Raw genomic sequence first — 237,413 nt, 5'->3', positions numbered from 1 at the left:
TCAATTAAATTCATATTTAAACACTTTAAATATAAATTTAATTTATACTACACATCCAATAATCTAGATTTGGTTTCAAGTCATGCTAGGAACTTTGCAATTTAATTGCAAACCAAATCTATTTAATTAATCAATTAAACTCTTTAATTAATTAATTAAATCATATTTAAATAGGTGATAACTTGTGTATGTGTGTGACTTACTAGGCTCATCACTAATTGGCAATGAGACATGATATCAACTCTTAATATCATCAGAACTCTTTCTTACCATAAATGATTTCTCTAAATCATTTTATGAACCTCATAGACCATGGTTAACACCTAGCATAGCATGCCATGGCCACCCAATTAGTAATAAGGTTTACCTTAAATGAACCTATAATCATATGTTACCATGCACTAGAATCTCTCTGTTACAAAATCCCAACTCAAGCTGGAGTCATGGTTTATGTCAAACTCCATTTGCTATGAATATTATATTCTCTTTTAATTCCAGTTCTTGATTAAAAGATTTTTCTCATCAGAAACTCTTTTCTGAATAAATCTATCTGTCCTGGCCAGGAACTTGAAACATCAAGAACAATTAAATGAACATAGGATTTTATCTCTATTTACTTAGAGGAACAGATTCCATCTTGATCAACACCTACCTCCATATATAACTAGTAGGAGCCAACACATGCCCATATACCCATACATAGTACAAGTATGAAAGCAGTATCAAACTCAAACTACCTATATACAAGATACATGTGCTATCTCAGGTCTAAAGATTATATGCACTGATATGATTTATGACAAAACATTGACAAGAGTAAACTCCATGTGCTTGTCATAAGTGTCACTGGTTCGGCCTACTTATCATTTATAAGTGCCTATCATGTTTGTTATATGGCATGAGACTCACCATTCCATCTTATTTATATCTCATATAAATAACTTGGGAACAAACATGAATACAATCTTTCTGGATAAGTCATGTCCTTATTATGAAGTATCCTCGATTGTGAACCTATTTATGATACTTTGTGCTAAAAATATTGTCACTCATATTCTTAACAACTTAAGAATAATATTTCTAACAAAATATCAATGGACCTTTTCTATTACACATAAATATATTATGTAAACGGAAAAGTGGAAATGCCTTTTATTATTAAAATATGTACAAGATACATACTAAATGATATGCTCTAGGGCATACTACTAACAGGAACTTTGATGTTGATGTATAAAATTGTGGAAGAACTATTCAAAATCAAAGTTCATTTGAGTATTTCAAGCACTGAAGCTAGAGAAACCAGTAAGGCTGCTGCTACTGGTTCTGTTCCACAAACAGAAAAAGAAGAGGAAGAAGAAGAAGAAGAGGAAGAGGAGGAAGAAGAAGAAACTGAAAAAGAATTGGAAGAAAAGGAAATAGAACAAGAAGAAGAGGAAGAGGAAGAAAAGGAAGAAGAGGAAGAAGAGGAAGAAGAGGAAACTGAAAAAGATGTAGAAGATTCCGATGATAGAAATGGACAATGAGGCAGCAAAGAAAGAAATGGAAAGGACATGAGTGATTCTGATTCTGAGCCGGAACCACAAACTCCTTATCCTGCTGCACCTGCAAAAGGAAAGGCAACAACAGCTCAAGAGGAACAAAGAAGCAAGTAAAAAGAGAAAACTGGTAAACTATCTAGCAAAAAGGCTAAAACTAGCAAAAAGTCTACAGCAGAATCCGGTACTACTGCTGCATCTGAGTTAGCTGCTGGCCCTATTGTTCCCTTAACACCTGGAACTGCAATGGCTGCTGAAATCCTTCAAACCTTGAGTGATAAACATGTCAAGCCACAAAGAGTGAAGATGGCCACTCCAAGACAAATAAGAAGAAGCTCTAGGCTGAAAGGATAAATCCCCATATTGGATGTTTACTGATTTTAATTTTTTTTGACAGTCTGTCTCTTAGTGTCACACCTTACCCCTCTGTAAGGCATAACATGATCCCGTAGAATACTTAATGAACTATCGAACTTCACCTACCGATAACTCATTAAGCACCCTACAAGGGATTTTAAAACAATTTCTTACTTTTGGTAAGTGGTGAGCATTTCTAATAAGTATTTAAAACATGTACTTAAGTGAAAAGCTAGTTGGAAATTTTGGCCCATTTTATTTTTCCGCAAATTTTATAAAAATTTTGACAGAGTTTCCTCTGTATTTTGAGAAAACCGTTCTTCAAATACCTATAAAAAGCACTTCTAAAAATTTTTCTCAACCACAACTTCAATTTCACAATCAAACTCTATCAATTTCAACAATTCCACAATCATTTCATTTGAGACAAAACAATTTATATACATCCTTACAAAATTCACATCAAAAGAAATACAAACTAAATTTTATTATAAACTTCATACAAATTTTGTACAAGCTGCTGAAGACCCATTTACATGTCCATACCTTTATATGCAATACATACATCAAAATAAATATTTACAAAGTGGTATAAATTATACCAAGACTTCAAGATGATAGCTCCTCACACCTCAAAGACTCACTGCTCTTCTAGTCTCTCAGATCTGATAAAGAATAAGCTATCACAGTACTAGGACTCAGTGGTACACAACATACTAAAATAATCTTTATGCAAAACTTCAATCACATTTATTCAAAATTTTGGCTAAACATGCGCATTAAACACAAAACATAAATCATGAGATTTTAATACGAACCAAGTTCATTTCAAAGTATCAAACACATTTCATAAAACCCACAGTTAGATCATGCCATTCGAAACAAATAGAATCTCAATAGCCAGAGGCTAAAGAGAAATCACATGAATCTCAATAGCCAGAGGCTAAAGAGAAATCACATCGCAAGGCTAGCTAACTCAAATATATTGATATCCATTCACATCCTCTTCTACTGGCACACCTCAACACTTCTCCAGAGAAGGAATCAAAATTCGAAACTAATTACCCCCACTAGTCGTGATAGTGAGGTGTTCAAATATATGGTCATGACACTGCGGTTTCAAAACTTATCTTAACAATTTGCTAAACATTGTTATTTCAATATACACAATAACTTTCACAATTTAAGTCAAAACATCATCAATAATGTCACAAATAAATTTTCAATAATTCAAAGCAGATGTAAAATACATAATTCATTCACTTTATCAATACATTTTAAAACATAGTGATGTTGTGCACAAACCTCAAACGAGTCGCCTGTTGGCCTTGACTCGACTCCTCGGGTTCTATCCCGGTATTCTTTTCCACTGAAACACGCAATTTTACAATGTTTCAGTACTAGAACTTAAAATAAATTCAAAATAAACTTAGCTTCACATTTACCTAGCTTTAACCTGTTAAATTCAAAGTTTTCAAAATTTTGTGTTTCGGGTTACTATTCACTACACTATTCAAGTCAAATTAATGACTTTCTAAGGCTTAATAGGTATGGGAACTCCAACTTCACCCACATACCACCTTTTGGTCATTAAACTTGTTGGTTTTGGTCATTTTCTCAAAACTTAGGTCATTTTGGCAAAATTGCCAATTTTCGGTTTTGGTGCTCCGAAGTTGCACTGTTCCATTGGTCGATCTACTGTTGGAATTTGACAAAACTTCCTTCATAGAAAATGTTCCTTATTGTCTTAAGTGTATTCTCATTTTTTGATCACCTCAATCGGAGTTTTGTAGCTCAAGTTATGGCCAAAATACTATTACTGTTCACGTACACTGTTCATGCTGAGATTTTGGGTTCTGGCAGATTTTGATCCAAATTTGTTCAGTAATTTGGTCAAGTTAAGTTCATAATTTGGCTTAACTTTCTTCACATGAAATGTTCTACTATGTCTTAGGTTTCCATCGGTTTAAGAATCGCCTAAATCGGAGTTTTCTAGGAAGAGTTATAACCCTTCAAACATTACTGCTCAATGGAAATTCTGCAGAGTTGCAAGTTTGGTAACTTAACTTTGCTCAATAATTTGAATGGGTTAATGGCATAATTTGGGGTGGTGTTCTTCATGAAAGTTTTAGATCTATGTCTTATCTAATTTCTGGTAAAATTTCAGGTCAATTTGACCTTCCTAGCTCGAGTTATGACCAAATGAACAGTTACTGTTCATTTGGTCAATTTGGTGCAGGGGCAGCCTGCTCTCATTTCACTTTGGTCAATTGTTTCACTAAGTTTTGGTCAGTTTTTTGCCATGGTTCCTTAATGAAAATTGTGCTATTTTATGTCTATTTTCATCCCCAATTGGTGGCATATCAATTGGACTTGTAAAATTTGAGTTTTGGTCCTTCAAAGTGGGTTTGGTCATGCTGCCAGCAGCATGACCATTGGACCTACGAATTTGATTCTCATTCCAACAATTCCCACACATTTCTTTTGGTCATTATTGACCATTTTTCATCTCACAATAGACCAAGGTCATCATTTATGCATTTCTCCAAAATTTGGTTCACAAACCTTAGCATACAAAACCCTAATCTCACTTAATTGTTACAATTACTTACATTTATGCCTTTTCATCTTACTACCATACTCATGCAAGTTTATTAATACCTTTAATTCATTTAAAATACATCCACACTCATACATCCATGGCTGGCTGAAAATTCCCTCTCTTCCTAATCATGCAATATTTTTCAATTTCTTCATATAATCTCATTCATTTCTACCCTAAATCCATCATATAAACTAAAAAGAAAAGTTGGATTAGTTTACCTTAAGTGAGCAGAATTTGTCTATCTAATTCTTCAATTTTCCTCTACTTTTCTTCTTTCTTTTGTGATCAAACTTCTTCTCAAGTAACTAAATCAGGTTCTAATAAGTCAAGTTGGGGTCAAAATAGGCTTAAATGGTTGAAAGAAAGCTTGGATTCAAGCTTCTCTAGTGTAACAATGGTGGTTTATGGTAGAGGGAAGAGAGAGTCACGTTTTTCTTTTTGAAGAAGATGACTTTAATTTTTTTTTTCTTTTGTTTTCTTTTATTTATTTTGCTATGGAAGACCATAAAAAAAATCTAATTTAATAAATATTTAATTAATTCTTTTATGACATTATCTTTGACTTTTCTAACTTCTTTCTTTTCTTTTTCTTTTTTTTTATTTATTTTTTTCTATTAGTTCTTTAATTTAATTCTCGATTCCGAAATTTTCTTTTCTCCGATTTTATTGGACAGTTAGGTCAGGAGTTAGCTCTCGGGGTCAATTGCCCAAATTGCCCCTCGCCGGTTCATCCTGATTTGCAAATAATCCAATATTTCTTCCGGCTCCCTGACCTAATTATTTGGTAGCTTAATGTTCTTTTCGTGATTTTCTCTTTTCCACTGTGTTTATAAGGGTCCTAAGGAACGCGGGGTCACTTTTTACGGTTCGAAATTTGAGTTTAAAATGACTTCGCAGTCGTTCCCGAGCAGGTCACCCATCGCTGTGACTCTCGGCTCGTTTAACCTCTTATGTTCTGTTTTTCTTATTTATAGTTAACTAATTAAACATTACTAATTATTTGTGTTTATAGATTCTCAAGTTGTCTTAAGTGTGGCTCTAATCTCCTTAATTGTCCGGACCGACACCGGTCACTGGAACAGTGAAATCTACCAGGCTATGCAAACGGGGTGTTACACTTAGTTTGCTATTTCGTTTGCTATTTTTAGTTTTCTGAACTTTAATTTGTTTTCCATATTATCTACTACTTTGACCATTTTGTTTACTGCACTTAAACTGAATTTTGATTTATATACATGTGCATGTTTTCTCCCATGTCCTTTTTGATGCTGACAAAAAGGGAGAGAAATGAACGAGTAATCTTGTTGGTATAACTTGGTACTAAATGAATGAGTGATATTGTTGGAATAACTTATGATTGATGTAACACCTCTATGTTCGGTAGTGCATTCTACTGTTCCGGTGACTGGTGTCGGTCCGGACGGCTAGGATGCCTAGAACTACATTTAAATGTTAATGAGGAGACACAAAATAATGAAATACAAGAAAGGAAAATACGAGAAAACAAAGGAAAAATAATAGCAATTGAAAAGCCCGAAGTCAGGGTGGCACCACAAGTATATGCTATGGAAGCTTAGGAAGAGCCAAACCCAGACACTGATGAGGCGATACAAGGAAGTGAAGAAACAAGGAGGTAGCAACTCCTCGATTACTTAAGTCAGGTAAATTTCGAGGACGAAATTTAAATTAGAGGGGAAGAGTTGTAACACCCTCCCTGTACCAACTCCGTACATTCTACTGTTCCGGTGACCGGTGTCGGTTTGGACAGCTAGAACGTCCGGAAAAATATTTAAACTAAAGTCAGGAATCATAATTAACTCAAATATTAATAAGAAAAATTTAGTAAAAATTTTTGAAATAAAATACAACCAAGTTAAGCAGTGGTGCCCTAGCGATGGGTAACCAGAGGGAAGTTGCGGTTCTCGCAACGAGGAGCCCTAGACTCGGGTGAAAAATTATAAAATAATTTTTGGGACTCCAGAAAAGGGTCATTGAGGTTCCTATGGCATTAGAATGCCAAGAAAATATTTAGAAAAATTTTTCAATCGGTACAGACAATTTTGACCTGTTAAGCCAAACGGAGGGCATTTTGGTCATTTCGCCTTCAGAGACGATTTTTGGCCGACTTGTCCAGTTAAGTAAATAATTATTAAAGTGAATAAATATTACTAAAAATTAAAGTGAAAATGGGTAGAGAAGAAGAGGAAAGAAAAATGACAATAAATGTCAATTTTGACATCATATGATGTCATCTAAGAGTTTTCCACCAATCACATTTAACCAACCATTTACTTAACCAATAAAAGAGACAAATGGACCTAAAAATTCTGCTCTTCTTCTTCTTCATCTTCTTCCAATACGTGACCTCTTCCATAGCTAAGCATATTCAAGCTTTTCAAAGCTTGATTCACCCATTTCTACCCAACAAAATCATAACCTAGCTTCACAAAAAATTAACCTAGCAACTTGAGCAACCTCTAGGCAGCCAAAAGAGAAAGAAAGAAAGGAGTTTGGGTGGCTGAAAATTCTGCCCCATTCAAGGTTAGTGCACTTATCTATTTAAAACTCTTTATTTCTATGTTAAAGACTTGAAATAAGTAAGGAATTGTAAGTAAAATGAATAAAAACTATGTGTATGTATGCCATCAATTTTGGCTGCCCTAAGGAAGGAACAAAGGTGGAGTATTTTTGATGGTTTTAATGGACTTAGAATGAATTAGAGATTATGTTTAAGGTGTATATACACATAAATAATGAATGGAAGTGCTTAATTAGGTGTATGTGTGAATCATAAGGGAAAACTAGAGTTTTGAGAAGTGAAAAATTGACTTGGCTTAGGAAATTGTTAGAGAACATCTTAATGGTCAATTAGTGACCATTTTAGGTATGTTGACCATGAATTGGACTGAAAAATAGTATAACCAAGTGAATGTGTAGGCTGCCTTGTGAGTGCGTGAGTGGTAAATTTCAGTCCACTTGCACAGCCATAACTTTGGCTGTGTAGGTCCAATTGATGTTTGGCCAATTGGACATGAAACTAGGCTTGTAATGACACATTTTTTCTGAAGAAACCATGCCCAAAAGACCAAAGCAAGAGGACCAAAACTTGGCCCCAATCCGGATACCCTGCAAACAGCCCCTGCAGAATGACCAAATGAACAGTAACTGTTCATTTGGCCATAACTCACTGTAGATTTGGTCAATTGACCTGAAATTTTTACAGCAACAAGTTGAGACATAGAAAAACAACTTTCATGAAGAAACCTACCCCAAATTATGACCAGAACCTAATCAAATCATTGAGCAAAGTGAAGTTTACTGTACTGAGATTTCCAGAATTTTCATTTGAGCAGTAATGTTTGGATGGCTATAACTCTCTCTAGAAAACTCAGATTTAGGCGATTCTTGAACCGATGGAAACCTAAGGCATAGTAGAACATTTCATATGAAGAAAGTTAGACCAAATTATGAACTTAACTTGGTCAAATTACTGACCAAAGTTAGACCAAAATCTGCCAAAACCCAAAAGTGCACGTGAACAGTAAATTTATTTTGGCCATAACTTGAGCTACAAAACTCCAAATAGAGTGATTCAAAAAAAGAAATTCAACTAGACAAAATAAGGAACATTTTCTATGAAGGAAGTTTTGTCAAATTCCAACAGTAGATCGACCAATAGAACAGTGCAACTTCTGAGCACCAAAACCGAAAATTGGCAATTTTGCCAAAATGACCTAAGCTTTGAGAAAGTGACCAAAACCAACAAGTTTTAAATGTAAAATGTGGTACATTGTGAGTGTTAAAACCAATGCACCTATGATCTATGCAAAAGTCAACTTTTTGTTGACTATTGAAGTGAATAGTGACATAAAAACTTGAAATTCAAAAATTGAAGAATTCAAAAGTATCAAATGCCCTAGTAGGCCTAATGTGATTGGTTTGGATAGGTTGGCATGCCAATAGGGTTCTGATAGCAGTACTGCGTATGATATATGGCTTCATTGCCATTCTCAGGATGTGATAGCCTATGGCTTTATTGTTTATTTTGTTTTACTTGGCTTTATGCCTTATTGCTTATTTGGCTTATTAGTCATTATGTTTGCACACCGGGAGACACATTGTGACGGATGGTGTGACGGCGAGATACACAGTACCCGGTGCTAGTTTACCCGTTTATCCATCCGGTCAATTTGTATAGGTTACTTGGGCATGGAAAATTATAACTGAAACTGAACTGATTGTTAAAGAAAATACGAAAATTAAATATCAGAAATGATTACGATAGAATACAAAGAAACTCAAGATCATGAAGAAAATAAATAAACAAAATGCATGAAGAAGTTAATATCATAAAACGTAATTAGCCCTCGACTAAACATTAAGTTGGTAATTATTCAGTTCTTATGAACACAATGGCTAAGAAATTATGATTTTTATTTGCATATTATTTCTTTCTATTTTATTATTTGCACCACTAAGCTTTATGCTTAGCGCGTCGCTTTTGCAACGCGTAGCGTGAGTCGAAGATCTTGATCGAGAGCCGGTAGACCACGCAGTTGGGTAAGTCCATCATGCAGTTCTGCATAGTGTCCGTGTCACCTCACAGGCTACAGTGCATTGGTAGGACACTAGGTGTCATTTTGGTATTTTGTAATTGATCTTATTTTCTCATGTGTAAATGAACTTATGAAATGTAATTTGATGCTCATGTAAATAATGAGAATTGTGTTTGTAAATGAAAAAGTGAATGTTTATCTGTGATATATATATGATTATCACATGAAATGAATGATTGAGAAATGAATGTGAACTGAAAAATATTGAGATTTTGATAAATGGAGTTGAGATGAATGAATAAGAATATAGGAAGTGTTTTTCACAGGTTCCGAAGAACGGTTTTCTCCATTTTTAGCCGGTACTCTGCCGGATTTTCTTTAAAAATTTTCGGAACCTCAAATAAATTACAATTTCAATAAATGAATTATATTTCACAAATTATTTTCAAAACTATGATAAAAATGAATTAAGATAAAATAGAGTGCTCCGGCACACTGAGTGGCATAACTTGCTCGGCTACACTGTAGTCGGGTAAGGGGTGCCACAATTGGGGTGAGTGTGCCTTGTCGTGGTGTACAACACGGCATGTTTGGAAAAGTTTGTGTCATGACCTAATTTGTGTTATCGATTAGCAACACTGTGTTATTCAATTATTTGATCAAATTTGTGTTATATGAGCTTTGAAAAATTGTGAATTGTTTGAATTATAAATTGTCAACAAAAGTTTTACATATCGCATTTTAAATTGTTATTGTGCATCACTGAGTAAATTTTACTCAGCGATAGCTTTTTCATTGCTGTCGCAGGTAGACAAATGGACAGAGCAGCAGACTAGGCTGCTAGTGCTACTTTGAGATTTTACCGAGTATATTGAGTATACCATATTTTGTAGTTTTTGTTGTAATGTATTCGCACTGTATGTATATATTGTACTTAGTCTTGAGCAGTTGTAAACTAAAATTGTAAACTATTTGACCTGTAAAAGTATTGTGATAAATTTATCTTATCTCAGTTTTTTTTTTGAAACACTGGAAAATTGATTGTTGAATTGAGTTGATAATGTTGAGAAATTTATTGTGTTGAACAAATTATTAGAGTTTGGGATTGAGGAATTATATATTTGAAGTGCTTTTTACAGGTTTTTGAAAAACTGTTTTATTCAAAATACAGATGGCACTCTGCCAAAATTTTTACAGAAATTATTAATTCTTCAAATGTGTTATTTGGTTTCACTTTAGTAAAAGAAAATTTTTTACACCTGTCAATAGTGCTCACCACTATAAAAAGAAGTAAGAAAAGTTTTAAAATCCCTTGAAGTGTATTTAATGGGTTATCAGTAGATGAAGTTGGTAATTCATTAGGTATACTACGAGATCATATTATGCCTTACGGAGGGGTAGGGTGTGACAATTGATATAGTTTGTGATTAATATATTGTTGATATGAAAATATATTGTGCACATTGTGCATATTTAGTTAGTATTTTAGTCACACTTGCCTAAAACTCCTTGAGACAGAAAATGCTTATGAATATTTCATTGAAATTATTAAGAGGGACTTATTTGTAATTAAATGTTGATATAAGCACATACATAGGGGGAGTTATTCCCACATATACATTCATACATATACTCATACTTGTCAATATTTACATGGTGATTCGATTGAGTTTTGTCATCATCAAAAAGGGGGAGATTGTTGACTCCACAAGCTCAAAGGAGCATAGATTTTGATGATAACAAAACTCAACTAGAATCAAACTAACCTTGTGTTAAGTGTTGTGCTTCTCAAAGAACAAAGAAAAAGACTCAAGGAATTCATGATGGATTCATGCTTTTGAAGAAAGGATGTCATTTTAAGATAACACAGGACGAATCAAAAGAGATAAAGGAAGAAAATGTTACCTTCCAAAGCTGCATTGAAGATCAAATTTGAAGGTACACTGTAGTATAGAAGTTAGTTTTAACTTTTAAGATTACTTGTGAAAAGAATTGAGGAGTAGAAGTCAATGATACTTATTTTCAATCCCTCAAAAGATTTTCTTTTAAATATCTTCAATGGCCTAAAAGCATTTGATTATGATTTGGTGTAAAGTTTTAAAGTTTTCAAAGTTATGCATAAAAGTTTTTTCTGGTATGCTAACTGGTTTGCTACTTGTTTTGGTATGCTAACTGGTTTGCTACTTTTTTCGGTATGCTAACTGTCTCAACTCTGCTCAACATCACAGAAAAAGACAAAATAACGGTTATTTTCTTGAAATTCGAAATTGTAACTTTCAAATGAGTTCTCAAACGGTCAAAAATATTCCAAAGCTATAAATACACCTATCATTGGCCATTTTGCACTTAATGAAAGTCTCTCTACTGTTCCTAACATTTTAAGATCATTAAAGTTTTCATTCAAAGTGCTCAAATTATTTTTATTGCTCATCATTTGTTTACCTAGTCATCTCTTCTTTATAGATTCTGTTGTATTGAGTGAGATTGAGTTTTAAACACTTTATTATCATTTATGAGAGGTCATTCAAGCACCTATTGAAGCTTGATTGTGAAAAGTGTTTGGGATAACACTTGGTAGAAGTATGAAGCTTCTTGTAAAAGCTTTGGTGAGAAGATTTGTAAAGGGCTTTTGTCTCTTGCCTTTAAAAAAGAAGAATAGTGAAGTGAAGACTCAAAGTGGGATCTTTGAGAGAGTGAATGTAGGCTAGTTGAGCCGAATCACTATAAAAATTCAGATTTCAACTTTCTCAACCCTTATTCTTTATATTTATGCATTTTAACTTTTTGATTGAAGTGTTTTTGCTTATATGAAAATTGACACTATTTATTGTTAGCCTTGTTGCAAACTGAGAAAATTGGTTCACTGCTGAATTTGCTGATATCTGATTTAATTTGCTTATTGTTTTATTTGCTGTCAACTAATATATCTAGTGTACTGCTCTATTTGCTGTGTTGTGAACTTATTCAGATTACTGAAATTTCTACTGAATGCCAATATATTCTGTTAGATCAGTATACTGATTGCTTACGACCCAACTTTGAATCAACTTATCAATAGAGCTGTATTGTTCATATTTCACATTAGAAAATTAGATTGAACCAAGCTGCAATTTTTTAAAGGTTTTGAGCAATAACCGAAAAATTATTTTTAGAGTTCAATTCACCCCCTCTTGGACATATTTTGGGACATCAATCTCCATCTTAAACAGTCCAATTATTTTCATAAATTTCATGTGGGTATAAATGAAGAAAAGCACATTAGAAGAAGCAAGCATGTAATGGATCAAAAAGTTGGTCCATATATATATAACACCATGAACATGTAGTGGCAGTAGCTTTAACCGCCCAGCCATCACGCCAGGGACATCTGGCAGCAGAAGCATGGACACCAAATGCTGCCGACTAGCAATTGGCAAGCCCTGGGGCTAAGCTGAGCTCTCTTGCTGTGATTTTCTTATTTCCACCGGCCGATAATGGCTTGTAGTTTGGCACGCAGTTGCCTGCTAAGATGAGATTTTTTTTTTAATTTATTTATTTATCCTTTTTTATGGTTTGTGTCCGAGTGGCAAATATCGACTTTGACTTCCACATTCTCATATTGGACTGCTTGATGAAAATGACGTGATCTCCAAATGTGTACATGCTTTCTCTATCTTCTTCTAGTGGAAATTCTTTAGAGCTTAGAACACGTACCTGTTTTTCACTGTTTCTGCAATTTGATTTCTTCATACGGCTGCACTTGGGAAAGATCTCTGCCCAACTATACCAGCTCTAGGACCGCAATTCTTTGATTTTCCTCTTCTTTTTTTATATTTAATTGTTTTCTTAGTTTGGAATGGAAATATTCAGGTTGTTTTTAAGTATATATATATATATATTCTTTTAAAACTACACCTTGATAAATATATAAAGAAGATTATTATAGGATACCGAATGAATTTCAATTATAGTCTAAATTTATACAAGTGCCAATTATATTTGTTAGAAGAAAGAATACAAGTAATGAAGAAAAGGATTGTGTATTTTGTCTGTGTCCCATTTACAGAGATATTACATCTATTTATACATGAGAATATGAACTAATTTGGACAAGAATAATAATTGCTATAATTATGCTACACAAATCTCCTATAATCATCCGATTCTTTGTAATTATGTTACACAAATCTCCTATAATCATCTTGATTCTTTGTAATTATGCTAACACCCCCTCAAACTCAAGGTGGTATACAAAGTGCCAACTTGAGTTTGCTTAAGAGATCTGGCGGCGGGAGGATGCGTTTTGGTGAATATATCGGTTTGGACAGAGGAGATAGGAATCAAACATATGGTGCCATGAGCAACATGATGGCGTACAAAATGACAATCAATTTCGATGTGTTTGACGCTCATGAAATACATCATTATGAGAAATCTGTATGGCACTTCTATTATCGCAATGGAGTATTGTGGCGTAAGAATGAGTGACACCCAAATCGATTAATAACCACCGTAACCAAAGTAATTCGGATGTAGCATCGGCAAGAGCACGATATTGATTACGTGCTAGAACGTGCAACAACGATTTGCTTTTGCTACGCCAAGAGATAAGAGAATTACCCAAGAAGAAACAATAACGGTTGTAGAAGCGGCGATGCAGCCGGATCACCCAATCGACATCGAGTAGCGGATAATACTAGGGAGGAGGTAGCGGAAAAGTGCAAACCATGAAAAAGAGTGCCTTTGATATAACGAAGGATTCAATCTGCGAGAAATGAGTTGAGCGAGGAGCGGACATAAAGCGGGTGACGGATGAGCGACATATGAAATATCGTGTCGAGTAAGCGTGAGATAAACAAGACTCGACAAAGTCGATATAAAGTAGGATCATCAAGAGGAGTGCCATCAAGAGGTGTAAGTTTGCAATTGAGCTCCAATGGGGTTGATCTTTGTTTTGCTATCGATGATGCTGCTCGAGAAAGTAAGTCGGATGCATACTTGGCTTGAGATAGATAATAGCCATCGAATTTTGAGAAACTTCAAGGCCCAAAAATAGTAGAAGAACCAGTCTTTCATTTCAAAATGTTGATTGAGATAATGTTGTAACTCTAAAATACGGATGAATCATCTCTGTTATTATCATATCATCAACATAAAGCGTGAGAAGAACAATACCACTATCGGTTCGACGAGTGAATAATGCGAATCATGTGGACTAGAGAGAAAACCAAGTTGAGCAAGAGTGGAACTAAATTTGGCAAACCAGGCCACAGGAGCTTGTTTTAATCCATATAAGGCTCGAAGTTTGCAAACCTTATGAGGAGAATGATAACCGGAGGAGGATGCATATAAACCTCTTACATTAAATCACCATGAAGAAAAGCATTTTTAACATCCATCCGGAAAAGTTTCCATTTACGAACTGCAATAGCTAAGAGATTTGAATAGATGTTAATCGGGCCCTTTGGAGCAAAAGTTTCCTCATAGTCGATACCATACTCTTGAGTGTACCCTTTGGCTACTAAGCGAGCTTTGTAGCGTTCAATAGTTCCATCGAGCGGGTCTTGATTTTGTAAATCCATTTGCAACCAATAGGAGTCTTGGTTGCTGGAACATCAACTAAATCACAAGTATTAGTTTTCTATAAATCATCAATTTCATCAGTCATAGCTTCCTGCAAAAGAGTGTCAGTACTTGCCTCACGATAAGACTGAGGCTCATGAAGGGTTGCAATAGTAGAGTAACAATGAAAATCGAGAAAGATAATGAGGAGTTTCTCTTACACGGGTAGAGCAGAAGAGTAGTGCTAGGAGGAGATGCGGCGCAGTCTTTGGATCAACAAGCGGTCTTGATTCAACGAGGCGGTGTAGTTGGGCTAATATTGAGCACATCACAATCACTGGATCGGGACTTGGAAACGACTCTTTGGAGAGTCGGTGAAAAATGAGAGTCGGTATTGTGAGTGATGAAATTTGGAAAGAGAAGAGAACATAGTATTTTCCCACAAGGTAACATGACGAGAGATGCGTAACTTATTAGAAACAGGATCCCAACAACGATACCCTTTGTGTTCAATGCCATAACCAAGAAACCAACATAGACGAGCACGGGGTTCTAATTTGGTATGTTCATGAGGTTGTAAAGAACAAAAGAAACACATCCAAAAGGTTTAAGGATGGAATAGTCGGAGGTTGTCCAAACAACTTTTCAAAAGGAGATAAATTATGAAGAACCAAGGTAGGAAGGCGATTAATAACATAAACGGCATGAAAAGTCGCTTCTCCCCAAAATTTTTTTGGACATGAGGCGAGAAAGAAGAAGAATGCGCAGAATCAAGAATATGGCGATGCTTGCGTTCTCGCCCGATACATTGAGAGGTGTGAGGACAAGAACGTTGAACAACGGTGCCTTGTTGACTAAGAAACAAGCAAAGAAGAATCCGATATTCCATGGCATTGTGCATTGGAGAATTTTAATGTCACAAGAGAATGAGTTTTAATCATTTTTGCAAATGTGATGTAAATTTGTGATAACTCGGATCGATGTTTCAAAAATATATCCAAGTAAACCGAGAATAATCATCAATAAATATTACAAAATAACGAAAACCATTTATTGAAGAAATAGGAGAAGGACCCCAAATGTCGAGAATGAATTAAACCAAAAGGAGTGTGCAAGTAGTATTATTATGGGAAAAAGATAATGCAGGTTGTTTTGCAAGTGACAATTTAAACAATTAAATGACTCAAACTTAGTAGATCCTAATAATCCACGAGAAATTAAAGGTTGAATTTCTTGGTAGAAGCATGACCAAGACGAAGATGCCATTGGTGAATGGAGGAATTAGGGATTGTAGCTGAGACACAAATCTACGAGGAAGATGTAAAGATGTAAGCTCAAATAATCGACCCACTCTGCGACCCTCCCCAAGAATCTGTCCCGTTTGTGGATCCTGCACTGGACACCATGGTGAGAAAAATAACATTTAGTCCTTTTTCACACAACCGACCATGAAATAAGATTGAGTGCCAAATTAGGGATATAATAGGTGTCGGGAGATGAAGATTTGAGGTAGACACATGACCGTATGTGTGATGTTCATTTTAGTACCATTTGCGGTATGGATTGGTGGTAAGGAAGATACGAGTTTCTGAGAAGACAAGAATTTAAGATTAGTGGTCATATGATTACAACATGCGAGTCAAAAGCCAATAAGAATTACCGGAGTGGCGGACATGGCGTGAGGAGAATTAGAAGAGATAACTTTGTTTGAATAGTGCCTCAAGATCACTCATGGTGATGGCGGTAGAGCCCTCGATGAGCGACACGATGTGAGAGGAAGATCCGGGCTTTGAGACATTCTTGAATTTAGAATGCCCTCCTTTTGATCTTGGAGGCGTGTGGGACAATGTTCAAGAATATGACCGTATCCATGACAATATCGCATTTTATGGTAGGACAATATGCAAAAGCATGACCAATTTGATTACAATTCTTACGAGTTGATTGCAGTTTACGATGTGAGGATCGAGTAGTTGCAGAGCGACTTCAAATTGAGGAGTTTTATCCAAGCGAGTCTCTTCAAAAATAATCTCTTGAATAGCGGTTTCCAATGATGGGAGTGGATTTCGATGTAGCAGGGCGGCTCGAGCGGCCTCATATTACGATCGAAGAGCCATTAGAACTTGAATGAGATGAAGATGATCTTCACCGATTTTGGCACGAGATATTTGATTCCAAATAGGTTGGACACAGGCAAGAAAATCATTCCGCATTGACACGCTTCTTGTTTGATTATGAAGAGTAGTCCACAATCGATAATAGTGGGCAAGTCGATTGGTGCGATATCGATTAGCCAAAATCCCGATTTCTTTTGCGAGTCATAATTAGGGATGTGGATGGGCGAGACAGGTATTGCGAAACGGTGATGATCGATGATTTTTACTATCCCAATCCTCAAGGCGGTCGGCAAATTTTGCATCGGTTTCATCGTTCTCTCTTGTCGGCGTAGTGATATCTTCGGTAACAATACGCCAAAGCTTGCGACCTATCAAAAAACTTTTCATTCCTTGAACCCAAAGATTATAGTTGGAACCAGTCAGAACTGTTGCAATAGGTTTTGAAATATCAGATTTCTCCATTGATAACAAGATGAGGAAAAAAAAATGGTATAATAATAGGTATGAAAGAATGAACCAGAACAGGTTGTAGAGATAGCAGAGAGACCCCAAAAAACTAGAAATAAAAGTTTTATGGCTCTGATACCATGTTAGAAGAAAGAATACAAGTAATGAAGAAAAGGATTGTGTATTTTGTCTGTGTCCCATTTACAGAGATATTACATCTATTTATACATGAGAATATGAACTAATTTGGACAAGAATAATAATTGCTATAATTATGCTACACAAATCTCCTATAATCATGCTGATTGCTGTAATTATGTTACACAAATCTCCTATAATCATGCTGATTGCTGTAATTATGCTAACAATATTAATTCATTAATAAAAATGAATACCTACTTTAGAACCCTTACACTGAGCAATTGTTATTATTGAAGAAAAAAGATATGGTCTTCACATCCATGATACGTATACAGTCTAATTATTCTGTCTTGTATTGCATCCCAATTCAATTTCTAAAAAAGGTGGCTAGTAAAACAAAGGAGAGTTGATGTCCTGCTATGATATTGGTTGAGATTCACGAGTGAGTCGAGTGTGTTTATGAGTTGATTTTTTGAGATTTTATATCATATATAGGATGTATGTATGTGAGTTATATAAAAAAAAATTTTGCTAAAACAATCATAATTTTAATAATAATTTATTTTTGTCATTGATATGTGTCTGTATGTATTTTATTTATCAGAAAAAAAAAAGTCAAAAAATAGTGAAGGTAGTGTTGACTTAAATTTGGGCCTGTCTAGAATCTAGGGCACAGTTTAGGTACGTTACCATATGGAACTCACATGCAGCTTAGATGGGCCCCATTCGGATGAGGTTAAGAGATGACTAGATATGTCATTAGCCCAAACCGTGTGGGGTTGTGCTTGCTGAGATCTAACTCTCATAGGCATCGCTCTGCCAATCCAATTTGGCAAACCTGAAATTGGACCCCCCCTCAACTTGGACCAGACCTCTCCAAGTTCAACGGATCACTCGGGTGTCCAGGCCCAGCTTATGTGCAATTATTTTCCCATAATTTTCTTCGTAGTACGTCACGATTCCGTTCTGTTAATGATGACAATAGAATTGATTGACACGATTAATGGCAAGTGGAGCAAAATGCATTCTATTTGCTAATCATTAAGTAAATTAACGAACTTCACTTTATTTTAAATAATAATGGGTTTCAATCAATCTAAAAGAATAGATGCTATTTCTGCGATGAACATCTATTTTTCCATGCGAATGCGACAGTCCATCTCTGCTTTGCTTGATTCTTTTTCTTTAATCCTAAAATGGGATTTTAATGTAGGCTATTGATGATCAATTCTGTACATTTATCGAATATTAGCAGGCTTAAACACCAAGAAAGAGTTTATGGACAAAGTGGCAAACAAGGTTTTAGTGGATGGGAAATTTGGAGATGGTGCTAGTCAGGGTCCAAGTTGTTTCAGATATTTTAGCATGAATATTACGTGAATTATTTTCTATGGGCACTCATACTTTGAACTTAAGAACCTTCAGACCTTATCTTTTAAGGTCATATCACAAGTTTCATCTAAAATATCAAATAGAGAGTGGACATGAACCAGATTTTTATTTTCATTTTTGCTACTTAAATATTATTAAACAAAGCTGATAACTGATTTTGAATTATCTTTTTTTTTTTTAGCACCACTAGGCTACCAATGGCTTTCTTATTATTATTATTATTTTTATTAAATGGTATCAAAATATAGATGTAAAGAGTTATTGTATCAACAACATCTCTCAAATTTAATTTGTATTACAAAAGTCCCTAAACTCTTATTTAAATATCATTAAAATTTTTGTAATCTATTATTACTAGTTTGCAATTTCAATTATGACTAAATTTTATTTAACATCTCTCAATTTAAATAAGCATACTATAAACGTCTCTAAACTTTAAATTATACATATATAAAAAAATCTTTATACTTAAAATTAATGTATCAATAAATTTTAATGCAAAATGTATTTAATAATAACTTGAGATTTGGTACATTATTTTGCTAATATATATATATATATATATATATATATATATATATATATATATATATATATATATATATTAAATAAATGAAAATTTTTAAAATAACAATGAAAATTTAAAAGAAAAATTAAATGATCACAATTCATGATTTATTATGAATATTTTTATAAAAATTTTAAAAATATATATTAAAATAAAATATAAATTTTTTTGTCACGACCCAACCTATCCTAAAGCCTCCAAGACCCGTAGTATCATTAACCCAACTCTAAGGCCCATTTGGGCCCAATATCAAGAAAACACCATAAAATGGACTTTCCAACGGGAGTTTTAAACATAATAAATACTCAATTGGGGAGCTCACCCTCCACATACTCATATCCTCATAAAATAAATAGGAGCTCACTCCTCATCCAATCCATCAAACATGCATATCATTATACGTTCTACGGTCCAACATGATAATAATATTAATAATCAAATAAATACTTCTAACACATGCGGAAATTCTAGGAGTAAATAAAATTACACAAATATTGATAAACAACTGTGAAGGAGAAAAGCGAGTTAACCAAAATAAAATCCTCGAAAAAATATTAGTAAAATATCAATTTTAACCATAATCTCTATAACTATCTAAAACTAATGCACTGTAGAGTGAAATGCAACATCCACATCATTTTCACATCATAACATCAAAAGGTAATTTGGAGCACTCACGCAAGCATCAATCATAACATATGGGTGATCCCATCTGACTCTCTTAAATCCAACAAGAACTTAAGCGGACTTTCGCTTAATAAACCAAATCGAGGGTCCCAACGAAGAACTCAAGCCGTGACTACCCCTCGAAGGATCGGGTCGAAGAACTCAAGCCGTGACTACTATCCATAGTCCACACCACATCACAAGCACGCCCTTTGCTCCAAATTACCACAACAACATCCATGGCACCTTAACAGTTATCAATGCAACATAAATCGTACCTAGAGTTTAACTACATAAATATATGCATATAAGTGATGCATGGGCATGCTTGAACATATAATAATAGTGAAATTACAATTAAAATTAATATTTTACTCTGGCGAAGGAAGAACGACAATTTTATTACAATCATTTAATAAATTTGACTCAAGACAAACAAAGAAAAGACCAATACGTCCTAAGTCTTAAAATTCTCCCCTATACCTACGACCTACCCAACCTGCAAAAGGGCTCAAAATACACTTCTATACTCACAATCCATATATCCACAACTCAATCACATCACACAGCCCCTCCTGGGCCCATCAAATCAATCATCCATCATAATATGTAAAATTTTAATTTAGTCCCTATAATTGACCATTTTTGCAAAAACTGTCCAAATCAGCTCTAAAAATTCTAAAACTTTGCCCCGCGGTCCTTAGCAATATTACTAAGCTATTGCAAAAAGAATCATAATTTTCTAAGCTACCACGAATATTTTATGGATTTTTAATCCTATTTAAGCACTAGAAAATTACGAAAAAGCAAGGTTCGGGTTTACCTTTGCCAATTCCGACTTCGACAATGGGGCTAGCCAAAACCACGGTCCAATTCGGAGACTTTAGAAATTTGCGCAATCGTCAATTTCAGCGAATCGAGGATACCTACACGAAGCCCATAACACGGGGGTTAGTACATAAATTTTTCAGAATTTTCTAAGCTCATTAAATGCTCGGAAAAACACTGCGAAGTTCCGTGGGACCCACCAAAAAACGGTGACGGAAAAATTTGAAATTTATGTCGCTGCGAAGCTCTCGACGAGTGGAGCGCGCTGGTAGCCTCGGTTTTCTCGTGGGATTCACGGTTTTCGAGAAATCTAGCCCAAAAGTCGAAATGGGCTAAAATCTTCCCGAGCAAAAAATCGGACAAACCACTTAATGGATTTCGGCGTTCTTGGTGTCTATGGAAAGCTCTCGTCGAGTAGATGATTTTAGACATAAGACCCGGTCCAATTGGTGGCCGGATCGGCCGGATTTTGGCCGGAGCGAGGGAGGGAGATCTGGTGGGGAGGAGAGAGAAAAGAGAGAGAGAAGGGGAGAGGGAACGACGCGCGCGGGGAAGAAAAAAGGAAAGGGAGCCGGTCCGATTCGATCGGTCCGATCCGGTCCGGTTCGATTCGGCCGGTTTGATTCGAAATACAAAATTTTGAATTTTTACTCTGCCTCGGGACCGAAAACATGGTCCAAAAATTCCGAAAAAATTTCAGAAAACTCAGAAAAATACGTAGACTCCAAATATATTTTTAGTTTTGTCACGTGGTCTTTAAATTAATTTTTAAAAATCATCAAAGTTTATATTTTCGAAAAATCGAACCCGATTTTTAAAATCTGAAAAAATCTCAAAAAAATTCCTAAAATTTAAATAAAATTAAAATACCAAAAATGCTCATAAATTTAAAATTTTTGGGGTGTTACATTTTTTTAATGTAAATTAAAATTGAATGATAATTATAATACATTCATTTAAGTTAATGAACAGTAAGTAAAATTTAATTATAAATTAATCTATAATCCGATAATACTAGATCATAAGAATTTTAATTATATTCAAATTAAAGTTAAAAGATTTTTGTAATATAAAATGAAATTTAAAAATGTCTTTAAAAAAAATATTTTAGTAATGATAGATAAAATTAACTTGAGATTGAGACTAGACACCTGAGAAGTTTATGCATAATACTGCTATCCCATTAAAAAATTAACTCTAAATTTACCTAGTGAACCAAAACTAAAAACTTATTATTTATTTTCAATTACAGTTTCAAATTTTATATCCTATTTCAATTACGGGGATCTAAATTCTAAACCAGAGAACAGCTTAAAACCTATATCAATGCCCTGCACAGGCCATGGATCCTTTGAAGCCGAACCGTCAAAAAAGGCTATCGGGCTATGCCCATAAACTAAAAATTACGCTGAAGTTCACCTTGGTCCCAAATCTAATCTGAAAACCAACCTAGAAATCAAGCGGGCAAGGAGCCCTTTTTTTTTCTTGTTCCTGGAAATGAGCATCCATCAAGATTCAGGAGACGAGTCATGGATTTTCCATCCAGTGGATTTCCAGGAGCAGCTTCACTAAAAATGCAAACTAGTCGCTTGTCAACCTGAAGCCAATTGTGCATCACGCCAAAAGCATTCGGCAATCAACATTCTATGGCATATCAATTAGATCATTTCTACTCCAAATCAATACGAACATAATTTAAGAATCCATGACTGGGATTTTGAGCATCAAAGCGAGAGACTAAATCTTTTTTTCAGATTAATATTTAAGTCTGAAAAATGAACAAGACAATGCAGCCAAAAGGAAGCTGGATAATATGACAGGTAAATGCGAACACACCAATATCAGTGCGGAAGAAAATTAACCAGAGGACATCTGAGTTGGTTTGGCATAAAGCCTACATCCAGAAAAGATAATCAATGAAATTTTCACTAAAAAAGATGAGTTTAAAAGCCTAATAACTAAACAAAAACTCCAATATGCCACATCCCACTCCAACACTCACAGCAATCAGCATTCCTTGCGCTTCTTTTCTATGATATACCTCATTCACCTTGAAATGAGATGTTTATAGTTAAACACAAAATTATACAGGCAGGTAACTCTTCAGATCTACATGTAGCGCTCTAAACCAAGTTGAGCTTCTTCATAAGTACTTGTGAACACCCACCATTTAATATATACAGCCAACGATTAGGATGCAAGAACAATAGAGGATCCCATGGATAAAAGCAAAAAGTTTCTTATATGATCTAAGCAAAAAGTTTCTTATATGATCTAATTTACATAAAAAAAATAAAAAATAAAAAATAAAATTCTGAGTAAAACTCTCACTTGAAAGGGTCATCAAAATATCAAAAATCAACCTTGGTTGAGAAGCCGTTCCAACTTTACTTCTGAAATATGCAAAGGAGAGAGCATTCACGGGTATGTTGACTGCCTACAAATCATGAAGAGCTGATAGCCAGTAAATTCGACCTGCACTTAACAGTATCTGAAAAAAAAAAAAACTCTCTCCCAAGTTCAAAAATTCAGGAACAAAGATAGCTTGCAATATGCACTTGATAAAGAAAAGCAAAGAGAAAAATATTTTGGGTACCACCTAACTTCCAAACCAAGATTAAAATGTACAAGAAAGAACTATCTTGAGCAAAATAATAATAATAATAATAAATAAAATAAAAAAAATTGTGTGAATGAGTGCCATGAATCTGTCATCCTTATACATATCAAGTAACCATTCAAATTTTCAACACATCATGTGAAAGAAAGTAAAAAATATGCATTAGATAGCTCTAAGCCGATAACACTAAAATTTGATTAAGAGATCACTCAGTATAGTGTAGTTGTCGACATACAACCTTCTCAGAGAGAAAGCTTGTAATCCAGTCTGTTGAGCTTGAATTTTTCAAGTCATCATTGCGATCCAGAATGCAGAAAACAAAGAGCAACAAGCCGCCACCAATCACCCTTCTAAATGAGCCAAGCAATCAAAATCAAAATTTCCCCAGAAATAAATAAGAAAACCCACCAACCCTTGGGTACATCAATTTTAAAAGATATGAGCTTGGTAAAACAGTGTTACAATAATTGCAGACAAAATGTAGATGTCGCCGTCATCATCGTCAGAACGGAAATGTTATTCTCATCCATAGCTATATAAGCTATGTAGGAAGGTGTCCTAAGATTTTCCAAGTTTCATCACTTTATGATTGACAGGGTCAAAAAAAGTTTAAACACTTACTTTTCCTAGCTTTATTTCTTTTTTGGTGGGGGAGCGGGGACAAAATTAGTATTTTACCTGTGTCTGTATTGGTATTACCAGTGTATTACTCAAATTAATATAAATTAATTACAAATAGATTTATTAAATCCCTTTAAAATTATAAATTAATAAAATTTCATCTACTTAATCCCTCGAACCCATGCAAGCACACGCAGTATTGTTTTTATCATTCAAATCCTCCTACTTGAATGTGGGAACTTTAAGGACCACAACACAGCTTACAACAGTAGAAAAGTGGAAGTAAAACATAAACAGATTCTGACGTCAATATGTGAACATCACTTGACTATGAAAGTCTCAGATCAAGTGTTGGATTATTGTTATTGCTTCATATTCATCCATCATAATAATCATATTGAATTAAGACATGAGAAAGAAATCATTACAAATTTACAAATGGAATGGGAAAGGAGTTTACTCAGTAGTGGCATAAAAAGTCATGGGTTCGATTCTGCCAGCTAATATCTTCAAGTGATATATTCAGAAGAGGGAGCTGTGAATCCTCATAGCAACATCCGTTTTCCCACAGCAATACCCAATAACTAATTACAGAAAAACAACCTTATGACAATGAAACTAAATCCAAAATATTATAGTTGATTTATTTTAAATCAGGTTATAAAGAGAAAGCCAATAACTTTGAGAATGGAGAAGGAGATTGCTCAGTGGTGGCTAAAAAGTGATAGGTTCGATTCTGCCAGCTGATTTCCTCAACTTCAAATCAGAAGAGGGAGCTGTGAATCCTCATTGCAACCTCAATTACCCCACTTCTCATATTTCAGAACAACAAATCAATCAAATCAAATGAAAAGCTAAAAATTAAGAGGAGAAAACTACTAAATAGACTATTTCGCTTATAAACCAAATTTTTTGAGAGAAAAAGAACACTCAGGTCAGCGGGAAGGTCGACACGCAAAGCTCTCTAGAAAAAGAGAGGCCTGCATTCCGGTCTGTTGAGCTTGAATTTCCTGAGTCATCACTGTGTTCATCTCCTCTTCCATCTCAGCAAGCACAATTTAGCATTGTAAGTAAAATTAGAAGCTATAACAAAAAAAAAAAAAATGAAAATCACCTTTCAAGAAAGAACTGAAAGCCAAGCCAGAGAGGAAGGAGACACTCGATTCTATGAATTTATAGGACTGCAACTAGGGTTTTGCGTGGAGCTGGATATTGGGCTTGAGTCCTGCTGAAGCCCATCATCACAAAGAACTGCATTTTATCTGTAGCCAAATTAAAATGTCAGTCGCAATCACAAACGGATATTAATATATAATGGGAGCATCTCACAAAAGCTACCTCCACCCAAAATTCCAATTTTCAGCAGCAAAAAAAACCCACCACGAAAGTCTTCTTCCACGTGGCAAGCCACTTCGCTTCCCACCATGGCTCCATTAAAGAATAAAGATACTTCACCGCCTGCTTTAATGCTCTCTCTTGTCTCTATTAGCATTATCCATCTTTGCCTGATTCAGATAAACAGTTGCAGGTCTTTCTCTGTGAAAAACAGAAAATTCTTTGTATCTCTATGGTTGGAGTAATGGTAAGAGACAGATACTCTTGAGATTTTGGGGGTTTCGAGTATGGGTAGTTTGGGCCGTGTTTTGGCGGTTTCTTTCCCTAATAAACCGCCGTGCCTGTCCGGTCCTCACTGCTCACATCACTTAAATGGTAGATTTGTAGGTGTCAAACGCAATTTAAGCTCGAAATGGAGATCTATGGCGTCTGAGCTGGAATCTTCTTCCTTCGTGCCTTCTGTTGATTCTGATTCCACTGATATAAACGCCGCTGGGTATTGCTTTTTCTCGTTCTACTTGTGAAATATGATATGCTGGTTTTGAGTTTTATTTTGCTCAAACTATGTAATGAATTTCCACTTTATGATCATCATTTCTCTGGCTTACTTGCTTTGCAAAATGTAGAAAATTTGATAAGTAGTGTTTGTTTGGTGATTTTGAATGTAGGTTTTGTATTATAGAAGGGCCTGAAACGGTTCAAGACTTATCTAAAATGGAACTGCGAGAAATTCGAGATAATATCCGAAGTCGGCGAAACAAAATTTTCTTGCATATGGAGGAGGTATCTCTCTCAGTTTCTCTATTGAATTATGGCATATGCTAGTTAAAGGTCTTTCGTAGGTGAAAGGGAAAGGAAAGTCAAGCTGTTTTGAGCTGTTAGTTTCCTTTTTTATTTGTTATCAAATACAATAGCAAAAGCTGAGATCTTTTATTAATTTTGTATAATCTCAGATTTTGCAGATGATTCTATTGTGCGGACATTTTTCCTTTCTAATTAATTTTATGATGTAGCCCCTTATTTATTTATCTTTTTATTTTGGGTGTTTTACATTTTTGATAATGTGTAGGTTCGTAGGCTAAGGATACAACAGAGAATCAAGAGTGCTGAACTTGGGATTTTAAGCGAAAAACAAGAGAATGAGCTTCCTAACTTTCCATCATTCATCCCCTTCTTGCCTCCTTTGGTGAGCCTTCTTTTATTCTATCTCTGTTCTTTATGACCATTATTTTGTTTAATTCAATCTGTTTTACTTGTAATTATCTTTCTTTGCAAATCATACATTATGAGAGATGTATCTAATTCCATTTTTATTAAGGTATTAATCACTTGGTGATTAATTTCTATGTTGCTTCCAGAGTGCAGAAAATCTGAAATTATATTATGCTACTTGTTTTTCTCTCATTGCTGGGATTATCATTTTTGGCGGCCTTTTAGCACCCACCGTAAGTTCTCTATGCACTTATAGTCAAATTCCTTATGAATCATATATTGCTTTAAAGTAAGGAAGGATCATAACTTATCCATGATGTTAAAATGAGGGCAATAAAAATGCACAAGACCACCCATAAAGAAGACAAACTTTGACAACTAAACTAGGCAGCTGGAAAAGTGTTTTCTTCTTTCATTTCTTTAAATATTTATCTTTACACATTTCAGTTGGAGCTTAAGCTCGGATTAGGGGGGACGTCATATGCAGATTTTATCCATAGTGCCCATTTACCTATGCAATTAAGGTATGGTACATGCGTTGGGTCCTTATAGCTCTCCCTCTGTTTTTCTGATTCTGGTTATTCTCAGTTTGATTTGATTTGATTTTACTGTCCCTGTGGGCTTCTGGTTATCTCTACCATGTATTTTATATGGTTTCATTTTGTCAAAACAACATGGTTTTTAAGGTCCATTTATTACCAATGTAACTGCTGTAAAGTGCAGTCAGGTTGATCCTATAGTGGCTTCATTCTCTGGAGGAGCTGTTGGTGTGATCTCAGCCTTGATGGTAGTCGAGATAAACAATGTAAAACAACAGGAACATAAAAGATGCAAATATTGTCTTGGAACTGGTGTGCCCTGGATTCTCTGTACTCTATCTTTCACCCTTGCGCTTTCCATTTTGTGTCTGCAAACATGTTTGTTTTGGCTCCATTTTCTTTAGACAGGATTTGGCTTTTTATCTCTACTTCCAAGTACTTGTGCTGCCGTAGATATCATTTTTTCCATCCAACAAAATTTTGGGCTGTATTGCAAGTAGACTATATATGCTTCTGAAAATCTGAGTCCATTTTTGTTATATATGCTTGAAAGAGTTTATCCTCACAGAAATTTTAATTTTGATATCTATTATATAGAAACTCTCTCCTATCTATTCAATGGCACTTTTATGCTCCTTTTGTTTGTTGAGAATATGAGATTAGAAAGTTAGCTGAACTTTTCCCAAAAACAGTTCCATTAGTTTTCTTCGTAGCTTGGCAAAATCTCTCCTAATACCTTCAGGAATTTTCTGCCTATATATAGCCAACTTAGGTACTGAACACATTGTTGCAATTTAATTAATGTGCTAATGATCATTCGTATAGTATTCAACTAAGCTGTTTATTCTCTCTTTGGATAAAGATTGAACTTATAACAGATAATTATGAACATGCACATAAAAAAATCACAGAGAAAGGGAATGCACTTCCTGCACTTATTTCCAATATGCACTGGATAAATGCAGGGTATCTCGCTTGTGCTCGTTGCTCAAGCACTGGAGCGCTTGTTCTTATTGAACCAGTTTCAACGGTCAATAGTGGAGATCAGCCACTGTCAGCACCCAAAACAGAAAGATGTTCGAATTGTTCAGGATCTGGAAAGGTTTGACATCCGTTTATTATCTTTGTTGCCTAGATCAAATGAGGAAATTATGTAATTTAAATGAATCACATTATCTGTTCTTACCTGCTACTTTTCTTCATGTATTTTATCAGTTGGGACGCAACATTTGCACAAGTGTGTGTGTGCTTGTGGTTTGAGGAAAGTATAGAGAACACGTGGTAACATCTTTAGAAAAAAAAAAAAAAAAGGCAAGATGTGATTGCGTGGCATCAATGTCCTCTCTCTCTCTCTCTGTGGGGATTTGGATAAAGGCCTTGTTTTTAGCCCTATTTAAAAAAAAAGGCTGTTTTTGGGTCCCAATGCACTTGTTTTGCTCTATTAAGCTGTTCCAAGATCTCATGTTAGTTGGAGCAATGCATCTCTATGGGACCATGGGATGTTGATAATATGAAAAGGAAGATGCCCCCCTAATTTTTCGCCTTAAGAAAGATGCAAGTTATAAAGATAAGTCTTGTCATTTTACAGTAGATTTTTGGTTGCCTAACCATGGAGGGCATTGAGACAGCTAAGCTCATAAAACGAAACATTTATATTTATATGTTCTGTACACATCTATCCTACTAATTTGCAGTAGAATTTCAGTTAAGTAAAGCTTTCCTTTTGTATTTCTATTTTTGGCAGGTGATGTGCCCCACATGCCTTTGCACTGGAATGGCTATGGCTAGCGAACACGACCCGAGGATTGACCCCTTCGACTAGACGTGTGTTAAAATAATTATGTCACTAGAGTGGCATGGCAGGTGAACATGGCTCATGGATCGATCCTTTGCTAGAATGATTCTTCTCTCTCTCTCTCTCTGGTCTGTGCCATAGATTTCCATGGGATAAGAAAAGACTTCATGTCTCCTTATCATGTCCATGTTTATAGAAAATTGCAACATTTTTTTTCTCCTATTTGTATATTTAAGCAACGAAAATAATACATGTCTTTCAATTTGAAAAAGTATGGGAAGGGATTGTCTTATTCCTCTCGCTTGATTATGGTGGTCATCATAAAATGGGTTTGTGGACATTGGACGGACTTCCCATTTATAACTTTTTTTCCACTTAAGCAAGTGAAGAATTTTGGCATGTAAAACGTGCAAGGAAGCTACGCTACTTGTAACCCACAAAGCCCAATTGCACCTTCAACTAGAATGGCCAGGGAAAGCCACAAGGTCTGAATTTCCGAAGCAGCCATGGCTATCCAGGCAATATTTCTAGCTATCGTGAACTACAACGGTAAGCTCTTCGGTAAAATCATTTTCCATTGAGTACAGAAAGGCTAGGAAATCTGCAAGTCATTGACAATCTAAACTTTTACATTAGACGATCATAACATCGTTTATTTAGAGTCCGTTCGAGATTCAAATTCTGGGCTCAAAGCAGGGACATTTATAATCGCATAGGTAGGCGGCTTTTGATGATGAAGGTATCGGAACTGCATCTACATGGTTACAATAATTTATACTGCTCGATCAATTCAAACCTGAGCCATGGGGACGTGATGTGGGGATCACAGTGCATCCCAAATTTTGCAGAAACCTAATCTGCCGTAGAGTAAGTTAATTTTTTAATATGATTCAATAAGAATTATTAGAATTCTATAATAATAAAAAGTTATTTTTTTTTCTTGTTTAGGAATAATATATTATATATAATGAATATTTATGAAATAATAATTTATTTAGAGGAATTGGAGTTATTTTAAAATTGTAAAATCTCAAATTTCAATTCACATAAGACCTAATTATATTAAAAAAAAGTTTAGAAAAATTTATATGCTAAAAATTCTATTAATATTAAGAAATCACTTGTTTTCTATTTATTAAAAACTTTAATAAAATTCAAAGAAATGTATTAATGAAGTTACTGGACTAGTTTTTGACACTGTGGAAGAAGGGAGAGAATGATTGGGCCTTTTGCGAGAAAGGGCAGCTCTAAAGTTGTGTGAAATGCAAGCCCACTGCTCATTTTGCTCTGCGAGTAACCATTTTCTTTTGGCATCTTCCACTTCCACCGAATAGTTGTGGGATTGAAGACCAGAGCTGAGTTTGGCGACGCATTGAGTTGGTCAAGGTAAATCCTCGAAAGCGCAGAACTGCAAATATGAATCGGAAAGGAGAATTTATGGGCCATCTTGGGATGGTGGGCTTCGCCCGCGTGCTACGTGGGCTAGTAGCCTAACGCTGCCATCCAACGATGCTTCAAATGGACGGCCACTCACTCCTCTTCAACCCTCAACTCAACCGATCAAGCGAGAGATAATGGAAGCTCTGATAGCCTCATATGGAGACGCATCATCGGATTCGGACTCGGATACTGCTATTGCCACAAGAGCAACCGCCGAATCTGTCCCAATTCCAAGTACTCAAGCGGATGTGGTAGTTTTGCCACCTCCTCCTGTATCACTTCTCACCCCTCCCAATTCTACCGGTATCTACAGATTTTTCTAATTTGAATTTTTTTTTTGAATTTTCGCTTTCTGCTCTTGGTAATATAATAAAGTTTTCAACGATTTGACAATAAAGGTCTCATGGATTACTTGCAAGCTGGCCAGCCAAATCGAGCGAGGAGCTTTCCCCATGTTGAAGGCAACTATGCTTTGCACGTTTATATCCCAGGTTCATTTTCCTCTCTCTAGTTTCTTGTTTCAAGAGATTTTAAGTTTGTAACTTTGTCATCAAATAGAAAAGGGGACTTCTGAATTCATGCAGTTAGATTATTTTCAACTTAGATTATTTTCAACTCTTTCTGTGAGTAATGGCATGAGACATTGCACTTAGAGCAGTGTTTAACCAATTTTGCTTCCAGTTTATATGCCGCCTATGTCAAACAAGGAAGTGGTTCACTTTTTGAAGAGGGTATCATCTCTTGTGCCCAGTCTTCATGTTGTGGATGCTGATGTTCCACTTGACATCTTGTGCGAAGATGATCACAAGCTTGAACAAGTTGCATTAGGAAGAGAGTTCCACATTAGCTTAGGAAGAACTGTCCCTATCCGAGTTCATCAGATTGATTCAGTGATTATGATGCTTCGCCAGAGGCTTCAGTTTCAGAAACGGTGAGTTGCATGATCATTGTCTCTTGTTAGGCATTCTAGTTCAATTCGTAAGAATCCCATTAAAATAAATTCCCAAGACTCCAATTTAACATATTTTTGTTTCAAGCAGATATTGGATTGATTTTAGTAAGTGGGAGGTTTTTGTCAATGATGATAAAACTCGAACTTTCCTTTCAATGGAAGTTGTTACAGGAGGATTAGCCGAGGTATGCTGGATGATTTTTTTTTTTTTAATTTTGATGTTAGCCTTTTTGTATTTGGTATGATTGCTCCATATGCACTTGCATGCTCAAGTTGTTTCATTTTTTCCTCTAAAAGTTTTTATAGCTCAAACTGTTACCCTGTGGATATTTATTCTGATTTCGATTGCTTCAGATTTCAAAACAAATTCAATCCGTTAATGAGGTTTATAAGCTCCACAATCTTCCTGAATTTTACAAGGTGAGGATGTTATTACTCATGATCTTCAGCAATCTGATGGTTTCTTTCATATAAAAAAAAGCAATTGCTTGTGGATGTGCTTGTGTAATATTTCTTATGAAATTACAATCCCGTCGTAGGATCCACGCCCTCATATATCCTTGGCTTGGGCGTTGGGGGACATCAATGATTCCTTAAAGAGAGCAGTTGAAGAAGAAACAAAGAGGTCAGGCATTGGGGGTTCAGTACATAAACTTATATTTTCCTGTAAATTCGGTGGCATTGAGTGTAAGATTGGTAATAAAACATACAAAATTTGTAAATTTCATGATGAATAATAAAACCTTTAAAAACATTCAGATTTCTATATGAGTTGCATCTCCATACTCCATTAGAGGCATTTTCATTTGTCGATGATTTTTCTAATTTGAGTTCTGTTACAAGCGTGTATCAAGATTCAGACATCAGTTGTTTGTTTGTAATTCTTTATAAGATGGGTGATCAATGAAGAAAGCATTTGATAATCTACCACCTGTTATGTTATTGTTGTGGATTTTATGATTATATTATGGCCTTCTTTTTTCTTCCTTTTCTCTTATTTATCATAAGCGCTTGTTTTCTTTTAAGCACAGAGGCTAGTGAATACCAGGCTGTTAACATTTGTTTGACATGTCCAATTAATTATTGTCTTATTCAAACAGAAAACAACTTGTGAAGGTAGGAAACAATTGAGAGGGAAGGCAAACCTCAATGCTTGCATCAAAAGCTGATAAACATTACATAGACAATACATTCACTATCCGCTATACTTGAGTTTTATAAGCAGCAATTACATAGCGGGCCGTTTTTTGGCTCACAAAAAGAACAGAGCAAAAAACTACTTTCTTCCACTCCTTTGAGAATGATAGTCAACACTATGACCCAATAAAATTCCTGATTTCCATTTCTCCTAGTTCTTGCCTTCGTTATTGCAAAGATATAAGCAAGAAAATCTTTCACGCCCTCTTGTTTCTTATTCAAGTTCAATGAATTCTAGGACTCACTTTTGTTACAAATTTTCACAGCGTTTTTCTATGTTGTCTCGCCCACTTGACTGCAATTGGTGTAAATTAAAACAAGATTGTTGTAGTTAAGATTACATAAAGCCATCTGGTGTTATGTTTATTAATGCGGTGGTACAGGTGGAATACTTTGCAACCAAACATATCTGCAATTCAAACTGTAAGGGGAACTGCTTGTCAGGATGCTGATCATGAAGAGGGACACTGAAAAACCCGCGGTATTGAGAAAAACAAAGAAGTGAAATGCAATTACATTTGTTGTGCCCTAAATGGCCTTACCGGCATTGTGTGCTTGCATGTTGCTAGTGCTATTGTTTTGTCCTGTTGTGTTCGTATCTGGCAGGGCACGTCCTGGAGGTTTGACATCAACTGTGAATGTGGCAGCTGCAACCAGAATAGTGTGCTGCGAAGTATACTTGGAGAGTCTCTACCCCTCTTAAACTTGAAGTACCCTACCATGCTACTTAGGGCTGTGGTGGTGTTAATAAAGGTTTGATATTAGTCGAAAGGTAATCTCTTCCTCTCATAGCTTCAGCGTCTAGAAGCATCTCAACAATTTCTCGATCACCTACTTCACTTGGAAACATCAGTAGCACACCCAGGACAGTGAGACTGTTATGGTTCATGGCATTTACTTCCAACGGGTCGGGACTTGCTGTTCTGTTGCCAAGTGTCTATTCTATAACCTGATAAATTTTTTCCCTCTCTTTGTTTAATTTATTTTCTTGTTGAATTTTTCAAAGCGAATGAGCTTCAAAATCAATATCACGATAAATGGTCAAACAACTGCAATTTTTACATGTACAAACTCAGGACATATTATTGGAGTTGAAATTTACGTATTTAGTTAGGTTTATTGAAGAACCTACAGTAAATTGAAAACAAGATCATAATTAACTTGCCTGGCGTTGTTTTTTCCAGATTGCTAGGTGCAGGACAGTATTTCCTTGTTCATCTTTCATATTGAACACATCATCATTGTTCATTTCTCTGGTCCACTCCACCAATATCTTTGTTGCTTGAAATTGGTTGTTCTTAATGGCAAGTCGCAGAGCAGTCTTTCTTTCAACTGTCACAGCATCTACACATTCAGGACAACTGCTAAGCAAGACACTGATTACATCCTCTCCCTTTGATGGCTGCATAATGGAGTGAAGTCCTTTAATCTCTTCCCTCTAACAGGCAAAGTTTGGGGTCAACAATCATCAGCTCCTTCACAATCTCTACATGGCCGTTACCTGGTGCCATGTGCATGGGCCTAAAACCATCTTGATTTAGTTCTTTGGCAAAATATGGCTTTAACCTTATAATCTCCTTCACAAATCCAGCATACATCTCCATGAACACTGCTTGTTTAGCCTTATAAACTTATAATTGTACTGGTGGCGTTTCCTCCTGAAGGGGAGAATTATTATATTAGTGGTCATTATGATTGCGTCATTTCGTTCAGAGGGAAAAAGTTCATATTTATTAGTTGTCATTATGACTGACAAGATTGCAGAAATATTAGCATAACAGAAGCCATCTGTCTTTTCTCTTTACCTGCAAACCATGGCTCCCACATGGAGTCAGGAGCTTGGGCATCGCACTGAATGTGATCTTAGGATCCACATCAGTTCTGGTTGCCATAAGGGATTACCCGCCACTTCTATTAAGTCCCTCCCTCTCAACTCTATTTCATTCTCTTTCACTACATCGGATTTTCTCTAAGGTATCAGAGGATCCCTAAAGGACCACCTCAGGTGGCCCTTATCCCAATTTTCCTATTCTGCAAGTCCCCTTAGCTAACGCTAGATCATAAGATCCTCCAATCCATGGGCATGAAACCTCTGGCTTCATCGTTGATGAATTTTATGATTGAGTTTTCTTGCTAGATCTAGTCAGTTTGAGATCATTTTCAGATTCAGACCTGCTTTTTTCTGTATCATGTCATGTAGCTACATAATGTTGAATTTCTGCCTCACAAAGTGAAGATTATGGCAAAAACTGAGAGAAAGGAGATGGTGGATGGGGGTAATTTAGGAAGTAGGAACCTCTGTTTATACGGGCAGAACAATTTTTTATTGCCAAAGGTAATCCTTCACATGCTACAAGGGTAATACATTTTCCTTTGGCTTCAATTTTATAAGCTGCAACTAAGACTCTCTCAAACACTATTTCTGATATCTGGTCATAGTTTTTTTTTTTTTTTTGACTCACTGATGTTCAAACGACGAATCCTATCCACTACAAACTCTGCTATCTTATTTGCATGTAATCTTATGGACTTGGCTATAATTGGTGTGAGTGAAGACAAGATTACAGTCACCAAACGACATAGAGCTTCATTTTGTGTAGCGACATGTTTATTAATGCAGTGTTATAAGTAAAATACATTGCAACTATGCACATTTGTAGTTCAAATTGCAAGGGGAACCTATTTGTGATTCTGTGGATCATAAAAAGAGATAATGATAATCCTATCTAGTTGAAAAGCACAAAAAGTGCAAATGCAATTGGACCAGATGTTGCTAAAATTGATTCCCCTGCATAATGTGCTTTTCTTATGATGGCTCTGGTGCTGTTACTTTGATCTGGTGTATAACTGTCTTGCCAAACACATCCTGGAGGGCTAACTCCGACTTGAAATGTTGCAGTTGCTACAAGAACTGCAATAACTAATAGTGCACTCCTAGCCTCACAAGGAGAGTCTATACCCTGTGAATGCTGAGTTCTGATTGACACATTGAAATGAGGAAATGGCAGAGAGGCTGATCTCTTTTGTTGGCATAGCTCCAGCACCCGGAAGGATCTCTGTGATTTCTGTGTCACCTGCCTCACTGGGAAAACTAATACCATATCAAGGGCCTGGGCAGTAGGGCCAATGTTGTTTTTGGCATTCACTTCCAAAATGCCTGAGTTATTAGTGCCAGAACCAAGGAACAACTCTATCACCTGCAAGTTCATAAAAATCTACCTTGGTGTTTTTTCAGTTGTTCTAGAATTTCTGCAGTGAACATTAGTACCATGCTATTATTAAAGTTTCTCAATTCAGCAAGGGCGTTCTTTTTTCAAAGGAAAACAGCCCTATTCTTTTACATACCAATGTGGTCCAATGTCACTATTGTCTCTCTATTTTATTACTATGATACTAAACACTAGGCAAACCAAATGATATCATGAATCAACGATGGAGGTCTTGACAAAAGTTCTCTCAGAATGGTCTTGCAATATTCAGTCAGGTCTGAACATATCTCTAAAATCTTAACAGTACAGAGGCAAATCAATCCATAGTCTTCTCTAAAGATTATTTAATTTAACTTGTCTTCAAAATGCCGTCATTTGATCATAATTAGGCTAACGGATTAAAATAAGCTAATTTCTAAAATTTTAATAGAAGATAACACCAAAGTCAATATCTGTTAGGTCGCCCCGACCAAAGAAGCAGGATATTGGCAAAATGCACCGTAAGCTTTTAATTTCGATGATGATCTAATCACCAAGAGAACTTAGGGAGAGGAAGAATGAACAAATTAAAAGGAAAGAGGGAGAGCGAACCCTCTCTATGGGTTAAAAGATGAGTAGAAAAAATAAAATGAATATATCTACCAAAGATGAAAACGAATATTCAACTTGCCTGACGTTGTCCTTTCCAGGCTGCAATGTTGCCTAATTCATCCTTCAAGCTCAACAAATCTCCCCTTCTCTTTTCTCTAATACAATTCAACAATACATTTACTGCTTGAAACTGGTTTCTCTTAACTGCCTGGTGCAAAGCAGTCTTCAATACAATTAGGACAACACGAGCATTACGTCGGCCCTCCCCTTGATAGCTGCACAGTGAGGAGGAGTCTTCTTCTTTTTTCCCTCTAAACGGCATAGTCTGCTATCAATTTTCATCAGCTCCATGAAAATCTCTACGTGCCCATTGGGTGCTGCCATATGCAGGGGACTAAACCCATCTTGGTTTATTTCTTTGGCAATTCTGGTCTCAGCATTAAGATCTCCTTAAGCTGGCAATGGAAGACGTGTGAATGGGATTTTCTGATGAAAATAGTGCTATATTATTGAGATGAGTGGATTTTCTATGAGTAATCGCTGCAAGTAACCTTTATCTCCAATTTGACCTGCCTCCAGCAACCTTACATCTATTCTGATATAATGGAGTTGTCTTTTCCGCTATGATCTTCTGGCAGATGGACTCATTAGCGTGGTTCACTGCTTCTCGCACAAAATTTAAAGAATAAGTTTGGGAAGAATTTCTCTGGTGAAAGGAATCCAAGGGTGTGCGTCAAATTTATATATTTTTTTATTTATAATATTGATTTAGTTGACTGGACATAAATAAAATTAAATAAATTTTGAAAAAGCATTGCGAGCAAAAAAGAGAGGGCGGGCGGTCAGGGAATAAGGTGATACATGTCAGCTATTTGCTTGGCCTGAGGATAACTAGACTTTTTTTGTTGTACTAAAGATGATAACGTATGATCATCAAAAACAACATTATTTTCATAATCGGCAGAACTCAGGAACGGCAGAGAACTAGGAATGTAAGTCATCCAAATACAAGGACAAGAATGATTTCTAATGGTATAATAAGAAAGAGAAGAAAAAATGGTGAAAAAATTCACCGATTTTACATATTACAAAATAAACCATGAGTTAAAGCACATACAAAATATTTAGAAGGAAAATATTATTTATACAACTATCATTACTTAAAACCCTTCAGCATCTAGGGCATAAAATCATAAGGGAATAGACAAACCTGTCTCTAGATGAAATAAAACCTAATCCCTCTTAACACATTTGAATGGGCCATAATTCAAAGCATGAAACATTATTCTCAATGTGGCCAATTCTAACGTATTAAGCAGAAGTCATCTGCCTAATAATAAATGATATAAAAATTGAATTATGAAAGAATGGCAGGGTAGAGTTCAGGAGGCAATCATACTTGAGCCACCAAAATACACTTACAGCCCTGGAATGGATTCAAGATTGTATTTCTGAGACGATGAAGCTTCAGCCTCTCTGCTCTCCTGCAATTTTGGTGACTTCATAGCATCAAGAGTCTGCAAATATGTGTACGAAGCATTCCGATTAGATGGAGAGCTTGGATTGCTTATTCTGCTGGCAAGGAAGCGACGGATTAGACCCCTGAGGAATGGAGCCATAGTGCCTGGCTCATATTCCAAGTAGTACATTATTCCTCCCATGCATGCACAAAATAAAGCCACCTGTAACATCGTCCAACAAGGGTTTTTGAATAGTTTTATCAAAAACAATGGTAGATGCAAGAGGTTAGTGGAATTCACTGTTTGTATTTATGTGTGAAATGAACAACTTAGGCAATTCATGTGTTACCCTACATACATGCAGGTATCATGCATTCACATGGGAACCTAACATATGCACGCACAAAAGTCCAAACCATCAACCATTAACCAAGCTTATGTTACCCGGCAATGCAATGGGATTGTTAACCACAGTTTAATTGCAATGATCGCGTGGCCACTGGGTTGATTCAAGCCTAACAAACTTGTTCAATAGCCTTCTTCATATGACAGGTGATAGGATTTTAATTTTTAAGTAGAAAACACAGAAGGAATGTCACACGAAAGAGAGAGAGAGAGAGAGAGATAGAACGACAGAGAAGTGAATAATATATATAAAAAATAAAGTAACCTAATTTTCAACTAAAGATGGATCGCAAGTAATCTTAAGAAAATGCAAGAAAGTATTCAGAACAAAGAAAACAAAAGTGATACCTCTGCATTCTTAATGTCTGGAAGCAGGTGGCGATTAATTAAAATATACCACAACGAATCTCCAGCTCGTGGCAAAACATACAAGGCCAGTTCAGCACGTTTAGATTTTTTCTCTAGTAGCACTGAAAGGGCTGACATTCCTCCCGCGATCCAATAAACAAGTTTGTGGTCTACTGTTGCAACTTTTCTATGCAGACATATCACCGCCTTGCATCATCCATGAACTATTAAGAACATATGTACTGGCTTAAGAAAAGAACAGGTAAATAAAAATGAGTTTATAACTACCTGAAAAATTCCAACAAATGCAGATAAGAATGTTGTCGAGCGAACAGCATCTCTAACAGCAAGCCAACATGTACGAGCAGGTGCATCCGTGAACTTTAAGCAGATGAAAATTTGGAAAGAAGATGAATTAGTTCGAGGTGTGAGACATTACTGCCATTCTTGAGTAGACAGAAACACAAACTCTATCTCCCATCCCAACCAGCCAAATAAAAAGAATATCCAGCTCAATTTCTGGGAAATTAGACACATTGTGGCTTATCATGTGGAAGCAATAAAGGATGGATACCATGGTGTCTCATGAATTAATTGAGCAAACATCTATATGAATTAAGAAGCATCGCAAGATAGTTGTAAAAAACTTGCATTAGAAATAGTGTAAGCTAATAACTTTAAGAACATTTTAATGACCGTGGAGAGAGAGAGAGATACAAAATCATTATTGAAATGAAAGCAAAACAATAGGTAGAGCCAAGACTTAAATAGTTTAAGTTAAATACAATACAGGAGTATAACTTAAAGGTTGCACGAGTGATAGTTTCAGGCATTACAGATTTAAAATTGGATGTTACCTTTTAACTCAAATTTTTTTTTCATTTTTCAAAAACGGTGGTCCTGTCTCCTGATTTTTCATGACTAGGTGATTGCCTGTGATTGTTATATTTTGGTGAAGCAAATATAGAATGTGTTCTCTAGATTAATGTTGGACCTTTAATATTACAAACCTCTGATTTAGACTCTCTCAGAAGATATGTATAAAAAAGAAAGCTAAAAAGTATCATAATCAGCTTGAGTCAAAGATTTACCTTCTGAAGGTGTAGAACAACATATGGTACAAAAGTCAATGAGAAGTAAAGCGGAAAAGTTCTTCTGAATGTAGCTGATGCTGCTTTAGCATTATGATTTAAACACAAATTTGTGTCTGGATGAATAAGAGAACAAGGAACAATGGAAGGGAATTCTTCCAACTTCACAGAATTGAGCTTCCCTCTGCCAGATAAATAAGCTGATAGTGAGGTAACATCCACTGGGCCACCTCTGCAGCTATCTCTCACAGCCTTGTACACAGGCTGTGCAACTGGCCCAGTCTTCTGAATAAAGTCATGATATGCTTTTGGCAAGCTCTCGGGACGCATGACAAATGCATACATAACCTGGAAAGGATAATAAGATGAATCATCAAATGCATAAATAGCCCTAAACAAGTATCTCAGTCAGTGTAATTATAATGAAATGGATATGAAAGTGTGATGGAACACAAGTAAGCAAATAAGTGCAGAAATGTAGGGAGTTCCAACAAGCTTTAATATCTTGTCAGAAACAATAAAGAAGAAAAGAATATAGTTTGTTAGGCAGCCAACAGATATCATAACAGCATCCATCAACCAATCCAATATACAAATCAATCAGAAGTAACAAAGAATTTGGCAGCTCAGGTCACCCTTAGCTTTCCAGGTTTTGAGGCTTTATATCAGGATGAAGATATATCCAGTTTGCTCAAATGACATTTAAAATATGGACTAAAGTAAATAATTCCTCATTACTTTAAATCATAAAATATAAAGTAGACCAAGAAAGTCAGTTTAATAAAGTCCCTAATTATTCAAAGCTACCATACCAAGTACCAAAAGATAATATTTTTATAATACAACACATCCCTATATAATATTGCAAACTGTATTGATACTGTCCTTTTAACACCTTCCCCCTACTTAACGTTGCATACAATATTGGTTCGGTCCTTTTAATACCTTCCCTGGTCTTTTTCAGAACTTTGACTTAAACTGATTACCTGAACCACAACACTTCGAACTGTTTTAGCTATATGTCTTCATAAAAACCATAACATCAAAAAAAAATCTATCTGACTTTTGCACCTAATTAACAGTTGAAATTCAAACAAACATAATGTATTACCCTCTATTTCCCTATTTTGCCCCTAAGCCATATCATGTTGTCACTCTGATCAGGATAACCTCAATGCTACTTGATTAGCCAGCACTCCAACCCACAAAAATACAGCAGGTCATCAAGCTGTGTTACTAATCCTAGCTTCAAAAGGATAGTTCTAAGCCAAGAACACCAATTCACTAACCCCAATTCTATGGGCAACAACATCAATTTCTTCCTCATGTAAAAAAATACGCCCAGGTCAATAAGCAGGTTAAAAGAAAAAAGCTTGACATCTGATCTCAAGGATAAATTTGATTCCAAAATACCAACAGGAGCTCTGATTTACCTGGGCACATGCAAAAGCAAAGAGCAACGTGTCACCATGTCTCCAATGGCTTCCCCAAAGGTGAAACTTGTTCTTAGACTTTGCAGAATTATACGCACACTGATGAGAAAAAACAGCTAATGTTAATTTAAAGAGTTAAATATCAAACCCTTATCGCTTCAATTTCAGATCAGACTGAAAACATCAAATAATATAAAATACGTAAAGGTACCTGAGCTACTCTAGCCAAGAGATAAAGAGCAAGAGTACGCCTCCGGTTGGAATCATCTAATGCTAAAACAGACAACCCTGCAACCGAACCTGCTAAAATTCTGCCCCATCATCCCCTTAAACAATGTTATACATAAGAAATAGGATCAATGACACCCGATTATTATATTAGAAAGCGAAATGAAAGTTAAGAGCTTACGCATTAAATGGCGTCTCTTTCCTTCTCAACTTTCTCAATAAGCATCTGAGTGCATGATAGGACCCCGTAAATCCTCCAAACAGTAAACCAACTCGGCATGCTTCTTCTCTCACTATTAAATCTTTCTCTGATACAAGTTGCTGTCATCAAAATTGAGATTTAAATTTTCACCCATTATAGCAAATTCAATCGATTATTCGTTGTACTACAGCAATTAAGCATAATTATAGTGAAAATTGCGAAACTGTCACGTAAATAGATAGAGTTCACCTTGAGATCCAGAAGGGAAGAGTAAGACTGTCCTTTAGCGAGCTTGAAAGCTCGAAGCAAGATACCAACACCGACCCTGACGCCGTACGAGAGAAGGAAGCTCTGGCAGAGATTGCCAATAGCGTGAGCCACACAACATTCATCAGGCGGGTGATCACAGGGGGGATAAGGACCACCACGTGCAGCCCTACGCTGCCGGCGCTGGAGTTCCTCAATGGCCTCACGCAAGCGCTCCTCCGCCTCGCGGAGACGGCGCTCGGCTTCGGAATTGTCTTGGTGGAGAAGCGAAGGAGGAGTAGGGGGGGACTTGGGGAGAGAAGGCATTTTGTCGGAGAAGCAGAGGCAGAGCTATGGCATGGGGTCAGCTGAAGGAAAAAGACAGCAGATGGAGAGAGCGGAGAGAAAGGGAAAGTGTAAGGGACAGAAATGCAATAAAGGGAAAGTTAGAGGAATTTGGTGGTTTTTTTTCTTTTTTAATAAAGGATTCGAGAGTAGTGGAGGTGTTTGGTTGGGCCAATTGTTCAGGGGCTCTAGTTCTGTTTCTATCTAATCTATCTATATCTCATCTGATTTGTCAGCTGGATGGAATACGTGTGCGTTTTTTTCACACAAATCATTGTCAGGTTTTTTCTGTTTTTCATTATATAGAGATTTAAAGCTCAGCCCTAACAGCTCTGCTTCAAATTTTTATTGAAACTTGTTTTTGTTAGTGAGTTGGTTTGCAGGAAAGTTATTTGGAACGCTCTAGTACGGGGAAGTTGGAAATCCTGCTTCTAATAAATGAATGACAATGGGCTAGCTTTAGAAAATTTATTTGGGAAAATGGTCGAGGGGCCAATTTAATCCACATTTATTGGATACTCTTTATGTTATTTTCATGTTTCGTATTTTTCTTTTTTAATTCTAATCATCATTATTGAATTGTTTTCTATATAAATCATCATATTATAATTAATTTCTATCATAATTTTTTATTTTATTAGTGATAGAGATTCACAATGAAATCATATATACTTTTTCTTTTCAATTTAATATTAAAATTTATACACAGAAAATATAAATAATATATTTTTATTTAAATGTGTCAATTAATGACTAAATTAATATATATATATATAAATATATATAAATATATATATATATATAATAATAATAATAATTAAATAATTAATATTATAATTTCAAATCAATTCAATAGACTCAATTAAAAAAAATTATTTCATATAAATAAATAATATATTTACTTAATTTACTCAATTAAATACTTGAATAATTAAAATATATGATCAATGCAACATATGATATATTTAAATTGATTCAATTAAATGATAATTATTATAATTAATTCAAATATATGTAATCAATATGACATTACACGTAATTAATTAATTTAACTAACTCAATTAAATGCTCAATTGATTAAAATATATGATTAATATAACATATTATATACTCAAAATAATTTAATTGACTCAAATTTATTTTTAATTGAGTTAATTAAATGACAATTGTACAATTGATTTAAATACATATATGATTAATGTTGACATTGCGCATAATCAATTGATTCAGCTGACTTAATTAAAGGTTAAATTAACTAAAATATATAATTAATGTGACACATCACATGTTTAAATTGATTCATTTGGCTCAAATACTTATTCAATTGAATCAATTAAATAATAATTTTCAAAATTAATTCAAATATATAGGATCAATGTAATAATATTGTACATAATCAATAAATTTAATTTATTAAAATATATAAATATATATTCAATTGAATCAATGAAATAATAATTATCACAAATGACTCAAATATATATATTGTGACATTGCATAATTAAAGGTTAAATTGGTTAAAATATATAATCAGCTTGATTTGTCACATACTCAATTGATTTAATTGACTAAAATATATATAATCAATATAGGATAATATCTTTCATACTCAATTTTATAATAAATTAAATCATTTAAGTGACAAATGTTACAATTAACTTAAATATATATTATCAATTTAAGTTGTATTATACAATAAATATATATATATATATATATATATATAAATATTTGTTATTAAAATTTAAGGATTGTTCTGATTTTACAACCTCCAGCAGATGGTTCGAAATTGATATTTCACCAAGTAGTGCTTTAAACGTGACAAGAAAAAAGGTTCTAAGCGGGGTAGGGCAATGGTTATCTCATCATGGTGTGTGTATATATATATATATATATTATTATTATTATTTGCTTAAGAGAAAGATTCTATATGTTCTGAAATTTTTTTTTTTTCGATCTCCATATTGTGTGGAGCAGGGAGACAATCTCCCTATCCAAAATCTCTGTGATCCATCCCATAATAACATATTATTATTTTATTAAAAATAATTTATTTATATACATTTGAATATTATAATTTAAAAAATATATATCAATATATTATTAAAATTATGTTTAAAACTTATATTTTCAATTTATATTTTATTTTTTTAATAAATAAATTTATATCATATAATAATAAATTAAAATAAAAAATTAAAAAAGAATCCCCACAGGAAAATCACTTGATATATATATCAAATATTCTTTTCGTTGGTTTTCTAGTAAAACCAGAATTTATTAAAAATGGATTTTATGAATCAAGAATAAAAAAATAAGTTAGCCAAATTGGCTCTAAATTTATAGGAGAAGCAAAAACTAACTGAGCCAAGGAGCTGAGACTAATTAAACATCTGGGAATGCAGTGATAACAAAATAGTCCAATGATAATTGTTGCCCAAAAGATCAAACTATCAAACAATTTCAGTTTTATTTCAAATGGCATGTCAATAAGAATTGTGACAGAAAATATCCATTTCAACAAGGAACTAATTTTCTAGACCTCGTTGACAGGAATTCATTTTTAAAAAAATATATATAAAAAAAGTAAATGAACCACTTGAATCCAGATATGATCTTGAGATTCTGTCACATAAGGGAAAAGGAAATTTTAGCTGAAGATTACAACAGCTATGGAGTTGGCTCCTTCAGCTATAGGCGGGGATACATTTGAGGATGAAGAGGGTAAACAAAGGAAGAACTAGGAGACTAAAACAAAGTTGATTTATGCTTCCCATCCCCTTAACAAAGTAGCACGTGCAACTCGGTTTACCCCAAGGGTGAAGGCACCCATCCGAAGATTGCAATCGTGTGTCTTGCACATATTCTTGATGTTATGGAAGGCTCGAGTCATGTACCTTCGAAGCTCCTTATTCACCTGTTCTTCTTCCCACATGAAACCTTGAATATTCTGCAAATTTGGAGAAATTTCAAACATGTTATGATATGGTTTACAGGTTTCAGTTAGAAGTTTCAAAGATTAGCTTGATTACAGGCTATCAGAAGATAATATGGTTTCATTCAGCAGGAATGCTCTTCAAACTTTGCATTACTATATTAACAATATCAAGAAGAGGAGCTCTTTTATCATTTTTTTTTTCAGTGTGTTACCTGAACCCACTCAAAATAGCTGACAGTCACACCTCCAGCATTGGCATATATATCAGGAAGTATTATGACTCCTTTCTTAGATAGAATCTGCAAATCAAAATCTCATAAATCAGAACGATATATATTTTTCCCCATATTTTTGTAGAAGACAACAACAGCAGAAGTGCAATGTTACCTCATCTGCTTCAGGATCAGTAGGATGGTTTGCTGCCTCTACAATGAACTTGGCCTTCACATCTGCAGCATTTTCCCTTCCAAGTACAACCATAGGGAGTTCGGAAAGTTAGTTCAGTTCATCAAATTGGAAAATAAAAGCATCTAATGTTTTTTCGCTTTCTTTTTCTCTAACATAGATTTCAAAAACTCAAATGATATCTAACCAGCAATATCAATTGACATGCTTTTACACGAATTTTATTAATTACAGAGAAAAAAAATCTCAACAGATACAATAAAGTTAATGGCTATTATATAAGTGAGACGCAATCAGTAGCAGTAAGAAATTGAAAAGAACATGCAATACTTTAAAATAAAACTGAAAAGCAATGAACAAGTTGCTTGGCAAAGGGAAAAACCTGTTCAGAACTCCACCTAAAGCGCATGGGATGAGGACATCACATTCATGTACCAGCAATCCACTGGGATCCATAGGGTCTCCACCATGGAAATTTGTCAAACCACCAGTTGCCTCTTTATGCCTAAGCAATTCTGGAATATCAAGTCCTTTTGGGTTCTTGACTGCACCAGTGATGTCACTCACTGCAATAACCTTTCCACCTCTCTCATGTATGAGCCTTGCTGCCCAGGAACCGACGTTCCCAAAACCCTAAAAGAGGTTAATTAGTAATGTTCAATGAAATAACAATCTCAGGGTGGACGTAATTTAATTGCAATAAAATTCAGAATTAAAATTTAATTTCAAGGTTACCTGAACAACAAATGTCAAACCATCAATGGATTTCCCATATTCAGCCAGCAAAGCTTCAGTAGCATAAACAACTCCGCGACCAGTTGCTGCCTCTCTACCCAATGATCCACCAAGATCCTAATAAAGCAAATTAAATATGAGATAGAGGAGACAGATATCATTCTATTCGGCTCCTAGATATCTATTTCAAATTTTAGAAAAACAAACTCGGAAAAAGCAGGATTTAATGCTTACTATGGGCTTTCCTGTCACAACGGCCGGCGAGTGACCATGAAATTTTGAGTATTCATCCAATATCCATGCCATGGTCTGTTTACACATTTAGCCCCATAATTAGCACCACATTTTTCTTATGAAAATTGACCCCACCAAAATGAACATATGCAAAACAGGAAAAGATTATAAGACCTGCGCATTAGTGCCCATATCTGGTGCAGGAACATCAGTATGAATGCCAATGAGATCATGGATCTTCTGAGTAAAGACACGGGTGAGTCGTTCTAACTCGCTTAAACTTAACTCCCTTGGGCTGCAACCAATCCCTCCTTTTGCTCCACCATACGGTATGTCTGCCACAGCAGTCTTCCATGTCATTAGTTGAGCCAGGGCATTTACCTCATCAGGGTCAACCTTCAAGAGATCAAAATCAATTCTAAACTATAAAATCAAAAAATAATCTAGAAAAGTGAAAAGCCAAAAATGGTCACACCGTCTTTTGTTCAGGGAGGACTGAAGAAAAGATGTTTAAAGTGAAATCACACTGCAAAATTTTGGATAAGAGAAAAAATGTTCTGGAAATCACGTTTGCAGAACGTGGACTCGACAAAAGGATTGGTTGGCTTTGGAACATATGATTATAATTCCTGGGGTAGGTATGCGAGAAAAGAGATAAGTTCACAGTTAGAAAGAGATGCATGTGTGATCAATTTTATACATGATGGTGAAAACTAATTCATAAATCATAAGATTTTTGGTAGGCAGTGGTCATTCGTCCTCATAGTTTAATCCAATTGTGCACAAGTTAGAAAATTGTTATTCTCTAGATGCTCATAAAGCATTAAAAAAAAGAAGCAGGCGAATTTGCGTAATTCAAAGGCATGAAGCCATATGGTCCTGATGGAAACAACGGTATCAAACCCAATTTGACAAATTACCTCACATGGTAATGCGTATTGGCAGCCCAAGTGGCCAGCCAAATTCACTTCTCCAGAAAATTTTCATTGGAATACTAGCAATTAGAAGTTGATAAAACACCCCCAAAAAATCCCTTTCAATTTCACTTCAGACCTAAAAGCATTAAAGAATCATAATTTTCAAGATAGAAATTGCAGTAATTGACATGCTCCTATACTTCCGGGGGAAATTAGCGTCAAAACCAACCAGATAGATCACACTGAAAACTTCTTTAGAACGATCAAATGAATTAACAATAACAAAATACTTAACGCTCCATCTAATGTATATCCATTGAGCATCCAAACACGCCTTAATGAAATCAGATAGTGCCTAAAACACAAGAAAGGCAAACAACTTTTTCAACAAAAGCAGGAAAAAGAAAACTGTGATCGCAGACCTCAGGATGGTATCTGATTCCTCCCTTCATGGGCCCACGAGCATTATCATGTTGCACTCTGAATCCAATGTAGGACACCAGAGTTCCATCGTCCTTGGGGATTGTGCACTCCACCTGATCGAAAAGCCAAAAGAAGATCCAAAATAGAGCTTTTTTCTATGAAAATGTCATATCAAGGAAAAGTAAAGACAATAACACACAAACCAAATCCAAGACTCAGCTTTACTATACCTTGATCTCTCTAAATGGGATCAAAAGACTCCTTTCTACTTTGGAGTCCAAGCCGAGAATCCGTGCAGCATGGCGAAAATTGCGGTTTGTAGCTGCTAAAGCATTCATGGCTGCCTAAAGAATCTCGAAACAAATAGAACCCAGAAAAACTAAACTATGACGAGCAATTCTAGTAGTAGAAGGAAAGTATAATGGATGAGCAGGCAGACGAGAAGGAAAAAGAAAGATTGAGAGACGTAAGTAAGGAGAGGGTATATATATAGGGAAAGAAAGTTTGTTGCATATGAGGAAGGTAGAGACTAGAGAGGTAAATTACTGGCTCACTGGGACTGACTTGTCTGGATAATCGCCAATTAAAGAGAGAGAGAGAAACACAGAAAATATATGGGAGAAGCTCAGGGATTATTAGATGTACATCTCTCACACAATTACGTAAGATCAACCTTTCATATTATAATAAAATCCACTTTTATACGAAAGATTATATATGTTAGGAGTATTCTATAATTTTCTGTGCCTAATTCTTCTCAATAATTAAATATTTATAAATATATTTAGTAGACTATTAAGTTGTTTGCTCCATCCAAATTTATTTTTTGAAAGCTTAATAAAAAAACTCAAAACTACTTCTTCTCTCTCCCCATTTTATTATAATGTCTTTTCTATATAATTAATTATTATTTAAATTTAAAATCTCATAAATTTAAATATGATAAATCTAAATATGATTTGAATTAAAATTTATTAATAAATTTATCTTTTATTTTGAAGGAAATGTTAAATAAAATATTTTATTATATTAAATAAAAAAATTAAAGATTCAATTTTTCTTAAAAAAAAAAATGCAAGCCCAAAGTCTACGATAAGGGCAGAACAGACACCCGGGGAGACGGATCTCATCGTGAAAAATGAATCTATATTTTCTATAATGGCGTCCATGTTTTAGGGAAATCTGGACCGTTGACTTGGCAAAATATAACGCAACACCATCCATCCATGGCCCTTGGATTTCCATTACATAGGAAAACTGCTTTGCCAATCATTTTAACCCACGTGCTAAAAAGTTGTTTGAAAGGAACTTTTTTGCCTTTCTTTTTGGCAGGTAAAGTGAGAAGGGTCGTTGGGTTGGTGGTCGACGCGTCGAGCCGCCAGCGATGAGGCTGAGGCGTTTTTTCGCAGCGTCTGGGATGACGTGGATTGATATGCTTGAGTAAGGTCCGAGACTTTTTTAAAAGTAGAAAACCGTTAGAGTTATCTGAGTTGGCAGTCGACAGGCTGCGATGTGCCACGTCATGATAACACTCTTATATCAAAAATGGAGAACTTGACTTGAAATTTGGAGATGGATTGATTGGATTTTATTCTTATTTTTAAATATAATTAAAAGTATTTTATAAATATATCTATTCTTATACAACTTATTACCAATATGAAGGAAGCTTCCTATTATAATAATTAATAGGCATAAAGTTCAACTTTCTCTTATAATTTATATCAAATGTCCAATGTGATTTAAATGTACTTTTGTGGCTTATTTAGTTGAATTTTTTTTTTCAATTAGTTTAAATAAACCCATTTTGCTTAATCAACTCAACCTCTTAAATGGATCAAAGCATGTAAAATACATTTAGGTTCTATTCCACAATTCTAATTGTTTTAATAGTTGTTATGATTTTAAGTCTCTGTTAGCTGTATTATTAGCTATAATTAGTAATAATTAATTATTTATATAGTAATTTAAAATAGAATTATTTAATAAAAATAATTATTAAATTAACTATTAAATATAAAAATAGTGAAATTTTTTAATCATAATACTAAGAATTTATTCAATAATATTAGCTATTAATTGTTCTAGTAATTATCAATTATTTTACTGGCTATTAGTGATCAATTATTTATATAATGATTTAAAATAAAAGTATTCCATAAAAATAGTTGTTAGATTAGCTGTTAAATATAAAAATAGTGATATCATATTTATGAACCTTGTCCAAATACTCTCTCAACCTTTAAAAGTTACGAGCGGTAACATTTCATAAACTACTTGTTCAACCTCTAAACATTAGTATAAATATTATGCCATAAACAATGTAAATAAAAAATTATTTTATCCAGGGTCAAATACTAAATACTGTCTTAAAAATTATTATTAAATAAGGCTTAAACACTAATATAAAAAGCATGACGAATAATATTTTTTAATCTCTAAATATTAATATGAACACTTATATCACCTAACAATATAAATAAAAGACTCCATTATTTTTAAAAGTTGTTGAAAAGGTATCTATTAATTAGGCTCTAAAGACCCATTTAGGCTACATTAGACATTTGATACAAATTAGAAGGAAAATGAACCTTATCCCTTCTCTTTTTAATTAAATAATATTAAATTCATTTTGAAAATATAAAATTACAAATTTAAATTATAGTCAGAATGTCAACTCAACTCAATTAAATCTTTATCCCAAAAATTTGGAGTTGGTTATATGGATTCGCTTTCTCTACTCTAAACGATTTTGGATTAAATCCTCAGAAATATGTAATGTTTATAAGTCATGTTATACTAGTCTCCTCCAAGTCAATTTAGGTCTACCAATTTTTTTCTTTATATACTCTAACCTAATGTGCTCTACTTGTCTAATTGGAGCCTCCGTATGTCTACGCTTCATTGACCAAACCACTTTAATCTCTTTTCTCTTAACTTATCTTTAATTGGCACCACTCCTACCTTTTCTCTAATATTCTTATTACGGACTTTATCTAATCTAGTATGGCCACTCATCCACCTTAACATTCTCATCTCCGCAACTCTGATCTTAGATGCATACGACTCATTAAGTGACCAACACTCACTACCATATAACATAGCCGGTCGTATGGCTGTACGGTAAAATTTTCCTTTTAAATTGTTGGGAATTTTGCGATCACATAAAACTCTCGTGGCACGTCTCTACTTCAACCATCCGGCTTTAATCCTATGACTAACATCCTCCTCACATCCTCCATCTACTTGAATGACTGAGTCGAGATATTTAAAGTAATTATTTTGGGACGGTACCACTCCATCCAAACTAAAATTATAGCCAGAATCTAATAAAAAAAAATGAAAGATAGTATTTTAATTTCAAATAATTGAAATTGAAGTATAGGCATTATATCAAAAGTAAATCCTAGATACCAAAAAGGGATGCCAAGCAAAGTTATGAAGTTGTACATGTATTATTCAAGTTTCAATGGAAGTTAAGTTATGATTATATTAATTATAAAGTTTAATACAGAAAATATTATTTTTAAATTATAAATTCCAAAGCCATCAAATTGAGAAAAAGAATATCATATTTGATAAGACAGAGAAGAAAAAAAAAAAAAAGAATATTACACTATCATGAAAATAGACATTTTAATCGTGGAAATCATTCATCCATTAAAATTTTAATTAGCAAAGACTTGGTCCAGTGTGTTAATTCGGTGAATCGGACATAAAATCAGGTGGATTCATCAACTGAATTAGATAAAGATGTGACATGGAAAAAATCAGGTGATCCAATTGAACCAGTAACTCATGTAATTCAATAATTCAATAACCCATTAACTCGACAAATTTATTATTTCTAACTGTATTTGAAAAAATAATAATAATAATATTCATATTTTAATATTTAAAATTTAACCTTATATCGAGTTAATAGATAAAAATGATATTTAGCTATTATATTTTTATTTATAGTAATGTAATAAATTATTTTAAAAAATGATATGTTTATTTTTTATTTTTAATATTTAATTAATATTTTATAAATATTCAGAAGATAATTACTCATTTATAAAAATATTTTTATTTCATGTATTACTTATAAATGGTTGAAAATTAAAAAAAATTTAATAATAATAATAATTTAATTTTTTTATATAAATTTTAAAAACATTTTTAAGATATATAAAAATGTGAGCTTATTAATAAAAATAAATTTTAGTTTATTAAAGTTATTTATTTATATTAATAAATATAATATTTAATTATTTTTTTAATGACTCATTGGCATAAATAGGGGTGGCCAAGGTGGCATAAATAGGGGTGGCCAAGGTCCGGTTTCAAACCGAAACCGAACCGAAACCAATTCAGTCAAAACCAGATCAAAACCAGTCAAAATCGAAACTAACTTTGAACCAGTCTTAAACCTTCATTTTGCAGTTTGATTCAGGTTTATATTTTTTAGAAACCATGAACTAGCGGTTTTGAACTGGATTGATCTAACGATTCTAAATCAGATCAAAATGGCGATTTAAATATAAAAGAATTCAATAGATTCCTCACCCCACTCCTAATTCATTTATATATATAATTAATTTTCTATACAATTATTTTCTACACTCTTTTTAATTCTTAATACTTTTTTAATTTCTCTCAAATTTTCTAAATAATTTTTTTCTATACTTCTTTTAATTCTCGTATTCTCTCAATTTCTCTATTTTATTATTTTATGTGCTCACTGAAATTTTCAATACTATCTTAATTACTCTGCTATTATTTTATATCCTCAATAAAATTTTCAATACCCTCTGTTTTATTTTTTTTTCTCTTTTATACTTTTTTAATTATCAATTATCATATAATTTTCAAAAAAAGGCACACAATATAACTGAAAATTTTGATTCCTCTAAATTTTAAAGAGATACATAAGCAAAATTAAGTTCATGCATATTTTTCTAATTCCTTTAAAAAAAATTAATTTCATCTCTAATTTTTTAATCAAGTTAAAGTATTTGCTTATTAATTTTTTCTTAAAAATAAATTAATTTCATTCTCTTTTTTCTTATTTTATATTTATTGAAAGATTTCTAAAAAAAAAAGTAAAATATTTTTACAAATATAACTTAAATTTTAAATCAATAAAATTTTTTCTCTAATTTTTTCGTTTAAGTCGCCCTTAAATCGCCCATAAATTGCTTCCAAACTATCCTCCAAACCATTTTAAATCGTCATTTTTTAAAACTGCTCTTTAAACTATTTTAAATCAGGGCTCGAACCGGAATAGCTAGTTCAGGATTCGTTCTCCAAACTATCTCATTCCAGTTTGTTTCAGATTCATGATTTTATTAAATCTCAACCAACGGTTCTGAATCATGGCCACCCTAGGCATAAATCAATGACTCATTACCCGATCTTTTAACTAATTTAAGCTGTAGATTAGATTTAATAACTACGTAAATATTTGTAAGAGAAATGAAAATTGCTTAGTCAAACCCACAAATCTCACAAAATTTAATATCCTTTTTCTCCTTTATCGCCTTATGGGAATCAAATTGTCTTACTCTCATCCTATGAGAAAGGCTTATAGGAAACAAATAAAAGAGGAATTTGTCATTACTTGTTCATGCTGTTGCATCTACTTAATGGATGTAACAATTACTTGTATAGCCAGCAATAATGTCATTGCTCAAATAAAATGAGACACATCAAATTTCTATCCTATTCAGAAACAAGTACAAAACATGGATTCCCCCTGCCCAACACAATACTACTTTGCAGGAGGGTTTTATAATCATTCGGAAAAACTTACCCAAACCTGTGAATACAACCTATACATTCCACCATTTATCTTATATCTTGAGTTCACGATAGACTGAACTTAGATAAAAATTTTCCTAATCATTCATGTACAATAACAGAAATAGAATATCTTTTCATCAGCCATTATCAGGAGGTCCCTCCCCAAAATGTAGTGTAATGAATAAGCTGATAGATCTAAAGCCAACCAATTGCTTCTTTCCATGATATTACCAGCTTAGGTTAAAATTCAGACATTTTAGGAAAATTTTGAACTTTCATGAGTAATGAACTGTTACTCGAGTGTACAACTTGCATCTCTTCAATTGGCCAACCACAAAAATGGAGATCAATATTATCTTTGTGCTAGAGTCATCAATATTAGCTAATTTACATGGTGTAACGTTGAGCTAACTACTCAGATATTTGGACAGCTTCCAAATGATCCCTTCATTTAAAAAGTTAGAACTATATTCAAATACTTCGTTGAATTTTTCCAATTTTATGAATCAACAAGAACAGGACCTCACACCTTTCATAAACTCAATACAACAAGAAGCTGATATATGCTGCGGTGTTGCATCTATGGGACACAATTGAATTCGAATTACAAGAATATGACAATTTGACAAAAGGCAAGACTAGAAAAAGATCATTCACAGAATCAGAACATGACTCAAAATAGTTGCCAGATTCTCCTAACCCCCTGGGTTCCACAACTCAGATTTCACGTTTAAAGCGTAAGACATTTGTGTCTCAAATCACTTGAGAATACGTTCTAAATTTCTAAATCAAGCAGTAACAACCGTGAAGCCTTAAGAAGAGAAAGAAAGAGAAATTTTCTAGAAAAAGCCTTATATCTCTCGTTCCCTCTCTGCATTATCATTTTAACCTTCATTGGCTTAGTTGATAGTAAATATGGGTTATGGGTTTCACATGTTATTAAGTTTAATAAGGCTTATTAAGTAATTATAATGTGATACATATATCATTGAGCCTTAAATTATAAAGCTCATTAAATATCAATTAGAGCCCATTCTATTTAAAATACTATATTTTTTTTAAATTTACTTGAGAAAAAAATTTAATAGTATATTATAAAAAAAAAGATTTTTTAAAATTTTTTTTACTAATATTAATTTTGTAAAATATATACATCATAAAAAATTTAAAAATTATGAAAAAAAGAAATTATTTTATTGATTATTTTTAGAATAGAGATAATACTAATTAATTGTAATTTATGTATCACGAATTGAATTGATATAATTCATGTATTGCGTACTGAATTAACATACCGATTAAGTCAACTCCCTGCGTACCCTATATTTAACTAAGTGGCGAATCGTGTATCCGTGCCTGTACCACGATCCAAGACGTTCCGCATTTCAGGTAACTATCAAAACAAAAGGATAAAAAAAAAAAAAAAAAAAAAATCCTTGTAAATGAGTAAAGAAAAGTGTTGGGTTTAAACCATATGAATCATGCCAAGAACATACATACAGATTTTCCATCTAGCTAACTCTTCGATGAAATCTCTAACATCCTTACCAGCAAAGTCTATTTATTGGAATATTATTCAAGACTTTCAGCTTTCTATCCAGCTTTCATTGGCTTAGGTGATACTGAATCATGAAGTTCTACAACGCAATAGATTCATTGCAGAGAATTTGAAAACAATGAAGTTGCAATTGTTACATCTATTGCAGTGAGAAACCAGCAATAAAAAGGGCAGCCATAGTAGATTGATCCTGGCCCCATCTAAAACTTCAGAGCTGATTATTTTGCATGGGCTAAATCATTCAAGTGAGATATGAATAATCATGATTTAGAATCGTCACACACCATCAGCCTCATAAAACAAGTGAATAAGTATAGCTATCTCAGCATATCTATTTGCTCCACTGCTGTCGAAATAGTTGATAGTTCAGGTCAAACTTCTTTCCTGTAAAAATGAAGCAGCTTATGTATAAAAATGCTGGTAGTTCAAGATCTTTAATGATACGGAAAAGAGAAGAGACATCCCATCAGTATATTTGCCAACTATTAAATCAGACAACAGACAAATTACATACTTTCTTTTTCTTCGATCAATTCCAGTGTTCCGCATATCATTTTTTGCAAGAGCAGATCCAGGAGGCATGCCATATGGCATGGGAGAAAGTGCTGAGGCAGGAGCAGCTGGCATAGCAATGGTTGTTGGAGGCACAGGTGGTACTGGCTGCATGGAAGGTGGAGGTGGAGCAGCAGCAGGGGGTGCAGGTGCAGGAGCAGGTTCAGGTAGTGGTCTTGGTAAAATGTGCTTCAATCGGTTGTTTCTATAGTTCTTCCAGAAAAAGAATTGCTGCCTATGTGCCAACTCCTAAAAGATCCATGTATCAACGATTGAATCCAGAATTAACAAGGGAAAAACCCAAATTGAGCTTTATGTTGATGTTAAATAAAAACGTGTGTATTGCATTTTCTCCCTGGACCATGAAGAGATTATAATATACTCCTCTAGCCAGTCACCCTAACAAGGAAACATTAATACCAAAAAAATCATCCTAGCAGACACCAATTATCTGTGTAAGGCTATCACAGACTCAAAATGCAACAAAATCCATGAAGCACTACTAGCAACTTTCATTAGGATGCTTGATCAAGTTTGCAGAGCATAGAATGCTAATCAATTAAGTGAATAAACCAGGATATGTTGTAACCAGATGGGCAGATACTACAATCATGAAAAATAAAACCCTAATAATAACAGCAAAATCCCATCTAAATACCATCTAAAATAGATCTGCATAAGTTGTACAAGCTTATACATCAATGAGGTGGTAGCAAAGAAACATAAGAATGTAACCTTGTTGCCAGGATGTGCCATTGCGTCGCGGAAGTTTGCATTTTGCAGCAATTCAAGAAAAAATAGGCAATGAGGATACCTGGAATAATAATACATGAAAAAGTAATCTTTAAACAAAAATCTCATAATTTTAGTTCATTCAAAAAGAGAAAAAAGAGGAGAGGGGGCGCTTTTAAACAAAAATCTAATAATTTTAGTTCATTCAAAAAGAGAAAAAAGAAGAGAGGGGGGGGGGGGGGGGGGTGTGGGGGTTGTTGGGGGAAAGAAGCTGTTCTTGATGTAATAATCTGAAAGTCAAAGTTTAAGTAAAAATAGCCTAAAGCTACAAGATGGTGTACTTTTAATAGATTAGCTCACATTATAAATTTCATGTACTCAGGTCGTTGCCAGTACTGAAGGTATTTCAAGTAGGCAATAAATGCTTCATCTTCAAAATAGCGATTCTGAGCCAAATCTACAGATTAAAAATTCAATAACCCAGCATCAGTAGTAAGTGAAGTTTGACACCTGAGCAAAGCAAGTGCAAAGACACTCAAAAACACATGCACTCATGCTCCTCTACATTTTAATTTTCGATGCCATGACTCGTATAGCAAGAAATCAACAGCCGTATGCATACTGCATACAAATTATCATTCACTCGGATATAAAACATATAACCCTCCAAGAAAAAAATATACCCGGCGATCAAAACAGAAACCTTCCAAAAAGCAGTTTGCTTTGAGTTTTGAAAGATGCATAACTCAGATTATGTCGCCTAAAAATTTGTTACTTCTAGGAACTACAAAGCAAAAACTCAAGCAAATGCATGTAATTTTTTATGAACTTACAATGGATATAAGTAGGATTGGCTAGACACTGAATAAATTCTAACTCAAGCAAAAACCGTTGTCGCCCATCATCTGGATCCTTGTAGATGCTCTTTGGCCTAAAAATAATTAACCCCCAAGTGTATGAAAAAAAAAGGAGCAAAAATTAGAGCGATAAACAAGGAAAAAGAAAAGCAAATAATTGATTCTATAGAAACGCAATCAAGAGAAATAAACCCTAAACAATGAAATTGCTCAAAAGCTCTGTTAACTAAGTTAAAGCAACTAAAGAGTCATATGAGCCCAAATTAGAACTTGATTAAGTCGATGAAGAAAAAGGAATTGCACTCATTAATTAAATGAATAATTAATTCAAATGAAGGAATGTTAAGGGAAAGAAACGAAGCAAAGAGGAGTCAAGGCTTACGAGGCTGGAGTATCAGGCGCATTATGGGTTTCTTTAGAAGAAGAAGAAGAAGCCATTTAGCCCTTTGTTGGGAACAAATAGCTGAACAAGTAAGCATCAACGGCAAAGATAAACGTAAAAGTAATTAAAGGAACTGCAAGGCTGCTATGTACAGCTAGAAATTACCTGAGGTACGATTCGTCAATCACAGAGGGAGAGACAGAGCGCAGGCGAGAGAGCACAGGTACCTTGCCAAATAAAATAAGAGGGATGAGATCTTAAATATACCCTCCTCCACCTCATTCCAAATATTATATATATATATATATATATATATATATATATATATATATATTATCTTTCCATTCATTCTTTATTTTTAAATATAAAAATTTTTCTACCACAATACTACTCCTTCGGCTTTACCTTTCGCCTTCTTACCATTTTTTATCCCTTCAATTTACCATTCCATAATTTTCTTTTCATTTCAAACACTTTAGTAGCATTGGCACATATGTAAGGCTATATATATATATATATATATATATATATATATATATATATATATATATATATATATATATTGACTAATCAGTATCAATTGCATGCTGATTGAAATGTCCATTTGTGTCAACCCAATCTACTATCCCCAGACTTTGCGATGAAAATCAAGTTTTTGGTTTCGGATTTTTATTACTGTCTACGCAGTAAAATTTACAAAACAATAAGCCGACTCAATATGATGATGAGATCAGTTGAGATAATTCCTTTCATGTAAAATACGTCACTCAGCTCTTTATGAAACGTTCTGCAATTTACGGAGGATCAAGGGCACTACGTAAAACCAACGTACCAAAAATCAGTCAGGAATGCAAAACTCGTCCTGAGCAAATAACCTAGGACTAAAATGCAATCAGAGCAACAAATTGCCACAGGCTTACAAATAAAGTGTAGCACAACTAACATGCCACTGTGATTCCTGAACTATAAATGCATCCGGTTATCAATTATGAATTCCCCGAAGTTTCTACTCAACCTCACTGAGAAACGGTAGATCTTAGATCATGTATTCTACATTCATCAAAGATCATGTATGCTACATACATTCAAAAGGAAAAAAAATAAAAAGAAGAAAAAAATATTTCCACAACATTTGCACATCTAGCGCCCCCTTTATCATCTACAAAACAAGTAAATGCATGATTTGTTTGATGCAAAAGAGTCCAGCATTCTGTAAGTTATTAATTTGAGAAAATATCAGACTGGCCTTCGCCATGCAAATGATGATACAAGTCTTTCTGTCCCTTCATATACCCATAATGTTAAAAAAAAGGACTATCCTGAGCCATGAACAAATGGTCTTCTCAAATTGGTGGCAACTGCTCGTTAGTATGGTCTGTAACGCATGGGTCTCCTGAACCTTGGAAACCTCCTGCATATGAGATAAATTAACATAAGCAATTATGAAAAAAAGAAAAAAAAAACACATAAATGAGTAACTGTTTTTGAATTATACATATGACCAGTAACATTGACTGGTTGATCAATGAATTTGCTTGAATCAAAGAAAACCAATATCATAAGTTGGAAAATAAACAAAAGCATGAAAATTCCACACATAATGGGGAAAGCACAGCAAAGCCAGAAGAATACACCAGACAAGGCCATAAGCAAATAAACTAGAGCTTCTCCTAAAGGAAAAATTCACTATAAGCAACCAATACCATTTCATATGTGCACGAATAAAAAAGAATTAAAACCCATAAGTATCTGAAAGTCAGCTCATAATTTGCTACCCATTTTTCCAGATGCCAGCAAAAGCACAACTAATTACATTAAAAAAAAAAAAACTAATAACATAATTGAACTACACAGACCAAATTTCTACTATACTGTTTGTAAAGCTTATCTTCACTACTAAAAACATGTTAAATATGCATTCACTTTGGTGAGGAAAAGTTTATATCACATCTTTCTCATAAAGAACAGAGTTCAGCCATAAAACTAAACCATCTGATATCTATTTAATCTTGTGTATGTACGGAAACATACAAAAGATTTTATTCCATACATACACAAGATTTTATTAAATAGGTAGCAGAGAAGTGGAAGGTATCAAGTTTTCTTATATTTTCTTCATCGTCAGTGACTAGAAGTGGTAAAGATATTTAAATACCTACCCATAACCATATGCGGGATAGAAGGGCGGAGCAGGCATGAATGGCCTTCGAGATCTGAAGCCATAAGGATTGGGAAACCTTCCTCGATATTGCTTCATTCCAGGAATATTAGTTCTCTTAGCAGAGACCTGATGACAAACCAGACCCACCATCAAAAATCATATAAGCAAATTGACAGAGCAATTAACAGCAAAGAAACAAGTTAAGCTACCTTTAACTGACGGCCATGCAGTTCGGATTCATTTAACAAAAGAGCATTTTGAACGGCATCAATTTCAACAAATTCAACATAAGCAAATCCTTTTGGCTGACCAAACTTGTCAGTCAAGATTGTCACTCTGTTAACTGTTCCACAGGATTGAAAATGCTGCTGCACTTCTTCAGGTGTACAGGCATAGTCTACCTGTAATAAGAACATAAATGAAGAGCAACAAGATTACAAACTTCCAAATCAGAACAGAGAAGCACAAGAATTGACACATTAGAGCATACAAAAAGAACAACTAATCTCAAACCCAAACCAAAGGAACCCCAAACAAATAGAATGTAAGGTAAACAAACGAATTGTTCACACCAGTGTATTTTCTTTTCCACACAAAATAAATTGAGAAACAAAGAAATAATTTTCCGTAAAAGAAAACAAAAGCATCATTACTTGAGCAGCAGAACTGACATATTCAAATTCATCAACAAAAATGGTTCTTGCAATTTGCAAATACTAGTATAACCCACATATTAACCATTATAGAGAACAAGCATTATATCTACACAGTACACTCTGAACACCTCACAATTACAAGAAATAAAATAAAAAAAAAAAAACGTAAGAAAAGGATAGTTAACCCTCACATTACCAACATAAATAGAGCGGGAATCCACCTCTTCCTTTTCAGCTTGACTTGCAGAACCACTTGAGGCATCTTCAAATAAGTTCAAAGGGGAAAAATCATATGGGTGATAAGAATTGAACTAAAGTAATTTAGACACAAACAACAAGAGGTATACATGCATTAAATCACAAAAATATTGTAATAGAACAGTTCATAGAGATAATATTCTATATACATGTCTCTCTGTGTGTGTACACACGCACGCTAGTCAAGTTAACAAATAACCCAAAACTCGGCCAAAATCAGCATCATGTGGAGATGGAAGATGTTTATAAAAATAAAAACTCACATTTGAAGTATTAGTAATATAGCTCCAGAAATGACCTAATTTGCTGATTATGGACAAGCTAGTAACCTTTTGATAGTTGCCCAAAAATATAAATTAAATTTTTTCCAATTTCAATCCGTTATCGCCTGAAATTAAGAAAATAATACCTACATGCACACTTATCTAAAACCGAATACCTGTGACTATATCTCAGTCTATTTCCAGCAAGCTAAAATATGAATTAAAGATTCACTCGTGACTAAAATAAACGAACCTACTTGCTCAATAAAATTAAGAAGAGTTTAGTACACAAGCATATATATATAGAGAGAGATACCTTGGACAGCTCCCATCTCCTTCTCAACCTTGGCCTGCATTTCACGGAGAGCGCCAGCTTCTTCTTCGATCTCCTTCAGTCTCTTCTTCATGTCCTCCAAATCCTAAATGAAAAATTACAAAGAAATAAAGAAAATGCGAACAAAATCAGATAAATAAGCCCAGAACCCTAGATAAATAGAGAGAGAGAGAGAGAGAGAGAGATGGAGAGACCTTGGAGTTAGGACCATGGTCCTCTTCTTCTTCAGGCCTCGAAGACATGTCGATATCGGCGTCCATCTCTCCCTCGTCAGGCATTTCAGTCCCGTACACCTCATGCTCTTGCTCTTCATGCTGATCCATCCCTCTACGTCTACCGCGGGAAATTAGGTTCTTGGGGCTAACTGCTAGGGTTTGGGGTTTCAATTTGGGGTAAAAAAAAAGACGTACAAACTAGCCAGGGCTGGGGAGGTCGGTGCACTGCGTGCGACTGTGCGCGTGTAAAATGTCCCGTAATGGATTCGGTGGACTGGGGGAGAAAGGCTAATTTGTAATTTTCCCAATTTCAGCGGAGTACTTTTGGGTTTCCGCTCTTTAGGCGCTGAGGCCCGGTCACGGAGTGAACATAATTGGGCCTAAACAGTCTAATTTTAATGGGCCTATATGAGCTCTTTTTTCAAATAAAAATCACTGTAGTTTTAAGGCTCAATTAAAAAAAAAAGCACTCATATGCCTTTTATAATTCTATCACATATTTTTAATTTTAACAATTCAACTATCCACTCGTTTTAAGGTAAATTATTATTTATTTACTTCTTATATTTTTATTATTATTAACATTTTAATTAGTTATTTATCATATTATATTTATTTTATTATTAAAAAAAATAATTTATTATTTTTTGAGTTTTGTTAAAGATTATTTTTATAAAATAATAAAAAATAACACTATAATTTTATGAACAATTCTAATTATAAAGCTGATATCAAATATAACTATTAGCTATTTTTTAAAAAATTTATCAAATATTTAGTTCAATTATTTAGATTTCTAGATACTCGTTATTTCAATGTCTATGTATCAGTTGTATTCAATCAAACACTCTTTTAATAATACTATTAAAATTTGTAGTGACACCTGCAAAAATTTGAATTCAGAAGCAGTTAAGTGATAATTAAGCCATATTACAAATGAAAAATATGCAGTAATTAATTATCCAGGTGCATGCCAAATTATGGGAACTTACTTCCACACTTGAAGTTGCGAGGAACAGCCCTTCCACGGCCTTCAATTTGCTTAATAGTACGTTGTACTCCAATAAGAGCAGCCAACTTAGGAGTAGCAACTGGGCACACACACTCAAGATGAGTCTCCCTAACGCGTTGGCGGCAATTCGGCGATGGATTAATGCCAAAAATTATTGCCTTGCATGCGTTCACTAGAAGCCTCTTCTCCTCCTTGCACTGGCTTGGGCTCACGTCTGCCCTCACCCTAGTGGCCTCCAATGCCACCACCATCACTAGCACCACTAAGAGCAGTATTACTGCCCATGACTTTGCCTTAATTCCTCTCATACCCTTAAACTTCTCTTTTTTTCTTACTTTTTCTCTTTGGGTTTAGCTAGTAATACATACCAAACCCCTTTATATAGGGAAAGTTAGATGGAAATTAAGCTAGAGTTGGCTCCTATCCTTACAACTTGTGCTAAATTTAATCAAGTCTTCGCAACTTTACCAATCTAATCATATAATATGGAAATCAATCACGTAACATTTCATGAGTAGTTTTGATCAAAGCCAAATGCAATTCAAGAAAAGAGGGGTCAATTGACTCTCTTTTTTCTAAAATTATTGCTATATATTTTTATATTAATTTAAATTTGTTCATCGTAAATTTAAGTATTGAATTTTTTCTTAATGAAAAATGTATTTTTACTGATAGGAAATTAATAGACTCCTACATATTGAGCAAATTATGGATTTTATCTACTTAAACTAGCATTTAATTTATAATTTTTATTATTTAATTTATTTTTTAATTACATTATAAATAAAGATAAATTATTACTATTAAATTAATTTTTGACTAATTTTGTTCTCATTTAATTTAATTTGAATAAGTTTTTATTTATTAATTTAAATTTTATTAAATATTTATATTTTATCTCACAATTTATGTAAATTGATATTTATTTTTTTAGATTATAGAAAATATATTAAATTAATGAGAAAATAATGCTATTTGAAAAATATATAAATATTATATTTTATTATTAATATAATAAAAAATATATTAAATTACTTAATAATGAATTGATTTATTTAATTTTAATAATAAAAAAAATATATGACATTATTATTAATTAAAAATAACATTTTATTATATTATTTTTTAAAAATACTATATCTTTCAATTTTTGTAAAGTGTAAGTTTTTTCATTAATTTGATATATTTTTTATAAAATAATTTTTTCACAAAAATAGTTATCGTTTTATATAAATTTATGATATAAAATAAATATATTTTATAAAATTAAAATTTTAAAATATCATTATTTTTTTATTAATATAATAAATGTTAAAAGAATACTACTTTTCAAAAGACATTTCCCATAATTTTGATATTATAATTTTAATTTATTTTAATCTTTACTTGTAGCCAATTTTCAATGTAATCATATTTATAATATACTTTTGAAATTCTTTTTTTTTTATATAAAAATATAGTTGAGAGATAATTTATACATAAAAATTTAGATATTTAATTAAAATTTAAAAATAATTTTATTGAAAATTAATGATATTAATATATTAATAATTAAAATATTAATTATAATTACATTTTGATATATAATTATCATAAAAAAATATTAAAAAGTTTAAGAAATATTAAATAAGAAATTTATAAAAAAAATAATTATTAAATAAATATTAATTAAATATATTTAAATAAATAAATTTTGAAAATGATACTAATAACTTTTGAAATAAATAATAAAAAATATAATAAATAAAAAACAATTTTGAGAGCACTTTGGTAAAATGCAATAATTTTTATAATAATAAAATATTTTTTATTTACTTAACTATTTCAATTTAATGATCATAAGTTCGCCACAATAATAATAATAATAATAATAATAATAATAATAATAATCTTAGAAAAATAAAATTAAAAAATATTAAATTATTAACATAAATAATAATACATATTAATTATAAAATAGTCGTAACTTTTATTATTAATGTCGTTATCTTTTAAATTTTTTTATTTTAAATAATAATAATAATTATTATTATTATAGAAAGTGACATGCAATAAATAATATTTTTTTAAATAAAATTATAAAAAATAATATAAATAATTTTTAAATATTACGTTTGATTATAAAATATCTTAATATTTTAAAAATTAAATTAAAATAATAATAATAATTTAAATAATAAATATTATGATAATATTATAAATAATAATTATAATTAAAGGAGAAATAAAAAAAAATTAAATAATAATTAATGCATAATAGAGTTATTTATAAAATATGATATGTGTTAAACTTTTCAAGAAAAATACCATCTGATATTCTCTTGACAATACTTTCCTGCTTTACACACACATATATATATATATAACTTAATTATTTTGATATGAGTATTAAGTACATTATTTTTAAATACACTAAATATATTAATACTCAACTCAATTAAACTTTTATTCTACAAATTTGGAGTCGGCTATATGCATTCACTTTTTTTACTCTAAACGATTTTGAGTTAAATCTTCATAAATGTGTATCTTACTAAAAATATTAATAATTTATTTATATATTAACCCAAAAAAAAATCTTTCTAAATCCGCTCATATTTTGGCAAAATGATATACATTGTATTTTGGATACATATCTTCTATCGTCTTTCAAAAATTCCATTTATTTTTATAATAAAATAATTTCATTAAAAAGAAAAATAAATTACATCATGAGTAACCAAATATTTAACACTCTCAAAAGCTTCCTCAAGCCCAAAAACAAAAAATTGAAATATGCCCCTACACAGTACTTTGCTAAAAAAGAGCTACTTGTTGCTTCCTTATGGTGCAAAAGACCATACTCAAGGAGAAACCCACCGCTACTTGTATCTGCGTAGGGTAATCACCACATCAAAAGGAATTTATATTTTGAGCCCACTGTAAAATCAAATTATGACTCTACTGAAAATTTGTAACAAAAAAAAAAACTCCACTCAATTTTTTTTTTTTTAAGTAGCTTCATAAAAATCAAAAGCCAATTAAAATAGGAAAAGAGGAGACAAATTAAAATGATTTCCTCCATTTGCATGTGGGTTTTTAAGCAAATTGACATTCTATATTTTTTACTTATTTAAGTTTTCAAAGCTGTTATTATAAAAATAAAATTAATAATTAATTAATATTTTTAACTAGATTAAGTCATCTTACAAAAATTTAATTAGATTTATTAAAATTTTATCTTTTATTTTATTTATTCCTCTGATTTATATTAGTTAATTTAGTTTTTTTCAACTATAGAAAAAATTATTATATATATTTTTTTTCATTGACTCAAATTTTTGACTTCAGATCTGTTTGATATTATTATTAGACTATTATTTAAAAAAGTTACCTTTTAAAATATACTATATTATATAGTATTAAAAAATAATTTAAAATTAAATTTAATAAATTTTAATTATAAAAATATTAAAATAATAAAATAATTTTTTTAATAACTTTTAAAATAATATTTTTATTTAAATCGCAATATCAAACGGCTAATTCATCGGTTTCAAAAACAAAAATCTCAGACTTCGTCACCGTGCACAAGTGCTCTTTTTGTTTTAGGCCTCAACATGTGTTTGTCCCCATCAGAACTGACTGAGAATTGATGGGGATAGGCTCGTTGGAAGGAATTTTCAAATACTTCATCATTTAAGTTGGAATTACCTGTCCAGCACTTTATAAGGAATTCTGTGTGCATGCGATAGGAAGTTATTTTTCCACCCAAAAATTGGCCTATGCCATTCACGCTTCCAAATACTTCATCTAAATCATTGAAACGCTAAACAGTTTGTTAATAACCCATAATGCCCAACTTGTACCATGAATTCCTTATTCTATTATCAATTGGAATGATTCTTTTCTCATAAAGCATTTATTCAAATGACTCAATGGGAAATGATGAAAATTTACAATTGCACAAAAAAAATTAATAATAATCCATTGGCGCGCGCCTTCAACAGGTTTAGCTCCTTTCTCTCTGGTTTTGGAGAGATTTTTTTTTTTTTACTTTCTTTTAGAGTCACTGGACTATTCATCTTTGTCGTGTAGTCACTTTTACCTATTATATTCAGATATGAGATAATTTTGGTTTTTTTGTTTTTGAGAGTGGATTATTCCTCGTCGTTTTCTTGTGGGTCTGTAAATAGGAGATTTTAGTGTGTTTTCTTTGTAGGTGCGGTTCAACAGAGAGAATGAGATTCTTCATGGAGCTAGATGAGTTCATCTAGTCTATTGTTTGCCGAGATTTTACATGCACTTCATTTCAGCACTCCTCCTTTTCGAAGAAAAATGGCTTGCTTGTTGTGTTTTTTGCTTCTTGGGTATGCGATTGCCAAGTCTATTTTAGGGGATAGGTATCTTCGAGAGACGTTACTGATATCATCTATGAAGCACCCAATCCCTTAAGTGGCTATATGAGATCGAGAGAACTTACGAAGCTGTGCAAGTTGCCAAGTGATCCTCTGAATGAGGTTTTTCGATTAAAATTTGTTTTCTATCAGAGTCTCTTCTTGTCTCAAGACCTCTCCTCGTCATTGCGTTGCTTGGCATCTCTAACGCCACTCGTCTGTTTTGTTGCTCCATGATTGTTTGCGGAATTCTGTTCATCTGAGGATGATTTCTTCGTGTAAAGATGGACTCATCGGTGGTTTTGAGTTAGAGCCATGTGTCAAGCCCATGTCTAATTTGTACTCTTTTGGATTGGGCTGATCAAGCTATTTTATGCTAAATATTATTATAATATTATACTTAAAAAATAATATAATTTGTATAATTCTAAAATCTTATTGTTTTTCTAGTTCTCATTTTTTAAAATTCTAAACTTGATGAAAATGTATCGTAATAGTTTTATTATTAGTCACATATTTTCTAATTTTATTGATTATTATTATTATTATTAAAATTATTTTTATACTAATAATAAATTAATAATATATAAATAGTAATAGAAATATTTTAATTTTATAATAGATTTTTATTATATTAATTTTATTTATTTGATTATAATTAAAAATTTAATGCAAAATTTTATAATTTTAAAGATAGATTTAGCTAGAATCATTGATCCATATTATTACTTTTTAAGAGATAAGAAGCAAAATATAGGGGAAAAAAATACAAATTTCACCATATCCTATGCTAAATATGTTTGAATTTTTTTAATAAATAAATATTAAAAAAAAAAAAAAAAAACTCTCCAGAGTGAGTTGTGCTAAAACAAAGAAGGCCCAAAGAATGGTTGATTTGATGTACCAGAGAAAATTAACGACAATGAGCCAAGGTCTTTTTGAAAAAGCTGCACGAAGCCAAAGGAAGATCAGCGACACCAACCTAAGGTGACCGGCACCGACCTTTCCCTTCGCAATTTTCCATCTATTGATATTTCGTTTTGTTTGAGACTGACATGAGATTATTTTATAAGATAATGGTAAATTTTTTTTTATGATTTTAAATTGTAAATATGTGTTTAAAGAATTTATAATTTTACAAATATGAAATATGAAATCTATATCATTATTATTAGTGAGGATGTATATATATGCGTGTACTCTCAATAATTTCGCCTGTTTTATTATTATAAGATTATCAAATATTTTTAAGATTTAAAAATCATAAATACGTGTTTAAAATATTCATAATTTTATGAGATATTTAAATTTTGTTTAAAAATTTTCATTTTGGATCCTTAAAATTAGTGAATTGTAAAAATTCATTTTAAACTCTCCAAAAAAAAAAAATTCAATCCTTTTTATTCCTTTTAAACAATAAAAAATTATAAAAATATTATTTTGAAAAATTACTTAACAAATTTTAATTTGCGCTGTTAGCATAATCAGGAAGAAGACTATGTGTATACATCTTCTCCGGCAGCCGGATGAGGAGGAAGAAGACTAGCAATCTTGGCTGGGCAAGTACTTTAAAAATATTCTTTAAGATATGAAATATGAATCCCGTAAATATAAAAGAAGGGACATCTACTCCAAATAAATAGAAGAAAATTCATTCAAGCCAGAATTTTTTTTTTTATTTGCAGGTTTAATTATTTAAAGTTCATACAAATAATTTTAAGAAAAAAAGAAAAACAAAATTTTGAGATGAATTGGCTTTCCATGAGCCACGCATACATTCACCTACGTCTTATTGCTGCACTCGAATATATATGAATAAACTCCTTAAAGCTTTGGAGGAGGAAGCAGCCAGCTAGAACCCTTAATGAAGCCAAGAGTAGTGTAGGGTTTCACATCTCCAGCACTTAGTTGCTTGCTGTACTTAACTCGTCCGCTTGGAGCTGCGCCTGGTCCTGTGTTCTTGTATTCTCCAAAGAAAACTTTTCTGCAAATTCCATTCAATATGAATTCAATATCTGTATAGCTTAGAGTTTTCATTATTAGAAAATCTTAAACTCCAAAAATTACTTACCCTTCTCGTTCTGGATGGTCGTTACTGGACCATCCTTTTGGATCGACAACCTCGCTCATGCTACTATAGGCAAACACCACCCTAGGCATTTCCATCCATGCTCGGCCTAGGAGTGCCTTCTTTCCATTACCAGCATTACCAGTTACCTGGCAATGTACAAAAGAAAATCCTATATCTTCTGAATCTTTTTGCCTTGCATGTGCAGTTATTACTGTAAGTTCATTAGCTGCTAACACACGCAACTCTGTATTCTGCATTTATAAAAACAAGTTTATAGTTAAATTAAGTGTACATATTAAGCCTATTTGTAGGAAAAAGATTAATTTAATGAGTTTTGATCAAATAGGTTCATTACCAAGTAAATGGACTTTCCACTTCCAAAAATGAAATCAACAGTGCCTTCAATATAACAGTCCTTGAAAAAATGATAACCCCTGTCATCACACAATGTATCTTGAAATCCATACATTTTCACATTGTATAAAGCTGCCATACTGCCTCCGGTCCTTAGAGCTAGCGCTTGGGCTCCTTTTCTTTTTCCATCTGGCTTTGGTGCAGTATTCTTAACCAAAAATAAATCCAAAAATTACTAATATGATGGCAAATTGGAAAAAAAAAAATGGAAGCTAATAAGAGAATATATACTATTCATCAATATTGACCTTAAAAATCATATTAGAAGCCACGAAAAAATCAGACTCTACTTGCAATGTGGCACTAAAAACAGTTCCATATTGAGCTGCTGTACCCCCATATTGCAAGGTTGGCATACTATTAGGTTGTCCAATGAATGAAACGAAAGGTTTATCTCTTGGAATGATGACTTTCTCATTGTAAGTTCCAGCTCCAATATCCAAAATCACACGTTGTTTATTTCCTGATGGGATGCTCTTAACCGCATCTGTTATAGTCTTGAAGTCTCCACCTCCATTTTGTCTAACCTTAATGATCTTGGGATTAGCTTCGGCAGCTTCAAGGGAACTGTTCAAGGTGCCCTTGCGACTTGCCAGGGGCTTCACATTGGCATTAAACCAAGCTTGTATTCCAGATTCAGACTCTGGGATTGGTGTGTTATCATCCGAGCTAACGGTGATGGCTGCAAGAAGAATGGCAAGGATAGCATATTTGAAGGAAATGAGAGGAAGGTATCTAGCCATTTTCTATTGATTGAACTATTTTTGTTTGTTGATTTTTAGATATGCTGCCGCTTGTTAATGAATTTATAGGTCAATACTCTTTTGAGAAAGCCTTAAAATACATGAGACTAAGAGAGTTCCTCGCATTCTTGTCTTTCATTTGTGGGATTCTGAGAGCTTCTCGCCCTCCCTTTTTTAATTATGGTTTGCTGGATATTTCTTTTTAAGTTCAAAAGAATCAAAGGGGAATTGACCGTACAGGGTCAATTTAAAAAATAATAAACCGAAACGGGGTAGAATTTGGGAAAATTACGGGAAAAGGGTGAGAAGGCCAAAAAACGTTAATAAAACGTTATTCAAAAATTCAAAATAGCGTCCCCCAACAACCCCACCCTCGACTCGAAGAAAAAGCGCGACGGGCGAAGCTACCGAAGGATGGCTAATATGATTAGCGTCCAAGACTCTCAAAGAATAACGCTAATCATATTGATTTTGTAAATATATTAAATTTATAATATTTTGATCGATCATTTAATTATAATTATTTATTATATTTTATAAAATATATAGATTGATTTTGTTTAAAGTTTATTTTATATTTTAGTAGTAGTAATATTTATTTAATATTATATATTTATGAAATTAATTTAATTTATATATTCTAAATAGAATATAATTGTACGGTTTAAAAAATATTTATATTCATAAAATTAATTTTATATTTTTGTAAAAAAAAATTTATCAATCATAAAAATATTTCTTAATTTATAGATTAAAAAATATAAATGTATAATATTTGAATATATTTGATTGATAAATTTAAAATTATGTTAGTTATAAAAATTAAAAGTTATTAAAGTATAACTAATATTAATTTTTATTCTTATTATAATTATGGATAATATATTTTCTTCATAGCAATTAATAAATGTAATTACTTAATTAGTTTTAATTACTTTATTGTTTTCAAATTAATTAAAAATATATATATAAAATGTTTACTAACATGTCATACGAGCAATTGACTTAAAGCAAGATATAAATTAAGACAAGTATTCATAATTATTATACAAATAAAAATAAATATTTAAATTAGTCATGAAGAACTCGATGTTGTCCGCTCTTACGGATCACCTTGTGCATCTGATGATTCCCATAATGCATAGCACCTTGTTCATGGTGTCCAAATAGAGATGGAATATGGCCTAAGGCAGATATAGTGCATAGTATTGATCGAACCATATCCGCCAAATTGACAAATGGAGCAAATAAGCTACTCATTGGTGTATGGAAGTCAAATGCACATGAGAATGATATGTCATCCATGGTGTTGATGGGCGGTATTGATGGGGTAGGCATCCAAAGTATAATGTGGGGATAGTAATATGGTTGGAATCGTGGATGGACTAGGATGAAATAGGACGGGCCCGATGCCATGCGTAAAGGGTGCAATTTGATGTTGGCGTCGAGGAGGACGTGATTGACGCGTCGTGAGGGTTGGTTGATGGGTTGGTCCTCTTCCAATTCATCATTAAAAGGTGGCATTTGGCAAAGCCTACTTTCTTGTTCGAGCAATCATCATTTTCTTAATGTACACTTAACTTCGCTTTGTGTTGATGGATTTTGTAATTTTATCAAACAATCCTCAATGTAAAAATAAAAATATATACATAACGTTACATTTTATGTTAAAAATACAAAATTATTATTATAAGTATTTAATAATGAAAAAATACATGTTGTTAATCATTACCACACAACCAATAGCGGCTCCACTTATTGAGATCAATGATGGTGGAGTGGTTGTCCCATTGTTGCCCTTGAACAATATATTGTTATTCCAACGATGAATATATGTTGCATGGTGGTGTGCCCAATTACTCAACTCATCTTTTGCGGTGGGGTCTTGAATAAAAAGGGCCCAACCAAAGCGCCTCATGAGTTGGTGCCATTCAATAATATGAAAGCAAATTAATGTCCAATAATTCCTCACTATATGGTTCTGAATATTAGTAAAACATGAAGTGATTATAAAAAAAATATAACATATTATTTTAAGTCATATTATTACATCTTTAGGTCATATCAGCAAAAGGTTGTACGAATTTGAGTTGATAAGAAAATTAAAAATATAATACAATAAAGGCAATTTATTCATTGCTTAATGGATAAAAATATAAATTTAATGACATACCTAGCACCTAGAGGTGCATCATGAGCCGATGGATCCCTTATTGATGGAGAGATTATTTTAAATCTCTCCCAAGAAATCTGCAAAATGAATAGTGGTAAATCTCCTTTGTTATAGCTCACGATAAAGGAAGGCTAAGCAAGCTCCACCCCAACTAGCTTCCCTCAAGTCTTTAGAAACATCAAGTTGACACGTGAGTTTGTCTTGTCGGAAATATCGAACTAATGAGTCGTAATATGAATGCTCTTGCATGCCATATTAAATCATCGACTTGATGTGGAATATCTCCAAACTCATCAACTAGCCACGATAATTTGAGTGTATGTCCTCGGATCATTTAGGGTGGTCTAGCTCCCAATAATGTCTTGACATTCAGCTACGCAGGACACCCATCTGGGCAAACCGGAAATAATTCGACATCACGAAGAGTGATTGTGCACTCACCAATTGGCATCATAAATACTAATAAATCCGAATCATGAAGATGAGTGTCGGTATGTAATATTAGAAATCCCTGTCGTAGTGTGTTGGTTTGAGTCGAAGAAGCTCTTTATCAATTGACCGGGCACAATGTAATCTCTTCTTTCTTGTTGTGTAGTCATACCTATTTAGTATTACAAAATATGCATTTTCAATGGATCTTTTGATAGGTAAAACAATGCACATATGTTTCTTGTACATTAATTAATACGAATGGTAACAAAAACATATAATGAAGGAATTAAATTATATAAATAAACATAGTCAATACATTACTTAAAAGTACAATATTGTTAAGTACATCATCAAAACATATAAATATACATGAAAAACACATATAAATATTACAACTAATTAGGTCATCTAATTAGCTCATCATAAAGGTCTTTGTCCAATGTGTAGTTGATTTTAGGTAACATGGGCTTCAACAGAGTATGTTTGTTACTATCACGAATTTTATACCACTATATTCTTTTGCGAAATCTTAATTAGCGATAAATATGATGGGAGTTAGCTTCTAATTTTTGCCATAGCGGTCAAGTATACCCTCTGACTAAAAGTGACCTTAAAGCCAAATATCTAGGTTTATCTGTTAATAGCTCTCCTTCCCATATGATTTGTTGAATGAGCGTTGACCCTTATCATATGTGTTACTTCCATTGGTAGATTAATCAAATTCTTAATTAGTCCATGTACCCTTACTCTTTGTTGTTGATTGACAATCCTTTTGAGAGCGCATTATACGAGCCATTATATTATCTACGACATAAACAAAATGGAGCACAAATAAATATATGAGAATCACATGATAATGCAAACATTATGGGAGATAATGTACTTGATAATAAAACATGTTACATTTACACATAAAATTAAAATATAAAAATAAATACATTCCGCAACAATTTATAATAATGATACATATTAACATAATTAACTTATGTTGTTCATGTGACAATTTTTTTGTGTGTCCTTGTACATGACATAACGAACAATGATTTACACTCCAATCCATTTCATTCTTCTTCCAAATTGGCGTCCTTTAGACCTTAATGGATAATTATCGTTGGCCAATCATCGGGATGTCCAAGAGCATGAAGTGTTTGCTCCAATGTGTAATAATTTGAAACGTATTGCTCATAATTAATTGACATTGCTTGGCATGCGGCAATCACATGAGAACATGGAATGCATATTTCTTCAAACTTCTTGCATGTGCATTGCCTTTCATCAAGTTTGACCACATGCAAACTTCAAATTCACACATTATATGAGCTTGCTTCATTTAAATTGTCAAGTAATATTTGAAGACATGTGTAAATTTGAAGCCCATTTGCTGATGCTCACACGGAGTCGTGCGGCGTGTGTCAAAATAATCAACACCTTTGGAAAAATATTTTTCTACCATTGGTATTCCAATTAGTTGTCATGGAGCCATAACGTTTCCCTCCATCATGAGCGTGTCCATTTTTCCAAAGGTATCTTTGTAGCCCATTCAAATGTATATGCTCATTCTTGATTGTGTTCATGGCCTCATAAAATTTTTTTTTCCAATTGTTGTCTTGTAAAAATAAAAAGCCATGTTATTTGTTGGATACACATGTCAACTTTATATTTAGATTACAATAAATAGTCAACTTAGAAAACTAACAGAGCTTCTTTCATATTAGTATTCTTAAACTTTGTGTTGTAATTGATGATATGTCTTACGATGATGCCTAGCAGAGGTCGCCACCAATCTTGATTCATTGCCTTTTTATGGCAATATGTCTATCTGATATAACACATATTCCATTACGATCACAAACACCCTCAAACAAGACATAAACCAATCAATTGGGAAAATATGGTTATTACCATCAAGTGTTGTTGCACAAAATAAACATCCTTTGTACTTTCCATATAAAAAGTTGAGTCTATGAATATTTCTTGAATCCTTCTATTGTTTGTTTATATGCCCAAAACATTCTATCGAAACCCGATAGCGAGGATCTAATCTATTATTAACAAAAAAGGATCATCTTCAATCAAGAACATACTACAAAGCAAGCATAAATAATCACCAAAGATCTTAATAATTGCATGTCTTTCGATAACTTGGCATATATCAATCTTATCTTTTATTCCTATCTTCACATTGGGTTGTTAATGGCGAGAATGAAATCGGATATAAATTTGCTATCCAATTGCTTATGATCTTGTGATGGATTAACACATGTATGTGGTCCATTATATCGCGTAATTTTCCATATATCACTTCCTTTCAATCTCCACTTACAATTGCTCGTTGTGTCTTTTGCACGATGGCATATGTTTTACTCTTTGTCTCCTCATTACAAAACTCATGGTGCCTATGTAAATGATATTCTTTGTGACTTTTGGACATCCTCTCTAGATGAGAATATCATTCCTAATTCAAACTCTTTTAATGGATCCCACATTGAACTACACCGTGGTGTTGACCATGGATCAAGCAATGAAAAATCTATTTCACTATAAGGCGGAGGAGGGACAAGCGGCATTATTGGGTTTGCAACATGAGTATTATAGTAAAAGGCAAATCTACTACTAACTCATTATGATGACCACCATCCTCATTCATGTCATCACTATCAATCCATTCTTCATCGACTCGCATCATCCTCATCATCATCGGACAATAATCATATTCAAAATCACTTCAATGTAACAATTATTTGATGGGCGCTTCATCAACAACATTGAAAAATTTCAATATATAATTCAATCGATGACATACCTCCAATTTCATCAATGTAATTAAACATAATATTCACATCGTCATCGTTTGTCAAACCCATGCAATCCCATTTAAATGAGCCATTTTTTCAATGGGTAATAAGATTTTCGATATAAATTCATGTCCACCTAAAAGATTAATTCCACGGACAATTTTCAATCCTAAAATACCAAAATCCCTACGTTTACCAATAGTAATGACGGTTGAAGAACCCCCATAAAATTCATAGCCTTCATCATTCATAATGATTTCTCCATCCCAATAAAAAGTAGCAAAACTTGGAATTGACATTGATAAAATAAAAACATTGTACATTACTAATTTTTCTATTTTTTAATTTTAATTAATAAAATAAATTAATATTTTATTTCTACTAATTATATTTTAATTAAATATGCAATGATTTACATATTTTTATGTTACTCTTGTTTTAATTTTTAATCATATTTTAATAATATTAATTTTTTAAATAATTACATATTAATTGTTATATTGAGTTAATTTTTTTATTTTATTATTTTTTTCTTCCATAATATATAAATCATATAATTTTATAATTTATTTTTATTAATTACATTTTAATTAAAATGCTACTTATTTTTGGCAATTTTTTATATTACTAATTTTTCATTTTTTAATAATATTTTATATAAATTTATATTTTATTTTTATTACATCCTTTTCTATAATATATTATGAACACAATTTTCTATTAATAAAGAAATTATTTTCAACAACATTTTACATTACTAATTTTTCTATTCTTTTAATTTTAATTAATAAATTAAATTAATATTTTATTTCTAATAATTACATTTTAATTAAAATGCTACTTATTTTTTTTGGCAATTTTTATATTACTAATTTCTCATTTTTATTAATATTTTATATAAATTTATATTTTATTTTTATTACATCATTTTCTGTAATATATTATGAACTCAATTTTCTATTAATTTTTCCCTTTCTTCTATAGCTTTTACTAATTTTTAAAAACTTAAACTATTATTTTATTTTATACTAATATTCTCTGTTTAACTTATTAAACTATTATATTATGAGATACAAAAATTATATGACTTAATATAAAATTTATTTTGTAACATAATTTATATTTATAATTTTTATTTTCTCTTTCCTAACATTTTCTTAATACTACAAATTTATATTATTTTTTCTTTACCTTCTTTACTATTATACACTAAAAATATAATTTTTTGTATTATTTTTCCCAATAACTAATGCTCATTTTATCAGTATTATGCTATTACTATATATATATCAACTTGCTCACAAACATACCAACATGCATGCATAAAAAAAATATATATATATATTATTTTCAGCATAATAATTACATTAACACTCAAGCATTTTATATATTGCATGTTAAAACTTGTAACGAAAATTTATTTCTTAAGGAATATTACATTTTTTTCACAATAATATACATTATTATCACCTAAGCATTTCATATATTATATGTTAAAAATTATTAAAAATACATACCTTAATATAATTTTTTCAAATTTCTTCTTTCTTTCCTTGTGATCTACACTCTTCTCCTTCTTGCTCCACCACCAAAATGAGACAATGGATGAGGGAATGAAGGGTAGAAATGGTGAGGCGCAGGAGGCTCGGGAGGACACGGACGCTAATATAATTCTTGGTAATTTTTTTTGGTGTTAGCCTATTCTGGTATTTTTCCATTATGAGTTGCCTTAGTACGGTCATTTGCCCAGAATCAAAGTTCTTTTCAGAATAAAAGTCAAATCAAAAGCATCAAAGCTCTTTTCAGAATAAAAGTCAAATTAACCCTTCAACTTGTAATCAAGATTCAATTAAGTCTAAATTATAGTTTTAGATTTAATTGAGCCCCTTATATTACCAATATGGTTAATTTGATCAATTTTCTTTCAAAAAATAAACCATTAATTTTCTCATTTCATAATAATACAAAATTATTTTTTTACATAATAGAAAAATAAAGAAATTAAAGAATTCAATTTCTTTTAATTTTATTTTTCACCTTTTCTATTAATATTTCACTTTTTCTGCTTTGTTTTTTAGCCTTTTATTTAAAAAAATTGAAATAAAAATAATATTCATGTTTTAATAATATAATTTATTCTCATTAATTAATTTATAATTATATTTTTCAATGATCTCATTCTTAATATACTATACTATAATATAATATATCTATAAAAATATATAACTAATTAAATTTATAGTTTTTTTAAAGACCTAAATTTATAAATTTAAATTTAATCATAAAATGTTTATAATGAATCATGTAAATATTTATCAAGATTATACTATTTAATAAGTAAAATTCTATTTATATATTTAAACTTATATCTAAAACACATTCATGGTAGCTATAAAAGTTCATTGAACTTCGTTCTCAAAAAAAAAAAAAAATTAAGGTTTGTTGAACTTAAATAAGCTGAAGAAAGTTGGCAGCATATATTAAACAGTAAAAGCCAAGCAGTGTTGAGATTTATAAGGACAATGCAAAAGTAATTATATAATTTATTTTTTAATTTCTTCAAAATTTTATTTTTCCCTAATTTTATTATTTTATAAATTTAATAAATAGTCTTATTTAATTCTATATGCATTTTATAGATATTTTTTTAAAACATAATTTATATAATATCAATTTTACTTTTAATAATTAATATTAATTGCAAATATAAATATATTTATGATATTAAAATAAAAAATTAATAAACCCATGTACAGAAGCAAGGACGTTTTGCTAGTTAATAAATATAGAAAGGGAGCAGGGGCAGAACGTAACTATTTAGTGAGCAGAGCTCCTTTTTTTTTTTTTTAATATATAGTTATTAAATTAATTATTTCTAAAAATGAGTAATTTTCACATTGCTAGCCTCTTAAATTTTTTGAATAATAATCAAACTTTTTATAAATTTCAATACTTATAAGAATCAATTTCCTTTAATGGATTAGCTATTTAAAAAAAAAAAATAATGGTAATATAATTTTTTAACAAGTAATAGAAATTTACTAAATTAAATTTTTGATAAATTTATATTCAATATTATTAATTTTTAAATTAAATTTTGTATTCAATTTTAATCTCTCACCTCAATTATGCAAATTTACTAAATCATATTTTTTTAATTTCGTGTGATGTTTATATACTGTAATGAATTTGTGTATAATTTTACTGTACGAATTCTTATAAATATTGTAATTTAATAGAATATATTAAACAAAACTTTAATGTGAGGTGATATTTAAAAAAAAAAATCTTTATCAATTATATATATTATCAATAGCAAAAAGATTTTCATAGATATATACATTTAAATTTTATTTTTTTAAATGAATTTTTTAAAATTAAAAAAATTTTAAACTCTTTTAGAATGAGAATTAAAAAAAAAATTTCTTACAAAATTTTAAGAATACTCATATTAATAAAATAGCTCATTATAATAAATGAAAAATTCAGACTTAAATTTGATCTATCATGAAACTAAAATGTAAATATATGAAATTTATGTATTTAATAAGTGAGTTTTACTATATATTTTATATTTTGGGTCTATATTTGAACCATTATAATTTATTGTCTAATTCTAATGGTTGAACCCATCCATTAAAAGCTCTTAATTATGGTTGATATTGCTATTCTAAATTCAAAAAGATTAAATTTAACGATAACTATAAAAATTGACTATTATTAATAATTCGAGTAAAATTGTACAATTATTTTCAGAAGAAATTAAAACTCAGCAACAAATTTGTTACTCCAATTAATATCTGCTTTATTTACGAACACCAAAATATACAAAATTGCAAAATATGGATCGGGTTCACAAGTCTAGCACCCGCTTTATTGAGCTTAATTTAATGAACTCTTTACACCTATGGAGGAGGAAGCAACCAACTGGAGCCTTGAATAAAGCCAAGGGAAAGGAAGGGTTTCACTTCTTCATCAGTTAGCTGTTTGGCATATTTAACACGTCCAGTTGGAGCAGCGCCTGGGCCAGTATTCTTGTATTCTCCAAAGAAACTGTTCTGTAAATTCCATTCAACAAGATTTCAATATTTGTATAGCCTAAGATTTCTATTATTATTATGAAATCTCAAACTCCCTAATTACTTGCGCTTCTCGATCAGGATGGTTGTTACTAGACCATCCTTCAGGATTGACAACCTCGGCCATGCTAGCGTAAGCGAACACCACCTTAGGCATCGGCATCCATGCTCGACCCAAGAATGCTCCACTTCCTGTTCCAGTTACATTGCAATGTACAAAAGAGTAACCCACATCTTGTGCTTCAGTTTCTCTTGCTTGTGCTGTTATCACTGTTTGTTCTGCATCTGCTAGCACTTTTATCTCGGCTTTATATTGTGTGAAAGTAGCAATAATAAAATGACACTCATATATTATGAAATTTAATAATATATAAGAATTGTATTTTCTTAAATTGTATTTATTTTTTATAGATTTAAATTTTTATGCTTTGTATAACAATTAATAACTTATTTTATATGTTCAATTTTAATTATCATATTATTATATATTAACATATTAAAAATATATATATATATTTTTATTTTCAATTAATTGCTCTATATCTTATTTTTATGATTTATTTTATCCATATCAAAATTATATTGACTAAAATATTATGATCTAAATTTATAAATATGAAAAGAAAATGATATTAATAATAATGATTATGTGAAATGTAAAAGGATAATGAAATAATAAGTTTTTATTTTATTTTGAGAATGAATAATTAAATTTTAAATTAATTTCAAGTTAATTATAATATATAATAATCATATAGGAAATCAATTATTCTATTAATAAATCTAAAAAAAAGTAATTAAAAATTAAATAAGATAATTTTTTACATAATAATATCTATGTATAAAAAGAATAAAATAAATTAATACTTTCTATTTAGGCTATAAATTAGTTAAGCAATTTCTTATTAATAAAGGTGAAAAAATAATTTATTAATTAAGGAAAGAAACTAGGTAAGAATTAATTGAGGAATTTTATATTAAAATAAGTAAAATTAATTTATTAATTAATAAGGGAAATCAATTTGAAAATAATTAAATAATTTCTTACTATGAACATTTAATATAAATTTGAACTCATATGATATTGAATCCGACTCTTCATTATTTCGATTTTGGATCAATATGATTCTCGATTTTTCTGTTTGATACAGTTTCGATTCGATTTTCGATTCTTGAAACTATTTTATGTAAATATTTTCATAAAAAGTCATATTTAAATTAACATTTAAATTTTAAAATAAGTTAATCCTTCCATGTAATATATTATATAATATATCTTTTAATTATTTTTAAATTATATATATTATAATAGTACACTTATAATTAAAAATTATAAAATAATTTAATATATTTATAATTAAAATTATTAAAAAATATATAAATAATTTTATTTTGTATTTAATTTATACATATATAATTAAAAGTGTATAATATATTTAAAAAAATCATTATATATATATATATATATATATATATATAATTTTCAATTCAATTTCAGTTTGGTTTCAATAAAATTGTCGTATGATTCTCAATGAAAAATCAAAGTATGAAATTTCAAAAACTGTGTTTGCACTTTTAAAAGAAAGAAAAGGAAAAGATAGAAAGGGAAAAGAGATAATTGCTCTTGCCATTAAATATACATTGCATTAAACCTTGGATACATTTTAGCATAAATACAATCCTCCAAGAATAAGTGTTAATATTACATTTACATTGGAGGTGGAAGCAACCATTTAGAACCCTGAATATAGCCAAGGGAGAGGAAGCGTTTCACTCCTGCATCCGTTAGCTGCCTGGTGAATTTAACACGTCCTCTAGGATTTGAGCCTGCCCCCGAATTCTTGTATTCTCCAAAGAAAACCGTGCTGTATATTTCACACAATTCATCTATAATTAGTTCAATATCGACAATTTATTTTTTTTAATTGAATAATGGTTCAGGCCAAGATGAAGTCGAATAATCATTGTCTGCAAAAACTAAAAGATGAATTATGTACCTCTCTCTTTCAGGGTGGAAATTGTTTGACCATCCAAGAAGATTGACAGTGGTGCCCATATCAGTATAAGCAAAGACCACCTCTGGCATATCCATCCATGCTCGTCCCAGATATGTCCCAGACCCACTTCCAGTTATTCTGCAGTGTACAAATGAGTAACCATTATCTTCTGATCTGCTTTTCCTTGCTTGTGCTGTAATGACCGTCAGCGCCTGATCTGCTATAACATTTAGCTGTGTTTCCTGCATTTTAAATGAGGGATAATATTTATTTTTTTAATACAATATATATATATAAGAAAATTAAAAAATTTTGCGACGGTGATTATATATAGTACCAGATAAAGTGACTTTCCACTTCCGAAAATGAAATCAACGGTGCCTTCAATGTAACAATTCTTAAAGAAATGGTGGCCTCTATCATCGCACACTGTGTCTTGAAATCCAAGAATTCTGCAGTTATAGAAAGCTGCCTTGTCACCACTAATTCTTAATGCAACTGCCTGAGCTCCAGATGTTATCCCGTCAGGCCTTGGTGCGGTATTCTAGACCAAAAAAGAAAGAAAGAATCAATCATAAGAACAAAATCCATTGACCTAAGTTGAGACATAAATATATAAATATACCTTAATAATAATATTAGCGGCCATGAAATAATCGGACTCCACCGTTAAAGTGGCGCTGTAAACAGTTCCATACTGCTTGGCCATACCACCAAATGCTAAGGTGGGCATGGCATTAGGAGCTCCACGGAATGTAATAAAAGGCTTAGTCCTGTCAATTGTGATTTTCTCAGTGTAGACTCCAGGACCAATGTTCACAATTACACGTTGTATATTTCCTGATGGAATACTTTTAATTGCATCAGTAACAGTCTTGAAATCTCCTTTTCCATCTTTTGAGACCTTAATCGTTCTGGGTTTGGCCTCAGCAGCTTCAAGGGCGGCGTCTAAGGTGCCTTTGCGACTTGCATAGGGCTTAACGTTAGCATTGAACCAGTTTCTTACTTGAGAATCAGCAGCTGGTATTGGTGTTGTATCATCAGAGCTAACGGTGGTAGCAACAACAAGAATGGCCAAGATGACAAAATGAGTAGCACCGATGCAGGAGCTTCCTTTGGCCATTTTAATTTGTGGTTGCTTCCCCCCGTTAATTCTTTGTTCAGGGTTCTTTGGTTGGTTGCTTGCTTTCTCCTTTGCAGGAGGATTCTAATTTATAGGATGGAAGCCAACTCATTATAGAAACAAATTCTTAAAAAAATGGGATTCGGAGGATTCTTCGTCTTTTTGCAACTAAATACAGAAAAATTTCCTGGTTGTCCTGATCTTTGCTATTCATATGCAAAATTTTCTCCTCTCTCTCTCTCTCTTCATGAGAAGAAACCATTAATTCAAACAAATTAAACGAATAGATTAAAAAAAATAAGGGCTACTGACAAAAGAAAAATCCAACCATTTAATTCAATTTGTAATTATATAACCAATATTTTAAAATTTCTTAATTATATCAAAATTTTCAATTTTATGTCAATTGAAACTTTAAGAAATATATGCTAAGTACAATTAATTTCCTAAAGTAACAAGATATATATGTGTCTTGTGTCTTCTAAAAAACAGAAGAATGGTCACGAATTTTTCCACGAATCCCTGCACACTACATGGTTCAACCTTCCCAAAGCGAATGTGACACATGAACCTATTCCATCTCTGGATAACAGCCGTTAGATCAGCAAATCTTGGGGCTTATGGTCCGGCAATAATTGGCATGAACGGTACAAACGGCCCTGATGTCCCTCACGATTCACCATATATATCTCTAGGGTCTTTTCCCTAAAGCCGGAAGCTATCCAAGAACATGTCTAGCATTGGCATATCTCTAGTGTGCTGTTGATGCCTCGGACAAAGTTTCTCTAGGGCATCTCTATTAACAGGGCTAGCCCTATTCTTCTGCAATTAATCTACATAGAATATATAGCAACAAGAGTGCAGTAGAAGCCATAACGAATGAACACAAGATATAATATTTACGAGAAAAAAGAAAAGATGCATACCATCTTTGAGGGTTGCCAGTTATAATCCTGGAATGAAAAGAAAGGCCGCTCGGATCCTTCTTGATTGGCAATGAACACGTTGACAAAGCCAATGAATGAACATGTAAAAGAACTAAGAAATTTTGGAATAAGAATTCTAATGTTTATTGCCCCAGAAATCAAAGATATATGTAAAAAATTACAGCTAATAAATAGGTTCCTAATCAAGCTAAACTACCAAAATTGTATCAAAATCATACAACAAAAGATAAGAACAGATATGCACACAAAAATTCATAAACAAATGCCCTAAATAAATGCAAAATAAGTGGCAGCTAACAGCTGCCTTTCCAATACCCCCCTCAAGTTGGAGCATGGAGATCTCGAATGCCCAACTTGCGAAGAAGAAAGTCAAACTGATCCTTTCCCAACGCTTTTGTGAAGATATACACAGGTTGCATTAAACTACGTACATAATCTGTTCGAATGTTACCATTCAATATCTCATCACGGATAAAATGACAGTCCACTTCAATATGCTTGGTACGTTCATGATAGACAGGATTAGCAGCTATATGCAGAGCTGCCTGACTATCACAATACAAATTCATAGGTTCAGTATGCGCCACATCAAGAGAATTCAATAATTCTTTCAACCATTTAAGTTTACAAGTTGTAGTACTCATAGACCGATATTCAGCTTCAGCGGATGAGAGAGACACTGTCTGTTGCTTTTTAATCTTCCACGAGATAGGGGATTCACCCAAAAGAACAAAATAACCAGTCAAAGACCGTCTCGTCAAAGGACAGCTAGCCTAATCAGAATCACAGTAAGTAGACAATTTGAGATCACAATTGGCATGCAGTAGTATACCCTGACCTGGATTTCCTTTCAAATATTCACAACTCTAACAGCTGCCTCCCAATGAGCTTTCTTCGGTTGTTGCATGAACTGAGCAAGAATATGCACACAATAAGACAACTCAGGCTGAGTTATTGTTAGATAAATAAGCCGTCCCACCAGATGCCTATACTGAGCAGGGTCATCCACATCATCACTCTCGGTAAGGGCCAGCTTGTGATTTTGTTCAAGAGGAGTTTTAGCCGGCTTGCAACCCAGTAATCCAACTTCTGAAATTACATCCAACGCATACTTACATTGACACAAGAAAATACCATTCGAGTTTCTAGCTACTTCAATCCCTAAGAAAAATTTCAGCTTCCCCAAGTCTTTCATATGAAAGCAATGACTCAAATAGTTCTTGAATTTTTGTACAGCGGAAACATCATTGCTGGAGATAATAAGGTCATCCACATAAATAAGCACATTCAATTGAACAGTACCAGCTCGAAAAGTGAACAAAGAGTAATCTGAATAGGATTGTTGAAATCCATAAGCTTTCAGAGATGCAGCCAATTTCGCAAACCAGCATCTAGGTGCTTGCCGCAAACCATATAAAGATATCCGAAGTTTACAAACCTTCCCTGGTGATTGAGAAGCAAATCCAGGTGGCATCTTCATGTAAAATTCTTCCTCCAAATCACCGTGTAAGAAAGCATTTTGGACATCCATCTGATGGAGTTCCCAATTCTTTGCAGCCGCAACGGCAAGAAAGGTGCATACAGTAACCATTTTTGCTGTAGGAGCAAAAGTCTCCTGATAATCTATGCCTTTAACTTGATTATTTCCCAATATCACTAACCGTGCCTTGTATCATTCAACACTTCCATCAGAATTGTATTTAATTTTGTATACCCACTTGCTTCCTATTGCTTTCTTCCCAAATGGTAGATTTTCAACTGTCCATGTACCATTATCCTCCAAAGCCTGTATTTCTTTTCTCATAGCCGCTCTCCACCGTTCATCCTTAACTGCTTCTGCATAAGAGCTTGGTTCATGTCCTGTAGTAATGGCTACCAAAAAACATCGGTGTTGTGCAGAGAATTTATCATAACCCACATAATGTGCTATAGAGTAAGGCGTACCTGAGGAATCAAATTGGGAAGGTGAGCATACCGAGGGGCTTGTTTTGATGGCGTTTGTCACATAATCCTTTAAACGAACACTAGGTTGCTTGGCCCTTTATCCCCTACCTAGTTGCTCTTCAACAACTTCACCTCTATCCACTCCCTCACTGTTTTCATGGATCAATTATTCTGTTTCAGGATTCACCTCACTTTCTCTACCCACACTTTCATCGTGCTCCTTTCCCAAGTTATTCTCTAAACCATCAACTTCATCACCTAACTCCTTAACTCCATTTTTAATGAGTTCATCACCCATTGTTTTCTCATTTGCATATGGAAATTCTGTTTCAGTGAATACCACGTCTCTTGATACAAAGTATTCTTTAGTTTCCAAATCATACAATCTCCATCCCTTCTTTTCAAATGGATATTCAACAAAAATACACCTACGACTTCTATTACCAAATTTATCTTTATCCCGATTCAGATTATGCGCATAGCACAAACAACCGAAAATCCGAACGTGTTTGTAAGAAGGTACTTTCCCAAAGAGCATCTCATATGGGGTTTTACCATTTAATAATATAGATGGAGTCCTATTAATCAAATACCCGGCTACAAGTACACATTCTCCCCAAAATTCTATGAGCAAATTTGCTTGGAAACGCAAGGCTCTTGCCACATTAAGAATATAGCGATGTTTTCTTTTCACTCGGCTATTTTGTTGAGGTGTTCCTATACAGGAAGTCTGATGCAACATCCCTTGTTCATCAAAATATTCTTTCAAGCACATAAATTCACTTCCGTTATCACTTCTGACAATTTTCACATTTTTTTCAAATTGGCGTTTAACCATCATAACAAATTTCTTAAGAACACAAGCTACTTCTTATTTTCCATTCAGCAAATATATCCAAATAGCACGAGAGTAATCATCAACAATTGTTAAGAAGTAAATTGCTCCACAAGAAGTTGGGACTCTATAAGGTCCCCACAAATCACAATGTATCAATTCAAAACAACCATCAGTTTTATTGTCACTAGAAAAGAAAATCTCTCTTGTTTGCTTTGCTCTAAAATAAACTTCACAAGTTTTATTAGTTTTCCTAACTATGCTACTAGCTTCTGGAATTAACTCTACCATCTTATAAGAAGAATGACCCATTCTCTTATGCCAAAGCTCAAAAGACCCCACATTAGTTACCTTGCAAGCATGTACCGATGTCACTCCCTTGAGAAAGTACAGCCCTTGCGTTGCTCACCCGCTTCAATCAGGTTCCTCGAATTTAGATCCTGTATAGCACAAATTTTGTTAGTGAGTTGAATAACCAAATTTGAATCATTAAGTAGTTGTGATACAGAGATCAGATTGCAATTCAAATTTGGCACATAAAGGACTCGTTGCAATTTCAAGTCTCCTCCAAGTAACACAGTTCTTTCTTTCACCGCCAAGGTCTTTTCTCCATTAGTTAACCCGACTGAGCATGGCACAATGTCACGCAATTCACTAAAAAATGCCAATGTTCCTGTCATATGATGGGAAGCTCCTGTGTCAATAATCCAAGGAAATATCTTCTGCGTACCTGTCAGCCTCTCATTGCCACCATTCTGACAAGAATTCAACATGCCCAGCAAAGTAGCCCACTGCTCTTCATTTAATCCACTAAGACCCTTTTGATCTGAATCTGTCACAATTCCATGCCCATCATCAACTCCAGTTGCTTGTGTGGCATTGGCACCAGCAACTCCTCCCTTGTTACGTCCTGCTCCATTACCACGCTTTTGACCACCTCCTTGTCCAGCAGAAGTTTCACGTGGTCTATTACCCCACCATTCTGGATAATCTATCAGCTAGAAACAACTTTCAGCATCATGTCCCTCTCGGTTGCAATTAGAACAAATTGAGGATTTGTCTTTATCCCCCCCTGAATTTCGACTTCCTGCTCGAATTGCAAAACTCATAGGATTTCCTCTTTCTTCCTCGCTCTTGCTAAACAACATAGCATAGGCACGATTCAAATTGGGCAAGGGTTCAGTGCTCAAAATATTAGAGCGCACTGTTCCGTATCCTTTTTCATCCAAGCCCATCAAAAACTGATGAACTCTCTATTATTCACGCTTTCTTTCCAATTCAATGGTAAGATTGCATCTGCAGCCTGCACAGATACACACTGGTATCCGATCATAATTGTTTATTTCATCCCATAACGTTTTGAGTCTTCCGAAATAGGACAAGATCGGTTGACCTTCCTGCCTATAATTCGCCAGATCCGATCTTAGTTGCTGTATTCGTGGACCATTCCCAATCGAAAACATCTGTTTAATATCCTCCCACAGATCCTTTAAGTTCTCCATGTGAGAGATGGTCGAGCGAAGCGTCGGTTCAATGGTGTTAAACACCCAAGAAACCAGCATAGAGTTAACCGTCCATCAATCTTCGAGTTCCTGTGAGTCATCTGCTAGTTGTTTAACAGATCCATCAATAAAACCATATTTCTTTTTGGCCCGCAATGCAGTCCGCATAGCTCGCGCCCATTCTTCGTAATTCTCGCCCTTCAACTGAACTTGGGTAATCAAGTTACCTGAGTTGTCATTCGAATTCAGTGTTTAAGAACCAGAAGTTTTCTTCTCTGATCCAGAACTTTCATTTTTCTTTTCATAAGCCATGGCTTTGATACCATGTAAAAGAACTAAAAAATTTTGGAATAAGAATTCTAATGTTTATTGCCCCAAAAATCAAAGATATATATAAAAAATTACAGCTAACAAATAGGTTCCTAATCAAGCTAAACTACCAAAATTATATTAGAATTATACAACAAAAGATAAGAACAGATATACACACAAAAATTTCTAAATAAATACCCTAAATAAATGTAAAATAAGTGGCAGCTAAGAACACATAGACAAAGCCAATGAACAAAAGACCCAAAATAACAGCAACGTGTAGCTGCTGCAGCTGTGCATGTCTTGGAAAAATCCATATATAGTTCCTCTAAGTTCTAGAAAAGAGATGAATCGACGGACTCATAGACGACTGCAGAAGTAGTTTAATTTGGACTCAGAGATGAATCGTGGAATTTTGGGTACAAGAAATGTATTGGTTGACCACTGCCGGTCAGCTATAGTAGGAAATCGGATATTGTGGAGATTTTTTAGAGTTATTTGCCTTCTCTATATATATATAACACCACCACGATAATTTAATGAATTTAATTATTTGAAAATTTTAAATTAATTTTTTAATTATTTGGATTATGACTGAATTTGAAGGAGATGATTCGAAATATTATTCAATTATTTTTTTGTTGAATTATTGAATTATTCGAAATATTAATTTTTCAACGTAATAACGCTATGGGCTTGCGGATTGTTCTAATTGAGTTAAAGATAGGATCGTTAATTACTTTGGGGCCCTGACTTTTAGGCTGAGAACCAATGGGCTTTGCGGGCTCCTTTCCCATTATGTATAATTATGCTATAATTTCCCGTATAAGTAAAAGTTGGTGGAGGAAATTAAATAGAGATGAAAATAGAAAATTAATTTTGATTTAAACTCTGAAATGTAATCTATAAACAGTTCTACTGTGCATATATTTGTAATTTTTTTTTTAAATGATATTGATAAGGAGAAATGTGTTATTAAAATCATTGTCTGTTAAGTTGAAGCTATAATTTTTATTACATGTGGTGGAAAATTATACAATATTGAGTTTAGGTAGGTGTTTATAAATTTATTTATACCTTAGCGATAAGGAATGTCATTATCTCTGTCAACATAATATTTTAATTAAAAAAAAAATCTCAATAAACCAAATGTTCATTTAAAGTTTGAGGTCATATAAAAAGTGGTGGTTAATGGTCATAAATTATTTAATTTATCTTTTTATTTTTTTATAAAACTCTATTTTATAATAATTTTTAAATTAATGTTTAATGTTTTGATTTAATCAAAACATTATTTCTCTTAATTATAATGATCAATGGTATAATGTTAACAGATGATCTTATTAGGTAACAATTTTTATAATAATTTTTAGTGTTTTGAATCAATTAAAATAATACTTCTCTTATTTATATTATGTGACCCTTTTAATTTTTAGAGATTAAAAAAATTTTTTAATCAGAGTCAATAATAATATTACTATGTTTATATTTAACAGTTAATCCAATAATTATTTTTATTTAACATTTCTACTTTAAATTATTATATAAATAATTAATCACTAATAATTAATATATAATAGCTAACGACTAATATTATTAATAGTTGTTAAGAGATTAGTTCATAAAATACTATTCCTCGTGACTTTTAAAGGTTAATAAAGTATTTTGATTAGGATATATATTTTCTTATCATTTATATCTTTATATACTAAAATAAATCAATAAATTTTAATAATTAATTAAAAATTAACTATAAAAAGTAAAAACTAAAATTATTTTAAAATTCAATATTCATCTATTCTTTTTAAAACATAACAAGTTAAAAAAAAAAAGTAAATTCCATTTTTTAGTTAAATTTTTATAAAAAATTCATCAATTATTTTTTAAAAATGATTTTTTTATACAAAACGAACTGTTTTTTTTAATGGAAGTAACGACTTAAAAGAAATTAAATTTCTTATTTTAGTTATTTTTTTATAAAACTTTATTATGAATTACAATAAAAATTTTAATTAAATAAAATTTAAGTATAAATAAAATTTAAGTATAAATAAAATTAAAATTTTAAATTTATATAAATTATAAAATTAATTTAAATAATAAAAATTTAAATAAATTAATTTTTAATAATTAATTAAATTTTTATTTTTTTATTATAATATTAATAAATAATGATAGATATTTTTGTCTAATCCAGGCGTCCCTCATTTTCACTTTTATCCGTTGCATATTATACAATGAACCATGTTAAATCGTTGTTGTCAGAAGTATATTTTTCACTTATTAGTTAATTATTTTAATATAAGTATAATTTAAAATAATAATAATTATTTTTTAAAAATAAAAAATAAAATAATATAAAATTTTATACTTTAAATATGCATTATATCTTTAGAAAGCTTTTTCTTTCCTTCATTTATTACCAGAAGAAAAGTTCATACACGCGTAGCCATCAACCACGATATGATGCCAATTCCCAGCAACCCCACTTTCTTATTTTATTAATTCTAAATAATTTAAATATTTGACTCATTCGATTCTCACGCCATAAATAAAATAAAATAAAAAATAATTTTTTATTATTTAATTAAATTAAATAATTTTTTTATACAAAATTGACCAAGAGAAATATAGAGACTTTAATTGATCATTAAAAATCGAAATTTAAAACTAATTATATAAGATATGATGAAATAAATAAAAATTTTATAAAAAAAATACAGAAATAGATGGTGAGTGACGTTTATTGAATGAGTTTTGACATGTAAATCTTGAGTAAATGTAAAGAACCTTAAAAAAGATTCGAAATTTCGAAACTTAGAATTGGGAATATTATATTTTATTATTTACAAGCAATGTGCCAATTGTTTTTTTTTTTTAATTTTTTAATAGGGATTCTGCAATAATGCAGTTGGGTCCTGTGAACTGTTGAAGGTGAAAGACGCGGCAATGTTCCTTTACTAATTTGTCAGTTCTTGATTTCTTGATTGTTTTCCGGCCAATAGTATGTATAATGGCCTGTAAAAATTGAATCCCACATGCAAGTCAAAAGTCCTTGGCCTTCCTCTGTTTCTCTCCATTTTCTGTCCTCCCTCCTCTCTCCTCTCTCTTCCTCATTTTCTCTCCTGCAATTTTCTGATTTCTTATTCTCCACTCAGCATTCCTTCCTCACCAACCTCACCCAATTCTCTTTGTTTTACCTCTCTCTATCTCAAAGCTTTCACTTTTCATCATATTCAACATCTACTGTTACTGCTCCTTAGATTCTCTCTCTCTATCTCTCCATCTCTCTGCGTCGCTATGCATATGCTGGTGGACTGTTCAAACTGCCGCACGCCGTTGCAGCTCCCGCCGGGCGCTAAATCCATTCGCTGTGCCATCTGCCACGCCATCACTCTCATCGCGGATCCTCGCTCTGTTCCACCACCCCCACCTTACTCTTCGTCTGCCCACCACAACTACCCGTCCCCGCCTCCCCCTTCAGTGGTTGCTCCGTCTCCGTACAACCACGAGCCGTCGGGTCCTCCTCCTTCTCCCCACGGCAACAAGCGTGCGGTGATATGCGGGGTCTCTTATAAGAACACCAGGAATGAGCTCATGGGGTGCGTTAATGACGCTAAGTGCATGAAGTACTTGTTGGTTAACAGATTCAAATTCCCGGAATCCTCCATTGTTATGCTCACCGGTACTTCCTTTTCAATTCTTTACTTCTATCTTTGTTAAGTTCAATTAATTGTCTTTTCCTTTTGTCTGAATTTAGATTGCCAGATAGCTTGATTTCAATTGTTGGTGGTATTTTTAATAGACATATGTATTATTGTTGGTTACAGTTTCTTGGTTGATCCGTCGACTCCTTTTCAATTTGTAGTTCTTGAATTTTGGAACTTTTTTTCTTTCTCAATCTAATTTTAGTATATTCTGATGAATTCTCTCCAATAAATATATAAAAGCTAGCCATTTCAGGGTCTGGGACAAGCAAGTCTAATATTGGATTAAGGTTTGAGAGCATATGATTATGCTTGTATTCATGGGCTTCTATTGGGATTTTTCTTGTATCTTGCTCTCTTTTAATGCTTCCAATATTTTCCATAGACCATACTATTCATGTTGGCGGTTTGCCAATTTGCAGAAGAAGAAACCGATCCTTATAGGCGCCCAACCAAGCACAACATGAGAATGGCATTGTACTGGTTGGTGCAAGGTTGTAAGCCTGGAGATTCACTGGTGTTTCACTTTTCTGGCCACGGTTCACAGCAGAGGAATTACTCGGGGGATGAGGTGGATGGATATGATGAAACACTTTGTCCAACTGATTTTGAAACTCAGGGAATGATTGTGGATGATGAGATCAATGCCACAATTGTCAGACCTCTTCCTCGTGGGGTTAAGCTTCATGCAATTATCGATGCTTGCCATAGTGGCACTGTGTTGGATTTACCATTTCTCTGCAGAATGGACAGGTTAGTCCTAATTTTCTTTCGTTTGTTATTTTCTCTAAATCCATTAAAAAAACTCCGCATTATACCTTATAATGGAAATTTCCATTTTCATAGCTTTTGCTGATAGATACTAGCTTTATATGGAGACTTAATTTCATTTTCTTGCCTGCTGTCCATTTTATGTTTTCCTTGCTTATACATGCTCACATTGTGGATTAAGGAATGGGAGGTATTTCTGGGAGGATCATCGCCCTCGATCAGGAGTATGGAAAGGAACAAATGGTGGGGAAGCTATCTCCTTTAGTGGCTGTGACGATAATGAAACCTCTGCTGACACTTCGGTAAAAAAAAATCTAGGCATATATGCATAACAAATTAAAACACTTCTTTTTCCTGTTTATGATGGGTTATAAATTTTCATTCCATTGCTTTATGGTCAGGCTCTCTCGAAAGTTACTTCAACAGGTGCAATGACTTACTCTTTCATCCAAGCTATTGAGCGTGGACATGGAACTACATATGGGAACATGTTAAATGCAATGCGCTCTACCATTCGAAATACAGACAACGGGCTTGATGGTGGCATTGTGACATCTCTTCTCACAATGCTCTTAACAGGAGGGAGTCTCAGTTCCGGATTTAGACAGGTATGTCTATAAGTACTATCTTATGTTGCTGTTTGTTCTACTTGCCAATCACTACTGCTAAAGCCATGGCAATAATAATTCGGCAATAAATAAATAATAAATAAATAAAACCCAAGAAAATTGAGGAGTACTTCATAGAGACACTTTCATATCATGTCTTTTGGCAGGTTCAATTTGCTGTATGGATTAGTTATGCATTACCATAGTAATATTATATGCTTCTCCTTATGCCCCTCCTCATAGCAAAATCTATAATTTGTCATTTTGGAGTCTACTGACCTAAAGATGCAAAGGCACATTCATATTATACAATACAGCTGATTTTAGTACACTATCATACTTTTTTGAATGTGCATATGCAGTATGATATGGTATGCTTTTATCATTTTTCTTTGCCTCCTGAGCACAAATTTGGGCTATGCTGAGTTCAATGTTCAAACTTTGCTGCAGGAACCACAGTTAACAGCCAACGAAACATTCGATGTCTATTCAAAACCTTTTTCTTTGTGACAACTAAAGACATTGCTCTGCTTTCTACCTTCCGAACAGATTGAGGATGTCCCTGTGTACAGTTGAGCAAGAACGGATTTCATCGATTACTATTTTTTTTTTTTGAACTGCAAATGCTTAATTTCATTTGAAGGCCCCAAAATTGGGCATTTAGTTCAACTTGCACTATGTTGGTCTTATTCTCTCTGCGGTGATTATCATGACTATCGTTCTTGTTTATTTTGTTTCAATGCAGGGTGATTTTATCATCTTGTTTTACTGATACATCTTATGCAAAGTCATGAACTAGCTACTGTTCAGAAATGAAAAAGAACTTTGTTCTTGCTGTAACTTGATATGAAGCCGTGATTTATTGCAGATAGGTCATTGATTGCCTAAAGGCAATGATTTTTCCCATCCTTTCACAATGTTCAAACTAAATATAGCCAAAGACGACTAAAGTCAAAAAATTAATCATACTTGCTTATGAAATCAGAGAACCATCTGTTCCCACCTACCAAGGGAAAGGAATTGAATAAAAGGAAAATCCATAAAATAATTGTGTAATACATTTGCAAAATTGAATGTTGAGACCAATTTACATTTAACTAACTCCAAATTCCAATACGTCATACATTCACTTCTTTGTCTATTGTAACAATTCCCATGAAAAAAAACTCGAAAAAAAAAAAAAAAACTAAAAAGTCGCATAACTGAAAATTGAGAATCGACAGATGGTGAAAATAATGTCTAAAATGACGGCTAGAATTTCCCATATGGCTAATAGTAGTCTCTTCTCAGCCGGGTCCACCTTTCCCCCACATAAAGTTGCTGGCCACCAGATAAGCCCACAAGGCCACAACGGGACGTGCCTCCTTTGGTCTAAGTTCCTGTCAATCTGCCAGCACTTCACCACCAGAAGTCGCAATCGCACAGAGCCACAGAGCAACCACTCTCTCCGTCGAATGGCTACCGCCTATCTCTCATTCTATTTTCCCCTTCTTCCTAAACTGTCTCTGCCACGCTATTACCGCTTTGGTTTCTCCGTTTTGACTCGGAATACAGTGGCTACAGTGAAAACTTGTGCTACGGGAGGGGACTTGGTGGGTGATTTTGGTGCCAGAGACCCATTCCCTGCAGAGATTAGAGAGTGGATGTGCGGAGAAAGTGGTAGGCAATGTTGATACTGGACATAAGATTCTTGTTCCCAATATCTCTGCTGTCTCTCTTCCCAGCAAGAGTGCACCCCTGTATTCTCCTCTGCAGAATCCCATGTCTAAGGATGATGCTGAAAAGCTCTTGAAGAAGGTGAATTTTCAATACCCACATGCATTTTTCCCCATACACGTTTATGTTTACAACCTCATCAGGATTTGTGTGCTTAAATTCTGTACCTGTGTGGTTTTATGCTTGCTGAGCAATGCGGAACTGTATTGTTATTGTATTGGAAAGTGGAAACTTCATTATCAGGAGTTAGCTATCTTCGCAGGTTATTAAAAAGCGGCACTGGTTGGTGATTAATTATCCATTTGATGAAATTAAACAGTGCTTACGTGGTTTAAGCTGTTTGGGATGGAGAAATTACAGTAACCATCTGCACTTTAGGTTTCAGAGGGATGAACTAGAAGAGTAAAACAATAGGATCCATTAAAATTTGTTAAATGATTGGCTTAGTTGCAAATTATGGCGATGTTAAAGGTAAAAATTTTTGGCTGCAAAATTAAGTCTGCAGCTTTGGAATTGAAGAAATCAAATGCTGCGTTTCTGTACTGTCTAATGAAGTTACAAATGTAAGATATTGTTATAATTGCTAGCATGATTATAGGAAAATTTGTCTTTATATTATTATAGGAGATTTTTTTAGTATAATTATAACAATTAGTATAATTATAGAAGATTAGTTTAGCACAATTACAGTAATTATTATTCTTGTCAAAATTAGCTTATATTCTCATGTATAAATAGATGTAGTATCTCTATAAATAAGACAGCATATATACGTACAATCTTTTTCATCATCACTTGTATTCTTTCTGCTAATATAGTATCAGAGCCTTAAGGCTTTTATTCCTAGTTTATGGGGTCTCTCTTCTCTCTCTACAACCTGTTTTGGTTCATTCTTTCATTCCTGTTATTATACCACTTTTTCTCCTCATCTTGTTATCAATCTACACTTTGCTACAGACCAAAAAACCAATAGACAAATTTGATATTTCAAAACCTATTGCAACGTTTCTGACTTGTTCCAACTATAATCTTTGAATTCAAGGAATAAAAAGTTTATTTGATAGATCGCAAGCTTTAGCGTATTGTTACTAGAGATATCAAAGAAAACGATGAAACTGATGCAAAATTTGTTAACCGTCTTGAGGATTGGGATAATAAAAATCATCAGATCATCACATGGTTTCGCAATACCTCTGTCCCGTCCATTCACATCTAATTTGCTGATTATGACTCTGTAAAAGAAACCTGAGATTTTTGGGCTAATCAATATCAGACCATTGGACTTGTCAACTATTATCAGTTGTGGACTACTCTTCATAATCTGAAACAAGAAGCAGGTCAATCTGTGAATGATTTTCTTGCCCAGGTCTAACCCATTTGGAATCAAATATCTCAGGCCAAAATCAGTGAAGATCATCTTCATCTCATTCAAGTTTTAATGGCTCTTCGACCAGAATATGAGGTTGTTCGAGCGTCCCTGCTACATCAAAATCCACTCCCATCATTGGATACTGCTATTCAAGAGATTATTTTTGAAGAGACTCGTCTCAGTTTGGATAAAACTCCTCAATTTGAAACAGCTCTTGCAACTACTCGATCCTCATATCAGAGATCTTGCAATCAACTCTGTAAGAAATGTAATCAAATTGGTCATGCTTTTGCTTATTGTCCTACTATAGAATGCAAATATTGTCATGGTTACGGTTATATTCTTGAACATTGTCCCACACGCCCTCCAAGACCAAAAAGAGGGCATTCTAAATTCAAGAATGTCTCAAAGCTTGGATCTTCCTCTGTCACTGCTGTTGTTGCTACTGAGAGTTCTAATGCCATCACCATGAGTGATCTTGAGGCACTATTCAAACAGGTTATCTCTTCAATTCCCCTACTGTCATGTCTGCCACTTGTAAAATCATTTAACCTCTCTGGTGTCACATTACATGCAATCAATTAGGGGTCATATGGGAAATTCTTGTCTTTGTATAGTCTCAATCTCATCATACAGTTTGTGTAAAAAAAAAAAAAAAATCCGAGATCATATTTCATGAAGGAGAAATGCTGAGATTAATTGAACATTTGAATCATCTTCAAGAACAAAATTCTGGCAGAAACCCTTTGAAGCTTCTAATGATTTTGATTCAATGATTAACAAGTGGCATAAAGGGCATTTTTAATTCGTAAGGCACTGATGTCGTATTTTGTCAATTCTATGAAGAGAATTGGGTTTTTTACTAAAGGAGTGCAATGAAAATAAAAATTTATCAAAAAATGATTGGTTTGAAATTAATTATCAAAATAGGATGAATTATGTTAATGTGAAAAAAAAAAGGATGAGACTCTAATTATAATATCATTTTAAGCTCTGAACGCTATTATAAATCGCTTCTAAATTTTAAAAATAGTAGCGTTCAGCTTTTGTTTTAATTTTTTTTAATATTTTATTTTATATTTTAAATAAAATATAAATATTATTTTAATAAATAATATTATAATAATTAATATTATATATTATAATATTTTTATTATAAAAAATTATTTTTAATTTAAAATTAAATTAAATAAAAAATTAAAATATATAATATTATTATAATAAAATAATTAAAAAAATTAAATGAAAATAAAATATAAATATTATTTTAATAAATAATATTATAATAATTAATATTGTATATTATAATATTTTTATTAAAAAATTTATTTTTTAATTTAAAATTAAATTAAATTTTAATTAAATAAAAAAATTAAAATATAAAATATTATTATAATAAAAAAATTAAAATGGAAAATCTGGACTAGATTTTATTTTTAATTTTTTAATTATTTTATTTTATATTTTAAACAAAATATAAATATCATTTTAATAAATAACAGTATAATAATTAAAATTGTATATTATATTTTTTTATTATAAAAATTATTTTTTAATTAAAAATTAAATTTTAATTAAATAAAAAATGTTTATTATTAAAAATAAAAAATTTATAAATAAAAAATTATAAAAATTAAAATTTTTATTTAATTAAAATTTAATTTAATTTTAAATTGAAAATTAATTTTTATAATAAAAAATTATAATACACAATATTAATTATTATAATATTAATTATTAAAATAATATTTATATTTTATTAAAAAATATAAAATCAAATAATTAAAAATAAAATTTAAATGCTATTATAAATAACACCAAGATTATTTATTTTAATTTTTAATTATTTTATTATAATAATATTTTTATTTTAATTTTTTATTTATTTAAAATTTAATTTACTTTTAAATTAAAAAATAACTTTTTTATAATTAAAATATTACAATATATAATATTAATTATTAAAATAATATTTATATTTTATTTAAAATATAAAATAAAATATTAAAAAAATTAAAATAAAATGCGAACACAACTATAAATAACGTCTAATTTTTTTTATTTTTAAAATTTAGACACAAAACTTAATATTCTATTATAATTAATATCTCATTTTTTTTCTCATAATATAATTCACTTTATTTTAATAATTAACTTTAAATACACTTTTTTTTTTATATATATTTCTATTTTCATTACACGGTAAGAAACCCGAAGAGAATTCTACTAAGCACGAGGGCCGTTGCCATTCGCCAATGTGACAAGATCACACCTGATTGAATCCTACGTGTCACCTTATTGGCCATTTCACCAGTGAGATCGATAGGTGTACTATACATCTGTACTGCTAACTACTAAGCCTGGGGAAGTAGTAGTGGTTAGTACTTGATAGTTGGTACTTAATAGCACTGTTTTACTACTGTTCTTATCTAACGTCACGTGCTGCAGTCAAGCGCACAGATCTAAGAACTGGTTGCTGATGTGGCAATATCAAGGGTGTCCAAGTCTTCCTATCATTTCTTGTAAAGCTTCATAATTACAGGCTGCAGGAACAGCCTCTCCTAAAAATTTTCTGACTTTTGAGGGGAGAGAGACAGAAAGAGTAGAGCAATGGTACCAGCAGCTGCTACAGCCGCCTCGCTAAACTGCGCACTATTTCACCGCCAAGGTCAGTCATTGATGTGCAACCATTTCCGTTTGCCTTCGTTTTACCCTTTTTTTTTCTGCTTCCCTCATATCTCAAAGAGTTTTGCAATTTTTGTTGCACTGCAGGAGGACTGAATCGAGCAACTCGTGGATTACAATGGACAAAGAAGGTTTGGTTAGCCCGTTAATGCTATATATATGTTCTGATTTGCAGCTTGAGAGGGGAGAAAATGGTATAATTTGAGACTAACTTTTTTTTTTTCTTAACCGAGCAAAATTTCAAATCTTTGGCCCAGTTGACCTGCATTGCATCGTTGCTTATGCGATAATCTAAATTTTAGTTTCCTATCTTATCTGCTTTTTGTCTAAGCAGACTGAAACAGATGGTTGCTATTTAATTTCTCTCGTGGACGATAACCACTCTTCGTTTTTACTTCTTGTTGTTTGGCACTTGGCTTTGCAAATATGTACCGATGATGTTTGATGAAATGCTTGTGAAAAAGTTGTCAGAATGCTGCATTGGAAAAACAAATTAGGAAAAGGGTTAGTGCATCGATGACGATTTGATGAAATTTAAATGTTTTTTCAAAATTTAGCAGTGTTTGCGAGCTGTTTAACTTGATTTTAGAATAAATGGCTCCACTGGTTCAGTCGACCACTTAGGTGGCGAAAAAACCATTTGTGTTTTTTTTTTTTTGCTCTTTTTGGAGAAGGGGAAAAAAGCTGCAAAAGGAATGGGCAGTCCTAGATTGGAAAGAGCAGGGATGCAGCATTGGTTTTTAAAAAGTGTGGTTTGCTCTACCTATTTGCTTGAGATTTTGAGTTGGAATCTCCTTTCATGATGATGTTTCATGCTTCAGCAGCAGTGCACTAGAAAGCCAGGTCCTGCCATAATTACAGCAAAATTTGAGCTCAAGCCGCCTCCATATCCTCTGGTGAGATTTGAAAATTTTACAGAATACAACACATACTTGTATTAAAATTGCTGTGCTTACTGAAATTAGTGCTAAAGAGGACTGATATAACATTTTTACATTTTTATTTTTGATACTTATGACGCAGAACGCATTGGAGCCACATATGAGCAAGGATACCCTGGAGTATCACTGGGGAAAGCATCACAGGGCTTATGTTGATAACTTAAACAAGCAAATTGTAGGAACCGAACTAGATAGCATGCCGTTGGAAGATGTGGTAATTGTTACTTACAACAAGGGTGATATGCTTCCAGCTTTTAACAATGCTGCGCAGGTATGCTAGGGGTTCAAGTTCACATTTTTATCAACTCAACTCTATATGAATTCGCTTTGTCTACTCTACACGATTTTGGGTTAAATAATATTTCTAGGTCATGTTGTACTACTCTCTTCAAAGTCAATTTTGGTCTTCTTTTTTTTTTTTTTTTTTTTTCTATACTTTAACCTAATGTTCTGTACTTGTCTAACGGGAGTCTCCGTATATCTACGCTTCACATGATCAAACCACCTCAATCTCTTTTCTCTCAACTTATTCTCAATTAGCACTACTCCTATCTTTACTTTAATATTCTCATTACGGACTTTATCTAGTCTAGTAGGGCCACTCATCCACCTTAATATTCTCATCTCTGCAACTCTTATCTTAGACGCATACGACTCCTTCAGTGCCCAACACTCACTACCATATAACATAGCCGGTCGTATGGTTGTATAGTAAAATTTTCTTTTCAACTTATTGAGAATCTTGCGATCACATAAAACTCTCGTGGCACGTCTCTACTTCAACCATCTGGCTTTAATCATATGACTAACATCCTCCTCACATCCCCCATCTACTTGAAGGACTTAGCCGAGATATTTAAAGTAATTGCTTTGGGACAGTACCACTCCATCCAACCTAACTCCTTCCCTATCATCAGTTTGGCTTTCACTGACTTAAAGCCCTTTGACTCTAGAGTACTTCTCCAAAGCTCTAGCTTTCTATTGACTCCTTCTCCCGTCTCATCTATCAGAACAATATCATCCGCAAACATCATGTACCAAAGAATACTCTCTTGTATATGTTTCGTCAATTCATCTAAAACTATTGTAAAAAGGTAAGGGCTTATAGCTGATCCTTGGTGTAATCTAATTGAGATCAGGAAATCTCTTGTGTCTCCTCCCACTGTGCGTACAATAGTAGTTGCTTCTTCATACATATCTTTCAACACTTGTATGTACCTAATAGATACCCTCTTTTATTCTAACACATTCCATAAGATATCTCTTGGAACACTATCATAAGCATTCTCCAAATCAATAAAAACCATGTGTAGATCTTTCTTCACATCTCTATATTTCTCCATCAAGTTTCTAATGAGAAAGATCGCTTCTATAGGTGAACGATCGGGCATGAAGCCAAATTGATTGAGAGAGATAGAAGTATCATGACGTAGTCGATACTCCACAACTCCCTCCCACAACTCCATAGTATGGCTTTTGAGTTTAATTCCCCTATAGTTTGAGCAACTCTGTATATCTCCCTTATTTTTAAAAATAGGTACTAAAATACTCCTCCTCCATTCATCACGCATTTATTTTTAGTTTAGAATCTTATTAAATAATTTAGTTAACCATGTCACTCTCATATCTTCCAAACACTTCCACACTTCTTTCGATTGGTACTCCATCGAGTCCACAGGCTTTACCTACTTTCATCTCTTAAGTGCTTCCTTTACTTCTAAAGATCTAATCCTTCTAGTATAATTCACATTCTCTTCTATTATTCTATAGTCTATATTCTCGCTATTACCATTTTGACTATTATTAAAGAGATAATTAAAATAATTTCTCCATCTTTTTTTAATGACCTCATCTTTCACCAACACTTTTCTTTCTTTATCCTTAATGCACTTAACTTGATTGATATCTTGACATTTCCTTTCTCTCCTCCTTGCTAATCTATAAATATCTTTTTCCCCTTTTTTAGTTTCAAATTTCTCATATAACTTTTCAAAGTTTTGTGCTCTTGCTTGACTAACTGTCTTTTTTGCCTCTTTCTTTGCTATCTTGTACTGTTTATATGCCTCATTATTATCACATTTAGGTAATTTCTTATACTAATCCCTTTTTCTCTTCACTGCCTTTTGTACTTCATTGTTCCACCACCATCTCTCTTTTGAGGGTGGTCCATGTCCTTTAAACTCTCCAAGTACTTTTCTAACTACTTCTCTAATCTTTGATGCCATCTGTATTCACATATCATTGGCCTCCATATCCAGCTTCTATGCTTCGGGCTCGAGAAGCTCATTTTTTAACTTCACTTGTTTTATTCCTTTGAACTCCCACCATTTTGTTCGAGTTACACTATTTCTTCTGACCTTACTTGAATTGTTTCTAAATTTAACATCCAAGACCACTAACCGATGTTGACTTGTCTTGATTTTGTAATTTGACTATATTCACTATTTGTAACTTGTGTTATAATCCAATTTGATAATTTGACTAACAATATGATGGATGTTTCTAATAACCAAAAATTAATGAGCGATAATTTCATAATTAGCCAGATATTTATACAATCATCACTGGACTGTTTAAATAACCATCTCCCACACTTTTTGGCAATGGCATTGTATTGCTTTATGTCATTTTTTAAGTTTTATGAATATGAATATTATTTATTTGTTAACCTAAATGCAGGCGTGGAATCATGAGTTCTTCTGGGGATGCATGAAGCCAGGTGGCGGAGGAAAGCCATCAGGAGAGCTTCTGCAATTGATTGAAAGAGACTTTGGTTCCTTTGAAAAATTTGTGGAAGAGTTTAAGTCGGCAGCAGCAACACAGTTTGGTTCTGGATGGGCTTGGCTTGTTTGTGGGTGATCTTTCCCTTCACTTAAGAAAGACATTGCTTACTATTTCTCTCTAAATATAACATTTTCTGTTTCCTGTAGACAAAGCAAACAGGCTTGATGTTGAAAATGCAGTAAATCCTCGTCCATTAGAAGAGGACAAAAAGCTGGTTGTGGTGAAGAGTTCCAATGCTGTAAATCCGCTTGTTTGGGATTACTCAGTGAGTATATATGGTTCGCTACAATTTGTTTCATTCATGTTTCATTTGTACTGCATCACATATTATGTTATTTTTTTGGCTAAGTACATATGACCTTTTTGCTGATTTCATGCAGCCACTCCTTACAATTGATGTTTGGGAGGTATTCCTCTTTTTTTTTTTTTTTTTTTTTTTAATAATTAATATTGCTGATTTGGTGAGAAGAATTTGAATCAACTGATCGTTCATTTGGTTTTTCAATCTTGCTTTGTCTCAACAGCATGCTTACTACCTTGACTTTCAGGTGATTCCATTATGAAACTTGAGTTACAGTTCACTTTCCATCATGTCTTTTTCAATCTACTGGCATGTAGTTAAGTTCTAAGAACCACCTTATTGTCTTTTCTTATAGAATCGAAGGCCTGATTACATATCAACCTTTATGGAGAAGCTTGTATCATGGGAAGCAGCCAGTGCTAGACTTGAAGTTGCTAAAGCTCAAGCTGCTGAGAGAGAAAAAGAACAGAGGAAAAGAGATGAAGCAGAGGACATTCAGGGCAGTGAAGCTGTAGAAATGTATGTGGATGGTGAAACTGAAGATTCTGGGGCCGATTAACTCGAGACTTTCTTTCAGGTACAGTAATGTGGAAAAATTTTGTGGCCTATTATCACATCCATCATTTTGTATCTTTGATTGGAATATAGAGGTCGGTTGGAGCGGCACAGACCATAGACGTTGAAACCATGTCAAGGTTTTGTACGTGGAATACTATCCAGTGGTCTGTGGAAGCCAAGGAAAAGTATTTAATGAAATAAGATAATTTTCAAGTTAAATTCCTTTACCCTATTTGGATTGAGTGTAGCGTGATTTATTAATATATCATATCGTACTGTATGATATTGTATGGTTTTTATTGATAACATGTTTGGAAAAATGGTATGGTACACCATGATTTAATAATCATTTCTTATTTAGTTAAATAGTGTGATATGGTATAATAAATATGAAGATTACTAAAATATTCTAATTACTATTTTAAATAAATAAAGAGTTGTTTTAAATTTTACTTGTACTGCAGCACGTACAATTTCTATTGTAAAGGATTTAAATTATTGAAAATGCATTTACAAGTCTTTAATCTTTTGCTTATAATTTACCTCCTACTAGGTGAAAAAATTTATTTAAAATTATTAATAAAATTTGTAGATGAAAAGTTGATTTAAAATATATTTTTAATTAATCTAGTAATATTATAAACTGCATATCTATTATTAAAAACTTTAAAGTATAAAATTATATATATATATATATATATATATATATTGACGGCAAGAAATATAAAAACTTGTTATGTGAGAGGCGATAGAGGGCTAGCACACGAGAGGCAAAGATTTTTTATTGAAAGAAAAGACTACAGATGAGGGATAAATAACATCTCTAAATAAAAAAATTAGTGTATAATTGAAATTTGATAAATTCTATAAGTACAAAATTGAAATGTAAAAATTTTAAATCATCTAAAATCACTAATTTTGTAGTTTAAAAATTTATGATAAAATCATAGTTAAGAAGTTATCATTCTACAATTTAAAATCACTATTTCATCACTTTACAACCTAAAATTACTATTCTAGCATTACCATACAACAAATTATGAAACGATGAGAAATCATCATTACAAGGGGTTAGTATACAGTTACCATCTTCCCAAGATTATGTGATAGGAGAAATAATAAAGTGATATGTGGATCGAACTTCAAAGAGAATATTAACTAGTTTTATGCACAAAATCTTGTATTCACGACAATGTCTCGATCATATTGAATGACAGTCGTGTTTATGCCTTGAAGGGAGGTAAGAGGTCCTTGATAATTTTTTGAGGGCCGTCGAAATAAATGATTTTATTAAAGAAGCCTTATTCTTGACTTGAGAATCCTTTCATGTTTGTGCCATGTCAAGGAATTCTATGAGGGAGAAAAGCATATATGTATATATATGATTAAACTTTTTACTTTTACAATTAGATTTTATAAAAGTTTTAACTAAAGGCTTATTATACAAGAAGTGTCAATACTAAAAATAAGTAGATCATGATCCATTAATTAGTAGCTCTACATGATCTCCTAATCTCTCCTTGTGTGCCAGTAAGAACTCCTATAGCTCCCATTTTAACCATGGCAGCACCAAACCTGGTAGGGAAATCAAATTCCCCAGCTAGATTTCTCACTATGGGCGTAGTCAATGGGTCCATTCCCAGCTGTTGGTCAATTTGGAGAATGCCTCTGTGCAGCATTATATTTCGATAGTATGAAACGTCCAAGAAGAAGGAACTAGATGGATTTTGATCTAGATTAACTGTGTTGTCTACAGGGGAAATCTGAGGACACCTTGATCTCAGGATATTAACTAGGAAAGGATCCATGGCTGGATCAGGACTGCCAGTGCCTTGAAAATTGTAGACACGGTCTTTGATCAGAGAACAATGAGTAACTCCAACAGAATGGGCACCTATATACCACCAATTACATAAATGGGATTGGAATGTAAGAAATGCAGTGCTTGGATTAGTGGGAAATTTTTTTAGTACCTAGAAGAAGCACCATGTCTGTAGCATTAAGCCCTTTATCAGCAAATCCTGCAATGGCCTCGGGAGCTGATATTTTAGGCCCTAGGATACTTACATTTTGAGCTATGGAAACTAAACCATCCCTTCTTCCTGTTTCAACTTCGTATCTTCCTCCGCCACTCTGTGATTAAATTAACGCATATCATTCGATCACTACTGATTCTAGATGATGTAAATTCTAGATCTTATGCTCACAGAAAGAGGGGATACCAAGAAAACAGCATCTCTAGTAGCTATTGCAATGAGATCAGCACAAGATACAACGCCAGGGCAAGCGTTCTCCACAGCAGCCTTTGCTTGGTCGATAATGTCATATCCCCTAACACTCAGATTTGGTGGTACTGTTTTCTCACTATTGATTCCATCTATAAGTATGGATGCATCACACCCCTTTTTCCACAAACAAATGGTCAGTACATTTAACAATTTTATTGGAGAAAAAGAAATACTGTTATTAGAGTATATTTATTATTTTATTATTGTTAGAATTTCTATAAAATGAGCTCATGCATATTAACAACTGCCACCAACCTCTTAAAATGATTAAACAAAACACATAAGCTTGTACTTGAGAGAAGTGAAGTAAGTGCACACAAATCTTGCTTACCAACCAATACACCACCCATGCTTCATGCTACATGGGTCTTGCATCCTGGTTGATGAATGGTTAGCCTTCAATTGTTATGAGTAAACGCATTTAAAGGTTGTTTTTTTTTAATCTTTTGACAAAATGCATAGAATGGAAATATAAACTTTTTTTTTTTTAATGTAATGGAAATGTGAACTTACGTTAACAAAGCAATCATGGAACTGCAAGCGTAAGAGTGCGGCCACAATTGTAGGGTCCCTTAAGAACTGAGCAGTGATAACGCCAGCCACTATAGCCTCAACATCTGCAAATCTGCATTTGCCTCTGTAAAACCCTACCTGTAGAGCACCATGGCAACAGCCAGCCAAGATTAATCCTAAAATGAGCTCAAGGGCTAGTAGGAGAACTGCTGCCTTGAACTTCATCTTCCTCCGTACAAAATGTTAGCGTCTCCCTCTCTCATTTCATGAGGATGGAAAAAACTGAGGCGAAACCTTGTTAGTTTTTTCGACAAATATGAGCTTGAACTCTTTTACAATTTTTCTGTTTCTTATATATGGCATGTTAAGATAAACCGTGAAACATGATATTTCTTTGGCCAGACACCTGTACTATTTAGCTCTAGCTTAATAGATGCCTGAATTTTTTTTTTTTTTGTTTTTTTTTGCCTATCTCACAGCTTAACTAAAAAAAAAAAGTATCACTTGAACATAAATTTGCATAAACTTAATGCGTGTTTTACACGCACACTAACTTGTCAAAAAAATTAAAAGTGGGCCCAATTTTTGCTCATTGTGCTCTATTAAAAAACAAAGTTACCCCCCATATTATCCTTGTCTTTCTTGACTTTTGATCCCAGACTTGCTTCTCGCGGAATAATAACCATAAGGAAAACCTCTCTTTGAAGGCTTCCCTTTACCAAAAGCCAGTGCAACGAGTTTTCTCTTTTGTGCATCCTTTCACTTAGTTTTGATTTTATGTAATCTGAAGAAGGGAAGATTCTTCTAGGCGAGTAGGTTTATTATGTGATTTGTGAAAGAAAGGACAAAAGATCAATCATTTACTAATTTATTGTGAAGTTGCTTACAAACCACGGACCTTCCTTTTTGCTTACATCCGAATCTCTCAAGTGCTTCTAAGGATAGTTAAGAAGATAGTTGAAGAATTGTGTTGCAAAATTATTTAAAAACAAAAGAAGTAAATCACGACTCAAGCCTTACTTTAGTATTTGGGACACGAGGGAAGGCAGCAAAAGGACTTCTACATTATGGGGGAGGCCACTCCATTCTCAAAACTAGGAAACGACCCTTGCAAGTGTTTATAGTATCAGAACATGCAAAAGTTCCTATACAACTTTATGTCTTTTCAAGAATTAATAGATAAAAAATAAAAAGAACTCCACTGATATTATAATAAGATGTTTCAAGTAAGAAAATTAAATCTATGATTGTGAGGCATGCATAAAATCAGTCATTATAATCATTCAGCAATCAATTTTTATGAATTGAAGGCTGCTCTTTTTTTTTTTTAATGAGCTTACTTACTATATGCCACAATTTCAATTATACATATATATATATAACACCAAACCACTTTGTTAGTTATTAACAAATAACATTCACAAGATTACTCACTATATCTTTGCAGAACTTCCCATATTTTGTCTTAACTGAGGGAACTCATTCCATAGACAATGTCACTGTAAAGGCCAAAGGTGTTCTAATGCTACAAATTTGTGGAGTCATATAAGAAAAAGTAATTTTTACCTCTTGATCTGGGCCTAAGAAGACCAGAGCCATCCGCAGGAGGCTTACCAAGAAGGAAATTAAATGGATGCACATTGTTGAAGTGGATGCAACTTCATTTAAGCAATGGTATTTTCAGCATTATGGCATTGACATTGGCAAGAAGAAGAAAATTGTTGCTATGAAGAGCAACCATGTCCAAAGGAAACTTAGGAATGCTAAAAAGATCGAAAGATTGATCCCCATTTAGAAGATCAGTTTCGTGTTGGTAGATTGTTGGCCTACATATCATCCTGTCCTGGTCAATATGCAGAGCTAATGGATACATATTAGAGGATAAAAAACTGGAGTTTTATATGAAGAAGATTCAAAGAACAAAGGGTAAGGGTATTGGTGCAGCATAAACATTAAGTATGTCAAGTTTTTACTGTTTTGGTATATATATATATATGAAGCACATTCGGAATAGATATGAGTAGCTTCGTCTTTGACCTTTCCTCCATCTGTGTGTGTGTGTGTGTGTGTGTATCACTATGAACTCAAATGCTTGCCTCTGGATGAAGAAATGAGTATAAAAAGGAAGAAATAATCATAAGAATGGATATTTTTGCTCTTTCATTTGTTGGTTTCATGTTATTGGAGAGAGAACATGAAAGTTTGCACGCTTTATAAGGCGTATTACTTGCAAGTGCCACGTCTGACAACAAAAAGCCTCTTCACTCTTTTCTCCTAGTGTGAGATTACGCACAGTGTTGACTATGTAAATTTATGCCTAAATGTTTAAGTTTTTTTTTTTAGTTCAAGTGTCTAATAGGTTTGAAATTTAGTTCAAATGTGTAATAGGTAAAAACTAAATAATACAGGTTTGTGATGATGTGTTGGCCATCTTTCTTTCTTTGCATCATACTATAGGAAAAACTCTTTTTTAAGCCCCTCAACTTTACACATTTTTACTATTAAGCCCTCTTGCAAGTTTTTTTTTTTTTTTTATTAAGCCCTTAAACATTTATTTTCAGACGTATTAAGCCTTTTTGTTAATTAGGGTTTTGAGTGTATAATTCACACACATTCAAAGAACGTCAGGGCATAAAAAGTTATAAAAGGAAATTAAAAGACAACAAAGAGAAAGGGGATTTAAATCCCAATTCCTTATTTGCCATTGAATTAGAGAAACGCAAATGAAGATGGGAAACTACTGGCCTTGGAGAATGTAAACATGGTTTGAAGCTCTAGGGAAGATGATGACTTGTGAGTTGGTTACGTACAGTTGCCGTTACAATGCTAGGCCATCACAGCCTCCACCGTCCTACTGAGAGAGATAAAAGTTTATTGTGAATTAGATGAATAAACTCTCTCTCAATCTATTGATCGATGAAGATTTGAGTTGTATGTATTGTTTTGATTGAATGAAGTTTTGGGTTGCTTGTGTCATTTGGATTTGGTAAATTTTGAGTTGTTTGGGTCAGAACATAATTGGAGAAATTTATTGTTTTTGTCCTATTTGCAGATTAAGGCGAGAATGAGATAGTTTGCGTAGTTTGCACACAAAAAAGAGAAAGGAGAGAATGCAGGGAGAGAATTTGAATAGTTTACACAGAAAGAGTTAGTTTAGGTAGTTTGCAAAGAGAGGTCGGGTAGTTTTTAGGAAGAAAAATGCTAAATGGCCTGTCTGAAAATGTCCCATCTTAAGATTTGAATTTAGATTTAAGACTTAGGCTTTAGAGTTTAAAAATTTAGGATTTAAAATTTTTAGAGTTAAATTATATATATATATATATATATATATAAGAATTTTACAGTAGCCTTATTGCTTAAGGTACGGCAAGGCGGGCCAGGCGGTAAGTTTTTAAGGCAGGCCATGCAACATTAGAGGAAGAGAGAGGCTTAGAAACCTGAAAATTTGCCAATGGGAAAAGTGCATGTAAGATAGGCTAGGTTTTGACGCCCTGTATTTCCAGATCCATCTTCAAACTCGGGGCACAGCAGCCTGACACAAGTCTCGAACAACCCTAGGGAGAGCATAGATTTCAATAGTTTGCTAAATATGTATAACAGTCATCTCCAGAATAAAAAGTAAGAAATCCAAGAGTACATTTTTCCCTCCATTTTTTGAACAGAAGTTGAGTTAAGCCAATCCCAGTCCTAATTAGTTCAGTATTAGACCACTTGCAAGCTTTTTCCTCCATAAGACCTTTCTGACTAATCAGAATCTATTGTGTTTTGCAACTTTTGCATCTTGCATCATTACTTGCATAATATTAGCAATGAAAGACTACTCGCATCAACTTCTCATTGCACAAAGACTTGAAAGAATACAGTAGATCTTACCGATGCATTTTCTCCACACTAGGTAAAATATCTTAAGTGGATTGTGTTTGCCATACGACCCAATGCATTGGCAGATAAGTTTAACATGCAGAGCAGCACCTTGTACAATGAAAATCAACTCATGCTTCTGCTATTTTCTCCATTCCAGAAAATTAACTATATTTACTTTACAAATCAAACAAGGCAATGGGAGTCAGCATCAGAATCAACAGGTTGTATTGGGCTAGCCTTGCTGAGTACCACTGCTGTACTCACTTAACAGCATCAGCAAATCGATATAGATCAGACGTTGAGCTCCTATTAGCAGCACCAATAGGTGGAGAATTTGATACACCCACAAAACCTTCTATTGATGATGATGGCCCAAACAAACCAGATGCTGGTTGATGAATAAAGCTCTGCCCCCGAGACCCATCAATAAAGGCAGCATCCCCAACACCAGGCCATCCATATGCTGCACCATTGCTAGCCAATATTTGCCCGGTCCTATCAACAAGCATCTCCCTGTGAACTCCAGCAAATGAACTGGTGGATGGAATACTATATGCAGCTGAGAGACCCACTCCAGCACCATGCATTACAGTCCCACCTCCTGCCACTGTGCCACGGACATGTTCAGGCAAAGATACCACACCAGATCCATACAACACAGATCCAGCAACAGAAGGATTGTTGACATGACCAGAAAATCCACCATCCAACAAGTTCATTCGCAGGGAAGCATTGTACAAGCCACTGCCATCCACATGACCAGCAGCCCTTTGTTCGAGCAACCCAATGCCTGGAGAGGATATCAGGGGTGAACCTGCAAATCGTGGACGTTTTGTTTCTTGACTCTTCTTTGAGAACTCATTCCCATCTGCTTTTCTTTTTAATGCCACCTTATCTTCTATCCTTTTACTGAGGTCAGCAATTTCTTTCTCTAGCTTGTCTCTCATTTCCCTAAGTTGCCATCCAGGAAGAACCTTTACTGGATCAAGCTTGCGGTCTTCAAGTAGCTTTGTTACTGATTTCAGAGCAGCCAACTGCTTCTCATTTGCTTCTTTCTATGAAAGGTCATTACAAGATTGCACTATTAACACAACAAAGACAATGGTAATACATTTTGAATTAAAGTGCAAGTTAGCCCATACCAGTAAGATAGGTGAATTATTTGCTTCCCTCTTTCTCCTCTTTGATGCTTCTTTAGTATCTCGCAGGAAAGAAGTCAGAAGCTTCTGAGGAGGAAACTTATCCTCAATCCCAAAAGTATAAGCCACATCAACAGCTTCAATTTTCATTCCATTGTTCATCATTCTCTCTAGAATATCTGGAAAATCAAAGATGATAGAGCAAAGGTCAAGAATCGCGGTGGACAATGCTCATAGTTGGAGAAATAAGATCACATACTTCCAAAAAACAAACCAATGAACACTGTAAACCACAAAGAGAGTGCCAGTTAAGTAACAAAAAGTAAGAGCATATCCTCAAGTCCCCACAATTACCGCCAAGGCCGCTAACCACATAGCGCACTGGATGCATGACTAGTAGAGCATAGTAACAGTGGGAAAGATACAGATTCCCGCATACTGGAAGTTAAACTTCTCCTCAGTTAGGTAGATAACAAAACATTAGTCTATACATTTGTCACATACCCTTTCCTCCTTGAGCCATTTAGATCTTTTTGTTTCTGGAGCATTCCCAACCAAACACCTAATAGGTTATTGCTCCTCATGTTGCCCTCAGAAAAAATCCAGTTACTGTATAGTAGACAACTCAAAGAACCAAATACAACTACCGTTCTTGATTCCACATTGATTTGCAGATTTAGTGTTCCAAATAGCATGTATAAAACAGTTTCTGCTTGTTGAAACTGTATAAATTCCTAAGCTGTCCAGCAAACAACAGGACCTATAACCAATTTTATGGGCATTGAACCACATAAGAAGCCAACTTGTAGAAAATGGAGATTAACAGTAAGGAATATTAAGGATAGAATCATAGAACATGATGACGTGGATATCAAAAATATTTCAGAACAAGAAGGAAAATGAAGAAAAAATATGTACAAGAGAATTCTTATGTCTCTGCCTAAACTTGCAGACATAATGCCTAATAAACAAATTCTCCTGGAACTTTCCACAGACAACACTCATTAAATCCTCTTACAGTCCAGACAGCAACTAAATAAAAAAGACAACCTAACGCTAATAGTGTCTATGATCCATTGTTTCATGTAATTGTTTTCATAGAGACACACTTTCTACTAACTCAAGAGCAGGCATTAAAAAATCTTTCTTGACTGCCCATGGAGACATAAATTCATTGTTAAATAATATCCACAGAATTCCAACCCTTAAGGAATCTTATGACTTAAGATATGCTTAGAGAAATTATTTTCAGCCAAATTTAAGAGTCCATTTAAGCAACCGACAACCTCAATAAAATGTCTGGCCCATATCTGTCCATAAAGCAGATCTCTTACTGTTTAGTCGTCAGAAAAACATTTATAACTTGGGAGCATAAACTGTGGAGGATGGAGACAACATAATTTAGAAAGACACCAATGATGCTCCATGCTAAATTTAGTGTCTGCTTCAACAAAAAGAGAGATTTATTAATCACTGAAGAAAAATGAAAGTGGAGTATGCCACGTGCCTGAACAAAGCATTTGCAATGTTAGGTGCTGACGTTGAACATGCATTTACGTAATCTGCCCCCAACAAACTTCGAAAGTTATCAGGTGTCCCTGGCATCTACCCATGATATTTTAATTACTATTACATCCTTCCCAACCAACACAAACCTATTAGGTATCTAAAAGGAGAAAGAGGTGGATACATCCAATGTTCTCTAGGAGCTACTTCTTGCCTCTTTCTGTGTGTGCCAGTGCCATATGCTTTCTACTTGACATGGTATCTTTGTATTTACTTCACATTCTTAGACAAGCTTGTTCCCGTATTCTATTATCACCATTAAACAATCAAATTTCAAGGATCAACAACACAATAGCAACATGAAGAAACGTAATCAACTATAGTTTGGGATTTCTAAGTTGAAATTAGCGCACGATAAACTCAAGGAAAAACAGTGTAACAGACATCAACACATACTTGAAAATAATGCATGAGACGTACCTGAGACCCTGGCAACAAGGACTTGGGATCTTCGAAGGACATCCGCGATCTGCTTTGAATTACTCATCCGAACCAAATCCCAAACATCCTCATTGGTAAAAGCCTTTGGGATCCCATAACAACCAACGAGAAGAAGCAAACCCCTGGAATCAATGTCGCTGGCTTTCCCCAGACCACCCTCAGCTATAAGCCTCTTTCTCCAAGCCAGCGCAGCCTGCTCCGCTTCCTGCTTCACGGCGGAGTCAAACTCAATGCCATTGTCAATTATTTGCAAAAAGAATTCCAAAACTAAAATGCTAGCTTTTCTCCCAGGAATCATAGGAGAATTCTTGGTGTAGGCCCGGCTTCCCTGCAGATAAAACCGCCCGATGCAATCCAGCACTAGCTTGGCAGGATTCTGCGCGCATTTAAGGGCGGAAGGAACTTCAGCTCTAAGCTTCCGGATATTGGTTAGATGTGAGGTAAGATATCTACGGAGGTCTTTGCCACACATCATTTCGCAAAGAATTAAAAGCTCCGACTTGGCTGGCGCAGAACTTGTTGTGCCTGTTTCTGTTGTCGTTTGTTTGGCAGTGACTATTGGTCTTGGCGGGAGTGCGGCATCCATAGTGCTCTGGATGAAATCAAGATGGTTTTGCAATTCCTGAAATCTTCGATAAAATTCGTTAATGACAGCAGAGAGATTGCAGAGTTCGTCAATTGATTTAAAAAAATGTGCTCCCTTTGGTTCATCCCGTTTGGGTTGCTGTCGGTCAGGTACCTGAAGAGCAACAACCGAGAACTCTTGTGGTTCCTGTTTGACCTGAGATTGTGGTGGCGCCAATTGGTATTGCGGTGGTGTTGGAGTGGATTGATGTTCCTGTTTAACGTGGGCGAGGGAAGGTGGGTGGTAGGTGGAATTGAAGATGGTGAACATGGGCAAAGGAGGTGTCGCCATGGGAGAAGAGTAGAGAATCTGTGCCCTAATTTTTGATATATTATAATTCAGATACAACTATGGAAGCTGAAAAGACCTAATGATTCACCGGTATGATGAAACCGTCCGGTGCGAAGCGTGGGCTTTATTTCTCGTTTTGGTTTTTTTATACAACAGAACGCTTGGGCTTTATTTCATGGAAGGAGATCCTTCTTGCCTTCCGGTTTGATCCCTGTTGGGAATTTTTTTAATAAAAATCCTTTATTTGTTTTTTTTAACCCTTTTGTTTGCATTTTCCTAAAAAATTATTTATTTTTCTAAAAAAATAAAGATTAATTTAAAAAAAATTTAAAAAGAAAAAGAGTATGATTTAAATTTTAATTTTCTGAAATATTGAATAAACAAATATTTTAATATTATTTAATTTAATATTGTATGTCCAGTCGTTATGGCATGGCTTTTATATATTTTTTTTTCCTCTTTTCATAGGAAATTATTGGTTCATCACAGGATTTGATTAATATAATCTTACAAAAAATATTTATTTAAATTTTAAATTCAAATCTTAATTGAGCTACAGCAAACAAAAAAGAAATCCACTGCATATGAATATTGTTTGATTAAACATTATATATAGTTAATTTTTGTTAGCATCTCCAAAATCTATAGGAATAATTTCAAAAAAAAATTATTATGCCATTTTATATTTTATTATTTAAAAGATAAATTTTTATTTTTCATCTTTATAAATAGTTAGCAGCATTAGGACTTAGTCTTTCTTCTCTTTAATAATATGTCGGTGTGATATTTTTTTACATCCCACAATTATATTTATATAATTTAAAATATATAATTAATATGATTAAAATGATAAAATTTATTTAATTTTCTATTATATATTCTTTACTCTAAAAATTAAATAATTTATATTTTTTAAATTATTCTTAAAATTAATATATATATTAAATAACATTCTTTTTATGTTGTCAAATGGCATATTTTTTTCTAATATTGTCACTTGATATTTTCTATAAAAAGATTAATTTATTAATTACTAAAGATATTAATATGTTAATTATATAATTATTTTTATTAAATAATAATTTTTTCTATATAATTATTATTATTAACTTGAAAAGCATTATTAATACTATTGTTATATCAACTTTCATTTTTTAATAATTATTTCCATATTTTTACTTGCTCTTTGATAATTTATTTTTAAATAAACAACCATGATTTCCAACTCTAATTTTTTTTTTTTTTAACACATTCTGCCACTCTTATCATATATAAATTTCATCTCAAAAATTTAGAACATCTATAACTTAATGGCTTAAGAGAAATTCTTAAAAAGAAAAAAAAAATCTCATGAAAATTTATCGAATCAAAATTTAAGGTTATATATGTTGAAACTATCTTAACTAAATCAATCCAAATTAAAATGTTGTCACAAATTATCAATATTTTTTACTATTTAAATTGGAGCTATCAAAATATTGACATAACATTTACTTATTTCATTGTTTAAAAATTAATTTTTAATTAAATGATTGAATATTTCATCAATATTCATTTTAACTTTATATTTTTTTAAGATTCCTTCATAATGTTTTAAATTTTTAATATTTATTCTATTATAATAATTCATGCATAATATATATATATCATTTTTTCTGATATTACCATATGGAATATTTTCTCCATAACACTTTCTATAAAAAAAATTAATTTACTAATTATTAAAGATCTTAATATGTTAATTAATAATGATTTCTTATTAAATAATAATTCTTTCTTACATTTATTCTTGCTTTCCAAAGCATTATTAATATCATTCTCATATCAATTTTTAGTTTTTAATAATTATTTTCATATTTTTACTTAGTTTTTAATAATTTATTTTAAAAATGCAACAATACTTTTAATCTCTCAATTTTATATTATTTTATTAATATTTTCATAGTACAATTAATAAATTATCAATATTTTTGCTTTTAATATTAACTGGGGAATTGATAAGTTAATTATAATTTAAAGTAATTAAATAACTAATTAATAAAAATAGAGAAAATTAATAAAATTAAATAAATTTTATTTTGTAATTTAATTGCAACTTAGCATAACTTTATAATCTTATGTGTGTAGCTTCATTAATAATTAACTTACTAATTCTCCAATTACGTATGAGCTACAAATTATTTAATGATTATACTTTTAATATTATAATAAGTATTCATTATTATTAGGTAAGTTATAATATATTAACATATATTTATTTCATATAATTATAAATTTATATAGTTCATACACATAAATTTGTGTTCTTTTTTTCTTTTGCATTATCTTTATATTTTTAAAATAAATATTAATACTACTAAATAAAGATAATATTTAAATATATTATATTTTTTAATATATTAAGAGAATATATAAAATTTTTATATTTTAAAGTGATGAAAATGATTATATGATTTAATTAAACTCAAATTATTTTATATTTTTAATTAATATTTTTATTATATTATTATATTTTTATTATAAAATCCTGATTAAAAAAATTAAAAGATAAAAAATTTAGTTTATATAAAAAGTAATAAAAACAAATTACAAAGTAATTGATAATGAATTTAAAATATTATTTTATTTTTATATATTAAAATTAAAAATATATAAATTAAAATTATTATTATCCATATACAAAAATACATACAATTTTCTAATTAAGAAGGAAAGTCTATTTTTATAACACCCCAAATTTTTAAATTTATTATTTTGTGAGTAATATTAATATTTTAATTTTATTTAAATTTTAAGAAATTATTTGAAATTTTTCGGATTTTAGAAATCAGGTTTGATTTCCCGAAAATATAAAACTTTGATGATTTTTAAAAATTAATTTAAAGACCACGTGGCAAAACTAAAAATACATTTGGAGTCTACAAATTTTTCTGAGTTTTTTGAAATTTTTTCGGAATTTTTGAGCCTCGTTTTCGGTCCCAATGCAGAGTAAAAATTTAAAATTTTGTATCATGAATCGGACCGACCTAATCGAACCGGACCACCGGCCTTTCTTTTCTTCTTCTTCTTCCCTTCCCCGCGCGTTCCGACCTCTCTTTCTCTCTCTCTCTCTCTATCTCCCATTTTCTCTCTCCTCCCTCCTCCCCAGGCCGCGCCCTGCCCTCCCCACCTCGCCCGCGCCCCGCCCCAGTGCCTCCCCACGGCTGGCCGACGTCCCAGGCAACCGGAAAACGCGCGCGAACTCCTCCCCTGCGCGTGCGCGATGCCTCACCTTCCTGACCGAAATTCGGCCGATCCGGCCACTGATTGGGCCGGGTCTTGTGTCAAACACCATCTACACCTCAAGAGCTTTCCATAGATTCCAAGAACAACAAAATCCATCGAACAGTTTGCCCAATTTTTGTCCAGGAAGTTTTAGCCCATTTCGATTTTTGGGCTAGATTTCTCGCAAACCGTGTACCCCATGAGAAAACCGAGAGTACCAGAGCGCTCCACTTGTCAAGAACTTCGTGGCAATATAAATTTCAAAATTTTTCGACACCATTTTTTAGTGGGTCCCACGAAACTTCGTAGTATTTTTTCTGGGCATTAAATGAGCTTAGAAAACTTCGTAAAAATTATATACTAACCTCTGTGTTGTGGGCTTTGTATAGGTACCTTCAATTCGCGGAAATTCGATGGTTGCCCAAGTCTGTGAATTTTCGGCCAGACAGACCGGCTACATAAAAAATCTTGGAAGTGGATCAATATTTTGGCTACCCCACCATTGTCAGATGTCCTGAGCGCGTTCCCGAAATCGGAATCGGCGTAGGTAAACCCGAACCTTGCTTTTCGTAATTTTCTAGTGCTTGAATGGGATTAAAAAATTTATAAAATATTCGTGGTAGCTCAGAAAATTATGATTATTTTTGCATTAGCTTAGTAATATTGCTAAGGACGGCGGGGCAAAGTTTCAGAATTTTTAGAGCTTATTTAGATAGTTTTTGCAAAAAAGAGTCAATTATATTGACTAAACTGTAATTTTACATATTAAAATTGATAACTGTTTGGATGGGCCCAGGAGGGGCTGTGTGATGTGATTGAGTTGTGGATATATGGTTTGTGGATATAGAAGTGTGTTTTAAGTCTTTTTGTAGGTTGGGTAGGTCCTAGGTATAAGGGAGGCTCTGCCAGATTTTCGACACGACTTAGGACGTATTTGGTCTTTTCTTAGTTTGTATTGAGTCAATTGTATTAAATAATTATAATAAAATTTGTCAGGTGAGCCAAGACAGCCTTCCTCCTCCACCCAACCGCCACAGTGACTTCGGTTGAGTCTGTGAGTAAAATATTAATTTTAATTATAATTTCGATATTATTATATGTTCAAGCATGCCCATGCATCACTTATAAATATATACTTATGTAGTTAAACACTAGGCACGTTTTATGTTGCATTCATAATTGTTAAAGTGCCATAGATGTTGTTGTGGTAATTTAGAGTAGTGTGCGTGCGTTGGCGTGCGTGTGATGTGTTGTTGGCTATGGACAGGACAGGTAGACACAGCTTGAGATCTTCGCTGGGATCCAGTCCTTTGGGGTAGACACGGCTTGAGTTCTTCGCTGGGACCCCGATTTGGTTTATTAAGTGGAAGTCCGAGCTTGAGTTCTTTGCTGGCACAGTTTGGATTAAGAGAGCTGTATAAGGGATCAGCTCCCTTATATGTATTGTTTGACATTATCGAGTGTGTGAGTGCTCCAAATTACCTTTTTGCTGTTATGATGTGAACATATTGCCGATGTTGCATTTCACTCTACAGGGTGCATTAGCTTTAGATAGTTATAAAGATTATGGTTAAAATTGATATTTTACTCTCTGAGTCGAACGCTCACTCCTATTTATTATTTTTCCAGGTTACAGGAGGATTATTATTGTGGTTAACCTGCTTTTCTTCTTCGCAGATCGTTTATTTATGTTTGTATAATTCTGTTAACTTCTAGAATTTCCGCATGTGTTAGAAATATTCATTTGATTTAGGTCTGTAATAGAATTACCATGTTGGACCTGTAAACTTATTATATGCATGTATGTTGGACTGAATAAGGGAGCTGAGCTCCCATTTATTTTTATGACATTTGAGTATGTGGAGGGTGAGCTGAGCTCCCCAATTGATTATATATTGTGTTTACAGGTCGGGTGAGTCAAAAACTACCCGTTGAAAGGTCCATTTTATGGTCGGACCTTGTCCGGTTGAATTCTTGAAATTGGGCCCAAATGGGCCTTAGAATTGAGTTGAGGAATAGTTAGGCTTACTACGGGCCTCAGGGGCTTTAAGCTGGTCTAGGTCCTAGTGCCGGTCCGGCCCATAGGTTAGGTCGTGACAATTTTTATGAGGAATATTTTCTTATAAATAATTAGTGCTGTACTGCTGTGAAATGTGATAAAGGATAAAATAATGGAGTAAAGCTATTTAATGAAAAACAAATGTGAAAGTGATTAATTTTTAAAATCCTAACGTGCATTAGAACATGAAAAATGTTGGCAGAACTCGCTCAGCATTTATTATCGGAGCCTTGATATTAAGTTTAAAGAAAATTAACATTTAATTCTTATATTTCAATGAAATTAAATATTTTTTTTTATTTTAAAAAATATATTAATTAATTTCCATATTTTTATTCTGTTTATTATTTAATTTATTCATTAAATTTTAATCAAAATTTTTATTAATTAATGTATTCAAAAGAAAGAAATTATTGCTATAAAAATTAAATTATTATATTTTTCAAGTAAATATGCTCTTACAAAATTTACTTTGTTCTCTAAAAATACATATCATGAAAAGGAAAAGGTTATTTACAAGGGAATAAGTTACCAATAACCTTTTACTCGTATATTAAAAAAGGAGGGAGGCGGGGACATTTTATACACTCATGGTTAACAATATACAGATGCAATCTCTACAATAATAAAATTGCAAAGATGAATCCTTTCCCCCAGTTCCGAAAGAATCAGATTACACTTTTTTAGGACTGAATCTATTATCTCAGGAGTCAGGCCATCGCCGTTTCTCACAAAATTTACTAGCTGCTCCCGCCCGTGATGAAAACCTTATTTTGGTTCCTGATTAAAAAAAAAAATCAACAGCTCTGGCTCCATAGCATCTCAGCATATGCTTTCTCCTCTTCCTTCTCCTCTACAACATAATGAGTTGCCTCAACAACTTCCTCTTCTTCATCAAGAATCACTTCTGTCATTTCTTCTAAATTTGCTGATTCTACAATTTTTTCTGCCTGTGGTTCCACATTTTCATTTAATGCCTCTCTCATTGCCCACATTGTTGCTGGCCTATCTGTTGGCCCATATTTTGGAGCTGGCACATTGAAAGGTAAAACAATATCATCCAACTTAGCATGATCTTTGTTAACCACACCCTTTTTCCATGACGGAGGAAAAACAAAAATGATCCCTAGCTCATAGTTACAGACATGAAGCCTCAAACCCAAAGAAGAGTTTGTTTTCCTAGCTTCATTCAACTTTAGACCAGGTGGATTGGATATAGGTCTTCCCCAGGCAGCAGCACTAAAATTATGTGACCCACAATAGACCCAACCAAAAGAAGATGCATCTGTCTTAGACTGGAAGCGTCTCCTTGCCACCTGCTTTCAATTTTATCTTTAGTTTTTTTTTTTTTATATACAAAATCTCAGTGGCTGCTATAAGATGTACAGCGATACTCTCTAAGTATTCATGAACCAAAAAAGATTATCTTTTTTTTTTTTAAATGGAGGGTACTGTAAATATATGTACAAAATGAAAAAAGTGAATGAGGTAATCCAAATCATGCATCAAGAGCACTTCCGAACACATGGATGCGCTTGCACTTGTGTGCACATTAACACAACAGCAATTCATTATTGATTAAATGATAAAAATTGCAACTAATAGGTATAGTGTCATGAATCCAGTTTAAGCTATCAGACCAGATGTCCTGAAAGTAAAGTCCATCATACCAACTTGGCAAACTATTTAAGATTTTGATGAAAAATGGGACAAGAGAGAAGGAGAAAACATTAAATTCTCAAAAGTATTATTTTTTTAATGGATGCAATCTCGTCTAATAGATAACAGTATGCAACTACAACATTATCTCAGAACAAAAAACAATCATATAAAAAAGCCCAAGCACAGACTGCCATCACAAGATTGTTTATTTGATAAAGGTTTTCTTTTAAAAAAAAAAATTAGTTTATTCGATAAAGGTTTTCTTTAAAAAAAAAAAAATTAGTTTATTCGATAAAGGTTTTCTTTTTTCTTAAAAAAATTACCTTGGCATGAATTGGGTGCCGCACTCTATGATGAGGATGAGGAACCGCATCATGAAGTATGTCTAATGTTCTCAACCTTTGCCATGTTTTCTGCATGCAGAACAAATGGGAAGAAAGATCAAAGAAAAGATTATGTACATCCTCTCAGATGAAAGAAACATAAAATAGAAAAGTTCCAAAATAAACTCAAAACTTTCCCTTGAAGATTGGTAGGACGAAGAGAGAGATGAGAAATATATATAACTCCATTTTCATCTCCATCATGATAAGAGAAACAGAGACCACAAAGGCTGCCTTTCTTTTAATACAAATATCATGAGAAAGAAGAAACTTCACAAATTCAACCACATCCCAACTACAACTCCCTTTCTCTACTGTGTTGGAAACACAATACACATTTCATAACATTTAACCATATATGATGAATATCCTAAGCAAAGACAAAACTAGAATTGGTTCACATCTCAGATCTCATTATAAGCATCCAGCAAAATCCAGGAACATATATATCTATCATAATTAATATGGTGCTCTGGCATTGAATTCCATGCTCAGGGGGGCTGCCATGCATTCAACATTTAAAAGATGGCATTAGAAGTTAGAATAGAAAGCACAACCCAGTTATGCTGTTCCATATCTTTTGCCTGAACCAATTCAAACTCAAAGCCATACACTCAACTGGGAAGCCTAAACTCAAACCCATTTGGATCAATACTTCCAAGTGGGGTATAGAACATAAAAGGAATCATTAATAAAGTTCATTTATACCTCTGAGAAGCAAAGAATGCGCCTTGATGGCAAGATTCCATTGCATGCATTTTTCACTCTCTCAATTGTAGGGAAAATGATTCTAATGGATGGATTTTTTGATTCTTGACTACCAGTCCAGCAGCCCCACTGTCCAGAGAATCAATAAACTAGTGAATCTGTCTTAAAAAAAATATATATCTGAATATTTCTACGACATTTACAGTAACGCATTCCTATTACCTCTGGATCAGATTCTTCTGAATCGAAGAATTGCACTGATTTCTTTCCAGTGGCTGCAGAAAAAGCAGCCAAAAATTGTGTATTGACTGATGAGCCAATTGAGGATGAGCCTTCAAAACAGAATGTGCATCAAATGACAAGCAAAAGAAAACTTCTCTTCAAACTTGTGGAAAAGAATTAAAGTCTGTGCCATTAACACTCACCATAAAAAAAATCGGATTGTTCCAGTTCAGGCCATTTGTACTGATCTAGAACCTTGTGAAAAGCAAAAAGATATCATAAGATCAGGTATTTTCATAAATAAACAAGTGCATCCTACTTGAGCTAACAGCCAGGGTGTTTTGCCTATGTCAAACAGATCCAGTAAATATTGTTACTTAATCTTGTAATCAAAGATTGCATAATCATTCAACCCTTAATATGGTTTTCAATGCCCCATTACGATTCACTTCGACATGTTCCCACTTCCCATGTAAAATACAGAAAAGTAGTACTTATGGTGATTTGTATAGCCATTTTGCAGAATACTCCTTCCACCAAAACCTCAACAAATGGCACATCAAAAGAAAATGAGGAAGACTACTTCAAAGGTTAAAATGTCAAAAAGAGACATAAATTGTTTCAGCCACATGAACAACACACAACACCACCCCCACCCCCCTCCGCCAAAATTAAAATCATTTGGACAATCTAACAGGCATCTTAGAGCCAACATTATCATCTCCAGCCCCAACAGCCAGTATGAATCACAGTTCTATAACTAGATTCTTGCAGGAAGGCATCCCCCCAATGAAACACTGAAAAGAAGCAATCCAGAAAACCACATTCAAAAAAAAAAAAATCATACTCACTGAGAACAACTCAAATTTGTATTAGATTGGGAAATTTTCCACCATAGTCCAAACCCACTTTACAGGGTTGAAGATGTATAGATAGTGTTATGTTAGGTAGTAGCCCTAACAGTAGATATCCCAGAGAAGAAAATAGAAGAAATAATAGAACAGAAGAGAGAGAGAGAGAGAGAGAGAGAGAGAAAGGGAGAGAAGGGAATTTTAGAGAGAAGATAGAGAATATTATTGATCAGAATTCAGAATGTCTAATACAGGTGTTTCATCTCCCTTTTATAACAGATTCTCCTCCAATTCCCTAATAACTGCTCTTTAACAACTACAACTGTCACTGCTCATAGTTTCCCTCCCAAACAATTAACAACTACTCAATAAACCTAACAAACTTTCCCTCCACAATTCTAATTTGCTCTACTAGCCCAATTACATATTCCTTTCCTTATTTCTATATTTTCTCCTTCTCTATGTAACATGTTAATGATAACATTGAGGTGAATGCCCACAGTGCACAGTGGATAAGATAGGATCCATCAACCAGACATTGCATAGCTGAAGAGTTAAAAGCTATAATTTTTACAACTTCAATTTTTCTTTACCTCTTGTAGTCGCCAAAGGCCTGTGCATCTCCGAATTGAAGCAATGAGAGAGCTAACTGCAATAACATGTTCAGGTAGCATCACTCTCATCATATCCGGAAAGCGAGGCCCCTACACAAGTCAGCAATATACAGTTCATGTGCCTTACAAAAATTCAAGCATGTAATTTTTAAGCACAACAACCAGATAATGACAGAAAAACCATGCCTGTGACACCTGTAGTATCAGTTGCACTCTCGTGTTGCTCCCTCCTAAAGCAGCTGCAAGGGCTTCTTTAGGATGAACATATCCAGAGAATCTGAAGAATCCACTGTCCCACAATGGAGAAACCCACTTCGCAACATATCTAGGCAGAAAACCAAGTTGCACACAATCTAGTGCAAGAAATGAAATGACAGTAGTCAGTACTATATCCTACCATTTAAAAGCCAGATCACAGCATGTCCAAATCTCACAATAATTCAGGAAGCTACCCGCATGAAATTGCACAGTTCTACATGACAGGTAAACAAACGCCAAAAGGAAATATGAAGAAACAACCCAAGCTAAGAGAAGACCAAGAAACATTTGCAAAACTAAATATAATTCTTATATTTTTGGAAGAAAAAGTTATGGTAGGCTGTATAATAGCATGAAGCAACATAAAAAATTAGAAACATTATAATGCAACTAAATGGGCAACCCCTATGTTCAGGCAAATGTTTTTGCCATCACAAGGAGTCCAGCCCTTGCTATATAACCAGAGCATATATGGCCAGAGAAACAAGAGTAGACAAAGTGTAAAATAAAAGGTGGGTGGTGCAATACTGAGCATGTAGTAACTCAAAAGCATTAAAGCAAGCAAAGGGAATTTCACCTCCTTCAGAAAATTGATCAGGATTAGGAACAAGAATGCTCACAGCATTCACATCTGCAGGCAAATTGTTGTTTCTTCTCAAAACAATCTCTATCCCATAAGCATTTTCGCAAGATCTCCCAAGGAAAGCAGCAAGTCTCTTAAGCAATGCACCATTTGTGTCAGTTGCAGTGCGAAAAAGGTGGCTTAAACCAACAACAGATTCTTCAACCAAGCCCAGGAACTTTTCATCAATTGACTCCAATGCATACTGAAAAGCCTGGATAAGAGTTTAATGATGCTATTTATGAGTCCATTAAATCAAGCCCCTTTTTCTTTAAGAATGGGAAATTAGAAAACTTGGGTATTCAGCATCAAGGGCTAAGGTTGAGATTCCTACTCCCCAAACTACAAAAATGTAATGATTGTATCAGATTTGCATTTAGGCACAAAGCATGCACATGGAAGCATTCATGCATGCATCAGAAATGAGAACACTCACATAAGAAGTTCTACAAGAATGAATTCCAGGTATTGAAGCAACTAGATACCCCATGGCCCCTTCAAAGTTGTATTTTGTCAACTCAACAATCCAATGGGCCTGACTAGGAACATCAATCAAAAGAGAAGCCATGAATCCAGCAAGCTGAGCAGCAAAATCAGATCTTGAATCTTGATTTATTTCTCCATTAGAAAGTCGAAAGAAAAGAGTTGAGAGATCAGGTGTACTTCTGACAGGGAAATCTTGCCACCAAACAGTATTGGTCACGTTATTCCACTGTAAGTTTCAAGAAAACTGATAAGCAACATCATAACCAATATAAGAATAACAGTTTGTATCAAGCAGGATAGAATAATGCACGCAGTAACCTAAGAAATCAAAAGAACACAGCAAATTAACGTAATCATGTCAGCAACATCAGGGCTTTCCACCAAATTAGGCCAATTGAAGGAGACCAAACGAATCCCAACATATTTCCTGAAGTCTGAATTTTTTTTAATATTGAACTAATTAAATCATTTCTACAAAACCCTACAGGAAAATGATTTCAGATTCTAAAACTATTAATCAAAATATTTAAATTCCACATCTTACAAACTAAGCAAGCATACATAGCCTTATCATTCAACTTTCAAACAGTCACCTGATTCAACACTAAATTTGCAGAAGTGATGATAACACGAATACTATCTTCTCTTTGCAAAACAAGCAACTTTGGATGATGACAACCAATGCCTTGTCTCCTGCGGTCGTTACCAAATGCTATGGCCTCAGGAAATGGGGGAAACCTATTACAGTAATTGGACAATAGTGAATGTTAACTATTAACACTCTACTAATTCATATGTGGTGTAAACCAACCAAGCAAGCTGAAACCACTACTTACACTACAACTAAGTTTGGAAAACTGGGGTATGGCATGGAAATTCGTTCACCAGGGCTGGCACTCCAACATCTCTCACTGTTGTGACAAGCAATTGTTACAGGCAGATGGCATGGAATCTCACAGTATGATAAAAACCTGTCAAAACGCCTGTCTTAGAATTCAAAAATGAAAATATGATAAACTATGGGATTAAGTAGACAAATGCACTAATTCAATTGCAAAATATGTTATTTCCGAATGGCCAGACAAAAATCAAGTCAATAATAATGGAAGGATTAAAAAAAAAAGATGTAGTTAATCATTTTCATTGTTGATTTTCAGTTGTGAAAACTATGACATAGATAAACTAACTACAAAATGAATGAGTACCTAGTCTCAGAAATTTCATGAGTAAAAACTACTAAATCAGGAAAGTAAAGGAATAACTCTTTACCATAAAATATCACTTGTAAATGTTGCAATAAATATCCTATTAATGTTTTTGATGGGATGAAGAAGTTCTGGTAAGGAGATAACATTTTGGTGGCTGGATGAACCAGAGTCCATAAAATGAAGGCGATTCAAGTAAAACTTCTTTCCAGGTGGCAGACAATTCATCTGAACATCACCAAAATCAGGAGAATTCTCCTTACCCACAGAATTCAATGGCGAGTACTTACAATTATTATCAACATCACCCTCAGAATGGTCTTGAGAAATGCCTTTTTGACACAAATTATCACTTCCAGAAGAAACGTGCTTTGTGTCACCTTTATCCTTGTAACTTTGTGTATCCTGACAGGGTTGTGCTTCTTCTTGCCTAAAAAGAAGTGCAGCACTATTTACCATTAGTTCATCTCCCACAGAAAATTTTCTGTTATCACCTGGGACCAAACCTGAATGGTCGTTCAATTTGCTTTTACAATCATTTGTGATCTCCATTCTGGAATCTGAAAAAGCAAATTGTTGAATGTGAGATATGGGATCATCGCTTTGCAGTATTTGTCTACATTGACTTGACAAAAACTTTGCCCTCCCAACAATGCCTCCAGATTTCAGTCCAGATAAATCATATCCTTGGGGCATAATTTCATTTGCATGGACAGCAAAAACCCTTTTGTTCCTGTTCCCACTAGACACTGATCCTTGCGAGTGTTGCATTGATGTTGTTCTCCCAAACAACCCAAGTCTCTCCACCTGAATCTCATTTGACCCCATGACAACCTCCTCCTTGAAAACAACCCCCTGAATCACAAACCCAATTTGAACTCCTAAACTGCATAAACCCTCGTTGCCACAAGCAAGCAGAATCTCATCTCCAGTACACAACTCTCTAACCGTGCCTCTGTTTACCTTAATCCCATTGACAAATACTCCATTCAAAGAAACCCTAATCCTAGAACACTCTACGCTCTCTTTCTCCTCACCTTCCAATTGATCATAACAAATTAACCTCCTCCTAAATTCAGTAACGACACTACTAGTTCTAGTAACATGCAATAAAACTGCTCCATCCAGAATATATATCTTGCGATGAACGCTATCAAATAAAATCTGGCAATGTTGCTTACTGACACGGCGATCGTTGAAGAAAAAGTCGCAGTCGCTGTGAGTTCCACTTCGGCCAATGGTGTAGGGTCGGCCCGGTTCCAGGCGGATTGCATGGAGAGGCTTGCCGGTCGGTGAAATCAAAGGGACGTTGAAAAATTGGAGATGAATTAGTGCCGATTTGGTTATGAGTTTAGGTTTTTTCCTGCTGCGAAGTGAAGTTGAGATGGGTAATAAGGGATCATCCTCCTTCTTCTGAGGTCCTCCAGTTCTCTTGTTATTGCTGTTAGTAGAAGGAAATATTGAATCTTTCATATCAAACAGGAAGAATAAAAGAATCAAATAAAATGGCGGAGCTTCGTTGAAGGACAAAAATTGGAGGGAAATTTCCTTCCCGTGTGAACGGCAAAAATGTCAAAACCCTATTTCTGCAATTTTCCCTCCTAATTTTCAATCGCTGGATTCGGTTGTGGGCTGCACTGCTACAGCGACGTTGTTATGGGCCCTACTATGGACTTTTCTTCCATTAAAATTAAAATTTTTATTAATCAAATTATAATTTGTAATTTAAAAATTGGATGATTAATCAAATTAAATTATAATTTATAATATATTAACTTATATTTTTTAATTTATTAATAAACTTTTTTTTATAAACTTCAACTTAAATTTTAAAAAGTTATAAAAATTATAAAAGTTATATATTAATGTTATAACTTCATGATTTGTGTGTATAGCCACAGTGAAACTAGGTAAACTCTAAAATTTTTAAAATGAAAATTTCACCTATAAATTTTATTGTATTTTTTTTTAAGTTATTATTTAGTTTTTTTTATATTCAACCATGTACACATGCACACAGACTCATGTGTGGGGGATTGCCTACAAGTACACTGGCTCTTCCTCTCAAGCAATTTGATTTTTTTTATTCAAAGATATACATACGCACACATACAGTTTAAGAACATGACATACTCCGTGATAAAAACCATAACAATTTTATTAAAACATATTAATCCATATAAGCTATTTACACACGCTATTCACAATTGATGTTGAATCTCAGGAAAAGGTTTTCATATTTTCAATGGTTTACAGAGTTCTTATGCTATAAAAAAAAATTGATGAAGTTTGAGAGATGTATAACATGATTGAATCAATGAATTTACATATTCAAGCTTGTAATTAACTTGAGTTTTATTTTGATTAGTTGATAAGTTAAAATTAGCGGACGATGAAATATTTTTTGTGTGAGTTTTTTTAGCCTTGATTTAAATTAACTTCTTATATGTCAATTTTAATTTTTTTTGTGAGTGTTATTCATTCATGATTTGTTACTCTAAAACTTACTTTTAATCAAATTGAGGTCACATGATTATATGCACATAGACCTTATTTGACTTTTTAATACTTTTATTTTTGTTTTGATATGTACTTTTATATAAATTTTATTTATATTTTTATATTATTTAATTTTAATCTTTTAATATTTTATATTTTTATTTTAATTCCTATATTTATATAAAACTTTATTTTAACAGGGAAGTTTATAAATTATAATAAGATATTTAACTCAAAAAATATATAAAATAAGACAAAACGTTATCTGTCATGCGTCTAATTATTTGGCTTAATAGTAATAATAATAATAATCTAATTTCCACGTCTCATTCCATTCAAATATTTTAATTCTTTTGTCTTTAATAAGTATAAAAAAAATAATAATAAAGAGATAAATACATTACAAATATTTAATTTCAAAAATTAAAATAAAATAAGTAAAAAAAAAAATTGAAACATGTTTGTAACTATAAAAAGTTGGAATTCATGCAATGTTGAGCTTAATAATTATTAAATTGAATATTTATATATAAATCTATATATTTATTATATATTTTTTAATTAATTTTAATATTAATATTTACTTTAATAGTCATTTGATTCGTCCTCACATATTCAACTTATATTGGGCGCGTCTTTAAAACATTACTTGACATGGGAATGAGCATGTAAAAATCAAAATCACAAACGTAGTTGTCGTCTTGGACTCTTGGGGCTGCTCTTCATTGACTTGGGAATCTTTATGATGAGATTTGGTGGTTGAAGCACTGGCGTTTTGTGGGACTATTCTCGCCGGCTTGGAGAATGGAACTTAAAACTATTCTCAACGCCGACCTATCAAACCCTTCTCATTTTACGTCTATAAAACTTTGGTCGGCTTTATTAAATGATAATCCAACCTAATCTAACTAATTAATTAAAAACTGAGTGCAATTGAAATCCTAATAACTTCACCGAGTTTTATTTTATTTTCAACAGTAATGGCCATCGAGACAGTCAGTCTATTGCCCACGTGAGTTTTCAATTTCATTGGGATAATTTTCAACAATAATTAAAGCTGAGTAAATTAGAAAAAATAATAATAATAATCCTTTCCCATCCATCAACTCTCTAACTTCAAACTTAAAACTTGATCCGATCCAGTCAAACTCGGTTTGTTTACAGATTATGATGCTGCAACTGCAATTTTTGGGTTGAATGGGATTCATAATTTGGACCTTCTCCTCCTAAAATTAATCTTGTCAATGCTATTGATTGAATTGGGATTGAAGTTGAAAACAAATTGAAAAATCACTCATTGATATGATATCTATCATCCCATAATGAATATAACAAATTTTTTTTATTAAAAATAGTAAAAATAATTACACAGATGTTCGTTGGATCATGTGCAATGCTTGGAGTAGACTTCCGCTATCTATTGTTTCGCGTGATTATGAATTTAAGATTAGTTTAAATAAACTCATGATTAATGGATTAACCAAAGACCAGCCCAGCTTGTAATTTGTAGATTAATGGTGCAACTTGGTGATTAACAAATCCCACAACTAATAATTAATTATAATAATGGAATTAATGTGATATATTTTATGGTAGGCAAATCAAATGAGGAAGTGATCTTCAACTGACAACTTGAATTTGAGGTAGCTGATAACTTAATTAGGGAATCTAATCTAATTTCTAATTAATAAATATCCCAAACTAATGGAAGTGGTCCCTTTATACATAATGTGCATCGGTGTTAGTGTTTCCTATGCAATTTGCAACGGGAGCGTAATGTTTGACCAGTAATATCACACGGTAAGGAAGTCGTGGGACCGTCGAATTTTCTTTGTACGTGTTCTCTTTTTTTTTTTTTTTCAGCGGACGTATATGTGTTTTTGCAGTCGTGGTACCAACTACTTGATATTTTCTTATGTTCTTTGATATTGGACAATATACAATTTGCCAAGTTGATTTTTTCTAAGGTTTTATAATTTTTGAATAAAAATTTCACTAGTGGGGACTTTAATTAAATTGGGAGATAAAATATGTGGATTTATATATTTTAAATAAAAACAATAAGTGTATATTTATGAGAATAACATGGATATATAGAGAATTTCAACTTATCTCTTGTATTATATAGCAATTTAATATTTTTAGGAAACAATTCGCTATTAGACCAATGACCTATTATCATGTGAAATTATTTTAGAAAGGCAAAAGATATGATTTGATTTTATTGAATACGCTTACCTAACCTTATAACTTTTAGCTTTAATTAATTGGATTTAAATTTTGTAAGTACGGTTGACCATCATAATTTTTTTCATTATTACCATTATTTTCAAATTTCTTAACAGTAATTTTGCAAGTACAATGAAAGCCTCTCATTGTTCATATCTTTCTCATTGTTTCTCTTCGTTTTTTTCATTTACTTCCTCTTATATTTGAATAGTTACTATTAAGTATTTTTACTAATAATAACTCATTTTCTTTTTTTATTGTTAGTATTTTTTCTTAATAATTTTCGTATTTATATTTATTTAGGATACATATCATCGGATATATCGTTATTAAAAGATATTAAAAAAATAAACTCTCTTATATATATTATTGTTAGTAATTAATTTATTATATATTTTTATTGATAAATTATTTTATTTTCGGATGAGATTATTTTATGATATGAAAATCATTTTTTCAGTAATAAATTTAAATTTAAAAATTATTTGATGAGCTCGTAAAAAAGCATTAAAGTCCGATAATGGAGTATGCAACTCGCTTATTGATCAAATTACATAATCCAGCAACATTATTAAAATTTTTGTATTATTTTTAATAATTAATTAATTTTATTTATGCATAATTATAATACGTTGATTTTATTTCCTTTTATAATTTATTTTCAATTAATTATCTTTCCTATTGCATAAAAAAAAAAAAAATATTGCCGAGTACAACATCTTGTTAGCATATATTATTAACACACATAATTCACGAGCTTCAATTAAAGGTTAGGTTAACCATGTTTCATGAGCCAGGATTAAAGTAAGTCATAATCATTTGAGTGATGTCTAAATAATAAGACAATAATAGTGTGTTCTATAGTTATTTACTTTATTATAAAGGAAAATTATTTTATTATATAAAATAAAATAATTCAATACAATTTTATAATTTATTTTATGTGATTTTTATAAATTAATATTTTTTATAAAATAATTATTAATTAATAAAAAATTAAAATTTCTTAATATAAAAAATACATATATATTTTTTTTATATATAACAAATTTTATTATAAAATTATAGAAATAAACTACCCATTCATTATAGTAAATTGTGTTAGATTGAATTATAATAAATATTTTATTTAAAAACTATTAAACTTATTTTTTATATAAAGTCATTGCTTTTCTTAAAATTCCGATATTAAAAGCAAAAAGTATGTCAAAAAAGATTAGTTTATATTTCACATTATTCTTCAACAACCACGATTTTCTTATTAAAAAAAAAAAAAAAAAAACTCTGATCACTTCTCTGCAACAAATTGCTGGTATATTTCGCAATGTTCTCATTGAAAAGTTAAAGCTCAAACCAAGGGCATGACTAGAAATACATCAAGCCAAAGGTTGGTTTAGGCTCAAAATTGAACCAGTTGAAATCAAATTAGTTACGGTCACTGGCTTATGCGTCTAGACCGGTTTGTGAATCGGCCACCTTTTCAACTATGAATCGGAATTAGTAATTCTACCAAGTGATTCGGTTTGATTTTTTAAAAAACATGGGTGATGAGACGCATGGAGAAAACGCCACATGGCCCATTTTGAACCGAACCACCTGTAAAATTGATCAATCACTTTAAATTGGAATCGAAATCGCCTCTTGAACTATATCAAACCCAGCTTGAAACCCATGGATAGAGCGAAAATGATTTTCGTTAGGGCCAATAATAATATATTAAAAAAATCATTTGTATTTAAGTTGATCAATCCAAAATTCATATGAAGGTTAATACTATTAGTTTTATCTATTTATATAGATAGAAGTAAAGTTTTTTTTTTTTTTTATTTTTTTTATTTTTTATTTATTTCAAGGCATGAAGGAGTGAAGAACTAAATCGAAGAAAATATAAAAGAAAAAAAAATATATTGCACATATAAGAAGAAAAGGGAGATTAAAAAATTTAAATTGAGAATTCCCAATTGATTTGATATGCTGTGGTAGGGAATTATTTGATTGACGCGTATTTTATTTTCAAATAATAATTATTAATTAAATTTAATTTATAAATATAAAAAGTTTGAATGATTAATTTTTAATAGAACTTCCATACTTATTTGATAATCAAATAATTATAATATTTGAACTTAAATTATAATAAATAAATCAAATATTTGGCCGAGGAGGCACTTGGCACACAATTGAACTTCAGTACAGCTTTCCACCCTCAGACAGACGGACAGTCCGAAAGGACAATCCAAACACTGGAAGACATGCTTCGCATGAGTGTCTTGGATTTTGGAGGTCAATGGGATGAGCAGCTAGCTTTGGTGGAATTTGCCTACAACAACAGTTACCATTCCAAAGATAGGGATGGCACCCTATGAGGCACTATATGGAAGAAAGTGTAGGTCTCCTCTGTGTTGGAGAAATGGGAAGCGAAGGTGCATGATGTAGACCTAGTGTAGTACACTTGCAGGTAGTTCCTTTAATCGAGGAACGATCGAGGCTTTTGATGGCGAGAAGAGTTATGCGGACTCCGCGAAGGGATGTGGAGTTTGCGATGGCGACTATGTATTTCAAGGTTTCTCCAATGAAGGGAGTCATGAGATTTGGAAAGAAGGGCAAGTTGGCACCTCGGTATATTGGACCTTTTGAGGTTACGGATAGAGTTGGAGCGATTGCCTCACGGTTGGAGTTACCACCCAACCTTTCTCACGTTCATCCGTGTTTCACATCTCCATGCTCAGAAATACATTCCGATCCTTCTCATGTAATCGCAACCGGATGTGATAGAGCTAAAAGAGAACTTGACATTTGAGGAGCGACTGAGCCATAGTAGACTACCAAGTGAGGCAATGAGATCAAAACAGATCCCTATGGTTAAGGTTTTGTGGAGGAGTCAGTCAGTGGAAGAGTGCACCTGGGAGTCAGAACGGGACATGCGTAGCAAGTACCCTTACCTGTTCAATGTATAATCATGTACTTTATTCTGCCTTGTGTAAAAAATTCGAGGACGAATTTTCTGTAAGGGGGGAAGAATGTAACACCCCAAAATTTTATTATTTATGAGTATTTTTGGTATTTTAATTTTATTTGAATTTTTGAAATTTTTCTGAGATTTTTCGGATTTTAAAAATCAGGTTCGATTTTTCGAAAATATAAACTTTGATGATTTTTAAAAATTAATTTAAAGACCACGTGGCAAAACTAAAAATATATTTGGAGTCTACGTATTTTTCTAAGTTTTCTGGAATTTTTTTGGAATTTTTGGACCTCGTTTTCGGTCCCGAGGCAGAGTAAAAAATTCAAAATTTTGTATTTCGAATCGAACCGACCGAATCGAACCGGACCGGATCGGACCGATCGAATCGGACCGGTCCTTTTCCTTCTTCATTTTTCTTTCCCCGCGCGCGCGTCCCTCTCCCCTTCTCTCTCTCTTTTCTCTCTCCTCCCCTGCCACGGCCACCGCCTCCCTGCGTCCTCTCCCGCCGGCCGCCTCGGCCCCACCCGGCAATGGAACGCCGCGAAAGTCCCTGCAAGGCCGCTGCCAGCTTCCTCGGCCAAATCCGGCCGATCCGGTCACCGATTGGACCGGGTCTTGTGTCCAAAACCATCTACTCGGCGAGAGCTTTCCATAGACACCAAGAATGCCGAAATCCATCGAGCGGATTGTCCGATTTTAGCTCGGGAAGATTTTAGCCCATTTCGACTTTTGGGCTAGATTTCTCGAAAACCGTGAATCCCACGAGAAAACCGAGGCCACCAGCACGCTCCATTCGTCGAGAGCTTCGCAACGACATAAATTTCGAATTTTTTCGACACCGTTTTTCGGTGGGTCCCACGGAACTTTGCAGTGTATTTTCGAGCACTAAATGAGCTTAGAAAATTCTGAAAAATTTATGTACTAACACCCGAGTTATGGGCTTCGTGTAGGTCTCCTCGATTCGCGGAAATTCGGCGATTGACCGGTGCGCAAATTTGGAAAAGTCTCCGAATTGGACCGAGGTTTTGGCTAGCCCCATTGTCGACGTCGGAGCGCCTCGAAGTCGAATCGGCAAAGGTAAACCAACCTTGTTTTTACGTAATTTTCTAGTGCTTAAATAGGATTAAAAATCCATAAAATATTCGTGGTAGCTTAGAAAATTACGATTCTTTTTGCAATAGCTTAGTAATATTGCTAAGGACATGGGCAAAGTTTTATAATATTAAGAGCTAGTTTGTACAGTTTTTGCAAAAATGATCAATAATAAGGATTAAATTGAAATTTAGCTTATTGTGATTGATGAATTATTTGATGTGCGGGAGGGGCTGTGTGATATGATTAAACTGTTGATATATGGATTGTGAATATAGAAGAGCGTTTTTAGCCCTTTTTGGTCGGGTAGGTCCTAGGTATAGGGAGACTCTGCGGATTTTGCACGACTTAGGACGTACTTGATATTTTTCTTTGTTGTATTGAGTCAAATTTATTAAATAGATGTAATGTAATTGTCGTGAGCCGATGACCTTCTTCCTCCGCCCGCCACGATAATTTGTCGTCAAGTCTGTGAGTAAAATATTAATTTTAAGCGTAATTTCGATATTATTATATGTTCGATGCCCATGCATCACTTATATGCATATATTTATGTAGTTAAACTCTAGGCACGAATTATGTTGCATTGATAACTGTAATGTGCCATGAGTGTTGTTGTGGTAATTTGGAGCGGTGTGCGTGTGTTGGCGTGCGTGTGATGTGGTGTGGACTATGGATAGGACGGGTAGACACGGCTTGAGTTCTTGGGACCGGTCCTTCGGGGTAGACACGGCTTGAGTTCTTATGGGACCCCGATTTGGTATTTAAGTGGAAGTCCGAGTGAGTTCTTGGCAGGTTGGATTTAAGAGAGTCAGATAGGGATCGGCTCCATATATTATGAATGATGTTACGAGTGCGTGAGTGCTCCAAATTACCTTTTGATGTTATGATGTGAAAATGTTGTGTATGTTGCATTTCACTCCACAGTTGCATTAGTACTAGACAGTTATAGAGATTATAGTTAAGATTGATATTTTACTCTGAGTCGAACGCTCACTCTGTTCAAAAATTTTTACAGCCACGGGAGGATATTTTGTTGCAGGTTAACTCGCTTTTCTACCTCGCAGTTGTTTATCAATATTGTGTAATTTTAATTACTCCTAGAATTTCCGCATGTGTTAGCGGTATTTATTTGAATTTGGTCCGTAATATTTTTATCATGTTGGACCAGAAACTTAAATATGTTATGCATGTTGATGGATTGGATGAGGAGTGAGCTCCCATTTATTTTATGTTGATGAGTATGTGGAGGGTGAGCTGAGCTCCCCAATTGAGTATTTGTTGTGTTTACAGGTCGGGTGAGTCAAAAACTCCCCGTTGGAAAGTCCATTTTATGGCCGGACTCTGTCCGTTTGTTTTCTTGAAATTGGGCCCAAATGGGCCTTAGAGTTGGGTTAATGAATAGTTAAGGCTTACTACGGGCCTCGGGGGCTTTAGGCTGGCCCAGGTCCTAGTGCCGGTCCGGCCCATAGGTTGGGTCGTGACAATTAGAAGTTAACAGAGTAGAAAATTTGAGAGAACTAATTAAAAAATAAATAAAATTTATTATATATATTTAGATTTTTATAAGTATTTGGCATTATTTTTTTTACACAAGCGTTTGGGATGGTCAGGCTTCCTCTCGTTTCCTCTTCCTCCTCGGCTACAGAAACCGCTTTTGGTTTGAACCAAAATCGATTGAAATTGTCCAAGACCAATCCGATTCAAATTTCATCAATTTCTCAATTCTAAATCATGGATTTCAGTCTTGAATCAATTCAAACCAGACCGATGGTAAGCTCTAACTCCAAGTCCAGAACGGATTGCTAGGAAATGAGAAAGAAAATGGCAATCATGCACGTCTGCGAAATAGGGAGAGAAAAAAAAAAAAAAAAAGGAAGCCTCTAATCAGCTTAGGCCCCGTACAATTAAATATTGGCAAAATTAAATGAACATTGTAATTTTTTTTTATTAAAATTCTTCATTAATCTTATTAATTATTGCCCCTTTCTAACAAACTTCTATGATTTGTTTAATTGCAACTTGACATATGTTAAGAGGGGCTTGGAGGAGTGTGTAGACTTAACCTGATTCTATAGATTGCATGTATTATATGGAAATTTCTTACTTGTATTAAGATGTATAAATGCTCAACTAATAAAAAATTTTATATATATATATATATATATATATATATATATATATATATTTTAAGTGAGAATTACCATGATTTTTATCAAAATAACGATGATTGATTGGTCGGGTATATATGGGTAAGAATTACTCTTATATTAATGCATGAAATAATCATCCCATGTTCAGACCATAACTAATTTCTCTGCATTTTCACACCTCTCTATATATTCATATAGCAAAGAGACATATCCCCCAGTGAAAGAAAAGAAACCAACATAACAAATTAGTTTCATTTTCTTCGCTGATCCAATTTTGCCAGGATTATGCTTTAGTACTTGTTTTGTGTTTGCTGTTTTCTGCTCAAAGAATCATATCCTACTGGCTTACAGCTTTTTTCGAAACTAGAGAGAATAGTAAATATTGTCACATAAATACAGCTTCAATTTATACGGTAAAGCAAGATGCAAGACATGGGTAGAGAAGATCACCATCACCAGCATCATCACTCTGATACAGAGCTGGTATCTGGTGAAAAGGTAGCTTACAGTGGTCCCTTGAGCGGACCTCTTAACAAGAAAGGAGGAAGAAAGAGCGCCAGGTTCAACATTCCAGAGTCCAGTTCAGCCCAGGATGAACAATACGTGGAGGTCACACTGGATGTCCTCGATGATTCTGTGGCTGTCCGCAGCGTGAAAGCTACAACTGGTGTGGAAGAAGCTGGCGAGTCGACTCTACTTGCCAGGGCTCTAGAGAAAAGATCTGCCTCAAAAGTTGTGAGGAATGCTTCTGCCAGGATCAGGCAAGTTTCCCAAGAAATAAAGCGACTGACTTCCTTCTCTAAGAGGCCTCCTCCTGGTCGCCTCGACAGGACCAAATCTGCAGCTGCTCATGCTTTGAAGGGACTTAAGTTTATCAGCAAGACTGAAGGAGGTGCAGGGTGGGCCGCCGTGGAGAAGCGGTTCGATGAAATTACTGCTTCCACTGATGGCTTGCTTTCTCGCTCGCTATTCTGTGAATGCATAGGTACATATAAGTGCAAATCAACCTGCCTAATTAACAGTATTAATTTTCTAACTGGGACTAAATAATGTTAAATCTATGTGAATTTGTGTGATGGCAGGAATGAAGGAGTCGAAGGAATTTGCGGGGGAGTTGTTTGATGCACTGGCTAGGAAGAGGAATATACAAGGTGATTCTATCAGTAAGGCTGAGTTGCAGGAATTCTGGGAACAGATTTCCGACCAGAGCTTCGATTCCAGGCTTCAAACTTTCTTTGAGATGTAATGTTTATTTTTAAATAATGTTCTTGGAAGTGTACAATCAAGTGATGATTTTGGAGATGAAACTTAAAAGTGATAAAAAATAATTGCAGGGTTGATAAAGACGCAGATGGCAGAATCACAGAAGAGGAAGTCAAAGAGGTATGCCAAAAAAATTCAAAAGATGCAAATAACCCAGAAGTTGACTTATATGTTTCTCTGTAGTTTTAGGCATTTCATTATTATCAATGGATCAGATCATGTGCTTCATATCAGAAGAAGATTTTTGACTCAATTAATTTATATTTGATTATTTATGTTTACAGATTATTACCCTTAGCGCTTCTGCCAATAAACTCTCAAATATTCAAAAACAAGCAGAGGAGTATGCAGCCTTGATCATGGAAGAGCTGGATCCAGAAAATCATGGATATATCATGGTAAATAAACGAGAAATTGATATTTTTCTGCTCACTCTTTTGTGCAGATTATTTTAATAGCCCATTGATTCTGTGTTGATTATTTCCCAAAAACAGATAGAGAACCTGGAAATGCTTCTATTACAAGGACCAAGCCAATCTGTAAGAGTAGGAGAGAGCAGAAACCTGAGCAAAATGCTCAGCCAGAAACTTAAGCCTTCACCGGATGACAACCCAATTAGTGGATGTTGCAGAGACATCAAGTACTTCATTTTAGACAACTGGCAGAGAGTGTGGGTGATAGCTTTGTGGATTGGGGTTATGGCTGGCCTATTTGCCTACAAGTATGTGCAGTATCGACGCAGAGCAGCCTATGTGGTAATGAGGGAATGTGTCTGCATCGCCAAGGGAGCAGCTGAGACACTGAAGTTGAATATGGCTTTGATATTACTACCAGTCTGCAGAAACACCATCACCTGGCTCAGGAATAAGACCAAGCTGGGCGTTGTGGTTCCTTTTGATGACAACCTCAATTTCCACAAGGTATTGCAATGAGTTAATGCCTTTTCTACTGTAAGAAACAGAATTGTCGGCATCAAAACCCAGACATAAATAAATGGATTCTTTTTTTCATTAGGTGATAGCAGTGGGGATTACAATTGGAGTTGGTCTGCATGGGATTTCTCATTTAGCCTGTGATTTCCCTCGGCTTCTTCAAGCAAGCGAAGAGAAGTGGAAGCTTATGCAGCCATTCTTTGGGGATCAACCTTCTAGCTACTGGCATTTTGTCAAATCAGTCGAGGGAGTGACCGGGATCATAATGGTGATATTGATGGCGATAGCCTTTACACTAGCTACCCCTTGGTTCAGGCGTAACAGGCTTAATTTGCCCACTTTCCTCAAGAAGCTCACTGGTTTCAATGCCTTTTGGTACTCTCACCATCTCTTCATCATTGTCTACACCCTGCTCATCGTGCATGGTCATTACCTCTATCTGACTCATAAATGGTACAAAAAAACGGTAAGTAAATTCTCTAATTAATTACTTCATAATATTTTTTCAAAAACTTTCTTCACATTATTTGATTGATAACTGCATTGACCTCTCCCTGTGTATTGGCAGACCTGGATGTATTTGGTTGTTCCTATAATCCTTTATGCCAGTGAAAGATTGACTAGGGCATTAAGATCTAGTATCAAGCCTGTTACCATAAAAAAGGCAAGCAACTTGATTCTTACGTATTGCTGGCTTTGAAGGAAAAAAAAATAAGAAAAGAAAGAAAGAATCATTGAAAATCGTGCTCAATGTTCTTGTTTTTGATATCTAGGTGGCTATTTATCCTGGAAATGTGTTGGCACTTCACATGTCAAAGCCTCAGGGATTTAGATACAAAAGTGGGCAATACATGTTTGTTAATTGTGCTGCTGTTTCACCATTTGAATGGTGAGAGACCTTTCAACACTTAAATTTAATTAGTTACTGAAATATCATTAGTTGCTTCTACTTAAAGATAAAATTACATGTCAACAGGCACCCATTTTCCATCACTTCTGCTCCTAGGGATGACTATTTAAGCGTTCACATTAGAACTTTGGGTGATTGGACAAGGCAACTCAAAGCTGTATTCTCACAGGCATGTAGTTTTTAATGTCTAATGTTCTGTTTATTTCCAAGATTCTTATTGCCCTTCTGGTAGCGATTTTGGTGGTGGCTATTGGTTAATATTCCTTTCTTTCTTATCAGGTTTGCCAAGCACCTGACAGTGGGAAAAGTGGACTTCTCAGAGCTGACGGCTTCCAAGGAAACAACAATCCAATTTGGTGAGTCCTTTGAACTTGGGTAAAATGATTAGTCTATCCACATTTATTTACTGGCCCAAAAATAAATTTTAAACAAAACCTACTTGTTTTTTCATGAACAAGTAATATTATAACCATTTTAAAAGGAATTCAAAGGTAGAGAAGGTGATGAGCAGTTCATTACACATGAACAGGGATGACAAAGTATTTAAATTTATTTAATATTATCATTATTCAAATTTATTCTAAATTTAACTAAAATTTATTTTCTATTATTCATACATATCTTAAATTTGATTATTACTGTCTGCATATCATTTAAATTCATTTAATTATAATTTGTATAAAAATATATTTTATTAGTAATTTTTTATTTTAAAATTTAACATGAAAATTATAAAATATATATTGATATGCAATTAATAATTTTTGTAAACAAATTTGAAACGAATCTACATAATGAGTTTTCAATATATAAAATTTGAAATCGGTCTGAACCTGACTCAAATACATTGCTGGAACTTCATCTTATTAGAATAGGATTGAATACTAAAAAATGTTTAGGTGACAAGCCAGGCCTTAGGTCAACTTTTAATTTAATGGTGAATCTTGGGTGGTTGGCTACAAAAATCTAGCTGCTGATATACCTACCCTAGAAGAGCAATTGATCTCTCATGAATTAGGTGATCCTAGCTAAGCCAGCTGGCTATAAGTGTTATATATATATATATATATATATATATTTGGTAGTAGTTTACAAATGGTTGGCAATTACAGATACATTCAGATATACAAGAATAGAACAAAGGGCAAGAGGTAAGAATAGAGAATGCATCATTTGTTGGAGTAATTAAGGACACCAAGAAGAAGACAGAAAACAACCAAGGAGTGAGGACCCACCAACTATTTGCAATTGGTTTCAGTCAGCCTGAGTGTGATGCACTAGAGATATGTGTTATATCTCTTTTTCCTATTTTTCTACCTAGGATTAGAATTACAGCACATTGCACATTGTCCACTTCCAGGTGCTGCTGGCAGCCAAAAATTCCACCTTTGATTCTTTGGCCTCATGTGTCTGCCATATCACACTCTAACATCATCAATTTATTTGGGTTAGACTGCATTGTTTTACCAATTATAAAAATGACTACCACACCAGAAGACAAAACAATAGGATTAGCTTCTTTTGACAGACTTGTATTTTCCTAATTAAACTACATAAGACTTGATTAGTTTGAAAAATTATTGTTCATGTACTTAATTAGTCAACCCACACTGCCACAGATTGCCAACTGTGTTTTGGAAGACTTTTTTTTTTTTTCACATTGAATAATCTGATTAATCAAACATAATAAACACACAAATTTGATGATTATAGGATAAATTTGACACTGAAGCAAATGCAGTTTACCCCATCAATGGTAGGGACAGCTGACAAATACCTGCACATGGCTCTGTATTGAAGTAAAAAAAAAAAAATTCCCTTTCAATCATTGATATCTGTATTCTGTAGCAATGATATTTTCCTTTTTTCTTCCTTTGAATATATACGTATTGCTTTGACACTTCTAACAAATATATGATAATGATGGTGATGAACAGTTTTCCAAGAGTTTTGATTGATGGTCCATATGGAGCACCAGCACAAGACTACAAAGAGTATGAGGTGGTTCTGCTTGTGGGTCTAGGAATTGGAGCAACCCCAATGATAAGCATTGTGAAGGACATAGTGAGCAACATAAGGGCCTTGGAAGAAGGAGAGGGTGCACTAGAAGATGGTACATTGCCAAAAACACCTACTCCTAATACTGCACTGAGAAGAAAAGATAACTTCAAGACAAGCAGGGCATACTTTTATTGGGTAACAAGGGAACAAGGGTCCTTCGACTGGTTTAAAGGGGTGATGAATGAAGTGGCTGAACTAGACCACAACCATGTCATAGAGCTCCATAACTATTGCACTAGTGTTTACGAAGAAGGAGATGCAAGGTCTGCCCTAATTGCCATGCTTCAATCCCTCCATCATGCCAAGAATGGTGTTGATATTGTCTCTGGAACTCGAGTCAAGTCCCACTTTGCCAAGCCCAATTGGAGGAATGTCTACAAAAGCATTGCCCTTAACCACCCCAATTCTCGAGTTGGTAAGTCCATTTCTTGGGTTAGTTTACAAAACTTAGCATACAAATTATTCCAATGCTAGTTCTTGTCTTCACTTTAAGAGCTTCTATGCTCTTTATGTCAATCAGCATGAAGGGGTGAAACAGACAGATATTTCAATAGTGGGCACTAGTGCTAGTGCTTTTTCCTGATGATGATTGATGAGGTTACTAATAAAATAGTGTTCATCTCAAGAACTGAGGGCTTGCTTTCTTTAGTTTCTTTGTGTCAATTAATTTAGAAATAATTTTCCTTGTTTGGGGCCAAATGGAAAAAGATGAAAGGAATGTACTCCAGAAAGCAAGAGATGTTAGAGGGATGGTAATGGTAGTGTAATGATGCTTATCCTGAGGATAACAAAATCATATCCTAATCATTTATATGGTATATTCTGTTTTTATTTTATTTTATTTTATTTTAGAAAAGAAAAAAAAAATTGACTTTTCTCTTCTCTAATGGTTATGGCGTGCAGGGGTGTTTTATTGTGGGGCACCAGCGCTTACAAAAGAGCTACGTCACCTAGCTTTGGATTTCTCACACAAAACAAACACCAAGTTTGATTTTCACAAAGAAAATTTCTAATTTTCAAAGGATGAGAAGAGAAATAGAGAGAGAGAGAAACATGACAGGCCAACTCATACTGAGCTCCACCAAGATCCCACTTTCTGGCACGTTACAAAGATTTTGGCCCCTTTTGTTGACCTTTTAAGTCTCTCAAATGTCAATAATGTATTCTTTAATCTTTATTAAGTTTGCTTAATAATTCAATAGAGAACTGGTACAATGATGTGCACCCAAAAGAACGTGCGTTGGTTGATTGAAGGGGCAGCTCAGCCTCAGCTACAGAGCCCACCATAACAGTTGGGGTTAGAAGATCAGAAAGTGGAGTGCTTACGTAAGTGAGCCTCCATCTATAAGATGTAAAGTATTTGTCTTCCTTTTCATCTTGAAGCATGCTGAGTTTATTTCATTTTGACTATGTGAATCTCTATCTATATAATGTGAAAGTATTTTCTTCCTTTTCATCTTGAAGAATGCTGAGTTTATTTCATTTTGATTAACTGATAATATCAGTGATGAGCATGGAATCATCCTTTTGTTTTGTAATTTAATCATGAATGATTAGCTATTGAGTTCTTATTTTTTATTTTTTTAGTGAAAGACTTTAATTGAGATTTAAATCTGAGATTTTATAGCTCTAAAGATAATTTTAATATCACTAAAAAATTGAAATTCATTGATTCTTATCTTTTATTTTAATCATGAATGATTAGCCATGGCTTTCTTATGGTCTGTTTATTTTTGAAAGCTGACTCGACTCATTCGCTATGGGGGTGGGCTTGAAGCCTTGAACAACAATAAGAGCCCAGATTATCCAAAACGACCTGGGCTAGCCTATGCCCAGGCAGGCCCACCACAGCTCATTTCCTCTGCTACAATACAATATTTTTGTTCCAACTGACTGGGGGGTGTGGGGTTTGGGAAAATAAGCCTCCGGCTGGCAAAATGTTAATTCACTCTTACATCTATCGGAAAATTTTAATTTAATTTATTTTTAATTTTTACTCTAAATTGATTCCAAATTAAGTTTAAATTATTAATTTTATGTTAATTTATATACAAAAATTGAAAATAAATTAAATTAAACGTCTAATTTCCTTGCATGGAATGACTAGACAGGAACAAAATGCAGACCTACCAAAGGCAAAGAGTTGGGTTCTCTTTAACCATTTCGTGACGAATGATTAACTATCGCGTTATTATGGTGAGTTTATTTTTCAAAGCTAACCCGACTCTTCTTTGTCGTTTATAAGCGACAGAAAATTTTCTTTTATCATATTCGTAGAAGCTAGGGAAATTTTGTAACACTTGTAAAATCTTGCATAGATTGGGCATTAACTGGAAGCTTTTCAAAGCTAAGCTGTCAAGCTTTTATAACACTTGTAACACCAGCAAATTTCAGGATCCATCAATGTTCAAGTTTTCTTCTCTTGTTTATTCATTGTGTTACAGAGGCTGGATTGGAATTACCACTAGAGCTTCAATCTCCTTCTTCAGCTATCCCTATTCCTTTATGCCTTATCTGAAGCTTGAGACATGTTTTTGTTAGCTTAATAAAGTTCTGAAATAGACAGGCTGAAAAGGAAAATGGGATATGCGAGCTCTTTCACTTCAAACCCCAGAAAACAAAACAATACAATGCAGCAAGGACTGGGGATAATTCAAAAACATCAGGCGTATTTGGCAAAACAGAATAAGTATGTCAGCTCCAAAATTAGCAAGGACTTTATACCTCGAATGCTTTGTAGAATTATTCATGTGAATCCAGTAGTGTTGATGTGATGAAGAATTCACATACAAAAGTGCATTCTCAATGCACAACACTCTTCATTTTAATAGAGTAAATGTTGTATTTCACGTTTCTGGTATTTGTTATGATATCAAGTCGAGGAATAGAAAAATCATCTGTTGTGAACAGAGGATGAATTTGCTTCGTTGTTGATCAATAGTAAATTTACTGGCAGGGTCTCGATTATTTTTGATGCCACTGCCACATGATGCTGTAGCTGGCCAATAATATATGCTTGTTTTAACCCAATATATCTGACAATCTGTTCCCACATTTTTATTCTTTTTTTGTCGCGATAATAACCAGCTGGGCTTGATAATAATGCATCGATTAAATAAGTAGGCAAAAAACATGCAGATAATATTTAGAATACTTGAAAATTTGAATTCAAATTATAGAGCATAAGCTACTCTCAGTTTCACCCTCCATCACAAAAGATCTTCACAGGTACGCCGATTCATGCATTTAGTTTATGCAACAAAATATTTCTGTTGTAAGACTGCAGTAAAAAGCACACAAATACCATCCTCAAATATGTGGCCTGTTCTACAGTAAGGGCAGCCTTCTTTTCATTTAATTTTCCTTTTTAGCCTCTGGAAATTGGGTTTCATTAACTGGCTTGAAGTCAAGCTTTGGTCTGTTGTATGAGGCGGCTGCTGGAATGGGATCAGAGGCCGTTTTGTTGGCAAACATGTTTTTGAGAGGCTGCTGCCTGTAACAATGGGAGAAGTTACCTTCGTTTTCAGCATTCTAGGCACCTCCAATCTCTCTAATATCGTTGAAGTTTTTACATCCAACTGCTTATTACTTTCTGGTGAAGATAAAACTAATATATCTGTCTTAGGTTTGGAAATACAAGGAGAAGAGTATATATTGGGGACTTCGCATACAACCAGCTGCTCCCATTCTTCTGCAATAGAAGACGTGCTTTTGTCTTCTCTAGCAGTCAAGTTCAACTGTGGGGATTCATCCTCGATAACTACAGTATCTATCACGCAATTTGATTGTACAATCACTTCTGAAGAATCTGGTTGTTTTGAGATCAGGTCAGATGTTGCCTCATTCTGTTTAGGTGGAATTGACCTGCAATATTGTCCATGCAATCAAGGCAAATATCAAGAACACTCCCACTACATTTCAAACTTTGATGATGCTAATCATGAAAAATAGAGACGTCTAACTAAGCTGCAGTCTCAAACTCAGAAATATTCTAGGAATTACTCTATAAAATAGGTCATCCACACATTAATATTGCATAGGATCTCTAAAGTACAACAAAATAAACTCAATTTTGATCTCTAGAGATAAACATTTAGCCAAAACTGCTGTGGGAATAGAGTGCGTGTATTAATTCCAATAATCTCAAAATGCACCTCCTTAAAACGCTTAAGATGTTTACCAAGCATAACTTAGAAAATGAAGTATGTATACGCGTGCATATCTTTTGAAATGCTAGCAAATACAGTACTTACACAGATTGTAAGCTCTCCTTTACAAGCAAGTTCAACTTTTGATGGAAGCCTCTCTCATGCTGCACTGGATTGTAGTCTCTCAATTCAATCTGTAGGAATTAATAAAGAAAAGAAATTAAAAAGGAAAAAAAGGGAAAAACAGAAATTGGATACGATTATTCTGAACAAATATTGGTTAGATTATGTAGATAATGTTCCTCAAGCCATCTAACTAAAAAAGATGCAGCATGGATGCCATTATTCTGATCAAATAGGACACTAATCAGCTTATACTGTACTCCTGATTACTATAAGCTGATGCATTAACAGCCAGAAATTAATATCTAGATGATTTAAGCGTCCCAAAATGTTGTGGATATAATTCCTTGAAAGATCTTTTTTTGAAAAAAGAAAATGCTTTCCACTGTCTCTCTTCTTATTAAAAAGTTCAAAATGCCGGACAAAAACCAAATCCTTTTCCCAAATAACATATAGTTGTGAGCAGCTCGTCAGATGCCTTATCATTATAGCTAGCTGAGAATTTTGTCAAACTTCTCCAGCAATTAATGGAAAATTCATGTTTTCTACAGTAATGCATAGCATGATGAAACTTAACATTATGCAAACCCAGAATAAATTAAATTCAATCTAAAGAACAAAAAAAAAAAAGCAAGATTTCCACAAGAGAAGGAAACTGTGAAAACTGAAAAGTGACCAAGACAAAATTCAACCTTTAATAAAGATGCTTGAATGGAATTGTTAATATCCTTAGACACTGAAGAATCGATGAATTGATTGATGTCAGGTATAGGCAAGACTTCCTCTAAACCTGCAAGACGCTGCATAGTTGTAGAGTAATTTGTTAAAAATGGACAAAGTAGAGAGAAAGGCAAAGGAAGAAAAGGTTAACTGTCATGCATCTGCAAGCAAGCAAAGGATATAAAAAATGACATTCGCTGAATTGCTGTTTGACAATTTTTAGTCAATAAAAAGGGGGATCAACACTCACCCTGAGAAGCATTGGTCCATTGTCTGAAGGCTGAAGAATATAATAGCAGTGGAATGCTGTCACCAGCATGGTCTCTACATTACAATAAGAAGAACAAACCAAGCCCTGATCCATTGAATGTAAAGAACGGCAAATCCCTTGAAAAACTGCCAAATTTTGTCTCGGTTTAGGAAGATGAAAGCAATACAGATTTGCAAAGAATTACCCAAAAATATTCCCAGGAAATCAAATCACATTACATTTGGGAATTGGGAGAACCATATTCTCTTACATATACACAATTATGTCATATATATATAATCAAAGAGAGGCATTACACACTTTGAGAATTCAATTCAGATTGATACACTTCATCTGAACAAGTTTCCATCTCATTGCAAGCTGATGGAGCTACAAGATATGAGGTTCCAAATATAACGCCTGTATTAAAATAACCAGAAGGGGAGGTTAGTAGCAAAGCATGTTCTAATTAGAGTCTTTGTTATACTCTCGCCTTATTTGTCCAAAAAAAAAAAAAAATGCAACAAAGTAAGAGACCAGATGATAGATGAAAAGGATGGTATTACCTTCACTTAGAGACTCCAGATTAGTTCTCTCAATAATGTTGAATTCAATGGGTGAAGAAACTTGATGAAGCTTCATTGTGCTCTGAAAAGAAGGCATAAACAAGATCGTTCTATCCCCAACTCTCACAGAATTTTCAATCACATCAGCGGTTCCCAGATCATGGCCAGTTATTGGACAAGAATGACACTCAACTTTATTCTTTGTTGCGTTATCTAATACAATGCCGTGACACCTGCATGTCTATATGCAGAGTACAACCATTCATAATGTTTTGACGATTTTTGATCCAAGAAGGAAAATGGAATGACAAAAGAGGCAGGGAAGAAATGAACCATGTTCTCATACGTTACACAGTATGAAGCGACACTAATAATTAATACCTGACAAGCAGTGAAACCGTCAATAATTTGACTGACAGATATTGACAAGCTAGTGCTTATTTGATTCAAAGAGCCAACAAGGTTGTTCTTAAAGATAAATCGAGCTTGCAAAAGTTCCTCTGTGTCATCCTTCAATTCTAATAGCCATCGTTTCACCAGACTATGAAATACTCTGCCATCTGGAAATTGTTTAATATTAATGCTAAATGCAAATTATATAAGGAATTTCGTACTCTGGCTTGTTCCTATTTTCTTAATATCAATAATTAGAGCTATTTACATCCGAGGAATATTGAACTTAGGGAAATTCTTGCCCGACTTGGTCTACCATAACCCAAGCAACAAACGAAAATTCAGCGCTAGCGGGCATGCCCTGGGATCAAACATAAACAAACTAGACTTCAATGCAAAATAAACCTAAAGATCATGGGAAGAATTAACCTGGCAAAAAAGTCTGCAACGAGCAATTATCGAGATCAGATAAACTTCTTGCGAAGCAGTTGATATTCTCCTGCGTATTGCTGAGATGACTTGCGCTTTGTTCAAACAACACAAACTCCACTGAAACACACTTATCTGCAGCATCCTGTTAACAGAATAGACGTGGAGGTTTTTGTCATAAGAGGCATGCGCATGTAGCCCCTCCCGCACAGCCGAAAAAGAAAGTAGAGAGAGAGAGAGAGAGAACAACAATATGCATGATTTTGGATTACCATGAGAGTGTTTTTCATGGCAGAGTCTATTTTCTCATGCCAGCAGGAGCTCAGAACAATCACTTTTCTCATAAAATCTTTCTCTCCCCATGAGTATAGAACTTGATCACTTAAAACGCTAGATAATTTTGCATCTACCAGCAATCCACAAAATAAATCAGCATAACAACTAAACATGCATGACAGAAATTATAAGATACAGAAGAGATATACCGCCTGACCGGAGAGCTCCAGAATCGTCGATTTCAGGCAAAAAAGAATCTCCAGGCAAGTTTTTAACGGCATGATGGAAATCGCGGAGACAGAAATTTCCTCCAGGGCTATATGCGATTTTCAGCTGTTCAAACTTCAAAAATCGTTAATACATTTGTGCACTTGCCAATTGTCGATATTATTATTTCTCTAAAAAGAGAAAAGGAAAATAATACAAAGAATCTGAAGAGAAAATACCTCATGAGTTGAGGAAATGCGATTTTTGAATACATAGAACAAGCCGATCCTATCTCTGAGAGAGTCGGATCGATGCCGGGACGGCGAAGGCGATGAAATAGCATACAAATTAGCAAGCTGCAACAAGCACTGACCACAATCCACAACTCCGTCAATCAATGAATCAAACAAGGAACCTGTCATTAAAAATTCTAGAGAATAGATAGGTTCGATAATAGATCGAGGGAGAGAGAGAGAAGCTTTATTCGATTGCTTTGGTACCTGCTTTATGTCTCTAAGCAATGGAGGCGATAGGCTGCATAGATCCAACACAAAGCATGCTACGACCATCTCTTCTTCTTCTTCCTCTATGGACTACTGTTTGGCGCGGAATACGAGTGATGAATGAAATATTGAAATGTCTGTTCAAATGCTGGTTAGTTATGAGGAGGGAGGGAATCTGAGAAATGCATTTTTGACCCCCAATTTTTTGGAATTATGAAATTCCCCCATGCATCTTTTGAAAAGTAATAATAAAGCAGCCTTCATTTGAAATATATAAGCTGATAATGCCCTTTTCAAATTAAACAGAGCTTAATTCGATTTTTTTTTTTCCCTTCAAGAATGTGTACACAAATGCTGGAAATTAAAACCATCATCAACAACTTTAAACAAGATAAAGATGCATTATATGTATTAGTTTCTCATTGTGTCGACTTGATAATCTAATTAAATCCGAATAGAGTGGCATTTTCCAAGCCATTAACAAGAGATTTTGTTTTGCTCACTAGCTTGTTTATCATATCTGGATCAGACTCGAACATTGCACCAGCTACACTCACCTCCCCTGGATTCTGGCTACTGAGTACTGAGAAAATGGTAGCAGCCTCATTGCCAGCATTCACGCAGAAGTGAAGCAGACCGCGAGGAAGCACGAACACGTCTCCTTCCTTGAGAATCTTCTGAAACAGTTGGTTTTTGGAGTCAACAAATCCGGCAATCACCACACCTGCACTGACAAAGAACAACTCAGAGGCTCTTGGGTGGGATTGTGGCAATACCAAACCATCCACATCAAGGTCTGTCCTGGCAATTGAGAGGCCAAGGGTGTTGAGGCCAGGGAAATCTGCGGCAGTGACAATGGTCGTTGAGGATCGGAAGAAGTTGTCTGTGTCGCCACGGCTACTCAGTTTTGTTGACTTGAAATCTGATGGAGTGACGGTGGCTGGGTTCTTGCAAGGCAAACCATTGATGAAGATAGACTGTTTGCCTGTAGCTGCTGGACAAGTATCCTGGAGATTATCGCAATATACCAAACAGATTTTGGTGCAAGCACACAAGATCATGCAAAAGAGGAAGAAGGAATTCATCTTGGTTTTGCTTTTGTTAAGCAAATGAGTGTTCTTGTTTCTCATATATATATATGCTTTTGTTTAGAGGTTGCATGTAATGAAAGCCAATTTTTGAGGCTTGGAGTTCACTGCTAGATTTGAAATTAGATTATCTTGTAAGCAGACGTAAGAGCATTGCTTAAAAGAGAGATCATCTTAAGTCGGCTGCTGGGGATGTCCTTCAATTCTTTCAAATGTACCAAGACTGTTTCCAGCTGATATTGCCCTCCAATCTTTTCAGCCATCTAAAAAAAATTATCTGATTTCTATCAGATTTCCTGAATTTGAGAGCTTCCTTGCCATAACAGGAAAGCAACTGGCTTCAATGAATGCAACATATGACCTTAGGAATTTTAAACTAACTTGAAGAAGCAACATGTCGGAACTAATTGACATAAAAGTAAGTGGACGGTGTTAATTAGTTTAATATTAAAAAGTGGTGCACTCGAGGGCAGCATTTTGCGCCTGTAAAATCGAGCTGCAGTGGCATGTGAATAAGATGTAGCATCAGCCTTAGCACTTTTACTATTTTATTTTTCCTGCACTAACGCCGCATGCTTGGGCAACCATGAAAAGGCCTATCATATTTCAGATTATTAAATAAGTTTAACTAGTTACCCATTAAGATTAAATTATGATTATTAGTAGATTTTTGTTATTTGAAAATCAAATCAATTCTTAATATTTATTTTAGTGAATTTTTAATTTTTTATTCACTTTTTCTATAAATAATCATTAAAAAAATAATTAAATATTTAAATTCATGTAAATCTCAAAAATACCTTCTATTAATAAATTTTTTTTTCAAGAAAAAAATATTTAAAGACATTTTTCAAATAATTTTTTTTTAATTTTGTAAAATAATTTTAAAAAAGATTTTAAAAATTATAAATGAAAGATATTTTTAAAAAACTTATATGCACTTTAGACGTTAATTATTATTTTAAGAATTGACTAATAAAAAATAAATAAAAATTAAATGAATCACTAAATCAAAATTAATTATTTGATTTTTAACAAAAAAAAAATCTATTAATAATTATAACCCTCATTAAATACTCCCTCTTTTTCTCACTCCGAGCCCAAGTCCACTGGAACTTTTTGAATTATGTGTCTGCAACTGAAAGTCAGATTCTCTGAGGAAAAAAGAAAAAGATAAATTATATAGGCGCTCCCTTTAATTAAAGGTATATAATGTTTAATTACGTTAAAAAAAATTAAAGATCTATAATAATAAAATATTTAAACTTTAATCTATAAAATAAAATGTCTAAATTAGCATAAAATTTTCTTATTACTTCAATAACATATTTTTAAATTATTTATGTTAATATAATATTTATTTAATTAAAAATAATTATATTTTCATGAATTAATTGCTTTATATATATAAAAGTTTTAAGTTATTGAAGTGTCTATGTGGATAATTTAGATAGTCAAGACTAATTTTTAATTTAAATAGCATAAAATTTCCTTATTACTTCGTGTGGGAACTTAATATTTATCTATTTATTTATTTATTTATTTTAATTATATAATAATAATTTAAAATATTTATCTAGAAATAAAATAAGATAAAAAATATTTTATTTGATGACCTGTTTATTTATATATATATATTATTTTTTAAAATTAAATATATATATCTGTAATTTTAACAACCCAATTCAATAATAACTCTTATACCATTATACACCTAATAGAACTCTTGAAATATATATACTCTAATAATCTCTTCTGCTAAATTTTGCTCTCAAAACCTGTTTATCATCTCTTTTTTCTATCAAATGCTCTCAACAGATATTTTCATCATCTTTTATTTATTGTTTTATATATATATATATATATATATATATATATATATATATATAAAATCTGTTGTGCGCAGAGAATCCCTAAATTTTTACTTCTCTATTCATCACTTTTGATTCTGTTTTCAAGGAGATTCGAATATTTAATCTGTCAAATAAAATTGTCTCTCGCCCATTGAAAATAACCATTGTCTTAGAGGTTTCAAGTGAGTGGTAATTATAATACATGACATCGTTTTAGTCCCTTTTAAAATTCCTTAGCATTAAAATTGTTATTAAATAAAATTTTAAATCAATATTTTAATAATTATTTTACATGTGATTTTCTAGAGTTTTATTTTATTATTGAATTTTATTCCGATTTTGATTAAATAATTAATTTTGTCAATTATTTATGCATTAGAGCCAATAGGATTATAGGAACAGGCATTTAATGTCTTTATATTGATTGATATCTGAATATAAAATTTATCGATGTATTACACTGAATTTATTTGAGATTGATTTGCTCTTATTGACTCTTTGAAATTATTGAAATAAACTGTTGAAATTGCACTATCAGTTATTATTTGCTATCTGAAATTTTTTCGTGGATTTTGATTGATTTGTACAATTTGATTTTCTATTTTGAATTGGTACCTGTATCCAGTATCTATATCTATATTTCACTACCGTGTGGACTATCACGATGATCGAGGTTGTATTGTTGAGTCATGCATCATTGCACTCTATTATTTGCATTAGTATCATATGCATTGATATCTGTAAATGAGAGAATCCCTAAATTTTTACTTCTATATTCATCACTTTTGATTCTGTTTTCAAGGAGATTCGAATATTTAATCTGTCAAATAAAATTGTCTCTCACCCATTGAAAATAACCATTGTCTTAGAGGTTTCAAGTGAGTGGTAATTATAATATATGATATCGTTTTAGTCCCTTTTAAAATTCCTTAGCATTAAAATTGTTATTAAATAAAATTTTAAATCAATATTTTAATAATTATTTTACATGTGATTTTATAGAGTTTTATTTTATTATTGAATTTTATTCTGATTTTGATTAAATAATTGATTTTGTCAATTATCTCTACATTAGAGCTAATAAGATTATGGGAATAGGCATTTAATGTCTTTATATTGATTGATATCTGAATATAAAATTTATCGATGTATTACACTGAATTTATTTGAGATTGATTTGCTCTTATTGACTCTTTGAAATTATTGAAATAAACTGTTGAAATTGCACTATCAGTTATTATTTGCTATCTGAAATTTTTTCGTGAATTTTGATTGATTTGTACAATTTGATTTTCTATTTTGAATTGGTACCTGTATCCAGTATCTATATCTGCTATTTGGCTCCGCCGTGTGGACTATCACAGTATCAGGTTGTATTGTTGAGTCATGCATCATTGCACTCTATTATTTGCATTAGTATCATATGCATTGATATCTGTAAATGAGGAGGAAGGTATCTAATATCTGGTAGGGCGCTTACCATCTGGCATTTTGTGATATGGGGTATCATCACTTTGGTGCATTGTACCATAAAATTTTTATTGAATGAATTTCTTTTTTATATATGTTTTATGAAATTATTTTATTAATGATTTTGACAACATGAGCATGATTTTATTGAATAGAAAATTTATTGTAAAATTAATCAAGCGTCTGCATGTCCCTATTCCGTTGTGTGCTATAATTATCATTCACTGAGCATTTAGCTCAAATCACGTTTTCTCTGTCTGTTATCTATTTCAGATCAGTAGAATTCTGTAGCTGATCCAAATATTCAATCGATTTTTTGGAGAGGGATAATCTTTGATTTGTTCTCATGGTATGCAAGAATTCATATTTTCTCGGGCTAATAATTAGTTTAGTTTATTGAAATCTGTATAGATTCCGTAGTTTACTTATGAGATATTTATGATATTTATTCAGTATTTTATTTATTTGAATTTTGTCTATTTTTTGGGATTAGTAAGTGATAATTTATTTATTCAAAATACTCAATTAGACTTGCATGATTTAAGAATACTTAAATTATGAGCTGGTCACAACTCAAAATTTTGGGTTGTGACACTTCAATAACATATTCTTAAATTATTTATGTTAATATAATATTTATTTAATTAAAAGTAATTATATTTTTATGAATTAGTAGCTTTATATGTATAAAAGTTTTAAGTTATTGAAGTGGCTATGTGTATAATTTGGATGGTCAAGACTAAAGTAGAGGGAGAACAAGGGAAAGAAAAACGAATGAGAAATTATTTATAAAATATTATTTGTAATTTATTAGCAAATTAATAAAAGAAAATATTTTTTTAATATAACAAGTATGACATTAATATCCTATTAAAGATAAAAAAAAAGTTTTATATTATTTAAATTATAAATAAAAAGAATTTGTATTATAAATTAAAAACACCACTAAATTAAAGTATTATCTATATAATTAAAAAAAAAAAATCAATTGTTAGTTGCACTTACACAGCAGAAATTTTTAAATTATAATTGAACCTAAATTTCATGTATCTTATGTTTTCACCAGTTTCATACAAGCTATTATCACAACATCAACATTACAATACGCATCCACAAGAATTCATTAATTAAAGAAACTTAAAAAAAAAAAAAAACCTAAATTAAAGTTTAGAATTACTTACTCAAAAGGCGCTGAATTGCATTCAATCACCTAACTTGAGTAGTTAAGCCTTTCCAAACGTAAATCCACTATTCCATCCACACAAATTTAACACGACGACCCAACTAAGATAACTAAACCCTTTTTGTGCCATTCCATCGATACAAGAGAGAGGAGGACGCAAGGCGTGCCAGCGGGCAGTTGATAAAGGTATAACTATTACATAAATAATAGCTAAATCTAATCTCAAAAATTTTAATGAAAACTTGTATTTTTTATAAACTAAATTTTATTTTATCAACAAATTTAATTCAATCGTAAAAATAAACAAAACATGAACTTAAAATTAAAGCAATCATAGAATAGCTCTAACTCTTAATATCAACTAATTAATTGAGATTTATTATTAAATCTTTTTAAAATAATTTTATATTAATATTTAAAGTTATAAATTTTTTAAAATTACTTTCCCACGCAACCACAAGAAAAACTACAAATCAGAATGCGATGGAACTTTCAAACGTTAAAATCCAAATGCGATTTTAAGTCCATGGATTATTTCTTTCTTGGCCAAAACTACAATTATGAAATGAATTCCACAGAAAAATTTCTTCAATAAGTCGATGCAAATTCCCTGACAGTCTCATCAACCTCAGCGAAAAAAATTAAAGCCCGTCTAGTAGAAGTAATGTAATCCCAAGTCCTTAAGCGTCGTAAATGCTCTGTTCACTCCCTTTTGCTGGCCCATTGCAAACACAGCTCTTGTCAGAGTCCTGCAAACAAATTTTGGTTAAGCATTCTTATGGAGTGGTAAGAATCTCTGATATAAACTTTATCAAAGAACAAATCCCGCCCAAGAAGTTATGATCAATAACGCCATTGCCTTCCACGACGTGTGCAAAGTCGATAAGTTTAACTTCAGCACCTGAACTCCCTCCTTTTAGAACCGACTCCATTTCATACACAATCAGAACTGAACAAGAATTGAAGTGGTAGATGGTTTGATCTTCAAACCATGCCTTCAGCTCTAATAGCTGGGCCAAAATCCCAGTAGAACCACCATAAACACTAGATGCAAACAAACTATCAGGTACCAAATTTGGATCAGCAGAAGAGTTGGAAGAAACAAACTTTCTCAGAACCAATGTAACCTCATCTGCAGTAAGCTTCTGGACAGCCTTCCTCTCAGGTTTCCAGAATCCTGACTCCTTGTTGCCGTGCACCTGCAAGCCTGATATCCTAAAACCCAACGACAAGCTGCTGGTTTCTCTATCTTTCTTAAGGCATCGCTGGAAATAGTCCTCAGGCGCTTGGGGATACCATGTTCTGGAACCAATCTTAATGTCCATGATGGATGGATGCAAGTGACCTGAGACAACATCCTGCATGATAAGGTGGGGACGCAATCCAGATCCATCAGATGCCTCTAAGATTTGAGTGCCATAGAAGATGGGAAAGAATTTTCTGATGTGATCTGGAACCCTTGTATTGGATGAGAGGGATGTGTAGAAGGCCACCTCCCTAGAGCCACGCTCATCACCTTGAAGAGGCTTGTAAAAGCGCCCTGAATCATCTATAAGAGGGCCAAGCAGTCCATCACTCGCTTTGTGACCTGCAACCTGATGTTCTGGGATCTTAAGCATGGTGTGCAAGAGTATGAAGAATAGCACAGCAAAGAATATTTCCCGACTTGATATTTATATGTCTTGAAGGGATGTTCAATCTGTAAAAGTCTGCCAAAACACTTGAGTGTGAAATCTCTAATCTTATGCTATCAGAAAATCTATAGACCACAGATTTTTAAATGTGCAAGTTGAAAATGCTGTGGTCCTATCAGTAATGAGAGGAAAAATTGCCACCAATTACTAAATGTAAAACAGCTGACGAAGCACTAGATAAAAAGAAACCACAGTGATCACCATGTGGCAGGCTACTGCACTTTGCCAAGTTAAGCTTCTTTATTTGTTTATTGGAGTCATACCCTCAACCTACCCATATTGTTACTAATTTCAAATAAACTGAATCAAAATTGCAAGCATTCAGGGAATTTCTAATGTTGATCTTCAAAAAGCCCAGGTAAATTCTTTCCTAATTGCTAGTTCCACTCATTATGAAGGACATAGTTCCTCATTTTGATTCTCCATTAATATAACAGTCTCACATGTGAAAATGAACCTGTAAACTGGGAGAATTATATCAAAAGAAACTACATGACAGTATGCTTATATATCTGTTTAACCACCATGTTTCAACAAATATTGTGCTCAAAACTTTCCGGGGCAAATGAAGTAAGTATGCAACTCAATTTAGACAAATGAAGATTAAAGTTGAAGAAGAATCAAATTGATAAACTAAAGTTTCCATACTCCGGGTTCATACATTTTTAAGAGCAAAATTCATCCAGCAAACAAGGATGCCCTGCAGCTGTTTAAGTTTGTAATTGAATAAAAAAATTAAACCATTATTTCCACGCCCTCCTTCCTTCACTGGAATAGGCAGGTTGACCACAAAATTACACATAATCATTCAGCACCCAGTATTTACAACAACACAAATAAATAACACAGCAGATAAACTTTCCTAAAATAAAAAAGAATAATAATATAAAAAAGAACAGAGCAGATAAACTCCAGACTAAATGGAAACATTTTAGCCTTCCCTTTCCTATCGAAACAATCCTATTCCTCCACACCACAACCACAGCGGCAATCCCATCCAACAAGCTGTAAATAATAAGAACTAAGAAACATACCGTTTATCATTGCATCGCTATTGATTCTTTAACGAATTGTCGATCAAGCAAAGAAATCCAATGCCCATCAATTAAAAATGAAATAGACGATAACTACATATCCTAACAAACTGATACCAAAATCAAATAAAACTTGTAGTTACCGTTAGATTTCAAAACACACACCAAAAAAAAAAAAAAAAACCCAAAAATTTATAATTTCTCTACTCACTACAATGCTAAGTAATATGACATCTCAAATAAAACAATTCTTGATTAACTTACAGCTTATCGAAGAATCTCTTGCCCAAGCTTAAGGATTAGATCGATGATCATCTAGCGAAGGACAGTGAAAGCGCAAGTGTACCTACAAAGGTAAGGTTTTTTTTTTTTTTTCTTGAGAAGAGAGATATGAGCCTCAGACGGAGCTTCACTCTCACAGAGGCAGATGAGTCCTGCTAAGAACATAGATTCGGTCTAGTTAAAGCTTTTATTTTTAGTGTGGCTGCGTTTGGAGTCCATTTTTCCCTTTTTCGCTGGACATGATAGACTCAGGGAATGGGATTCGAGCTGGCTAGAAAAATAATCAGGTACATATAGGTGCGGTGGAATCAGATACGTTCTAGTCAAAGTCAACACAATTACCATCTATAATTCCAGATTTAAAACCCAGAAACCCCCATTGATCAAATTTGCAAAATCTTCAAGATTAATGTAAAACGGAACTCTCTTGCAGAGCTAAAAAGGAAAGTCATCATTAGAATGACCTTAATTAAATTGACAGCCTTGAAATGAGAAATCAAAGCCACTAATTTAGGCAAAGCGAGAAAATCAAGACCACATTATTCACCTGTGATTGAGTTTCAATATGGATTTCTTCTCACGGTGAGACGTCAGAGCTATGGACGGTGGATCAACAGCATCGAGGAACAAAGCAGCAGGGAGAGCCTAAACAAATCCACCCTGTGTGTTTTGCTGTTGTCGAACCCAGTAGGTGCTGAAGCCTGACTAGGAAAGCCTTGGGATGGAATTAGGGAGAGTGAAATTGGGAATATGTGGGGAGACGAAACCGTTCTATCATCTGGGTTTGCTTTGTCCCCAATCGGCCCCTCCCGCTTCAACGCTGTAGTATTACTCTAATTGAACCGGATGAGATTCATCTAATAAAAGGATCAAGTCAATAGGTCATTAATATTTATTAATTATATATATAAATTTTAAATTTTTAAACAATATAAACAATTATATTTTACAAATATATAGCAATTTGCTTATCAATAAATAAAATTTCACTTTTCCTTTTGCATACATGGTTTGAATGATTAAATCGAAATCGTATAAAACTAAAATGATGAGAAATCCGATTCCGATATTTGATAATTGATTAGGCCAAATCGGAACCGGGAGTCGTCAAATGTAACCGGAATGGACATGTGGAAATCTCTTCCCGTGATAACGGCCCACATCGAGTCAGCAACTGCTCCCCAGGTAAGTTCTCATTAGGCCAAACCGGAACCGGGCGTGGCTCCATGATGTGCTGGTGGACATGGCATTAGGGGTGGCAACGGTTCAGGAACCGCCGGTTACGGTTCTTGAACCGCCGATTTAAGTTTAATGAAATCATGAATCTGAACCAAACCGTCAGGGGACGGTTTGGAAGACGGTTCCGGAATCGCCGGTTCCGGTTTTAGTCCCGGTTTAAAACGGTTTAAAGGACGGTTCGAAAAAGAATGGTTCAAGATAGTTTGGAGGACGGTTTGAAAATAGTTTAGGGATGGTTTAAGGGTAGCTTAGACAAAAAAAATAGAGAAAAAATTTATTGATTCAAAATTTAAGTTATATTTATAAAAATATTTTAATTTTTCTTATAAATCTTTCAATTAAAATAAAATAAGAAAAAAAAAGAAAATAATTTATCTTTAAGAAAAATTTAATAAATAAAGACTTGAACCTGATTAAAAAAATTAGAGATTAAATTATTTTTTTTTTAAATTAGCAAAAAGCGTATGAACTTAATTTTGCCTAAATATCCCTTTAGGATTTAGAGGAATAAAAATTTCTAGTTCTATTACTTGTCTTTTTTTTTTTAAATTATATAATAATTAATAATTAAAAAGTATAAAAAAGAAAAAAAAATTAAAATAGAGGATATTGGAAATTTTATTGAGGATTTAAAGTAATAACAAAGTAATTGAGATAGTATTGAAAATTTCAGTAAGTATATAAAATAATAAAATAGGAAAATTGAGGGAGTATTGGAAATTAAAATTGTTGAGGCAGTGGGTGTAGAATAGGCTTTGAGGCGTGATGAATCACTATCTTTAAGGTATTAATTGCCCCCACTAGATTGCTGCAAGGTTATGACAATATACCTCCAGGATACAACAAAGCACAAATCTGCAGACAAGAACTCTGAAGATTTCCCTTAAGAACTCTTTATATGAACTGAATTTAGAGAGATTAGAAGAAAAGAAGAAGAAGTAGAAGTAGTATATATCTGGATTGAAAAAACTCATCCATATTTATAATGAATGAAAAGTCATGGCACCTTTACTAGATAGACACATCTGTCTATTTCCAATAGATACAACTGTTTATGTAATAGACATGTCTGTTTATTAAAAGATACCTATACAAATAGTTGTGACTATTTGTATAGAATAGACATGTCTGTTTATTAACAGATATCTATACAAACAGTTGTGACTGTTTGTATAGAATTGATGTCTGTCTATTAACAGACACATCTATTTGTTAAGTGCCATAATAGAATAATATATATTGAATTATATATATATATATATATATATATATATATATATATATATATATATATATATATATATATATATATATATAATTCTATACATATTTCACTCTTGACATTCCTTCACTTTCTTATATTTTAACAATATAGAAATTCTTTCTCTCTATATATATATATATATATAATTCTATACATATTTCACTCTTGACATTCCTTCACTTTCTTATATTTTAACAATATAGAAATTCTTTCTCTCTATACTATCTAACATACAAGCTATTTATAATAATCCCCCACTTAGCTTGTATTGTTAGATCCCATTGTTTCATGCATAATGAAAAGTATCTTTCGATTTAAACTTTTCCTTAGTGTAAGTATTTCAAAGTTCTAAAGAAATCATGGTGGCCTTAGCTTAAACCTAGATTCCTATTAAATAGAACCGGAAATACTACACACACGAATCAATTAGTTCAACTTAAAAAGTTCACCAAAATTTTAGCACGAATATGGCCTTGTGCTACCTCCTGTTTTCATGAACATTTACAAAAGTTATTCTCACTTTTGTTGAAGCGGCACCACTTCCTATGTTCATATAGGTGAAGTTTCCTTTGTAATAATTTTAAACTTCATTAAAAGTATAAACACTCATCCTCATTCCATTAACTTAGTACATTAAGTACTTTAATTACACTGTTTACTAATGACTTGTTGTTACCCTTTAAACTTTATTTAGTAATAATACTATAAAGTAGGGTTCCCATCATTAGTAAATTTAATGGAATATTCTAAATCCTAATCAGCACATGTGCTTATGATCATAACTCTCGAGAGCCCTTTTATTAAAGGATTTGCTAGATTATTATAGGATTTAACATAACCATGGTAATAACACCATTAGAGACTAATTGTCTTACATTTTCATGTCTTAAGCTTATATATATATATACTTTCAATTGTATATTTTACTATAAGCTTTAACCATCATGATTTGACTATCACAATATAAAGAAATAGATAGCACAGGTTGTGGCCACAACTTAATATCCGATAACAAGTTTCTCAGCCATTCTACTTCTTTACCTACATTAGCCAAAGTTATAAATTCGGATTCTACCGTAGAATAAGTTATACAAGTTTGTTTCTTTGATGCCCAAGAAACAAAACCTCCACCTAAAGTGGACACCCAACCAAAAGTTGACTTATTATCCTTGGTAATACATATCCAATTGGTATTTATAACACTTTAGGATCTCCAACCATATTTGTTTCACTAGTCAACCATATAATCACATGTTTATAACATGAACTGCATAAATAATTCACAGTATAGGTTTGTACCTTATTTGCAGAAATAAATTGCTCCATAACTTGTTTAAAATGAGAGTATCCAACAATAAAGAATCAAGCTAAACTTGCACACACACACAAATGCATACTCATTTGTTCTTTTGTCACTTCTTACAAATGACTTGTAAGGCTCTTATTTTTTACTACTAAAAAATGTACCAACTTTTTGGCCAATTAGTTCATCTCTTCATGCCTGTAACTATTTAGAAGAATTGCATCTTTTCATTTAGTTACATCTTTTGGCCAAGGGACATAACTCTTTGCATAGATACAATTCTTTATATGGTTTTTATACAATTGAAAACTTATCACAGAATAATCTATAGTTTATAATTCCTTTTTTAAATATCCAAAAACCCTTGAAATTTCTTTTCAATATTCTACACTAGGATTATTAGTATATCTTGACAATTTATACATTGCAAAAGCAATATCAGGAATAGTGCAATGCATAACATACATTAAGCTACCAATAGCACTAGCACACTCAATTTGAATAATTATTCTACCAAAATTTCCAATTAATTTATAATAAATATCATATGGAGTATTTACTTCCCTCAATATAATGAAATTGAAAAAGAGTAAAACCCCCACTATGTTATAGCTGGGTAGTTTTAGGCAGATCCCTCAAGGATAATAACCAAAATATAAATCTAGACAGCAATTTTAAAATTCTCCCAAGAATAAATTAAAGAATAATAATGTTGATTATCGGTAAAAATGAAGAGAAGAGACAAAAAAGAAAAGTTAATAGATTTTTGTTCCAAACTACTATTTATAAAGCATTTGCATCTCTTCAAACATATACAATAGTTCACTTTGTATCTATTAGAATAATTGCATCTGTTCACTTACACCTTTTAGAATAAATACAATCGTTTGCTTTGTATCTCTTAGAACAATTACATCTGTTCACTTATACCTTTTACAACAGATACAACCGTTCACTTTGTATCTCTTAGAACAATTACATCTGTTCACTTATGCCTTTTAGAACATATACAACCGTTCATTTATACCTCTTAGAACAGATACAATCATTCATTTATACCTCTTAGAACAGATACAACCATTCACTTTGTATCTCTTAGCATAATTATATTTATTCACTTATACCTCTTAGAACATATACAACTGTTCACTTATATCTCTTAGAACAGATACAACTGTTCACTTATACATCTTAGAATAGATACAACTATTCACTTATACCTCTTAGAACAGATACAACCATTCATTTATACCTCTTAGAACAGATACAACCATTCACTTTGTATCTCTTAGCATAATTATATTTATTCACTTATACCTCTTAGAACATATACAACTGTTCACTTATACCTCTTAGAACAGATACAACTGTTCACTTATACATCTTAGAATAGATACAACTATTCACTTATACCTTTTAGAACAGATACACCTATTCACTTTGTATCTTTTAGAACAATTATATTTGTTCATTTACACCTTTTAAAACAAATATAGCTATCGATAATGAATAGTTCATTTTGATGCCTTTTAATGAACATACATAACTCTTTTAAAATGAGACAAATTTTATTATCACTAATATTTTTAACAATATCCCCACCTAGTTAGTGATAGACACAATTAATATGAATTAGGATTTATGCATATAAAAGTGTTTTTCGACTTATGCACATAAATCTTATTACCTTCTTTATCACATTCACCATGAGCTTTAGCATCATAATATAACCTTATATTTCTTCAGACATATTATCAAGTATTTAGAATTCAAAATATTTCATAATGAGAAATTTATCCATACCTTTTTTTTCTGTATTATATTCGAATTCTAACGAATTCCAAATTTCTTTTGGAGACTTGACAGAGGTAAACAAATCTTATAGTCTATCTGATGAGTTGTTGAGAATATGACCTCTGCATGGCAATTCATCTTCTTTTCCTGATCTGCTTTTACCTTCTCAGTGAACATAATTTGTTCCTTAAAATGATCAAGTTTCATGAACTCTTGATTCATCACGGAAACAGCCTTAGACTCTATTGCGATTAATACCTTAAAATTGTTGAGGCAGTGGGTGTAGAATAGGCTTTGAGGCGTGATGAATCACTATCTTTAAGGTATTAATTGCCCCCACTAGATTGCTGCAAGGTTATGACAATATACCTCCAGGATACAACAAAGCCTGAAATCTGCAGACAGCAACTCCTGAAGATTTCCCTTAAGAACTCTTTATATGAACTGAATTTAGAGAGATTAGAAGAAAAGAAGAAGAAGTAGAAGTAGTATATATCTGGATTGAAAAAACTCATCCATATTTATAATGAATGAAAAGTCATGGCACCTTTACTAGATAGACACATCTGTCTATTTCCAATAGATACAACTGTTTATGTAATAGACATGTCTGTTTATTAAAAGATACCTATACAAATAGTTGTGACTATTTGTATAGAATAGACATGTCTGTTTATTAACAGATATCTATACAAACAGTTGTTACTGTTTGTATAGAATTGATGTCTGTCTATTAACAGACACATCTATTTGTTAAGTGCCATAATAGAATAATATATATTGAATTATATATATATATATATATATATATATATATATATATATATATATATATATATATATATATATAATTCTATACATATTTCACTCTTGACATTCCTTCACTTTCTTATATTTTAACAATATAGAAATTCTTTCTCTCTATACTATCTAACATACAAGCTATTTATAATAAAAATGAGTATAGAAAATAATTATTTAGAGAATTTGAGAAAAATTGAAAAAATATTAAGAATTGAAGGAAATGAAGAGAATAATTGTGTAGAGAATTAATGATATATATAAATGAATCAGGAGTGAGGTAACATATTTATTAAATTTTTTTATATTTAAATTATTGGTTTAATCAAATTTGAAATCGTAGGTTCAATTCGATTCGAAACCGTCGGTTCATGGTTCTTAAAAAATATAAACCTGAACTAAACCGCAGAAGGACAATTTCGATCCGATTCAAAATCAATTTCAGTTTTGATCAATTTTAATTTAATTTTAATTAAATTAATTTTAATTTAATTTCAATTCAAAATCAGAACGTGGCCACCCTGCTGCTCAGCCACCAGTACATAGAGAATAGGGAAAGGGTGATAGGACAAAAGCATCTTCTCCTGGAGATCATACCATGTTACTAAAAGATGAATTCCTTAAAATATCCGTTGCAGCTTCTTAATTTCTCTTGGGACATGCCCTAATGGCAGCCATTGCTTTCAAGACAGTACGTCCCACCACGAAAGTACCTTTCATCTCTCAAAATGTCTTTCACATTATTATTATTAATTAAAAAAATGAGAAACTCCCAATTTTTAAGTTTAAACTATATTTTCAAATTATATCAATTGTACCACATTTTTTATTAAAAAAATTCATTAGTTAAATTTTAAAAGTAATAAAAAATTGCATATTTTTAAAAAAATTATATTACTTAATAAACGACAAAATAAACTAAAAAAAATCTTAGACTTAAATAAATGAAATTATTTAATTTTTTTGGAACTATTACTCTGCCAATACCACACTATTTTTTTTCCATACAATTCACTTAACATCTAATTATATTATAGATTAAAGAAATTACATTCTCTTAATTTATAATAAATTAAAAATAATCTATAATATTTTCATTATAAAATAATACAAAATATAATATTACCGGTCCATTTTTCAATGTGATTGGTTTCTGGCAGATAATTGAATTAGGAGAACCCATTAGGACAAAGCAAATTACATCTCATGAGCAGGTGCAAATTTTTTCTGGAGAGATTAATTAGAGATTTGCAAAGGAGAAATTATACTCGTGGTTATCCATTCTAATTTCAACTTCTCCTGTTAATGATGATGATGATGCATTTGCTTGAACAACAAGAAGTGCAATCCTGTTCTTGAAGCTCTGATAACTTTCACTGATGAATTAGCTTGCAAGCAAGCAGAAAAAGCTGATGAATTGATTGCCAAAGGAGTATCTTTGGGTATACTTTCCATCCGCTATTATCACAACCCGGATACAAGACTACATGGGGTTCAAGAAGTTTCAAGGATCAAGTTCTTAACATTGAAACTTGGGTTTACACAAGCTTTCATACTCTTGTGCACCTTTTATTGTTGCAATCAGAACGAATATTATGGTACATGTAACATCCCTAAATTTTAAATAATTATTATATATATATATATATATATATATATATATATTTTATTATTATTCTAATCCTGGTATTGTGAATTCCGCATATGTACTTTCATTTCATGAAAATTCAATCGTTGCCCGGATTTGTAATTTCGGATTGAGTAAATAAGCTGCTGGAACCATTTCAGAACCAGATCAAGATTATAGGCTACCTCACCATTTTCAAACGTTCTGGACGCGTTACAGTTGTCAGATTTGGCATAGATAAACTCGAACTCTATATTACTCAATTTTTACCTTGTACTGTGTTAGAATAAAATTTATAAAATATTCGTGAATGATAAGAAAATTACGATTCCTATTGCAATAGCCTTATAATATTGTTAAGGACCGCAGAACAGGTTTATAGAATTTTTTAAAGTTAATTTGGATAGTTTTTGAAAAGTATTAGTTTTGAAGGTTTATAATTGAGTTATCTGATATTGTGATTATTGCTTAGTTTGGAGGGCCCAAGAGGGGCCATATAATGATGATGAGATATGGGTTGAGTTTAGAAGTGTTATTTGAACCATTTTGCAAGTTGGGTAGGTCATAGATATAGGGGAGACTCTGTCGGATTTTTAGCACAATTTAGGGAGTCTTTGGTTTTTTCTAAACTTGTATTGAGTCAAATATATTAAATAATTACAATAAAATTGTCAGATGATCCGGGACAGCCTTTCTTCTCCGCCCAGCCGCCGCAGTGACCTTGGTTCAAGTTTTTGAGTAAAATATTAATTTTAATTGTAATTTCGATATTATTATATGTTCAAGCATGCCCATGCATCACTTATAAATATGTATCTATGTAATTAAATACTAGGCACGTTTTATATTACATTCGTAATTGTTATAATGCTATGGATGTTGTTTGTGGTAATTTGGAGCAGTGTGTGTGCGTGGCGTGCGTGTGGTATGGTAGTGAATATAGACAGGACGGGTAGACACGGCTTGAGAGACACTCGCTGGGACCCAATTCTTCAGGGTAGACACGGCTTGAGAGACACTCGCTGGGACCCAATTCTTCAGGGTAGACACGGCTTGAGAGACACTCGCTAGGACCCCGTATTTGGTTTATTAAGCGAAAGTCTGGCTTGAGAAACATTCGCTGGCAGAAGTTGGATTAAGAGGGCTGTATAGGGGACGGCTCCCATATATGTACTGTTTGACAGTGTTGGGTGTGTGAGTGCTCCAAATTGCTTTTTTGCTGTTATGATATGAAAATATTGACAATGTTGCATTTCACTCCACAGGGTGCATTAGCTTTAGATAGCTATAGAGATTATGGTTAAAATTGATATTTTACTCTCTGAGTCAAACACTTACTCCTGTTTATTTATTTTTTCCAGGCTACAGGAGGATTATTTGTTGTGGCTAACCTGCTCTTCTTTTTCGCAGGTCCATTAAAAATAGTATTTAATGTACTTTGTACAATTGAGTTTAATAGTATTTAATGTACTTTGTACAATTGAGTTAATTTTTAGACTCCGCATGTGTTAGAAGTACTTATTTTTATTTTGGAGCTATATTATAAAAGTTATGTTGGACCTGTAAAATTATTAACTGTATGCATGATGGGATTGGATGAGGAAGCTGAGCTCCCATTTGAGTTATGACATTTTGATCATATGGAGGGTGAGCTGAGCTCCCCAATTTATTATATATTGTGTTTATAGGTCGGGCTAGTCAAAAACTCCCCATTGAATGGTCCATTTTATGACCGGACTCTGTTTGGTTGAATTCTTGAAATTGGGCCCAAATGGGCCTTAGAGTTGGGTTGAGGAATAATTAAGCTTACTACGGGCCTCGGGGGCTTTAGGCCGGCCCAGGTCCTAATACCGGTCTGGCCCATAGGTTGGGTCATGACAAATGTGGTATCAGAGCTTAGGCTTTAGATTCATGGGAAAAAAATGTAATTGGGAGTGTAAAAAGAAGTCTTGTTAGGAGGTCACATGCAGAGTATAGGATTTTGTTTCGTCTTTTTCTATAATTCTTTGTTCTGCGTTATATTTTGGAAAATATAAAAGTGCCTCAGTTAGTGTCTTGATTTTCATGGAGTACATAGAAATGTGAAATAGAGTTTGCAGACATGTTGAGGTTTGCCATGGAAATACATTCTCCAAGAAATACTATATTTCTATCAGTATGGGTCTAAGTGTTATGCCTATCTGGTGCTAGGCACGAGTACATGAAGGTGAGTTTTGATAGTATAATTGCACTAGATAAGGGTGAGGATACCACTGCTGGCAGTCGTCAGTGGATGACCTAGTCAGAGTAAGTTTATGATAATATTAGATTCAAAAGAGATAAGAGATTAGGAGACCTAGTCTGTCAGGACGTATCGTAGTAACTATACAATGTTCTCGATGTCTGCTCTGTAAGCTGCAGATTACAATACCGACATTAGATTATTGTGTAGAGCTACGTGCATCCCCGTGGTGCTCCATAATGACGGTGTTTACGGATGGCCTCTGTTTTGGTATAATTATGCCAAAACAGAGTTCTATATCTGCAGAGGAGTTCGGAACTCCTAGTTAGGGATCTAGAGCTAGAATATCGAAATATCACAGTTGGGTGGAACTGGAGTCAGTAACTCGGTTACCCTAGCATGAGCTCGAGTTACATTAAGAGTTGACATCAGACCAGAGGTTGCTGATTAGTTGCAAAGTAAAGGTGACATCTATAGAGTGAGACCATCTGGTCTTCGGTATGAAATTTTGGATGGTTTTTGCAGTACGACAGACGTTTTGCTTAGAGCTTAGTGGGAATAGTATATCTTGTGTGTATTAGCAAGGTGTAAAGTACAACCCTACTACCTAGGGAAGGTTAGAACTATGAATTGATGATTTACAGAGCTATGATATGATAAGAGAGTCATTAATTTGACATAGTTTTGGCAAGGTGGTAAATGTAGTACCTTTGTTGCAGTAAGTTAGGGTATAGTCCTATCTTTTCAGAAGGAATCGAAGGTTATTACTGATAATGATGACTTATGGAGTAGTGTCCCAGATGGGATTGTAGCGCGAGATAGAGAGTTGTTAACTAAGGTGTTCTGGAGAGGGTACAAGTTCCATGTAGGAATTATAAGATGTAAGATCAAGATGTATGTAAGCCTTTAAATTGAATGACGGGTTTGAATACCTAGTATTTTAAGTTTCAGCTAATTAAATGGATATAAAAAATTAGAGTTGCTACAGATCCCCTCCCTAAGGTAGTAGGGGGTGGTATGTAGTCCAAAAGGGTAAGAATAGAGATCACGCAAGAGAAGTATGACTGCTATTCCCTAAGTTCATCCTTAGCTTCTTAATGCTTAAGACTAAAGTATACTCCAAATAAAGGAAAAGCAAAAGGACAAAAGTTAGCATCGATAAATCATAGAATATGTATATATATATATATATATATATATATATATATATATATATATATATATATTGATGGAGTGCGGTTCAAATGCAGTAGGAGAGATAGCCTGAATACCAGTAGAAGTCTAGCTAGGGTAGTTAGAGGATCAATTCTGAGTAACATTGAGGTATAAATGACGTGGTAGGGATAGTGAAAAGGTATAAGTTTTTGATATGACAAACAGGTTCAAAAAGAAAATAGAGCTAAAGGATGGAAGAGTGAAAGTTCAGATTTGGGTAAGATAAAAAGAGTTGGCTAAAGAATAAACTGGAAAAACAGATTAGGATAAGATCAGGAAGAATATAGCCAAAATACTGAGGAGGTGAATGTGGTTTTAGGAAGGGTAAACGAGATTAAAAAAAAATAATAATAAGGATAGAGAACGTAAAAAAGGATGGCATTAGGAAGAACATTGTTAAGTTATGAAACCCAGAAGTACAGGACTTAGAGCAGGTCATAATTGATGTAGTGTTAGGAGCTTAAGCCTAGAGCTTAGAGTTACAGGATTTGGATTAGACCTTATCTGTTTTCTACCCCCAAGGTAGGATAATGGGGCAATGACATAAGAACCCTTTTGGTTGTTGACAGTATAATGGAAATTAGGTGAGGTGTGCGACCAAAGTAGGCAGTAACTGTTGAGCGTGCTGTGGTAACTTGAATTATATTGTCAGATAAAGAAGCAAGATTAGTAGGAGTAAGTTAGATAAAAGTCAACATAAGGGATATAAATATGCAAGATGAGGGATAATGTTACAGAAGATTGATATTAAAATTTAGAATGGTGAGACCTAGAGTCAAAAATTTGAGTTAGACATATATTTTCAGTGTAATCGATAGAATAATTATATAAAAAAAAGAGAATAATAAATAAATAAATAAATAAATAAATAAATAATAGTATGATAATATGTAGCATAACGCTAATAACTGTCAGAATAGGATAAGATAGGCATAGGTGTAATTATAAGATATTGAGAAGTACATGGATTAGAGGAGTGATTATTAATAAGATTGGAGTAGATCTGAAAGAATCTGTGAGTGCTTTTATCTTCTAGAATATAACTAAGTATAAGGAGCATTAGCCAAATAATTATAAGTATGAAAGATAAATGAAGAGTAAAAAGAAAATAGTAAATTCTAAGATGATATGTCAGGCAGGATAATAGTATAGCAAATGGTAGATACAACTGATATCTTGTAATAAAGTACAATAATTACAAAGAAATAATGAAACTAAAAAGGGAGACTAAGGGGTATGAGCTAAATCTTGTTTATCAAACAATGGTATACCATAAATGGTGGGAGAACATTTCTCCTTCTTTCTAAATTAGCTCGTGTTTCGGTTCTAAAAGATTATGTTAAAAAGAGAGGTCATATCAAAGTGACCCAATTAATTGAAAATTGGATGGGCCTTAGCACATATCCAATCTTTTGAGGTGAAAATGATGATAATGGTGTACCTAATGTTAAATACGAAAGAATGATCAGAGAGGTGACATGAGTTAAATCAAGCTAGTTACTAGGGCTTACAACCCTTTTGAACTATAAGCTGGAGGAAGTGCTATTTGATAATGAGTTTCAATAGATGAAATTGTTGCTAATGGGAAAAGTTGAGGCTGAAGTTTGGGAAGCTATGGGTAGTTTATGTGATTATATTAAGGAGAATGAACACGTGAAGTATCTTGTTTAGAATTAAGGCATGGCACACATTTCCCACAGCCGTGTTAGTTTAGATGAAACTTATAGTTTCTGGGCCTCCTATCCATCTAGGATAAGCAATTTCCTTCTAAGGCTGGTAGGGAATGATAATGTTCTGATAATTAAAGTTGGGAAAGGAAATAGAAAAAGAATTTTCTATGGCTAATTCAAAGTGTTATATAATGTGAAGAATGTGCTGGTAGAAGTCAATCGTAAGGTTAGAATTCTCGAAGTAATTGAACTAGTAATCAATAAGACTAAGAAATAAACAGAAAGTTAAAGTTGATGATGGGATAGACATCTTTAAAGGAAAAGGTGTAAGGGTGAGACATGACTAAGATTAAGGAATAAGTACAGCAGGATGAAAAAATATCAACAATAGCAGAAATAGGAAAAAGAAGTGGATAAGATCCAAAGGACAGGAAGAAAGCTCGGTAGAGCTAGTTATAATGATGAGGATAAAAAGGAATAGGTATGCTAGGAACACACTAAGAGATGTTTGAAATAAGTTATTATGAGATGATAAACTAAAGGAGTAGTGGAGCCTCGATCTAAGTGCCAATGTGTCAGAAGTAGGCCACATACTAAGAAGCTTTAGGAAGAAGTTTAGATATTTCCGTTCCAAAGAAGGAGTGAGAAACGATAAAGTTACACTAATTAGGTTGTCAGGGAGAACAAACACTTTTGTCACTTAGAAGGAGAGACCCAGTTCACTTTCCAATGTTAATAAATGATACACTTGGCCCTTGGAGGAAACTTTACATAACTAGTTACATAAGATGGATAATAGCTGGTCTAAGGACCTTAGTAATGACACAAAAGAGATTAAAAATTTGAAATATCATGGGAGTGAGAAGATTTATAGGTATTAAACATTGAGGTCATAGGACAAGTAAATGTTTCGAACGAGATGTATATGATAGGTGCTACAAGAAAGCATTTCATAAAATACTATAAGGTAAGGAACATAAGTCATATTTTTTAAAAACAGAGATTATTGAACAAAGGAATGAGGACTGAAGTCACCAAGAGACACGTTAGGGCGTAATAAAAGTGAGGTAAGCGCCAAAGTTGATTTAAGTTATCAGATATCAAGTCGAGAGTAGTGGAGTTATAATGAGTACTAGAGATGACAAAAAAAAAAGAGGGGTAAACGAGTAGTCATGTAACACCCCGTTTGCATAGCCTGGTAGATTTCACTGTTCCGGTGACCGGTGTCGGTCCGGATAATTAAGGGGATTAGAACCACACTTAAGACAATTAGAGAAGCCATAAACACAAATAATTAGTAATGTTCAATTAGTTAAGTATAAACAAGAAAAACAAAACATAAGAAGTTAAACGAGCCGAGAGTCACAGCGATGGGTGACCTCCTGAACGCATCACAAGTCATTTTAAACTCAAATTTCGAACCGTAAAAAGTGACGCTGCGGTCCTTAGAACCCTTATGGACACAGTGGAAAAGAGAAAATCACGAAAAAGAACTGTTAAGTCAGTCAAATAATTAGGTCAGGGAACCGAAAGAAATAGGGAATTATTTGCAAATCGGGATGAACCGGCGAGGGGCAATTTGATCAATTGACCCCGAGAGCTGACTCCTGACCTAACTGTCAAATAAAATTGGAGAAAAGAAAATTTCGGAATCGAGAATTAAATTAAAGAACTAATAAAAAAATAAAGGAAAAAGAAAAGGAAATGAAATATGACTTATAACATCATCTAAATGACATCATACATGATGTCAAAAATATAATTTATTTTTATTAAAGTTGACTAAGTCAAAATTTAAGATAATTAGATTTAAAAACAAATAAAAAAGAGATTGTTGGGTTGTCTTCTTCATTTGGCCAAAATCCTCTCTCTTCCCTCTCTCTTATTTCATTTCTACCATTGATAAGCCTCACCAAGCTTTTGAAACCCTAAATTAAACATGCTTCCCCTAAAATTCTCCACCTAAACTTCATTCTTGCATCTTGAAGAGTATAGAGGAAGCATAAGAAAGCAAAAAGAAGAAGAAAGAAGAAGAACAAAAAGTGAAGATCAAAGGCTTCACCTAAGGTTGGTATTCTAACCTTCAATTTCTATATTAAGTGCATGCTTATTACTTAAATGAGCTTAGAATTCATTAAATGAAAGAAAAATATGGGAGAAGAACCATTGTTGAAATTCGGCCATCTTGAATAGAGGACATCAATTGTATTGTTTGATGTATTAGAATGAATTTAAAAGCTTTAATTAGTTGAATGGTTAAGTTTGAAACTCCTAAATGTGATCGAATGCAACTAAGTAGTGAGATTAGGGTTTGGAGACCTAGGGTTTTGAGATAAATTTTGGAGAAATGCTTAAATGATGACTTTGGTCTATTGTGAGATGAAAAATGGTCAATAATGACCAAAAGAAATGTGTGGAAATTGTGAGAATGAAAGTTAAATTCGTAGGGCAAATCAGCATGACCAAGCCAATTTTGAAGGACCAAAACGGAAATTTTACAAGTCCAATTGATATGCCACCAATTGGGGATGAAAATAGACATAAAATAGCACAATTTTCATTAAGGAACCATGGCCAAAAACTGACCAAAACTTAGTGAACCAATTGACCAAAGTGAAATGAGAGCAGGCTGCCACTGCACAAACTGGCCAAATGAACAGTAATTATTCATTTGGTCATAACTCGAGCTAGGAAGGTCAAAATGACCTGAAATTTTACCAGTAATTAGATAAGATATAGATATAGAACTTTCATGAAGAACACCAACCCAAATTATGCCATTAACCTAATCAAATGATTGAGCAAAGTTGAGTTATTGAACCTGCAAAACTGCAGATTTCCATTTGAACAGTAAAGTTCCAATGGCTATAACTCTCTCTAGAAAACTCCGATTTAGGCGATTCTTGAACCGATGGAAACCTAAGACATAGTAGAACATTTCGTATGAAGGAAATTAGACCAAATTATGGACTTAACTTGATCAAATCATTGAATGAAGTTGGATCAAAAATCTGCTAGACCCTAAATTGCAGCATGAACAGTGTACGTGAACAGTAATTGTATTTTGGCTATAACTTGAGCTACAAAACTCCAATTGGGGTGATACAAAAATGAGAATACACTTAAGACAATAAGGAACATTTTCTATGAAGGAAGTTTTGCCAAATTCTAACAGTAAAAGGGGCCAATGAAACAGTGCAACTTAGGACTCCAAAACCGAAAATTGGCAATTTTGCCTAAAAGACCTAAGTTTTGAGAAAATGACCAAAACCAACAAATTTAATGACCAAAATGTGGTTGTGGGTGAATTTGGAGTTCCCATACCTATTAAGCCTTAGAAAGTCAACTATTTGACTTGAATAGTATAATGAATAGTAACCCAAAATACAAAAATTTCGAGAACGTCGAATTTAACACGTTAGAACTAGGTAAATGTGAAGCTAAATTATTTTGGATTTGTGTTAAGTTCTAGTACTAAAACATTGTAAAATTATGTGTTTCAGTTGAAAAGAATATCGGGAAGGAACCCGAGGAACCGAGTCGAGGCTAAGGGACGACTCGCTTGAGGTTTGTGCATAACATCTCCATGCTTTAAAATTCGTTGATAAAGTGAACGAAATATGTATTTTACTTGTGCTTTGAAATTGTTGAAAGTTTAATTGTGATATTATTTATGATGTTTTGATTTAAACTGTGAAAGTTATTGTGTATATTTGAAATGACAATGTTTAGCAAATTGTTAAGATAAGTTTTGAAACCACAGTGTCATGACCATATATTTGAACACCTCACTCGCACGACTAGTGGGGGTAATTAGTTTCAATTTTGATTCCTTCTCCGAGAAGTGTTGAGGTGTGCCAGTAGAAGAGGATGTGAATGGATATCCATATATTTGAGCTAGCTAGCCTTGTGATGTGATTTCTCTTTAGCCTCTGGCTATTGAGATTCTATTTGTTTCGAATGGCATGATTTAACTGTGGGTTTTATGAAATGTGTTTTGATACTTCGAAATGAACGTGGTTTGCATTAAAATCTCATAATTCATGTTTTGTGTTTAATGCTCATGTCTAGTCAAATTTTTGAATAAATATGATTTTATTTTTGCATAAAGATTATTTTAGTATGTTGTGCACCACTGAGTCCTAGTACTCAATGATAGCTTTATTGCCGCATACAGAGACGAGAGGAGCAGCAGACTGAGCTGCTAAAGATTGAGGATCATTCAGCCTAAAGTCTTCGGGTATAATTTATACCCTAATTATAAATATTTCTTTTGATGTATATATTGCACATAAATGTATGGACATGTAAAAATGGGTCTTGAGCAGTTGTATAAAATTTGTATAAAGTTGTAATATATATTGTAGTTTGAAATTCTCTTAATGTAAATTTTGTAATGATCTATTCAAATTGTTTTGTTTCTAATGAAATATGAATGGAACTATTTTATTTAATTTGAATGAAATGGATTGTTAGTATTTTGATGATCATTGGATATTGGATTTGAAATTGAAAGTTGATAAATGTGTTGAGAAATTGTTTGAGATTGAGTTTGAAATTGAAGCAGTTGTTGAGAAAATTTTTAGAAGTGCTTTTTACAGGTATTTGAAGAACTGTTTTCTCAAAATACAGAGGGAACTCTGTCAAAATTTTTATAAAATTTACGGAAAAATAAAATGGGCTAAAATTTCCAACTAGCTTTCAACTTAATTATATGTTTAAAATACTTATTAGAAATGCTCACCACTTATCAAAAATAAGAAAATTGTTTTAAAATCCCTTGTAGGGTACTTAATGAGTTATCAGTAGGTGAAGTTCGGTAGTTCATTAGGTATTCTACGGGATCATGTTATGCCTTACAGAGGGGTAAGGTGTGACATGTTTTAGTGGTATCAGAACAAATTTTTGAAGTATGTTTTAACCTATGAATTTGTGTCTTTTTTTGTTAAGTACAACTGCTCAATGTCCATAATTGTTATATACAGTGCATTACATCATGAATATTAACTAACGGGTGAAAATCTCCATCTGTTATTTGTTCAGGAGACACCCTAACTTCAGATTGAAATGGAAGAAGGGGATCGCTCAGTTGAGCAGTCTGTTGAAGCTGAGGCACAAGAGGAAGCCCCAGCTTTGCAGAATGTCAGTGGGTCAGCAGCACCAGCCCCACAAATGCCGCAGCTTTCGCACACCGCACAACAGATGGTCTGCGATGTTTCAACAAATGGTCGGGGTATGCCTGCTCAAGCTCCACCCCAACCACTGCGGGCACAACCACCGCCTCCACAGACAATATGATAAACATCAAGTATGGGGTCGCAGAATTTAAGGGTACAGTGGACCCTTTAGAGGCAGAGCAATGGCTTGAAAGAATGGACAGAGTATTTAAGAAGTCAGACCGCCAAGATGAATCAAGTTTGAATACTCGTGTCGCCATCGCAAGGGGATGCGTTTGATTGGTGGAAAACCATCCCCACGGCTTGGTTGAACCACGGTGTTGACATGGGATGACTTCATCGAGAATTCGCATGTAAATACATCCTGGATGCATATGTTGACCAGAAGCGCAAGAATTTTTGAGTGCAAACAAGGAAACCGATCGGTGGCAGAGTATGAGAGGGAGTTCTCCCGCAAGTCATTATCTCGAGTCTCCTTACTACCAAGAAGGCAAGATGCAAGAGATTTGAGACGAGTTTGAAGCCCAAAGATAAGGATGCAAGTTGTGGGATTCCGACACAAAGAACTTTTAGAGCTCATGTCTCAAGCACTTGAGTTAGAAAGAATAGAATCGAAGCAACCCTACCAAAGAAAAATCAGAAAGTGAGAGAAATCAGACAAAGACAAGGGGGAAAAGTCTGTAGAGCCGAGTTCTAGTGGGACTTCTGGGAAAAAGAAGAAGTTTAGTGGACCCAGCAGGGGTCGAGGTGGAAGATTTGGTAGGGGCCGATTCTCCGGACAGAGACCCCCTAGGTCTGGTCAGCAGTCGAGTAGGGGTTCATATTCTGCCCGCCCCTGTGAGACTTGTGGTAAGATTCATGGGGGGGAGTGCTACTGGGCCACTGGAGCCTGCTTTAACTGCGGAGGCAAGAGCCATATAGCTAAAGACTGTACTAGTGCTCTGAGATATAGTCCAGCTCCTACTACTGCCGAGGGATCTATTCAGAGTCCTGCTCTCAGAGGTTCACAGTCAGTTGGCAGAGGTAGAGGCACTACTTCAGGCAGTCAGGGCAAAGTTGTTCAGTCGGGACAAGGAAGTGCTTCAACCAGAATCTACACAATGAGACAGCGAGAAGAGGCTGAGACTTCTGATGTGGTAGCTGGTACATTCTCTATCTCTGATCAAGAAGTATTTGTATTGTTTAATCCGGGTTCAACCCATTCATATGTTAGTGCTAGCATAGTTAGTTCACTTGCTGTTTCATGTGTGCAAATGGATTTTGAAGTGCTAGTAACTAGTCCGTTAGGACAAGAGGTCCGGGTCAACAGAATCTATAGAGACTGTCCTTTGGTGATCCAAGGACATGTTTTCCTGTCAGACTTGATTGAAATGCCCTTCAGAGAGTATGATATCATCTTGGGCATGGATTGGTTAGCTAGGCATCACGCTATGATTGACTATAGACTGAAGACAGTCACTTTTGGCCTCCCTTTGTACGGTGATGTGGTAATACATGGGGAGAGACATTTACTGCCATCAAACATCATTTCGACTGCACTAGCCAGAAGGATGATCAGAAAGGGGTGTGAAGCATACTTGGCACATGTGATAGACACCCAAGTGGGGAGTCCAGCACTAAGGGACATCCCTACTGTATGTGATTTTCCGGATGTATTTCCTGATGAATTACCAAGATTACCTCCAGAAAGAGAGGTGCAGTTTGAGATTAATGTTATGCCTAGTGTGGACCCAATCTCTATAACGCCATATAGAATGGCACCTGCAGAATTGAAAGAGTTGAAAGTGCAGTTGCAAGAATTGCTTGACAAGGGCTTTATCCGCTCTAGTGTGTCACCTTGGGGAGCGCCAGTATTGTTTGTAAAGAAGAAGGATGGCATTCTCCGGTTATGCATTGATTATCGGCAGTTGAATAAGGTGACAATAAAGAATATATATCCATTGCCCCGCATTGATGACTTGTTTGATCAGTTGAGGGATGCAGCTGTGTTCTCCAAAATTGACCTGAGATCAGATTATTATCAGCTAAAAGTACAAGAGCAGAGTATTGCTAAAACTGCCTTCAGAACCCGCTATGGCCATTATGAGTTTTTGGTTATGCCATTCGGGTTAACTAATGCTCCGGCTGCTTTTATGGATCTGATGAACACTATCTTCAGACCATACCTCGACCAGTTTGTTGTGGTATTTATAGATGATATATTGGTCTATTCGAGAAATGCAGAAGAGCATGATAGACATCTGCGGATTGTACTGCAGACTTTGAGAGAGAAACAGTTTTATGCCAAATTATCGAAATGTGAATTTTGGCTGAAGGAGATATCCTTTTTGGGGCACATAATATCAGAAGAGGGCATCAAGGTAGATCCAAGTAAGATAGAAGCTGTCCTTAATTAGAGGCCACCCAGAAATGTCACAGAAATTCGTAGTTTTCTGGGTTTAGCTGGATACTACCGTAGATTTGTGAAGGGATTCTCCATGTTGGCATCTCCATTGACCAAGCTGCTTAGAAAAGATGTGAAATTTCAGTGGACAGACAAATGCCAGCAGAGTTTTGAAGAATTGAAGAGATATTTGACTGAAGCTCCAGTCCTGACTTTACCTACTCCGGGTAAAGAATATACAGTATATAGTGATACTTCTCACAATGGGTTAGGCTGTGTATTGATGCAAGATCGAAATGTCATTGCCTATGCATCACGCCAGCTAAAACCACATGAGAGGAATTATCCAACACATGATTTGGAGCTTGCAGCTATTGTATTTGCTCTTAAGATCTGGAGGCACTATTTATATGGGGAAAAGTGTTACATCTATACAGATCATAAGAGTTTAAAGTATTTGGGCACCCAGAAAGAGTTGAATTTGAGACAGAGGAGATGGTTAGAGTTGATAAAAGACTATGATTGTCTGATAGACTATCAGCCAGGGAAAGCTAATGTTGTGGCTAACGCCTTAAGTCGCAAGACTATGGCAAGTCTATGGGTTACTCCTTTGTCTTTGGTACATGAGTTGAGATCATTGCATGCCAGCTTAGAGATTAATGACGATGGGTAGACAGCAGTTGCACGGCATGTACAGCCAGTGTTGATTGATCAGATTAGAATGGCTGCTCAGAATGATCAGAAGTATCAGAAGTTGATGGAAGAAGTCCGACAGGGCAAGAAACCAGAATTCTCAATCAGAGATGATGGTTCATCTACACCGAGGCGTAATATGTGTTCCTAATGATGTTGAATTGAGGAAGATCATTTTGAAGGAAGCACATGAGTCTCCTTTTACCATGCACCCTGGTGGCACAAAAATGTATAGAGGGCTAAAGGAGCATTACTGGTGGATGGGTATGAAACGAGATGTGGCAGAGTTTGTATCCAAATGCCTAACTTGTCAGTAAGTGAAGGCAGAGTATCAAGTACCTACTGGGTTGTTACATCCACTACCAGTACCAGAATGGAAATGGGAGAGAATAACAATGGATTTTGTGATGGGACTTCCGAGGACACAGAAGAGTCATGATGCAGTTTGGGTCATTGTTGACAGACTGACTAAATCTGCTCATTTTCTGCCAGTTCGGATGGATTATAGTTTGGAAAGATTGGCAAAGTTATACATCGATGAGATTGTGAGACTACATGGAGTGCCAGTATCCATCGTGTCAGACAGAGATCCTAGGTTCACTTCTAGATTCTGGGGTAGTCTTCAGAGAGCCCTAGGAACTAGATTCAACTTCAGTACTACATTCCACCCACGCATGCATGGCCACCCGAGAGGGTAATTCAGATCTTGGAGGACATGCTACGGGCTTGTGTGATTGAGTTTGAGGGTAGTTGGGATACACACTTGCCTTTGATTGAGTTTGCTTACAACAACAGCTACCAATCAAGCATTGGGATGCCTCCATATGAAGCTTTGTATGGCAGGAAATGTAGAACCCCGTTGTGTTGGGATGACGTGGGTGAAAGAAAGATGATTGGACCTGAAATCGTTCAGCAAACTGAAGAGAAAATCAGGGTGATTAGAGGTCGACTTAAGACTGCATCAGACCGTCAGAAGTCCTACATTGATTTGAAAAGAAGGGATATTCAGTATGCAGTGGGTGAGAAAGTTTTCCTCAAGGTTTCTCCTTGGAAGAGAATTATGAGATTCGGCAGAAAGGGGAAACTGAGTCCTCGTTTCATTGGGCCATATGAGGTTCTGGAAAGAGTGGGTCCTTTGGCATATCGGTTGGCACTACCTCCAGAGTTGGAAAAGATACATAATGTCTTCCATGTGTCTATGTTGAGGAGGTATCGATCAGACCCATCTCATGTACTACCAGTAGAGGAAATTGAAGTAAATCCAGACCTCACATATGAAGAAGAACCCATAGAGATTCTGGCTTATGAGGTGAAGCAGCTACGAAACAAGCAGATACCGTTGGTAAAAGTGCTGTGGAACCATCATTCGGGCCAGGAGGCTACTTGGGAACGAGAGGAGGACATGAGGAGACAACACCCACAGCTGTTCAGAGATTGATACCAGGTAAAATTTCGAGACGAAATTTATTTTAAGGGGGGGGGGAGAATTATAACACCCCATTTGCATAGCCTGGTAGATTTCACTGTTCCGGTGACCGATGTCGGTCCGGATAATTAAGGGGATTAGAACTACACTTAAGACAATTAGAGAAGCCATAAACACAAATAATTAGTAATGTTCAATTAGTTAAGTATAAACAAGAAAAACAAAACATAAGAAGTTAAACGAGCCGAGAGTCACAGCGATGGGTGACCTTCCTGAACGCATCACAAGTCATTTTAAACTCAAATTTCAACCGTAAAAGTGACGTTGCGGTCCTTAGGACCCTTATGGACACAAAGTGGAAAAGAGAAAATCACGAAAAGAACTGTAAGTCACCAAATAATTAGGTCAAGGAACCGAAAGAAATAGGGAATTATTTGCAAACCGATGAACCTACGAGGGGCAATTTGGTCAATTGACCCGAGAGTCGACTCGACCTAATCACAAATAAAATTGGAGAAAAGAAAATTTCAGAATCGAGAATTAAATTAAAGAACTAATAGAAAAATAAAGGAAAAAGAAAAGGAAATGAAATATGACTTATAACATCGTCTAAATGACATCATACATGATGTCAAAAATATAATTTATTTTTATTAAAGTTGACTAAGTCAAAATTTAAGATAATTAGATTTAAAAACAAATAAAAAAGAGATTGTTGGGTTGTCTTCTTCATTTGGCCGAAATCCTCTCTCTCTTCCCTCTCTCTTATTTCATTTCTACCATTGATAAGCCTCACCAAGCTTTTGAAACCCTAAATTAAACATGCTTCCCCTAAAATTCTCCACCTAAACTTCATTCTTGCATCTTGAAGAGTATAGAGGAAGTATAAGAAAGCAAAAAGAAGAAGAAAGAAGAAGAACAAAAAGTGAAGATCAAAGGCTTCACCTAAGGTTGGTATTCTAACCTTCAATTTCTATATTAAGTGCATGCTTGTTACTTAAATGAGCTTAGAATTCATTAAATGAAAGAAAAATATGGGGGAAGAACCATTGTTGAAATTCGGCCAGCTTGAAGAGGGGACATCAATTGTATGGTTTGATGTATTAGAATGAATTTAAAAGCTTTAATTAGTTGAATGGTTAAGTTTGAAACTCCTAAATGTGATTGAATGTAACTAAGTAGTGAGATTAGGGTTTGGAGACCTAGGGTTTTGAGACAAATTTTGGAGAAATGCTTAAATGATGACTTTGGTCTATTGTGAGATGAAAAATGGTAAATAATGACCAAAAGAGATGTGTGGAAATTGTGAGAATGAAAGTTAAATTCGTAGGGCAAATGGTCATGCTACTGGCAGCATGACCAAGCCAACTTTGAAGTACCAAAACGGAAATTTTATAAGTCCAATTGATATGCTACCAATTGGGGATGAAAATAGACATAAAATAGCACAATTTTCATTAAGGAACCATGGCCAAAAACTGACCAAAACTTAGTGAACCAATTGACCAAAGTGAAATGAGAGCAGTCACATCAGACAAACTGACCAAATGAACAGTAATTATTCATTTGGTCATAACTCGAGCTAGGAAGGTCAAAATGACCTGAAATTTTACCAGTAATTAGATAAGATATAGATCTAAAACTTTCATGAAAAACACCAACCCAAATTATGCCATTAACCTAATCAAATGATTGAGCAAAGTTGAGTTATTGAACCTGCAAAACTGCAGGATTTCCATTTGAACAGTAAAGTTCCAATGGCTATAACTCTCTCTAGAAAACTCCGATTTAGGCGATTCTTGAACCGATGGAAACCTAAGACATAGTAGAACATTTCGTATGAAGGAAATTAGACCAAAAAGTTGGATCAAAAATTTGCTAGAACCTAAATTGCAGCATGAACAGTGCACGTGAACAGTAATTGTATTTTGGCTATAACTTGAGCTACAAAACTCCAATTGGGGTGATCCAAAAATGAGAATACACTTAAGACAATAAGGAACATTTTCTATGAAGGAAGTTTTGCCAAATTCCAATAGTAAAAGGGGCCAATGAAACAGTGCAACTTAGGACTCCAAAATCGAAAATTGGCAATTTTGCCTAAAAGACCTAAGTTTTGAGAAAATGACCAAAACCAACAAATTTAATGAACAAAATGTGGTATGTGGGTGAAGTTGGAGTTCCCATACCTATTAAGCCTTAGAAAGTCAACTATTTGACTTGAATAGTGTAGTAAATAGTAACCCGAAACACAAAAATTTCGAGAACGTCGAATTTAACACGTTAGAACTAGGTAAATATGAAGCTAAATTATTTTGGATTTGTGTTAAGTTCTAGTACTGAAACATTGTAAAATTGTGTGTTTCAGTTGAAAAGAATATCGGGAAGGAACCCGAGGAACCGGGTCGAGGCTAAGGGACGACTCGCTTGAGGTTTGTGCACAACATCTCCATGCTTTAAAATTCATTGATAAAGTGAACGAAATATGTATTTTACTTGTGCTTTGGAATTGTTGAAAGTTTAATTGTGATATTATTTATGATGTTTTGATTTAAACTGTGAAAGTTATTGTGTATATTTGAAATGACAATGTTTAGCAAATTGTTAAGATAAGTTTTGAAACCACAGTGTCATGACCATATATTTGAACACCTCACTAGCACGACTAGTGGGGGTAATTAGTTTCGAATTTTGATTCCTTCTCTGGAGAAGTGTTGATGTGTGCCAGTAGAAGAGGATGTGAATGGATATCCATATATTTGAGCTAGCTAGCCTTGTGATGTGATTTCTCTTTAGCCTCTGGCTATTGAGATTCTATTTGTTTCGAATGGCATGATTTAACTGTGGGTTTTATGAAATGTGTTTTGATACTTCGAAATGAACGTGGTTTGCATTAAAATCTCATAATTCATGTTTTGTGTTTAATGCTCATGTCTAGTCAAATTTTTGAATAAATATGATTTTATTTTTGCATAAAGATTATTTTAGTATGTTGTGCACCATTGAGTCCTAGTACTCAGCGATAGCTTTTATTGCTGTCGCAGATACAGAGACGAGAGGAGCAGCAGACTGAGCTGCTAAAGATTGAGGATCATTCAGCCTAAAGTCTTCGGGTATAATTTATACCCTAATTATAAATATTTCTTTTGATGTATATATTGCACATAAATGTATGGACATGTAAAAATGGGTCTTGAGCAGTTGTATAAAATTTGTATAAAGTTGTAATATATATTGTAGTTTGAAATTCTCTTAATGTAAATTTTGTAATGATCTATTCAAATTGTTTTGTTTCTAATGAAATATGAATGGAACTATTTTATTTAATTTGAATGAAATGGATTGTTAGTATTTTGATGATCATTGGATACTGGATTTGAAATTGAAAGTTGATAAATGTGTTGAGAAATTGTTTGAGATTAAGTTTGAAATTGAAGCAATTGTTGAGAAAATTTTTAGAAGTGCTTTTTACAGGTATTTGAAGAACTGTTTTCTCAAAATACAGAGGGAACTCTGTCAAAATTTTTATAAAATTTGCGGAAAAATAAAATGGGCTAAAATTTTCAACTAGCTTTCAACTTAATTACATGTTTAAAATACTTATTAGAAATGCTCACCACTTATCAAAAATAAGACAATTGTTTTAAAATCCCTTGTAGGGTACTTAATGAGTTATCGGTAGGTGAAGTTCGGTAGTTCATTAGGTATTCTATGGGATCATGTTATGCCTTACAGAGGGGTAAGGTGTGACAAGTCAGATGTCATGGTTTAGACTCAGAAGGAGGATGGTAGCTGGCATGCTATGATAGGGGCAGATAGACATAAAAATTTTTAACCATCCATGCAGATCCAAGGTGAAAAGATGTAAAATTTGCAATGGGTGACCGTGTTCTTGAAGGTTTCTCCTATGAAAAGGGTTATGAGATTTGGAAAGAAAAGGCAAATTGACACTCCGTTATATAGGACCTTTTAAGATCATGGACAGAGTGGGAGCAGTTGCCTATCAATTAGAGTTACCACCAAACCTTTCTCATGTTCACCCAGTATTTCATATTTTCATGCTTAGAAAGTATGTTCCCGATCCTTCTTATGTGCTGCGTCCAGACACAGTGGAGTTAAATGAGAATTTGATCTTTGAGGAGCAACTAGTAGCCATAGTAGTGTAACACCCCGTTTGCATAGCCTGGTATATTTCACTGTTCCGGTGACCGGTGTCGGTCCGGACAATTCAGGGGATTAGAACCACACTTAAGACAACTTGAGAAGTCATAAACACAAATAATTAGTAATGTTTAATTAGTTAAGTATAAACAAGAAAAACAGAACATATGAAGTTAAACGAACCGAGAGTCACAGCGATGAGTGACCTCCTCGGGAACGACTGCGAAGTCGTTTTAAACTCAAATTTCGAACCGTAAAAAGTGACGCTACGGTCCTTAGGACCCTTATGGACACAGTGGAAAAGAGAAAATCACGAGAAAGAACTGTTAAGTCAGTCAAATAATTAGGTCAGGGAGCCGGAAGAAATATGGAATTATTTACAAACCGGGATGAACCGGCGATGGGCAATTTGGTCAATTGACCCCGAGAGTTGACTCCTGACCTAACTGTCAAATAAAATCGGAGAAAAGAAAATTTTGGAATCGAGAATTAAATTAAAGAACTAATAGAAAAATAAATAAAAAAAAAAGAGAAAAAGAAGATGGGAAAAGTCAAAGGTGATGTCATAAAGGATTAATTAAATTACTTATTAAATTGGGATTTTTTTTGTGGTCTTCCATAAGGATAAAAACAAAGAAAAGAAAAGAAAAAAAAAATTAAAACCATCTCATTTCTTCTTCTTCTTGGACGTCTCATACCTCTCCCTCCCTCACCACCATGTGCAACCACCATTGATGAATGCATCAAGCTTCCATAACTTGATTTTAGCCTTTCAAAATAAACCCTAAACCCTAAAAAGCTTCCAATCTACACTAGAAAAGAAGATTGAGGGAGAAGAAGAAAGAAGAAAGTGAAAGGATTGGTGGATTGTAAATAAAAAAAAATTAAGGTTAGTGTTCTTCCTCATTTTCTCTTTGAGTCTATGTTTAAATAGTTAAGTTATACTTGAACATATGCTTGAATGAAGAGAAATCAATTATTGAAGGACCAAACTGAATTTTGGCCTGTTGAAGGGAGTATGAATTGCATGAATTTAATGGGTTTGAATGAGTTTAGAAACCTTCCTTAGTTGAATGATTGGCATTAAAACCATTAAGTGTGATTAATTACAATAATTAAGTGAATTAGGGTTTGGAGGCCTAGGGTTTGAGGCAAATTTTGGAGAAATGCATAAATGATATTTTTGACCAATTGTGGACTGAAAAATGGTCAATAATGACCAAAGGAAATGTATGGGAATTATTAGAATGGGAGTCAAATTCGTAGGTCAATTGGTCATGCTGCTGGCAGCATGACCAAACCCACTTTGAAGGACCAAAACTCAAATTTTACAAGTCCAATTGATATGCCACCAATTGAAAATGAAAATAGACATAAAATGACACAATTTTCATTAAGGAACCATGCCCAAAAACTGACCAAAACCTAGTGAACCAATTGATCAAAGTTGGTTAAGAGTAGTCTGCCACTGCACAAACTGACCAAATGAACAGTAATTATTCATTTGGTCATAACTCGAGCTAGGAAGGTTAAAATGACCTGAAATTTTACCAGTAATTAGATAAGATATAGATATAAAACTTTCATGAAGAACACCAACCCAAATTATGCCATTAACCTAATCAAATTATTGAGCAAAGTTGAGTTACTGAACCTGCAAAACTGCAGAATTGCCATTTGAACAGTAAAGTTTCAATGGCTATAACTCTCTCTAGAAAACTCCGATTTAGGTGAATCTTGAACCGATGGAAACCTAAGACATAGTAGAATATTTTGTATGAAGGAAATTAGACCAAATTATGGACTTAACTTGATCAAATTAGTGAACGAATTTGGATAAAAAAATCTGCCATAACCAAAATTGCAAAGATGAATAAAGCACGTGAGCAAGAATCGTATTTTGGCTATAACTTGAGCTACAAAACTCCAATTGGGGTAATTAAAAAAGGAGAATAAACTTAAGACAATGGGGAACATTTTCTACGAAGAAAGTATTACCAAATTCCAGCAATAAAGTGACCAATGGAACAGTGCAACTTAGGACTCCAAAACTGAAATTTACCAAATTTGCCTAAAAGACTTAGGATTTGAGTAAACAACCAAAACCAACAAGTTTAGTGACCAAAATGTGGTATGTGGGTGAAGTTGGAGGTCCCATACCTATTAAGCCTTAGAAAGTCAACTATTTGACTTGAATAGTGTAGTGAATAGTAACCCGAAACACAAAAATTTCAAGAACATCGAATTTAACACGTTAGAACTAGGTAAATGTGAAGCTAAATTTATTTTGGATTTATGTTAAGTTCTAGTACTGAAACATTATAAAATTGTGTGTTTCAGTTGAAAAGAATACCGGGAAAAAACCCGAGGAACCGAGTCAAGGCCAAGAGGCGACTCGCTTGAGGTTTGTGCACAACGTATACTTTTTATAATAATCTTTTGCATACTGTTTTGAATAATGTGAAATATTGGATTATGGCGTTCTTATTATGTTTGATCTAAATTATTGAAAGTTATTATGTATATTTGAAATGACAATGTTTAGCAAATTGTTAAGATAAGTTTTGAAACCACAGTATCATGACCATATATTTGAACACCTCACTAGCATGACTAGTGGAGGTAATTAGTTTCGAATTTTGATTCCTTCTCTGGAGAAGTGTTGAGGTGTGCCAGTAGAAGAGGATGTGAATGGATATCCATATATTTGAGCTAGCTAGCCTTGTGATGTGATTTCTCTTTAGCCTCTGACTATTGAGATTTTATTTGTTTCGAATGGCATGATTTAACTGTGGGTTTTATGAAATGTATTTTGATACTTCGAAATGAACTTGGTTTGCATTAAAATTTCATAATTCATGTTTTGTGTTTAATGCTTATGTTTAGTCAAATTTTTGAATAAATGTGATTATATTCTGCATAAAGATTATTTTAGTATGTTGTGCACCACTAAGTCCTAGTACTCAACGATAGCTTCTATTGCTGTCGCAGATACAGAAACTAGAGGAGCAGCAGACTAAGCTGCTAAAGATTGAGGATCATTCAGCCTAAAGTCTTCGGGTATAATTTATACCCCAATTGTAAATATTTCTTTTGATTATGTATTGCATATAAAAGGTATGGACATGTAAATGGGTCTTGAGCAGCTTGTACAAAATTTGAATGAAGTTTGTAATAAAGTTTAGTTTGTATTTCTTTTGATGTGAAGTTTGTAAGGATGTATATAAATTGTTTTTGTTTCTAATGAAATATGAATGGAACTATTTTATTTAATTTGAATGAAATATATTGCTAATATTTTGAGGATTATTGAATTTTGAACTTGAGAAATTTATTGAAATGATTGTGAAATTGATTGAATTTGATTGTGAAATCGAAGTAGTGGTTGAGAAAAACTTTTAGAAGTGTTTTTTTACAGGTATTTAAAGAACTGTTTTCTCAAAATACGCATGAACTCACAAAATTTTTATAAAATTTGCGTAAAAATAAACTGGGCCAAAAGTTTTAACTAGTTTTTAATTTTAATCATATGTTTTAAATACCTATTAGAAAATGCTCACCACTTAACAAAAGTAAGAAAATTGTTTTAAAATCCCTTGTAGGGTACTTAATGAGTTATCGGTAGGTGAAGTTCGGTAGTTCATTAGGTATTTTTGTCACACCCTACCCCTCTGTAAGGCATAACATGATCCCGTAGTATACCTAATGAATTACCAACTCCGTCTACTGATAATCCATTAAATACACTACAAGGGATTTTAAAAACTTTTCTTACTTCTTTTACAGTGGTGAGCACTATTTACAGGTGATCAAGACTTTGGTGAAATGAAGTGAAACAACTAACTCATTTGATTTATTTGTAGTATCAGAAAATTTTGGCAAGGTGCCATTTGTATTTTGGACAAAACAGTTCTTGAAAACTCAGAAAAAGCACTTCAATATATTTTCAAATCTCAACTCCAACATTTTTATCAACACAACACATTTCTCAAGTCAAATCCGTAGAAATTTTTCAAAGTCTGAGATAAGGAAATATAATACAGTTTTTACAAGTCAAATAGCTCATAATTAATTTACAACTTCAATGTACAATTTGAATTTGCAACTGCTCAAAACCAAAAACAAAATATACATACAGTGAATATACATTATATTAGAAAATACAAAATGCGGTATACTCACTATACCCAAAAATCTCTCATTGGTACAATACTAGTCTCCTAGTCTATCTGTCTGTCACCGCGACAAAGAATAAAGCTATCATTTGAGACAATGTCTCAGTGGTGCACAACATTAACCAAATACAAATTTTAAATCATAATTCATAAATCATATCAATAGTGGATACTTAAAACCATAGTTAAATTCAAGACAATAAATGTCAACAAGAATTTAAACTCCATTTGTTAATATCACAATAATTTTCAATAAGTCGATCATGGTTGAATTCAATAGATGGTATATGTCAATAAGAGTTTAAATCAATTTCACAATCTCACAATACATAATAACACAATTCGATCAAATAATCAAGAATACAGTGTTGCCAATCTATAACACAATTTAGGCCATGACACAATTTTTTCCATATATGCCGTGTTGTACACCACGACAAGACATGCTCACCCCAATAATCAAATCAATGAGGAGGAAGCTAGCTATATAATGAGAACTCATCCATACTCACCTCAGGTGGGAAGTCAAAGAGGGAGGAACATAATCATACTCACCCTGCACTAATAAGTCAAAGAGGAGGAATAATCACACTCACCCCATTAATGGAGGAGGAACATAGTATCGTTGTCATGCCAATTGTGAGTCACAACAATTGCAAATATATTATTAAAATTATCCGTAAGAATCCAATAAATTTCCACATTTATAATTTCATTCTCTAAATGGCAACACAATTCGTAATTCACTTCAATTTCCACAAAACCATTTACGTTGCTTTTCAATTCAATAAGTGCCCATCAAACACATTTCCACAATTTAAAACAATAATATACAAATAGTCAATATTTATTTCAATTGAAAAATTCAAGAGAAATAGTTGTTGTGCACAAACCTCGATGTATCCCCGATCCGAACTCGTGTTTCCTTCCCTTTTCCCGAGTCTTTGGTAATCGAGAAACACAATTTGAAGTGTTTCAAGACTAATTTAAACTGTCTCTATCGATGGTGTTTGGTAAATAATGCTGAACTCAATTATTCACTTAATCACCTAATATACCGACCCTCGCTATGCTTAGGTAAATTAGGTTTTAGTGTCGTTAATATGTCACATTTGATAGGGTTTTAGGTTTGGTATGTTTTACCAAAGTCATTTCCTTGCTTAGTGCATTTTAATGCAAATTCTCGATTCGGACACTGGTTTGACCTAACCGACGATCTAGTTCCTCGGTTTTCGAGTCTTGGTCGAAACTACAAACTTGTAGATCTAGGTCTTATTGCACGCGGGGCAAAATTTCAGGTCAATCCGAGTTAAGTAGACCAAGTTATGGTCATTATACTATTGCTGGTCAAATGGCATCAATTAGGTCATTTTTTTTTTGTCAATTTGGTCAACTTTGGTTCGGCCAGTTTTTGGACCTGAACTTGTGCAAGTTGTTTGACTTGCTTATGGTCATTTCTGGGCTTTGGTGTCTTCATAAGACTTGTAGGTATGGATCTTAACTATTCTTGGTTAAAATTTCAGGTCAATTGGACCTGTTTTGAGTGAGTTATGGCCTAAATACTCACTGCTGCCCAAATGGTCAGTTTTTAGGTCTCAAGTGTACCTAATCCGAATTGGTCATTTTTCACATCAACTTGCAAGCAGAATTTTGGTATGGTTTCTCAATGAAAGTTGGCACATTTTGTGCCTAGTTTCACCTCAAATTGGTCTCATACCAATTGAGGTTACACATTTCAGGTTATGGGCTAAAATGTACACTGTCCTCAATATGCATTTCACACCCCACTTCAAACACACATATACCTTGCAATTTGGTTCACTTCCCTACCAATCTGTTTTGGTACATTAACCACAGTATAATCTACTTTACATTAACATTATTTTGGGCAGATTACCATTACCCTCAACACACCAAATATAATTCACATTTACAATATCTCAATACCATTACATACACACCTAAACACCACTAATTCTCACATACACTTTACACAATAATTTCATACACATATCCTTCATTCCTTAATGCCACAATTCTGCCAACACTCCCATGAATATACACATTTATTCAAGTGTCCCCAAGGCTGCCCAAATTTGTCCTTCAACATCAAAGTGCTGTCCAAGTTACCAATTCACATCCAAGTGCATAAATCACCATATAAACATGAAATAATTCACTAGGTTATTAATTTACCATGATCAACATTATTTCTCATCAATTATATGCATAATAAATCATCAAATGTGTGACCCCATGGCTGTCCAAAAATGGCTATCTCAATAACTATTTAAACTTCAAAATTTCCTTCACAAAACCAACACCCATAACATGCACACAAAACTTAACAAAGCTATCTTCAAAATTATGAACTTACCTTATGCTTGGAGTTTGTTAAACCTTGCTTAAACTTCTCAAATTTAGTATCAAACTCTTCCTTGTGATGAGTAGACAAAGTTTCATGAAGGAACTTAAGAGATTGGAGTTGAAAATGGAGAGTTAAGAGAGCTTGCATGAGAAATGGCCATGGTTTTTCCTCTCACCTTCACTCACGGCAATGTTGAGATCACTTTGAGGAAGATGAAGTTCAGCTGATTTAGTGGAGTTACAGCTGCCCTATTATATGTTTATTTTATGCATTAGTGGTCCACTCACAATTTTAATCATATTTTAAGCTAAACTTTCATTTAATCCCACATTAAACCCTTGATTTTAGCTATTTACTTTAGGTACCACCAAATTAATTTTTTATTTTATTTTCTAAGTGTAATATTATTTATTTTTAATGGAAATTTAGGTCAAAATACACTTCGGACGTCAAATGACCATAATGCCCTGCTCAAGTTACGTTCGATTTTTCAGATACCGGGTTTTGTCTGATTTACGATTTCTAACTTTTATTTGTACTAATTATTTAATTTTTCTTTGATCTTTCTAATGAGATTTATTCTTCAACAAGCGTCTATTTAAGTCCTAAAAATGTTTTCCAGGGTTCCCCGCATCTGTATTAGTCAACGTCCCACACCGTGACTTCCTGCAAGGTCACCCATCGCTAGGTTTCCTACCGCTTAACTTGATCACATTTCTTTGCTATTATTTTTCCTTTGTTTTTCTTGTATTTTCTTTTCTTGTATTTCATTATTTTATGTCTCCTCACTCTCATTGAAGTGTGGTTCTAGGCATCCTAGCTGTCCGGACAGCACTGGTCACCGGAACAGCAGAACGCACTACCGAAATTAGGGGTGTTACAATTCTCCCCCCCTTAAATAAATTTCGTCCACGAAATTTTACCCAGTAATCATCTTACAATAGTCATACGTTTATTTTCTCCTTTCTATATGATCGTAAGACTTTTAACAATCTAATACAATGTTTACTTTGTTTGGATAACACCAATCTCCTCTTACTAGTATGTTGTCTAATATTTCACCACGTTCCTTCTTGAATGACCCTTGAGGTCATATTAGAATCATTCATCGTGCATTGGTCCTCCGACCATTCTAGTCCATAGTCTTCCTCACATTCGAATATTTCTTTGTTACATATGAATCAACTGCTCAAGTCTCTACTTCCATAACTCTTTTATCTCACAATGTTCTATAACTTACTTCCTTTGTAATCAACTATAACCTTCGATATTTTAACTTTTGAGTTTTAGATCCCTAAGTAGGATTTTCAAACTTATTTCTAACAATTAAATTCCCCGCATAACTATGCCAAAATGTATGCCGTTGGCAACTATTCTCATCTAGGTGTACTATCGGTTAGTACGTAGCTCTACACAATAATCTCAAGTTAGTAATCGTAATCTGCGACTACAAGATAAACATCAAGAACATTGCATAGTTACTACGATACATCCCAATAGATCAAACTTTGTTATCTTTTATTCTTTTTGAATTCACTTATATTCGAATCTTATTCTGATTACAATATCCATTAGCAATTTCTAACAGTAACCTCCTTGCCCTTATCAAGAGCAATTCCATTACTGCATCTTACTTTTACGTCCTCTTGCCTTACATTAAGTAGGCTCACTAATTAGCTTTATAATTTATGGTGTGTTAGAAAATACTTTTCGCCGATAAAATCTTTCAAAACTAATTTCACTTATTATCACAATCCTTATCTTAAGGGCTAATCACTAATGCGTCAAAATTTATTCCTCAGAACGAATAACAACAGAACATATAGTTCTAACACTAACGTAAAAATATGCAAATTCCAGGTCAAACAATACATATATATATCTTAGTTGCTAATTGAGAAAGTACCAGCAATGATGTCAAAAGTCTTAGTCTCTTTTCTGTCGTATAGCGTATACTCTAGTTGAAGCATCACCTGCTTTGGCCGATTCACGTAGTCGACTTCTAGGTGTACTACCCTACCTCTACCTTTGCCTCTACTAACGATGGTGAACTATTTGGGGTAGAAACTTGGGTTGATTCCTTTGGTGTAGTAAATGATCCGTAACGACTGGATTTACACAATCCCTAGCAAAATGGCAGTCTCTCCACGCTTAAAGCATGCTCCTATGGCTTTATAACATAGCCCACTATGTGGTTTATCACAAGTTTCACAAAGTCGATCCGACAGCATTTGGTTTCTGTTGAGTTTGCCGATCGGATCGAGGTGGTTTCTCCAAAAATCTATTTCTACCTGGACTTCTTACTATCTCTATCGTATCCCCAAAGTTTTTCCTCTTTCCAAGAGGACCACTAGAACTCGTTTCTCGACTTTCCTCTTTTTCTGCCTTCTCCGATTTCTTTTTCTCGGGCCACTTGATTCAATTCTTTCTAATTCTAGTGCTTGAGAAATAAGTTCAGAGAAGTTGTTATGTTTGAATCCGACCACTTGTAATCGATACTAGGCTTCAAGCCGGTTTCAAACCTCTTACATCTCTCCCACCGGTAGAAAGTAGACTTCTTGCATAATGGCTTAGGCGGAGAATTCCCTTTCATACTCACCACCGATCCGCCTGCTTGCACTTAGGAATTCTTGCACTTCGGTCTACATAAGCATCGTGGACATATTTTTGCCTCGAATTTCGAGGAAGTCATTCCATGTTAGCACCGCAGTTCTATCAGATCGTGGGGATGGTTTTCCACTACCATAAGCATCCCCGTAGCAAAGATACCGAGTACTCAAATCTAAGCTCCTCTGCAATGCGCTTTCTTGAATACCCTATCCATCCTCTCTAACTATTGTTCGCCTCTAGAGGATCTATCGTCCCCTTGAACTCAGAGCCCCATACTTCATCAATTTGTCATATTGTCTAGCGTAAGATCGTGGTTGTACCATCGTGTCTCAGACGGACTTGAGTAGGCATATTACCGACCATTTGTTGGAACATTGCGTCACTGAGCGAATCGAGCAGAAATCATGATCAGAGGGGTCGCTTTGAACCACTAACATTATGAACTACCGGGCATCCTTTTGCACCTCGGCCTCAATAGATTGATCGATGAACGATCACCCTCTTCCATAGTCAATGCGAGGATTTTAGATCTCTAAACTAATAACACAAGGAGATTTCCTCCGTTAGTGCATATTTATAATGTAATGTCTTGTATGTATCAAACAATGATATTGAGCGGTTGTACTGTGAAGAAAGAATATTCAAATGACAGTGAAAACAGAATTTAAAAACTTTGCTCGATACCACTAAAACATGTCACACCCTACCCTCCAGAAGGCATAACATGATCCGTAGTATACCTAATGAATTACCAACTCCGCTTCATCGATAATCCATTAAATACACTACAAGGGATTTTAAAAACTTTTCTTACTTCTTTTACAGTGGTGAGCACTATTTACAGTGTGAAAGACTTTGATGAATCAAGTGAAACAACTAACTCATTTGATTTATTTGGAGTATTCAGAAAATTTTGGCAAGGTGCCATTTGTATTTTGGACAAAACAGCTTCTTGAAAACTCAGAAAGCACTTCAATATATTTTCAAATCTCAACTCCAACATTTTTATCAACACAACACATTTCTCAAGTCAACCAGAAATTTTTCAAAGTCCGAGATAAGGAAATATAATACGCTTTTACAAGTCAAATAGCTCATAATTAATTTACAACTTCAATGTACAATTTGAATTTGCAATGCTCAAAACTAAAAACAAAATATACATACAGTGAATATACATTACATTAGAAAATACAAAATGCGTATACTCACTATACCCAAAATCTCTCATTGGCGGTACTAGCACCTAGTGCCGCTCTATCTGTCTGTCTACTGCGACAATAGAATAAAGCTATCATTTGAGACAATGTCTCGATGGTGCACAACATTTACCAAATACAAATTTTAAATCACAATTCATAAATCATATCAATAGTGGATACTTAAAACCATAGTTAAATTCAAGACAATAAATGTCAACAAGAATTTAAACTCCATTTGTTAATATCACAATAATTTTCAATAAGTCGATCATGGTTGAATTCAATAGAAAGATATGTCAATAAGAGTTTAAATCAATTTCACAATCTCACAATACATAATAACACAATTCGATCAAATAATCAAGAATACAAAGGTTGCCAATCTATAACACAATTTAGGCCATGACACAATTTTTCCATATATGCCGTGTTGTACACCACGACAAGACATGCTCACCCCAATAATCGAAATCAATGAGGGAGGAAGCTAGCTATATAATGAGAACTCATCCATACTCACCTCAGACTGGGAAGTCAAAGAGGGAGGAACATAATCATACTCACCCCAGACTAATAAGTCAAAGAGGGAGGAATAATCACACTCACCCCATTAATGGAGGAGGAACATAGTATCAGTGTCATGCCAATTGTGAGTCACAACAATTCCAAACATTTTATTCAAATGATCCGTAAGAATCCAATAAATTTCCAAAGTTATAATTTCATTCACAAAATGGCAACACAATTCGTAATTCACTTCAATTTCCACAAAAACCATTTACAGTGCTTTTCAATTCAATAAGTGCCCATCAAACACATTTCCACAATTTAAAACAATAATATACAAATAGTCAATATTTATTTCAATTGAAAAATTCAAGAGAAATAGTTGTTGTGCACAAACCTCTGATGACTGTCCCCCTGATCTGAACTCAGTGTTTCCTTCCCTTTTCCTGAGTCTTTGGTAACTGAGAAACACAATTTGAAGTGTTTCAGTACTAATTTAAACTGTCTCTATCGATGGTGTTTGGTAAATAATGCACTGAACTCAATTATTCACTTAATCACCTAATATACCGACCCTCGCTATGCTTTAGGTAAATTAGGTTTTAGTGTCGTTAATATGTCACATTTGATAGGGTTTTAGGTTTGGTATGTTTTACCAAAGTCATTTCCTTGCTTAGTGCATTTTAATGCAAATTCTCGATTCCGGACACCGGTTTGACCTAACCGGACGATCTAGTTCCCTCGGTTTTCGAGTCTTGGTCGAAACTACAAACTTGTAGATCTAGGTCTTATTGCACGCGGGGCAAAATTTCAGGTCAATCCGAGTTAAGTAGACCAAGTTATGGTCATTATACTATTGCTGGTCAAATGGCATCAATTAGGTCATTTTTTTTGGTCAATTTGGTCAACTTTGGTTCGGCCAGTTTTTGGACCCGAACTTGTGCAAGTTGTTTGACTTGCTTATGGTCATTTCTGGGCTTTGGTGTCTTCATAATACTTGTAGGTATGGATCTTAACTATTCTTGGTTAAAATTTCAGGTCAATTGGACCTGTTTTGAGTGAGTTATGGCCTAAATACTCACTGCTGCCCAAATGGTCAGTTTTTAGGTCTCAAGTGTACCTAATCCGAATTGGTCATTTTTCACATCAACTTGCAAGCAGAATTTTGGTATGGTTTCTCAATGAAAGTTGGCACATTTTGTGCCTAGTTTCACCTCAAATTGGTCTCATACCAATTGAGGTTACACATTTCAGGTTATGGGCTAAAATGTACACTGTCCTCAATATGCATTTCACACCCCACTTCAAACACACATATACCTTGCAATTTGGTTCACTTCCCTACCAATCTGTTTTGGTACATTAACCACAGTATAATCTACTTTACATTAACATTATTTTGGGCAGATTACCATTACCCTCAACACACCAAATATAATTCACATTTACAATATCTCAATACCATTACATACACACCTAAACACCACTAATTCTCACATACACTTTACACAATAATTTCATACACATATCCTTCATTCCTTAATGCCACAATTCTGCCAACACTCCCATGAATATACACATTTATTCAAGTGTCCCCAAGGCTGCCCAAATTTGTCCTTCAACATCAAAGTGCTGTCCAAGTTACCAATTCACATCCAAGTGCATAAATCACCATATAAACATGAAATAATTCACTAGGTTATTAATTTACCATGATCAACATTATTTCTCATCAATTATATGCATAATAAATCATCAAATGTGTGACCCCATGGCTGTCCAAAAATGGCTATCTCAATAACTATTTAAACTTCAAAATTTCCTTCACAAAACCAACACCCATAACATGCACACAAAACTTAACAAAGCTATCTTCAAAATTATGAACTTACCTTATGCTTGGAGTTTGTTAAACCTTGCTTAAACTTCTCAAATTTAGTATCAAACTCTTCCTTGTGATGAGTAGACAAAGTTTCATGAAGGAACTTAAGAGATTGGAGTTGAAAATGGAGAGTTAAGAGAGCTTGCATGAGAAATGGCCATGGTTTTTCCTCTCACCTTCATTCACGGCAATGTTGAGATCACTTTGAGGAAGATGAAGTTCAGCTGATTTAGTGGAGTTACAGCTGCCCTATTATATGTTTATTTTATGCATTAGTGGTCCACTCACAATTTTAATCATATTTTAAGCTAAACTTTCATTTAATCCCACATTAAACCCTTGATTTTAGCTATTTACTTTAGGTACCACCAAATTAATTTTTTATTTTATTTTCTAAGTGTAATATTATTTATTTTTAATGGAAATTTAGGTCAAAAGACACTTCGGGACGTCAAATGACCATAATGCCCTGCTCGTTACGTTCGATTTTTCAGATACCGGGTTTTGTCTGTTTTTCGATTTCTAACTTTTCTTTGTACTAATTATTTAATTTTTCTTTGATCTTTCTAATGATATTTATTCTTCAACAAGGGTCTATTTAAGTCCTAAAAATGTTTTCCAGAGTTCCCCGCAGTCCAGGGCTAGTCAACGGTCCACGCCGTGACTTCCCGGTGCGGTCACCCATCGCTAGGTTTCCCGGCTCGCTTAACTTGATCACATTTCTTTGCTATTATTTTTCCTTTGTTTTTCTTGTATTTTCTTTTCTTGTATTTCATTATTTTATGTCTCCTCACTCTCATTGAAGTGTGGTTCTAGGCATCCTAGCTGTCCGGCAACACTGGTCACTGGAGCAGCAGAACGCACTACCGAACTTAGGGGTGTTACAATTTTACGGGATCATGTTATGCCTTACAGAGGGGTAAGGTGTGACAAGTAGACTATCAGATGAGACAACTTTGGTCAAGGCAAATCCCTATGGTTAGTCCTGTGGAGGAGTTAATCTATGGAGGAATGCACTTGGAAGTTAGAGCGCGATATGCACAGCAAGTACTCATAAGTTTGATATGCAACTATGTGTCATTGTTCCGCCTTGTGTAAAATTCGAGGATGAATTTTTTATAAGGGGGGAGGAATGTAACATCCCTAATTTTTAAATAATTATTTTATATATATATATATATATATATATATATATATATATATATATATATTATTCTAACCCTAATATTGTGGACTCCACGTATGTACTTTCATTTTGTAGAAATTCGATCATCGCCTGGATCTGCAATTTCGGGTCGAGCAGATATACTGCTGGAACCATTTCAGAATCGGGTCAAAATTATAGGCTACCCCACCATTTTCAGACGTTCTGGACGCGTTCCAGTTATCAGATTTGGCATAGGTAAACTTGAACTCTATATTACTCAATTTTTACTTTGTACTGGGTTAGAATAAAATTTATAAAATATTCGTGGATGATAAGAAAATTACGATTCCTATTGCAATAGCCTTATAATATTGTTAAGGACCGCGGGGTAGGTTTATATAATTTTTTAAAGTTAGTTTGGATAGTTTTTGAAAAATATTAGTTTTGAAGTCTTATAATTGAGTTGTCTAATGTTGTGATTATTGCTTGGTTTGGAGGGCCCAAGAGGGGCCATATAATGATAATGAGATATGGGTTGAGTTTAGAAGTGTTATTTGAACCATTTTGCAGGTTGGGTAGGTCATAGGTACATGGGAGACTCTGCCAGATTTTCAGTACAACTTAGGGAGTTTTTGGTCTTTTCTAAACTTGTATTGAGTCAAATATATTAAATAATTACAATGAAATTGTCAGGTGAGCCGAGACAGCCTTCGTCCTCCGCCCAGTCGCCGCAGTAACCTCGGTTCAAGTTTGTGAGTAAAATATTAATTTTAATTGTAATTTCGATATTATTATATGTTCAAGCATGCCCATGTATACTTATAAATATGTATCTATGTAATTAAATACTAGGCACGTTTTATATTGCATTCGTAATTGTTGTAGTGCTATAGATGTTGTTTGTGGTAATTTGGAACAGTGTGTGTGCGTGGCGTGCGTGTGGTATGGTAGTGGATGTGGATATGGACAGGATAGGTAGACACGGCTTGAGATACTCGCTGGGACCCGGTCCTTCGGGGTAGACACAGTTTGAGAGACACTCGCTGGGACCCCGTATTTGGTTTATTAAGCGAAAGTCCGGCTTGAGAGACACTCGCTGGCAGAGGTTGGATTAAGAGGGTTATATAGGGGATCAACTCCCATATATGTACTGTTTGACAGTGTTGGGTGTGTGAGTGCTCCAAATTGCTTTTTTGCTGTTATGATAATAAAATATTGACGATGTTGCATTTCACTCTACATGGTGCATTAGCTTTAGATAGCTATAGAGATTATGGTTAAAATTGATATTTTACTCTCTGAGTCGAATACTCACTCCTATTCATTTATTTTTTTCAGACTATAGGAGGATTATTTGTTGTGGCTAACCTGCTATTCTTCTTCGCAGGTCCATTAATAATATTTAATATACTTTGTACAATTGAGTTTAATAGTATTTAATGTACTTTGTACAATTGAGTTAGTTTTTAGACTCCGCATGTGTTAGAGGTACTTATTTTTATTTTGGGGCTATATTATAAAAGTTATGTTGGACCTGTAAAATTATTAACTGTATATATGATGGGATTGAATGAGATAGCTGAGATCCCATTTGAGTTATGACATTTTGATCATGTGGAGGGTGAGTTAAGCTCCCCAATTTATTATATATTGTGTTTACAGGTCGGGCGAGTAAAAAACTCCGCGTTGAATTGTCCATTTTATGGCCGGACTTTGTTCGGTTGAATTCTTGAAATTGGGCTCAAATGGGTCTTAGAGTTGGGTTGAGGAATAATTAAGTTTACTACAGGTCTTAGGGGCTTTAGGCCGACTCAGGTCTTAGTGCCGGTCCGACCCATAGGTTGGGTCGTGACAATACACATTTTATTCAATTTATGCTTTGTTAAATACAGGTTGAGGTCTGCAGAAGCAGTTGTTACAAAGCTTGTTTCTGGATCACTGGCTTTCGATGATATCAGGTAAGGGGGTAGAACGAGAAACCCTTGGAACATTGAGGAATTTTCAACAGGTTCCTGCTGCCAGCACCTCAGCTGGTATTCTTTTGGTTTTATGAGTTATGATGTTCGATATTGCATTCCCTTCCATTTGTTATCTATTACACTTTTGTACGGATTTTGAATACTTGTTCAATATTCCCATGAATGATTTAAGTTTGCACTGTAATCTTGAACAAATAGAATGTTGAAATGCTATCAACAAGCTGCCAATTCGCTATAATCGAAAGACATTTTCTCCATGAATATTTTTGGCAACTGAGAATAAATAGGATGAATATAGCTTTATAATATTTGAAGTTATAAATTTAAGAAAATTTTAAAAATATATTAAAAATAATTTTTAGATTTTAATAGTTGAGATAAGATTTTTATGGTTAAATTTAAAAGTATTTAGATAAATTAATATTCAATATGATAAATTAATATTTATAAATTTAATTAAAAAATAAAGATAATAAAAATGTGTCATATGATAATTTTTTTTTAAATATATGATAATTTTTAAGTATACTTATTAGTTTATGTGGCACAAAAAGAGTGCAGTACGAACTATTTATTATTTTATTTTAATAACATAATTTAATATATAATTTACTATACTTTATAATTTCATAATAATATTATAAAATTTTAATAATATTAAAAAATTAACTAATTATAATTTTATTTTAAATTTAATAAATAAATAAGTTAATTAATAAAATTTTTAATTAGTCTTTAAATTATTTAATATATACTAATAAAAGAATAAATAAAATATAAAAGAAATATATATTTCACTTCACAATTTTGAAAATATCATTATTAAAATTCTTTTATTTTAAATATAAAAATTTTTTAATATATATATATATTCTAAAAAATTTTTGGTGAATATATGTAAACATTTTAAAAGTAATTCATCTTTTTTTAATGTAATTAAAAATTTAATTAAAAAAATTGATTTTAGGATATAAATATGACAAATATAGTTTTATAATATTTGAAGTTGTAAATTCAATAAAATTTTAAAATTCTTAAGAGAATATATTAAGAAGTATTTGGTATAAATGAATTTTATGAAATTTTGTGAAATTCATTTGTAAATTTAAAATTTTAGTATTTGATTTGGATGAAATTTTATTTACAATTCTTAATAATAAATTTCATAGAATTTTTATTATAATTAAATAAAATTTCACCAAAATTAATAAAATTTATAAATTTTAAATTCAAAATCATATATATTTCGAGTGAAAAAATTATACTCTCATTTTATTTTATTTATTATAAATATAAAATTTATTTCATTTAAAATGAATTTCATATTTAATGTAAAATATACAAAATAAAAAAATTTATTTTTAAATATATTTTATCATGAAATTTATTTATAAACAAATATTACAAAATTAAATTAAATAGAGTCTAAAAATAATTTTAAATTTTAATAATTGAGATAAGATTTTCATGGTTAAAATTTAAAAATATTTAGATAATTTAATATTTATTATGATAAGTTTATTTTTATAGATAAATTTAAAAATAAAAATAATAAAAAATTTATTACTTAAGGATTTTTTTTAAAAAAATAGATAATTTTAAATTATATTTATTAGCGCATGAACATATTTATTAATTGATGTGGTATACTCTCATAATTTTTTTTTTAAATTTAACTTATATATATATATATATATATATATAGACGCCGCGGATTTTGATTGTTTTTAATTCAATTTTAATATTGCCAATTCACGTGAATCGTCATATGTTAACAAATGAGAGAGGGAGAAAAAAAAAAAAAAAAATCCAGGGGCAGACTACGTGTACTAGACGTCACTTCGGTTGCATTTATAAATAAATTTTATTAGCTTGAGCTGCAAAAAGTGTTAACATTTTTAAGATTCTGAGATTTTAAATTTAAATGTTTTATCAAAATAAAAAAAATATTTAAATAAATCTAAATAAATTTGGCAAAATACAGCATTTTTTTTTTACCTAATTATAAAAATTAGATTCTTTTTTAATGGTTGCTCCATCACTTACACATTAAGCTGTAATGCACCGTACTTTAGAACACATAAAAATTCTATATTTTGAAAAATAAACAAATTTTAGAATATGCTTAGGTTTGCCCATAGAAAATTTCGTTTTGATCCACAGCAAAAAAATTAATCAATTTGTTCCATAGAAAAAAATAAATAAATAATAAAACAGCTTTATTCTTAATTCATCCCTATCACTTGGGTCCAATTATAATTCAATTTTAAATTTCAAAGACCCTAAATCGAATTATATAAGTTTAATTAAAAATTTTATGCGGACGACAATTTTAATATTGGTTTAAGAAAGGTTTTCATTTTGATTTTAATTTTAATTTTAATTTAATTTAAATTTAATATAATTTAATTGTTGAATTTTAATTTTAACTCCAATTTTAATCGAGTCTTTCTCAATTTATCCAGCTCAGACCGTGACATCTCTACTGTTACAGTGGCATCTACCGTTACTTTCAGGTTAAGCGAAAACGTCAAGTTTTGTGGAAAAAGTGATTCGCGTCATTTACTTTTTATTTCTTTCAGCAAATCCAATCTATCACGTCCTCGACTTTAGGGTGTACAGTTGCCAGACAATAACAGCCCAACGCGGTAAAATTCTCACAGCAATCGACCCAGAAAATTACAGCAACTTAGCATCAGAAATTGAATTAATATATGCTGCGCTGCGTCGTTTTGGACTAGACATAACTTTTTAACTTATTGCCCGCAATGGGAAATTCCTGTAGAGATCGGATAACCGGAGAGGAATTTTTTTTTTTTTTGGGTTTTTGCAAAATTTTGGTCAGTCACGGTGACGTGCTCCATGTTTTCTCTTAAAAAAATAGTAATACACTTTTTATTTGATGGCGTTCCTTTCTTTTAAATTAAAAATATAATTAGCCGATAATTTGTTAATTATAAAAGGTGAGATATTCTATAATTTAATGTTAAAATTTGAAAATCACTAATAATAAATTTTAATTTATTGAAATGATTGAGAATATTTAAAAGTAAATATCAATATTCTAATAGTACTAAGAAATTCAATTATCAAAATTTCTCTATATTTTTCTCCGTTTCAGTGCATTATTTAAAGTACTAAATAGTTAAAGCTTTTGTGAGCTTGAATTTTTCTAAAAATAAGTTTAAAATTTATATAAAGTTATTATTTTATTATATATAATTTTAATTAATTGCATATAAATTTTAAAATAAATATTTAATTTATAAATTATTAATTAATTTTTATAAAAACTGCAAAATAAATCCAATAGCTAATTGATAGTGAATCAGTCGTGGTGACCCCTAAAACGATATAAACTAGACAAAGCACAATCCTCCCTTAGACTTCTTAAAAAAATCTCTTTTTTTTTTTATTATGCTAAATTAAAAATTTATTTATAGAAAGGCGTCTCCACAAACAAGTCAAAACGGACGGATCAGACAGAGACGGATACACATCAATTCGCAAAATCCCCGTAGCAAAAGTTGCATATATCTCAATCTCTTCCGGTGGCACTTCTGTAATATTACCTCCATATCGAGGTTATATTCATTGCCAGCTCTCTCTCCCTTTCGCTTGTAACTCCCTCCTCTACTTATATTACAGTCCATTTCTCTCTTGTATACCTCTCTGTTCAAGCCGTCTCACTATAAAAATCTCTCTCTGCTCAACTCTTTATCGCAGATTTTTCTTTTCTTCTTCTTCGTTGTTTCTCTCTGTTGATAACTCAATTGAGAGATCCAGGTAAGCGCCAATTTTTCTAGCAGATCTCTCCTTGTGCATGATTTAATGTTTTTAAAATGAAGATTTGCTAGCTCTGTTATTCAATTGTCGTTTTCTGATTCTGAGATTCTGTTTCGGTATTTTTTTAAACAAATGTTCAGTCTGATCGAGCTATTTGATATTTAATGTGATGATTTTTTTTTTGTCTGGTTTAGCGATTTTGTTTTTGAGTGTTGATGAATCCGATGCTTTGGATCTGAAGTTTTTGTTATGTTACCTGTGTAAATTTTGAATTTTCTGTTTGTTTCATGGTGTTCTCTGGTTTTTGTGAATCGCGATTTATATTTGATTGTATCTACCCCATTTTGTTTAGCGCTCAAGGCTTTTGGATCAACAAAGCTTCACAATTTGTTTGATAATAATATGAACACTTATTGTTAATGTTGTTGAATTTCTTTCTCAATCTCTTATATGTATGTGTTTACTTGAACTGGTTTGCTGTGTCCGTAGATCATCTTAGTTGTTATAAGATGGCAACATCAAAAGGTGGGGCCACGGGATGGTACAGCGCAAAAGTGAAAGCTGTTCCATCAGGGGACGCTTTGGTATTAACGGCAAAGTCCAGCAACAAACCTGGTCCTCCACCAGAAAGGACCATCACCTTGTCCTCTCTTATCGCTCCAAGACTGGTAAAGGCCATTTTGTACTTGGCATTTTGTTCTAAGGTGTAATGTGATCCTGTTCGTGGATCAATAATTTGTTTAATTGTGTATTTCCTGTTTAAAGCTTTTATCTTTTAGACATTTTTTTTCCTTTTAAGTAAAGGTTGATAACCTACCTAGTTTATGAGCTATTTTGAGGATCTAAATGGTGCTGTACTACAATCTCAGGATTTCAATGGCTTTGCCATCAAACAGTTTTATTTGTGGTGTTTCACAGTTTTCTTTAACGTTTCAATGATCACATTGATTATATATTTTTTTCTCAATTACAAAAGTTAGCTTTATAGAATGCTAAATTGGACTTCTGGCTAAAAGTGGAATTTTATGGATATATATGTTTTCTTAGGCCCGCAGAGGAGGTGTTGATGAGCCCTTTGCCTGGGAGAGCAGAGAGTTTTTGAGGAAGCTTTGCATAGGAAAGGTGATTATTTCAAAATAGGTTTCAGCTATTGTTGGAGAGTAAAGTGGGGTGGGGTGGGGTGCTTGAATTACATGTTCCAACATCTAACCTTCTGTATCTAACTTTTTATATTACAGGATGTCAAATTCAAGATAGATTATGCTGTACCTTCCATTGGCAGAGAATTTGGGAGTGTGTTCATTGATGACCAAAATGTTGGAACGTTAATTATTTCAGAAGGCTGGGCAAAGGTTGCATGCCTTTTTTTTTATGGACTACTACTGAGATTGATTAATTTATTTTTATGTGGGTATTAACTGAATCTATTAGTGACAGGTCAGGGAGCATGGTCAGCAGAAAGGTGAGGCCAGTCCTTTTCTTGCTGAGTATCAACTTCTTGAAGAACAAGCTAAGCAAAATGGTCGGGGTCGATGGAGTAAGGTTGGTTCCTGGCTTGCTGCTCCTCAATTTCAGAATTGTATTATTTTTTAAATGACCCATGAGGTGTTGAAAAAACTTATTTATGATTCTTTATTTGTCACAGTTAGGTTTTAGTTACATGGTCCTTGGTGATGGTTTTGGAAGTCAAAACCAATATAAACAAAAGGGGAATGATATTTGAAATGCTTTGAAGTACTTTTATCTTGTTAAATAAACTTCTTGCATTTGAACTAAAGATGTAATGTTATATTCACACATGGCTGTTCGATATGTAGCAGCCATACCATTACTGTTAAATAAACTTCTTGCATTGCTGTTATTACCTTTATATAACAGATTTTTAAATTTATAACTTTAAAGGTCATTGTGGCTGTTATTTAGAAGTAACGGCCATTACCAACTGTTAAGTAATGTTCCTAACAGCCGTTAACTTTTTTTTGGGCAAAAAAACTATCTTGGCTCATTCATTTTAGCACCTTTTCATTTTCTCTCTAGGCAACTAAGCCATTTTCTCTCAACTTTCTCTCAATTTTTTTCACAACCAACTCGAGTGAAATCATTCTTTTCTCTACAAATTTTTGAGTTCAAGAGCATGGATCATCAAATAGACAAGGTAATTTTGAAGTAAAAGAGATTGAAGGGTAAATTATTGTTTTTTTTTTTTTCTAATTTTTAGCTATTTTTGAATATTTTTAGGTAAATACATAAATAATTAGAAAATAATATCAAAGAATGGTTAGGCTTTAATAGTGTTTGCTAATATAAATTTAGGCTTTGACAAGATAAAATTTAAGAAGAATAAATAATGATGAAATTAATTCTTGAAATTAATTTTCTAAATCAAATATTAAGTTTACAACCTAATCACATGGTAAGTTAATAACCTAGTTACATAGTAAGTAAGCTTACAACCTAAGCTAATGATTAAAGCTCCCAATTTCAGTCCTAGGATCAAAGTCAAGATAATCAAAAATATCCTAGACACTCATTTTGGTGGTAATAAGGTTGGTTGTTTACTATCCTAGTTATTTTAGTTTTAAATTGATTAATACTAATGATATATAAGAACAGTGGATTTAATGTCTTTATTTAATAAATATTGTATTTATTATTTAGTTGTATATCTTAATTTTAGTTATATTTTTGAATATTTATTCATTTAATGAACTTTGTAATTTTTCAAAAAAATTTGCATAGCGGCAGCCGATAGGCCGTTACCGTTATGTTATGATCGTTACAGGCTCATTTCCGACCGTGGCCGCGAATGCGGTCGCGACTGCAATTTAAAACGATGTATTCATGAATAAACAATTTAGTGTTAGCAAGTAGAATGCCAATACTTAAAATGTGAAGCTAATGTTTTAGTTGTATCTAATACTAATATTAGAGGTTACATATGTTTAAAAATGGTACCATATGTGACACACATGTTACTCTGTGTGGAGCTTAAATTTCCTTTTTCCCCTATTTCTTTGTTGTTATATGATTCTTAATGGTGTATATTTAACATTTGGCTGCAATGTTAACCCAAATTGGTGATAAGTTGATACATTACTTTTGGGCAAGTATTATTTGACAAATTTCAATATCTTTCTTCTTCTTCTTCTTCTTTTTTTTATTTATTTTTTATTTTTTTTATTTTTATATAGAATTCGCTAAATCCACTGTTCTTTCAAATATCTCATTGTAGGCACCTGGTGCTGCCGAGGCATCCATCAGAAATCTACCTCCTTCTGCCATTGGCGATCCTAGTAACTTGGATGCCATGGGTCTGCTCACTGCAAACAAGGGCAGACCCATGCAAGGCATAGTTGAGCAAGTTCGTGATGGCAGTACTGTCCGTGTCTATTTGCTTCCAGATTTTCAGTTTGTTCAGGTGTTTGTTGCTGGAATCCAGGTACATGCAATTACACTGTAATTGACATTATTCCTTCATCTCGTTTTGTTTATTTATCAATCTGACTTACTGGTGTCTTTATGTGACTCTAAACATCTGCCAATTTCTTGTTTGAGTTAGGCCCCATCAATGGGTAGAAGAGCAGCATCAGAAACTGTTGTGGAAAAAGGGCTAAACTCTGATGAGCAAAATGGAGATGTTTCTGAACCTCGAGCTCCTTTAACGTCTGCACAGAGACTTGCAGTCTCTACAGCATCTACTGAAGTTGCTCCTGATCCATTTGGAATAGATGCCAAATATTTTACTGAACAGCGTGTTTTAAATAGAGATGTAAGCATAATGCTGTTTTTAAGTCCCCATCCCTCTCGTCTTTCCCAAATGGTCTAATTCTAATTGGTCTTATAGGTCCGTATTGTCCTGGAAGGAGTTGACAAATTCAGTAACTTGATTGGATCAGTTTATTACCCAGATGGGGAATCGGCAAAGGACCTGGCACTGGAGCTTGTAGAAAATGTATGTTTGAATATTGCGATTATGTAGCAATCTCTTCTTCGTTACCTTAGCCTTTACTTGATTTACTAACTCATAAGAGGACTTTCTCTGTTGGATTCCCACATTTTAAACGTTTGAGATTGATTATTCCTGAGCCAAAAAGGAAGAAAGACACAACCTTGTTGGACAGTGTTTAGAGTAAGAGCTTTAGAATGAAATATAAGCTCATAGTTTATGGCAATAGCAGAAGAAATTTGAAAGAGAAGAGAAACCTAAGTGTTATCTTTTTGTGAAGCATCCATATTTTTTTGGCTGTCTTTATATTATTGCAAAGTGATGCTTCCTAAAAAGCATGGTTATGCTTTATCCCCTAGAAACTGCTATGGATGTTGAAGACATGCAAAAAGTTCGTTTTGTATATAAAGTAAAGAAAGATGTATTTTTCTTTTAGCTTGTTTGATTTGTGTGATGTCTTCTTGTATTAGATTTTATATGTTTCTGTTTCATTTTGTAAGGTAATCATTTAATCGCATTACTCCTCTGCAAATTGGTCACAATAATTTTTTTCGATATCCTTGCAAAAGTATGGAGACTCTGAATAGCTCTCTCTCTCTCTCTCTCTCTCTCTCTCTTGCAGGGTCTAGCTAAATATGTTGAATGGAGTGCAAACATGATGGAAGATGATGCTAAGCGGCGGCTGAAGAATGCAGAACTTCAAGCCAAGAAAAGCCGCTTGAGAATCTGGACAAATTATGTGCCCCCTCCCACAAATTCAAAAGCAATTCATGACCAGAACTTCACAGGAAAGGTAATATTTTTATATATTATTAGCTCTGGAAATTTTATCCCTTATTGATATGAGATATCTTACCAACTAAAATTGGTTTTTCTCCAGGTGGTGGAGGTTGTTAGTGGTGATTGCATCATTGTAGCAGATGATTCTGTACCATATGGAAGTCCATCGGCAGAAAGACGGGTCAATCTATCAAGTATTAGGTGTCCAAAAATGGGCAATCCTCGTAGAGATGAAAAGCCTGAGAATTATGCTCGGGAAGCTAAGGAATTCCTTAGACGTCGCCTTATTGGGCAACAAGTATGAAACTTACAGCTATTTTATCTCATCATGATTATTATAAGAATTATGTTATATATTGTACAATCATATATTTTTCAGGTGAATGTTCAAATGGAATACTCTAGGAAGGTTACCATGGGAGATGGACCTACTGCTGCTGCTGGGTCTGGGGACTTGAGAGTAATGGATTTTGGGTCAGTTTTTGAGTTGTCTTCTAATGAGGGTGATACTTATGAGGTGCCACCGGCTTCCTCAGCTGCTGGAAGTCAGCAAGCTGGGGTTAATGTTGCTGAGTTGATGGTTTCCCGTGGCTATGGCACTGTGATTCGGCATAGGGACTTTGAGGAACGATCAAACTATTATGATGCCCTTCTTGCTGCTGAATCACGTGCTACTGCTTTGAAGAGAGGAGTGCAGTCTAACAAGGAACCTCCAGTCACTCATATAACAGACCTTGCCTCGGTTAGAATATAAACTGTTTTACTGCATTTTTTTTCCCACCATGATGTACATCTTGCAAATTTAATATGCTTCCTGCAGGCATCAGCCAAGAAAGCTAGAGATTTCTTGCCTTTCCTGCACCGAAATCGGAAAATTGCTGCTGTTGTGGAATATGTGCTTAGTGGTCACCGTTTTAAGCTTTTGATTCCCAAGGAAACATGCAGCATTGCCTTTTCATTCTCTGGTGTCAGGTGTCCTGGTCGTGATGAACCGTATTCAGATGAAGCAAGTGCACTAATGAGACGTAGAATAATGCAGAGAGAAGTTGAGGTATTAATCTTCTTGTTTAGGGCTGTTATTTTACTGCTTGATTGCTTTCCTTTTTTTGAGCTTTGATGAATGTGTGTTTCATTCATAGATTGAAGTAGAAACTGTTGATAGAGCCGGAACTTTCTTGGGATCCCTGTGGGAGTCAAGGACTAACATGGCAGTGGTTCTTCTTGAAGCTGGCCTAGCAAAGTTACAAACTTCCTTTGGCATTGACAGAATACCTGATGCTCATCTTCTTGAGCAGGCTGAGCAATCTGCGAAAAAGAAGAAACTGAAAGTGAGTTGGGCATATGCCATTATTTTGCTGTTAATACCATTGTTTGTCTTTCTGCTTATAATTTGAGAAATGTAATGAAATTGTTGTAGATTTGGGAGAATTATGTTGAAGGAAAGGAAGTCTCTAATGGTCCAGCAGTTGAAAGCAAACAGAAAGAAGTGCTCAAGGTAGTTGAGATATAATTGGATGATGTGGCACCTTTACTTGTCATAACATAGTTTGTGAGTTACACTATTTTATATTTCTTTTAGGTGGTGGTTACAGAAGTCCTAGGTGGTGGTAAGTTTTATGTCCAGGCTGTTGGGGATCAAAATGTTGCCTCTATTCAACAACAACTTGCATCCCTGAATCTCCAAGAAGCTCCCGTTATTGGTGCTTTTAATCCTAAAAGGGGAGACATTGTTCTTGCTCAGTTTAGTGCAGATAATTCATGGAACCGAGCAATGGTGAGAATCAGATTATTCCACTTGGTTTATTTCTCATCCTTCCCTTATCTGCTCAAAAATTTATTTCTAACTACTATTGAATGATTTTAAGTCTTTATTTATGCCTTACGGTATGCAATTATTTCATAGATGGGGGGAGGGGTAGTGTTTTGGTTTCACTGCTTGCCTAAGTAGAATCAGCCCTTTTTTTCAGTTTCTTTGAAGTTCACTTTTCATTTGTCATTGATGTGGTCGCTGTAGTTTGGACTGAATTTTTATTATTTGACTTGTAAAGATTGTGAATGCACCTCGGGGAGCTGTGGAATCCATGAAAGACAAATTTGAGGTATTCTACATTGATTATGGAAATCAGGAGGTGGTTACATACAGTCAGTTACGGCCTCTTGACCCTTCAGTGTCCTTGGCACCCGGACTTGCTCAGTTGTGCAGTCTTGCATATATTAAGGTTCCAAGCTTGGAAGAGGATTGTGGTCCAGAGGCGGCAGAGTATTTGAGTGCTCATACGTTAAGCAGTTCAAAAGAGTTTAGGGCTAAGGTAGAGGAGAGGGATACTTCTGGGGGAAAAGTTAAAGGACAGGGAACAGGGCCAATTCTTATTGTAACTCTTGTTGCTGTGGATTCTGAGATCAGTGTAAATGCGGCCATGGTACAGGTATGATTTATGTGAACAAGTTTAAATTGCGAAAGACTTGATCATAATATGTTAATACTTGAAAATTTTGTGCTGGAGTTGGTACAAGTTTTTCCAACTATGGTTCCAATATAAAGAAATTTAACTTGCATGCCTTGCCATTTGAGTTAAGTGAAACTCAGGTATATTTCTGGTCAAATCAAAGTAATAAAAAAAAAAGGTGGAAAAAAAAGCTTATGCTTTCTTCGATTAATTATTGGAAATATGTAGTGTTGGCCTTCATGTGCTGGTTCAGTTGATTTAATTTGTAATATTTGCAGCGTCTCTCTTCCTGTCATGAAATTATTAATTGATTTATTAGCGTTCACTTGCCACTTTCTTTCTGTATTTGCTTTGGCTCTAACTAAATCAACTTTTGAACTTTTAGGAAGGACTTGCTAGGATAGAAAAGAGCAAGAAGTGGGACGCCAGGGAAAGACAAGTGGCCCTTGATAATTTGGAGAAATTCCAGGACGAAGCACGTGCTGATAGGCGCGGGATATGGATGTATGGAGATATCCAGTCAGATGATGAGGAAATGGCCCCCCCTGCTAGAAAAGTTGGTGGTCGTCGTTGACTTTTAACTTATTTACCCTAGGTAGACTGGTGAAAAAAAAGCGACTGGCCTGAGATGAGTTTAAGTTATAGGCAATATCATTCCATTTTAGAATGAGAGCAAACAAATGTTGCAGCGTAAAACTGAAGTTTTGTATTATTATTAATTTTTTTTTTTATGTTATTATTCTAAAATTTCCTTTTAGGTGAGGGACAATTTTTTTTACAAATGTCTTAATAAGGTAAACAAAATCCAGTTAGTTGAGTTGCGATGTGGAAACACTATAAACAATTTTTTGCTGTTAATCGGAGGTTATAATGTTGGTCTTCCTCGTGGTCCGTTCTTCATCGTGTGCCAAGTCAATTTCTTCATGATGTTGAATCCTTTCTGGTGTTTCATGTTTCAAACTTTTCCCTTTTTTGTTAAATGGATTTTGTTGTTGGAAATACACCAACGCTAGCACTTCACGTGTTAATGATGAAAGTTGATCTCCAACATGGGGCACTTCTCTTGTGGTGCTTATTTGCAATTTTCTCCAGTTAAGCAAATACATAAACTGTGAAGTAGTGGCGCATAAAATTAAAATGGTTAAAAAATTTGCTCTGCTTTCATATTCTTGTCTTCCGGCCTAATAATGACGTCATACTCATATGGTGCCTATTTATCGTTATTATTATCAACGCTGCGAAACAGGCGGCAACGATGGGAAAATCCCAACCAACGACACTCTACACTCTGATCTGATTCTTAATCTAGCAACTGAATCTTCAAGACTTGCTGAACCACATAATAACTCTAGGCAGGATCAGGACATAAAGACATGGAATATTATCCTCATATCAGCCTCACAGCGAATAAAAGAGGACCTCTCCAGCTTCTTGCTTTTGGTGCATGATGTAGCCCTTAGTTTGCCATAGTTTCAAAACTACATCTGGTCCAATACAGAGGCAGTCGAATGACGCAGCAGAATTCCATTGGTAGGACTGAAATCTATAGTTAGGTGAGGGTTTGAATTTGAGACTTAATGCTAGATCTGTGTCATGACTTGGTTAAATCATAGACCAGCCACCATTAAGTTAACATGATGAAGAAACTGGCTGGCTTGGCATATCTATCTTCTTTTCTTTTTTTTGGTCGAAACTTGGCATATGTATTTTCACTGTACAAGTATGAACAAATAGCTTGGAGATCATACACCAGTCACCATAAAAGCATAAAATGCAAAGAGATCATAAACTGTTCTGAGAGACTACATAGCACCAGAGTGGTTTCGGAAGAAACTTAAATTTTCAGTTCATATTGGACTTTTTCAATTAAATGACATTTGGAAGATCCTTGGTGCTTGCAGATTATAGTTATGCTTCGGAGAGCTCGAGAATCCTTGCAAACTAAGCCCCATTGAAGTGACAGAGTGAAAAGGTTATTAAGTTATATTTAATAAATTTTAATAGTATTTTTAAATTTTATATAAAAGTATTTAAGTAATATATAAAATTTCTATAAATATATAATATATTTTTTAATATTTATGAAATATTAAATATAAATTAAAAAATAAATATATTAAAAAAATACATAAACAGTAATTTAACACGATTGATTTTGATTTTAAATACTTTTTTATGAGATTTTGAGTTTAATTTTCTATGCTAATACTAAAAAAAAAGATTTTATTGAAAAATTGAATCTGTCAGGTCAATCGGGTTACCGGTTCAACAGTCGAGTTGACCAAGTCATACCAGATCGCTTTCTTATCTAATTCATTTGCAAACTCAGACTGATTTGAAGGTTAGTTTACCAATTCATTGGTTTAACCGGTCGATTTGATCTGAATTTAATAATTATGATTTATTCTATTTAGTCTTGTAATTTTAATTATTTATACTTTTTAATCAAAATAAGTTGACTAATATTTTATTTGACGGAAATCTAATAAAAAGATTAAAAAATTTAATTAGAGATATTTTAATTGAATAGAAACTAAATAATTAATTTAAATAAAATACAATGACCTAATAATAATTTACCTGTTTAATTCCCGTGCATATTGATATTCAATATATTGATCAAAATGCTTCACAAAACTATATTTGTCATAATTTCAAAGTAAAGCTTCTTCTCTGCCATGGCCTACAATATAATTTTTTGAGTAAATTATTATGGGTCTCTATATTTTATAAAATTAACTATTTAGTTTTTTTTTTAAATCTAATAAAAATGTTTTATATTTTATAAAATCAAACTCTTTAATTTTAAGAAAAAAAATAATTAACTTGTTTTAATCTAAATCAGAAAGATTAAATAATATGAACAGTTAAAATAAGATACTAAATAGTATGGATGATTAAACTACAAAAACTAAACAGTATAAACATTTAAGATTAAAAAGGAGTTGATTAGTAAATTTAAGAGTTTGATTATATAAAATATAAAAAAGTTTTAGTTTAATTTTTTCAAAAAATAAAAATTAAATAGTTATTTTTGACAAAATTACACCTAACGATAAACAACTTAAATAGTGCTTTTATAAGATTCTCGAGAACAACATATTTTTCCATCAATTTCGAGAGAAAATTTTGTTCTCTCCAGAAAATAGAAATTGTGGGTTACTGAATTTTCTGTTGCAAGTGCTATTCTGCACTGTAAAACGCAACTGATTTAGTTGGAAAATTTTTTCTGTCCTCTGCTACACGATTAACTATTATTCGCAAACGACAGAAAATTTCCTCATTCAATTTTTTATTTTTTTTTTAAGAAAAGAAATCTGATTCACATTTCTTCCAAGAGATTGAGGATCTTTTAATCTTCAGTGTAAAGATCGCATCAAGAGTATATGATTTGGAAGCTGGAGAGAAAGAAACCTCATGATTGAAAGCAAGTATGATAAAATATTTTTCCATCGACTGGGTGCCTGCTTTGATTATATCACACATTGCTTGATGCATTCCCAAACCATCTGTCAAATTGAAGCTCATAACCAAGTACCGCAACATGATTGTTCCAATTTTGTGAAGAATCAAGTACGGTCTCCGATCCCTCTGCGTCTATACAGCACGAAAATGAAAATACAGACATGGGAAAACGCAGAAATAAATAATTGAGAAATGTGGAAAATCGCATATATATAAATCATTTACAAATTTTATATTTTGAAAAAAAAATAAAATAAAACACTTTTAAATGTAAAAAGAAAAAAAAATGATTTAAAAAAATAAAAAAATATCAAAATTCTCTCTTTTCTCCCTATCTCAAGCATTTTGAGTAAAACCAAATTCCTCCCTCATCAAATCAAATAATAAACAATGATTTAAAAAAATATCAAAATTTTCTCTTTTCCCTCTATCTCAAGCATTTTTTTGAGTAAAACCAAATTCCTCCCTCATCAAATCAAAGAAAATAAGCAAAACTCTTCTTTTTGAATCAAATCTAATTCCCCATTAATTTGGGCGTGGAAGCTTAAAGGATGAGAGATCTACTCACCTGCGTCGCTTTCACTGTCGTCAGATTATCAGCTGTTGTCGCCACTAGGTGAATCCTCCTCTTCTTATTCTTCTATCCTTGTCTAATGCAACGCCCCTCTTTCTTTTAGCCTAAAATGATTTTTATTTATTTATTTTTTTAAATATATGCGTTTCCAGTTTTGGAATCACATTTTCGACTTTCCAAATATAAGAAAACAACTCCAAAATGCCTCCCCATCGTTTCCATATCCGACAAGGGGAAATGTTCCTCCTCGACGCTTCCATGCATCGAAGCTACGTATGTATGACATATCAATTCTATGGAAACTCATTTTCAAGACACTTCGAGAGGCTTATAAATTATCAATTATTTTTCAAATAGCTCAGAATTGTTGGATTCTGTTGGGAAGGGACCTTTTGGTGCGCGAGCAAAGCAATGGCATCAGTGGCGGCTGTCTTATCATTATGGAATTTGGAATCGGATGCAGACGACAATGCTCTAAATCTTGATCTCAATTTTATCTAGCACGTGGCAGTTGTTTAATTCATACAATACTATTATTAAATCATTTTTTAACTTATTGAGGAACACGGTGTTTCCTTTCCAATGAATTCCAAGAATGAAGAGGCTCAACTTCATATCGCTGAAGGCATGAAATCATAATAGAGCTAAAACGACTACTTTCAATGTCGCATGCATTTTTTTGAATGATAATTAACCGCAAATCCTTAACTCATAAAACTAATTCTTTTTTCCTTCTGAGGCGGGAAATAACTATCGGGAGCCTCACAGATGTCATTTACACTATCAGTCTCATACATCTAACACTCCAAAACAAAGCCAAAAACATTTAAAAAAAAAAAAAGAAATTAGGAATAGCCAAGAATCCAGCAAGAGCGCAAGACACCTAAACTGAACATCTACCAAAAGTGAAATTGATATAAGACCAGTTTCAACGGTCATCTTTTTAGTTTTCACGTCTCCTTCTGCGAGGAGCAGCAGCCGCAGCATCATCTTCCTTCTCATCTTCTTCTGCTTTCTCTCCGCTGCTTCCTTCCTTGTTGGAAGACTCAGCAACTGGAGCTGGTTTGTCCTCTACTTTTGCCTACAACACATGATTAGCTAACACATTGAGAACAATTGCTTATGTCACAGAGAAGCTGGCTGCTATACTAGTGTAAAAAGAAAAAAGAAACTGAGATGGTTTCAGAACTTACTGGCTTCTTCCCACCAAAAATAAGCTTAAGGAGAACAGTTAATATCACCAAGACAATGGATATGAGGACACCAATTGTAAGGTTTGGTTGTTTCTCTGCCTTTTCGATGATATCCTACAAAACAATGCTCATATTTAATGCCACATACACCATAACACCTAAAAAGTTTAAAACAAAGAGAATGATATGGCTTACAATAATTTTGTCCTTGTGCTGACTTAAGAAAGAAACGTCTGCAATCTGGTACAGGAGGTCAAACACCTTCTTCTGCATAATTAAATTAAACGTTCAGATCATGAAGCAACAGATCAGTTCAAAACTATGAGAAACTAAGAGTTCATAAGATCGCATTACCTGGAAGCCAGTAAGACCATCAATACCAGCAGCTGCATCCTCAGCCTTCTGTTTCTCTTTCTCAATGCCAAACTTTGGCTTCCACTTTGTCTGCCTGAGTGACTCTGCAACCTTTTCATTGTCTGCAATCAAGATATTTCCAAACAAAATGCCATCCTGCATTGTCCATATCTCAATGCCAACAGCAGCAATGGGCTCAAAGTCTGGTTTTTCAAGCTCAAAGTAGTTGGGGTTTGGAATTTCCTGTGGCTTCCAAATACCCTTGTAATTGGGGTTGTCAATTAGTGGAGCATGCCATTTTCCTTTGTAAGCTGGATTACTCTTCATTGGCCTCTTCCATTCACCACAACCAGGGGCTTCCTCACACTTTGGGTTATCAATCTTTGGTGCCTCCCATTCACCATCTTCCTCATCATCCCAATCTTCAGGTTTTGTGGCTTCAGGATCATCAATTTCCTCAGGCTCATCATCTAACCATCCTTCAGGTTTCACAGCCTCTTCATCTTCAATTTCCATAGGTGCATCCTCATCCCAGTCATCTGGTTTCACAGCATTAGCATCAGGAATTTTTGCTCTCTCATCCCAGTCCGCAGGCTTCTTATCATCTGGATCAGGAATAGTCTTGGCAGGAATTAGAGGAGGCTCAAAATCATCTGAAGAAAGGAAATTAGCCTTCTTCTTCTCCTCCCCATCAATTAAAATTCGCAGTTCATTGTCAGGTTTCAAAATAGCAGTGTACACATGAGTAAGCTTGTCTGAAGGAACAGATGGTGGGAACTTGAGATGGTGTTCAATGTACTCTCCACTCTTTGGGTTCTTATGCTTTAGGATAAAGTGTACTTTGTTTGTGGCCCCACATTTGTCAGGTCCAAACATTATTGAATAAGGAGACTCACTGTCAAAATCCTTAGGTGTCCACCCAGCTTCCTGGGGTCGTAGATATTTAAGGTATGCACCACCACATTCAAGCCCATTCTGGAAACGAGTCTCAAATTGAAGGACAATTGTCCCATCCTTTAGAATTGCAGGGTTGTCAAGCTCTTTCACAATGGCATACTTCCTAGCCTTCTCACTAACAAGAAGGCCATATTCATCATGACCCTCACTCTTTGCGTGCTTCCATACACCTAAACCAAAATAGAACATCAACATACACTTCCAACATCAGCGTACCGGAAAAAAATGCCGATCCTGGTTTTTAAATCAGACCAAATGGTGGTTCAACTTCAGAATCTGAAGCCAACTAAACAAAATCTCAAATATCTACCCACACAATAATCATTCAAATGGTAAGTGCGAAGTAAAAAAAAAAAAAATAATAATAATAATAATAAATCAAAATTAGGTCGTTAAGGGAGTAAACGAAAAACAGAAAAAAAAAAAAAAAATCTACCTAATCCAACGAATAAATTATATAAATCACTCAGCAACTTCTTAACCCATTATATAGATATACGAATCACCCAAAAACTCCACCAACAATAAAGGTGCTTGGAGAGACCAATATCACAATTCCTTTCTATCTATACGCGGCCGCCTCCCCCCCTTCTTCCCGACCTCCTCCTATTATCAATTAATCAGTGCTTACTATCCAGGCAAAAATAAACTGAATTATGTTTTACCCACGCTTCAAATAAAATAACATTCGGAAAAATCTTTAAATATTTTCATTTCTTACACCAGACATAAGTATCAAAATTGACCCAACAATTACGTGAAATATAGTACGCAATCATTTTTTGCACCAAAGAATCTTCATTGCTATATCACGCAAGCTAATTTATAAGTTAGTGATACAAACACCTTGAAAACAGGAAAGGGAAAAACTTATCCAAATCATTTACAAGACTTACAGCACCAACAACACCAGACAGGGCAAGCAAGAACAGAACAAAAATTTGAACTTCAGATCTACCTCAAATCGAAAGAGAACGCAAAAAATAACCAAAAAATAGTAACAACAACAAATATATCAGATGTTAAACTTGAGATCCAAATTATACCTTTGTAGTCATCTTTATCAGAAACAATCCATCGCCCTTCAAATGAATCCTCGAAAGACTCGTAAAGGATCTACATCAAAAATATATATTACACTTATATCGAACAAAACTCTGCTTCCATACAAAAGAATATTTAGCAAACGTTAATTACCTTATCGTCATCAGAGGCACGTAGCTGACCGAAGGAAACAAAAGCTACCAAAAACAAAAGAGCCAATCGCAGAGAGACGCGTTTCGCTTCTCCCATCTCTATCTCTCTCTCTCGCTCAAAAACTCTGTCAAAACCCTAGGTTTGATGATTGATCTGAAAATCTGAGTCTAATCAAATACAATAGCGAAGCTACTAGATTTTGCCATCGAAATAAATGGAGATGTGTGCATACATATAGTGCCATGGAGATCTTGGGAGAGACTGCCATCGTGTTGTCTCCGCCAATCAAAATACGTGCCACGTGAAATGGACCAATCAACGTTAGCCACGTAAGAACCTCCAGCACTCCTCGTATGCACTTCTAGTGGAAATTATCAATGTTCTTATTATTACGGGCTTGACTCGGTCTCACTAGTGAGTCGATTTCTGGTTATGGACAAGGCCCACCCGTTCAGCCTATGGTTTAATTATTTGCAACAAACCAATGGGTCCATTTTCAGTAGAGTTTGTTGAACTAATGTAACGGTCCGGGTCGACTATTTTTATTTACTTTTTTTCCCCTTTTTGTCAAATTGTAAAGATTTTTTTTAATCAAAATTAGCAGCCAGCTCTAACTTTTCTTTTACAATTAGTTTTGAAGACTTTACAATTAGAGAGGACCTTAATATAATTAAATTATTAACAAAAAGCATTATGAATTAATTATAGTAGAGTTTTCAATAAAATGTCTTAAATTTAAAATTTTATATGATTTATTTTGCCTTTTGAATGTGAATTAATTAAAAAATTTCATATAATTTCGTTCAATTAATACCGGTTCCTGCAACATTTTTATTAGACTAAGAGTTTGCAACTTAAAAGAATGGAGCTAAAACTGCACTCACATAATTGCTTCACAAGAAGTAAACAAACGTGATTTTGTATATTCTTTTATAATTATGTAGGATTTAAGAGGATGCAAGCGAAAATTTGGTGATCACTTTTAATTTTGCTTATGGGCTTGCTAACATACCATGAACAGCCCTTTTATTATGCAAATGCAGTGTTTGATATTGGAAAATAAGACCTCGGATGTTCCCATAGATAAAAAACATATGAAAATGAGTTATGATTATATTTATCTTGAGCATTCAAGAAATGTAGAGGGGTCAAAGTGTTTGCTATAGGTCAGAGCAACAGGTTCTAGCAAAATCCCTTTTCTTAGCGTCGCAGAGGTAAAAACAAACGCTAATGGACCTCCATGGTCGCAAATGTACGTATCTCATAGTAGAAGAATTTAATAGGATTCATTTTTTCCTCCCATGAACAGAAACGATCGAATAGCTCTTCTGTAGTGCAAAATTCAGATATCTTCACGGTAAGAGAACATGGCAAAGACATTACTTGCAAAAAAATGATGTTGTTTCTCATCGGCTGAATCACCACAATAATGTTCAATGAATTGATTTTGAAGCAAACATAACTGACATCAACTGGGGCTGGCTACCTTATGAAGAATTTAGTTAATGAATTTTGTAAATGAGCAAAAGCTATATATTTCATTGAATAATAGTATGTTTATATACAAGTAAAGGAATGCTCTAGAAGCTAATTTTAGAAGAAATCTCTATGCTACCCTTCCGTATTTACAGGTGATTCTAACTAATTTACAATAACTTGTAACGCCATTCTTAGCTGGAATGACTAGCTGGAATAGCTGAAATGAGCAAATCACTCTCTGCTGATGCTTTTGAGAGAAATTGTAGAGCTAAATTGGGCTTAAGGAAGATTGGAGCTGCAGTACTGAATTAGACCCAAGCCAAAGCTAGATGGGCTTGTAATAAAAAGAATAACAGTTGGTCCACATCGTTTTAATCCCATTAGGCCCCCCCTCAAGATGGAGATACATGGATGTCATGTACTCCCATCTTGAAGAGGTGCTCATTGAATAAAACTGAAGCCAAAGGCTTTGTGAAGATATCGACGAGTTGGTGCCGGGACAGTACATGTACGGTGTTGATAAAACCTTTAGTCAGCTGATCTCGAACCACATGACAATCGATTTTAAGGTGTTTAGTACGCTCACGGAAAATTGGGTTAGCAGCAATGTGACACCCCTTACCCATTTACAGTGTAGCTGAGCAACATATGCCACACAATGTGCGGAGTACCATAACTTGCTTCATAACAATTTACCATCCATAATTTATTTATTTACTATTCACCAAGTGCACAATTTACCAATTATATCATTTATTTTCAAAATTGATTGATCTAAATTTTTCATAAATTTTTATAAAAAATCCGGCAGAGTGCCGGCTGTAAATTGGAAAAACAGTTCTTCTGAACCTGTTTAAAAGACACTTCCAATATAGTTTTTAAATCCAGAACTCCAATATACACACATATCAACTCAATCTCCAAATCTCAACACCATTTTCAAAATTTTGTTCACATCACAATTCGAATCACATTCATGAATATTTCTCAACATTTCATTTTTTTCAACATAACATACAGAAAATTTCAATAACATGAAATTTCATATATTTACATTATCACATAATTTCAAGAGTTTGTAATTACAATCAAAACTAATACAAAATGCAAAATACAACCCAAAGTCCTAATGTCCTACTAAGTGCACTACAGATATAAGGTGACTCTGGACTCTATGCCGATCTGACAATTCACCCGGTCTGAGGTCTGTTGGACTCCCCAGCTATGTCTCCAATATCTGCGCGTGGCAAAAGCGATGCGCTAAGCAATTCTGCTTAGTGGTACTAATATAAAATAAAATAATTAAAATAAAATAAATATGCATAATGTATGTTTACATTTTATGTAGAATTAATTTCTGACATTTATTGCAGTATTATTCGATTAAAATTTGATAAGATTTATTTTAATTGCCCGAGTAACCTATACTAGTCGACTGGACTGGATAAACGGGTAAACTGGCACTGGGTACCAAGTACCTTGGACCATCACACCATCGGTCACATTCTGTCTCCCGGTGTGCAACAGAACAGCTAATAAGCTGTAATAAACATTGGGCACAAGGCCAAGTATCACACTGATATTAGAATGGCTAAAAGCCATAAAATCACAGAATGGCATAATGCCATGTGCAGTACTGCTAAATGAACTCTATTGGCATGCCAACCTATCCAAACCAATCTTACTAGGTGTACTAGGGCATGTTACACTTTTAAATTTTATAATTCTTGAAATTGAAGTTTAAGTGTTACTATTCATTTCATTAGTCAACTAAAATGTTGACTTTTGCATAGACAATAGGTACATTGGTTCTAATATTCCTAACGTACCACATTTTGTATTCTAAAGTTGTTGGTATTGGTTGTCAATACCATTTTAAAGCTTAGTATTATTTATTCACAATTTTCAGATTTCAAGCACTAAGTTTACTATTCCATTAGTCATTTGTACAGTAGGAATTTGGTAAAATTATCTTCATGAAAGTTGTTCCTTATTGTGTCTAGTTACATTTTCTTTTTTGAATCACTCCATTTGGAGTTTTGTAGCTCAAGTTATGGCCTAAATACCATAACTGGCCGGATTGCAAATTTTCCAGATTTTCTGGACAGAACCAAATCTATAGTGTTTTGTACACTGACTGCAGATCAATTTTTGAACATGTTATGATCAAAATTTAGGTTTGGTTTCTTCATAAAAGTTGTAAGTCTATGTCTCCGCTATCTGTTGGTAAAATTTTAAGTCAATTGGATCTTTCTACACTGAGTTATGACCAAATGAATGAATACTATTTATTTGATCATTTTGCCTAGGCAGAATGCAAGTCACTCGGATTAGAGCAATTTTTAGGTCAACTTGGTTTGGTTTTCTGAGCTGGTTTCTTCATCAAAGTTGTGCCATTATGTGTCTAGTTTCATATCCAATTGGCTTTGCACCAATTGAACCTATATAACTCCATTTATAGCTGCCCAAACCTGCTGGACTCATACTCAGTCCTGCAGGTCAGCCAAGGCAACTCACCCAAACTCAAATACCAAGCCACAACTCACTTCATTTCCTCATTATACACAGCCAAATGGTCACTAATTGACCATTTAAACTTTACCAACACATGAATAAAGTCTCAATTTTATACCCAAACCCTAACTCTACCATTTCAAATCATGCATTTAACTTGCATTTCATTATCCTAATCATGAAGTTAATGTTGAGGGCAACCATGATACCATTTTACCTTAAAGAAAACTTCATAACCCTACCAAGTACAAGGCTGCCGAAATTTTGGGGGAGGTATACACATAATTTTTATTCAATTTTCTTATAGATTACTACTTAATCTCACTCCCTCAACATGAAACTAAAGAGAAACATGAAGTTTGGTCACTAACCTCTAATGGAGTCACTTCCAAAGTTGTAAGAACTCTTCCTTTCTACTTCTTTTTGCTGCCTTTAGCTTGCCCAAGGTGTATGAATAATTTTTTGTGAAGACAAAGATGGGTTTCAAGGTAATTTGGTGGGTTGTCTCAAGCTTGCTTAAGCTTCCATAGAGGTTTGGAGTTAGGGAGAGGTTTCGGCCAAAGGAAGGAAGAAGAAGCAACTAATTTTTTTTCTTTTCTTTTTCGGCCCATTAAGTCATTTTAAATAAGTTACTGCCATGTGTCAACATTTGATTGGGTGGAAGGATTTTAATGACATCATAATGATGTCATAATTCCAATTTCTTTCATTTTCTTTCCTTTTCTTGTCTACTTAATTTCAATTAAATTTTTAACAATATTTATTCACATTTTATGTCATATAAATTATTTATTTAACTAGACAAGTTGGCCAAAAATCATCTCTGAAGATGAAATGACCAAAATGCCCTCCGTTTGGCTTGTCGAGCTAAAATTGTATGTATCGATTGATTAAATTTTCCTTGTGTTTTCTTAACATTTTATTGTTATTGGAACCCCAATAATCCTTCCCTGAGGTCCCAAAAATTATTTCATAAAGTTTTCTCCGGGTCTAGGGTTGCTAACAGCCTTCACCGTCACTTCCCCTTCGGGTTACTCGTCACTGGGGTTACGGCTCATTTAACCTTAGTGCATTTCATTTCTAAAAATTTTCCTTAATTTTTCTAATCATTATTTAGTTTATTTATAACTCCTCACTCTAGTCTAATTATAATTTCAAATATTCTAGCTGCCCGGACCGATATTGATCTTCGGAACAGTAGACTGTACGGACTAGCTAAAGTGAGGATATTACAAGCAATATGTTCTGCCGCTTTATTGCCACAAGGCAAAGAAATTGGAAAGGGCAACTATAAACCAAATTCACCCATAAGATAGCTGATCCATTGTAATTCGCAAACCGTCATCGCCATGCTCCTATACTCTGCTTTAGCCGAGGATCGACTGATGGTGGGTTGCTTTTTAGCTTTTCATGAGATTAAGGAGGGCCCAAGGAAGATACAAAACCCAGTTATCGATTTCCTGGACATGGGGCAAGATGCCCAATCTGCATCACAGAAAGCTCTAAGCTTTAAATTATTATCTGATGGATAGAACAAGCTCTTCGATGGACATCCCTTCAAGTATTTTAACACATGGATGACAGCATCCCAATGAGTTCTTCGAGGGGCTTGCATAAATTGACTTAGCTGCTGAGTTGCATAAGAGATATCAGGCCTCGTAAGCCCCAGGTACAATAATCTTCCCACTAACCTTCTGTATTTGTCAGGGTTTTGTAGCAATTCTCCTACTTCATTGTCTAATTTTAATCCCCTGGGCAAGGGATAGGTAGCTATCTTGGCATTCTGTAAACCTGCATCTTGGAGAATATCCAAGATGTATTTTCGTTGATTTAGAAACATCCCCTTTTCTGACCTGGCAATTTCAAGCCCCAGAAAGTACTTCACATACCCCAGGTCCTTAATTATGAACTATTTATCCAAAAATTGCTTAATTGCTATAATTCTTTCCTCATTTGCTCCTGCAATCAACAAATCATCTACATAGACAATTAAGGCTAGAAAACCATTTCCAAAACCCATAGTAAATAGGCAATGATCAAATGCAGATTGGTGAAATCCAAAACTCTGTAATTTGGCAGTTAGTTCCTTATTCCATTGTCTCCCTGCCTGTTTAAGGCCATAGAGGAGACTTTTCATGAGCCTACATACTTGTCCCTGAGCAGCTTTAGTATATCCTCTTGGGGGCCGCATGTACACATCTTCATCTAAATATCCATGCAAGTATGCATTGTTGATATCAAGTTGGTGCATAGGGCAGTTGAACTTTGTAGCTACAGCAAAAAATAATCTCACAGTGACAAATTTAGCCACTGGAGAGAAGCTATCATGATAATCAATCCCTGCTAATTGGTTATATCCTTTGGCAACCAATCTGGCCTTGTATTTATCAACTATCCCATCTGGTCTATATTTTACTTTGTATACCCATTTGGATGCTATGGCCTTTTTCCTCTGTGGAAGGGTGGTAAGTGCCCACGTATTATTATTCTCTAGTGCCTTTAATTCAGTTTGCATTGCAAGTATCCAGTTGTTGTCCTCTTTAGCTTGGTGGTAAGTCTGTGGCTCATGTATAGTAGACACATTTGCTATGAAGTTTATATAGTCGTGACTATATTGAGGGTTAGAAATAAAATAAGGGATAGCGGGTAAACAAATTGTACCTGCAGGATCATTGGAAGTGTTAGCAAGTGGGGCGGCACTTGAGTTTCCATTTTCAATGTGAAAAACAAAATCATTAAGCCAACTAGGTCTTGTAGTAGTCCTTGTACTCTTTCTAACAGGTATAACAGTAGTGGATTCTAAAATCTAAGGGAGGGTCGTTAGTGGAAGGTGAAGGATGTGAATCAATGTTTGCAATAGGTGATGTAGTAGAGGTAATTGGTGACTCATGTAGGTTAAGTGTTTGACCAGAAGTAGGCTGAAAATATGTTAGTGGTGGTGATTCAGTTTCAGAAAATGACAGAGGGGTGACACCATCATCAAGTTGCTCATTAGAATTTCCACTTGAATATGGAAAGCAATTTTCATAAAATACCACATCCCTTGAAATAATAATTGCCTTATTTTGCAAATCATATAAATTATGGCCCTTGAAACTAGAAGGATATCCAATGAAAACACATTTTAAAGCCCTTTGCTCAAACTTATGTTTTTGTGGTTTAACGTTAGTTGCAAAACATAGGCAGCCAAAAATTCTGAAATGGTCATAATTTGGTACTTTGTTAAACAAAACTTCATATGGAGTTTTCCAATTTAAAACAATGCTTGGTATCCTGTTTATGAGGTAAGTAGCAGTTAAAATATTTTCCCCCCAAAAACTCTTTGGTAGATTGGAAGTAAACATTAAAGCTCTTGCCACTTAAAGCAAATGCTTATGTTTTCTCTCCACAACTCCATTTTGTTGTGGAGAGTAAGGGCAAGTTCTTTGGTGTATTATTCCCTTTGATTTGAAAAGCATTGTGCACTGTTGATTTATAAATTCTATGCCATTATCTGATCTAATCACCTTGACTTGCTTTTGAGATTGCGTTTGTATCATGAGTAAAAATTCAGAAAGTGTGTTATAAACTGTAGTTTTATCATGTAGCAGGTATGTCCAAGTCACTCTTGAAAAATCATCAACAGTAGTAAGAACATATTTGGATTGTGAAATAGAATGCACTAAGTATGGTCCCCCACAAATCAATATGAATTGAGTCAAAAACAGATTCTGTTGTAATTTTACTCTTTTGAAAACTAAGCCTTTGTTGTTTGGCAAGTGGGCATACCTCACATACTTGATGATCTTGACTCTTTGGTTTTATTGAGGTGATATGTGATCATTTGGTGCTTGAAATGTGTCCAAGTCTAGAGTGCCACAATTCAAAAGAATTAGGTGTAACAGAAGATTGGTAAACTTCATTCATTTGCAAAGTAGGTTCAGTACAATGAGTCTTAGAAACAGGAACATAGCTGCTACTAGAAAATCCAGGATTATGCTTATTTCTAAGAGACCTACTACTTATTATGTATAATCCTCCTTGCTGCTCCCCCCTTGCTATCACTTCCTCAGTCACTTGGTCCTGCAAAAGGCAGTAATTAGTGAAGAATTTAACATCTATTTTGGAGGTTTTGGCAAGTGCACTGACTGACAATAGATTGTGTTTGAAGCTTGGTGTGTAAAGTGTATTGTGTAGGTGTATTTTTGGGCTCAAGTTAATGGTTCCACTGTACAAACTTGCTTTGTGGTTCCATCTGGTAAGGTAACTGTGCTATGGCCATTTAATTTTGTAGGGTTATGAAAAAGAGTGAAATCATGACTCATGTGTATGGAAGCTCTTGAATCTACTATCCAATAGCCTCTTTCCTTACCATTACTACTAGAAGAGTAGTTACATAGATTTTTACCTACAAAGCCTGTGAAATTAACACAGCTTGCCTCATTAATAGCAGGGTTTTGGTTTTGCATGTACTTGGCTATCTCCTGCTAGATTATGCTTGATCAGTCAATACTAGCCTTCTCAATTTTCTGCTCAGCCTTGCTGTAACACCCTCACTGCAGCAACTCCGTACATTCTACTGTTCCGGTGACTAGTGTCGGTCTGAACAGTTAGAACATCTGAAAAAATATTTAAACTAAAGTGAGGAACCATAATTAACTTAAATATTAATAAGAAAAATTTAGGAAAAATTTTAGAAATAAAATACAACTAGATTAAATGAGCCAGTGCCCTAGTGATGGGTAACTCAGTGGGAAGTTGCGGTCCTCACAACTTGGAGCCTTAGACCTGGGAGAAAATTCATAAAATAATTTTTGGGACTCCAGAGAAGAGTCATTGAGGTTTCTATGGCATTAGAATGCTAAGAATATGCTTAGAAAAAAATTTTCAATCGACACAGACAATTTTAGTATGTTAAGCCAAACGAAGGGCATTTTGGTCATTTCGTTTTCAGAGAAAATTTTTGGCCGACTTGTCCAGTTAAGTAAATAATTATCATGACACAAAATGTGAAGAAATATTGCTAAAAATTAAATTGAAAATGAGTAGAAAGAAAGGAAAAAGAAAAATGAAAGAAAACATAATAATTACATCATGCTTAAGTAAGCATGATGCAATTAAAATGCTTCTAACCAATCAAATTTCAACAAATTATTAAAGACCACTTAAAAGAGGATTAAATGAAGGAAAAAAAAACAAAAAACCAATCTGCCTTCTTCCCCACAACTCAACCAGCCGTCTCCCTCTCCCATAACCATTCCTCCATTAAAGCTCACCAAAGCTTCACTCCACACCAAACCTCACCATAAAATCACTTAAGCCCTACACTAAACTTGATCCTCACACCTTAAATCACTACTAGGCAGCAAGAAGAGGAAGGAAAGAGGAAGTTTTGTGAAGGGAGAAATTCTACTCCAAGTGGTTAGTGTCCAACTCTTACTACTTTTGGTTTAGTTCATGTTTAATGGCATGAAATGAGTAGGAAATATAAGAAAACAAAATAAAAATGTGTGTGTGTGCACCCTAAAAATTTCGGCAGCTAGGGTTGGTTAGGGTTTGGTGATTTTGCTTGATAGCAAAGTGGTTATGAGTTGCCCTTGGTATGAGATGAGTGATTGAATAGGTTTGTGTAAATTAAATGCAAGTGGAATGCATGAAAGAACTTGAAAAAAATGTGGACACTTGAACAACATTAGGGTTTGCTCATGTAATGGTATGTTAACTTTATAATGGTCAATTAGTGACTATTTGAATGTGTGTAAGAAGGAATTAATGTGAGTAAGGATGTTGAAGTTGAAATTAGGTGTGCTGCCCTTGGTGACCTGCAGGACTGGGTATGAGTCCAGCAGGTTTAGGCAGCTATACATGGAGTTGTAGAGGTTTAATTAGTACAAGGCTAATTGGACATGAAACTATACACATAATAGCACAACCTTAGTGAAGAAACCCTGCCCAGAAAACTAAACCAAGTTGACTTAAAAATTACCCTAATCCGGGTGACTTGCATTCTGCCTGGGCAAAATGACCAAATAAATAGTATTTATTCATTTGATCATAACTCAGTGTAGAAAGGTCCAATTGACCTAAATTTTACCAACAGAAAGTTGAGACATAGACCTACAACTTTCATGAAGAAACCAAACCCAAATTTTGATCATAACATGTAACACCCCTATTGGTATAGCCTGGTATATTTCACTGTTCCGGTGACCGGTGTCGGTCCGGACAATTAATGGGATTAGGGCCACACTTAAGACAACTTGAGAAGCCATAAACACAAATAATTAGTAATGTTTAATTAGTTAACTATAAATAAGAAAAACAGAACATAAGAGGTTAAACGAGCCGATAGTTACAGCGATGAGTGACCTCTTCGGGAACGACTGGGAAGTTGTTTTAAACTCAAATTTCGAACCTTAAAAAGTGACGCTGCGGTCCTTAGGACCCTTATGAACATAGTGGAAAAGAGAAAATCACGAAAAAGAACTGTTAAGTCAGTCAAATAGTTAGGTCAGAGAGCTGGAAGAAATATTGGATTATTTACAAACCGAGTTGAACCGGCGAGGGGCAATTTGGTCAATTGACCCCGAGAGCTGACTCCTGACCTAACTGTCAAATAAAATCGGAGAAAAGAAAATTTCAGAATCGAGAATTAAATTAAAGAACTAATAGAAAAAAATAAATAGAAAAAAAAAAAAGAAGATGGAAAAGTCAAAGGTGATGACATCATGAATGATGTCATAAAGAAATTAATTAGTTGAATTATTAATTTGGGATTTGTGGTCTTCCATAAGATAAAGATAAGAAAAGAAAAAAAAAATTAAAAACCTCATTTCCTTCTTCCATTGTGCCGCCCCATTTTCTTCCCAAAAACCTCCATGAATTCTCTTCATCTAAGCTTACATCTAAGCTTGAATTCCTTCACCCAATTTACATAACTTCCCTAAAAACTCTACTAAAGTTTGTTATTACTACTTAAGAAGGAGATTACAAGAAGAAAGAAGAGCAAAAGTTAGGGTTTTGAAGATTTAAGAAAGGTTAGTGTACTAACTTATTATTTTACTTCTTTAAATGCATATGCAATGGTTGAAATGAACTTAGGATTAAGGAAATGAAATAAAAATATGGGGGAAGGACAAACTGAATTTTTGGCCAGCTTGAAGGGAGTATGAATTGCATGAATTTAAAGGGTTTGAATGAGTATAAAAACCTTAATTAGTTGAATGATGATAATTTAGAACTTTGAAATTGTTAATGGTAACAAAGTTGTGAGTTTAGGGTTTGAATGTTAGGGTTTGTGAACCAAATTTTGGAAAAATGCATAAATCATATCTTTGACCAATTGTGGACTGAAAAATGGTCAATAATGACCAAAGGAAATGTATGGGAATTGTTAGAATGGAAGACAAATTCGTAGGTAAATTGGTCATGCTGCTGGCAGCATGACCAAACCTACTTTGAAGGACCAAAACGGGAATTTTACAAGCCCAATTGATATGCCACTAATTGGAGATGAAAATAGACATAAAATAACATAATTTTCATTAAGGAACCATGGCCAAAAACTGACTAAAACTTGGTAAACCAATTGACCAAAGTGAAATGAGAGCAGCTGCCATCAAGATTAAATGACCAAATGAACAGTAACTGTTCATTTGGTCATAACTCGAGCTAGGAAGGTCAAATTGACCTGAAATTTTACCAACAATTAGATAATATATAGACCTAAAACTTTCATGAAGAACACCATCCCAAATTATTCCATTAACCTAGTCAAATTATTGAGCAAAGTGGAGTTACTGTACCTGCGATTCTGCAGAATTGCCATTGAGCAGTAAAGTTCCAATGGCTATAACTCTCTTTAGAAAACTCCGATTTAGGCGATTCTTAAACCGATGGAAACCTAAGACATATTAGAACATTTCATATGAAGAAAGTTAGACCAAATTATGAACTTAACTTGATCAAATTACTGAACAAAGTTGGACAAAAAATCTGCCAGAACCAAAATCTCAGCATGAACAGTGCACGTGAACAGTAATTGTATTTTGGCAATAACTTGAGCTACAAAACTCCGATTGGGGAATGAGAATACACTTAAGACAATAAGGAACATTTTCTATGAAGGAAGTTTTGCCAAATTCCAACAGTAGATTGACCAATGGAACAGTGCAACTTCGGAGCACCAAAACCGAAAATTGGCAATTTTTCCAAAATGACCTAAGCTTTGAGAAAATGACCAAAACCAACAAGTTTAATGACCAAAATGTGGTATGTGGGTGAAGTTGGAGTTCCCATACCTATTAAGCCTTAAAAAGTCAATAATTTGACTTGAATAGTACAGTGAATAGTAACCCGAAACACAAAAACTTCGAGAACGTCGAATTTAACGCAATAGAGCTAGTTAAAATGAAGTGAAATTTATTTTTGGATTTATGCTAAGTTATGGTACTGAAACACTGTGAAATTGTGTGTTTCAGCTGGAAAAGACTTGGAAGCCCTTAAAGACTGAGTCAAGGCCTAGAGGCGACTCCAGTCAGGTTTATGCACAATAAATTTATGTAATTGTTTTTCAATTGAAAATTTGAGTTGCTATACTTTATGAAATCGCTGTGTTATTTATGAATTGTGTTGCCACTTTGTGAATACAAAAATGACTTTGAAAATTGTTTGGGATCTCTCATAAATTATTAAAAATAATTGTTTTAAATTGATTTTGGATTCACACTTAGCATGACAGTATCACATTTCCTCCTTCATTTATGGGGTTGAGATCGTTTATTTTCCTCCCTCTCTGGCTTGCCAGTTGAGGTTGTAGATCGGATGAGTACTCATTAGCTAGCTAGCCACCTCCCTCATTGATTTCGATTAATGGGGTTGAGATTGCTTTGTCGTGGTGTACAACGTGGCATTGATCGAAAATTTTGTGTCATGGCTTAAGTTGTGTATGTTTTTGGCAACACTGTGTTTATGAAATTGTTTGACTAAACTGTGTTTAATATATTATTTGACAAAATGAGTTGTTATGAGCTTTGATATTTGTGAAATGTGATTGTGAAGTATTCAAATTATGTTTCATCAATAAATGATTTATGTATCGCATTTTAAATTTTTATTGTGCACCATCGAGTATGTTTATACTCAATGATAGTTTAATTTATCACGCAGATAAGAGCAAGGAGAAAGCAGAGAGTGAGTCATGGATTGACAAGAACTTCTTGATCCCTTTTGTACGGGTATTGTTTTATACCCTTATGGTTATTTTGATGTAAATACTGTAATGTCATAAGTATCAATGTAAATTGAGCAGTTGTAAATAAATTATAATAATATTATTTTGGGTTGCTTCTGTAAATTTAATATTTGTAAATATGAATTTTCTGCTTTATGCCTTGTTAATGAAGTATTAAAAATTTTATGATGACCAAATTTGATTAAATTGTGGAAATTGCTTTGAAGTGATTTGAATTGGGTTGATTTGAGTTTTATTGGAGATTGGGAGTTGTGGAAAACTTTTGGAAGTGCTTTTTACAGGTCTTTGAAGAACTGGTTTCTCAAAATACAGAGGGAACTCTGTCAAAATTTTTATAAAATTTGCGGCAAAATTTAAAATGGACAAAATTTTTTTACTAGTATTTAAACTTGAATAAATGGTTTTTAATTCCCACTAAAATGCTCACCACTTCCAAAATGTAAGAAAATTGTTTTAAAATCCCTTGTAGAGTACTTAATGAGTTATCGGTAGGTGAAGTTCGGTAGTTCATTAAGTATTTTACGGGATCATGTTATGCCTTACGGAGGGGTAAGGTGTGACATAACATGTTCAAAAATAGACCTGCAGTAAGTGTACAAAACACTGTAGATTTGGTTCTGTCCAGAAAATCTGAAAAGTTTGCAACCTAGCCAGTTATGGTGTTTAGGCCATAACTTGAGCTACAAAACTCCAAATAGAGTGATTCAAAAAAAGAAATGTAGCTAGACATAATAAGGAACAACTTTCATGAAAACAACTTTACCAAATTCCTACTGTACAAATGACCAATAGAACAGTAAACATAATGCTTGAAATATGAAAATTGTGAATAACTAACACTAAGCTTAGAAATGGTATTGGCAACCAATACCAACAACTTTAGAAAGCGAAATGTGGTATGTTGGGAATATTAGAACCAATGTACCTATTGTCTATGCAAAAGTCAACATTTTAGTTGACTAATGAAATGAATAGTAATACCTAAACTTAAATTTCAAGAATTATAAAATTTAAAAGTGTAACATGCCCTAGTACACCTAGTAAGATTGGTTTGGATAGGTTGGCATACCAATAGGGTTCAGTTAGCAGTACTGCACATGGCATTATGCCATTATGTGATTTTATGACTTTTAGCCATTCTGACATTATAATGATACTTGGCCTTGTGCCTAATATTTATTATAGCTTATTAGCTATTCTATTGCACACCGGGAGATACATATGTGACCGATGGTGTGACAGCCGGAGGTACTTGATACCCAGTGCCAGTTTACCCGTTTATCCAGTCCAGTCATCCAGTATAGGTTATTTGGGCAATCAAAAATGAAAGTGAATAAATTTAATGAAATAATGAATATAACAAGTACAAAATAAATAAGATACAAATAATTATCGAAAATTTATCTACAATGAGATATTAATACCTTCACTGCATATTTATTTCCTGTAATTTCTTTTTATTTTATTATTGGCACCACTAAGCATTATTGCTTAGCGCGTTGCTTTTTGCCACGCGTAGATTCTGGAGAGACCGACAGAGAGCCCAATAGACCACAGACTGGGTGAGGCCGTCCACAGTTCTGCATAGTGTCCGTGTCACCTCGCAGACTTCAGTGCATTGGTAGGACACTAGGTCTCATTTTGATATTTTGTAATTAGCTTTTATTTTCTCATGTATAATTGAGACTTATGTAATATATTTTGGTATTAATGTAAATAGTGAAAATTTGTGTTTATAAATGAAAAATTGAGTATTTATTTATGACTTGTATATGAATATCATGTGAAATGAATAAATGAGAAATTGAAGTATTGTTGAGAAATATTAAGACTTTGTTCATATAATGGAGTTTGGAAATGATTGAAAACGTATTGGAAGTATTTTTCATAGGTTCCGAAGAACAGTTTTCTCCATTTTTAGCTGATACTCTGCCGGATTTTCTATAAAATTTTCGAAACCTTAAATAAATTTATAATTTCAATAAATGACTCAAATGAGGTAAATTTAACAAATTGCACTTCATAACCATTAGAAATAAATTAAGAAAGGATAAAAATAGTTGAAATAAAATATGGTGTTCCGGTACACTGTGTGGCATACAGAGAGCCCGGTAGACCACAGACTGGGTGAGGCCATCCACAGTTCTGCATAGTATCCGTGTCACCTCACAGACTTCATTGCATTATTAGGATACTAGGTCTCATTTTAGTATTTTGTAATTAACTTTTATTTTCTCATGTATAATTGAAACTTATGTAATATATTTTGGTATTACTGTAAATAGTGAAAATTTGTGTTTATAAATGAAAAATTGAGTATTTATTTATGACTTATATATGAAAATCATGTGAAATGAATGAATGTGAGAAATGGAAGTATTGTTGAGAAAAATTGAGACTTTGTTGATATAATGGAGTTTGGGAATAATTGAAAACGTATTGGAAGTGTTTTTCACAGGTTCCGAAAAACTGTTTTCTCCATTTTTAGCTGGTAATCTGCCAGATTATCTATAAAATTTTTGGAACCTCAAATAAATTTATAATTTTAATAAATGACTCAAATGAGGTAAATTTAACAAATTGCACTTCATAACCATTAGAAATAAATTAAGGAAGGATAAAAATAGTTGAAATAAAATATGGTGTTCCAGTACACTGTGTGGTATATCTTACTCATCTACACTGTAGACGGGTAAGGGGTGTCACACTTGCTCTCAATTTCAGCTACCTTTTCATATGCATTTGCTGCCATATTGCCCTTGCCTTTCCCTTTTTTTTTTTGTTTAAGTTCAGTAAACCATTCTGGGTAACCATTTAGCTTAAAACATGTTTCTCGTGTATGGCCATTTCCATTACAGTAATCACATGATATGTTTTCCCTTTTTCCAAATTCCTTCTTCTTGCCTTGAGATTTCTCCTTCTGGAGCTGTCCCTTTACTATCATGACAGAATTGAATTCATCACTTGAATCAATGTGAACTTCTCTTTGCTTTTCCACTCTTAACACCATGGAATATGCTTTGTTCACACTTGGTAAGGGGTCCATCAAGAGAATTTGATTTCTAGTTTGATCATAAGTTTCATTCAAACCCATCAAAAATTGTATAAGCTTGTCCTTACTATTAATCTCTTCCATTTGTTTTGAAGCCCCACATTCACAAACAGGTAAAGGCTTAAGGCATGTCAATTCATCCCATAATTTTTTAAGTTTAGTAAAATAAATCATAACAGATGCATTTGATTGAGTTAGATTGCTTATCTCTCTTTTGAGTTGGTAGAGGAGAGGTACATTACTTTCTCAAAACCTCTCTTTGATTTCTTCCCACAGATCTTTGGATGAAGCAGCATAGACAAAGGCATCCACCAACTCTTTTGAGATAGAACTCAAGATCCAGGAGGTCACCATGCTATCCACTTTTTTCCATTTGTCCAGTGTAGCAGAACCAGCAGCGGGCATTTCGTAGCTCCCATCAACAAATCCAAGCTTGTCCTTGGCTCTCAAAGCAAGCACCATGGATCTACTCCATAATAAATAATTTTTCCTAGTCAAAGAGGCACTTACAAGTATCATGCCTGGGTGGTCAGAGTTGTGCAAATGAAGAACACAATCTTCACTGACAGCAGCCTGAGTACC

The 237,413-nt window shown here is 33.6% G+C and overlaps 19 protein-coding genes, 1 long non-coding RNA gene, 6 other non-coding genes and 3 pseudogenes across 34 annotated transcripts; 7 read left to right on the top strand and 22 right to left on the bottom strand.

The window, feature by feature from the left end:
- Nucleotides 1-23,579: 23,579 nt before the first annotated feature.
- LOC131172423 (small nucleolar RNA Z107/R87) lies at nucleotides 23,580-23,680 on the bottom strand. The gene has a single exon (XR_009142900.1). It is a non-coding gene; the product is annotated as a small nucleolar RNA Z107/R87 (small nucleolar RNA).
- Nucleotides 23,681-23,871: 191 nt separating this feature from the next.
- LOC131172420 (small nucleolar RNA snoR31/Z110/Z27) lies at nucleotides 23,872-23,966 on the bottom strand. Its single transcript, XR_009142897.1, has one exon. It is a non-coding gene; the product is annotated as a small nucleolar RNA snoR31/Z110/Z27 (small nucleolar RNA).
- Nucleotides 23,967-24,290: 324 nt separating this feature from the next.
- Nucleotides 24,291-24,380, bottom strand: LOC131172425 (small nucleolar RNA snoR31). Its single transcript, XR_009142902.1, has one exon. It is a non-coding gene; the product is annotated as a small nucleolar RNA snoR31 (small nucleolar RNA).
- A 73-nt stretch (nucleotides 24,381-24,453) lies between these two features.
- Nucleotides 24,454-24,556, bottom strand: LOC131172275 (small nucleolar RNA R30/Z108). Its single transcript, XR_009142757.1, has one exon. It is a non-coding gene; the product is annotated as a small nucleolar RNA R30/Z108 (small nucleolar RNA).
- A 141-nt stretch (nucleotides 24,557-24,697) lies between these two features.
- Nucleotides 24,698-24,797, bottom strand: LOC131172264 (small nucleolar RNA R30/Z108). Its single transcript, XR_009142747.1, has one exon. It is a non-coding gene; the product is annotated as a small nucleolar RNA R30/Z108 (small nucleolar RNA).
- A 124-nt stretch (nucleotides 24,798-24,921) lies between these two features.
- On the bottom strand, nucleotides 24,922-25,026 carry LOC131172422 (small nucleolar RNA Z107/R87). Its single transcript, XR_009142899.1, has one exon. It is a non-coding gene; the product is annotated as a small nucleolar RNA Z107/R87 (small nucleolar RNA).
- Nucleotides 25,027-25,321: 295 nt separating this feature from the next.
- LOC110655813 (protein ORANGE, chloroplastic) lies at nucleotides 25,322-29,170 on the top strand. 2 transcript variants are annotated; one of them, XM_021812266.2, is made up of 8 exons: nucleotides 25,322-25,828; nucleotides 26,001-26,115; nucleotides 26,402-26,518; nucleotides 26,691-26,777; nucleotides 26,992-27,068; nucleotides 27,268-27,395; nucleotides 28,049-28,185; nucleotides 28,828-29,170. In XM_021812266.2, the coding sequence occupies exons 1-8, from the start codon at nucleotides 25,620-25,622 to the stop codon at nucleotides 28,903-28,905; spliced, it is 948 nt and encodes a 315-aa protein (XP_021667958.2). In that variant the 5' UTR covers nucleotides 25,322-25,619; the 3' UTR covers nucleotides 28,906-29,170. The 2 variants fall into 2 exon arrangements, with proteins under 2 accessions (XP_021667958.2, XP_021667957.2); XM_021812265.2 differs by having other exon boundaries at nucleotides 25,347-25,828; nucleotides 27,268-27,413.
- Nucleotides 29,171-30,073: 903 nt separating this feature from the next.
- Nucleotides 30,074-32,197, top strand: LOC110655814 (uncharacterized). Its single transcript, XM_021812270.2, has 6 exons — nucleotides 30,074-30,621; nucleotides 30,717-30,809; nucleotides 31,000-31,249; nucleotides 31,359-31,455; nucleotides 31,625-31,690; nucleotides 31,810-32,197. The coding sequence occupies exons 1-6, from the start codon at nucleotides 30,453-30,455 to the stop codon at nucleotides 32,005-32,007; spliced, it is 873 nt and encodes a 290-aa protein (XP_021667962.2). The 5' UTR covers nucleotides 30,074-30,452; the 3' UTR covers nucleotides 32,008-32,197.
- A 372-nt stretch (nucleotides 32,198-32,569) lies between these two features.
- Nucleotides 32,570-34,359, bottom strand: LOC131169086 (uncharacterized; annotated as a pseudogene).
- A 305-nt stretch (nucleotides 34,360-34,664) lies between these two features.
- Nucleotides 34,665-37,268, bottom strand: LOC110655783 (ankyrin repeat-containing protein BDA1-like; annotated as a pseudogene).
- A 122-nt stretch (nucleotides 37,269-37,390) lies between these two features.
- LOC110655812 (uncharacterized) lies at nucleotides 37,391-42,227 on the bottom strand. Its single transcript, XM_021812264.2, has 8 exons — nucleotides 41,684-42,227; nucleotides 41,414-41,553; nucleotides 41,216-41,315; nucleotides 41,005-41,103; nucleotides 39,572-39,919; nucleotides 38,769-38,861; nucleotides 38,481-38,687; nucleotides 37,391-37,949 (listed from the first exon to the last, which is right to left on the bottom strand). The coding sequence occupies exons 1-8, from the start codon at nucleotides 42,005-42,007 to the stop codon at nucleotides 37,686-37,688; spliced, it is 1,575 nt and encodes a 524-aa protein (XP_021667956.2). The 5' UTR covers nucleotides 42,008-42,227; the 3' UTR covers nucleotides 37,391-37,685.
- Nucleotides 42,228-44,476: 2,249 nt separating this feature from the next.
- Nucleotides 44,477-48,268, bottom strand: LOC110655815 (glutamate dehydrogenase 2). Its single transcript, XM_021812273.2, has 9 exons — nucleotides 47,908-48,268; nucleotides 47,677-47,790; nucleotides 46,512-46,733; nucleotides 46,338-46,412; nucleotides 46,104-46,220; nucleotides 45,751-46,001; nucleotides 45,351-45,426; nucleotides 45,176-45,262; nucleotides 44,477-44,975 (listed from the first exon to the last, which is right to left on the bottom strand). Exons 1-9 carry the CDS (start codon nucleotides 48,013-48,015, stop codon nucleotides 44,790-44,792), a joined length of 1,236 nt encoding a protein of 411 aa, XP_021667965.2. The 5' UTR covers nucleotides 48,016-48,268; the 3' UTR covers nucleotides 44,477-44,789.
- Nucleotides 48,269-54,911: 6,643 nt separating this feature from the next.
- On the bottom strand, nucleotides 54,912-57,851 carry LOC110655817 (mediator of RNA polymerase II transcription subunit 31). Of its 3 annotated transcripts, none has more exons than XM_021812275.2 (7): nucleotides 57,711-57,851; nucleotides 57,546-57,607; nucleotides 57,140-57,237; nucleotides 56,667-56,763; nucleotides 56,310-56,388; nucleotides 55,537-55,823; nucleotides 54,912-55,406 (listed from the first exon to the last, which is right to left on the bottom strand). In XM_021812275.2, the coding sequence occupies exons 2-7, from the start codon at nucleotides 57,599-57,601 to the stop codon at nucleotides 55,394-55,396; spliced, it is 630 nt and encodes a 209-aa protein (XP_021667967.1). In that variant the 5' UTR covers nucleotides 57,602-57,607; nucleotides 57,711-57,851; the 3' UTR covers nucleotides 54,912-55,393. The 3 variants fall into 3 exon arrangements, with proteins under 3 accessions (XP_021667967.1, XP_021667968.1, XP_057988625.1); XM_021812276.2 differs by having other exon boundaries at nucleotides 57,546-57,626; nucleotides 57,711-57,833; XM_058132642.1 differs by lacking the exon at nucleotides 57,711-57,851 and having other exon boundaries at nucleotides 57,546-57,693.
- Nucleotides 57,852-58,565: 714 nt separating this feature from the next.
- LOC110655816 (polyadenylate-binding protein 1) lies at nucleotides 58,566-61,707 on the bottom strand. Of its 2 annotated transcripts, none has more exons than XM_021812274.2 (6): nucleotides 61,412-61,707; nucleotides 61,200-61,302; nucleotides 60,554-60,624; nucleotides 59,916-60,107; nucleotides 59,705-59,832; nucleotides 58,566-58,956 (listed from the first exon to the last, which is right to left on the bottom strand). In XM_021812274.2, exons 1-6 carry the CDS (start codon nucleotides 61,538-61,540, stop codon nucleotides 58,911-58,913), a joined length of 669 nt encoding a protein of 222 aa, XP_021667966.1. In that variant the 5' UTR covers nucleotides 61,541-61,707; the 3' UTR covers nucleotides 58,566-58,910. The 2 variants fall into 2 exon arrangements, with proteins under 2 accessions (XP_021667966.1, XP_057988624.1); XM_058132641.1 differs by having other exon boundaries at nucleotides 60,559-60,624; nucleotides 61,412-61,457.
- Nucleotides 61,708-68,485: 6,778 nt separating this feature from the next.
- On the bottom strand, nucleotides 68,486-70,064 carry LOC110655775 (pectinesterase PPME1-like). Its single transcript, XM_021812229.2, has 4 exons — nucleotides 69,554-70,064; nucleotides 69,247-69,453; nucleotides 68,892-69,142; nucleotides 68,486-68,804 (listed from the first exon to the last, which is right to left on the bottom strand). Exons 1-4 carry the CDS (start codon nucleotides 70,046-70,048, stop codon nucleotides 68,645-68,647), a joined length of 1,113 nt encoding a protein of 370 aa, XP_021667921.2. The 5' UTR covers nucleotides 70,049-70,064; the 3' UTR covers nucleotides 68,486-68,644.
- Nucleotides 70,065-81,131: 11,067 nt separating this feature from the next.
- LOC110655777 (pectinesterase PPME1-like) lies at nucleotides 81,132-82,702 on the bottom strand. The gene is made up of 4 exons (XM_021812232.2): nucleotides 82,150-82,702; nucleotides 81,862-82,068; nucleotides 81,525-81,766; nucleotides 81,132-81,392 (listed from the first exon to the last, which is right to left on the bottom strand). Exons 1-4 carry the CDS (start codon nucleotides 82,645-82,647, stop codon nucleotides 81,236-81,238), a joined length of 1,104 nt encoding a protein of 367 aa, XP_021667924.2. The 5' UTR covers nucleotides 82,648-82,702; the 3' UTR covers nucleotides 81,132-81,235.
- Nucleotides 82,703-91,115: 8,413 nt separating this feature from the next.
- LOC110655818 (metacaspase-1) lies at nucleotides 91,116-94,113 on the top strand. The gene is made up of 5 exons (XM_021812277.2): nucleotides 91,116-91,872; nucleotides 92,317-92,647; nucleotides 92,847-92,967; nucleotides 93,067-93,273; nucleotides 93,724-94,113. Exons 1-5 carry the CDS (start codon nucleotides 91,488-91,490, stop codon nucleotides 93,781-93,783), a joined length of 1,104 nt encoding a protein of 367 aa, XP_021667969.2. The 5' UTR covers nucleotides 91,116-91,487; the 3' UTR covers nucleotides 93,784-94,113.
- A 144-nt stretch (nucleotides 94,114-94,257) lies between these two features.
- Nucleotides 94,258-95,607, top strand: LOC110655820 (uncharacterized; annotated as a pseudogene).
- A 3,233-nt stretch (nucleotides 95,608-98,840) lies between these two features.
- Nucleotides 98,841-103,846, top strand: LOC110655821 (superoxide dismutase [Fe], chloroplastic). 2 transcript variants are annotated; one of them, XM_021812278.2, is made up of 9 exons: nucleotides 98,841-99,026; nucleotides 99,131-99,174; nucleotides 99,865-99,939; nucleotides 100,067-100,255; nucleotides 102,664-102,835; nucleotides 102,915-103,033; nucleotides 103,149-103,175; nucleotides 103,293-103,316; nucleotides 103,425-103,846. In XM_021812278.2, the coding sequence occupies exons 1-9, from the start codon at nucleotides 98,969-98,971 to the stop codon at nucleotides 103,626-103,628; spliced, it is 912 nt and encodes a 303-aa protein (XP_021667970.2). In that variant the 5' UTR covers nucleotides 98,841-98,968; the 3' UTR covers nucleotides 103,629-103,846. The 2 variants fall into 2 exon arrangements, with proteins under 2 accessions (XP_021667970.2, XP_021667971.2); XM_021812279.2 differs by having other exon boundaries at nucleotides 98,844-99,026; nucleotides 99,868-99,939.
- Nucleotides 103,847-104,985: 1,139 nt separating this feature from the next.
- Nucleotides 104,986-106,906, bottom strand: LOC110655778 (peroxidase 60). Its single transcript, XM_021812233.2, has 4 exons — nucleotides 106,429-106,906; nucleotides 105,850-106,029; nucleotides 105,601-105,760; nucleotides 104,986-105,521 (listed from the first exon to the last, which is right to left on the bottom strand). Exons 1-4 carry the CDS (start codon nucleotides 106,651-106,653, stop codon nucleotides 105,112-105,114), a joined length of 975 nt encoding a protein of 324 aa, XP_021667925.2. The 5' UTR covers nucleotides 106,654-106,906; the 3' UTR covers nucleotides 104,986-105,111.
- A 3,325-nt stretch (nucleotides 106,907-110,231) lies between these two features.
- Nucleotides 110,232-114,549, bottom strand: LOC110655822 (protein FRIGIDA). Its single transcript, XM_021812281.2, has 3 exons — nucleotides 113,418-114,549; nucleotides 111,435-111,610; nucleotides 110,232-111,347 (listed from the first exon to the last, which is right to left on the bottom strand). Exons 1-3 carry the CDS (start codon nucleotides 114,352-114,354, stop codon nucleotides 110,553-110,555), a joined length of 1,908 nt encoding a protein of 635 aa, XP_021667973.2. The 5' UTR covers nucleotides 114,355-114,549; the 3' UTR covers nucleotides 110,232-110,552.
- A 5,586-nt stretch (nucleotides 114,550-120,135) lies between these two features.
- Nucleotides 120,136-128,275, bottom strand: LOC110659729 (uncharacterized). 4 transcript variants are annotated; one of them, XM_021817766.2, is made up of 13 exons: nucleotides 127,870-128,274; nucleotides 126,753-127,248; nucleotides 126,320-126,454; nucleotides 126,077-126,221; nucleotides 125,434-125,709; nucleotides 124,953-125,211; nucleotides 124,304-124,470; nucleotides 124,097-124,207; nucleotides 122,856-122,907; nucleotides 122,653-122,762; nucleotides 122,431-122,559; nucleotides 121,663-121,752; nucleotides 120,136-120,993 (listed from the first exon to the last, which is right to left on the bottom strand). In XM_021817766.2, the coding sequence occupies exons 1-13, from the start codon at nucleotides 128,159-128,161 to the stop codon at nucleotides 120,475-120,477; spliced, it is 2,781 nt and encodes a 926-aa protein (XP_021673458.2). In that variant the 5' UTR covers nucleotides 128,162-128,274; the 3' UTR covers nucleotides 120,136-120,474. The 4 variants fall into 4 exon arrangements, with proteins under 4 accessions (XP_021673458.2, XP_021673456.2, XP_021673455.2 ...); XM_021817764.2 differs by having other exon boundaries at nucleotides 124,313-124,470; nucleotides 126,753-128,275; XM_021817763.2 differs by having other exon boundaries at nucleotides 126,753-128,274.
- A 9,484-nt stretch (nucleotides 128,276-137,759) lies between these two features.
- On the top strand, nucleotides 137,760-144,248 carry LOC110659728 (respiratory burst oxidase homolog protein C). The gene is made up of 12 exons (XM_021817761.2): nucleotides 137,760-138,611; nucleotides 138,709-138,868; nucleotides 138,961-139,009; nucleotides 139,174-139,287; nucleotides 139,384-139,809; nucleotides 139,904-140,287; nucleotides 140,390-140,485; nucleotides 140,595-140,710; nucleotides 140,798-140,900; nucleotides 141,011-141,087; nucleotides 142,669-143,207; nucleotides 143,696-144,248. The coding sequence occupies exons 1-12, from the start codon at nucleotides 138,050-138,052 to the stop codon at nucleotides 143,803-143,805; spliced, it is 2,736 nt and encodes a 911-aa protein (XP_021673453.2). The 5' UTR covers nucleotides 137,760-138,049; the 3' UTR covers nucleotides 143,806-144,248.
- A 1,686-nt stretch (nucleotides 144,249-145,934) lies between these two features.
- Nucleotides 145,935-150,544, bottom strand: LOC110659727 (uncharacterized). The gene is made up of 12 exons (XM_058132640.1): nucleotides 150,405-150,544; nucleotides 150,144-150,272; nucleotides 149,907-150,030; nucleotides 149,694-149,827; nucleotides 149,422-149,566; nucleotides 148,981-149,159; nucleotides 148,600-148,840; nucleotides 148,355-148,453; nucleotides 148,034-148,179; nucleotides 147,756-147,863; nucleotides 147,111-147,134; nucleotides 145,935-146,229 (listed from the first exon to the last, which is right to left on the bottom strand). Exons 1-12 carry the CDS (start codon nucleotides 150,471-150,473, stop codon nucleotides 146,143-146,145), a joined length of 1,485 nt encoding a protein of 494 aa, XP_057988623.1. The 5' UTR covers nucleotides 150,474-150,544; the 3' UTR covers nucleotides 145,935-146,142.
- A 152-nt stretch (nucleotides 150,545-150,696) lies between these two features.
- Nucleotides 150,697-151,651, bottom strand: LOC110659726 (germin-like protein subfamily 3 member 4). Its single transcript, XM_021817759.2, has one exon. The coding sequence runs from the start codon at nucleotides 151,535-151,537 to the stop codon at nucleotides 150,848-150,850; it is 690 nt and encodes a 229-aa protein (XP_021673451.1). The 5' UTR covers nucleotides 151,538-151,651; the 3' UTR covers nucleotides 150,697-150,847.
- A 4,849-nt stretch (nucleotides 151,652-156,500) lies between these two features.
- LOC110659725 (inositol polyphosphate multikinase beta) lies at nucleotides 156,501-159,859 on the bottom strand. The gene is made up of 2 exons (XM_021817757.2): nucleotides 159,559-159,859; nucleotides 156,501-157,710 (listed from the first exon to the last, which is right to left on the bottom strand). The coding sequence occupies exon 2, from the start codon at nucleotides 157,618-157,620 to the stop codon at nucleotides 156,778-156,780; it is 843 nt and encodes a 280-aa protein (XP_021673449.1). The 5' UTR covers nucleotides 157,621-157,710; nucleotides 159,559-159,859; the 3' UTR covers nucleotides 156,501-156,777.
- A 45,616-nt stretch (nucleotides 159,860-205,475) lies between these two features.
- On the top strand, nucleotides 205,476-213,695 carry LOC110659724 (ribonuclease TUDOR 1). The gene is made up of 17 exons (XM_058132639.1): nucleotides 205,476-205,641; nucleotides 206,131-206,309; nucleotides 206,689-206,763; nucleotides 206,880-206,993; nucleotides 207,079-207,183; nucleotides 208,874-209,080; nucleotides 209,201-209,410; nucleotides 209,486-209,593; nucleotides 210,210-210,380; nucleotides 210,468-210,665; nucleotides 210,747-211,109; nucleotides 211,188-211,418; nucleotides 211,507-211,695; nucleotides 211,785-211,862; nucleotides 211,947-212,141; nucleotides 212,416-212,793; nucleotides 213,200-213,695. Exons 2-17 carry the CDS (start codon nucleotides 206,151-206,153, stop codon nucleotides 213,386-213,388), a joined length of 2,970 nt encoding a protein of 989 aa, XP_057988622.1. The 5' UTR covers nucleotides 205,476-205,641; nucleotides 206,131-206,150; the 3' UTR covers nucleotides 213,389-213,695.
- Nucleotides 213,696-215,870: 2,175 nt separating this feature from the next.
- LOC131171747 (uncharacterized) lies at nucleotides 215,871-216,953 on the bottom strand. Its single transcript, XR_009142388.1, has 2 exons — nucleotides 216,848-216,953; nucleotides 215,871-216,411 (listed from the first exon to the last, which is right to left on the bottom strand). It is a non-coding gene; the product is annotated as an uncharacterized LOC131171747 (long non-coding RNA).
- A 590-nt stretch (nucleotides 216,954-217,543) lies between these two features.
- On the bottom strand, nucleotides 217,544-220,767 carry LOC110659723 (calnexin homolog). Its single transcript, XM_021817755.2, has 6 exons — nucleotides 220,555-220,767; nucleotides 220,404-220,473; nucleotides 218,401-219,527; nucleotides 218,242-218,313; nucleotides 218,047-218,160; nucleotides 217,544-217,934 (listed from the first exon to the last, which is right to left on the bottom strand). Exons 1-6 carry the CDS (start codon nucleotides 220,648-220,650, stop codon nucleotides 217,797-217,799), a joined length of 1,617 nt encoding a protein of 538 aa, XP_021673447.2. The 5' UTR covers nucleotides 220,651-220,767; the 3' UTR covers nucleotides 217,544-217,796.
- Between the last annotated feature and the right edge of the window lie 16,646 nt (nucleotides 220,768-237,413).

The sequence above is a fragment of the Hevea brasiliensis genome, chromosome 13 (genome assembly GCF_030052815.1).
Source record: "Hevea brasiliensis isolate MT/VB/25A 57/8 chromosome 13, ASM3005281v1, whole genome shotgun sequence".
NCBI classification, from domain to species: Eukaryota; Viridiplantae; Streptophyta; class Magnoliopsida; order Malpighiales; family Euphorbiaceae; genus Hevea; species Hevea brasiliensis.
This window is presented reverse-complemented; position numbering and strand designations above follow the sequence as displayed.

Coding starts and splice junctions, on each gene's coding strand:
- LOC110655813 (XM_021812265.2), top strand. CDS start 25,620: ATGGGTAGTTTGGGCCGTGTTTTGGCGGTTTCTTTCCCTAATAAACCG. Junction 26,778..26,991: donor GCGGCCTTTTAGCACCCACC/GTAAGTTCTCTA, acceptor TACACATTTCAG/TTGGAGCTTAAGCTCGGATT. Junction 27,414..28,048: donor TGGTGTGCCCTGGATTCTCT/GTACTCTATCTT, acceptor GGATAAATGCAG/GGTATCTCGCTTGTGCTCGT.
- LOC110655814 (XM_021812270.2), top strand. CDS start 30,453: ATGGAAGCTCTGATAGCCTCATATGGAGACGCATCATCGGATTCGGAC. Junction 31,250..31,358: donor AGGCTTCAGTTTCAGAAACG/GTGAGTTGCATG, acceptor TGTTTCAAGCAG/ATATTGGATTGATTTTAGTA. Junction 31,691..31,809: donor ATCTTCCTGAATTTTACAAG/GTGAGGATGTTA, acceptor ATCCCGTCGTAG/GATCCACGCCCTCATATATC.
- LOC110655812 (XM_021812264.2), bottom strand. CDS start 42,007: ATGCCTTCTCTCCCCAAGTCCCCCCCTACTCCTCCTTCGCTTCTCCAC. Junction 41,316..41,413: donor AAAGAGACGCCATTTAATGC/GTAAGCTCTTAA, acceptor ATGATGGGGCAG/AATTTTAGCAGGTTCGGTTG. Junction 38,862..39,571: donor TTGTTCTACACCTTCAGAAG/GTAAATCTTTGA, acceptor ATCTGCTTAAAG/TTCACGGATGCACCTGCTCG.
- LOC110655815 (XM_021812273.2), bottom strand. CDS start 48,015: ATGAATGCTTTAGCAGCTACAAACCGCAATTTTCGCCATGCTGCACGG. Junction 46,221..46,337: donor TTGTGACAGGAAAGCCCATA/GTAAGCATTAAA, acceptor TTGCTTTATTAG/GATCTTGGTGGATCATTGGG. Junction 45,427..45,750: donor TTAGGTGGAGTTCTGAACAG/GTTTTTCCCTTT, acceptor TGTACTTGGAAG/GGAAAATGCTGCAGATGTGA.
- LOC110655817 (XM_021812275.2), bottom strand. CDS start 57,601: ATGGCTTCTTCTTCTTCTTCTAAAGAAACCCATAATGCGCCTGATACT. Junction 56,764..57,139: donor CAATCCTACTTATATCCATT/GTAAGTTCATAA, acceptor TTTAATCTGTAG/ATTTGGCTCAGAATCGCTAT. Junction 56,389..56,666: donor GAGTACATGAAATTTATAAT/GTGAGCTAATCT, acceptor TTATTATTCCAG/GTATCCTCATTGCCTATTTT.
- LOC110655816 (XM_021812274.2), bottom strand. CDS start 61,540: ATGGATCAGCATGAAGAGCAAGAGCATGAGGTGTACGGGACTGAAATG. Junction 60,108..60,553: donor GCTCTATTTATGTTGGTAAT/GTGAGGGTTAAC, acceptor TTCTTATTACAG/GTAGACTATGCCTGTACACC. Junction 59,833..59,915: donor TGCATGGCCGTCAGTTAAAG/GTAGCTTAACTT, acceptor GTTTGTCATCAG/GTCTCTGCTAAGAGAACTAA.
- LOC110655775 (XM_021812229.2), bottom strand. CDS start 70,048: ATGGCTAGATACCTTCCTCTCATTTCCTTCAAATATGCTATCCTTGCC. Junction 69,454..69,553: donor CTTCTAATATGATTTTTAAG/GTCAATATTGAT, acceptor TTTTTGGTTAAG/AATACTGCACCAAAGCCAGA. Junction 68,805..68,891: donor GACCATCCAGAACGAGAAGG/GTAAGTAATTTT, acceptor TGGAATTTGCAG/AAAAGTTTTCTTTGGAGAAT.
- LOC110655777 (XM_021812232.2), bottom strand. CDS start 82,647: ATGGCCAAAGGAAGCTCCTGCATCGGTGCTACTCATTTTGTCATCTTG. Junction 82,069..82,149: donor CCGCTAATATTATTATTAAG/GTATATTTATAT, acceptor TTTTTGGTCTAG/AATACCGCACCAAGGCCTGA. Junction 81,767..81,861: donor GTGGAAAGTCACTTTATCTG/GTACTATATATA, acceptor TTTAAAATGCAG/GAAACACAGCTAAATGTTAT.
- LOC110655818 (XM_021812277.2), top strand. CDS start 91,488: ATGCATATGCTGGTGGACTGTTCAAACTGCCGCACGCCGTTGCAGCTC. Junction 91,873..92,316: donor CTCCATTGTTATGCTCACCG/GTACTTCCTTTT, acceptor GCCAATTTGCAG/AAGAAGAAACCGATCCTTAT. Junction 93,274..93,723: donor TCAGTTCCGGATTTAGACAG/GTATGTCTATAA, acceptor ACTTTGCTGCAG/GAACCACAGTTAACAGCCAA.
- LOC110655821 (XM_021812278.2), top strand. CDS start 98,969: ATGGTACCAGCAGCTGCTACAGCCGCCTCGCTAAACTGCGCACTATTT. Junction 99,027..99,130: donor CGCACTATTTCACCGCCAAG/GTCAGTCATTGA, acceptor GTTGCACTGCAG/GAGGACTGAATCGAGCAACT. Junction 99,940..100,066: donor AGCCGCCTCCATATCCTCTG/GTGAGATTTGAA, acceptor CTTATGACGCAG/AACGCATTGGAGCCACATAT.
- LOC110655778 (XM_021812233.2), bottom strand. CDS start 106,653: ATGAAGTTCAAGGCAGCAGTTCTCCTACTAGCCCTTGAGCTCATTTTA. Junction 106,030..106,428: donor TCCATGATTGCTTTGTTAAC/GTAAGTTCACAT, acceptor TTGTGGAAAAAG/GGGTGTGATGCATCCATACT. Junction 105,761..105,849: donor CTAGAGATGCTGTTTTCTTG/GTATCCCCTCTT, acceptor ATTTAATCACAG/AGTGGCGGAGGAAGATACGA.
- LOC110655822 (XM_021812281.2), bottom strand. CDS start 114,354: ATGGCGACACCTCCTTTGCCCATGTTCACCATCTTCAATTCCACCTAC. Junction 111,611..113,417: donor CCTTGTTGCCAGGGTCTCAG/GTACGTCTCATG, acceptor TTGATTTTCCAG/ATATTCTAGAGAGAATGATG. Junction 111,348..111,434: donor ATAATTCACCTATCTTACTG/GTATGGGCTAAC, acceptor GACCTTTCATAG/AAAGAAGCAAATGAGAAGCA.
- LOC110659729 (XM_021817763.2), bottom strand. CDS start 128,161: ATGAAAGATTCAATATTTCCTTCTACTAACAGCAATAACAAGAGAACT. Junction 125,212..125,433: donor ATTCTTGTAGAACTTCTTAT/GTGAGTGTTCTC, acceptor ACTCTTATCCAG/GCTTTTCAGTATGCATTGGA. Junction 122,908..124,096: donor GCCTTTGGCGACTACAAGAG/GTAAAGAAAAAT, acceptor GCTTTTCACAAG/GTTCTAGATCAGTACAAATG.
- LOC110659728 (XM_021817761.2), top strand. CDS start 138,050: ATGCAAGACATGGGTAGAGAAGATCACCATCACCAGCATCATCACTCT. Junction 140,901..141,010: donor TCAAAGCTGTATTCTCACAG/GCATGTAGTTTT, acceptor CTTTCTTATCAG/GTTTGCCAAGCACCTGACAG. Junction 143,208..143,695: donor CCACCCCAATTCTCGAGTTG/GTAAGTCCATTT, acceptor TATGGCGTGCAG/GGGTGTTTTATTGTGGGGCA.
- LOC110659727 (XM_058132640.1), bottom strand. CDS start 150,473: ATGGTCGTAGCATGCTTTGTGTTGGATCTATGCAGCCTATCGCCTCCA. Junction 150,031..150,143: donor GCATTTCCTCAACTCATGAG/GTATTTTCTCTT, acceptor AAGTTTGAACAG/CTGAAAATCGCATATAGCCC. Junction 149,160..149,421: donor GTTGCAGACTTTTTTGCCAG/GTTAATTCTTCC, acceptor AACAATTTCCAG/ATGGCAGAGTATTTCATAGT.
- LOC110659726 (XM_021817759.2), bottom strand. CDS start 151,537: ATGAGAAACAAGAACACTCATTTGCTTAACAAAAGCAAAACCAAGATG.
- LOC110659725 (XM_021817757.2), bottom strand. CDS start 157,620: ATGCTTAAGATCCCAGAACATCAGGTTGCAGGTCACAAAGCGAGTGAT.
- LOC110659724 (XM_058132639.1), top strand. CDS start 206,151: ATGGCAACATCAAAAGGTGGGGCCACGGGATGGTACAGCGCAAAAGTG. Junction 209,594..210,209: donor CACTGGAGCTTGTAGAAAAT/GTATGTTTGAAT, acceptor TCTCTCTTGCAG/GGTCTAGCTAAATATGTTGA. Junction 211,110..211,187: donor ATATAACAGACCTTGCCTCG/GTTAGAATATAA, acceptor TGCTTCCTGCAG/GCATCAGCCAAGAAAGCTAG.
- LOC110659723 (XM_021817755.2), bottom strand. CDS start 220,650: ATGGGAGAAGCGAAACGCGTCTCTCTGCGATTGGCTCTTTTGTTTTTG. Junction 219,528..220,403: donor TGATAAAGATGACTACAAAG/GTATAATTTGGA, acceptor ATTTTGGTTTAG/GTGTATGGAAGCACGCAAAG. Junction 217,935..218,046: donor TTTTTGGTGGGAAGAAGCCA/GTAAGTTCTGAA, acceptor CATGTGTTGTAG/GCAAAAGTAGAGGACAAACC.